At 43.1% G+C, this 256,941-nt stretch overlaps 1 protein-coding gene across 1 annotated transcript; it reads left to right on the forward strand.

The window, feature by feature from the left end:
- Positions 1 to 9,196: 9,196 nt before the first annotated feature.
- LOC126455789 (Down syndrome cell adhesion molecule-like protein Dscam2) lies at positions 9,197 to 232,031 on the forward strand. The gene is made up of 15 exons (XM_050091551.1): positions 9,197 to 9,293; positions 60,495 to 60,631; positions 70,661 to 70,859; positions 75,392 to 75,556; positions 77,988 to 78,123; positions 105,163 to 105,294; positions 144,994 to 145,169; positions 150,205 to 150,368; positions 155,849 to 155,954; positions 158,001 to 158,158; positions 186,193 to 186,448; positions 193,622 to 193,780; positions 209,572 to 209,856; positions 213,580 to 213,751; positions 231,902 to 232,031. Exons 1-15 carry the CDS (start codon positions 9,197 to 9,199, stop codon positions 232,029 to 232,031), a joined length of 2,472 nt encoding a protein of 823 aa, XP_049947508.1.
- The last annotated feature ends 24,910 nt before the right edge of the window (positions 232,032 to 256,941 follow it).

Here is a 256,941-nt window from a genome sequence, read left to right on the forward strand (position 1 = left end):
TCGGGCGTTCTCAGAGGCCTCCACAGCATTCAGCGCAGTGGTCATCAAGTGATCAAGGAACGAAAGAGCGGTGACATATCTCGTTGTCCTATTGAAACGTGGACTCTAATGCGCTAAATCAATGGAGATAGCATGCCACAATGCCCACATACCGTGCACCTGTCATTGATTCCTGCAGCCTGACACTGGGGCCTAATTGCGATGATGAGAAGAGCCCAAGCCATCTTCCCCCTGGACACAGCAATGTTGGCACGCTGAACTCATAGCTTCATGCGTTATAAACCACGCACTCATCTCGATTCCGGGACTCTTCAGGGCATGTCGCACACTGCCGATGTTTCATGGTCCAGCGACGACGTTCGTAGGTCCATGCTAGTCACTCAGATTTGAGTCGGGGTGTGGTTGTATCAGCAAAAGAACACAACACGGTAGTCGGTGACTGAAGCCTATGCTTTGTGTTTATCTCCGTACACTTCTGGTAGAAATTGGTTCCTGACGCCTCACAATCAAACGCAGACTTAGACTTGTAATAGACCGTTGATCATTCCGTATGGTTTTGCTGAGGTGATGTGACGTCTGATCGTCAAAAACTTGTGTTCATCTTGTGCACTAGTTTAAGCTTGTGCATATATTGTCTCTGCGATTTAAAAATCCATTACGGGGACTATTGACCACGAAATCTCAATTTCTGTTTAATCTCCAACATGCTGTGGCCCCTGTCATGTAAAAAAAGACTCCTGTAGGTTAAAAAACAAGAAAGTGCGTAATGACAGGGGGGGGGGGGGGGGGAGAGAGGGACACAAATGAAATAAAAAAAAGGGAGGGCGTAACTGAGGAGAGTTGTACCTTAAGAAGGTCCACTGACATATTTGAAACTGTCAGTGAAATTATTTAAGAAACATTTGTTTCTGAGTTCCACCTACTCATTGAGAACTTTTTCTGGATAAATAATCCTATCTGCAAAAATCTCTTTTTATACTAGAAAGTTGATAATCATGGGGTTGGGTTGGGTTGTTTCGGGGAAGAGACCAAACAGCGAGGTCATCGGTCTCATCGGATTAGGGAAGGACGGGGAAGGAAGTCGGCCGTGCCCTTTCGAAGGAACCATCCCGGCATTTGCCTGGAGCGATTTAGGGAAATCACGGAAAACCTAAATCAGGATGGCTGGACGCGGGATTGAACCGTCGTCCTCCCGAATGCGAGTCCAGTGTGCTAACCACTGCGCCACCTCGCTCGATTTGATAATCAATCAGCTCTATGCAACATTTCCATCTGATCAGCAGTTGTATCCAGTGTATGACTGTGTGATATTATATATGTACTTGGATAGGAACGTTCATTAAACCTGATTCTTAATTTCCTTATTTTTTGGCCTATATACATTTATTTCATATGACAAACGACAAATTTTGTACATGCCTCACTAATCATAAACTGATTCTCAATTAATATTGTGATTTAATTTTTGCCATGAATTATCTTCAGTTTGAAATGAAATTATAGTGTTAGTTATTTTAAATAAATGTTTGATTTTATCAAATACCTTTCCACAATATGGAACTGTAGTATATCTCAAATTTGGCCTGCCTTGTCCAAAGTGATTTCTTGTTTACCTAGCTTCTCTGTAGTTTTGATTATTTGAAATATAATTTCTGTACTAATTCAGGATCATCAACAATTTTGGTTTCACTGTATTTTAGCGTATTTAATTCTTTACTTATGTTTTGATAAGACAATGGCAATCTTATAACTCTGTCCAGGATAGAGTTGAAAAAGGCATATTTATATGTGATTGCACTGCATGACTGATTATTGATTATTACATCAGTTGTAGGCTTTCTGCACATGTTAAACTCATGTCTACCATTATACTTTTCCACTATTAAATCTAAAAATTTTATTCCTTGTTATTTTCGATTTCCACTGTGAACTAGTAAGGAAGAATGTATATCATTAAAAACACTGTGTAACATTTGAAAATCATTGTGATCCCATTCTATTAAGATGATGGTGCCATCAACACGCTTTGTGTTACAGACAATTTTATTTACCACCCCAGAATTGCTATTAAATAATTTATTTTCCGTATCATTAAGGATGATATTGGCAAGAGTGCCAGCTAAACAACAACCATTTGCAAGCCCATTTTGTTGCTTAGAATATTCATCACTGAAGAAAAAATAATTATGGGATGAAAAAAGAGTCAACAGCTTGATAAATTAAATTATCAGTGGAACATTTAACCTTATATAATGCAAAAAGTTTTGTCTGACTAACTCAGTAGGTTCTTCAACTGGTAGATTGGTATGTAAGTTAACCGCATCAAAAGAGCAAAATGAGAGATCTCATTGCTATTCAAAAAAAATATATTAATCCACTGGTATTCTTAATACTGCATGTTTGTTTGAATACATAGTTATTGCTGGTGATATAGTTAATTTGCTCACTAATTATATATCTTGGACTATTATTATAAATAAAAATATGTCTTAACATCTTTGAGGGTTCTTTGGAGAAAGTCTGTGGGATCACCATCTAATTTTGTAATGTTATTAGCTTCAAACAAATCATAGGTTTTGCTAATGTCATCATCCGAATATATGGCAGCAAGAGAATTTCCTTTATCAGCTTTCAGAACAATGGCATGGTTTTCTGTTTTTTACCTTATTATACTGAAAATTATTAATTTTAGACCTCTTATTTTCTTTTAAGTGATGTATGAATTTAGTCACCTTGCTACAATTTTTTTTTTTTTTGAGCAGAGGAACTCCCTTTTTGATCTATTAACACCTTTGTACTAACTATAAGTCTCTTCAGGTTCTTGTCATTGACAGGAGGACATAGATTGCACTTAAGACCCTTTTCTAGCATTTGAACCTCCTCATTTGAAAACACAATGTCAGTGAAATTTACCAACTTATCATAAAATTTAAAATCAGGTTCAATATCTAAAAAACCAGAGCACAGTTTTAAAATAAGACAATCAGTTTTCTTGTTATGTCTTCTACAACAGACTGTCTCTTTAAATTAACAAATTCATCCACAACTTCAAAGACAATGTCAAGCTGTGAAATATTTAAAACTCTCACTGGAAACAAATATTCTGTGTAAACATTTTTGTCAAAATTAGAGTTCCACTTATATTTGACCTTCAACTCGTCTTTCAACCACTTTTTCTCGCAACCCTCTTTTAAGTTTTTAGTAACGTCATTCCTAACCTAAATTTTAAATTTGCTGAAAGCAGGAGTATTGTGTGAAAAAATAATTTGTCTTGTGAAATTGATTGCAGCCTCACACTTCACAAGTCTCGCCTTTGCACATTGATAAGCCAGGGTCGCCTGTTTTGTTGTGCTTGGCAGTAAGCTTAACATCTTACATATATGCTGATCAAAAGCATGTACAAATTAAAAAAAATGTGAAACCCTTTGCTATCTGTAATAATGTTACTTATTCAAATTATTGAATTTATTGAGCTATTAACCCTTCTTTTATGCCATAATTATTTTTTCTTCAATGATTATTTCAAGCAACGAAATGGGCTTGCAGTGGGATGTTCTTTTTGTAAATAGAATCATTCATCCATAAAAAGTTTGTAATGTCTCTTGCAGCAGTCTCTCCACGATATTTTCAGAAATTTTATAAATTATATAACTCAGTACATATCTCGAAATATCTCTTCTTATCTTACCGATTATCAATGCAAAGTAGTTTCAAGCCCAATTATTCCTTGGAGCGTCCATTTACTCCATGGAATAGCTTCTCTGCTATCTATGTTTTCTCTTATGAAAAGAATAAAAACTTCTTGCCGATGAGTCGTAAAAGAACGATATATATGTATGTATTGTTGAGCGAGTCGCCATCTTGATGAGATTCTGTATGGGAAGGAGTTTAATACATGAACTAAACTAAAGTAAGTTTGTTCGCGTATTATTTAACGGATTATTATTGTTGACAGTGTCTGCTTACTATGCTGTGTTGCATGGGATCAGTGGGGAACGTCTGATTTACACTGGACGAACCTGCCGTTTTGAATGCTCAAGATATCCAGTTACTTCAAATAAATAGGCTAACACGGTCTTACCAGCAGATCTCCGGTCTTCCCCATGTGATCACCGAAAGTTAATAATTATTACAAATGTTTCCAGGAGATCGACTGACAATTTTCGTCGCACCGAGACTTCGAAATTGCTTCACTGCCTTATGGAATTTAAGTTAAGCTTAATTTAATCAGGACAGAACAGCATTGAACTGTGTGAATGTGATAAGTCTGCTTTGTCAATGAAAATTCCCTTAATATACGCATGTTTTTACTATCCTGATCAGTGAAGCTAAATCAGGCCGGTGTGAGAGAGGTTCTTTAAATTTAAGAAATATTAAAAGTTCTCAATGAGCAGGTGGAACTAAAAAACAAAAATTTCTTAAATAGTTTCATTGACAGTTTCAAATATTTCAGTGGACCCTCTTAAACTACAAATCTCCTCAATTGCACCCCCTTTTCTTTTATTTCATCTGTGTCCTCCCATACCTCCCTTGTCAGTACCCACTTTCTTAACCTACAGGAGTTATTTACATATATGTTTGACTTTTATCATACCATATCTCTTTATAAGTTTTTATCTGTATAATAAATACATTTTAGTTACATTTTGTAGTTGTGCAACATTGGATAACATATTCTTCTAATTAATATGCAACAGTATAGATGCTTTTTACATATACATTTTACTATGACTTTTTATCATACCATATCCTTTCATCAGTTTTTATCTGTAAGATAAATGGAATTTCAATTAAATTTTGTGACTGTGTAGACATTAGATGACAGTTTATATGCATACTACGTTTCTTCACAAAAATAAAAGAAATAAAAATATTTGGTTAGATTGTGGCATATGTATAATATTTTAGATGTCTTACCTCTACTTACTCTACATATCTTTTGTTTCTTCTCCACTCCTAAGAATTGTATTTCCGTAATATTAATTTACTTTAATGTTTATTTTTTGCCAGATATGGCGTGCCTGACTGTAATTTCATGGACTGCTGTGTAGCTTGAATTTTACACACTTATGTTTTTGACTGGATTGTAAGATATTGTATACTCTTACATTCATCAATCCTGTTATTCTTTTACTTTTATTTTATTAATGTTAATATGTAATATCAATCAAGTGTAGAACTGTTGATACTTAAGTGTTGTAATTCGATTACCACAGCAGTGCTTAATGGGAACTTCTTTGCTTTTGGTCAAGACTGTCATCTTCGACTTTGAAGTTCTTTGATTGTATTGCTATACATGACATGTTGTTCTTTTGTCAATGGGCCATCACATTTTAATCTTGATACAATTTCTTCTCATTTTTATTGGCAATTATGATTTTCAGTGGTAATGTATGTCGAACGTGTGTGACAGGTGATACATGTGCGAAAATTTTTGTGAGTATTTTGATTGATTTAACACTTTTTCCTATTTTGATCTTATTTCGTTTCGCATTGTCACATTGTCCACTTTTGTATACTGTACAGCTGCCGTTGATGATGGTTTAAGACCTAAACCAGTAGCAGAATAAATAACATTATCACAGACAGCACAGTTCTATGCATTTTGTAAAACTAAGTTGTTATCGTGTGACAGCTGCAGCGACACTTGCGCTCCAAGTGGTGAGTAAGAAGACATTCAAATGGTTCAAATGCCTCTGAGCACTATTGGACTTAACCTCTGAGGTCATCAGTCCCCTAGAACGTAGAACTACTTAAACATAACTAACCTAAGGACATCACACACATCCATGCCCGCGGCAGGATTCGAACCTGCGAACATAGCGGTCGCTCGGTTCCAGACTGTAGCGCCTAGAACCACTCGGCCACCCCGACCGGTGGAGACATTCACAAGAGTCGGAAAAATAATGTGTGTTTTTAATTATTTTCTACCTAACTAAAGAAATCTGTGTTATATTTTCGCTTTACATGCATTAGTAAATTATCAAGAGACATGAATCGTAGTGAAATACATGTAAAAAATAACGAATTCAAACGATTCAGTAACATAAGAGTCAGCTGATTCATGAGGAAATACTTTCGAATTTGTGTATTTTTGCATCTTATTCTCCTGAAAACAAGAGAATGTAGACTCGCATTTCATGCATGAGAAGTACACATTTCTGTTGTTGCCTGTTGCTATTATCATAGGCACTTTCCTTGATATTTAAAATTTTTTGATGGAATCTATTGATTCCCCCACTCTTACACTTCATTCGAGTTCCTAATACAAGAACATTTTTGCAAATTAAATTACTTTTGCTTCGAAAGCGCATGTGTTGGAGAGTCTTGCCACTGCAGGTCGCATTTAGCAAGAGTTGTGGAACTAGTTTCTTCTGTGTTGGAAAATAGTTTTATTGCTTTTGATAATTTATTATCACGTATGAAAACTGACTTACAGAAATTCAGTGAAGACACATTACGAGCAAGCTTAGAGAACAAGACAAATTTAAAGTCAGCCAGACGCAAACTTACAATCGGTAAAAAGCAGATTATCGCACTTCATTGAAATGACAGTCTAATCACTGAAGAGTAGTAGGTTTTGAAGTTCGTCAGAGACTTTTATAGCAATTTGTATAGTAAACCAAGGAAAAATTTGAGTTTATCTAAATTAAAAGATCTACCTAGTGTTTCAGATATGCTCCCATCGGAAATCAAGTATGCTCTTGATAGCATTAAGAGGGGAATAGTGCCAGGTGATGATGAGCTCAGTGTTGACATTCTGAAACTGGCAGGAGAGGTAACAATAAGTCACTCCAACTGCGTCTCTGCACTGCCTTTGTTGATTTTGTAAAGGCGTTAGGCATATAGCTGTCCTCCAAGCTTTGAGTGAGCAAGAGGTGGGAGCAACGTACATTGAAGTTCTGAGCAATATCTACAAGACTTCTTCAGCTTACGTTAATATCGGCGAACCAACTCAAGAATTCCGCATCATGAGCGGTATCAAGCAAGGCGAATCCATCTCCCCAAAACTGTTCTCGGATGTGTTGGAAATGGCTATGTCAAAGCTGATCTGGGAGGGTAAGGAAATTTGAATTAATGGAAGAAGCCTTACCAACCTGAGATTTGCTGATGATATTGTCTTGCTGGAAAACGTCTTCGCAGAGCTCCAAAACTTATAGTCCTTTCATCGGAATGTCAGTTGGTTGGCTTGAAAATGAATCTTTCCAAAACAAAAGTAATGTCCCACACATGGATCCCAGCTGGAGATGTGAAAGTCGAGGACAGTCCATTATAAGAGTTCAGTGAATATATCTACTTTGGCCAGCTTATAAATATGAAGGGAGATGTAAGGCCAGAAATCTATCGGCTCATCAAGCTTGGCTGGCAATCTTTTGGGAGGAATTCAACAGTATTCAGATCAAAAATGCCAGTCAATCTGAAGAAAACAGTATTTGATCAATGCACTCTGCCTGTGCTGACGTATGGTTGCCAGATATGGACACTGAACTCATTTACAAAAGGGAAACTTAGGACAGCGCAGAGAGTTATGGGAAGATCAGTGCTGGGCTATACAAGAAAGGATAGGGAAAGGGCAGATGTCATCCGCTGTGTAACGAAGCTTAAGGACATCTTAGAGACAGTAGGTTCCTTGAAATGGCAGTGGGCTGGCTACGTCGCGAGAAGAAAAGACAGAAGACGGACGAAGCTAGTATTGGAGTGGAGCACCAGAGGCTTAGAGGAAGATCACTGGACATATGGGACAAACATATCAAGAATAACACTGGTACCACCTGGCAGAGAACTGTCCAAGGCCATTCCAATTGGAGAGGACTGCTGAAAGCTTACCTGAATCCACAATTCATTGAAGAAGGAGCACAAGATGGTATATGACAATTATAGAGAAGGAAGATGACGATGTTATTTTCAAAAGAAACATCTCATTATTTGCATTATTTAGTAAAACTTTGGATAACTTCAAACTAGTTGACCATACAGGAATTTGAACCTTGATCCTTTTAGGTATGAATCCATGTCTTAGCAATTGCTTTATTGTATCACTGTCAAACTGTGAAGACTATCGGATACAAAATACGCCACAACTCTCGAGGAAAGTACGTAAGGGCATCCATCCTCCTGAATATACATCTCCCTTAGCATCGTTGTGAAGCCTTCGCCAAATTTGTAAGGCATGTAGAGGAGGCAGTGCAAAGCTGAAATATTCAGTACGAGTACATCTCAGGGCCGTGTTCAAATGTCTCAAATAGTAGAACTCGGATCGACAACACCGGCTCTCCGGTTCCGCCTGTCTATGTGGTATACATACCTAGTATAACAGTACATTCAGGACAGTGTATACACTGCAAAAAGAAAAAGAATTCCTTAACACAATCTTAACGTACCTGAACTTCTAAGACAAACATACATGTGATATGAGAAACCAAATCGTTTCATAGAAACATCATAGGCCCGTTCGTCGGCCGAAATAACTATCTGATGTATAACTGATTTTGGACATTTAAGAATGATTGCAGCAACGTTCATTAATTCTTAGAAGCCAGTGCAACAAGGAATGTTCAACCTATACTCAAGTCATGTGTGTATGTGTGTGTGTGTGTCTACATGAGATGATTCAATTTTCACGAGCCACAATCTGATTGTAAGTTAATTGAAAACAGTAAGAAAGCTCTCCAGTAGCAAGTGATAACTCGGAAGCTTCTCGTACTACACACATTTCACAAACGGTTTTATTTGCAAGACACGGCCATAACACGAACTGGTGCAGTAAGCTGCTAAATTTACTATAATTTGGAAGTAATAAACATCTTCCTGTATTCCTAAGGTAGCACAAACGTCTGATCAGTCCTGGCTCTTTCTAACTAGAAACCAATGGTTCACATTGTCTTCTGCATCCTCATGCCGAAGGGCATTGCTCTTTCGTCCTCCTTTTAAAGGAGTTTTCCATTCCGGTGGCAAGAAAACAACCTGAACCTTTGTCTACTCCTTCATCACCTTTGGCAAGGCCGCTGGCAGAACAAAGGTGACCCTATGCTAGAAGTCTTAGGCCGCCGTTGCCGATAATTTTTATTCACAATGTAAACATCGGCAGCAATCGAAATTCTGACCTAGGACGTTTCGATTACTAATCAAATGCTCTGCAGGTACAGCACAAATGCAAATCTAGATCTGTCAGATAGTATGTAAGACATAGTAGCTAATGTCAGCAACAGCAGTTATGTGCCTCAACCAGCTCATGATTTCTGGTACGATTTGTGCTGAAGCTGCTCCATTTCTGATAGGAATTGACTTCTTGGGTATGTTATTCAAGTAAATGAATAGTAATGAATGGATAGTAGGGTGCACTGACTACAATAGCTGCTACATTGACAACATGGTAGTTCCGAGAGAAAAAATTCCGGAAGTCCCCTGGTTTCTTGCAGAGGACATAGTTTTGAAGCTTAGAGTTCCCTGAGTAATACTCTCTGATCGTGGGAAAGTGTTCCAGTCAAGACGGGAGTCAAAAGCTGTAACATCGCTCAAAAATGGTTCAAATGGCTCTGGGCACTATGGAACTTAACTTCTGAGGTCATCAGTCCCCTAGAACTTAGAACTACTTAAACCTAACTAACCTAAGGACATCACATACATCCATTTCCGAGGCAGGATTCGAACCTGCGACCGTAGCGGTCGCACGTTTCCAGACTGTATTGCCTAGAACCGCTCGGCCACACTGGCCGGTAACATCGGTTAGAGGATGTAACGCACCAACAATTTTTTACCAGAAAAATTACCCTGTGGAACGACGAATACGACGTTAGCAGATATGCTGTTGTAGTACGTACACACATATTCACACACTACTGTTTCTCTCTCTCTCTCTCTCTCTCTCTCTCTCTCTCTCTCTCTCTGTCTCCCACATACACACACACACACACACACACAAACACATATTAAAAATGTGAGTGTAAAAGCGGTTATTATTGTGCCTGATATAAGCACTGCTTCTACAGTATGAGACGAAAACGCATTTATCATCAACTTCGTTCGACATTTCATTTGAAATCTGTTACATTGAGCGAAAGTACCCTATAGACATTTCCGAGCATTATAGATTTTGTGAGAGAACAGCAGATGCTCATAATGTCTCACTGGATCAGGTGAATTAAAAATAGAATAGTGTAGAGAGCAAGTCCATGTTTTAATCAAGTTACGAAAATATAAAACAACTTTTTAATCAGATTCAAATGCAAAGAAACAACTTCGAAACAAAATTTAAACGGTTATATAAAACTGTCAGCAGAGAGTCCAATTTTGGGATTCTCAGCAGCGAACGCCGTGAATCAGCAGCGGCTGCATTTTGCATTTCCTCTGCAGCAGGCAGAGGTCTGCAACCTTCGCTCCCCACCCTCCAAGTCCCAGAATATTAAATTCTCTACTCAGATACGAACGTGACCTGGAAATTCGCCAAGTTTCCCAAGCGCTTGAAAATCGCTTCAATTTCCAGCCGCGTTTCTAAAAAAGTCAGAATCGACCCCATCAAATTTATACCTTTCATTTATTGTTCGTAATTTCATGCTTGATCTGGAATTGATGTGATATGAAGAGTCACAGATATCGGAAACCACGTTAAATACATGATGGGTTTCACGATAACTGCAGACTGGTTTGTGTCTGCAGCAATATCTAGGTAATATCAGAAAGTGTGATTGCGATTCCATTGTGTACACACTGTGTAACTTCTCTCCGCGAGTGCCCACGAGTGTAACTGATATTAATTTGATGCAAACTTACTAGTTAGTACAAGCAAACACTCGGGGCACTGTTCAGTTTATACTTCTAGTGAACACACTACACGGAGGGATGCTATTGGAACAATGACAGGTAATCACAGTATGGAATGACTGGAATATTTTGTGTTCAGATCGTCTTGAAGAACAATGATTTCGTAAAAAACTGGTTAAAGATTACCTTCCGATCTCACTGTTAAATAATTGGTATCAGAATACTCAAAAGTAAAACTCCATACGACAACTTTCGAGTGTGTTGAAGCCCTCCTTTCTTCTGACATCTCTCAGTCTCTTCATTTTCTCACGTGTGCTGCATCTCAGTAGTATCTGATGGTACCCTCTCCCTATTCTTCTCCTCCACCTTGTAGTCCATCACCATCACAATGACATTGTGAAACACTGAACACCACTTCAACAGTAACAGAAAACAAAAGAAGTCTCATCATCCCACCAATGTGACCATGTATATTATTTGTCAAGTCAACATCACTTTTTCACAACACATACTAACCCTACGGGAATGAATGAGGTATCGTTAGAAAGGTTCTTTAATCGACTTCTGAGATTGCACATAGAATTTTGGTTAAAAATTACTGTTGGTGAAAAATTTAACTTAAGAGATACGTTTAACTGTAGTGGGCAAAAGTGCATCACGCATTCCTAGTTCCATACCTACATTTTACGAAGCTAACTTATTAATCAGGAATAAAAGATTGCTTTTTCATATTATCTTATGGAAAATACCCTTTTATTCATTTTAAAGTACTTATTAACTGAATAATTTGTGTACAGCATTGTCATGGATAATAACCGTGACCAGTATCAACACCACGTGATCCAAGCATGCCTTTTCAATTGACAAGAAGACAGTTACCCATCAAAATTGCATTTGCTATCCCTATAAACAAGTAACAGAGACAAACGCTTCAAAGAGCAGGGCTGTATTTACAAAATCCCGTCTTTAATCACGGACAATTGTATGTAGCCTTTTCAAGGGTAGCTAAACTAACATTTTTGTATTCCTTCAAGAAAATGAAAAACAAAAAGTACAAGAAGATTACATTCTTACGTCAAATATCGTTTTACACCGAGGCATTGCAATGCTCCGTAAACAATATTGTTTCAAAATTACGGGCATGGAAATTTACGAGATGTAATCAATAAGTAACGGGAGTTTGGGGTTTTCTTAAAGACTATTTATTCATCAACATCAATTTTGTCCCCTTCAAAGTAATCCACCTCAGATATACTTGTGCCAGTGTTTTTCCTAACCTTGGAACCACTTCTGGGATTGAAAGCTCCTTCAGTGATTCTGTTTTAATCTCATCAATGGTGGCAAAACGACGTCCTTTTTTCTCTTCAGCATCAGGGATAGATAGAAGTCGCAGGGGTCCATGTCCGGTAAGTATAGTGGCTGAGTGCCGGCCGCGGTGGTCTAGCGGTTCTAGGCGCTCAGTCCGAAACCGCGCTACTGCTGCGGTCGCAGGTTCGAATCCAGCCTCGGGCATGTATGTGTGTGATGTCCTTAGGTTAGTTAGGTTTAAGTAGTTCTAAGTTCTAGGGGACTGATGACCACAGATGTTAAGTCCCATGGTGCTCAGAGCCATTTGAACAATAGTGGCTGAGTAAACATAAATGTTTTGTTTTTTGTCAAAAAATCACGAACGAGCATTGACGTGTGAGTGAAAGCAATATCGTGATGCAGTTTCCACGAGTGGTTATGCCACAGTTCCAGTCATTTTTTTCGAACTGTTTCACGTAAATGGCACAAAACGTGGCAGGCAGTATTCCTTAATGACTGCCAGGAACTCATGATGCGCTGTCCCACTGTAACAGAAAAACAGTGAAAATAACCTTCATATGTGATCGAACTAGTCGATTTTTTTATTTTATTTATTTATTGTTTTTTGCGATCTTGGCTCTTCAAGGAGATGCCATTTAAACGTTGGGCTTTGGTATCGCCCTCATACCCGTAAACCAATGTTTCGTCACCTATTACAACCTTCTTTAGAAATTCTGGGTCGCTGTTGACTTCATTCAGCAATTTCGGAGCAATCTCTACACGATGTCGCTTTTAGTCGGAATTCAACGATTTCAGGACAATGCGACGATATCTATCAGTTACTGCTGAGTAGTTGGTCCTCCTAAACAGCATCCCATACGAAAAAACTAGTCCTTATTTTGCCTGATATTGCTGATACCTTAGATACTTGGTCTATGCATGGCTCTGTTCAAAAAGAATAGCTCGATGTAGTCTTAGTCTAGTCACACGCGTCTACTTTCATGCTCTACAGCTAATTCATTGCACATAACAACCTGTTGCTGTGATCTTGCATACAGATAGCGTATGCTTTGGCTAGAACTGCGAGTTAGTAAACTACACAGAAATAAGAAAGTTAAAAGGATAATTTCATAAAAATGGCTCTATTCTAACATATATAAATGCTGTAGATGACAAAGAATAATGTTGAATGATGTTTATTCAAGGAAGCTCATTTCAGATAAACGAGAAGTGGTACTACCGTATTCGTGTAAAATAAAGACAGAGAATACTCTCATCAAATGCAGTAAAGTTAAGTTGAAAGCGTTACGAGTATGGCAGCAAAATCTCCAGCATAAATAGTCACCGAAGATACGCGAGAACTAAGTCCATTTCGTGATCACAATCCACGAGAGATTCCCCAACTCAGAATAGAGTTCAGCACAATGATTCACAAAATAACACACGCAATGAAAGAATGCTATCTCATTCTGTGTATGATATAGTTCCGTAAATCATGTGGTAAAAGTTAGGCCTACTCTGGAGCACATTCAAACCTTTAGAAATAAAAGTGCCTTCAGAAGTTAGAGTATTGTAGCGGCCGTTTACCACCCACACTCAGTCACCTACATGACTGAATCACGCACGTTAAAATATGAAGACCTGCCTTCTTCCAGCACTCCACATAAAGTTTCTAGAATAGCTTCCTTGAGCTCTTCTCTCGGAAAATTCCAGTCTCCACTTGATTCCAGCATTGTTTAGCCGCTGTCCAACTTTCGTTTGCTAAAGGCCATCTCCACCAAAAATACATCGTTCTCAGGCGCTACACACATGATTTGGTTCACCTGACCACTTCCTGGACTATATAGTACAACAATATTTTAAATAAAAGAAACGTTATAAACGTTTACATTCAGATGGTTTACAATAAATATGAGTAATAGTTCGTTCATTAATAAATAAGCCAGCATTCTTATGCAAAAGTGCTTATGTTAAATGACAACAGATTATCGCTAAAAATTGCTTAAACAATTTTTTATGCCTGCTTGACAGAATCATCTTCTGGCACTCGTTTGCGGTGTCCGGTAACAAATGGGACTGACCAATTTTAAGTTGGCACAGCCTTTTAATATCCCTTGCAATCAACATTTAAATAAAGTTACTGGAAAAATAGTAAACTGTTCATTAAATAAGAACACGAGTATAACAATATGCGAGGTACCGATGCTATGTTCATTTTCTGTGTAAATGTGGAGAATACGATGTTCTGACAACCATTTGCATAATAAAAAACATAAACAAAATAGATACAAATATCTAACTTTTACGGAATGTAGCTATAATCCAATACTCTGAGATATGGTATGCTGATATCACATGAAGCGATTAAAAATTGTTAATTCAGAAGTTCATTGTGTAATTTTTTTTTTCTCGGTGAAAAATCAGCTTCTGTCTTAAAGATATTGGTATGTTGTTGTGTCACTGGAAGCGCCTCGTTTATATGAGAATGTGATGTATTCAGATTTGTATCAATATTTGATGTGAGTTATTGTCGAATCTCACAGAGCTGAAACTTAGCCAACTTCAAGAGTGTCCGACACTCCGCCATTTCCTGGGGCATATTCTGCACAAAGGCAGTGCGACCATCAGCCGTCCAAATTGCCAACTCTGGGGTTAACCCGTTTCCGGCGATGCGATCATTGTCTCTGCACGTGGCTGACCGGAAGCCCTCAAGTAGCTGGGCTGCCCGCGGCGCGCCCTGTGCCATGGGAACGCTAGCGTTGGGCCGTACAACAAATTCATCTTACCTCTTAGCAATTATAGGCGGCCTTTCAGCTAGTCTGAATACATGCAATGTTACAAAAAACTTAGCTGCCTCACTTTTCATCCCCAAAACATCCTAAAAAAACGCGTGGCGTCAGTCAAAGGATATACCAACACCATAAACTTCTGTGATGGTGATTCGGTGATTTTCCAGAGCCATTTTCGTTACTTCTTCCACATTGTCGTCAGTAATTGATGTGCTAGGTCGTCCAGGGTCCTCCTCGTCTTCTCGACCCTCTCTGAAGCTCGTAAACTCTTGCGATTTTCATAGTAGATTCACAAAAGCTACAGTCAGCATTTCGAATGCGGTGCTGCACTTTATTCCAGTTTTCAAGCAAAATTTAAAGCAAATTCTTTGACCTATTGAAACCTGGTAGTGAAGGAACGCAAGATTCGATTACGACTGTGGATGGCGCCTTAATCAGTTGCTATTGGTTCCCTTTTGCAACTACATACATTTATTTTATAACGGTAATTTCAGACTGAGCAGTAAATAAAGATATCTCACGTTATTAACGAAAGGCCGACCTTAGTGGCCGTGCGGTTCTAGGCGCTACAGTCTGCAACCGCGCGACCGCTTCGGTCGCAGGTTCGAATCCTGCCTCGGGCATGGATGTGTGTGATGTCCTTAGGTTAGGTTAGGTTTAAGTAGTTATAAGTCGTAGGGGACTGATGACCAAAGAAGGTAAGTCCCATAGTGCTCAGAGCCATTTGAACCAATGAAGGAATAAAAAACTGAGTAATTAACAATGCTTTCAGTGCGTTACAATTTACCAGATGAGCATAAAATACAGAGACGGCAAATAATGTTTTAAAAACAAGCCAATGTGATCCCAATTAGAATTTTATGGCAAGTAACCACAGTCATGGCTGACGGCATTTAACGCCAAGAACGGCAATTACAAAAAATTTAACAAACATACTGTAAAATAGCAATGCATTAATTTAAAAAGACAGGCAACTGATCACCAAACGGGTGAGACAAAATGATGATAAACTTGGTAGCACAACCATTTAAACCTGCTGTAACGCGAAGAATGGCAATTATATAAAAAATTTAGAAACATACAATAAAACAATAAATACAATAATAAAACACAAGGGCCAGTCACAGACAGTGCACCAGGAATCGACCTCTGAGTAGGTGACATAGGCAGCCAAGAGTTGCATTCACTTCACAAGACGGTAACTCAGACTAGTGGCAGTCTAACGAATGACTAACGATAACCTTGCTGAGGCTACCTGACGTCCAATAAACCAATGCAAAGATGTAAAAATACGCCCAAGCCGGAACCGGCGGTCTGGAATCCGGCCGCAGAATACAGTGCTTAGAGCGCCAGGAACGAGAAAGGAATCACTATCACCAGAGTAGAAGAATCGCCAACCAACCTACAATCAAGAAAGCTGTCAAGCTAAACACCTCACCGGACAGCAGCGGCACTGCGAGGAAACGTACACTGCTGTTACGTACACTAACCCCCAGGGCAGGTAACTGGGGCGTTAGTGGCCACGAGGCAGGAAAAATACCACTGGCTGAACTTGAATAGTAGCTAACCGAACGCAATAAATAGTAAATAGAAGTCCAGGAAAGCTGATCAGATCCGCCTTCCCCAAGCACTCCACTCACTGCTCTTCGGCTCGGCAACACTACGAGCAGCAGCACGAACCCAAGTCACTGAAGAATCGCAAGATTTCACAATGGTAGAGGTTTCTCTACTTGAATCCAAATGGACTCAAAGCTTACAGGATCCAGTTTACGATGAGGTCGTGCATCCTCGTGACCATAGGCCTTCTATCCAGCAGTCCATGCGCGCCACCAGCGGTCCCGGCGTGTCGCGCACTTTGCGGACCTGGCTCCTCCCGAGCCCCCCTTCCGAACAGCACACTGACACGACCCAGAAGAACAACAACGTCGCCCCAAAAACAGAGCAACAGTTTCTACATATCGACAACCGCCACTGCTGCCACTAGTGGACAGGCAACGCTTGCGAACCCAAGTGGCGCCAGTCAACACGAGAAGAAGGCAAACAACCGAAACCATGCAAACTAAACGATACCGTCTGGCCTCCAACAGAGGGTGGAAACCTACAAACAGCACCAACGCGATCCATAGCGCGGCTCATCTACCTTTGTGGAAAGTAATAATTTGCCGAACACTCGAAAATACATTTAACATTTTTGACTGTCAACGGTAAACTAAATTATGCTTATACTACGTCAGAATAAGACATGTACCATATCTCTAAATGTTAAAGCCCTCCATTGCTAACATAAATCAGTACTTTATACATATTAATTCTAGCTGGAACAAACATAAGCTGCCTTTACCAATATCCCAGATCACTCTAATGTTAGAATAAAAATAAGTCAACAGTTAAAGAATTTTTGTTCATAATTTTTAAAATATTAAATGTGCAGCCATTCAAACAGCTTTAATCCATTACAATCACTTTAACTCTTATACATATACTTTTGGCTAAAATAGAATCTGCTCTTGATAATACTCCAGATCACGTTAACGTAACAACAGAAATAAGCCAACAGTTCATCTGAAGATTTGTTATTAATTTAAATATACAGGTCCTAGTCATACAGACAGCTGCACCTCACTGCAGATACAATAACTCTGTATTGTTGATTCCTTGGGATTCATGTTAGTGCCAAACATGTTATCACCATTCTGACGAAAAAACTTGCCCTTATATCGACTTTAACACATGTAAAGAACAACAAATTTCATCTCTGTACAAAGTAGGCTTATGCCATATCTCTCTGTCAAGATCTTTGTTATAAGCAACAGTTGTAAAGCGCATGCTGGATGCTGGTAAAGTGTCACTGTTAAAGTGTGAACTAATATAGTTCGTGTGAAAGTGTTCTGGACATCAAAATGGAGGCAGACAGATAGGAAAAAAGCCGCCTATACTGTCGCAGTAATTAAAAACTAAATTTACATCCATATCGACAGATAATCTATAGTCATGACGATACATTAAAGTGTGACCCATCTTTCTGCCATAGAACCAGCACCCAGCATTATGCTACTACCAGTAATGATGTAACTTTCCGGATTCTCCCGACATCATCTGAAGATGAACCTGAAAGGGTTCGAAAACCGGTTAATGTAATAAAGCATTATTAATGAAAAAAGTGACTGGTTGCAGTTGTGTATAATTTATTTACGGTAAACTAAATACCCAAAAAAGTTGAAAATGCAAGCATATATCAGGAACATGTGTACTAACACGATAAAATAATTGTAAATCGGATATATAAAATCGCGAAATTAAAAAATTCCCATCACTCTTTAATCACACTTCTTATATACAAGAATGTATCACAAATTCATATTTATTATTTCACGTCGTTCAGTTCGTTTTTAAAGATTTTTCTCTTCACTCCGACAACTACCCTCATCCCAACGACTACACGCATTCTAACACTGTCACTATTGAAAATTAAAAATTGCGAACGTTCTGCACGAGTCCCCAAGTGGTAATACAAATGTGCAAACAGAGTGTACACGAACTCTACCAATAAAATTCCGGATGTTTTTCAGAAATACTTTCTGACTCTTTGGGTATAAAGGTACCCTTTACACAGTAACTGAATATCGTCTGATTCCTTACTCTTATTTGCCTTTGTATCTGTGCTGCACTGGAAATAATCGCGCAGCAGTGCAGTCGTTGGCGGTGTGAGCTATGTCTCTTGTTTACAAACAAACTTACTGTATTCACTTGTGATACTTCTAACTACAGTAACATCCACTTTACTCTTTGCTCTCAAGCTTGCACTGTTCTGCTCGGTTCTGTGCTTTTTTCCGATAGTCACAGTTGACGTTAACTGTGATACACAGCTGTGTGGACAGGTTTAGTGATGACATGTTGGCCGATATGCACTGGTTCACTGAATGTAATGGAAAAGAGTCGCAATAAAGCTATTCTGAGTTGCTCATGTAGCGGCAGCAACTACATCACAATACTTTTGCATTTGAGAGTATGAACTACTCCGCGTTTTCTGTTGTACGTTTTGTTGATTGCGTATTACAGGCTTTGTCACTGTTGAGAGTATATTTTCACATAAGCAAAGGTAGATGGATAAATAAACTGAATAAGTAATAATTAAATTTAGATTTGTTTTTGGAGGGGTTGCGCCTTGATCAAAACATAGTTTTATCTTTTCTTCTATTTCCCAGACATGTTTCGCTGATGTTTCTATCAAGCAGGAAAAATTCTCTTTACAATTTGTACACTTATAAATTGGAATTTTTAAGATAGTATTTACAAATTTGAAAAACATACGAAGTTTTGTATATATACCATACATGCTGTGGTTTTCCTGGCTTTTTGTGGTTTTTTATTGCATTAGTTTTCTTTCACAGTTTTTCGCAGCATGTGCTAACAACGTATATACACAGAACATGGTATTTTTTCAAGTTTATAAATATTGTCTTAAAACCCAAATTAATTTGTGTAAGTAGTAAAGAGTATTTTTATCATTTAATGGAGAAAAAATAAAAGCCCATCGATAATGTTGGAACTTAAGCGAAACATGCCTGGGAAATAGAAGAAAAGATAAAATTCTCTTTTGCTCAAAGTGAACTCCATCCAGAAACAAATCTATTTGTAAGCAAACATGGACGGACGAGCTTCAACCTCAAGATGATCATTATTACATTACTACTCCCTAATGACCCACCGGAGAGCACTGGATATTTATATTAAAATAGAAAATATCCCCCAAAAGCCTCCTCAGTTTTATGAACTTACGGCATGCTGATTTATTTAGTCTAGGGCCACCCTGCATATTGCAATAAATATTTATTTTTTATGACTCGTTGGATCATTATTAAATGTCTTCGTCTTACAGTTACCAAATGCACAAGTACACAACATTTAGAAGTATTCAGCACTTAAAAACGTGTTGTGAAACACAACATTATATTTTACATAAATTAACATTCGATTGCTCATAGTACCAGAATTTCAAATGGTTAATTTATCTAGATGTACTAATTCTCTCCAGGTCTCCAATATCTTTCAGAAGATAGAAGACAAATTTATTTGTTAACATAATTTGTCAGAACCTGGGTGTCGTTAGAGGTAATGGAGGTAGCAGTGTTAATGTGGCATCGACCAATGGCAGTGTGGTTGACTGACAGATCTGAAGTGTCTAGCACGACATGTTCAATTGACGTCTCCAGCATAACAGAAGAAGACCCTCAAACTGTAGAAACCTCCTCTCCTATCAGTAGTTTGTAGCGGTTGGGTACAACACCACTGATGGATCACTGAAAGTAGAACATCAACATCATAATTAGAGAGTTAAGAAAAGGTTCTTTGAAGGGAGAGTGCCCAAGAGGAATCCATGTACATGAGATTTTAGGTATGTTTTTTCCCTACTTTTAACGAAATAATAAGTGAAAGGAATATTTGCTTGGATAGGGAAATGTAAGCAATAAATGAAGCTCGCTAGTTTGCTTCTCTTCTACAGTATTAATTTATTGTGTTAAATGGTTTTCGTCTTACAAGGCCATCATTAGATATTTACTATTGCCGTCAAAGAAGCTACAATGTTTGTAAATGAAACTGGAAAAGTAGTTCCGCATCTAGATTGAGGCCGGAAATCAGTTAACTCAATATAGCAAACTAGCGCTATTCATTTATTATAATGTTTTTCTACCAAGAAACGACGGAAGATTCACTTAACATTAACGTAAGTAACTTTACTCCTACTGGCAAGGTATGAACAAAATTTAGTTATTTGTTTTCCATAGAGTTACAACACCGTGTTATAAATTAGAAATAGAACATTGCATTTTCCTATAATGTATCTAACGTACATAAATCAACTTTGTACGATTCCATTTAAATCGGTTTTACCTACGGAACTAGAGACCGTCAAGGTACTACACAAAACTGGCTCCGTTCAGATGGACATTCTGGTCTCGGAATGTTGATTTAAGAGAGATTCAAATGAGTGCCCATTTTCCTGACTGTACGACTCAATGTGCCTTCTTAACGACCTGCAAACGCGATATAAACTTGGTGTTGTCACGGAGCGATGGGCTTCCCCGATTCACTATTTGAAGTCATGTTTGGTTCGATTTTAGAATATATACTGACACTGCCGCATACAAGACCGGTCAAAATGAACAAACAAACGAGATGCAGTCATCCAAGGATTTTGACATGTAATGAATGTGGTATACAAATCCAATGAGTACGTTGGTATATCAATGCCGATACGCTTCCATTGAAGCATCCATGGCTTCCCATGAAAAAACTTCGATAAAGAAGTAATTTGAGAAACTATAGTGTTAAGGGACGAAACTTAACAAGGAGTGAGCATATGGGAGCGTTTGTTTTAGCTGCAATAAACCTCGATCATCATGTCAGCTTGAGAGAAGTTGCTGCAGTTACTGTTATCAGCCTTACATCGTCACAAGTTTCACTTGTATCACCTGCCTTTGGCACAGGAGATGCATAGGAAACATTTCATACGGAAATATAGTCTGTGAATGGGCCACGATTGTTTTTGCTCGGGATACCTTAAAAGTGTTATGTTCTCTGACGAACCCACGATCCACGTTCACTATTTATGGTGCAGTGAAACGTCATAATATGCATTACCGGGCCACAAAAATCCTACTCTGGTACGCCATGTCGACCGTCGAAGGAGGTGGTCCACTGAACTGTGGTGGGGAATCGTTGGAATCATCAGTCGATACTACGACGCTAGTATTCTAACAGACGTGATATATCGAACTTTTATCTTCAATGTTAGGTGCTTAACCCCGAAACTGATAGACTAGATATTAGAGACGGTATGCGGATGCAGTAAGACGGTCACCAATCCCATTCTGCGCGTGAAGTTGTGCAAGAATTTAACAACAGATTTTCTGCGAGATGGCTAGGATACCGTCATTGTCCGGAATATACCACCCGATTAAACACCAGTACATTCATTATTGTGGGGATATATAAAGAATTGTGTTCAAGTTATCATACCCACAACCCTACATGAGTTCAAAGAGCGTACTGAGGGAGTTTGTCGCTCTGTGGCGTCTCGTCCACATTCGTTTGTCATTCAGGAGAATGGCCACTAGTTTGAAAACCTCACTCAAATGAACATTCTGCCACCAGAATATCCATCTGAACACAGGCAGTTACTTACAGCATGTTGCATCCACGCCTACAGCCTTCTGGGTTTCTAACTCCCTAATAAATCAGACAGAAATTCGATGTAAATTGATTTCCACAAAGTTAGTTTAATTGCACCAGCTGCATGATATAAGTAAATAATGTTTAATTTAAAAAGTTTTAACTCGTTATTTTAACTTTCTGGAAAACTAAATAAACCTTTCTAAATAAAGTCCTTTCACTTATTATTAATTTTTTTATTTTTTTTTATTTTAAGATACCCCAGAGATAAACAGCTTATCTGAAATATCTTGTATAGTAAAACAAGCATATTTATTAATAATCTGCACTTAAAAAAGAAGTTATACCACCACAAAGAATAGCAGTATAGGAATTATTCCATGTGGACTCCACATGAGGTTCTTATTTTTTATAGTGTCAAGTCGGCCCTGGTTGTCTATAGTTGTACCACAAGTTTTAACAGAAACATCTGGCGGTCACCTTGATCCTATTATTTGACGCTTCTGCGCGCCCTGTCCAACCAGAAAACTGATTAAAATGATGCGAAACTGGCAAAAGTGATCCGTGACCAGCATTACTGCCCTATATCCCAAAGTATCTTGGGCGCCTGATTGTACAAGGTCAATTGTGTATCTGCAGGCACAGTCCTACCACACTAATTTATTTTTGCATTTATTTCATCTGTCAAGATTATGATCTCCAGGGCTTCTCTTAAAACTAACCATATCTTACTGGGTCAACACTGTAACCTGTACAGTACACCAGCAGTATGCAGGGTGACGCAAAAATCCGGTAACATTTGAAAGTGCACTAATTCACGCAATAATGTAGGTAGAGTGGTAAAACTTGACACACATGCCTGAGAGGTTACGGGATTTTATTATAACCGAAAACGAGTGCAAAAACCGGCCAACAGATAGCGCATGACAGCAACACGCCAGTGATGCCGCATGAGATTCGTGTATAAAACGAGCTGTAGAGAGAGAGAGAGAGAGAGAGAGAGAGAGAGACTCAGGTGCGAACAGCAGTCGCGGCATGTTGACTTTATCAGAAAAGGAATTTCAAAAAATGGTGGAAGATGACGATAGGTAGTCTAAAGCGTTGTGGACCGATGAAGCCCATTTCACACTTCCAGGATCTGTCGCCGGCCGAAGTGGCCGTGCGGTTAAAGGCGCTGCAGTCTGGAACCGCAAGACCGCTACGGTCGCAGGTTCGAATCCTGCCTCGGGCATGGATGTTTGTGATGTCCTTAGGTTAGTTAGGTTTAACTAGTTCTAAGTTCTAGGGGACTAATGACCTCAGCAGTTGAGTCCCATAGTGCTCAGAGCCATTTGAACCAGGATCTGTCAACATCCACAACTGCAGAATTGGGGCTACCGAAACTCTTAGAACTGTCGTGGATACCCCACTGCATGACAAGAAAGCCGCGGTGTGTTGTGAATCGACCATAATAATGGTGATCCGACCCTGTATCATTGAGGAAACTGCCAGCGTGATGGGTAAGAGGTACGATCATATCTTACAGATTCGCGTCATCCCTAGCTCGGCTGATAAACACGTGCTGGCAGGACTTGTATGCAGGTTGTCTCTCCACCCTACACTACTGCGTGCGTGAAAGATCTCTCGCGTTTATCGTTTGGGGAGGATCGTGTGCTTAGCAGCACTTCCGACATTCTTCGCCTCCGAAGTACCCAGACCTCAATCTGTGTGATCATTGGTTGCAGGGTTACCTGAAGTCACCAGTCTACCGCGATCGTCCGACTTTATTAGGTATGCTAAAAGACAACATCCGACGCCAGTTTCTCACCATACTGTGCAGGGCTCTTCACAACATTGTACCTCGACTACTAGTATTATTGATGAATGACGGCTGACATGTTGAGCATTAGCATTAAGAACGTCGTATTTTCTAAAAATCTATTCTCATGCTAATTTTTGCTTTTGTACCATCTGAAGCGCCATGTGTTCGTCACTTTGTCCAGTTTTTTGTTTCACTCAATACCCAGGTCATTACAAGCAACTGTGTCAATTTTTACCTCTTTATCTACATTATTCAGCGAAGTAGCGTATTTTCGCGTGTGAACGGGCTTTTTGGTCGTGGTATGTAACAACAACAATAATAATAATAGTATCAGCAACGACAATGTTTGTAATAAATAAAATGTAGAATTTAAGAAAATTCAGTCTTCTTAAAATTTAGCAATTGCCTCATTGCGTTCATGTCGATTGTGGATAACGACATCTACGAAAACATATGGCTACAGTACAGAAGCAATCGCTATGGAAAGGAACTTAACTTGTTTGGGAAAGAATGTAAAATAATAGAATAACATTGAGGAATGAGTCGAAAGGTATAAAAAAGAAATACACTACTCGCAATCAAAATTGCTACACCAAGAAGAAATGCAGATGATAAACGGGTATTCACTGGACAAATATGTTATACTAGAACTGACATGGGATTACATTTTCACGCAATTTGGGTGCATATATCCTGAGAAATTAGTACCCAGAACAACCACCTCTGGCCGTAATAACGGCCTTGATACGCCCGGGCATTGAGTCAAACAGAGCTTGGATGGCGTGTACAGGTACAGCTGCCCATGCACCTTCAACACGATACCACAGTTCATCAAGAGTAGTGTCTGTCGTATTGTGATGACCCAGTTGCTCGGCCACTAGTGACCAGACGTTTTCAATTGGTGAGAGATCTGGAGAATATGCTGGCCAGGGCAGCAGTCGAACATTTTCTGTATCCAGAAAGGCCCTTGCAGGACCTGCAACATGCGGTCGCGCATTATCCTGCTGAAATGTAGGGTTTCGCAGGGATCGAATGAAGGCTAGAGCCACGGGTCGTAACACATCTGAAATGTAACGTCCACTGTTCCAAGTGGCGTCAATGCGAACAAGAGGTAACCGAGACGTGTAACCAATGGCACCCCATACCATCAAGCCAGGTGATACGCCAGTATGGCTATGGCAAATACACACTTCCAACGTGTGTTCACCGCGATGTCACCCAACACGGATGCGACCATCATAATGCTGTAAACAGAACATGGATACATCCGAAAAAATTACGTTTTGCGGTTCGTACACCCAGGTTCGTCGTTGAGTACGCCATCGCAGGCGCTCCTGCCTGTGATGCAGCGGCAAGGGTAACCGCAGCAATAGTCTCCGAGCTGATAGTCCATGCTGCTGCAAACGTGGTCGAACTGTTCGTGCGGATGGTTGTTGTCTTGCAAACGTCCCCATCTTTTGACTCAGGGATCGAGATGTGGCTGCACGATCCTTTACTGCCGTGCGGATAAGATGCCTGTCATCTCGACTGCTAGTGATACGAGGCCGTTGGGATCCAGCACGGCGTTTCTTATTACCCTCCTGAACCCAACGATTCCACATTCTGCTAACAGTCATTGGATCTCGACCAACGCGAGTAGCAATGCCGCGATACGATAAACCGCAATCGCGATAGGCTACAATGCGACCTTTATCAAAGTCGGAAACGTGATGGTACGCATTTCTCCTCCTTACACGAGGCATCACAACAACGTTTCACCAGGCAACGCCGGTCACCTGCTTTTTGTGTATGAGAAATCGGTTGGAAACTTTCCTCATGTCAGCATGTTGTAGGTGTCACTACCGGCTCCAACCTTGTGTGAATGCTCTGAAAAGCTAATTATTTGCATATCACAGCATCGTCTTCCTGTCGGTTAAATTTCGCGTCTGTAGCACGTCAACTTCGTGGTGTAGCAATTTTAATGGCCAGTAGTGTAGAATGAGAAAACATAGATAGTTTACAATGTGTCAGAGATACTGGTTGGACGAGGGAAAAAAGGTGAGAAGTGCCGAGAGGGTAACTACATCGATGATAACAGGTGGAGCTTCAATCTCCTGCTCAATGCAGAGCGGTTTTGCACAAGATGCGGTTACAACGGCATTCGATCCATAGTCATTTGGCTGAAATGATGAAGGAAATGGAAAAAGGTTAAGTGTTGTGCAAAGATACATCCAGTGTGCAGCACGTATCCTATCTCATATTGCAGTTATAGTCTGATGACTGATATCTGATTCATGGGAAGTGGTTTTGAATAAACCTACGGTACACATTGATGAAATAAAGAGAATATGAAAATAGCATTGTCTATCCGGTCGCAGCCACCTTAAATGAGTGTGTAACACAAACAAAAATTAAAAAAGAAAAAGATTCTCGTGAGGTCCTGAAGGCCCAGGCGACATCGACCGGCCGGCGAGTCGTCCTCTGCCATTCGGAGCCATGCGGATGTGGTATGGAGGGGAATGTGGTGAGCACATCGCTCTCTCTAGCCGTCTTGGCGACGTTCCAAACCTTGGAGTCGCTACTTCTCGATGAAGCAGAAGTGACTGGTAGGACCTGTGGTCAAGGCGTAGATTTTTCGATTAATAATCAAAAAACGTCCTGGGTCTCGGGTTCGAATCTAGCCACTGCTAAAATTATAAATAAACGTCACCAATAATGGTGGCCGAAGACGTTTGGCGAAAGAAATCACCCTCGTTCTGCCATCGCCGTTGGTGAGGAGGACGGAGGAGCAGATAGAACTTGCTCTTGGATGGGAAACTATCTCTAAGAGGCGGAAGAATCAGCAATGATCAACTGCATGAGCGCGCAGAAGGTAATGGAATCCATTGCACTAAAGCCACATAAAATGTTTCCACAGGACATGTCCCTGTAGTTGAAAACGTGTTATGATGCTCTCCCACTTATCAATTTCAGATTAGCCCCTAGTTTGGATCTCCGGGAGGAAACTCCCTAGAAAGTGGCCACCATTAGAAAGAGACTGATTAACAAACGAAGCAATAACAGTCTAAGGTTCGGAGCGTGGTGGAATGTCAGAAGTTTTAGGGAAGCTAGAAAATCTGAAAAGATTTAGTGCTGGGTCAGGGAAGTGAAATGAAGAGAAGACGTGGACTTATGGTCAGACAAATTAAGGATAACATCAAAAGGAGCAGAAACTGGTGTAACGGGAATAGGATTCGGTACAAATACAGTAGGACAGTAGGGCAGAGAGTGAACTACTTTGAACAGTTCAGAGATAGGGTTGTTCTCATTGTATTCGATAGCAAGTGCTGACTCAAAACTCATTTTGACATCTCAAGCAGAAGGTGAAGAGACTGAGAAAGTATGTGAGGATATAGAAAGGGTAATTAAGTACGCAATTGGAGATGAAAATCTAATGGTCATTGGGTTTTTGAATACGGTTGCGAGGGAAGGAGTGGAGAAAGGGTTGCAGGAGAATATGGGACTGGTAGTGAAAATTAGCGACTAGAAAGACTAATTGAGTCCCGCAATAAATTTCAGTTAGTAATAGTAGATACACCAGCAGATGTAGATTCAGACTTCAATTTAGTAATGATTAACAGTAGACTGAAGTTTAAGAGAATCGAACGAAAGAAGTGTGATACTAAAGTACCGAGTAATGATGAGACGTGTTAGAAGTCCGCTGATGTGTGGGCACTATGATAAGGAATAACATAGTAGGCAGTTCAGTTGCAGAGGAGTGGATATCTCTAAAAATAGCAATATGATTGTTGAAAAAACAAACTAAGGTACTAGGGAGCTAACCTTGGCTGACAGATGAATTGCTTCAGTTGATCGACGAAATAAGGAAGTACAAACATGTTTAGAAAAAGGCAGAAATACAGCAATATAAAGCACCCAGAAATAAAATAATACGAATACAGGGAATACAAGGCGAAACGGCTGCAGGAAGAACATGAAGAACCGAAAAAGAAATGATTGTCTGAAGGACTGACTCAGTTTATAAAAAAAAAAAAAAAAAAATCCGAAACAGACTTCAGTGAATTTAAAAGTGTGGGCAACAACATTAAGAGTGCAATGGGAACTTCACTGTTAAATGCAGGTGAGAAGAGTGGATTAAAGGGCTCTATGAGAGGGAGTAATAGTCTGATGTGATAGAAGAAGACACTGGAGTCTATGTCAAAGTCATACGGAATACAGTATTAGAGGCAGAACTTAAGAGATCTCTGGAAGACTTGAGAGTAATCAAGGTAGGAAGGATAGACAACATTTCACTGTAATTTCTAAAATTATTGGGGGAAATAGCAAAAAAACTACTATTCAAGCTGGTGTAGAATCTACGATAATGGCAGTATACCATCAGACTTTCGAAAAAATATTATCCATTAAATTAGACAGATAGCAAGAGCAGAAAGCATGAGAAATATCACAAAATCAGCTTGAAAGCTCATACATCCAAGCTACTGACACGAAAACATACAGAAGAATGGAAAAGAAAATTGAGGATCGGTTAGATCTTGATAGTTGGGGTATGGGAATGGTACAGGGACGTTACTCTAGATAAAGAACGATAAGACTAAGGAAAATCAAGACACGTTATTAGGATTTATCGATCTGGAAAACGCGTTCTGCGATGGAAAATAGTCAAAGTTTTTTAAAATCTGAAAAAAATGGGAGTAAGCTATGGAGAAAGACTGGTAGCTGGCTTTACAATACGTACAGGGGCAAAAAAAAGTTATAAGATTGCAAGATCAAGAACGAAGTGCTTGGATTAAAAACAGTGTAATATAGGGATGCAGTCTTTCACAGTCGCTATTCAGTTGATACACTGAAGAAGCAACGACGGAAATAAAAGAAACGTCGATGAGTGAGATGAAAACTCTGGGCGAAAATATCAATGATAAGATTTGCTGATGACATTGCTATCCTCAGTGAAATGAAGAAGAATTACAGGATTTGTTGGATGGAACTAATAGCCTAATGTGTATAGGTTACAGTCAGTAAACCGAAAAGCGACGAAAGTAATGAGAAACAGTAGAAATGAGAATAGCGAGAACCTTAACGTCAAAATTTCTGATCACAGAGAAGAGGAATTTCAGGAACTCTGATACGTTGGAAACAAAATAACACATGACGGACGAAGCAAGGAGGACATAAAAACCAGAATAGGACAGCAAATTGGTCGTTCCTGGGCAAAAGCTTTCTACTGGTATCGAGGCCTTAATTTGGTGAAGAAATTACCCAGAATGTCTCTCTGTAGCACAGAATTGTACTGCATCGAATCTTGGAAAATCGGAACAGAAGAGAACTGAAGCGTTTATGGTGTAATGCTACAGAAGAAAGTTGAAAATTAGGTTCATTGATAAGGTAAGGAATGAGGATGGTTCACCGAAGAATAGGCGAACAATGGAAAATACGGAAAACGCCGACAAGAAGAAGGGACAGGATGTGTTAAGACATATGGCAATAACTTCCATGTTACTAGATAGAGTTGTAGCGCATAAAACCGTAAGACAGAGAATGTACACTGAAGAGCCAAAGAAACTGCCTAATATTGTGTAGGGCCCCCGTGAGCACGCAGAAGTGCCGTAACACCGACATGGCGTGGACTCGACTGATGTCTGAAGTAGTGCTGGAGGGAACTGGCACCATGAATTCCGCAGGGCTGTCCATAAATCCGTAAGATTTCTTTTTGTTACTAAACGTGCTGGATATTGGCCTACAATATTCTTAAATTTGTTTTCCTTCCCAAGTTACACACTGAAGTCACTGCAAAGTTAACGTTGTTTTCAGGTATGTTCGACATTTCAGATTCTAAAAGATCGCAAAATTAGTTTACTTTATGAAGATTTCTTCTGTTATCATCTTCCATAGGTGTACGACAATTTGTAAGGGTATAGTTTTTATTTTTGCACTTAACTGTTAACATGGAAATTCTTTCTCATTTCAATGTAAATTCTGTTCTACTACCTACGACCTTTTTTTACGTAAAATGTTGTCCCAAACATTGACATATTTTCCGTTATTCTCGCTGTTGGTTGCCCTCTGTAATTTCTATAATGTTGTGTATCAGCTGTATTCTCATCTAAGAGTCTCATTTCTCGCACTGTTTTGTATATGATTCTTCTGTAAAAGTAATTCTAATTTCTTCTGTTTTTCAATTTCTAGAAGAGAATTTCCATTTAATATTGCCAAGTAGTACATCTTCTTGAATTTGAACTTAGAAGACTTTTCGGTGTAATCCATCTGTTTATCACCGCGGATGTTCGGACTCCCCATAATCTTAGGTACCAACGAATTACAAGATGTAATGATAGATTCCTCGTCAGAATCACCACCTGAGGTGTTACACCCATTGTAAGAACTCTCAATTTTGCGGCTGAAAATTGTAAAGTGTAGAGAGCAGGAAATCCAGGATCAGACCTGTATTCCCAAAATAAGACCATGTTGTCCTGTTGTTGTCCCGGAATATTAATGATTCAGCCGCCACTAACATGTGGAACAGACGCTATCGGGGTACCCCAACTAACATGTGGCCTCTGTCCATCTTATCCTTGGACATGAAGCTGCCTTTTCGGCAGTTCCGCCGTACCGAAGTACATCTCCTCCGTCTTCGCTGCAATTCATCGCAACGCTGGCAAGTAGCCCTTAGAAGGTACTGTCAGCAAGGCCAGGTGGACAAATATTTTTTAAGATATGTTACTATCACTCCACTTTTATCCCGGCTTGTGACAGGCAGTGTTGAAAAATTTAGAACACAGGCTGGTGGAGCTGAAACCCGATTATTGTTTTTATTTATTTTATATTTTTTCTTATCAAGTTACGGGGATGCAAAGGCGTTATACTAATTGTAAAATATCAACTAACTTTCACCATAAATGTCCCACATTTATTATCTAACATACGTGCTATGGTAAGTTCAGGGGTTAAAATCTTCTTAGATTCACATATTCTTATATTTTATTTTTACGTTTAATCTTCAGGGAGATTTGGTGCATTCCCTTCGATGATACCGAACGTAGAAACATTCGAAACATAGAAATTCCGAACACCACAAGCATCGTGTGCAGGCAAGTCTGCCACAGCCTCATATCTTTGCATGAATTTCACTACCGGAAAAAAAAAGAAAAAAAAGAAAAAAGGAAACGATAACATTGATGATGATTTCACGCGTTAGCAATTATTTAGCGGCAAATCACGCATAAAGGATGACTTTTCCGAAAACTGCTTGCAGCTGATTATGTATCAAGATAAACTACAGGAATTTCGCGGAGAACAATTTAAAATCATTTTCCATTCATTTATTGTTTCCTTTTCTTCTTCTTCTCCTTCTTCTTTTTGTAATTCATTCACGATACATACACTCCTGGAAATTGAAATAAGAACACCGTGAATTCATTGTCCCAGGAAGGGGAAACTTTATTGACACATTCCTGGGGTCAGATACATCACATGATCACACTGACAGAACCACAGGCACATAGACACAGGCAACAGAGCATGCACAATGTCGGCACTAGTACAGTGTATATCCACCTTTCGCAGCAATGCAGGCTGCTATTCTCCCATGGAGACGATCGTAGTGATGCTGGATGTTGTCCTGTGGAACGGCTTCCATGCCATTTCCACCTGGCTCCTCAGTTGGACCAGCGTTCGTGCTGGACTTGCAGACCGCGTGAGACGATGCTTCATCCAGTCCCAAACATGCTCAATGGGGGACAGATCCGGAGATCTTGCTGGCCAGGGTAGTTGACTTACACCTTCTAGAGCACGTTGGGTGGCACGGGATACATGCGGACGTGCATTGTCCTGTTGGAACAGCAAGTTCCCTTGCCGGTCTAGGAATGGTAGAACGATGGGTTCGATGACGGTTTGGATGTACCGTGCACTATTCAGTGTCCCCTCGACGATCACCAGTGGTGTACGGCCAGTGTAGGAGATCGCTCCCCACACCATGATGCCGGGTGTTGGCCCTGTGTGCCTCGGTCGTATGCAGTCCTGATTGTGGCGCTCACCTGCACGGCGCCAAACACGCATACGACCATCATTGGCACCAAGGCAGAAGCGACTCTCATCGCTGAAGACGACACGTCTCCATTCGTCCCTCCATTCACACCTGTCGCGACACCACTGGAGGTGGGCTGCACGATGTTGGGGCGTGAGCGGAAGACGGCCTAACTGTGTGCGGGACCGTAGCCCAGCTTCATGGAGACGGTTGCGAATGGTCCTCGCCGATACCCCAGGAGCAACAGTGTCCCTAATTTGCTGGGAAGTGGCGGTGCGGTCCCCTACGGCACTGCGTAGGATCCTACGGTCTTGGCGTGCATCCGTGCGTCGCTGCGGTCCGGTCCCAGGTCGACGGGCACGTGCACCTTCCGCCGACCACTGGCGACAACATCGATGTACTGTGGAGACCTCACGCCCCACGTGTTGAGCAATTCGGCGGTACGTCCACCCGGCCTCCCGCATGCCCACTATACGCCCTCGCTCAAAGTCCGTCAACTGCACATACGGTTCACGTCCACGCTGTCGCGGCATGCTACCAGTGTTAAAGACTGCGATGGAGCTCCGTATGCCACGGCAAACTGGCTGACACTGACGGCGGCGGTGCACAAATGCTGCGCAGCTAGCGCCATTCGACGGCCAACACCGCGGTTCCTGGTGTGTCCGCTGTGCCGTGCGTGTGATCATTGCTTGTACAGCCCTCTCGCAGTGTCCGGAGCAAGTGTGGTGGGTCTGACACACCGGTGTCAATGTGTTCTTTTTTCCATTTCCAGGAGTGTATATTTAACATGCTTATAAGGGCAACGTTATTTCAATTTACATCGGAAAACATTCGTGTAGTAATCTTCTACGGGCTTGGATAGATAAATTAAAAATGGAAATATAAGTATTAATCAGGTTTCGAACACGGTGCGCAAAAGTGTAAAGCGGAGAGGCTATCCACTGCACCACAGCTTCGGTTAGATCGTTTACTCACTAAAAGGCACAAAAAGGACGTCTAATACTTTGACTGTCGTTTTCTCAAAATCGGAGGAGTATCTATGAATAAGCGGATACATGTGTTCGCTCATTTTGACTCCTCTTCTGCTGAGCAAAGTTTCTGGGAAATTGGGTTATGGCACTTGCCGCGTTCTCCTCGTCAGTTCGAAACAATGTTCGCAGCAAGTGCATGTTGACATCACCTTGGTAACACAAAACCAGTGTTCCAGATCTATGTCCGCAAAAGGGCAGATCAACGGAGCGTTGTTCCCGGCCTGCTACCAGTAAATGCCCCACCCTGCGCTAGTGCTCGTTTTTGCTCTCGCTGTAGTGTTGCCAGGGCAGGTTTAAGGCCCAAGTGACACGAGCCACCGCTTGGGTCGCCAACACGAAAGGAGCGCCAGAGGCGTCGCAGTTGTTTGATTTCTATGCAGTATGTATCACAGTAACGCCTGCCTGGGGCACCAAGCTCATAAGGGAGCCAGAGGCATCGAAGTGGAAGATTTGCATACAACGAATATCACAATCAGTAGCGAAAACTGATAATTGAAGTGTTCGAGGGAAAATGAGTGATGGGCGTCAAATGTAAGTCCCTTATCTGCAAAAATGTCCTTGAAACGGCCCTCAGTGTTGCGTATCGTTTTTACGTGTGTTTCTTTACAAAATGTAGTCGACAAGAAGCAGAATTTACGAACCTGTCACGCTCTATGAGTCAGAGGAATACCTCTGGAATGTTCGAAGTCATAGTTATAAAAATATTAAACGAAAAATGATTCCCTACAAAAAAAAAAGCTGCATTGCTGCGCACCAGCAGCAGTGTCGTAGATGAAGAGTTCAAATGGCTCTGAGCACTATGAGACTCAACAGGTCATCAGTCCCCTAGACTTAGAACTACTTAAACCTAAGGACATCAACGACGTCCATGCCCGAGGCAGGATTCGAAACTGCGACCGTAGCAGTATCGCGGTTCCGGACTGGAGCGCGTAGAACCGCTAGGTCACAGCAGCCGGCTATCTGGCATCCAAAAGGGCATCATCATTGACTTTCGCTCGGCCACCGCAGCCGCCGATGAAAAGTATTATGTCTCTCATTTTTCAATACCGCAAGAGCAACAGTAACAACAACAAGTGGATTCCTTATCTGACTGGAAAAACTGATCGTCAGCAAGACTGGTGAGCTGCCACCACACGAAAGGGTGCTGGCAATAACAACAACAACAAAAAATTATAACGCTTTGAATGAGACAGAAATGGTTCGCTGTAACAGGCAGCTGTCAGTAGAAAACGTGAATCATCAGCTGCAGAATCCTCCTTCACTCTCACTGGACATTTGTGTGACACTGAGGGTGAAAAATGTTTCTTTATTGAAAATCATAATTCACCTTAATTTTAAGAAGAAACAGAAAGTGAATATGTGATCAACTAAACATATTATCCCCTTCATGTACGATCGGAAAATGCCTGAAATAGATCATTTAAAGTCTAAAACAATACGTCTATTTTTTTAAATTTTTCACGGTTGTGGGGGAGGGGGGCGATAGGGGAGGGGGAAGGAGTCCCCTCAGTACTTGGCATTTGATTACTGACAGTCTCCTGTAAACGCCGGACGCTATGCATTTGTGTAGGGTTGAACACAAACTGTATGTGCCAATAATAATTGTCATTCAGTGACATACATCTCTGTAGAAAGCAACAGGAATAAGAAATTTGGTGCTAACGGCAACAACACAATTAAGCCTGGGTGTACACCATACTCATACGAGAGGCCGGTTGAAAACAAATGGTAAGGGACCGATGGCCCTTGTAGTCTGGTCCCTTCAATCCCTCAAACCAACCAACCAACAAACTGGTTACATTAATAAAATCTCATAAGTTATTAACTTGCAACTTTATGAAAAGGAAGTTCAGTGAAGAAAACTGTTATGCAAAGCCACAAAAATCAGGAATAGTTCTAGACCCTGATTGATAAAATCGGATTCCATCACAAAATATGAAATGGCCAGGGTTTTCCACGTTAACTCGTAGACACCAAAATAAAATACTTGGTTACGTTTTGACATTGAATGAGGGTAGCCAAGTGAGTCCACCTAGCCATACAAGCGCTTTGTTTCGTCGTCGATGATTTATCTTGTGTAACAGAGACCACTTTCTGTTTTATGATTGTGTGTGATTTTATCAACCATTGTTTAGAACCAATCCTGATATTTTTGATGGTGCGTAAAAGTTGTTTTCGCTGAACTTACTTTTCATACAATTGCAAGTTAATAGTTGATGTGCTTTTACTGACACAGTTTATTCAACCAGCGTCTCGAGCGAGTGTGGTGTACAGCCAGTGTCAGTTTTGTCTTTGCTATTAGCAATAAATTTCTCATTCATGTTGCTTTCTACAAAAATGCATACCGTTGCTTGATGATTATTAGTGGCACATACAGTATGTGTTCAACCCTAATTTAGTATAGGCATGATCTGAAGATGGTTTTAGTTGCAACCGAAACTAGCTACGCACCACATTTTAATTTTCTTATGCAAATGCGATGTAGAGATTGAAAGATTTTTGTAAGAAAATCTTTATCATTTAAATAATGAAAACTGCACAAGTTACTTATGTTTACTGATGCAGTTTTCATTATTTAAATCACGAATGATGCAGTTTCAGTCTTCCCTGAAATATCTAGCCTTTTCTTAGTTTTAACAAAAAAATTTTATCAATGAACTTTTTGACTATCCGTCGTGCCTTAAACTTGATGACTATCCGTCGTGTACTGATATCTTGACCACTGTCTTGAATGTTTTAATGATAGTCATTTAGCTCAAATATCGGAAATTAGATGTGTGAATTCACTCTAATACGTAAGTATAACGGCTTAAAAGCGTTGATGGAAAGTCAATATCTCTACGAAGAGTCCATCATTGCTGTTAAAAATAAAAGTAATGAACCGTCTTAGATGAGTTTCCGATACTGCTGAATTCTGAATGTGCATGTAAAGTCAAGAGGTGATTTTCGTAACGAAAGATATGAAGGATAATCACAGTGGGCTTCTAGAAGAATACAGGGAGGAACATTTGCATATTTTGCATTCAATGAATAAGAATGAAGGACGCGACAAGAAGGGAGGGGCCGCAAACGGAGGAATATATATCGCTGCACAAATGGTCGCATTTTTCGAGTCCGCAGCGGCCCGTGTCGTAAATCATGTGCTGAGAGCTACGACGTCCCCCACGCTAGCGATATTAGATCCAGACCTGAGCAGCATTCCTTATCCCCTGTCTGTACTTTGACAAAATCGGGGGACTTACGACCCGTTCATACCTGTCATCTATTTTGATTTAGTCTCTTCATTGCACATCTGTGAAATAACTTTGTTCACCTCAAATTTGTTTATTCTTTGGACAATAACGAAATGATTGGTGTAAAATCAAAAACGTTCTTTTTTTTAGTAGCTAAGCTTTCTATAAATAGCCACAGTTTTGCATATGTACGTTGGATTTATTTTACTTATGTGCGAAGTATACGTAACGTAGATTGGAATCTTGACTTCTGACTTTATTACGAAGAGTTCAGCCACTAAATTCTTGTACTGCTTTTATAAGATCTTCGTTAAGTCATTGTCAAGTATCTGCAGACATACAACAGAAACCTGTCACAAAAGCATAAGGGGGTACAACAACTATCTATTCTAGAATGTGCCACGCACATATACTTGCAATTAAATAATACGTGTCGCAGCATAGATATAACTTCCTAGTAACCTGGCTGAGTTACATCCCATTATATTTTTCCTGTGCAGTATCTGGAGACACTATAAGGGGTGGGGGGGTGGAGATGGGGAGGAATAGTTGGAGTAAAACCAAAAGTTTCAGATGTCTGACAGAGTTGCTATATTTTTTCTCTTCTAATAAGACACACTGGTCAAACTTCGTACGATTTAAAAAATATAGGTGATATTATACATTTTATTCAGGATGAAAAATTATGATGATGCTGTGATGTTATGATACAACGGTGATGTTGGGGATGCACGAAAATTATTCTGTTCATGAAACAGGTGGAACTATGATTACTACCCCATTGAACCTCAAGAACCAACTAATACTACGGGGGGGGGGGGGGGGATGTTGGAGGAGGAATGAAAGGGAAGGATGGGGTAAGGCAGATTGTTGTTGACTGGAGCAAGAAGGAAGGGAAGTTATTGGGATAGATGTCATTGAGTAGTAAGAGCTGGAGTTACGGTAAGAGATGATGCATGAGGCTTGGGGTGCATGAAAGTGGAATTACTAACGCTGAGATTTGGTCCGAAGGTGTTCCACAATGAGAAGAAGGCACGGAAAGTCGATGAGATGCTACAGGGTGCTACTTCTGGATAGGCAAGGAATTTCACAAGCTGCAAAGTTGTCGCGAATGGAACAGTGATCCGCAAATGTAGAATGAATTTGTTTCACGTCTATAATCACAAATATTGTAGGTCCTCAGACTACCGGTTTCAGTCAGCAATGACCATCTTCAGATCAGTTATGTATGGCTCCAGTATGCTAGGACACGTTTTTTATAAAACAGATCTGAAGATGGTCACCGCTGACCGAAACCGGTACTCCTGAGGACCAACAATGTCTGTGACCATAGAAGTGAAATACAGAAATTCAATCAAGCAATTTGTCGACATAGAAGTGTCGGAGATCCAGGCAATATTGGCATATGTCCGGCTAATGTGGGTGAGAGGTTTGTAGGTGATGAAACTGCAAAAGGAATTCAAAGTTGTCATAAGAAATCCTATGTATATTTTATGCGTGTGTGTTGACCATAAACGGCTCATTGACTTTCGATTTCTACATCTGGCAATGTTGAAAGTTGTACATGACTGAATTTGAACATTCAAGCACGTCTGACTTATATTGATAATTTAAGTGAAACTGATTAATACTGAACTTTCAAGTGCATCTAATACGTATTTTATATTACAAATGTTTTGGTTTTGCTATTTGGGGAGCAAAATAACTGATGATGGTCGAAATAGAGAGGATATAAAATGTAGACTGGCAATGGCAAGGAAAGCGTTTCTGAAGAAGAGAAATTTGCTAACATCGAGTATAGATTTAAGTGTCAGGAAGTCGTTTCTGAAAGTATTTGTATGGAGTGTAGCCATGTATGGAAGTGAAACATGGACGGTAAATAGTTTGGACAAGAAGAGAATAGAAGCTTTCGAAATGTGGTGCTACAGAAGAATGCTGAAGATTAGATGGGTAGACCACATAACTAACGAGGAAGTATTGAATAGGATTGGGAAGAAGAGAAGTTTGTGGCACAACTTGACCAGAAGAAGGGATCGGTTGGTAGAACATGTTCTGAGGCATCAAGGGATCACCAATTTAGTATTGGAACGCAGCGTGGAGGGTAAAAATCGTAGGGGGAGACCAAGAGATGAATACAATAAGCAGATTCAGAAGAATGTAGGTTGCAGTAGGTACTGGGAGATGAAGAATCTTGCACAGGACAGAATAGCATGGAGAGCTGCATCAAACCAGTGTCAGGACTGAAGACCACAACAACAACAACATTACAAATGTCAAAGACTAAATACTGTATTTGACTAAAGTTAACATGTTTAACTGTTTCAATGAAATTTCCACCGTTTGACTGTAATGTAATAATTTACTACACAATGTTGCGATTTAAAGTTTATAGCTACCATCAAGTACAAAGCTGATAGACCAGGAAATGTCCGACATGACTGAATGACAACATATTATAATACACAAATATTAACCAGTATTCGCATTGCAGGATATGCGTACAGAGTAAAGCGAGACTCGTTTATAAGGCCTGATGTATGTTGTAATAAGTTGAAGATTAGATATCATTCAGGCATGTGGTACATTTTATGATCTTTCATCCTTTATTTGATCCTGAATATAAATGTGAAACCGCGATAGCGTGAAATAAATTAATTTTAATGGCGGGGATGTTATTCGAAAATTTCTACACTACTGTCCATTAAAATTGCTACACCACGAAGATGACGTGCTACAGACGCGAAATTTAACCGACAGAAGGAAGATGCTGTGATATGCAAATGATTAGCTTTTCAGAGCATTCACACAAGGTTGGCGCCGGTGGCAACACCTACAAGGTGCTGACATGAGGAAAGTTTACAACCGATTTCTCATATACAAACAGCAGTTGACCGGCGTTGCCTGGTGAACCGTTGTTGTGATGCCTCGTGTAAGGAGAAGAAATGCGTACCATCACGTTTCCGACTTTGACATAGGTCGGATTGTAACCTATCGCCATTGCGGTTTATCGTATCGCGACATTGTTGCTCGCGTTGGTCGAGATCCAATGACTGTTAGCAGAATATGGAATCGATGGGTTCAGGAGGGTAATACGGAACACCGTGCTGGATCCCAACGGCCTCGTATCACTAGCAGTCGAGATGACAGGCATCTTATCCGCATGGCTGTAAAGGATCGTGCAGCCACGTCTCGATCCCTGAGTCAACAGATGGGGACGTTTGCAAGACAACAACCATCTGCACGAACACTTCGACGACGTTTGCAGCAGTATGGACTATCAGCTCGGAGACCATGGCTGCGGTTACCCTTGACGCTGCATCACAGACAGGAGCGTCTACGATGGTGTACTCAACGACGAACCTGGGTGCACGAATGGCAAAACGTCATTTTTTCGGATGAATCCAGGTTCTGTTTACAGCATCATGATGGTCGCATCCGTGTTTGGCGACATCGCGGTGGACGCACCTTGGAAGCGTGTATTCGTATCACCTGGCGTGGTGGTATGGGTTGCCATTGGTTACACGTCTCTGTCACCTATTGTTCGCATTGACGGCACTTTGAACAGTGGACGTTACATTTCAGATGTGTTACGACCCGTGGCTCTACCCTTCATTCGATCCCTGCGAAACCCTACATTTCAGCAGGATAATACGCTACCCCATGTTGCAGGTCCCGTACGGGCCTTTCTGGATACAGAAAATGATCGACTGCTGCCCTGGCCATCCATATCTCTCGCCAATTGAAAACGTCTGGTCAATGGTAGCCGAGCAACTGGCTCGTTACAATACGCCAGTCAATGCTCTTGATGAACTGTGGTGTCGTGTTGAAGGTGCATGGGCAGCTGTACCATCCAAGCTCTGTTTGACTCAATGCCCAGGCATATCAAGGCCATTATTACAGCCAGAGGTGGTTGTTCTGGGTACTGATTTCTCAGGATCTATGCACCCAAATTGCGTGAAAATGTAATCACATGTCAGTTCTAGTATAATATATTTGTCCAATGAATACCTGTTTATCATCTGCATTTCTTCTTGGTGTAGCAGTTTTAATGGCCAGTGGTGTATGTAACTGTGGAGCTCAATGAAATGAAAATCAAAACTGAAACATACTTATATTTCTACGGATTCAGAGGATGTTTCGCCATCTACCGCTAACCTCACAGCAACAACAACAACAACTGCTACTACTACTACTTCTGGTTTCCTAGTTCTCTCCCCACCCATCTTTCCATCTCTCTCTCTCTCTCTCTCTCTCTCTCTCTCTCTCTCTCTCTCTCTCAGTCTCTCTCTCACACACACACACACACACTCTCTCACACACACACACACACAAACACACTCAAAATGAGTGCCATAACAAACACAAGACTAACGATGAACAAGTGAGCAACAACAATAACATGACACCTCTCACTGAGTGTGTTGTCAGAAGTGTCTGCTGAGATTATATTTCGCCACATTTTATGTAAGTATATGTGAGGTGAAGTAGTGAGCGGATATCTGTGAAAAACTGAGTGAAAGCAATGCACTAAATAGCAGCTGATTGATACACCAGCCAGGGACACGAAAGAGGACAGATAATGTAAGTAAAGAAACGTACATAACCTCTACCCTCGAAATAGCTCTCCACAAATACGCAATAATTTTTTCATGGCTAGTTTGCAGATGGCATTCTGTCAAAAAAACGATGAAAACCACCACTAAAATCGACGTATAAGGATACAGTTCAGTTAACTACGTTAGTTTAAGGTGAGTGTTAAAACAAACGGAAGCAATTTGCAAATATTGTACCTCTTAGGCCTACAGCGGTTAAATTGTTACAAATGTGATATCGTGCTTTACAGAAATAAAAATTTTACCCACAGAAGATGACACATTGGTCTCGAAACATGTCTGGGTAAATATAAAAATAAAGTAATTGTGTTTGCATAAGGCAGATTTCCAACAGAACTCAATTTTTAAATCGCAAACACGGAAGAACAAGAAGAGGAGCTTCAAACCTTAGTAAAATGAGTATGAATAGGAGAATTTACACTGGAACGGAAAACTGAAGGGAATGTTTTCCTGTCGTATATCCTATAACAGTTGATCGGGCAATGAACTAAGACGGTACCGATCATGTGGTTTCTGAGATTATGTATCATTCTTTCTGAATGACCTCCTTATAACTCTTCTGCAAATAAATCTCAACAAAGACTCTAGTTATTGAATCTGTGTTTGATTTAACGAAATGTGACTCACATAGCTATTCTGAAAGGAGATTTTTGATATAAGAGACAGTCAAAAATTAATTGCCGTCTCTCGCACTTGCGTAGCATGCCATAGCGAATATCACCGGATTACTGCGAACAGAGGTAAGCTGGATGATCGCAGGAACGCCTTTTCCACGACTAATTGAATTGGGAGATTCTTTATTCGTTAACAGCGGAGACCAAGATAAACCTGTCAGGTACCTCTTCCGTTACAGTATGCGGATTGATTCTGCCCCGAATGTGAATATTGTGTTTGTTTACTTTAACACACATGTTGAATGTTACTTCATCACAAAATGGTTGGTTGTTTAGAAAAACAGCGACGAACGTCCACAGCAGACTGAATACTTTGTGGCATGTCCTCTAGTTCTAGTGCTTGCAACCGTTCCAGTCGCTGTGGATACATCTGTAAAGGATTCCGAACGACCCAACGCACAGTCGCCCTAGGGATCTGCAGCTCCTGCGATGCTCTCCGAACAGACTTCTGCGGTAAACGTTGAGAACCCAACCCTGTCCGTTCTGTTTCGGCTTACTTGTTCCAGCTCATCAACCCATGATGGGTGCTTCCTATTCCGTGTTTGGAAGTCCCCTTGAGCGTGCGTTTCAGATTGGGTCTGAATAAACATCTCCACATTGGTGGAATGTTCTTATGGGACCAAACTCCTGAGGTCATCGGTTCCTAGGCTTACACTCTACGTAATCTAACTCAAACTAACTTACCCTAACGACAACACACACACCCGTGTCCGAGGGAGGACCCGAAACCCTCGAGGGGGAGGGGGAGGGGGAGGGGGAGGGGGGAGCCGCGTGAACCCTGACGAGACGCCCTAGACATTCCACACACTGAGCCTTTTCTTGAATCGTTGTGATTATGATCCACATACGACAACCTTGAACACACATAGACCACAATTTGTAAGTTTTTCTGTCACATAAGCCAAACGTGGTTAGAATATCTTAATTCGTTTGGGTGTTATAGCACAATGAGGTTGTAGGTACTTTTGAGATATCTTGTACATCTCCTTATCAAGGAATATCATCACTGTATGGTGTGCTTCTTATTTCTCCTTGCATCAACCTTCATGCCTTATTTTGGTTCGTACGCAGCATAATTCTGACATTGTCTGCTATGTGATACACTATTTTGGCGTTACGTTAAATCGCTAGTCTCATTTCTGCGTTAATTTCATTTTTACTTCATTTATTCTCATTCCATGTTCTGTGTTCATTACATTGTTTTTTCCATTCAACAGGTCCTGTAATTGATACCTTTTCATCCTGAATTTCCATCGCACTCCCGAAGCTTCCTTTTATATCCATCATAGCTTCTTGGCTACGCAAGTACAACAATAGTGGTCTGTTTTAATGCCAGTGCTTATCTCTCATTGTTTCCTCTTGTCCTTGTACGAAAGGATATTACCCATTCTCCCCCACAGCTCGAATTTTTGTTCTTTCAAGTACAAATACTGTTATACAATTTTAAGTTGAATGTTGTTTCTAGGTCGACACGCTGCAATGCTTTTATTTTAGTGAAGTCTTGATTCCATTATCAAGTGCAATGTTAGAATTGGCCGTATTATTTTTCCTAAATACGGAGCATCTAACTGATACTCAATTTCTCATTCTCTTGAATATCATTCTAGGATGAATGAAATCTTTAATTATATCTTCGATAGTTTTTGCACCTGTCTCCCTTTGCTGTCCTCGTGTTTTTGGAGATATTGTTCTGAAAGTCCTATATTGTGTCTCCAGATTCTGCTCACTAACTTGTATAATTGTTTGGCTGCTATTTTCAACAGCGATTTTAGAAATTCCAGAGGCATGTTATCTATCCTGTCTTGTTCGATCGCCTACCTTTCAATATTCTATAACCGACATTGATAATAGGTCCTGTACACCTTCTGCCCGGGAGCGAAGATGAATTACACGATCTGCTAAGTGAAACTAACAGCCTAACGAGTACGGAATATGGATTGCGAGTACATCGTAGAGTGACGAAAGTAATGAGAAGTAGCAGAAATGAGAACAGCGAGAAACAACATCAGCAATGACGGTCACGAAGTAGTTGAAGTTGAGTAATTCTGCTACCTACGCAGCAAAATATCCAATGACGGACGGAGCAAGAAGGTCAGCAAAAGCAGACTAGCACTCTCAGAAAGGGCATTCCTGACCAAGAGAATCCTACTAGTATCAAACATAGGCCTTAATTTGGGGAAGAAATTTCTGAGAATGTACATTTGGAGCACAGCATTGAAGCATGGATGTGGGAAAACCGGAACAGCAGAGAAGCGAAGAATTTGAGATGTGATACCATAGACGAATGTTGAAAATTATGTGGACTGATAAGGTAAGGAATGAGGAGGTTCTGGGCAGAATCAGAGAGGACAGGAATATGTGGAAAACACTGACAAGGAGAAGGGACAGGATGATAAGACATCCGTAAAGACATGAAGGAATGACTTCCATGGTACTAGAGGGAGCTGTAGAAGGTAAAAACTGTAGAGGAAGACAGAGATTAGAATACATCAAGCAAATAATTGAGGATGTAGGAGGCAAGTGCTCCTCTGAGATGAAGAATAGCAATTCGTGGGGGGCCTTTTAAAAACCAGTCAGAAGACTGATGACTCAAAAAAAAAATTCTTCCAAACTGAAATATATTTCTTATTGTATCACGACAGCAGACCTTTACTCCTCCTATTACATGCTTTCCAGAGTACACGTTCTACGTATGTCGTTTCTCCTCTGCGACTAACAGTGGTATTCAATTTTCAGATCGAACGGCGACGTTCGTGCTTTTCGTTTTACAGTTAACGTGTTTTAACTTTTCTGTATGCTGAATCTGTCCTTGCGAGAAAAGTTTCCTTCCCGATTCACCCCACACGCCGACAAAATTTGTATGCGAGTGACTCCCTGTGTCCTCGAGGCGTCGCAGTCAGTCCGTGCACACAATGGAGTGGTTTTGGTTCGCTGGCACGCGCGCGCCTGCTCACACGATAATCTGGGCGCGTGCGCTGCTCCCAATGCGAGGACGTGTCAGTCAGCAGTCTGCAGCAGGTACAGGCGGCCAATTGGGAGCCTTTGTGTGGGGCTGAAGGGGCGCGCTAGCGGCGTCCATCTCCTTTTTCCACTATCCCGTTTGCCGTCGATTCGGCTGGAGAGACGGTTGCCTTATTGTGTCGCCTATTGTCTGCCTGTGTGAAAGACAATTAATGGAACTGGCCACAAAATAACATCTGCAACGTCTGAGATACACGTGAGGAATAAAGAACTACTGTGTTCTTGTCAGCAACTCCATAGAATCAAGGAAAATAAAACAAAACAAAAAATTGTACTTGTTCTACGACGTCGTAGGTGTGACTATAAACAAATTTTACTGTGTCTTTAACGTGCAAATGATCATCATTAGCTATTCCCCATTAAACACCTCCTCTCACTCATGCAGCTAAACCTACTCATGCTGTGCCTGCACGTTTTCTAATGTCATCTATCAACCTTTCATCAGATGGTCGACAGGGTTGTTTTTCAGTCTTTGGAATCAGTGAAACAATTGGCTTCTCCGTTGGTCTGTCTCTATACACTAGCAACATCTACATAATTGCCATTATAGTAATAATTGCTACTGCAATCCTTTCATGTCTCAAACCGTAATTCCTGACGCCTATCTCTTCATTACTCACCGAGAAATCATCGATTTCAGTGGTTTCGCATTGGAAGGCCAAGCCTCGTAACTGCGTAACTGTTAACCGCTCCATTTTCCGAGCATCTGCCCGGCTATCGTTAATACCCCGCAGCCAGAAGAAGGGTGCCAGCGAACTGCAACAGAATGCCGCCATTTTAGTACGGTGCGTGTAGCTTCTTCAGAGCTTATGCGCAGTGGTGCAAACATCTATCAACTCGAAGTGGAGTGGCATCAGCCGTCGGAAATACGTAGCATAGGGATTGCTCTTCTCTTCCTTTCATCATAAAGACCTTACTCTGTTTTAAATATGGTTTTACTGCAGTAACGATCTGCATGCTAAAATTTTATATTTTACGAATAACTGCTTGATCTTCTACTGTAAATGTGACATATTTTGTGGTTTTCATAAGTAAGGATTTGTAGTGTATAGGACACAGGCACACAACTCAACACTAGGTTATACCTATGTAATTCCGTGATATACGGAATGATGTTTACTTTTACAGGGCATGAACGTGTGTTCACTGAATGTCAGGTATGACTCACACGTATTGTAAATCACTGATCTCCTTAAACGGAATGTAGTTTTTCCAAAAAATACTCCAAGCCTTTGCACATGTTTGTGTGTGGAGGGGGGGCGGGAGGGGGGGGGGGTAGTGGATGGGTGGGTGCTTGGGAAGCTGGGCTCGAAGGACTGTTACTGCATTTGAAAATGTGCTGCGTATTATAATTGAGTCGGTATTCGACATAATTTCGTTTACTTTATGTTCTCCCACTAATTAACTTGATTCCTTCAATCATTCACCGTGCATTGTCTGATACTCAGTTGAGCTGATTGTTTCTTTTGTTTAAATCTTATAGAAAATGTATTCGCCTCTGCCATCCGGATATCTACTTACTGGTCTCTGGAGCCAGCGAAGGCACAAATACAGAATGGTTGCTGCTGGAATGCAACCAAACACGACAAACAGTTTACTCTGGAACAGAGAACTGTATACATAATATGGCCTTTTCTGATTGAAACATTCCTTATGGTTACGTTGCAGATTTTGCAGGTGGAAATATTTTTAACATTCAGCTACACTATAAAAACATCAAGCGTCCACGAATTGCAACTATTTCAACAACTGTTTAAAATATTTCAGTGTTCTTTTTAAAAAAGTACATTTCCCTAAAACACCAGAAACGGCTGCCTTCAATAACATAATTCAATCTCTGATGGACACCATCTTTAAACACGAAATAAAGAATTTGCAGACACTCAAAAATTTGCTGATCGGCACTCATCGCCATACACACATCCAACACAGGGCAGCACAAACGGGTACTCAACACTAGTAAATAGTAACCGAAACCATCAATAACAAGGACAGTTAGATCATACACAATAACTCTACCATCTCTCCGGTTATTAAAATTACTGGTAACTCAACACTACCACCACAACCATTTTCTACGTATGACACGACTAGTGCATATCTTATAGCGTGCGTAAGGTGATTCTTAACCTGGTACTAAGTATCGTTAAGTAGACGGCAACGCCCATTAATTCTAAATTTCTCCAGCGGGCACTAACGCGTTTATTTTGAGGCGGCGTTTCCCGCGATACTAAGTGGAACTTAGTTAACTGCGGGGGGTAGCCCCTCGCTTTACACACACGTATTTGTGTTAGTCAATTGATTCTTAAAGTGCAGCCTCTGCATGGAACTAGACAGTGGCGATTATACTAACGCTATTTGCCACTGGCAAACAATTTCGCTACAGCGTCTATTCCTTAAGGTCGAGCTAGAATCGAACACGGAGAATATAGCGCAGGAACTAATATAATTATTCCACGCGTAATAATGAACACTCGCAGGTAGTGAAAATCCCCGCGAAGAGCAAAATGACTGCAACAGACAAAGCAGAGAAAGCCAGACAAAAGACGACAGCAAATTTCGAATCACAAGTGTGCAGTCATTCTCTCAAGAATTCTCACCATAGACGAAATTAGAGCAAACAGGCTCGAGCCAACAAACTAACAAACATAAAGCGTTATCTAAGCAACTTCACTTCCCTCACACGTAGTACTCATAATGGTCTTTGCCCAGACAATAGACGGAGGCACACACGACCGAACAAATGTTTGCCAACGACAGTGTGACTACACTCAGCGTCGTCATTTTTGCAAATAACAAACAATCGAGCGAGGAAACAACCAAAGTTCCCCAGTATGACGTGCAGAGTACCCCCTTTCCACAGCCTGTCCGGAGCTCGCAGCCGCCGCAGCAGAGGAGCACTATCAAGTTCCAGCGCCATTCAACGGCGTCAATCAACCGCATAAAGCGCACCATAACCGTCAAATGCAACTAGTTAAATGTGACTAGCGACCGCGCTTCCAGAGATTTGTCATGCGTCAGTAAAAGTACATGTCCAAAACCCGTTCTCACGTAGTTGTCCAAATAACACCGGCAACCAAAACTCGGTTTCCCGAGGTCTGATGTCATTGTGCTCCAGAAAACGCGCTCATGCTCACATTGGCAACCTTCAGATAGAAGTTGGCTAGTCAAATCCCAGTGTAGAGATAAGGTCTCAAGATGGCCGAATTTGCCTGATGCGTTCGACCACGAAAGGACCACTAGAAGTACAAGCCACCTTGCTCTGCGTCGTACTAAGTCCGCCAGTGGACTCTTCTCGTTACAGTGACATCAGAGAACCACTCATACCGACATATACACTGGCTGATTAGAAAGTAACAGTACACACTTCGTGAGTGTAATGTGTGCACCAAAATGAGACTGTGCAGCTGATCCCGGCAACCTCGGGCATGGGTGTGTGTGTTTGTCCTTAGGATAATTTAGGTTAAGTCGTGTGTAAGCTTAGGGACTGATGACCTTAGCATTTAAGACCCATAAGATTTCACACACATCTGAACATCTGAACCGAAATAAGCGTAAAATGTTATGTAAAGTTTTGGCAAAAATTGTTTTATTTCAGAGTTATTTACTAGAGTGGGCCTCACAAGCACAATACAAAGTATACAAAATTTCTCGGAAAGCAACAACACGAAGGAACTCAAAACTCAACACAATTACGTATTTTACGTTTACCCCAGAACGTGTTCAAAATGATGTTCATGCAGACAAAGACAGCGATGTACTAGACGTCTAACCGTTCTCGGAATGTTGTAGGCTCATTTTGAACAGTTGCACAGCCATTTTGAATTCGCTGCTGTCGTTGTGCTCCAGTATCAATTGCAATGCCATACACAAGCTCCTTGAGACGACCCCAAAGGCAGGAGTCCAGAGCGTTAAGATCCTGAGATCTGGCGAGCAAAGCAACTGATCTTGCGTGACCTATCCACTTGTCGGGATAAGAAACACTGAAATACTCTCTTGTTCACTATTTTTTTTTAGTCTTATCTCACTGGTTGAAGCAGCCCGCCACGAATTCCTCCACTATGCCAACATCTTCATCCCGGAGAATCACTTGCAATCTCCGCCCAGAATTAATCTAGTCTCCTCTAGTCTTCCTCTACAGTCTTTAACCTCTACACCTCTATCTAGTTCTAGGGACGTTATTCCCTCGTGCCTTAATAGGTGTCCTACCATGCTACTCCTTCTTCTGTCCGTGTTTTCCATACTTTCCTTTCCTTGCAGATCCTGCAGAGTATCTCCTCATTCTTTACTTTATCAGTCCATCTAATTTTCGACATTCTTCTGTTGCACCACATCTCAATATTTCGATTCTCTTCTTTCCGGTTTTCTCATAGTCCATTTTTCATTACCATACAATGCCGTGCTCCAAATGTACATTCTTAGAAATTTTTTCCTTGAATTGAACTCTGTGTTTGATGCTAGTCGACTTCTCCTAGCCAGGGATGCCATTTTGCCAGTGCTTTGCTTTCTATGTCCTGATTGCTACGTCCATCATAGGTTATTTTACTACCTAGTTATTTTACTGCTCGGGTAGCAGAATTCCTTAACTTCGTGAGCCCTAATTCTGACGTTAAGTATCCCGCTGTTCCCATTATTGCTACTTTTGATTATTTTTGTCTTTCTTTAGTTTACTCTCCATCTTTATTCTGTACTCATTCGACTTGATTGGTTAAAATAGCTCTGAGCACTATGAGACTTCTGAGGTCATCAGTCCCCTAGATCTTAGAACTACTTAAACCGAACTAACCTAAGGACATCACAAACATCCGAGGCAGGATTCGAACCTGCGACCGCAGCGGTCGCGCGGTTCCAAACTGTAGCGCCTAGAACCGCTCGGCCACCCTGGCCGGCTACTCATTGGACTGTTCATTCCATTCAACATATACTGTAATTCTTCTTCACTTTCTCGGAGGACAGCTATTTCATTGGCGAATCTTATCACTGACATACTTTCACCTTAAATTTTAATCGCACTCTTGAACCTTTCTTTTATATATATCAAGTTGGTATCTGCTCTTTCGGACATGTCTCCGAAAGAACAGATACCATCGGTTACCATGCAGCTCGTTAAATGAAATTACAGTGAAATTAATACCCCTAGCTGCAAACTGGCGTTGATATAAGTCAAAGGGGACAGTTGAAAATGTGTGCCACGACCGGAACTCGAACACTGAATCTCCGGTTTACATGGCAGATTCTCTGTCCGTCTGGGCCACCGAGGACACACAGAGGATAGTGCGACTGCAGGGACTTACCTCTGGCACGCCTCCCGTGAGACCCACATTCGCAACTTATTGTCCCGCACTTTATTCAAAGTACCTCTGCCCATTATACTCATTACTCGCGGCTTTACTGCCGATTCCCATAAGAGTTCGGGCACTGTTTGTGCATCTACACAGAATAAGATGGTCAAATGGCCGGTGAGCCTTAACTATATATATATATATATATGAAGATGGTTACATGTATAAGTTAGTATTATGGCAAAATTTTTGAAGGGTTGGAAAGAACGTTTCATAGTATTCATCAGTAGATAGGTTTTGGATTGCATATTATTCCCATCTGGCGTTATACGTGGTCATTGTAGCCAACAAACAGCCACGTCTGTAGAATATCATTGCAAATGCGGAAGGAAATCGATAACCTTTGGAATTTGCATACAAAAGGGAAGAATGCGAGTGAATTCCCAAAAATGATTCGTGATGTTTTTGAGTACTACGCGCAATCCAAAGATGATGTACACGCCTGATTAAAGTGTTATGTCGGGAAATTTTAAGGGAAAAGCGCATCTGCACCTGCCGAACTTTCCGAATTTTCGCTAACTCTGATGTTATGTCAGTAACGAATTAAAGATGTGACAGTTTTACGGACTTCATATAAGGCTACATACTAATACCTCCAGGTATCGTAGGATAAGATGCAGACTCAGATCACGATTTAGTAACGATGAAGAATAGGCCGAAGTTTAAGTGACTAGTCAGGACAGTTCAATGCGCAAAAAAGTGGGATGGGGAATTACTAAAAACTGAACTGACAGGCTTCATATTCTCTGAGGCTACAGGTACTGTGATAGTAAATAGCTCAATAGGCAGTTTAGTTGAAGAGGAATGGACATGTGTATGAAGTGCAATCACAGAAATTGGAAAGGAAACTGTAGTTGCTAGGAAGGCAACCACGAAGAAACCAATAATAACAGGTTAAATACTTCAGCTGATCGACAAAAGAACGAAGTACAGAAAAATTTATGGAAATTCAGGAATACAGAAATAAATGAGAAGTGCACGGAAACTAAGGCGAAATGGCTGCATGAAAAATGCGAAGAAATCGAAAAAGAAATGATTGTCGCAAAGACTGACTCAGCATACAGAAAAGACAAAACAGCTTTCGGCGAAATTAAAAGTACGTGTGGCAACATATAGAGTGCATTGAAGGCGTCTATGATGACGTAGAAGAAGAAGAAGCACGAGGCGACTGGGAAGAGATAGTGGATTCAGTATCAGAATCAGAATTTGAAAAATAGCTTTGCTTGACTTAACATCAAATAACGTGGAAGGAACAGATAATATTCCAGCGGCCTTTCTAAAATCATTGGGGGGAGTGCAAACAAAACGACTGTTCACGTTGGTGTATCGAATGTACGCGGCTGGTGATATACCATCGACACAATTCCGAAGATAGAAAGAACCAATAGGTGCAAGATTGTTATCACACAATGAGGTTAGCAGCTCTTTCATCCAAATTATGGAGAAGAATAACACACAGCAGAATGGAAAAGAAGACTGAGGATTTGTTAGATGACTATCAGTTTGGCTTTAGGAACGGGAAAGAGACCAGAGAGATAGTTCTGACCTTGCGGATGATAATGGAAGCAAGACTAAAGAAAAATTGAGACACGTTCGTTGGATTTGTCGACGGGGAAAAAGCGTTCGACAATGTAAAACGGTACGAGATGTTCGGAATTATGATAAAAATAGGGGTAAGCTGTAAGGAAATACGTACAATAAAGAAGAGAGAATAATTAGAGTGGAAGACACAGAACGGAGTACTCAGATTAAGAAGGGTGTAAGACAGGGATGTATCTTTCGCCACTATTGTTCAGTGTACACATCGAAGAAGCAATGAGTGCAATACGAGTTCAAGAATGGGATTAAAATTCAAGGTGAAAGGATTTTAATAAGGTTCTCCGTGAAAGTGAAGAAGAAATACAGGTTGTGCTGAATTGAATGAATAGTCTAATGAGTACATAATACGCTGTGAAAGTACATCGAAGAAAGAGGGAAGTAATGAGAAGTAGCAGGAATGAGAACAGCGAGAAATTTAACATCAGAATTGGGGATCACGAAGTAGACTAAGTTAGCGAATTCTGCTGCCTAGGCAGCAAATTAAACTATGACGGCCAGAGCAAGGAGAACATAAAAAGCAGACCACCACTGGAAAAACGGCGTTTCTGGAGAAGTTTGCTATTTTCCAACATAGATCTTAATATTGGGAAGAAATTTCTTAGAGTGTTCGTTCGGAGCACATTATTACATGGTAGTGGGACATGGACTGTGGGAAAACGAAACAGAACAGACGCGAAGCCTCTGGTTCGTGGTGTTACAGAAGAATGTTGAAAATTAGGTGTATTGATAAGATAAGGAATGAAGAAGTTGTCCGCTCATCGATGAGGATAGGAACATATGGAAAACAATGACAAGAAGAAGGGACAGGATGGTAGGACATCTGTTAAGACATCAGGGAATATTCCATGGCACTAAAATGAGCTGTAAAGGGTAAAAAGATAGTCTAGATGAAGACAAATCCTGGAATACATCCAGCAAGTAATTGAGGACGTACGCTGCAGTTGCTAATCTGAGATGAAAAGGTTGGCACAGGAGACAAATTCATCAGTCAGAAGACTGATGAGTCAAAAAAGAAAAGTAATATCTCGATTCTGTATGATCTGACTTGCGACAAGTAGTGGAAGCAGAGCGAGTTTTTCACAAATTTTTGATGCTCGTCACTAAGAGTGCCAACATTTGGCGACGTACCACAATGAAGCATGAAAAATATTTGAAGACATGATGTCTCTGGGAACCGTGACCGCTGCAACTACAATGAAAGCACGCCATATGTGTCACTTGTTACATTTTATTCAGATTGCCAGTTTCGATTCGTAATATAAGTCTTCTTCAGATCTATATAATCGTTACTACGAAATGCAGCTTGTAACCAGGATCAAGGATGATCTATGATTCCTCAGCCAGGTGACACACTGCGCTTCACAGTAATAATCACGCGAGCTTTTGCCCCACCCCCCTTCTATCTCTGCTTCTCTGGATAACTGAAGTGTTCACTCAACACTGAAATTTTAGGCATTCGGATGAATGAAAAGGGTTCGTTACATTAGATGTCCAGACGGCTATTACATTGAAAGATGTGCCTCAACCCGCTTGCGCACTGCATCGTACATCTTCAGCGGGCCATTTTTATGAGTTTTCTGAAATTATAAAAATCCCTCATACACGGTGGTCCATCTGAAGTTTCGGATGAGATTGTCTCGAAAACAATACATCGGGTAAAAATAGTGGGTAAGGCAAGTTCGCAAGCTGAGAGGGAGACATCATATGATACTACATGTGACCTCCAGCCCGATTCGTATTCTCCATAAAAAAGTAATCAATTTTGGTCTGAAACATTTTTTAAACCATTGACAGATGGCGCTGAAATCGAGAAAAATTTATTTTGAATGATCCGAGGAGGACGCATCAAATCGATAAAAAATGTGCACCAATTCATTCATTACGCCAAATTAAACTATTCTTTTTTACAAAATATATCCTACCCGCCACAGTTTTTGATGGAGGGAGGCGCAATGATATTGAAATCTCATTAGGGAACACTTCACAATTGGATTACTCATCCGACTGTGGCGCTACCGCGGCCAAACTGCGAAATATGGCTCAGTATGAATGTATGTGCAATGCGATCAGACGTCATTTCACTTTCAGATTGTGAAACGTAAACATCAACTGACGAAAGTAAATTATTCTTTAGTGAAACATGGCTCACTACCCTCCTACAGAGATTGTTGATATGATGTTAATTTTAGGTGAATGCCATAACAATTACTCTGCGGCTGCACAATTGAATGCGGATCGTTACCCAAACAGACGACATCCAAGCGAAATTATTATTCAAAATTTCACTCAACGAGCCCGAACTCGATAGATGCACCGTCCACCTCGTCATCGCTAATACAATGAAAATGACGCTCGTACCCTTACCGTTCTCGCCTGTGTTCAACTGGATCCCAAAACGTGTAGTCGTGCGATTCAGTGACAAACTGGAAATCCCGAAATCAACTGTTTTGAGGATTTTGAAGGCACCGACACAGGCATTAACGCCGAAAGAAATGCAAATAAGCGTGCATTTCTGCCAATGGGCCTTGGAAATGATAAGAGGTGACAATGATTTTATTAGATACGTTACGTTGACCGATGAAGCCACATTCAAAAACAATGGCGAATTAATTTGTCATGATTGTCGTTATTGGTTCCCTGTCAATCAACAATGGCACAGACCCGTTGACAATGAACACAAATGGTCGTTAATAGTCTGGTGCGGAATTTTAAATGGTTACTTGATAGGACCGTATTTTTTTGGCCGAAATGTTACTGGGAAATCTTATTTACAACTTGTCCGCGATCATTTGTTGGAGCTAATGGAAGATGTTGATTTAGAAACTAGGCAACGAATGTGATTCCAACAGGATGGAGCAGCTCCCATTATGCTAAAAATGTGTGGAACCTTTTAAATTTACGGTACCCTGGTCGGTGGATAGGACGCGGCGGACCAATTGAGTGGCCTCCACGTTCACCAGACCTAACATCTCCTGATTTAAAAAAAAATATTGTTTATGAAAGACAGCCCACAATCCGAAACGATATGGAGCAACGCATTCGAAAAGCGTGTGCAGCCATACCACAAAGATGTGCTGCTCAAAACTGTGGACAACTTTCGCAGACGATTGACTTTATGCATTGAAGCAAATGGAGATAATTTTGAACAATTTCTTCGTGGCTAATTTCATTAGTTAAGCACCCCAACTTGTAAGAGGCAATGTGACTCACACTAACGAAGCACCCCATGGGAACATCATTCTACTACATCCTTGTCGTTGTTCCTGGGCAACGCTAAAAGTAGGATACAGTACATTTTGTACAAAAATAGTTTTATTTGCCGTAACGAAAGAATTGGTTCACATTTTTTATCAATGTGATGCTTCTTTCTCGGATAATTGTAAATAAATCGGAGTTCTTCCCCAATTGTACTTTATTCTCAATTTCAGCGGCATCTGTCAATGGCTTAAAAATGTTTCAGACAAAACTTGATTACTTTTTTATAGAGAATCCGAATCTGCAATAAATAATGGGTGTTACCATCTCAGATTTAAAAGTTGCCCCACCCCACCCAAGGGGGTGGGGACTGGAGGTTACGTGTTGTATCGTTTGATGTCCCCCTCTGAGTTTACGAACTTGTCTTACCCATTATTTTTATCCGATGTATAGTTTTCGAGAAAACCTCATCCGAAACTTCAGGTGGACCACCCTGTATAAACCACATTTTATTTGTTCGTTTATAGCATGGTTATTGTCCCTCAGTTCGTCTCAGTCCAACATCACTTATCCTACCCAAATAAGTCCGTTTCTATTTCACGGCCGAATATTTCAGTTATTTAGTTACTTCACCCTGAATTGTACAAGATTACTTCCGAAATTCTATTTTTATTTATATTCACCTAAGAAATTAGTTTTCAACGTGCTAGCGATGAATTTTATTCGGTCTCTACTGTTTTCCAGTTGCTCGAAACTACGATTCTATATAGATTTAGTATCTTTCCTTCCCATAAATATTCGATCATATACACGACTCAGATACTACTCTATCACTTTCAGACAATTTAAAGCTTTATCCACGCATGTGAACCACAACCTGCTCACTCCAATGGCTCGATAGCGTGCGCAGCCTACCTGGGATTCCCCGACTGCTGTCGAGTAACTACAGCTCCTAAAAGCTTCGATGACAACAGCGATATCGCAGTCATTAGAAATGACGTTCTAATACCGATCCTCGGTAAGGATATCGTCAATGGTAACTTACAATCTGATTACGACCAGTGAAGGCGTCTTTTTTCATCGATCATCGCCCTCCTTAGCCGAGATCGCTGATGCACGATTGTCCGGAGGCGCTGGACTCGGAGGTAAGCCGGCTCGAATCCTAGTTGTGGATGTTAATTTTCACCGCCAGTATTTGGCCGCCAAGGGAAGGAGAGATGGTGGCGTAAGGTTCCTGATCGTTATCATTTGTGTCACTGACATGGATTTAATTCCATACCCCTCCGCAGTGTCTCATGAAGTTAGAGCATACGAAACTGTTGTTGGTGACCCGTCCGTCGGATGGGGACGTTACGTTTATCGGCTTCCTTCGTGCCAATCGAGAGGAGTAGGCTATATGCCTCCTGTCATCATCATTATATAACACGAACATAGCACCACACGACACATCCATTCATTACACTAACCTACTCTCTAGAAATACACGTAAGACACACTTCTGACGCATCCACAAAGATGCACTGCGAAAGTAATCCCTTTCCATCTAGGCAGTCTAACCTACCCCTCGGGGTCTCCCGGCCAATTTGGTGATGTTTATGGATAGTGGTGTAACAATAAATAGGACAGGAAGCACAGGTACAACATAATGACTATTAGTATTTATTTATTTACTCTGTGTAGCTGTACGTTTCTATTATCATGCATGTTTGTGGGTCTTGGTTTAGAGATCTCTCAAACACAAATGTAGATGACAATATGTGCATTGGATAAACGATGCATTTGTGTAGTTGGGTGTTGAGCAACTTGAATCTTCCGTATTTCAAATAACATTATCAGGAGCTTCAAAAGCATAACATTCAGCTGGAAATGTAGCTTTCTTCTAGGCATGCTTGATCATGTTGTTGAATATCGGGGCACTGAACTGATTATGGACAAGTACATGAAGGTTGATAATAGCGTTACGACTGTAGAGTTCATTATCCATGCTCTCGAGTAAAACGCTCATAAAATCGTTTAGCGAACTTCTTCCAGTGGCGAAAAACGTATATGTAGAAAGGTTGAAGAAGGAACGTTGCGCCATGTGGAATGGTTGTTACCTGTATGTGTTTATCTCGCATTACGAACAGGTCTTGTTGGTGGAGTGAAAATCAATTCAAAACTAGACAAAATTGTAACAGATACAGCTATCCCATCATTGTTCAAGGCGTTACGTATACGTTCGGTGGTCGGCTCATTTTCTGTTGCACAACAGGACCAAATGTACCACTTTGTTTACGGAAGGCTGTGAATGTCGCGTTCACCCACGCTAGATAGTGTGTGGCCTCTGTGTATGTCATAATTGAAGCCAAGTTGGTTGGTACACAGCATTTCAGTTGCTGGATACTTAGGAAAGATAGTGTGTGTGTATTCAGTACCAATTGCAATCGCAGAATTCTCTATCTCTTCTTGCTCTTTAGCATGTTTATACGTTACAAACTGCGTAACTTTGCAACTCACACTCTTCTGAACTGCCTTAAAATTCCACACCCAGGTAAATCCAGCTTTGAAATCCGTCAGTCCAAGCGCTCTAGCTTTTGTAGATGTCTACCATCTTTTATCAACATCATACCCATCATGCTGCTTCCCATTTGAAAAGGAGGCAAAACTTACTCTGATATGATCTTGATTTTCCCACTTTTGATGCTTGTTGTTCATAATATCTCCGATAACAAGATAGTTCCTGGCCTTGATCCTTCTGAAGCGATGCACGATTATCTTGAATGACCATCCTTCCTTTATGCCTCAATTACCTTCTTGACATAATCGAAAGGAACATAGTCATCAGCTACGTCATCAGTAAGAGGTTCATAAATTGGTTCAACATCAGTAAAGTCCTCGAAAGGCCTTCGCACCAGTTCCTCATTCTCTAGGATTTCAGTGATAGCGGCGTCTTCAAGTTTCATAACCAACCCCAAGTTAGCGTTTACAATCTCTAATTCATTCTGGTATAAAACCACTAACTTCAATCTGGCGCAAAACCACTAACACCTTCTTCAATAAAATTGTTCAGGGTTTCAGACCGCATCGTCATAATTTAAAATGCGCCAACGTTTCGGCCAGAGTTGCAGCTAGCCTTCATGAGGGCCTTACGTTAACTGCTAAATGAACACACTTGGTTCCTTAAATAGCTGCACGAGAAAACCGTGTCGTTACTTGATTGGCTGTAAAAGGAGGAGGAGGAGGGGTGAAAGGTATGCTTTATTGGTGTTTCCTTTATTATCTGTCATTGGCTGAAATAGCTGTTTTCTATTGGTCTTTGTATTAATCCACCCCATTGGAGGAGACGGACGAATAGCGAACAGGTGATGGCTGTGACGTCACACTGTTTCCATGCTGTCCAGAAGCCGGCTGCGGCGTGCCATTGCTTTGTGTGCTCGCGACCACTACTGCGGCTCTCCGCGTGTCTGCATGGGCCGCCACGGCTCTGCCGCCGCTCCGTAGCCCTGCTATTGCAGGCAGCCAAGACCTCGGAAGCTTGTACCCGTCCTCTCTAGTCATGTTGGCGGGTCTTTTGGCTATTTCTATCGCCTCTCTAATCTTTCTTTTGAAAGTGAGAGGCTGTTTCGCCAGGACGCGGGCTTCTTGAAAAAGTATTGGTTTCCCGCACTCGTCTCGGTGTTCCGCCACTGCTGGCTTAGTGTGTTGTTTCAGGCGGATATATCTTTCATGTTCCGAGAGCCTTGTGCTAATCGGACGTCCCGTCTCACCTATGTAGACTAATCCACACGCACAACCAATTTCATACACGCCAGCTGTGTGTAGTTTGTCAACTGCATCCTTGGTAGAACCGAGCATGTCTGATATTTTGTTTCTGCTTCGGAAAATTGGTTTGATTCGTGAAATCTTCTCGGGTGATCAGCCGAGTAAAGGCGTCGTCTTCTCGCAACGTTTCGAAGGGTTTCGTACCCATCATCTTCAAGCGAAGTGATGGGTACGAAACCCTTCGAAACGTTGCGAGAAGACGACGCCTTTACTCGGCTGATCACCCGAGAAGATTTCACGAATGGAATACGCCGAGAAAGTCTCAAATCACATTTAATTGGTTTGATGTCGGCTTTTAGTAGAATTTTGCCAATACGTTCGGTGACCCCTTGTACATATGGTAACACAGCAATGCTCTGTGCCTCCTTCTCCTCTTCCCTATTAGTCTTCTCCCTTGTCGACATGGTGCTGTCTATCATCTGCTTCCCATAGCCATTAGTTCCGAAGATGGACCTGAGGCGTTCAAGTTCTGTCTTCAGATGTTCTTCGTCGCTTATCCTGTACGCTCTCTTCGTTAGCGTGTGCATTGCGGACTTCTTCTGCGTGGGGTGATGGTGGGAGAAGGCGTGAAGGTATCTGTCCGTATTGGTTGGTTTCCTGTACACTTTGTGGCCGAGTTTACCATCAGGTTTTCGATAAACTTCCACGTCGAGAAAAGGCAGCACCCCATTCTTCTCTGTTTCCATTGTAAACTGAATTTTCCTATGCTGTTGGTTAAGGTGCTTGTGGAAGTTCTGTAACTCCTCTTCTCCGTGGGGCCAGATGACGAAAGTATCATCGACATAGCGAAGCCAACAATTTGGACGTAATGGTGCGGACTGGAGGGCTGTTTCCTCAAATGCCTCCATGAAAATTTCTGCTGCGATAGGCGATAGGGGTGAGCCCATAGCTACACCGTCAATTTGTTCATAAAATTGACCTCTCCACTTGAAATAGATGGTCGTCAGACAGTGGGGCACAAGCTCACATATATCAGGTGCCACGCGTTCTTCTAGGATGTTCACAGTATCTGACACTGGGACATTCGTGAATAGGGATTTGACGTCGAAACTAACCATCAGATCTTGGTCCGTAACACGCAAATAAAAAATGTCCTCTTACAGAATGATATTTTCACTCTGTAGTGGAGTGTGCGCTGATATGAAACTTCCTGGTAGATTAAAACTGTGTGCCGGACCGAGACTCGAACTCGGGACCTTTGCCTTTCACGGGCAAGTACTCTACCATCTGAGATATTGGTACTGGTGGATGTAAAGCTGTGATGAGGGGGCGTGTCCCGTGCTTCTGTAGCTCAGATGGTAGAGCAATTACCTACGAAACGCAAAGTTCCAGAGTTCGAGTCTCGGTCCGGCACACAGTTTTAATCTGCCAGGAAGTTTCATATCAGCGCACACTCCGCTTCAGAGTGAAAATCTCATTCTGGAAACATCCCCCAGGCTGTGGCTAAGCTATGTCTCTGCAATATCCTTTCTTCCAGGAGTGCTAGTTCTGCAAGATTCGCAGGAGAGCTTCTGTGGAGTTTGGAAAGTAGGAGACGAGGTACAGGCAGAAGTAAAGCTGTGAGGACGGGGCGTGAGTCGTGCTTCCGTGGCTCAGATGGTAGAGCACTTGCCCGCGAAAGGCAAAGGTCCCGAGTTCGAGTCTCGGTCCGGCAAACAGATTTAATCTGCCGGGAAATTTCATGTCCTCTTACAGTTCACTATATCACTCATACTCAAATAGTATAGGGTCAGGATATACTTCTCTTGCTCTGCCAAGGCACTATGCTGCCGCGTGCAAAGATTACCTGCAAGTGACGTTCTTTTACGAACCAGCTAAAACGAACAGCTAAAATGTGCATTACTGTCATCTAGTGGGTTGGCTATGCCTACGCGTAAAACATGAGTTCAATGGTTGCGAGACACTTCGCGAATGTACCTTGTAAGTAAGGTGAACCTCTATGAATGGATGCGAAGCAAAGACTGTGATAAGAAAATTTCTGCTGTTGTGTATGAGCGACGATGGCGGTTTGAATAAATCTGTACAATTTCTGGTGTGTCTTGAGTATGGGAGGCGTTTAAATTGGTTTATGTTGGCAATCAACAGAGTTATGCATTGTGGACTGCTTGTCATGTCATCATCGAGTTTTCAAAATGTGTATGTTTCTGATTGTGAACCATTGCCTTCTTACAGGATGGTGTGTGGCACTGGGGTCCAGGGAGGAAGCCTCGCAGGGCCCGGTGTTCCTGCAGGAGCCACCGCACCGTGCAGACTTCTCCAATTCCTCCGGTGTCGCCATTCACTGTGCAGCACACGGCAAACCGCCTCCGGTGAGTGATTCCACTACCGGACTTATGTTTAGACCGCGAAATATTTGTACAAGGTGGGTATAACGGAACCTTCGCTACTTGAGCCAGTGTAGACCCAAAACTATTTACCGTATGGGTACCCTGCGTCATAGGAATGATGTTCAGACAGTGAGCTGCAGGATTTGCGTCATGACTTGCCGTTAGGCGTCGGCATTGCTACGGCGACCTATGGCTGAAACAACAGCATCAGTGTGCAATACAACTGCAGACAGTCAACTTGCGTCTGGACAAGGTGAGCAGGGATGTACAGTGTATTATCAAAACCACAGCAACAGAGATGCCGCTCTTCGCAAGTAACGACACGACGACCTGATGTTGCGCGTGAGCTCACTCGGTTATTCCGTTAACACATTTGGAGGAAACCGAATCCCTCCTACATAGATACTCCACAACCCACCGTACGGTGCGTGGCGGAGAGTATACTGTACCATCACTACTCATTTTCTTTGCTGTTCCACCGCGCGGAGTGGCCGCGCGGTTTGAGGCGCCATGTCACGAACTCGCGGTCCCTCCCACCGGAGGTTCGAGTCCTGCCTCGGGCATGGGTGTGTGTGTGTCATTCTTAGGATAAGTTAGTTTAAGTAGTGTGTAAGTCTAGGAACCGATGACCTAAGCAGTTTGGTCCCTTAGGAATTCACCCACATTTGAACATTTTGCTGTTTCACTCACAAATAGAGCGAGGGGAAAACGTCTATCTGTATGCCTCCTTATGAACCCCAGTTTCTCAAATCTTAGCTTCGTAGTCCTTACGCGCATTGTATGTTGGTGACAGTAGGATCGTACGGCAGGCAGCTTCAAATGTTTATCGTTACAAACTGCATGGCTATCAAGATCACCTGATTTGAATCCCTGTGAGTTTTTGGCTGGAGGTTTACCTGCAGGACAGGGTTTATCAAGCGGGACACAAACACCTGTTGGAGGTTGAAGATGAACGTAGCCAGAGACGTAGCCATCATTACCTGAGATATATCCCAAGCAGCAGTAGTGCGGTTAGAGGCTGTCGTGAATGCAGCTGGTCGTCACAGTGAGCAACATTTGTAACCTATAACATAAACATCGTACGAAATTAATAAATGGTACCCTCTGATGTTAAAATTAAAATGGCTTTCTCACAATGATTTATTCGTTATTTGTCTTTCGCATGCCCTTAAAAATGTTTTCACAAAGTTTCATTGTCCTACGATCACTCATTTTTTGTGGGAACATTCTCAAGTAGTGAAAGTCTAATTTCAACCACCCTGTATTCTCCCAAAACCTGAACACAGCGTGCACACTATTCCACGTTTATTTCATTTCGTCATGTCTTGCTGTCCATTAAAATTGCTAAACCAGGAAGGATAGCAAATAACTAAATGTTACTGGCGTGCATTTACGGTATAGAAAAAAGAAAACATGATTTATTTGTAAGCAATTCGGTGGATACAGAGTGCGAAATTTAATACCGCGATCTGTCACCACTGGTAGCAACACTGTTCTAACCCGGCTCGACGTCGAGAAAACATACACTATGTCATCAAAAGTATTCGGACACCACAAAAAATACGTTTCTCAGATGCATTGTGCTGCCACCTACTGCCAGGTATTCCATATCAGCGACCTCAGTAGTCATTAGACATCGTCAGAGAGCAGAAAGGGGCGTTACGCGGAATTCACGGACTTCGAAGGTCTTCAGGTGATTGGGTATCACTTGAGTCGTACGTCTGTACGTCAGATTTCTACACTCCTAAATATCCCTAGGTCCACTGTTTACGATGTGAGAATGGAAACGTGAAGGGACACGTACACCACAAAAGCGTACAGGCCGACCTCGTCTGTTGACTGAAAGAGACCGCCGACAGTTGATGAGGGTCGTAATGTGTAATAGGAAGACACATATCCAGACCATCACACAGGAATTCCAAACTGCATCAGAATCCACTGCAGGTACAATGACAGTTAGGCGGGAGATGAGAAAACTTGGATTTCATGGTCGAGCGGCTGCTCATAAGCCACACATCACGCCGGTAAATGCCAAACGACGCCTCGCTTGGTGTAAGGAGCGTAAAGATTGAACGATTGAACAGTGCAAAAACGTTGTATGGAGTCACGAATCACGGTACACAATGTGGCGACCCGATGGCAGAGTGTGGGTATGGCGAATGCCCGATGAACCTCACCTGCCAGCGTGTGAAGTGCCAACAGTAAAATTCGGAGGCGGTGGTCTTGTGGTGTGGTCGTGTTTTTCATGCAGAGGCCTTGCACCTCTTGTAATTTTGCGTGGTACTACCACAGCACAGGCCTACATTGATGTTTTAATCACCTTCTTGCTTCCCACTGTTGAAGAGCGATTCGGGGATGGCGATTGCTTCTTTCTTGGAGAATCGAGCACCTGTTCATAATGTACGGACTGTGGAGCAGTTGTCACACGACAATAACATCCCTGTGATGGACTAGCATGCACAGAGTCCTGACCTGAATCCTGCAGAACACTTTTGGAATGTTTTGGAACGCCGACTTCGTGCCAGGCCTCACCGACCGACATCGATACCTCTCCTCAGTGCAGCACTCCGTGAAGAATGGGCTGCCATTCCCCAAGAAACGTTCCAGCACCTGACTGAACGTATGCCTGTGAGAGAGGAAGCTGTCATCAAGGTTATGGGTGGGCCAACACCATACTGAATTACAGAATTACCGATGGAGGGCGCCACGAACTTGTAAGTCATTTTCAGCCAGGTGTCAGGATACTTTTGATCACATAGTGTAGCTCGGATGCCCCATATAGATACGTAACTATACGCTGCTTTAGCTCTATACCACAGTTCATCCATCCCAGTGGCTGTGATTGGTGATGTGCCTGTAACTCATGACCAGATTCAACAAAATTAGAAAGAAGGCCGTTAACGTTGCACTGAAGTTTTTTTTAAACTAATGACTAGTTTAGGACTTCTTCAGACCGTTGTAAAATCATTCTGTGGAGCAGAGTATAAGGTCTTACAGTTTGTGCTATGTTTAAAGCGATACCAAAGTACAGGAAAGTTTGACAAAAAGTTGTATACCACAAAGACACCCAAAAACATTTATTACGTGCGAATGCTGGCCACATAGCGAGTATGTGTGGCTCAATGCAACATTTTATTTAAAAAACGACCGTACCATGCTGCCTGCAACGAAATAATTAAATGTGAACCTTAATCATAGTCGCCGGCAGCGGTGGTCGTGCGGTTCTAGGCGCTCCAGTCCGGAGCCGCGCTGCTGCTACGGTCGCAGGTTCGAATCCTGCCTCGGGCATGGATGTGTGTGATGTCCTTAGGTTAGTTAGGTTTAATTAGTTCTAAGTTCTAGGGGACTGATGACCACAGAAGTTGAGTCCCATAGTGCTCAGAGCCACCACTTAATCATAGTCAGTGCCCTCTTTCCTAGTGTGCCTAACTAAGGTTAAGGCTCACGTAGCAGAAATTCGCAGCATACAGCACATTACGGTCATTTTGTAAATAAAATGCTGCACTCAGCCACACACGTTTGCTATGTGTCCAGCATTCATACGTAATGGATGTTATTGTATGACTTACGTGGTGTGTCGGACGGGGTGGCCGAGCGGTTCTAGGCGCTACAGTCTGGAACCGCGCGACCGCTACGGTCGCAGGTTCGAATCCTGCCTCGGACACGGTTGTGTGTGATGTCCTTAAGTCAGTTAGGTTTAAGTAGTTCTAAGTTCTAGGGAACTTATGACCGCAGCAGTTGAGTCCCATAGCGCTCAGAGCCATTTGAACCATATTTTTTTTTTTTTTTTTTTGACAGCTGTATAGCCCCATCCCATCGCCAATTAAAACTTCTCTGTATTTTGGCATGGCCTTACGTATTGTACAAACTGTAAGACCTTGTATTCTATTCCACATGGACTGAATAGGACCGAAACTAGTAATCAGTTAATAACGATCAACTTCTATGCAACATTGAAGGTTTCTTACAAATTTGTCGAATCATTTCAGGTTGTTGCCTTGACATCCAGCATGATGGAAATAAGTAGACCGTGCACAGATGTTTTCAGGATTTTTTACTTCTGATGAAGGTATATTTATACACACCTGGAAATTGAAATAAGAACACCGTGAATTCATTGTCCCAGGAAGGGGAAACTTTATTGACACATTCCTGGGGTCAGATACATCACATGATCACACTGACAGAACCACAGGCACATAGACACAGGCAACAGAGCATGCACAATGTCGGTACTAGTACAATGTATATCCACCTTTCGCAGCAACACAGGCTGCTACTCTCCCATGGAGACGATCGTAGAGATGCTGGATGTAGTCCTGTGGAACGGCTTGCCATGCCATTTCCACCTGGCGCCTCAGTTGGACCAGCGTTCGTGCTGGACGTGCAGACCGCGTGAGACGACGCTTCATCCAGTCCCAAACATGCTCAATGGGGGACAGATCCGGAGATCTTGCTGGCCAGGGTAGTTGACTTACACCTTCTAGAGTACGTTGGGTGGCACGGGATACATGCGGACGTGCATTGTCCTGCTGGAACAGCAAGTTCCCTTGCCGGTCTAGGAATGGTAGAACGATGGGTTCGATGACGGTTTGGATGTACCGTGCACTATTCAGTGTCCCCTCGACGATCACCAGTGGTGTACGGCCAGTGTAGGAGATCGCTCCCCACACCATGATGCCGGGTGTTGGCCCTGTGTGTCTCGGTCGTATGCAGTCCTGATTGTGGCGCTCACCTGCACGGCGCCAAACACGCATACGACCATCATTGGCACCAAGGCAGAAGCGACTCTCATCGCTGAAGACGACACGTCTCCATTCGTCCCTCCATTCACGCCTGTCGCGACACCACTGGAGGCGGGCTGCACGATGTTGGGGCGTGAGCGGAAGACGGCCTAACGGTGTGCGGGACCGTAGCCCAGCTTCATGGAGACGGTTGCGAATGGTCCTCGCCGATACCCCAGGAGCAACAGTGTCCCTAATTTGCTGGGAAGTGGCGGTGCGGTCCCCTACGGCACTGCGTAGGATCCTACGGTCTTGGCGTGCATCCGTGCGTCGCTGCAGTCCGGTCCCAGGTCGACGGGCACGTGCACCTTCCGCCGACCACTGGCGACAACATCGATGTACTGTGGAGACCTCACGCCCCACGTGTTGAGCAATTCGGCGGTACGTCCACCCGGCCTCCCGCATGCCCACTATACGCCCTCGCTCAAAGTCCGTCAACTGCACATACGGTTCACGTCCACGCTGTCGCGGCATGCTACCAGTGTTAAAGACTGCGATGGAGCTCCGTATGCCACGGCAAACTGGATGACACTGACGGCGGCGGTGCACAAATGCTGCGCAGCTAGCGCCATTCGACGGCCAACACCGCGGTTCCTGTTGTGTCCGCTGTGCCGTGCGTGTGATCATTGCTTGTACAGCCCTCTCGCAGTGTCCGGAGCAAGAATGGTGGGTCTGACACACCGGTGTCAACGTGTTCTTTTTTCCATTTCCAGGAGTGTACATACCGAAACCTTGGTCAAGAATTTTAATAAAAAAACTTATCCTGCAACTGTTTTGGCTGTCATCCTTTATCCTGAAGAATTTCAGCAGTTGCTGTTGCAGCCATGTTTAAAATCTTGAAAGTGGAAAAATGCCTAACACATTGGATTTGCAGGAACCAGAATCTGATCCTGATGCAGTGACTGGTACAAATAACTTCACTGGAAAAACATATTGACAGTTTTGATACACTGAGGAGCCAAAAAAATTATGATCGCTGCCCACCGTGAAGTTGGATGCCGTGGCGGTCACGTGACGCGGTAACGAAAGTATGTGAGCGGAGCAGACACGGACGAGGGATCACCCTAGCGAAGATATTATCTGAAAATGAGGAAATCTATTGAGATAAGCTACTTTGACGAAGTTCAGAGTATTCTCGAAAACGGAGAATCTAGTCGAATGTTCACGTACTGCTCTCGTGACCATCTGTGGAAAGTGGTAGGACGACAGTTAAACTATTACTAGCCGTTAAATGGTTGGACTCTTCACAGAATATGGGGTTCAGAGGCTTGTATACTGTGTAAAGTAGGGTAGATGGAGATCTATGGAATCAGTGCCGAAAGAGCACACCGCTGGTGCACGCACAAGTCATTCGGAGCATACATCGTACATTGTTGGACATGGAACCCCGCAGCAGACCATCCCTACGTGTTCACATGTTGACCCAACGACATCGTCAATTACGTTTACAGAGGGCTCAGGACCACCGGGATTCGACAGTCAATCAATGGAAACGTGTCGGCTCGTCGAGTGAATCACATTTATGCTACACTAGGTCGATGGTCGCCTCCAAAAACGCAGTCATCTAGGTGAGCGGCAGCTCGAAATGAGCGGCGTGCCACAGACGCTGACTAGTGGGAGCAGTATTGAATTATTGGAAACATTCTACTGCGCTTGCATGTGATCTGTGGTAGTAACGGAAGCCACGCTGACATCTGCTAAGCACCAGCATTCCTTCACTCTTGATGTCTTCCCCGACGGTGATGTCATCTTTGGGCAGTATAATTGTCTGTGTCTCGGAGCCAGAACTCCGCTACACTGGTTTGAAGAGCATTATAGAGAACTCAAGTTGACGTCTCGGCGACCAAATTCGCCTGATGTAAATCCTGTGGAACCCGTCTGGATCGCTACCGGGCGCCATCATCGCGTGCACTAATCAGCAGTCCGTCATTTACTCGAATTACATGACATTTGCGTAGACATCTAATGCCACATACCGCCACAAACCTACCAACAGACTGTCGGATACCTAACACGTGGAGTCAGTGATGTTTTCGTCCCCAAAGACGGACTGACAAGCCCGCTAAATCCGCTGAGCAGAACAGGTAATTAGAATTAGGATTGTGGAAAGGGGTCAGTTTCACCTTCTAATTGTAATTCATTGTAATTTAATATCTTTTACAACCAAAGCTGCACGTAGCCGGACCTTTACCGAATGCAACTCTTTCACGGCTGAAGGCCTCCAAACAAGAAATCTTAACAAATCAACAAGATAAAAATCGAATTAAGACAGCAATAAAATAATTAAAAAACATCACAGCCAAGTAGATAGAACTAACATATGCAAGGTGCAATACAAATGGCTGAAGGCCACGATTAAATATCAAAATTTTAGAATATATTACCACAGTCTTTTAAAGGCAGTAGGCAACTACGTTTATAAACAAGAAATCTTAAAAATCAACAAGATAAAAATGCAATTAAAGAGGCAAATAAAATAAATAAAAAAACATCACACGGCTAAGTGGAAAGCCTCAAGGCAAAGCAGATAGAACAAACATATGCTAGGTGCAATAACAACGGCTGAAGGCCACATTTAAGTTTCAACATCTTAAAGTATGTTACCATAATCTTTTAAAGCCAGAAGGCCGCAATGTTTAAACTTTAAAGATAATTTTAAGAATTAATTTTGGAAAATTTTTAAGAAAAGAAAAAAATAACCATAACCCTTAAATTTTAAGTAGCTGAAAACAGACAATTAAACACAGGTGGCACTCATAAGCCTCCAGGGAGGTCGGTCTGCCCTCGTTCACTTAGGCGAGACAGGTGGTGAGCCAACTACACTTGATCCGTCGGAACCCAACCAGGGAACAGCCACGGACCGACCGTCAACCAGTACATGAGAACTCAAACAGAAAAGGTTACAAACGTGCTAATCCACAATGGAGTACGTATTAGCTGTCAAAATTACACACCATGTTGGACAGAGATAACAGGTGAGGAAAGGACGCTGCCTGACAATGTTAGTGGCCAGGGCAGGTAACCAGAACACTAACGGCCATAAGGCAGAAAATTCTACTGGTGCACTCGAATTGTAGTCAACCAAAATAGTTAATTGCACCACATGGTGGCTAAATTTGAGCAGTAGAAACACTCGGTGTTGCTCACGCGAACATCTTCCCAACAGCAAGCTACCGAAACGAACAACCACAACATGAATGGACGTGGCTTGGGTAGTTGAAACCACTACTCAACTTTGACGTCCTGGGTCGCTGAACCACGAAACTCGTAGCGATCGAACACACGCTCCGACACTAAGCAGGGACCACCAGCGGACCCAGCCGACTGCACCGCGTGGAGATAACTTCCCTTGTCCGCAACTGCCGACCGACTCGCTGCAGAATGCCGACAACATCTAAAATAGTCGTCAGTGGAAACAACACCGACTACACACACAACCTGACAAATACATACACGAAGACCTGAACGATACCCAACAGCAACTAAGCACGCAGGAAGACAAATCGGGAGTCGATGCGCGCACACACACACACACACATACACACACACACACATACACACACAGCTGTCTCATGAACGATCGGCGAGCCAAAACGCGTCGTCCGGTGGGACGACCGACCGACGATCCACCAAGACCGTGGCCCGGCTCAAGTGGTGCGTGGCAGCAGTGATCGGGTGAGCCATGTTGACGCAGACCTCAATAATGCTCCAACCCGACTGCACTATCGCCCATTGCAACGCCCCGATTGGCAGGTCCGGAGTACGCTCCAGACGCGTTCCAACTGACTGGCTGGCCCAAACTCGCGATGCGAACTCCCTTACGATAGACAATGACCGGAAGTAATTAGCAGTCGAGCAAAGATACTACGAGAGGGGATATACCGATACGCGCTGCTAATTCCTCTCACGGTCAGGCAAGCAGCAACTCAGTGACGGTAGCAATTTAAATGAACGTAGAGTGGTGGAAGTACGTTAAAAACAGGGTGTAAAATACATAATAAATGAAAAGCACCAGTTTGATTTTATTCTACAGTATTACTTTTATTGTTGACCGGTTTTCGGCTTACAAGGCCATCTTCAGACATTTTTCCGTGGCTGCAGAGTTAATTCCACCCTGGACGTTGCTACTGGAAATTCTGGTAGTGGGTGGTTTACCCTAGCTATTGTTCGTTGCGAAAACGCCTCCGCCGGCCGGAGTGGCCGTGCGGTCCTAGGCGCTGCAGTCTGGAGCCGAACGACCGCTACGGTCGCAGTTTCGAATCCTGCCTCGGGAATGTATGTATGTGATGTCCTTAGGTTAGCTAGGTTTAATTATTTCTAAGTTCTGGGCGACTGATGACCTCAGAAGTTAAGTCGCATAGTGCTCAGAGCCATTTGAACCATTTTTGAAAACGCCTCCCTTCCTGGACTGGAATCCTTCACCGATCGAGATGCTATTGCCTACAATACGTTGCATTGTGGAATCGACCCTAAGACTCAAAGTAGACGTAGTTATGTTCATAGTAATATGTCTTTTACATTGTATACCCGCTCCTGTAGAGAAGTTAGTAATGATGGAAAAATACATGTATGGATGAAAGGACTTGGTGTACTTGCTGAAAATGTAACTGTAACTGGAGATATCACTTTGTACTATAATTATTAATAAAGTGTGATCCCTGACCTCTGTAACCGGGGAGCGTACATCGCGAACCGGGGGCTCAAAGATGGAACAATTTGAAAAAATTCCAAAGCATAGTGCCGCACTGCCCGTTGAGCGCCTAGCAAGTCGGTGACGCAACCCGCCCGACTCAGCTCGGTGCCAAGTGATAAGGCCGGCGCACCAACGGAGCGCGCTACTAGTAAGTTAACAATAAAAATAATATTGTAGAACAAAAGCAAACTGGTGCTTTTCATTTATTATTATGTGGTTCTACCAAGAACCGAAGGAAGACTCTGTTAATATGTAAAATACATCATGGTGGGAACACGAGCCACGCAACAACCTATTAAGCAGGTGGTTTTGACTCATCAGTGCAAATTCACGACAGGGTTTCCTTCTGATATTGTCAATCTAAATGAGTGATCCGTCTTCGCTAAACCCCAGTGCCTCTTCCTTTCTCTCCTTCACGGTTGCTGGATCGCAGCAGCAAGGAGTCTAAGGGCGCCCCTCTTCGTGGCACCCTCTGGCAGGACCCTTACTGCCCAGCCAGCCTCCCTCTTAACCTGGCAGCGCGATGTCTTGCAGAGGATCTCGTGGCTGCTGTCGGACGGCAGCGAGGCGTCCGCGGTGTCCGGGCTGCGGCAGGTGCTGGACAACGGCACGCTGCTGCTGGCGCCCTTCCCGGCGGAGCGCTACCGCCCAGAGGTGCACAGCGCCGCCTACCGCTGCGCCGCCCACAACTCCGCCGGCACCATCGTCAGCCGGCGCGTCCAGGTCCGGGCTGGTGAGTCATCCTTCCACTTCTGCTGACAATACTGACACTGTACAGTGTACATTCAGATAACAAAAGTAATGCAATAGGGATATATTCATATACAGAGGTACTAGCGCACAAACAAGGTATAAAATGGCAGTGCATTGGTGAAGCTGTCATTGTTACTCAGGTTATTCATGTGAAAATGTTTGTGACTTGTTTATGACCACACGATGTGTTATGCCGGAGCCAAGGTACCCCCTGATGGCCGGCAACCCATATTACATCACAGAGGACGAGGTTGTCTATGTCCAAGGCGTACCAAAATTACCACGGCAAACATTGGCTATTTACATAGAAGACAATAGAAACAGATATTCCGAGCACTACTTCCTGCAGGGGGAGTTCGAGCCACGGCGTGCAGGAAGTATCACTACGCCAAACCTGACTGGCTGGAGACAGCTATTTAGGGGCTAGAACGAGCCCTGAAGTTCAGTTCACTCTGCGTGCCGACCTCGTGTACTTCGACTACTGAAGATTACGTCTTCGTCTCTGAATTGGACTCTTACTGGTGTGTGTATGTGTGTGTGTGTGTGTGTGTGTGTGTGTGTGTGTGTGTGTGTCACCACGAACCTTTGAGGAAAAATTAGAAGTGACCTTTTGTTTGCCTCAATTAGGAGACTTATTGTTACCTTGTGAACTTGCATCAATAAAAGTTGTGTTTGTGAAAAATTGCGAATTGTCACCCACAACACGATGGGAATTAACGGACTCTGAATGAGGACGTGTAGTTGGAGCTAAACGCATGGGACAGACCATTTCGGAAATCTGTAGGGAATTCGGGATTACGAGATCCCAGTGTGCCGACAATACCAAATTTCAGGCATTAGCTCTCACCACAGACAACGCAGTGATCGACGGCCTTCACTTAATGACCGAGAGCACGGAGGTTTCGTAGAGTAGTCAGTGGTAACAGACAAGCAACATTGCGCGAAATAGCCGCAGAAATCAATGTGGCATGTACGACGAACGTATCCGTTAGGACTGTGTGGCGAAATTTGGCCTTAATGGGCTTTGGCAGCAGACGGGTGCCTTTGCTAAAAGCACGACATCGCCTACGACGCCTCTCCTGGGCTCTTGACCGTATCGGTCGGACCCTAGACGACTGGAAAACCATGGTGTGGTCACATGAGTCGCGATTTAATTGTTAACAGATGATGATACGATTGGAGTGTGGCGCTGCACAAAGCGATGGTCCCAGGTTGTCAATAAGGCACTGTGCAAGTTGGTAGTGGCTCCATAATTGTGTGGGCTGTGTTTACAAAGTATAGACTGGGTTCTCTGGTCTAACTGAACCGATCATTGACTCGAAATGGACTTTATGTTCCCAAACAACGACCCTCTTCCTTTCTTTTCTCTCTCTCCCTCTCTCTCTCGTTTTCCAAATCATAGATCGTCTGAGTGGTTCGACGCACCCGGATTTATTCCAATCTCGACTTTCGTGTAGAGTTTTTAACCTCTAGAAGTCCCTGATGTCTTAAGGTATATTCTATCATTTTGTCCCTTCTTCTTGTCAGTGTTTTCCATATATTCCTTTCCTCGCCGATTCTGCGGGTAGACCTCCTCATTCCTTACGCTATCAGTCCAGCAAATTTTCAGCATTCGTCTGTAGCACTACATCTAAAATGTCTCTTTAAAGTCACTACCGCAATTAGACTGTGTTTTATTTGCAGTGTTACATTTACACGATCATGATTTAGGCTTCAGAGTGCCATTATCAAGTGTTTTAAGTGCTATACAGTGCCTAAGGTCCGCAGCTCGTGGTCGTTCGGTAGCGTTCTCGCTTCCCGCGCCCATGTTCCCGAGTTCGATTCCCGGCGGGGTCAGGGATTTTCTCTGCCTCGTGATGACTGGGTGTTGTGTGCTGTCCTTAGGTTAGTTAGGTTTAAGTAGTTCTAAGTTCTAGGGGACTGATGACCATAGATGTTAAGTCCCATAGTGCTCAGAGCCATTTGAACCAGTGCCTAAGATGGCATACTGTCGTATTTAAAATACACTATTAGACACATTGTCTAAGGGTCGATATTTCTGGTAAAGCCTACTGCTTTGTTTTTTCACTGAGAATACCATCTTGACTCATCTTGAATACATGAGACGTTAAACTAACTGTGAGATAATCCTCGAAGTTGTCGGCTCTTCCAATCTTGGGAATTTGTGGATAGTGTTTTTCGGCAAGTCTAACGATATATCGCCGGTCTCATACATACTAGACACCAACGCGAATAACCGTTTTGTTGTTACTTCTTCTCATGTTTATAGAAATTCCGACATAATGTTATCGATCCCTTCTGTCTTATTTGAGTTCAAGTCTTCCAAAGATCTAAATTCTGGTTCTAATACTGGATCTACCATCTTCTCTATTGCGCCTGTTTCTTCTTCTGTCACGTCGTCAGATAAGGCCTCCCCCTCATGGAGGTGTTCAATGTACTCTTTCCACCTATCCGCTTTCTCCTCTGGATTTAGCAGTGCAATTCGCAATGCACTTTTAATGTCGCCGCCCTTGTTTTTAATTTCATCGAAGGTTGCTTTGACTTTTCTATATGATGAGTCAGATCTTCCAACTACCATTTCTTTTTCGATTTCTTCGCATTATTCATATAGTCATTTCACCTTAGCTTCCATTCGCTTTCTAGTTATTTCATACCTAAGTCACTTTTATGTCTGTGTTCCTGAATCTCCTGAACATTTTTGCACTTCCACCTTTTGTCGACAACTGAAGTATTTCGTCTGATACCCACGGTTTCTTCGCAGTTACCGTCTTTGTATCTATGTTTTTCTTTCCAACTTCTGTGATTGCTGTTTTTAGAGACGTCCATTCCACTTCAACAGTACAGCCGACTGAGCTATTCTTTCTGCAGTCTCTATAGCCTCAGAAAACTTCAAGCGTATTTCTTCATTCTTTAGTACTTACGTATCCCACTTCTTCACGCACTGATTTTTTTCTAACTATTCCCTCAAAATTCAACCTAATCTTCATCATTACTAAACTGTGAACTGAGTGTATATCTGGCCCTGGATATGCCTTACAATCCAATATCCGAGTTCGGAATGACTGCATGACAATGACGTAATGTATTTAAATCTTCCTGTATATCCCGGCTTTTTCCAAGTATACCTCTTCTCTACAGCTCCAGTTGGCGGGGAGCCTTAGCACTGAACTGTTGCGTTGTTACAGTGTAAAGTAGGGGACCCTGCGCAGACGGTCAGTCAATGAGATTTAAGCAACGTGCAGTCATTGAATTATTGATAGCTGAAGATACATCAGAGAATGAAAGCAGTTGATGGTGATTGTGTTGATGTGAGTACTGTGCGTCGTTGGGCGAGTAAGTTTAAAGATGTTGAGGCAGGACCATCTGACCTGCGTGACAAACAAAGAATTGGACGTCCTGTGACAGCAACCACCGAGTTTCACAAGCAAAATGTTGACAGATTGATTCAGGACGATCATCGTATCACTCAGAGAGAAATTGCAAGCACAATCGGCATTTCACAAGATTGCTTTGCTTGGCTATCGGAAGATCTGTGCTCGATGTGTACCCTAGATGCTGACTCCTGAAATGAAAGCGCACAGACTGGAAATTTGCCAGGAACTCCTCTCGGGTTAAGAGAATGAAGGTGACGCCTTTCTCCATTAAATTACGGCAGGAGACGAAAAGTGGGTGCACCATAACGACCCAGTGACGAAACGTCTGTCTATGGAATATAGACATAAAGACTCGCCACAGAAAAAGAAATTCAAGACGCAACCCTCACCTGGAAAAACCAAGGCTCAGTGTTCTGGGACACAGATGGTGTCACCCATGTTGATTTCCTTGATCCTGGAACAAAAAAAATTCAGAGCGTTACATCACAACGCTGCGAACGCTGAAACGACGGCTAACAAGGGTCCGAAAGGAAAAGGGAAACGTTTTCCTGCAGCATGGCAATGCCAAACCACACACTTCACGTGCCACCACAGCAGAACGTCAGAGGCTGAATCTCACCACTGTAGGGCATCCTCCATACAGTCCAGATTTAGCACCGACTGACTTCCATTTGTTCCCGATATGAAAGGCGATCTGCGGGGACATCATTATGCTTCGGATGAAGACGTTGAGAGAACTGTGAGACTGTGGTTGCAGAAACAGAGTGTCGACTTCTTCCGTGACGGCTTCAGAAAACGTGTTCATCATTGGCAGAAATGTATCCAATTGTCTGGTGATTGTGTGGAAAAGTGAACATTGGTAATTAAAGATCACATTCTAAGGATTATTTCTGCTTTTGATTTATTAAAACATTCCCATCCAAACCCAATTAACGAAGGTGGAGGCATTACTTTTCATTCAACCATCGTATATTCAGTGTGGCACGGAAAAAATATAGTAGGAATGGAATATAATGCTTACCTATGACTCACAAGATGGTTGAGTCCAATGCAACAGCTATCAATAAATAAAAATGTAATGCAATGTAACATATGTGTCTTCCTCGTCAATAATAGTGTCCATTATTGACTCTTCCAGCTGTGGAGAAGCAGCACTATGAGGTTCAGGTGTATGACGAGTTCGTGATGGTTGGCAACACTGCCGTACTACGCTGCCACGTGCCCTCCCTGGTGAGGGACCACGTGGTCGTCACGTCCTGGCTGCGGGGGAACGCCGAGCGCATCGTCACCGACATCCAGTCAGGTAACTGTGAAAATTTAATTGATCCTGAGGAGATACTAGTGTTCCAGCCGTGTGAGCGCAGTCCATTGGCCTATTATAGGCATTTGGGCGAAAAAGGGATAAGTGCACTTGAAGTACACTTTAATATTATCAGTGTAGTAAACACCCTTTTTCAAAACACACTTTTGGTGAAATAAAGATTAGAAGTTGTAAATGTTTCGTTACTGCTCGTTATAATTGTGTTTTCTGTATTCGCAGTATTCTTTTAGACACATTATGTTGGATTTGTCTGGTCCAACAGAAATACGACTATACGCACGTACACACAGTTTAGGGAACGCTGTTGTCCGGTGCCTCCAAAATCCATATACATGTTCCGCCACAAGAAACTCAACTACGTGCTCCTGTTCCACTACACGCATTCATTACTGTAATTAATTAACGTCTACATGGTTAGAGGACAAATTGAAGTTTGAAATCACTCACATGAAGCTCTTGTTAAGTCTGTTAGAGCAGAAACAACATATGTCAATGTGGGCCGCACTGATCATAGTTTATAGTCACTCTTATGTGAACAATAATTTCTGCGTATTCTACGGACAATTAACATCGACAATTCATCAGCGTCATGTCTGACAGATACAGTTTTGCGTTTCATAAGTAGCACTTTGTTCATCTTCATGAGGGCGCGTGCAACCTTCACGGCACAGATGAATGTAGTCTCAGAGAAATGAGATCGAAGCAAATATTCAGCCACTCCTGAAACATTATCATTTAGCTTACACGTTGTCATGCACTTACATCATATGATTCCATCATATCCACTACTGCTCGCGCCACCTGAAACCGTCCTGGTGAGAGTAATTGTTAAACTCCACGACATACGAATTCGCCGGTAGTAGAAATGAAAGTGTAGAATGGCTAATTGAAGATTTATCACGATGGCGAGATTAAGTAACAAAATGTACTGTTCAGGTTATTCGCGATAAAATTTATTCAAAAAACAGTAACATAAATATGCACTAGCTCCACATGAAGATTTGTTCATTGACTTTAAGAAAGCAAGATAGCACTTGGCATGATCCAATAATAATGTTAATAATAATAAAACACTGACTTTTCTTCACTATTCTGGACTGAAATGCTAAACGAGCTAAGTCCACTAGACAAGTTCTGTAACGTATCTACCGCTAGTAACCATTTTACTGTTCAGTCTTGGCACAATTCACTGAAAAACTGGGTTCCATCATACTTCCGAGGTCTCTTTTCTTCTCAGGATACAATCCTTTTGCACCAGTTATCTCACTTAATGTGAGAGGAAGAGGGGTAGGAGATTAGTGTTCAACGTCCCGTTAGTAGAGACGGAGCACAAGGGAAGGACGAGGAAGAAAATTAGCCGTGCCCTTTCAAAGGAACCATCCCGACAATTTGTCTGAAGCGATTTAGGGAAATCACGAAAAACCTCAATCAGGATGGCTGAACACTTCAGTATCCATTGTACCGACAACGAAGATACACGCAAGAAACAAGTACAAAACAGCAGGAACAAGAGGAAGTCTAGCCAACTATTGTAATGTATTCTGCACTTTCCCCGTTTAGCAGGAATAGGAGTTACCTCCCGTGCCATATACTGCCCGTAGCACCTACACCGACTATCATTTGAAACAACCCTTGTAGCATGTAAAAGTCCTGTTCACATATCAAATAAGTAGAAAACATAATTTATACAAAACTGACGTTTAGCTCCCTTAGCATGATAGCTCTTCAATCGAGTTCTGCAGTTAATTTCATCTAGTAACACCGAATAACACTGCTAAAAAAAATCATAAGGGGAGGTACGCCTGGAAAATGCCTGAGACACGGGAATATTCAAACTACGTTATATCACGGTGAGACAGAAATTCTGAAATCTCGCAGTGAGCTGTAAGACGTACCCAGCGGCACATATGAGATGTGCTGCTATAGAAATATGTTAAAAAGTAGGTGGTGAGAAAATATAATAAATGAGGAAGTTCTCTGCAGATTCGGTGAAGACATTAGCAAGTAAATGGGACTGGATATTAGGACCTACATTAAGTCATCGAGGAATAGTTTTCATGGTAGGTGAGGAAGATAAAGAGGGTAAAAACTATAGAGGAAGACGGTTGAGTGGGTCACGGTGAGATGCATAGATCAGAATAGGAGAGGAATTTTCGGCAGGCAACATCAAAACAATAAAAAAACTGCCCCCCTTCCAAAAATATTTGTTTTATTTGATGCTTCAGTAGAACGTTGCGGTACAGGTTGTGTGTAAATAATTTTATCATACCTGAAGATCATCAGATGATCGAAACAGATAGGTAAAGATTTATTTATCAGCAGATGATAGTGTTCTGAAGCATAAACTTTTTTTTTCCAAAATTGATGAGTTGGCCTCTGTCGATCGTGATTACACTTTGAGTGTGTGTTACAGGCGGCCGTTACTCTGTGTTCCCGTCTGGGGAGCTGCATATACGTCACGTGACGCAGGCGGATGGCGCGCTGCCCTACCGCTGCGAGACCAGGCACCTGCTGACGGGGAAGTCCCGGCTCAGCATCTCAGCCGCCAGGTGAGCCACCGTCTTTTCTAAAAGTCGGGGTTCTTCGACGATGTTCATCCAGTTTCACAATACAATACAGCGGGTAGTCTTGCAGTTTTAATTATTACCTCGGAACAATCAAGCTGCGACTAAAAAGCTTGGTGATGGTGTTAGTTCTTCTCTACTATTAAGTCGACGCAATTCTACCAATGATGGAAACTAGCCAGAGACGTTGGTTGTAGAAGTCTGCATTTTGGCTGTTCAAGAAAACTTTCTTCCCTAAAATCATCTAGTCATCATTATGGGACTTATTTTTCATCTGCAGAAATATGAAGACGTCCCTGAGTGTCGTGGCCAACATAATACGGTCAGTGAAGAAAAATGGAGAGTCGTAAGCAACATATGTGCCTGTGTCTTCTGCAGAATGGGCCGGGAGCTGGAGCGAAAACAGCCCTCTGTCCAGCTTCCCGCGACACCTTCGTAATATCGTCAGGAGATATTCGTAGTATTATCATGTGGCACTTTGCCCTTGCGTTCTTGAATTATTAGCACCACACCACGGCAGTCCCGAGAAACAGCATCACCCACTTTCAACAGGCGTAATGCGGACTTCAGTCTTCAGTTAGTGCATAGCTAGTATATCGTTAAACCATCGACTGCAGTTTCGTTGTTGCAGCTGGCCTGACCAAAATTGTTTTGATCTGTTACTATAATTCGCTACATCTTACTAGCAAGATGTAGGGGAAAGGAGGATAAAACCGGGTATGTGGCTCAAACCGGACTGCTTCAGATTTCCATGGCGTGCGCTGTCATCAGTCTGATACTATAGAACTGCAAACAAATGTCATTTTGCGAGTCGCAAATAACCATAATTAGAGGTCGCCTGTTGGTTTTGCTTCTAGACATTTTTAAAGTTTGCTGAAATTTTCTTCGACGTTGGCGCTTCATGGTGCAGTGTCTTGGTGAGAAAAATTAACTGATAATAATAGGTAAGTAAGTATTTAGATTAACCATGTTATCTGTGTATTTCAGTGTTTGTAATTAATGTGAATGCTAACTTGGACTATGGGGCGAAATGGTATATACTGCGGGGCGAAATAGAATATACCACATAGGGCAAAACCGGGTAGTAAAAAAGCTTCTAACGCCTCCCCCAAGGTTGACTTCGTAGTAAGTGCAAATAAAATCACCAGTAGGAGAAAGGGCGGAACAGTAATACTCTCTATATAAAACTGATATGGAAGCTGAAGAAAAAGCCAGAAAAGACAAAGAGGAAAACAAAAAGTCAAAACGAAAACTTCTTATGTGGAAGGAACTAAAGGGCCAAGCTGTAGCGAAGGTGAAGAAACAGAAAACAACAGTTGGAAAGATCAAAACAGCCTAAAATTTTTAAAACAAGATTTTTCTTCATCAGGCGAAGAAAACCCAAACGAAGCATGAGTATTTTTTAATGTGCTATGTTTAGGCTCATCATCAAGAAGGGATTGATCCAGTGTCTATCTTGTCGTGGGTGGGCTATGAACAATGTTCCAGCCTAGAAGAAGACAACTACTTCGCGTCTGATTTCTGTTGTTAATAACGAGTGTTTTCAGCTTTTTATCGGACCCTTTTATTGAGAATTTGGCCTATATTATTGAAATATTTTTATTTTGTTAAGTTCTTTATTAAAAACCAGTGTTGGTACCAGAAAAAGATTCATCACATTCCTGGGTAGTATGCTGAACGATGTCTGTAAGTTTTCATACACTTTTTGCAGTAGAATAAATATTTTTACTTGTTTTCAAGTTTTTTCTCTTGATTTAAATGGCTACCTTATTTTATCCTACGCACTGGACAAAACCGGTTTTTTGTAGCGAAACTGATTTATTATTGTTTATGGTGTAATGCTTTATTTTATGCTGAAACCCGATTAGTATCATGTTGCTGAACATATGAGTAATCGTTGAACAATCTCTTTTTATTTGAATTTTGCACTAAAACAGCGCAGAATCTGCCATGCTGCCAACTGACATCTTTGTTTACATTGGAAAATTATGTCTATGGTTACAGTTACATTTTACTTACAGGTTCTGAAAGTACTATTTCCAGTTTAAGCTTCTGCATCGTTACAAAAGTGGCCAGATGAGAATAGAACTCACACTCTGAGTCTTCCTTACAAATTTAGTAATGTATATAGGCAGTTCATCCATTCTGGATGACGATCATGTCGACGATTTTATCTGACATCGACGTTAATAATGGTACGATATCGATCCCGGGAGTTCCAGAACATCCCACATTCTTTAATTTTAAGTTTGAAGTCTGATAGCAGATGACAATAGAAATATGTTTATAGTGTGATATAGTTACTAATTAATTATTTTCTGGGTTTTTTCATTTACTTGTACAGGGAAACCTTGCTTCTAGTCAAATTTCATGTTTCTAGGTCAACGGGAAGTATCCTATAGATTTTGATGAGTGAGTTTGGGAATATCAAAATATGTGACATGAATGGCCTCATCATCTGATTGCATTGACTTAGAAGTTTCAATTTCTCCAGCCGGCAAGGAACCGTAGTTCTTAGTATGTGACATAAATTCAAACTTCATACATATACACGATCTTCAGGAAAAACGGATTTGATACACTACTGGCCATTAAAATCGCTACACCACGAAGATGATTTGCTACAGACGCAAAATTTAACCGACAGGAAGAAGATGCTGTGATATGGAAATGATTAGCTTTTCAGAGCATTCACACAAGGTTGGCGCCGGTGGCAACACCTACAACGCGCTGACATGAGGAAAGTTTCCAACCGATTTCTCATACACAAACAGCAGTTGACCGGAGTTGCCTGGTGAAAAGTTGTTGTGATGCCTCATGTAAGGAGGAGAAATGCGTATCATCACGTTTCCGACTTTGATAAACGTCGCATTGTAGCCTATCGCGATTGCGGTTTATCGTATCGCGACGCTGCTGCTCGCGTTGGTCGAGATCCAATGACTGTTAGCAGAATATGGAATCGATGGGTTCAAGAGGGTAATATGGAACACCGTGCCGGATCCCAACGGCCTCGTATCAGTAGCAGTCGAGATGACAGGCATCTTATCCGCATGGCTGTAACGGACCGTGCAGCCACGTCTCGATCCCTGAATCAACAGACGGGGACGTTTGCAAGACAAAAACCATCTGCACGAACAGTTCGACGACGTTTGCAGGAGCATGGACTATCAGCTCGGAGACCATGGCTGCGGTTACCCTTGACGCTGCATCACAGACAGGAGCGCCTGTGATGATGTACTCAACGACGAACCTGGGTGCACGAATGACAAAACGTCATTCTTTCGGATAAATCCAGGTTCTGTTTACAGCATCATGATGGTCGCATCCGTGTTTGGCGACATCGCGGTGAACGCACATTGGAAGCGTGTATTCGTCATCGCCATACTGGCGTATCACCCGGCGTGATGGTATGGGGTGCCATTGGTTACATTGACGGCACTTTGAACAGTGGGCGTTACATTTCAGATGTGTTACGACCCATGGCTCTACCCTTTATTCGATCCCTGCGAAACTCTAATGTAATTCACGACCGCATGTTACAGGTCCTGTATGGGCCTTTCTGGATACAGAAAATGTTCAGCTGCTGCCCTGGCCAGCACATTCTCCAGATCTCTCACCAATTGAAAACGTCTGATAAATGGTGGCCGAGCAACTGTCTCGTCACAATACGCCAGTCACTACTCTTGATGAACAGTGGTATCGTGTAGAAGCTGCATGGGCAGCTGTACCTGTACACGCCATCCAAACTCTGTTTGACTCAATGCCCAGGCGTATCCAGGCCGTTATTACGGCCAGAGGTGGTTGTTCTGGGTACTGATTTCTCAGGGTCTATGCACTCAAACTGCGTGAAAATGTAATCACGTGTCACTTCTAGTAAAATATATTTGTCCAATGAATACCCGTTTATCATCTGCATTTCTTCTTGGTGTAGCAATTTTAATGGCCAGTAGTGTATTCGGACTGACAGACGGGCGGACAATAAAGCGCGCCCATAGGGATTCCGTTTCTACTGAATAAAGTACGGAACCTTAGAAACCGAAATTGCTTCTCCTAAATGTACTGAGTGCCATGCATGGTTATTTAATAGGTGCTGTAGTCACTGGTTAATTAATACTATATTTAATACTACAATAATAGCCGCAGCATAGAATACGTCATAATATGACATTTTGTACCTAATTATTCCAGGTTAGTTGCAAACAGTTTGGTGCTTATCTGGATTAATTCTCAGCATGTTGCGCCAGATGTTGAAAGCTGACTCATGATAGATTTCCCCTTTTGCCTCTATTACAATTTACCACCATGTCTGTAGCAATTGCCAGTTCTTCATAGAGAGATGGCCTGCAATTGGTTTTCGCCATGCAGCCATGTTAGACACCCTGAAAGCGTCTGCGGCACCTGAGCACTGTCTCATATAACGCTGAGGTGTTACTGTATACTTGCATCAACTCACAACCCAGCACGGGCTGTTGCAGCGTTGAGTCTCTTCAAAAGTAGAAAACGGATTACCGCACCATCTCCATTTCGTCAAAGCGCCGATCCATCCTGTTTTGGATCCTCTATCTCCGTGCTACGGAAACGTTGCGCACAACTTTCAATGCCTACCAGACCTGTATCATTCACCTGTAAGCAAACATCAAATTTACTTCCACGCGTGTCTGATAAAACACACATCTTTGTCAGTCCACAGCTGTATGAACTACTTCGAAATTTGTTCGCCGACTTGGAAATCCTTGACACTGCGTCGGTCCGTGAAGCGCACACGGATAGCCGCTCGTGGTAAGAGGGGAAATTCGGGTTCGAGTCTTGATGCGACAGAAATTTTCATGTTTCACTGTTGGGTAGTAGATCTAGAAGATGTTTCAGCACAGCGGTACAAACCTCCTGGAGAAATAGACTACACATAAGCGACGGGAAGTTCTATAGCAATGCGTGGTCGGAAATGATTTCCTGGCACGGTAGTGACGACAGAAAACACAGGAAACGAAGGACACGAAAAGGGCGAGCAGACACGTATATTATGCTTAGTACTGCAGAAACCGAGAAATAAGAATTAAAAGAGACAACGACCGTTCTTTAAGAAGGTGTTCAAAATTATTTACACCAGACCACGGTACAGGCCTCATATCACCAGCCCGTGGAGGACATCAGACCTTCCATGCGACAAAACTGCGAGGCCTGCATCACAGTCCGGAGCAATAATTTCGAATACCTTCTTTCACGACAATTCTTGTCTGCATTTTGCTCTTATTTCACGATTTCTGCTGTACTAAGCGCAATAAATATGTTTTCTCACTCTGTTCGTGTCCGTCCTTTTTTGTGTTTTCTGTTGACACTATCACGCAGAACAGAATTACCGACAATGCTTTACATTGGCTAGGTGTAGTCTCACTCTCCTGAAAATCTCTACCTCCTGCTCTGAAGCACCCGGTATGTCTAATACAGCTCATGTCAAGGAATTTGCAGTATGCAACAAATTTCGAAACAAGTAATTAGTTATATAATTAGTTTTGGTATGATATTTAAAACTTTATGATTGCCTCTCGCAGCTTTTACGTGAATTGTGATATAAACTTCTGGTGAATTTTAACTTACACAACGAGACTAAAAGTTTATCATTGTAGCAGGTGAAAAGTTGCTGATTCATTAGATTATCGGTGAGGCAGACAGCTCTTTCGCCCGTTCGCCCGACGTTCATTAAACAGTGTACATTAAGTCGCGTTGACGACAACGCTTCAGAAGCAACTAATTTACGTTCTTCGTTCAAACAGGTGCAATTAAGCTGCAGCTGCCCAACGTGATCGTCGAAAGTACGGTACTGAACCTCCTACAGCTGGAAGTTTTAGATGATACCATGTGGGAAATGTTCTTTTTCTCACAATTGTGAGAATTCATTTTTCAACAGGACTGTGCATCACCGATTAGTGCCCGCATTGTAAAAGCTTTTTAGGGTTCTCAACAACAATCGGTAACAAATGGAACCCTTATATGATCACTTTGTTGTCCTTCTGTCTGTCCGTCTGTCAGTCTCTCCGACTGTTAACATCCCTTCTTCTCAGTACAGGTACGCGTATCAAGTTCAAATTTATGTGCCGGCCGCTGTGGCCGAGCGGTTCTAGGAGCTTCAGTCTGGAATCGCGTTGCTGCTACATTCGCAGGTTCGAATCCTGCCTCCGGGATGGATGTGTGTCATGTCCTTAGGTTTAAGTAGTTCTAAGTTCTAGGGGACTGATGACCTCAGATGTTAAGTCCCATAGTTCTCAGAGCCATTTGAACCATTTGAAATTTATTTCACATGCTAAGGCCTACGGTCCCTTGACGATATCAGAAATTTAAGCTTCTAAGTTGATGCACTCAAAAGATTCGGATGTTTACGCCACATATTTTCACACTTGCAAACTCACTTATAACAAACTACGGGGTACTTTTCGCTGACCTAAAGTCATTAAATTTCGTAAAGATGCAAGGTTTTACAGAAAAAGTAAAACAAAAAATCCGAAAACTGTTAATTTGTAATCATATCGCAAGAAAAACAATTTTCAACACCCATTTTTCTCATGAGCGAGTACTATCAAGAAAAAATTTATGTCGCATACTACGGTCTAAGGTCCCTTGGCGCTAAAAAAATTTTAGCTCCTGAGCCAATCCAATTAAAGGATAAGGCCATTTATGCCACATACGTTGATATTCGCAAACTCACCCATCAACATTTATAGGGTACTTCCCGTGAACCTACAGTCATGAAATTTGGCAAAGAAGAAAGGTACCATTAGGACTCATTAATCATACATCAAAAGCATAAGAGAAAAATATCACTGCATGCAAACTTAAAATATAAGTTGTAGTCGCGTTCTGATAAGCAAAATAATAAAGTTATTAACTCTTCTCTCTATACATATAAACTGAAATCGTCTACTCGCCTCTTTGTGTATGTTCACGCTACTGTCAGGAATTCTGATAGTCATGCAATTCCCAGGATCGGTATCTTGCAGTATCGATATAGGTGGCGAGCAAATATCGAGAAGATCCTCTACGTCTGGGGTTGATGAACTGTTTGTGTTGTGACTTGGCAAGACAGGCAAGCCACTAGGAGGTGAAGCCGAAAGGCACGCGTTTAAGCTCACGCAGGCTGACGTGAGGTCTGGAACAGTTAAAGGATTTGAGTCTAGCAAATAAAGTACGTAGCTGTTGGAATACTTAACTTTAATCCATGATTGGTGAACATCGGTCGGACGGTACATGCATCACAAGACAAATAGCAATTGATAATGGTGCCTTGCTAGGTCGTAGCAAATGACGTAGCTGAAGGCTATGCTAACTATCGTCTCGGCAATTGAGAGCGTAATTTGTCAGTGAACCATCGCTAGCAAAGTCGGCTGTACAACTGGGGCGAGTGCTAGGACATCTCTCTAGACCTGCCGTGTAGTGGCGCTCGGTCTGCAACCACTGATAGTGGCGACACGCGGGTCCGACGTATACTACCGGACCGCGGCCGATTTAAAGGCTACCACCTAGCAAGTGTGGTGTCTGGCGGTGACACCACAGTTTGCATGCATAATTAAGTTTGATCAGAACCCTCAGTGCGCAAGTCCTGCTAGCAATTGGCCAACTTTTTAACAATATGACTGCCTCAATGTGAAAGATTCTGTATATGTGGCATGATCACAAAGTTCGGAACGTATCTGAATATCGTCTAAATGTTTGTCCGACCTCCGGTGGAAAGTAAATGGAAACTTTCAGCCTAAACAGATCTCGAAAAAGGATCCCAAAATTCTATGTGCATGCATATGAAAGATATACTCTTGTAAAATCGAATAGTTCTTTTGAAACAAAAACTTTCTCGTCTTACGCGTAAGTTGGAATTCATCCCAAACTTCCGTCTTCATTCCTGTAGGAGATACAATCTTATGAAATAGAAAAAAGTTGACTGCAATATTATTGAAAACAAAGAAAAATTAGGTGAAGATAAAACAGAAACAGAGGATGCGAAGCTGCGAGAAGAATTTCAAAGAGATACATGGCACCTGGAGGAGAGGACATTCTCTCAGAATGGTTGATATTCTTGGAAGATCCAGTGACAATACTGTTCCACCTGTTGTGCTGGATCCACGAGACAGACGACTTATCCTCAGTTTTCAAGAAGAATCTAATAATTTCTCATCCAAAGAAGGCATGTGCTGACAGATGTGAATAGTAAAGAACTGTAGGTTTAATAAGTTATTAAATACCATTCAACAGCCAAAATCGCATAAAATATTTTCTTTTATTTAGGACAACCGATTTCAACGCACTATGTTGTTATCTTCAGGTCTTAAAATCTTTTTGTTGTAAAACTTGTTCATTTAATGTTGACATGGGCATGTTTTATAACAAAAAGATTTTAAGACCTTAATAAGACAGCACAGTCTGTTTGAACCGGTTGTCTCAAATAAAAAACTGTTTTATACGATCTTGGCTGTTGAATGGTTTTTAACAATTAAACAGATCACCCTTCAGCTACCTCAAAATGTCAAAATTCACTTGAGATACGGTAGTGTCCTATCCGCCATATGATTCGATACTGAGCAACCAGTCAAGGAAACTGAAGAGAAATATGGAAAACTAATAAAAATTGCTGCACATAACACCTTGGAACATAAGTTGACCGGAAGGTTATAAGATAAAAGCCAATAAAAAGTAAAACAATGGTGATGAATAACTGTTGAACTAGATCAAGCAGAAATGAAGGAATGAGATTAGAAAACGAAATGGCTGACGTAGTAGTAGAGTTTTGCTATTAAGGCAGCAAAATAATGTGCACTGGTAGAAGTAAAGAAAATATAAAAAGCTATCTTGGCAATAGCAAGAAAAGCTTTTCTGACTACTAGAGATTTGTCAAGGTCTAATACACATTTAAGTGTTTGAAAGTTCTTTCTGGAAGTATTTCTATTGTAGCTATGTATGGAATTGAAACGTAGACCATAAACCCTACATAAAAGGCGAAAATAGAAGGTTTTGAAATTTCGTGCTTCTGCAGAAGGCTTGACGTTAAATGAGTACATCGGATAATTAAAGGAAAGATATTGAATCGAATCGGGGAGCTAAGAAATTTTAGGTACAGCTTGAGTAAAAGATGGATCGGTTGATAGAATACATCGCCAGACAACAAGGAATAGTCCGTTTCATTATGGAAAGAACTGTCGAGGGTAAACATTCTAGAGGACGACCAAGACTTCACTACAATAAGCAGATTCAAGTAGGTGCAAGTTGCAGTAATTACACAGACAAGAAAAGGCTTACATACTATACTCTAGTGTGGAGAGTTGCCATAAAGCCAGTCTTCAGACCGCAACAGCAACGTGATTATATTACTTTCCAAACGGAAATTCTTAGGTACGCTACGGAAAAATTGGTAGCAAATGTTAGAAGCATATGGACAAAAAAAATTCTTAGTTCGAAGTTAAGAACACTAATAAAAATGTCAACTGAAAAAATATAGGAATTGCTCATGGTGTATAGATGAAGGCAGTACACATTTTCTCGTTGAAACCTGTAAGTCCTTAAGACTAAAAAAAAAACATGCCATTCTAAGTGTGGAGATATCTTACTTCCGTACCAAAAATATCGTCGCCTGAAATTTTGTTCTGTTGGACTTCGCATCAACTTTCAGCCGCAAAATTTGAAAAGGAAATGTAATTTTGGCTAGATATGGTAAGTTATTATTCCCTGTGCCATCTTGGTGATGAATACTCTGCCCGTCTGTTATGAGTGCGCGGTCTCGGTAATTTTTTCCTATGGCCCGTCTGAATAGGAAAGAGAAATCCCCTAACATCCGTAAATATTACGTTTTCACCCTTGGCAGGTTCCTCATTACTCTAGCCACGACGTTACATTGGGAAATTCGTATGATAAAGTATGCAGGCAGCTGCAGTATGCGAGAATAAAGTAGTTTACGTAATAAAATGTGCAAACAGCTGTAGTATTTGAGAACAAAAGAAGAACAGAATATGAAGCTGAAGAACGAACGTTCTTCCATTGTAAGAAGTATGACTTAACAACTCAGTGACAAACTTTCAAAAAACGGTGTTGAATCACGGAGATATCAGCGTGAAAGCACTATCTACTACCTTAAAACTGTACTCGATACACTCCATTTATAAACGTAAGTGTACTCAATTTGGATTAAAACCAATTCTATATCGTTTAAGATTTCATACCAGCGCGAATGTGTTTGTTCTCCGTTTCTGATTTAGGTTAGCTGTCGATGCATTCATTCAGTTGTGTTAATACTGGTTGCACTACTGCGTCCCTAATACACAACTCCACGAAGTCTCTCTCACATTCCCTTTACATCTCTTACACAATTAGCTGAATCTAATTCCATAAAACTGAAAGTGATCAGCTGAATTTGCATTCGTACTTCTGATCTGAAATCCTCTTCAAGCATAGACAATCTCCAACCTTACCGCTAGTGCAGTGAAAGCATATGAGTCTCGAGCTACAGACTTATGACAGTATAGTGGGTACCAGCATGCTGAGATAAATAACAGTCTTGCTGCGTACGGTTGTGGGTGATTCTACTTGCAGACAATATATAAATCACTTGCTAGTATGCACTTACAACGTGTAATCTAATATCAAATGAAATCGTAAGGTTGATTAAACTACGCAGCTTGAGAATGGACTGAGTTTAGAGAGACCAGACAGCATAGAAAGCAACTAGAACCTATCCCCTAACTAATAAAATGCACTTTCTCGTACACAAGGATGTGCACTGCATCCAGATCCCACTGTTCTCGGAGGTTTAGCTGCAACCTAATACATTGCTGGAAAAAACTTAGCACATCAGTTTATAGGTTTCCAATTCACTCAATATTTATTGTTGCACCTGTGCATATGTAATACACGAAATGATTACGTTTACATATCAATAGCACAAGCGATTCTGAGGTACAAGCTATCGACCAACGCTGGAACAGCGATTTTAGTACATGGTGTAGACTCCATGGGCGGTAATGCTGGTGGTGAGGCTGGCATCCAGTCGATCGTAAAGTTGGCGAATACTGTCCTACGATACTTTTTTTTTTTTTTTTGTCATCAGTCTACTGACTGGTTTGATGCGGCCCGCCACGAATTCCTTTCCTGTGACAACCTCTTCATCTCAGAGTAGCACTTGCAACCTACGTCCTCAATTATTTGCTTGACGTATTCCAATCTCTGGCTTCCTCTACAGTTTTTGCCCTCTACAGCTCCCTCTAGTACCATGGAAGTCATTCCCTCATGTCTTAGCAGATGTCCTATCATCCTGTCCCTTCTCCTTATCAGTGTTTTTCACATATTCCTTTCCTCTCCGATTCTGCATAGAACCTCCTCATTCCTTACCTTATCAGTCCACCTAATTTTCAACATTCGTCTATAGCACCACATCTCAAATGCTTCGATTCTCTTCTGTTCCGGTTTTCCCACAGTCCATGTTTCAAAAAAAAATGGTTCAAATGGCTCTGAGCACTATGGGACTCAACATCTTAGGTCATAAGTCCCCTAGAACTTAGAACTACTTATACCTAACTAACCTAAGGACATCACACACACCCATGCCCGAGGCAGGATTCGAACCTGCGACCGTGGCAGTCCCGCGGTTCCGGACTGCAGCGCCAGAACCGCTAGACCACCGCGGCCGGCACAGTCCATGTTTCACTACCATACAATGCTGTACTCCAGACGTACATTCTCAGAAATTTCTTCTTCAAATTAAGGCCGGTATTTGATATTAGTAGACTTCTCTTGGCCAGAAATGCCTTTTTTGCCATAGCGAGTCTGCTTTTGATGTCCTCCTTGCTCCGTCCGTCATTGGTTATTTTACTGCCTAGGTATCAGAATTCCTTAACTTCATTGACTTCGTGACCATCAATCCTGATGTTAAGTTTCTCGCTGTTCTCATTTCTACTACTTCTCATTACCTTCGTCTTTCTCCGATTTACTCTCAAGCCATACTGTGTACTCATTAGACTGTTCATTCCGTTCAGCAGATTATTTAATTCCTCTTCACTTTCACTCAGGATAGCAATGTCATCAGCGAATCGTATCATTGATATCCTTTCACCTTGTATTTTAATTCCACTCCTCAACCTTTCTTTTATTTCCATCATTGCTTCCTCGATGTACAGATTGAAGAGTAGGGGTGAAAGGCTACAGCCTTGTCTTACACCCTTCTCAATACGAGCACTTCGTTCTTGATCGTCCACTCTTATTATTCCCTCTTGGTTGTTGTACATATTGTGTATGACCCGTCTCTCCCTATAGCTTACCCCTACTTTTTTCAGAATCTCGAACAGCTTGCACCATTTTATATTGTCGAACGCTTTTTCCAGATCGACAAATCCTATGAAAGTGTCTTGATTTTTCTTTAGCCCAGCTACCATTATTAGCCGTAACGTCAGAATTGCCTCTCTCGTCCCTTTACTTTTCCTAAAGCCAAACTGATCGTCACCTAGCGCATAATTTTCTTTTCCATTCTTCTGTATATTATACTTGTAAGCAGCTTCGATGCATGAGCTGTTAAGCTGATTGTGCGATAATTCTCGCACTTGTCAGCTCTTGCCGTCTTCGGAATTGTGTGGATGATGCTTTTCCGGAAGTTAGATGGTATGTCGCCAGACTCATATATTCTACACACCAACGTGAATAGTCGTTTTGTTGCCACTTCCCCCAATGATTTTAGAAATTCTGATGGAATGTTATCTATCCCTTCTGCCTTATTTGACCGTAAGTCCTCCAAAGCTCTTTTAAATTCCGATTCTAATACTGGATCCCCTATCTCTTCTAAATCGACTCCTGTTTCTTCTTCTATCACATCAGACAAATCTTCACCCTCATAGAGGCTTTCAATGTATTCTTTCCACATATCTGCTCTCTCCTCTGCATTTAACAGTGGAATTCCCGTTGCACTCTTAATGTTACCACCGTTGCTTTTGATGTGACCAAAGGTTGTTTTGACTTTCCTGTATGCTGAGTCTGTCCTTCCGACAATCATATCTTTTTCGATGTCTTCACATTTTTCCTGCAGCCATTTCGTCTTAGCTTCCCTGCACTTCCTATTTATTTCATTCCTCAGCGACTTGTATTTCTGTATTCCTGATTTTCCCGGAACATGTTTGTACTTCCTCCTTTCATCAATCAACTGAAGTATTTCTTCTGTTACCCATGGTTTCTTCGCAGCTACCTTCTTTGTACCTATGTTTTACTTCCCAACTTCTGTGATGGCCCTTTTCCTCTTCAACTGTATTGCCTACTGCGCTATTCCTTATTGCTGTATCTATAGCGTTAGAGAACTTCAAACGTACCTCGTCATTCCTTAGTACTTGCGTATCCCACTTCTTTGCGTATTGATTCTTCCTGACTAATGTCTTGAACTTCAGCCTACTCTTCATCACTACTATATTGTGATCTGAGTCTATATCTGCTCCTGGGCACGCCTTACAGTCCAGTATCTGATTTCGGAATCTCTGTCTGACCACGATGTAATCTAATTGAAATCTTCCCGTATCTCTCGGTTTTTTCCAAGTATACCTCCTCCTCTTGTGATTCTTGAACAGGGTATTCGCTATTACTAGCTGAAACTTGTTACAGAACTCAATTAGTCTTTCTCCTCTTTCATTCCTTGTCCCAAGCCCATATTCTCCTGTAACCTTTTCTTCTACTCCTTCCTCTACAACTGCATTCCAATCGCCCATGACTATTAGATTTTCGTCCCCCTTTACATACTGCATTACCCTTTCAATATCCTCATACACTTTCTCTATCTGTTCATCTTCAGCTTGCGACGTCGGCATGTATACCTGAACTATCGTTGTCGGTGTTGGTCTGCTGTCGATTCTGATTAGAACAACCCGGTCACTGAACTGTTCACAGTAACACACCCTCTGCCCTACCTTCCTATTCATAACGAACCCTACACCTGTTATACCATTTTCTGCTGCTGTTGATATTACCCGATACTCATCTGACCAGAAATCCTTGTCTTCCTTCCACTTCACTTCACTGACACCTACTATATCTAGATTGAGCCTTTCCACGCCTACTCGACCTGTTCACGTATTTCTGTAAGAGTTGTTGGTTGGCGAGTCGCACGAGTCACTCCGCAGCCCACGATGTCCCACACGCGCTCGATTCGAGACAAGTCCGGAGATTGTGCTGGCCAGAGAAGTTGCCGCACCTATTGCAGAGCATGTTAAGTTTCATGTACAATATGTGGGCGATCATTATCCTGTTGGAAATACTCATTACCTTCCTACTGCAAGAAGGGCAAAAGAACGGGTCTAACAACATTCTGTGCCATACGGAGCGCTGGTTAGCGTCCCCTCCAGCATCAATAAGCGAGGGTTGTAGCTTATAATACCCCAGACTATAAGGCGTAGGATGGGGCTAATGTGTCTTGGACAAATACCCTCTACGAGACAGCAGTCACCAGGTCTACGTCGAACGTGCAAACGACCATCACTTGCGTGCAGGCAGAATCTGCTTTCATTGCTGAAGACCACGGCGCGCCATTTCGATCTTCCAAGTGATCCTCTGACGGCACCAGATGAATCGTACACGTTGGTGCTGTGGCGTGAGTGGAAGACGGGTGAGAAGTATGCGTGCCAAAAGGTCACTGCTAATAACGGGTTTGCAACAGTTCGTGTTTACACATCTGGGCTCACAAGCCATCTTATCTGTCCTGTGATAGGTGTAGGATCTGCCACTGCTGCCCTTACAGTACGACGATCCTGGTGGGCGTCTGTGCTGCCTGTGCGCCCAGGACCTCATCCAGGGGTGTGAGAATGTTCACGTGACCGCAGACTCCAGCATCATTGCACAACTGACGTAGCACGTCCGACTTGTGTGGCATTTCTCCAAAAACCAACCCGCCACTCTCGAGATCACAATTTAAACCGTTTCAAACTGACTCAGTCGGCTGTAAAAAGCATGAATGCGTCTCAGGACCATGGCTTGCCTGCTTGCTTCACGCGTTTGCACCGCACTGAGCCTTCTGCGTCCAAGCATTTCATATTAAAACATAGATGGCGCTCTGTTAGTTACGCCACTAGGCTATCTGTTGGCAGACGACACTGAAACCTCTATGAGCACATCTACTACCCCCATGTGGCATATACCGTTAACAGATCAAAATCGACCACATCTTTCCAGCTGTAATAATTTCTTCTTTCGACAGTGTATTGTGTACTAATAGTTTAGGTCGAGGCTTGTTATATTTCTATGCTGGAAGCGCTGTTTACTACTGATGACTGAGTGCTGCGCATGAGCTCACCTTGCACAGCTGCAAACAAATTAATTGTAAACTCAGCTGACAAAATATTTGCCAACCTCTTAAAAAGAGCAGGCTGGGCGCTCTGAAGCACTGTAAGTGGTGTAAAACAGGAACCAGGCGGTCATGCAAGGCCCCACAGCTGACCAAACTCACGTCAGTGAGCAGTGTGTGTAGGCCCAGCGGTTGTATACAACCTGATTCAGCTGTCCCTAACTGTCCATTTTATGCAATCCACAACACCATCAAAAACCATAGGCGAAATTTTCATATTCCCTCTTCTCGCAAACTATTAGTACTACAGAAAAAATAAACAATACACTTTTGTTGGAAACTTAATGCAGTTAAATTTTGTGCGAGGATACGTCTTCGTTGAAGGCCACAGTTCTCGTGTTCTTCAATAAAAATGTGTTCGAAGGTCACTTCTGAATGTTTTTCATGAGTAATTCCACAACAGAAGTCTCTAGTGAAAACGTATTCTAGAACTAAATTTACTTACATTAAATTTCCTATTGAAATATCCTGCTCATTTGTTCTGTGGGACTAATAGCTTGTGTACAGGGAGCGAGAGAATATAAAAACCTTGCATGTGGTATCTGAAGGTGTTATAGGTTGCTGGGGCAGCTGAATCTGTCTGTATAAACTGGGCACCAAGATGAGTCGACATGGAGACGTCACAGAGTGGCGGGAATAATCTAAAGTGTTTGAACATGTGCATGACTACTTTCTGGACGAAGGTGCCCAGTCTCTTACAAACTGTTGAGTTGATTCTTCAGGATGTAATCATCGATGGGTGGTTTTTGCTGCATGTGGCATAGCTGAAGGTCGAACTAAGGCCGTAGTCAAGGCTCGGGATGGTGACACATAGCATTCGCTTGAAGTCTCCAGGAGGTGAAAAAATTTGCTGTCCACTTTACATTATATACATATGCCTAAAACTGGACCATCGATTATGTTTGGAATACTAAGTGATGTGTGCATGAAAGGGAAATTGGCTGTGATGCAGGTTTCCCACAAACCACCGTAGCAAGGAGAGGGATACAAGAAGAGAATTATTTTAAAAAGCAACTTCAAAACAAGCAATACTGACTCGTGTAAAAAATTTCATGTAAATACGAAAACAATTCATACCTTTAAAACAGGAAAGGTCACGTGCTACCACAACAAATACGTTCTTGTTAGACACCAAGACGGCAGTATGGTATCGTCATGCAAACACAATTCTAGCACAGCTACCACTGTGAACCGTAATATACGGAGCGTTCTGAAATAAAATGAGATAATGCCGTCAAGATAACGATAATATTCTACGAAAAGACTGGACCGGCTGCATCTACCAATATCGTCAAGAGAGAGAGCCGGCGTGTAAATGCACAGAAACTTAAGTAGCCGCACTCGATGAAATGATCTCTTTAGTTCAGTGATTCCAAACATGGGCGCCCATACCCAGGGGCAAAGAGTGATCCGCCCCCCACCCCCCACCCCGCCACCCCTCAGGGAAAGGAAAAATTATAATGAAGTCAGGTGTTCGTCAGTCAAGGAATTTGCTTAAAATTCGGTATTAGGCATGTTTTTAACAGGGTCGGAACTGGAACGTTTTTTGGCTACCTTCAAGTCGCCACTTGTCTGTCAAAACATTAAAAGTACTCCATACGCCCAGACATTCCCCCACCCCTCCCCCTACAAACTACCTTACCGACGCCCTTTGTTCCTAACCTGGGCATAATTACGCCTGATGGGTAAAATGAAATTTGCTGAGGGGTACAAACCAAAAGCGTTCAATTGTGTTTCAGTCATGAAGGTAATTTAGTTTTAAAGGTCGCTACTGATATCACAGATTCGTAATAATCTAATATTTCTGCATAAGTAGACAATATTGTTTCTTTCTATATTACTAGCATTAATGTCCGCCCCGGTAGCTGATTGGTAAGTCTGGAACCGAAGTTCGGCGCTAGCGGCCGTGCGAAGCGGAGGTCCGATACTTCCGCCTGTGCGGCGTGTGCGAGTGTTTGTTTACTTGTGGACTTAGTCTGCACGCGGGCTAGTAACACCGATCATGGCGAACAAGTACAGGAAAACTACATTACGATTCAATTTCTGCAAAGACTACGAACGACCAAAGGCTTTAGCAGTGGAACGATTCATTCGAGAGGACGTGAAGATACCGCCAAACGATATTATCGGAATTCACCTATCCATCGTTAGTCCCACGGTGTATGTTAAGATGGTAAATGACGCGGCGTGTGAGAGAATTCTACAGGCGACAAAAGCAGGTCTCCGATTTTGCCATAGTGACGGGAATGTCGGCACGGTAACTGTAGAACATGCTGGTCTGGGTATACGGACAATACGTGTTTTTGAGCTGCCATTTGAGCTCCCGGCTGACGACGTTATCGAGGCTTTTAAGCCATACGGCACAGTACATGGTCACACAGCAGAACCCTGGACACAATTCGCCACATACCCCGTTCTTAACGGAGTGCGGCAGATCACTATTGATCTTCAGAAGCATGTACCGTCCTATCTGACAATTGGTGGTTGTCGGGCGGTGGTGATTTACGATGGTCAACCACGTACATGTTCTGGATGTGGCCAGGAGGGACACCTCAGGTCGAACTGTATGCAACGGCGGATTACGCAACTGCCTTCAGATGTGCGGGAGCCGTCGCCGGCGATGACAGTACTACCGATCACCTATGCCAAAGCCCTTACTGCGTCCGCTGATGACCGAAAGGACACAGCCTCGGTGGAAGATCAAGATAGCACTCTCCGAAACCTTGTCGCAGACGTCGGGATGACAGAGCATGCTGCTCCGTCGAGCATACAATCTACGGCGACAACATCAGATGAGACCGAACTCCCACCCAGCACACCGATAGTACAAGAAGCAGTTCCAGCCACTACGGCTGCTGTTCCGTCTGAAACGCGCTCTGAGACGACATCATTAGTTTCGAGCGAACTCCCGCCAAGTTCAACGATGGGACTCGAAACACTTCCAGTTCCTACGGATGCTTTTCTGTCGGGCAGCCGTGATTCCCTGCAATCTGAGGACACGGACGGAAGATCGCGCAAACAGCGTTCCCCGAAAAGGAGGAAACGGCGGCGTCGCACGACATCTCCTCCAGATGACTCCCCTTGCCACGACGACGATGTGCCTGTGGACCAAGACGACACAACAGCCTCTACGGAACAGGATGAGGCACTGGGAACTGTTCGATCCGACCCACAGCGGTCTGTCACATTGGCGGTACCGGGACGTGGTGATGCTGAAGAGAAATCACAGCCAGTTGGCTCTCCAGACGCAGATGCTGTGGCTATGGACACGAATATATCACAGCCTGAAAAGATGTGGTATGAGGATATTGAGGAGGCGCCGGACGTCATACAGAGGCAGCCGGCACTCACGAAGACGGACTAATAATTGCTGAAGGTGAAGGGAGAGGGGCGAGAGAACGTCTTCTAACTCAGCCCCCGGCGCCGGTGCAGGGAGAGTTTGTTGCGCCTCGACAGAGTGGGATTCAACGCCATGCGAACCGTATTGCGACATTAAATATCAATGACGTGCGTTCACCGGCCAAAATACACCTATTGAAGGAAACGGTCTGGGCATCTGATGTGGATATTGCTTTGCTGCAGGAAGTCCACATAGCTGCACTCCCATACATCGCAGGCTACCAATCCTATTCGTCACATGGAGATCACAATGGGAGTGGGGTGGCAGTTTACGTGCGAGATGGCTTCCCAGTGGAAAACGTGTGTTATCTTCCGTCGGCCAGGGGAATGGCTTTCACGACGTTTGGGACACGCATCATCAATCTTTATGCACCGTCGGGAAACAATCGGCGGCGGGAAAGGGCGCGATTTTATGCAGAAGACATTGCTCCACTATTCCATGGACGTTCTGAATGTGTAATAATTGGTGGAGATTTCAACTGTGTTCTCAGCCAGAAAGACCAATGGCCGCAAGCAAACATCAGCCAGGAGTTGCGAATCGTTGTCAACGACCTTGTACTTAGTGACACGTGGGAATTACGACATGGAGCTGCACCGGGATACACCTATGTGACAAGTCATTCGGCGAGCAGATTAGATCGCATTTATATCTCACGGGCTCATGCAAATGATGTCCAGGACGCGGAACGCTGGCCATTGGCATTTTCCGATCACAGCGCTTACATCTGTACGGTGCTTCTTCCCCGTAGAGAGGTGTGGAACAGTAAGGCCCCGTGGAAACTAAACATTCAACATCTACATGATCCTGAATGCCGTCAACGGATCCTTGAGACATGGACGATGTGCGAGCGAAGGGTTGGAAGGTATGCGACGAAGCTTGATTGGTGGCTGACTTGTGCTAAACCGGCGCTTCGCCGTACGTTCATCTCATATAGCAGGGAAATGGCAGAATGGCGCCGCCGTACCACCGACTTTTATTTTGCAGCACTGCGCGACCTGGATGATGGCCCGCCGGGACAGGACATCTGGATCGAACGCAAAAGGATAAAAGCTAAACTAGTGGCTTTAGCTCGGAAACATCTTCAGGGAACCATGGTGCGCGCCAGATGTCACGATACGATAAGGCACGAGATTCCTTCCATGCACCACGTCGTGAATGAACGAAAGCACCGACGACGCGTTTTGGTACGGGAGTTAATCACCCGCGAAGACCGAAGAGTGACGCGTCAAGCGGACATTGTCTCTGCATTCGTCGACCATTACCAACACATCTATCGGGAAGAAGCAGCCTCTTTCGATGACCTCGACCGTATAGCCACGTCCGTCTCCCGTACACTGACGGTGGAAGCAGCGGGAACCTTACTGGAAGCCATTAGCTGTGAGGAAGTACATGATGCGATCGCACAAGGTGCTTTGAATCGGTCCCCAGGCATTGATGGGCTTCCTGCTGAATTCTATCGCGAATTTCGCAACGAAATGGCACCGCGATGGACGGAAATGTGCAACGAGATGTTAAATTCCGATGCGCCTATTCCACCGGCTTTTATGGAAGGCCTCCTGGTGCCAGTACATAAACCGAAGCCAGGAATTACGGTCACACATTATCGCCCCATCACCCTGCTTAATGCCGACTATAAGATCTTTGCACGGTTGCTAGCGTCCCGATGTCGTATGTTAATTCGTAGCGTTCTCTCTCCGGAACAGACGACACCGGGTGGATCGGTGAATGTGCAAACAGCTACTGGCGAATGCCGTGATGTGATAGCGCTGGCGGAGGAGTGCCGGCTTAAAGCGGCGATGGTGGCGGTTGATTTTGACAGTGCTTTTGATAAGGTGCGCCACAACTATCTGTATGCTGTACTGGAACAAATGGGTTTTCCAGACCGTTTTACTGGTCTCATTAGAAGGATTTACGGGGGCGCACAATCCTTGGTACAGGTTAATGGGCGTATAGCAGGGCCCATTCAAATTCGACGATCCATTCGCCAGGGCTGCCCTCTTTCGATGCTGCTGTTCGCGATAGCGTTGGAACCGTTAATTGGGAGGCTCACCAATTCTCTTTCTGGGATGGAACTACGGGGCTACACCTTCAAATGTCGTGCCTATGCGGACGACCTCCTGCTGCTCGTTCGTTCTGAGGAAGAGGTGAAGACGGTCCTTGAACTGTTGTTGGACCACAGTGTGATCGCGGGTAGTGCAGTGAACATGAACAAATCGGCGGCAATGCCGGTGGGAAGGGGCCTTACGCCGGACGATATCAGTCCGTTTCCTTATGTGCAACGATTCCGCTATCTCGGCATAGACTTTACCTCATCTGTAAAACATACTGCAGCAGTTAACTACCGACGTATTTTACAGACAACACGTACCATGGTCCGACAACATCTCCTACGGCGCCTTGATCCTTTGCAGCGAGTCGAGTACCTGAACACTTATGTGGTTTCTCGAATGGTGCATATTTCGCAGATCCTGCCCCTACCACTTACGCTTGGACGTCGACTTCAATCAGCACTAGGCTATTTCGTGATGATTGGATCGCCCCTCAAGGTGCGATACGAAACGCTCACTCTCCCTACGGACAAGGGGGGACTCGGACTTACGAATGTTCACTGCCGTGCGACGGCGCTCCTTCTAGCCACAATGTATAAGCAATGGCGTAGCGGGCGTGATTCCCTTACATCCCGCCTACTGGATCTCCTGGTTCCAGCGTCCCTCACACCTCCGGTGGCGGTGGGCAACATTACGCCACATTTTGCGCATGTCTCAACATTTATCGTGGAACTTAGTTATATCAGAGACGAGCTTCCGCGCACGAGACCGCCATGCGCGAAGGATTTTTATGTTTGGCTGCTACGACGGATAAGTTGTAATGTAATTGAACTGAAACACCCCAGGTTGCATTGGCCGAAGATTTGGAGACATGTGCACCAAAAATTCTTTCCTACCTTCGTTCGGGCACTGTGGTTCTCTGTCGCCTGTGGCAAGTTCAACACCCACCAACGGCTCCATGCAATTGGGCTAGTGGACACTCCATTATGCCCGAAATGTCACCAAGTGGATGACGACCATCACCGCTTAACTTGTATCGCGGTGGAGGACGTCTGGCTCCTAGGAAGACAGATGGTGGCTTGCTACCTCCGTGTGACCCCGCAACATATTACACCTGCTTCCTTCTTACATCCGGAGAGTGACTACTTTCCGGCAACTAAATCACAGTCGATCATCTGGATCAAAGGTTGGACGATCGCGTACCTCTATGGGGATACTGCCACGTCGCGACTTGACTTTTGGTATTTCTTGCAGCAAGCCCACAGTGAGGTTCATAGATGGTCACACTATCGGAAAACCTTTGCCAGTTATCTTCAAGCAGTCTTCCTTGACCCCCCACCCAGTTGGAATGTGCCGGGTGCAGTCGGTGTGCACATTTGACAGCTGATGATGAACCTCACGCTTTTCTCACCACTCACTATGTAATGCACATACTATACGATGAAATGGTATATATGTTCCTTTTAACAGAGTGATCCTTATTGAAAATAAATAAATAAAAACAACATCCCTGTTCCTTTCAATTTGTGATTAAAAAAAAAAAAAAAAAAAAAAAATGGTCAGCGTGACGGATTGTCAATCCTCTGGGCCTGGGTTCGATTCCCGGCTGGGTCGGGGAATTTTCTCCGCCCAGGGACTGGGTGTTGTGTTGTCCTCATCATCATTCTATCATTTTCATCGACTGCAGTTCGCCGAAGTGGCGTCAAATTTAAAGACCGGCACCCGGCGAACGGCCTGCCCGACGGGGGCCCTAGCCATACGATTAAATAAATAACTAGCATTAATGCGTTACACGATACAATGAAAATTACAGCTTCTAATAGAAATGTATTAACGACATCTTCCTCACATATTCCACCGGTTACACACATACCTCCTCACTTACACCATGCATCAATGACAGTAAAAGTGAGACATACACGTAACAAATGCTAAATATTTCTTGAAAATGTCCTCTAATAGTTTCATATAGCTTCTGCAATGACCCATAAACTGGTTGATTTCTCATTTCAAAACAGAAAAACGAATCAAGTGACTGCTCAACAAAACAGTAAGCACATAAGAACACTATAGGCTCGTACACAATATTATTATTACTGTTGTTATTGCTATAATTATTAACAGCACAGGTCAGACACAAAGCATTGGCACGCTACAGACTTCCAATTTCAGCAATTAGCTGATTTGTAAACAGCAAGTATAGTGTACACATGTTAACTAGATTGGTTTTAAATGGTGATGCAGAGCGCAGGTGAAGCAAGAGTCGCTTGGACGGGGAGTGGCGCACGGAAAAGTGTTCTGTAACAACTGTGCACATTTACTGTGAACAGTTAGCTTTCTTTTCTGAGAAGGATTTGTAGTTAGCATTTGAGATGCACCACAAACTGATTCGTAATTCATTCTGGCACATGTGCACACTGCTTGGGCACAGGTCGTGGAAAAGAAGTGTGACATGAGAAAGTAGATTTTTCACTATGACGGCAATAAAAAAATAAAAAAAGATACTGAATAGATTTGGATCATGGTTTACCATGTACACTGATTGGGAAATAACCAAGTACAAGAAATGTTGTTTCTTTAACTAGTACCAATCATCTCACTGGCTCATTAATTCGTGGTTTAATAAAACACCTATAAAAACTAAATATCATTTCTCTTTCCTCGTTTTAAAAATAGGTATTAAAAGAGATTCTTTTTCATTCTGGTATTTAATTAGGCACAAATGTTGCTGATGGTGGGTAGAAGGGTGAGCGGAGGTGGCGGGAGGGGGACGAAGTTTCCGGTTACTATTTGATTGCATTCAGGGGTAACGGTCTAAGAAAGGTTAGGAACCACTGCCCTAGTTGCTTCAGTGTAAGTTCAATAACTATCCAAAAACATCTCAGAAAATACAGGAAAGGAATCCAAGAGAAGGTAAGCGTCACGCGATCATGACAAAGCACTACAAAAAAATAATTAATACAGGCTTGACAGGCAATATCGTTGTTGCCGAAGCACATTAAACATGAAAGCTGACAATCAGTTGAAGCTACGATCCCATCACATTATCTACAGAGTCCGCCAGAAAAATGTATAAACTCTTTGTCAGGCTCTATCGAGATATCGTTATTGTCGTTCGCTTTGAGTTACGAGTGTATATGGTCTTTGGCTCAACACTTTCATCTCAGTGTTGAGAGAACAAGATGGCTGGAGCACGCTTGACATTCGAGCAACCAAAATGTATTGTGAAGTGGTTTTTCAAATTTGATAACTTCAGTTGAGGCGGGAGTTTGAAACAGAACCGCCAACCCGCCTAACAATTGAATGACAAGTTTGAATTGGATGGAACGATTTGTGATACTGACAGAGAAAGATCAGGAAGACAGCTTACAGCTACAAGCCCTGCTTCGTCGACTCTTGTGTTGGAAACGTTTATTAAACTCTCCACAGAAGTCTGCTGCCAATGCGAACGTGAAGTGAGTGTCAGCAGTACAAGTGTACGAAGAATTCTGAAAACTGCAAAGTGGAAAGTTTACAATACACGATTACTGCAAGCGATTAATGATGACGATCCTGATCGCTGAATGGAATTTCGCGAATGGTATCAGCCGATGACGAACAATTTGTGACGAAGATAGTGTGCAGTGACGAGGCACAATTTAAATGGAACCATGAATCGGCATAACAGTGTGTACTTGGCACCGGAAAATCCGCATGTTTATGTAGATAAAGCGGCCAGTCTACCATGGGTTCATGTGTTGTGTGGACTGTCATCTGTGGGCTCAGTGCAACCCTTTTTCTTTGATGCTACTTTCACTAAAGAAGTCCACCTGGAAGTGTTATGCACAGCAATTTTGCCAGGTTGCCAGGTATACGTGCATTTTATGGAGTTGGTGAATATGTCCTATACCAACAGGACGGTGTGCCACCACACTACCACCTGGATGACAATTTCCCTGGGCACTGGATTGGACGAAGAGGGCCCATTGAGTACCCCCACGGTCGCCAGATCTAACATCTACGGACTTTTACTTGTGGGGAACTGTGATAGATAACGTCTATCGACGTAATCCACGCACGCTGGAGGAACTTCGCCAGGAGATTATAGCGAGATGTGCAGCGATCTCCCCTGCAATATTGACTGATGTAGTTGAGGCGACCTCTCGTCGCTTTTTTATGTGTATAGCCGCCAACGGACAACATTTTGAACATTTAAAGTAACCATGTGCTAAACTGAAGGTTGTACAAAATGTGTGATCAATTATAAAGTGTAAAATAAACACATAATACTTTTCGTTCCTTAAAGTGTGTATACATTTTTCTGGCGGACTGTATAATAGATACAGATAACCTGAAAAAATTACTCGATTATATACAGGGTATTACAAAAAGGTACGGCCAAACTTTCAGGAAACATTCCTCACACACAAAGAAAGAAAATATGTTATGTGGACATGTGTCCGGAAACGCTTACTTCCCATGTTAGAGCTCATTTTATTACTTCTCTTCAAATCACATTAATCATGGAATGGAAACACACAGCAACAGAACGTACCAGCGTGACTTCAAACACTTTGTTACAGGAAATGTTCAAAATGTCCTCTGTTAGCGAGGATACATGCATCCACCCTCCGTCGCATGGAATCTCTGATGCGCTAATGCAGCCCTGGAGAATGGCGTATTGTATCACAGCCAACCACAATACGAGCACGAAGAGTCTCTATATTTGGTACCGGGGTTGCGTAGACAAGAGCTTTCAAATGCCCCCATAAATGAAAGTCAAGAGGGTTGAGGTCAGGAGAGGATGGAGGCAACGGAATTGGTCCGTCTCTACCAATCCATCGGTCACCGAATCTGTTGTTGAGAAGCGTACGAACACTTCCACTGAAATGTGCAGGAGCTCCGTCGTGCATGAACCATACGTTGTGTCGTACTTGTAAAGGCACATGTTCTAGCAGCACAGGAAGAGTATCCCGTATGAAATCATGATAACGTGCTCCATTGAGCGTAGGTGGAAGAACATGGGGCCCAATCGAGACATCAGCAACAATGCCTGCGCAAACGTTCACAGAAAATCTGTGTTGATGATGTGATTGCACAACTGCGTGCGGATTCTCGTCAGCCCACACATGTTGACTGCGAAAATTTACAATTTGATCACGTTGGAATAAAGAGAGAACATTTGCACTGAAATGAGGATTGACACATTAATGGATGAAGCATTCGCAGAAGTGTACCCGTGGAGGCCAATCAGCTGCTGATAGTGCCTGCACCCGCTGTACATGGTACGGAAACAGCTGGTTCTCCCATAGCACTCTCCATACAGTGATGTGGTCAAAGTTACCTTTTCCAGCAGCAACTTCTCTGGCGCTGACATTAGGGTTATCGTCAACTGCACAAAGAATTGCCTCGTCCATTGCAGGTGTCCTCGTCGTTCTAGGTCTTCCCCAGTCGCGAGTCATAGGCTGGAATGTTCCGTGCTCCCTAAGACGCCGATCAATTACTTCGAACGTATTCCTGTCGGGGCACCTTCGTTCTGGAAATCTGTCTCGATACGAACGTACCGCGCCACGGCTATTGCCCCGTGCTAATCCATACATCAAATTGGCATCTGCCAACACCGCATTTGTAAACATTGCACTGACGGCAAAACCACGTTCGTGATGAACACTAACCTGTTCATGCTACGTACTGATGTGCTTGATGCTAGTACTGTAGAGCAATGAGTCGCATGTCAACACAAGCATCGAAGTCAACATTACCTTCCTTCAATTGGGCCAACTGGCGGTGAATCGAGGAAGTACAATACATACTGACGAAACTAAAATGAGCTCTAAGATGGAAATTAAGCGTTTTCGGACACATGTCCACATAACATCTTTTCTTTATTTGTTTGTGAGGAATGTCTCCTGAAAGTTTGGCCGTACCTTTTTGTAGCACCCTGTGTAAGTATTTGCCTCATACACTTTAATTTCACACAATCTGTATAAATGGGTCTAATATGCTCTCATGGATTCTGTAACACTCAACAGTTATCTTAATGATTAAGTTATTTAACATGCAAATTTTGAACAATGCTGATTTTAAGAGAGTTTCTCTCCTGAAAGAATTTCATAATTTTATGGATAAAACGTGTAGACCTACTCTAAATTTTCTATGCTCTCACGATTCGATCGTAATCATTTCTTACGTTGCAATTACATTTTGGAGGCAGTTCTTGAGCCAGCTGGCTACTACAAGTGGCGACGCTGTTGCAGACTGCTGGTGACGTCACCGCAGAGCTCTGTGCCTCCCCGCATCACGGACTCGCGCAGCCACGTGCAGGCGCGCCACAGGCAGCCCGTGGAGCTGCCCTGCGCAGCACAGGGCTTCCCGCTGCCCTCCTACACGTGAGTACCACGTGCACCTGCTGTTAAAACTGCTGCCGTTTACTCGTCTCCACTGCTAATAAAACGCGCAGTTCATTAAACACATATAATAATTAGATAAGGGAAAACGAGACATGCCATGTAATAGACATGTTTTACTGTTTGAGCAGTACGACATCTGTTGTTGTTGTTGTGGTCTTCAGTCCTGAGACTGGTTTGATGCACCTCTCCATGCCACCCTATCCTGTGCAAGTTTCTTCCTCTCCCAGTACCTACTGCAACCTACATCCTTCAGAATCTGCGTAGTGTATTCATCTCTTGGTCTTCCTCTACGATTTTTACCCTCCACGTTGCCCTCCAATGCTAAATTTGTGATCCCTTGATGCCTCAGAACATGTCCTACCAACCGGTCCCTTCTTCTCGTCAAGTTGTGCCACAAACTCCTCTTCTCTCCAATTCTATTTAATACGTCCTCATTAGTTACGTGATCTACTCATCTAATCTTCAGCATTCTTCTGTATCACCACATTTCGAAAGCTCCTATTCTCTTCCTGTCCAAACTATTTATCGTCCATGTTTCACATCCATACATGGCTACACTCCATACAATTACTTTCAGAAACGACTTCCTGACACTTAAATCTATACTCGATGTTAACAAATTTCTCTTCTTCAGGAACACTTTCCTTGCCATTGCCAGTCTACATTTTATATCTTCTCTACTTCGACCATCATCAGTTATTTTGCTCCCCAAATAGCAAAACTCCTTTACTACTTTAAGTGTCTCATTTCCTAATCTAATTCCCGCAGCATCACCCGACTTAATTCGACTACATTCCATTATCCTCGTTTTACTTTTGTTGATGTTCATCTTATATCCTCCTTTTAAGACACTGTCCATTCCGTTCAACTGCTCTTCCAAGTCCTTTGCTGTCTCTGACAGAATTGCAATGTCATCGGCGAACCTCGAAGTCTTTATTTCTTCTCCATGGGTTTTAATACCTACTCCGAATTTTTCTTTCGTTTCCTATACTGCTTGCTCAATATACAGATTGAATAACATTAGGGAGAGGCTACAACCCTGTCTCACTCCCTTCCCAACCACTGCTTCCCTTACATGCCCCTCGACTCTTATAACTGCCATCTGCTATCTGTACAAATTGTAAATAGCCTTTCGCTCCCTGTATTTTACCCCTGCCGCCTTCAGAATTTGAAAGAGAGTATTCCATTCAACATTGTCAAAAGCTTTCTCTAAGTCTACAAATGCTAGAAACGTAGGTTTGCCTTTCCTTAATCTTTCTTCTAAGATACGTCGTAGGGTCAGTATTGCCTCACGTGTTCCAACGTTTCTACGAAATCCAAACTGATCTTCCCCGAGGTCGGCTTCTATCAGTTTTTCCATTCGTCTGTAAAGAATTGGCGTTAGTATTTTGCAGCCGTGACTTATTAAGCTGATTGTTTGGTAATTTTCACATCTGTCAACACTTGCTTTCTTTGGGATCGGGATTATTGTATTCTTCTTGAAGTCTGAGGGTATTTCGCCTGTCTCATACATCTTGCTCACCAGATGGTAGAGTTTTGGCAGGACTGGCTCTCCCAAGGCTGCCAGTAGTTCTAATGAAATGTTGTCTACTCCGGGGGCCTTGTTTCGAGTTAGGTCTTTCAGTGCTCTGTCAAACTCTTCACACAATATCATATCTCCCATTTCATCTTCATGTACATCCTCTTCCATTTCCATAATATTGTCCTCAAATACATCGCCCTTGTATAGACCCTCTATATACTCCTTCCATCTTTCTGCTTTCCCTTCTTGGTTAGAACTGGGTTTCCATCAAAGTTCTTGATATTCATGCAAGTGGTTCTCCTTTCTCCAAAGGTCTCTTTAATTTTCCTGTAGGTGGTATCTATCTTACCCCTAGTGAGATAAGCCTCTACATCCTCACATTTATCCTCTAGCCATGCCTGCTTAGCCATTTTTCACTTCCTGTCGATATCCTTTTTGAGGCGTTTGTATTCCGTTTTGCCTGCTTCATTTACTGCATTTTTATATTTTCTCCTTTCCTCAATTAAATTCAGTATTTCTTCTGTTACCCAAGGGTTTCTACTAGCCCTCGTCTTTTTACCAATTTGATCCTCTGCTGCCTTAACTATTTCATCCCTCAAAGCTACCCACTCTTCTTCTGCTGTATTTCTTTCCCCCATTCCTGTCAATTGTTCTCTTATGCTCTCCCTGAAACTCTGTTCAACCTCTGGTTTAGTCAGTTTATCCAGGCCCCATCTCCTTAAATTCCCACCTTTTTGCAATTTCTTCAGTTTTAATCTACAGTTCATAACCAATAGATTGTGGTCAGAGTCCACATCTGCCCCTGGAAATGTCTTACAAGTTAAAACCTGGTTCCTAAATCTCTGTCTCAATATAGACGAAGGTAAAGACTTATACCAAATCAGTCTTCAAATTCATGAGGGCAACAGTAATATTAATTTCTACACTCTGAAATGATACTATTTACCTGTAACAGAATATTAGCCGTGAGTAAAATCCATTACACATTAATAGTGTGTGTCGAAACAGAACTTGAATCCTTACACCTGCTTTTGGTACGCAGTGCGTTACCAATGGGCCGTCCGGTACAGCACACCACATGAATCCACAGACAGCTCAAGTAAAACGTGTTGATCGAGTAATATCACGCTACGGCTATAATAGTTGTACCTCTGTACAAGTCATACCAAGAAAATTAGCCCTGCACAATTAGAATACTTGACTGAATAGTAATTAATTCTTACATACTGTTTGACATGGCTGCTCCGACAGAAAGTTGCATCCAGAAAACCAGGCAAGTGGCTGTCTTCGGACGTGCCGCTGTAGGCCTCGTAATAAAAGACTGCAGACTACTTGAGCGTAATACGTTTGTCAAACTACGCTCACCCAGTGTTCTTCAGCTGAACAGCAGTTGTACACCACCTGACCCGAAAAGTGAACCAACCAGAACGGGGGAGAAATCGAAATGAAATTTGTGTACTTGATGTTATTTCAGTGACTACAAGTGCTAGTCAAATTTACAAAGGACTTCTCAGTGTGAGCCCACGTATCACCATGGCGTTGCACCGCCTCTGACGTTAACAAACGCACTGGCTCGACGAGAAAGGTCTCATAAAGGTGTTGTATCTTCTCCTGAGATAAACCGGACCACACATGTTGTAATTGGTCCTTGATATCCTAGATAATGGCACCGGAAAGATGATGTCTGAGCTAATCTCACATGTGTTCTGCCGGGGACAGATCTGGCGATATCGCTGGCAACGTGAGTACCTCGACACCACGCAGACAGTTCATACAGGCACCTGCCATGTATGGACGAGCATTTTCCTGTTGAAAAATGGCACCATGAGGCTGTCACAATAGAGGTAACGGATCAGGACTTAGGATGTCAATAACCGCATTACGTTGTACAGTTGGTTCCAGGAATTTTTCATGAAATGCCATCTGCACTAAATTTATTTAACGCTTTGTCGAAATACATGTTGAACAAGAGAAATACTTTCCTGTTTCAGAGCACCATAACTTAAAAACAGATTGGACACCTAAATACAATACATCACCGTGTACCATGAGAACTTCCTAATTCATTACCAGCTGTGAGCTTTAGTCATACCCGATGGCAATCAATATCATGGTACGAGGAGTAACACTGTTGTGGCCTCCAAATCAATGGACGAATGGGACTTCCCCTCAGGTCACCGGCATATTCGCCTGCGATGGTCATCCGGGGTGGTACAGAACTGCGATTGATCGCTGAACACACTGCGACGCCGTTCATTGGCAGCACATTTTTCCCTGTCACGGCACGACTAAACGCAGCCGTTTGTGCTGTGGTGCTAGGCGACGGCCTACGCATGGGACGGTAATTCCCTAGTGCTACAATGGTGTGAGGAGACACAGAATGATGCAGGGAGTCCATATCTTGTTCCCGGATGGCAGTCGCACATCTCAAGAGGTAACGATGTGCTCGGTGTACAAAATACGGCGATGCTCTCTTGCGGTGGTCCGACGTGGTCGACGGGAAACATAATTATGCCATGCCTCACGCTCCCATGCAGTTCAACGTGGCGCCACTGTCCCACAGATCTGCACATTGCATGTTTCGAACTGCAGGTCGCAGTTGGCGCACATATAAAAGAGCCCCTTTCAAACTGCGTCAGGTGCTGATCACGCAGTCTCACACGAGTGCGCGGAATGCCCGTGTCAGTGATCACTCATCGTACGATGCTGCTCACGCTTTTTACATTCCCTACCAGGCAAACCTACGTTTCTAGCATTTGTAGACTTAGAGAAAGCTTTTGACAATGTTGACTGGAATGCTCTCTTTCAAATTCTAAAGGTGGCAGGGGTAAAATACAGGGAGCGAGAGGCTATTTACAATTCGTACAGAAACCAGATGGCAGTTATAAGAGTCGAGTGACATAAGGGAAGCAGCGGTTGGGAAGGGAGTGAGACAGGGTTGTAGCCTCTCCCCGATGTTATTCAATCTGTATATTGAGCAAACAGTAAAGGAAACAAAAGTAAAATTTGGAGTAGGTATTAAAATCCAGGGAGAAGAAATAAAAACTTTGAGGTTCACCGATGACATTGTAATTCTGTCAGAGACCCCAAAGGACTTGGAAGAGCAGTTGAACGGAATGGACAGTGTCTTGAAAGGAGGATATAAGATGAACATCAACAAAAGTAAAACGAGGATAATGGAATGTAGTCGAATTAAGTCGGGTGATACTGAGGGAATTAGATTAGGAAATGAGACACTTAAAGTAGTAAAGGAGTTTTGCTATTTGGGGAGCAAAATAACTGATGATGGTCGAAGTAGAGAAGATATAAAATGTAGACTGGCAATGGCAAGGAAACCGTTTCTGAAGAAGAGAAATTTGTTAACATCGAGTATAGATTTAAGTGTCAGGAAGTCGTTTCTGAAAGTATTTGTACGGAGTGTAGCCGTGTATGGAAGTGAAACATGGACAATAAATAGTTTGGACAAGAAGACAATAGAAGCTTTCGAAATGTGGTGCTACAGAAGAATGTTGAAGATTAGGTGGGTAGATCACGTAACTAATGAGGAGGTATTGAATAGGATTGGGGAGAAGAGAAGTTTGTGGCACAACTTGACTAGAAGAAGGGATCGGACATGTCCTGAGGCATCAAGGGATCACAAATTTAGCATTGGAGGGCAGCGTGGAGGGTAAAAATCGTAGAGGGAGACCAAGAGATGAATACACTGAGCAGATTCTGAAGGATGTAGGTTGCAGTAGGTACTGGGAGATGAAGGAGCTTGCGCGGGATAGATTAGCATGGAGAGCTGCATCAAACCAATCTCAGGACTGAAGACCACAACAACAACAACCAGGCCTCGTAACAACATTAAACGCGAATACCTTTCATTTGCTCTGGTGGCCTCCTTCCTCTTACATAGAACTGCTACACTAATGATTTATATACGCAACGATGATGTGTTGCTTCACTTGTTTTTCGGGCAATGTATGTAGACCACGTAGACTGGTTTACATGTGGTATAAATACAAAAATAGTAGCAATTTGGCAATATCGTTCATGAGTGCTAGAAGAGAAATTAACTTAAAGCCCAAAAGCTATTGTCTGAGCGCTTTTTCGAAGTAAACACAGTTTCAAATGAACAACCACACGATTCTTAATAATCTTGTTTACTGAAAGTCGAAGTTATATCCAGTTTTGCCACTGGAATAATGTAAAAATGAGAATCATTAAAAATGTATAATCCGTTTCTAGGGACGAAAGCTACAAATCGTGGAATTACTTGTGAAAGTTTGCTATGTAGTACCATCAAAATAAGTCGGTGTGTAAAAGGGCAAGGTGGGATTACTCCCGATGTTAATATTAATTTTCTTCTATTTTATGACATCTTTTCATTAGTAACCCATGTACTATGTGCGCACTAAATTACCAAATTATAATTCATGCAGTATTTCACTTAATTTTCTTATTTACTGTGTAATTTACACTTTGCTGATGGTAACAGTATAAATAGTTCATATGGAAATATTTTACTTAAAATCTTATTCATAATTTGCTACTACTGTAGGCGATGTGCTCGTCAAAAGCCGACCCACTACACATTTTTTGTTTCTAGAGTCACATAAAATATTAGAAATTATTTCCAAAGTTATTTATATTCAGAATTTTAGTATTCTAGACTATATAAGTTTTAAAATGTAATTCTTTCCAAAATCCATTGTTATAATTTTTATCCCCGATTTTTCTGTTTCCAAAATTGTATACTTTTACTGAATTTATCTTTTAGTTTGTTAATTATTTCAATTAGAAAGTCTCAGTTTCTCGATAATTCTAGCCGAACTTTAGGGGTTCCCTTGCACAATAAAATTTGCCTCTAATAAAATAACACGTATCTATTGCCCTTTTCTAATTATACAGCTTTTGGTTGAACAATATTGCTTCACTGACTGTTGTATATTTGTATTTTTTATATTATAACATCTATTATTTCAGTCTTCTTGTCCTATAACTTGCCATTTTGTAATATTTGTAATAAGCGCGTCTATAAATAGTCGTCTCGCACCAACCAGAGTTAGTCGTAACTGAACACTTCAGAAGTTTAGTTACGACGTGTCATTCAGCCAGCGACCGGTAATCAAAACGTATAAATCCATAATAAGTATCTATATAGTAATTAACAAGTGGATAGACAGTGTCCAGTTCATTAGCTTTTAACCGCTCTGAAGGTCTATAGTTATTTTGTTATCACTGCACTTGTAAACTTTTTGAACTTCATCTAACAGATGTAGCTTAGTGCCCCTGTGTTACGATATTAATGCACATGCATACTAAAAAAAACTAATCGTTTGGAACTGAAGTCAGTGACAATAAACACGAAGAGAAAGAAAAGTAAATTCTGCAGTGCTGTGCACGTTATTTAATAAATGTTAATCACATCCAGTAACTATAGAAGGAAGAGTGAAGAAGAAATTCAAGGAGGCAGAAGCATACGAAACAGGTCGGTAAGTTACAAGCGTCATGTTTCGGTAGCTATAAACTGTGGCGTCACCTGGAAGCCTGTCTAACATAAAACGCGATTTATTCAACAGATATGAACGTAATCCAGAACAAGAAAGCAATGTTTGTAATATTATGAGTCATTTACTCGAATCTAATAATGTTTTGTGACAAATATTGTAAATATTTTAAATTAATCGCAAAGGTAAAGAATACGACAGTTCAGTACGTTCCATAAAAGCATGGAACTTCAAGTGCAATACATATACACAAGAGCCATGTTGCTCCCCATATTTGTTCCCTGTTTTTCGCCTGTTTGTTCTTCCTCGCCTGTGGGTCCATGTATGTATAACGCGCTGGCTGTAAAATTTAAGGTTGCAATATATTGTTAATTGAAAGTATCTTAAATTTCCTTTTAAAAATAACTCTCTCTCCATGTGAAATTTATTTAAAGATAATAATAGTATTACTGTCGATTGCCCTTGTGACTTCGGCTGTTTCGATGGCACCGAGTCCGCCATTACATCTACACCTACATCTAGATGGTTACTCTGCAATTCACACTTAAGTGCCTGGCAGAGGGTTCATCGAACCATTTTCATACTACTTCGCTATCATTACACTCGCAAATGGCGCGTGGGAAAAAGGAACACCGAAATCTTTCCGTTAGAGCTCTGATTCCTCTTAGTTTAGATGATCATTTCTCCCTACGTAGGTGGGTGACAAAAAAATGTTTTCGCATTTGGAAGAGAAAGTTGGTGATTGAACTTTCGTAAATAGAGCTTGCCCCAAAGAAAGCCGGCTTTGTTTCAGTGACTGCCAACCCAACTCGCGTATCATATCAGTGGCACTCTCACATCTAATGCGCGATAACACGAAACGAGCTACCCTTCTTTGCACGTTCTCGATGTCCTCCATCAATCCCAGCTGGTAAGGATCCAATACCACGTAGCAGTATACCAGCAGAGGACGGACAAGTGTAATGTAGGCTGTCTCTTTAGTAGGTGTGTCACATCTTCTAAGTGTTCTGGCAACAAAACGCAGTCTTTGTTTCGCCTTCCCCACAATATTATCTATGTGGTCTTTCCAGTTCAAGTTGCTCGTAATTGTAATTCCTAGGTATTTAGTCGAATTGACAGCCCTTATATTTGTGCGATTTATCGTATACCCAAAATTTATCGGATTTTTTTTTAGTACCCATGTGGATGAACTCGCACTTTTCTTTGTTTACTGCTGATGCCACTTTTCGCACCATATACAAATTCTCTCTAGATCATTTTGAAATTGGAATTTATCGTCTGACGTTTTACTAGATGTTAAATTACAGCGTCATCTGCAAACAAACGTATCACTTAGATTATTTATATAAATCTGGAACAGCAGAGGGTCTGTGACACTACCTTGCGGAACGCCAGATATCACTTCTGTTCTACTCGATGATTTACCGTCTATTACTACGGACTGCGACCTCTCTGAGAGGAAATCACGAATCCAGTCATCAATTGAGATGATACGCAATTTGATTAATAGACGCTTGTGAGGTGTGGTATAAAAAGCCTTCTGGAAATATGGAATCGATCTGAGATCCCTAGTCGACAGCACTCATTACTTCATGGGAATGGTGTTGCACAAGAACGATGTTTTCTGATTCCGTGTTGGTTATGTATCAATAATTCTTCAAGATGATTCATAACGTTCGAGTACAGATTTGTTCCAAAATCCTACTACAAATTGAGGTCAGTGATATGGATCTGTAATTCAAAGAGTTACTCCTGTTTCCTTTCTCGAATATTTGTGTGACTTGCGCTACGCGTACTTAAGAATCTTTCAATGTTTGCGAACTTCAAACGCAAAGGAAAATAATTCTGAGTGCTTTTATGAATTTTTACCGTCAGTTTTCAATTTTAAAATTAGTTAATATTTTTTATTACGAAACTTTCTCAGAGATTTAACACCACGAGGCTTAGGTGAGGCTTAACCTCTGGTTTAAAATACAGGGTAAAAAGTATTTAAACCGACAAACTCTGGGAGGTTGTAGGGGGACATCAAAACAAATACTTTCCCTAATGTCATTTTTTCCTATGAGGATTATTTAAACCGGTGGAGGCCCTATTGCACTCTTCAGTCGTTAGAGGCTGTATTACGATCTTCAGTTGCTAGAGGGAATATTACGCTCTTCAGTTGTAGGCAACTTCTATCCACCAGTGTAGTAGTGCATTGTCTCTGTTTACTAATGGAGCGATACACCTGGTGTGAGTACACTGATACGGTTGGTGCGTACTACGTAGCGCACCACAATGGACGAGCTGCACAGCGGGTTTATCAACAACAATATCCTAATCGACGTATCCCGCATCATACTGTACGACCTTTGCTGCTGTGTACCAACGTCTGCGTGAGACCGGATCATTTAGCAGATTACCTGGACAGGCACGCCGTCGCACGGTAAGAACGCTGAAATTTGATGAAGCTGTCTTGCAGCATGTGGAGCGGAATCCTTCAGTCAGCACTCGTGCAATTGCACGTAACATGGGGATGAATCAGACGAATGTAAGAACAGTTCTTCGAGAGCAGTTGTTACGTCCATTTCACTTACAGCGTGTCCACAACCTGGAACCAGTTGATTATTCACCCAGAGCACAGTTTTCGCAGTGGTACCTGGAACAGTGTGAAATGCACCCTACATTTCCATCCTCTATGTTGTTTAAAGATGAAGCAACGTTCGGGCGTGATGGAGTCTTCAACATGCACAATTCGCATGTTTGGAGTGAGAATAACCCACATGCCACACTTACTAGCGCTCATCAAGTGCGGCTCTTCGTTAATGTGTGGGTCGGTGTTTTTGGGGACTATTTAATTGGGAAGTATCCGCCACCTAGGTCATTAAATGGCAGGCACTATTACAATTTTTCTCGCCAGAACATTTCCAGAATTGCTGGAAGGCGTCCAGCTCCCTACAAGGCAACGCATGTGGTTCCAACATGACGGGGCGCCGGCACATTTCAGTCGTCGTGCGCGTCGATTCCTGGACCGACGGTTCCCAGAAACGTAGATTGGCAGGGGTGGTCCTGTACCATGGCCTGCTCCATCCCCTGATTTGTCCCCTCTGGAATTTTTTGAATGGAGAGAGATGCGCAACCTTGTTTACGCAACTCCTGTTGCGTCAGAAGAGGATCTGGTTGCCCGGATAGTAGCAGCAGCACGAACAATTCAGGATACTGCTGGGGTTTTTGCTCGTGTCAGACAGTACATGTTTCGACGGTGTAATCTTTGTTTACGTGTCAATGGAGGCATTTTTGAAAATCTACTGTAATTGAAACTGGGTTGTGTTAATGTGTTGTCTCTTGGTCATAAAAAAAATGGAAAAGTGTTTGTTGGTTTAATTAATTTACCGCCAGTGGAATCTTCCTCTACCGGTTTAAATACTCCTCATAGGAAAAAATGACATTAGGGAAAAATATTTGTTTTGATGTCCCCTACAACCTCCCAGAGTTTGTCGGTTTAAATACTTTTCACCCTGCATATTCAGTTAATTCAACGGGTTAAAAGCTAACTCAGTTCTTAAAGAGATAAAGTTAAAGAAATTCTTTGCAATTATTTCAATAATAAGCAAGTGTTTGTGCCATTCTTTGTTTCTGTGTAACATTAGATTAATTTTCTGGGAAAGGAAGTAATTTGATGCTCTATATTATCGCTGGGTTAGTTGCAGGTTCCTGCGTTATGAAGTCACGCTGCCTCTATTTAAGGCGTATTTACTAGCGCTCAAAATATACGTGGCGTACCAAAAACAAAATTCAGAATTTAACTGCTACGTTCCATTATCATCGCTGTATTTCAAACCGCTCTTAGCAATCTGCACTGACTTATACGGAATAACAAAATTAATGCTACACTACAACAATTACGCAGAAAGGAAGTGATGGTACAAAACGTTAAAAATTACGCTCAAACGTCGGGAAATTCCGCCACATTTTCGTGTTTCGGTTCCGTCCAGTCTGCCGTAAGAGCTGTTCCAGTACCGGGCTTGGGTGGATCCGCCTGAGTGAACTAAGCAGCTGTAAGCTCCCCCTATTGCCCACACTACCCGCCTCACGTACGTCAGGCACGCCCCCCCTCCCTCCAATCCCCCTCGCAACTTTTCAAATGTTCCCTCGCTCCGCCCTGCAATTACCGTCTGGGGTAGGAAATGTAAATTGGATGCGACTTGACAGCTTACTGCAAGATGAAAGATTTCGGATCCCCGTAACAACCCTCTCTGGTACACGTACAAGCAGCTACTGCTCTCACGAAACCGTTGCTTCCCGTGTCGTTCCTTTGACAGTATACCCCCTCCCACCCATAATGACGCTGTCCTACCCACTCACTTCCTTTGTCACTAATTGGTCGCTAAATATCAAGTGAGTCTGAGCGGGTGTGCGGCTGCGAGGCTTACACTGACGAGAAAACGTTAGCAAAGACATGCTTTCATCCGCAGACAGGTCTGAAGAGCTTACGATTCTGAAGCACTCCTGAGGCTGACTGCCATCTACTCCTGAGCTCATGTTTGTGCACACAGATTGTCGTGCAATTCACTACTTCGAGAAGGAGGCGAAATGTAGTACGCAATCCTTCCTTGTCCTCGAAGTCGTTAACCCTTAACGTCCCACGTGCGATCTCAAGGGCCGCTTGCATTTATTGTTATTCTGTTGCTAATGCGCAGGGGTTACAACGATATGTTTACGTAATGTGTATACATAAACATACAGTTATAAATGTCCCCGTTCGTAGTCGCTAATTATAACAATATGTTTACTTTTGTGCTGTAACATATAGCTATAATCAGCGGTGAAAATATATTTGCGAACGCCGACCGTGTGCGGCTGTTTCTTGGTGGATCGTCCGATCAGTCGGAAGTTGCATTGCAGAGGAGAGTAAATGCCTATTCAAAATATAATTATTTTTGGATAGCTCAACATGAATTTCCTAAGGGACCGTAGTTGATCATGCATTTACCAGTAGAATATGGCGCGGAGAAAATATGTCGCCGCATGCAACTTCCGTCCGATCTCGACGAAAGAATTCGTGACTGTGAACTCTCTATTTGGCAGAAACATAAAGAAAATTAAATAAGTTCATAAAGGAGTGAGACACAGATTCTGTAATAAATAAATAGTTCATACACCAGTTCCATTCAACTCTGAATTTATGGCATTTAATAGATGAACTTACACTGCAATGAAGGATTTAACATAGATACCGTTTTGACTGGCACTTCTCTTCTCGTAATGAAAATAATTCCTTTGACGTTTTCACATACACGTCGCACAATAAATCTACTGCTATGCAGTATTGCACTTTTAGTATTGCACTTTTACTTTACATTAAAATAGTATTATTTTTAACGATAATAATACGGCGGCAAGACATACGCGTCCGACACAAGTTACAAGAGACAAGAGAAAAATGAGTAACTGTTCATCGAGAATATCTCGTACATAAAAAGAAAATTGTGTAAAAGTGTCCTTCTTCTGTCCGTTTTTCGCACCGCGGTTTTCAAAATCAATAACTCACTGCATCTCTGACGGCGCTTCGACAATAAACTAGTTACGTCACAGGTCGTTCACCTTTTACATTCTCGCAACATTATTTGCTAACTGTAGCTGTTGCCGAGCGACTGCTCGATTAGTGAATGATTTAAAATGATAAGCCAATCACATAATGTTATAGGGTGGGATAGGAGATTATAGTTTCATCTAGTTGTTCTTCCCCGAATCTCGCGTCTTTTCAATTGTCAGTAGCTTTAACGTGACTTGGACCTCTTCTGTCATTGCTTCTTTCGTCCCAGTGGTCTCTGAGACCGCACCTGAGACTCTGCGTTCTGTATTCAGTAGCCGATTCTTTACCTGCTGTACATGTTACGGATCCTGACTTTGAGGACACTGTTTTAAAATCGTCTAAGGACAGTTTAAGAAGTGACGTTGGATTAGATAATGACAACGAAATTGAAAGAAAACATAATTCAAATTAGGAACAGTCGAAAGTGAAGACGAATTTGTTTTGCCGCCTGTGAAATCCTTGAATGAAACAAGTTCAAAAATGGTTCAAATGTCTCTAAGCACTACGGGACTTAACATCTATGGTCATCAGTCCCCTAGACTTAGAACTACTTAAACCTAACTAACCCAAGGACGTCCTACACATCCATGCCCGAGGCAGGATTCGAACCTGCGACCTTAGCAGCAGCGCGGTTCCGGACTGAAGCGCCTAGGACCACTCCGTCTTAGCAGCCGGCAATGAAACAAGCGATCAAAGTGATGAAGACAGAATTGTAGAGACTGAATCTCTAGCTGAAGGTAGTGCTAAAAAATTACTTAGTTAAAAGAAATACTGCTGGTTGTTGAAGCCTTTGCAATGATGGCCGATGGCATTATTTTTCCGCACGTCGGACGGAATTGGGGTGTATGCGCTTGACCTTCACAATTCCTACAAAAACAATACTCCGGCGAGCTGCTTTAATTTTATGAAGAAGCTTGGGAACTCGTTGGTGACAACACAGAAAAAAAGCGAGTCAATAGCCTTCACATAGATCATAAACTTCGTATATCCATTCACTGTGTTTTGGGTGTAACAGAACCAAGGGTAGAAGTCGTTGCAAAAAAAAACAAAAAAAAAAATGGCTCTGAGCACTATGGGACTTAACTTCTGTGGTCATCAGTCCCCTAGAACTTAGAACTACTTAAACCAACTAACCTAAGGACATCACACACATCCATGCCCGAGGCAGGATTCGAACCTGCGACCTTAGCAGTCGCGCGGTTCCGGACTGAGCGCCTTAACCGCGAGACCACCGCGGCCAGCGTAAAAAAAAAAAAAAAAAGACCTTTATTAAATTTTCAGCGAATGCAAAGAAAACCTCTGAAAAGAAAACTAAAAACCTAAAAACTACATTCTTTAATACCTTTTTGTTTTTATTATTACATGTACAATATACGATAAAATATAGGAAAGAGTAAAATTTAGAGTTCAAGTTATTTGAGTTTTCATAGTATTAACATTATCATGTAATATTATGTCCATTTTGTGGTGTCACCGCCAGACACCACACTTGCTAGGTGGTAGCTTTTAAATCGGCCGCGGTCCATTAGTATACGTCGGACCCGCGTGTCGCCACTGTCAGTAATTGCAGACCGAGCGCCACTACACGGCAGGTCTAGAGAGACGTACTGGCACTCGCCCCAGTTGTACAGCCGACGTTGCTAGGAAAGGTTCACTGAGAATTACGCTCTCATTTGCCGAGACGATAGTTAGCATAGCCTTCAGCTAAGTCAATTGCTACGACCTAGCAAGGCGCCATTTATCCTTCGCTATGTATCTAATGAAGCATACCTCACGCCAGCCTGCGTGAGTTTAAACGCGTGCCTTTCGGTTACCCGTCACTGTGGATTGGCAGTCTTGCCAGTCCACAACACATTTTGTGCAGTTTTTTGTTTAAATGCTTTTATTTCGTAAAAATAAACTTTAAAATTTATTCGAATTCTTTTTTGTGATATTAATGTAATATTTTACATAAAAACTGAACTATTTCACTGAAACTGATGAGTGCAATTTTTATGGGTGCTTAACTATATTGGTCCACCGAGCGAGGTGGCGCAGTTGTTAGACACTTGACTCGCATTCGGGAGGACGACGGTTCAATCCCGCGTCCGGCCATCCTGATTTAGGTTTTCTGTGATTTCCCTAAACCACTCCAGGCACATGCAGGGATGGTTCCTCTGAAAGCGCACGGCCGACTTCCTTCCCCATCCCTTCCTAATCCGATGAGACCTCGCTGTCTGGTCTCCTTCCCCAAAAACAACAACAACAACAACTATATTGGTCTGTCGGACCGCACCTGGGACAGAATGTCACAAAAAAATGACCTGGGAAGCTGAGGGTTAAGTCATGTGCCTACGATTGCGCTTGACCTGGAGCTGGCGGGTTTGAATACTTGTAGTGGAAGGAAGTTTTGCCCCCAGTATTTGGTCGGGAAGGGCAGCAGAGGAGGTAGTGAAAATTTTAGCGAACATCAGTATTTGCGACAATGTTCCGATTTAAATTCCAAATTTCTGCGAAATGTCTGTCTAATGGAGCGAGGGCATGTGACACTGTTGATAGTCATCCATCTATTGAAGGACCACCTTAAACTCAGCGGCTCTTTGCGTATGAACCAGGTTACTAAACGGCTGTAGCGGACATCCGATTGCAGGTTACCTGTCTACCACCTCTAGGCGGCACGAAGAACTTGATTCTCAGTTGTACCTATAATTACTGACCGAACTTAAAAATTTAAAATCCTGTCATAATCTATTCATTACGACGTATAATCTTACATTAGAGGTTGAAAACAACAAGTAAAATATTGAAATTTGAAACTGTGTATGTGAATTGAGCAATCTATCTCACGGCGTGCAAATTACCCAGACTATATTTATCCACCATTTTAGAATGAGGGTACTGAGCGACTTCCGCCAACTTAACAGATAACTTCAAGCTCTTTCGTAACATTTTCTCCCTGAAAACCCTGCCCTCCCACAAATTAATGGAAGGAAAAAAGTTTACCGCTTACTATATATACACTATTCGTGTAGTAAACCTACACCATCAGGCACGACATTTCAATTTATTATTTCTTTACTTATACCAACTGTATTTGCAACATATTTTGTAGACAGTATCCACCTGTATCAGCGAATCTAACTGCAAAATTATATCAGTGTGCAAGACATAGTTCGGGAGAAGTAACATTTTGTAAACAGCTTCGATTCTTTAAACAATCGATGGTGGGAGGTTACTGGTTCCGGTAGAGTAGCTTATGTGCGAATGCTGTGTGGGAGAAACGACTGTCGACAGACCTCCATGTGGGCTCTGATTTCCCTGATTTCCTCGTCATCGTCATTTCGTGAGGCATACGTGGGCTGATATGATATGTTACGTAGATATTCTCGGAACATGCACTCTCGTATTTCTCGCCTCTCCATGATACACAACTCCTCTCTTATAGTGTCTGCCAGTGGTGTTGGTTGAGCATTTCAGCATCGTCTCGCTACTCTCCATTGAATCGTCTCTATTTTCTTCTACACAACTGGCTATTAAAATTGCTACACCAAGAAGAAATGCAGATGATAAACGGGTATTCATTGGACAAATATATTATACTAGAACTGAGATGTGATCACATTTTCACGCAATTTTGGTGCATAGATCCTGATAAATCAGTACCCAGAACAACCACCTCTGGCCGTAATAACGGCCTTTATACGCCTGGGCCTTGAGTCAAACAGAGCTTGGATGGAGTGTACAGGTACAGCTGCCCATGCAGCTTCAACACGACACCACAGTTCATCAAGAGTAGTGACTGGCGTATTGTGACGAGCCAGTTGCTCTGCCACCATTATTCAGATGTTTCCAATTAGTGAGAGATCTGGAGAATGTGCTGGCCAGTGCAGCAGTCGAACATTTTCTGTGTCCACAAAGCCCCGTACAGGACCTGCAACAAGCGGTCGTGCATTATCCTACTGAAATGTAGGATTTAGCAGGGATCGATTGAAGGGTAGAGCCACGGTCGTAACACATCTGAAATGTAACGTCCACTGTTCAAAGTACCGTCAATGCGAACAAGAGGTGACCGAGACGTGTAACCAATGGCACCCCATACCATCACACCGGGTGATACGCCAGTATGGCGATGAGGAATACACGCTTCCACCGTGCATTCACCGCGATGTCGCCCAACACGGATGCGACCATCATGATGCTGTAACCAGAGTCTGGATTCATCCGAAAAAATGACGTTTTGCCATTCGTGCACCCAGGTTCGTCGTTGAGTACACCATCGCAGGCGCTCCTGTCTGTGACGCAGCGTCAAGGGTATCCGCAGCTACGGTCTCCGAGCTGATAGTCCATGCTGCTGCAAACGTCGTCGAACTGTTCGTGCAGTTGGTTGTTGCCTTGCAAACGTCCCCATCTGTTGACTCATGGATCGAGACGTGGCTGCACGATCCGTTACAGCCATGCGGATAAGATGCCTGTCATCTCGACTGCTAGTGATATGGGGCCGTTGGGATCCAGCACGGCTTTCCGTATTACCCTCCTCAACCCACCGATTCCATATTCTGCTAACAGTAATTGGATCTCGACCAACGCGAGCAATAACGTCGCGATGAGATAAACCGCAATCCCGATAGGCTACAATCCGACCTTTATCAAAGTCGGAAACGTGATGGTACGCATTTCTCCTCCTTACACGAGGCATCACAACAACATTTCACCAGGCAACGTCGGTCAACTGCTGTTTTTGTATGACAAATAGGTTGGAAACTTTCCTCATGTCAGCACGTTGTAGGTGTCGCCACCGGCGCCAACCTACTTCGATTGGTCTGAAAAGCTACTAATTTGCATATCGCAACGTCTTCTTCCTGTTGGTTAAATTTCGCGTCGGTGGCACGTCATCTTTGTGGTGTAGCAATTTTAAGTGCCAGTAGTGTTTTAATCTACGCTGGTAAAATTTCCAGACTGATGAGCCTTATCCTAGAATATCCCTTACAAGTGTAAGACACATATTTCGTGGATGGATTATACCTTATTGAGATTCTCCCAGCGAACAGCAGCCTGGAATCAGTTTTTTCTACAGTTAGTTCAGTGTGGTCAATGTACTTTAGGTCACTCTGGACAGCTACCTTCAGTTATTGTACAGTTGTTACTGTTTACATACAACTCTTAAGTACGAGGGCCGTTCAGGAAGTAGTAAAAGGCGTCTTTTTCTTCTGAAAGCAGTCTGATTCCATTCAGGATTCCAATACATTTGGTCATTCCCCTTTCTTTTCGCTACAAAACCCTATTTTTCAACGTATTCTCCGTTCAGTGCGACTGTCTTACGACACCTTACTTTGAAGGCCTGTATGCCCGCATGGTAACACCCTACTGGTCAACTACGGCGAGCCAAGCTGTTCGTAAGTGGCACGATTAAGCAATGTAACGGAAGCCCCTGTGCCTAATTGAAGTCATAGACAGCGCCCGGCAATGTCTAAGTTTACAAACAGTTTGTTTGACTGTCGTTGCACAGCACATGGGTGGGGTGAAGGCCCATACCGGTATCCGGCTTAGAAAAAAACACATTGACCGAATGGGAAGGTGCTCCACACTTACGAGACCGTACGTTGGTAGAGTTCTCTTTCTTTTGCAAGCACGGAGACTGTACATGACCTGGCTTTCCACAAACAAAGCATGTCGCATTCTGCCAAGGGCAGTTTTGTCTTTCACGTGTGGAAAAGCAGCAGGGACACGATTTCACAGGAGAAACACGCTTCGACATTTGTTTACTCTAGCTGGAGTTTGGTGGCCTGTTTACACGTGGCGGTCGGTTTGGCACTTTTGTGTTACACTGCAAGTGGGAGTTACCTCAAAGTTTTCGACAGCGCTGTCACACGAGTCCTGATATTGCTGCCGACAGCTACAATGAAAACGGATGGAGTGAGGTGCCGCAGTGGTTATCACAATGGACTCGCATTCGGGAGGACGACAGTTGAAACCCGCGTCCGGCCATACTGATTTATGTTTTCCGTGATTTCCCTAAACCACTTCAGGCAAATGCCGGGATAGTTCCGTTGCCAGGGCATGACCGACTTCCTTCCTTAATCCGATGGGTGCCGATGACCTTGCCGTTTGGTCCCCTCCCCAAAATCAACCAAATAACCAACCATTGAAAACGACACTCACGTGTCAAACCCTAAAGTTCAGTGATACACTGACGGTATGCCTGTCCGGGATTTTTCCACAATCGAAAGAACTGGCTGCAGCAACCTGTACATGATCATCGTAATACTTAGTGTGGACTAGCAACTCCGACCTACTAGTCGGGAATAATTTTACCCATCAAGTGCAAAGTACTGTGAATCGTTTCATATGTCAACACATATGAAACAATTGACAGTACTTTGCACTTGATGGGTAACGCAATGAGCGTTGAATTGGGCGTAGTACTCGTTACATGTAGTGTGAGGAGGGCTATGCGAGAGGCGTTCAATGAATTCGAAAGTAAAGTTCTATGTTCTGACTTGGCAGAAAATCCTAAGAAATTTTGGTCTTATGTCAAAGCAAAAATGGTTCAAATGGCTCTGAGCACTATGGGACTTAACATCTATGGTCATCAGTCCCCTAGAACTTAGAACTACATAAACCTAACTAACCTAAGGACATCACACAACACCCAGTCATCACGAGGCAGAGAAAATCCCTGACCCCGCCGGAAATCGAACCCGGGAACCCGGGCGTGGGAAGCGAGAACGCTACCGCACGACCACGAGCTGCGGACTGTATCAAAGCGGTAGGTGGATCAAAACAAAATGTCCAGACACTCTGTGACTAAAATGCTACTGAAACAGAGGATGACAGACTAAAGGCCGAAATACTAAATGTCTTTTTCCAAAGCTGTTTCACAGAGGAAGACTGCACTGTAGTTCCTTCTCTAGACTGTCGCACAGATGACAAAATGGTAGATATCGAAATAGACGACAGAGGGATAGAGAAACAATTAAAATCGCTCAAAAGAGGAAAGGCCGCTAGACCTGAAGGGATACCAGTTCGGTTTTACACAGAGTACGCGAAGGAACTTGCCCCCCTTCTTGCAGCGGTGTACGTAGGTCTCTAGAAGAGCGTAGCGTTCCAAAGGATTGGAAAAGGGCACAGGTCATCCCCGTTTTCAAGAAGGGACGTCGAACAGATGTGCAGAACTATAGACCTATATGTCTAACGTCGATCAGTTGTAGAATCTTGGAACACGTATTATGTGTCGAGTATAATGACTTTTCTGGAGACTAGAAATCTACTCTGTAGGAATCAGCATGGGTTTCGAAAAAGACGGTCGTGTGAAACCCAACTCGCGCTATTCGTCCACGAGACTCAGAAGGCCATAGACACGGGTTCCCAGGTAGATGCCGTGTTTCTTGACATCCGCAAGGCGTTCGATACAGTTCCCCACAGTCGTTTAATAAACAAAGTAAGAGCATATGGACTGTCAGACCAATTGTGTGATTGGATTGAAGAGTTCCTAGATAACAGAACGCAGCATGTCATTCTCAATGGAGAGAAGTCTTCCGATGTAAGAGTGATTTCAGGTGTGCCGTAGGGGAGTGTCGTAGGACCGTTGCTATTCACTATATACATAAATGACCTTGTGGATGGCATCGGAAGTTCACTGAGGCTTTTTGCGGATGATGCTGTGGTATATCGAGAGGTTGTAACAATGGAAAATTGTACTGAAATGCATGAGGATCTGCAGCGAACTGACGCATGGTGCAGGGAATGGCAATTGAATATCAATGTAGACAAGTGTAATGTCCTTCGAATACATAGAAAGAAAGATCCCTTATCATTTACCTACAACATAGCAGGTCAGCAACTGGAAGCAGTTAATTCCATAAATTATCTGGGAGTACGCATTAGGAGTGATTTAAAATGTAATGATCATATAAAGTTGATCGTCGGTAAAGCAGATGCCAGACTGAGATTCATTGGAAGAATCCTAAGGAAATGTAATCCGAAAACAAAGGAAGTAGGTTACAGTATGCTTGTGCGCCCACTGCTTGAATACTGCTCAGCAGTGTGGGATCCGTACCAGATAGGGTTGATAGAAGAGATAGAGAAGATCCAACGGAGAGCAGCGCGCTTCATTACAGGATCATTTAGTAATCGCGAAAGCGTTACGGAGATGATAGATAAACTCCAGTGGAAGACTCTGCAGGAGAGACGCTCAGTAGCTCGGTACGGGCTTTCGTTGAAGTTCCGAGAACATACCTTTACCGAGGAGTCAAGCAGTATATTGCTCCCTCCTATGTATATCTCACGAAGATACCATGAGGATAAAATCAGAGAGATCAGAGCCCACACAGAGGCATACCGACAATCCTTCTTTCCACGAACAATACGAGACTGGAATAGAAGGGAGAACCGACGGAGGTACTCAAGGTACCCTCCGTCACACACCGTCAGGTGGCTTGCGGAGTATGGATGTAGACGTAGATGTAGATACATTACTCTTGTGATTCACTGAAAGCTCGGAACGATGGAATGCACAGAGGAGGCGCTGTGGAAGTGGTTGGCTGTTGTGCCGGAGTTGATGCGGCAGCGGCTTGGGCATTAATGGCCTGCTGGACTGGCGTCACCAACAGCGGCATTTGTCCATTCTGAAACTGAATGAACTGCATTAGATTGAAGCCTGCTGCAGCCGGAGGCGTCAGCGCAGGTGGTTTAGGACGCGCGTTAGAGGCCATTTTAATGAGAGGAGCGTCGCTACAAAGTAATTGTACACAATTAGCGAAAGCGTTGCGGCGAGTCTGCAATAAAGAACACAATCAGTAGCAGTGCGCCTCTGAAACAAAAGAGAGAAATGTTAGTGACGCGCTGTGGCGGAGAGGCGTAGGGCGAAGGGAGCGTTGGTCATGAAATCCTCGTCACCAGATGTTGTGTCGGCTACTGTGGAAGCCAGCACGGACACAAACAAGGAACGAGGGAAATTGCGATGGCCGGTGGCAGGGATCCACAATCATCTGTGCAAAGCACTTTCAGATTAATGTAAACCTTTTTTTCTGTTAAGGGAAGAAACATAACTCGATCCGCATGCTTCTTGGAGGAATAGCACTGCCCGCACTTTCCGTTGGCGCACAGATCAGCGACTTCTTGATGTTTCGCGGCGCTGCCCTGTTAGGTGTGCAGTCGAAGCTTTAGGACTGCACAGCAGACACGGTTGATTATGGGTGTATACCCTCACATGCTAATCGACCTAATTTTTGTCCGTTCAAATGGATCAAATGGCTCTGAGCACTATGGGATTTAACTTCTAAGGTCATCAGTCCCCTAGAACTTAGAACTACTTAAACCTGACTTACCTAAGGACATCACACACATCCATGCCCGAGGCAAGATTCGAGCCTGCGACCGTAGCGGTCACGCGGTTCCAGACTGTAGCGCCTAGAACCGCTCGGCCACCCCGGCCGCTTTTGTCCGTCGCAGCAAGAATTTATGCTGGATGAGTCAGTTGCAACTGTATTCAGATGTCCTGAGGTTCGTGGATTAAGGAGCTTATTGAAACCACTATTGAATACCTTGGGAAACAGTAGTTAACTAAGTTCGCTAAAGCTCATAGAGGAAAAACTTGTAACTGTGAAGAGTAAAGTGTTGCCGATATTCCTAGATTTGCGGAAAGAATTTGACACAATGTCCCACTGCAGACTGTTAACGAAAATCTGAGCGTACGGAATAGTTTCCCAGATAAGAAACAGAACCAAGTACGTTCTCCGAGACGGCAAGTGTTGTCAGAGGCAAGGGTATCGTCAGGAGTGGCAAAGAATGTGTGATAGGGCAGTTCTTCTTCTCTACATGCATAAATATACTGGTGGAGCTGTGTTGTACGGGAAGCTGTCGCTATTGAGTAGCTGTAGGAGGATACAAGATGACATAAAAAAATTTCTAGTTGGTGTGATGGAAGGTAGCTAGATCTAAATGTAGAAAAATGTAATTAGTGCTGGTCAGTACGGAAAACAAGCCCGTAATATTCGGAAACAGCATAATTAGTGACCTGCTTGGCCCAACCATGTCATTTAAATATCTGGACAGAACATTTTAAAGTGGTATGAAACGGATCGAGCACGTAAGGATTGGTGTACGGCAGGCGAACTTTCAACTTAGGTTTACTGGGACAATTTTAGGAAAGTGTGTTTCATCTGTAAAGGAGACAGTGTATATGACACTAGTGCGATCCATTCTTGAGCACTACTCGACTGTTTCGGATCCAGAGATAAAAGCGGCTCGAAGATTTCTTAAGAAACAGAAACCAATACTTTCTCCTAGACGGCAAGTGTTCATCAGGGGTAAGGGTATCCTCAGGAGTGCCCAGCGTTGGATTAAAGGAAGACATCGAAGAAATTCAGGGATCGTACAACACCCCCAGTGGCACTGTAGCGAGAAGGAATTACTTCTGTGGGCGGTATCACTAACCTGGTGTCTTGCTGCTTCGGTAAGTCCCTCGTCGCACAGTAGTAGCGCTCAGACGCAAGGTTGAATGTAGCTGGTGATCGTGCTGAATTGGAGTGTTTAGGGATGCCAGTTGTCAATCGTCAAAAACGTATGTACTATACTTGTTTTAATACAGAAATTGCTTTGTCACACACGTCACAGAAACAGCATTTGCAATATGGCGGCTCTGGACTACGCCGTTATATTCGACCCTATACACACATTAACACCGTTTTCTGACTTTACATGGTGATAGACCCTGCCCACGACACGTGGCGCTCTGATAACTGATAACTTCACTTTATATCTTGTTTAACAGCTGAAATATGTACTCGCAGCCGTTCTCTTAGAGCCGCCCCGGTTACTCGACCGTGCGTTTTGAGTGGCTCCTCGCGACTGACTCGCCCTGTCTTCCCGAAGGACAAGAGAGACCACCCCACCTTTCTCCCTCAGCCAATAAGGACACTTCTCTCGTTTCCTACACATATATATCCAAACTTTCAGCCAATGGGGGTTCAGGTCGCTGTTGCTAGGCGGATCTGACGTCACTTTTGCCAGCATTCTGACGGAAGTTTGTCTCGGAACACTATCTCAGATTGCAAGATCCTACTCCCGAATAGTCGGATCTTGTCCCTACTAAGGTTACACAATATTGCCTCCTACGATTTCATCTCTAATCTCCTTGCTTTCACGTAATTGTTAAATTTACTGTTTTGGTTGGCAGGAGAGCCAACACCGTGTTACTAGAAGGAGGCCGAAAGGCACGCGTTTTAGCTCACGCAGGCTGGCGTGAGGTCTGGAACAGGACAAGGAAATTAGAAATAGAAAAACGGACGTAGCTGGTGGAATACTTAACTTTAATCCGTTAATGAAGAACGTCGGTTTTGACGGTACATGCATCACAACATAAATAGCAAATGATAATGGCGCCCTGCTAGGTCGCAGCAAATGACGTAGCTGATGGTTATGCTAAACTATCGTCTCGGCAAATGAGAGCGTATTTTGTCAGTGAACCATCGCTAGCAAAGTCGGTTGTACATCTGGGACGAGTGCTAGGAAGTCTCTCTAGACCTGCCGTGTGGCGGCGCTCGGTCTGCAATCATTGATAGTGGCGACACGCGGGTCCGACGTATACTAACGGACAGCGGCTGATTTAAAGGCTACCACCTAGCAAGTATGGTGTCTGGCGGTGACACCACATTCCTCCCCCGCAAATCGGCGCACGGTGGTGGCATAAGGCTTCCGCCCGCCGTGGGGAGGACCCCATGTTGACGTATGCGACGAGGTGGGGAGCCTAACAACAGGCGAGGCTGTGCCACCCGCACTCGGCCATTCGGTCCGAGGGGAGCTAGGAAACGCCTGAAAACCTGCTCCAGGGTGCACGCCAACATACGGTGTATGCGCCCGCAGAGAGACAGGAGGGGCCGAAGGGTCGACCTCCATCGGGCCGGGGCACCCGACGGGCGAAGACGACATATGGTCCGGAGCTGGCAAGAGTTCCATGTCGGGGGACAACTGGTCACGGGAAGCGATCGGCAGCGCGTGACCCAGGGAGGCGCCCGGCGGTTGCAGCGACGCGTCCACTGCGGGCGTCGCCGGCGGGAGAACAGGCGGCGGCGGCGGTGGCGGCGGCGCGTCGCCATGGGGCAAAATGGAAGGCAGCGTCCGTAACATTTGGGGCTGAGGTGAGCCAGTAGATGGGTCCCCAGGGCGCTGACCGGACGGCACCGTCGCTGAAAGCAGACGGCGAGAGGCAGATCCCATCCTCGTCGCCAATGTCTTGGTTGGCAGGAGAGCCAACACCGTGTTACTAGAAGGAGGCCGAAAGGCACGCGTTTTAGCTCACGCAGGCTGTCGTGAGGTCTGGAACAGGACAAAGAAATTAGAATTTAGAAAAACGGACGTAGCTGGTGGAATACTTAACTTTAATCCGTTAATGAAGAACGTCGGTCTTGACGGTACATGAATCAAAATCAATAGTAACTGGTAATGGCGCCTTGCTAGGTCGTAGCAAATGACGTAGCTGAAGGCTATGCTAAACTATCGTCTCGGCAAATGAGAGCGTATTTTGTCAGTGAATCATCGCTAGCAAAGTCGGTTGTACAACTGGGGCGAGTGCTAGGAAGTCTCTCTAGACCTGCCGTGTGGCGGCGCTCGGTCTGCAATCACTGATAGTGGCGACACGCGGGTCCGACGTATACTAACGGTCCGCGGCCGATTTAAAGGCTACCACCTAGCAAGTGTGGTGTCTGGCGGTGACACCACATTTACATATTGCCTGGCTGATACTGAGCATTCCCGATCGCATAAATATGCATAATACTTCGCTTAAAGACCTGAAGGGAATGCACATACACATTACAACTGGCTGCCAGATTTGTTACCAGTAGGTTCGATCAACACGCAGTTATTGGGGAGGTATTTCGGCGACTCAAATAAGACCCTCTGGAGAGAAGTCTAAGTTCTTTCCAAAGAACATTATTGAGAAAATTCAAAGAACTAGCATTTGAAAGTGACTACAAAACGATTCCTCTTAAGCCAATGTATATTTCGCGTAAGGACCACGAAGGTAACAGGAGAGAAATTAGGGCCCGTACGGAGACAAACAGAAAGTCGTTTACCCCTCGCTCTATTTACGAGTGTAATAGGAGAGGAAATTTCTAACAATGGTACAGGCTACCCACCACCACGCGCCGTACGGTGGCTAGCGGAGTGTAGATGTACGATGTAGAATCGCTTCAGGAGGCGTATGGGCACGTTTTTATGCAAGCAGCCGTTTCCTAACCGTTTAATATAAGGAACCTAACTGCCTATTACCTCTCTGGCGCATTTGGGACTCCCCGCGGGTCGTCGTCGGCCACAGTCGCCGATGCAGAAGTCTCTTTCGCCTACCGAGGCGCGCCATAGGGCTTGAACCGCGTGCGGAGCAGTCCGTGATCGGAGCAAGAGTCGGCTGCGCGCCCCCGAAGGCTCAGCTAGTCCGAGCACTTGACGATGGCGATATATATGGTTACCTCAATATTGTTCCCGCTCGACACTGAGATCCGGCAGCACACTCTTGGAGTGTTCGATGACCTCCAAAGAGTCTGTTCACAATGAACATGTTTAAAGAGCAACTGCGCAGTCAGTTCCACAAGAATGTGTACACCATATTTTTAAATGGAACGTAAGCAGTGACATCTCTGGTAGTGGTCTCGAATCTGTAGTCAATGACCTTTGGCACAATGTGTAGATATACATTCTGAGAGCTGAATGTTTTGTTCTACTGGTTGCAGTTTCGGCTGTTTGAACTATTTACAGCCAATTTAAACGCTGGAAAATGTAGAATATTTATCAAACATGCCTTCTGAGGTCCGTTAAGAAGCTATTTGGTTCGAACGAGGCAAACTGGGTGCTTCAAGAGAATAATGATCAGAAACATCGCAGCCGTCTCTGTACAGCGCTGAAATGAGACAATGGGGTGTCCACAATGGAGTGTTCTGCAGTGTCTCCGGATGCAAATCCGATCGAAAATGTTTGGTTGTATGAAGTTTAAAGGAAATCCAATACATAGGTTGAACCAGCTGTCATATATAAAATCAAGACTACATGGAGACCGTCACCGAGAGAGTATGCAGAAAATCTCGTGAAAATAGGTGCCATGCTGTAATCGATAATGACGGAGATTGGATTAACTACTAGATAATTGTGAAAATAGTAATAACACGTATTTTCATTTATAACTGTGTGTGTTTTTTTTTTTTTGTACATATAACGGCGTACACTTCCTTGTAGAATTCACTGTACATCAGTACTTATGTAATTTGCAGACTAATAATTATAACTATTACAAGTCGTACATTATTATGTCGGTTAGTACCTCCAAGTACATGTGGAAAGAGCAAGTCATTATTGCTTATTTTTCCCTGGGCAAGAGGTCATATGTTAAAATGTGGATTGCTTATTTTTTCCTGGGCAAAAGGTCATATGTTAAAATGTGGACGCGTGGATGCCAAAGGTTAGTCTATACTAACAGGCGTAGTCCTCTTAGCACTGTAGCTACGACCATGCAGAAAACATCAGGTCGTAAAATTTGTGACGTCTTTATGGGAAGAAAAAACAATGATCACACTGATGTGTGTACGCTTTAAGTTACTACACGTAAAAATATCTGCACCAATACCCGTCACACCTTGTATAACGAGGACTTTGGTCCGTCCGATTATGTATGCACATATCGCCGTTTGCTATGGATTCTCCACAAATTCACCCATGACCATAAACAGCTTTGCGTCATTTTCTCTAAATAAATACTCAAAAATTTCGATCGGGGAAATGCAAAATCGGTGTACAACACCATAACAGAAGACGAACAATTGACATTTTCGTACGAGCCGCAACTAAGCGGGAATCAACTGTTTGGGTTTTCCAAAATGAGGCAAAACCAATAAAAGTGCTTTGTTCACAATGTATTTCCAAGGAAATACACATTCGCACATTCGTATCCTACACATTCGTACACTACACATCTCGCCACTATTCGCGTTAGATGAGATAAAACAATTAAAGGGAAGGAAGGGAAGGAATATTGAATTTAACGACTCGTCGACATGGAGATCATTAGAGAGGGACTACAAGCTCGGATTGAGGAAAGAAATCGGCCGTTCCCTTTCAAAGGAGCTATCCCGTCAATGCCTGGAGCGATTTATGGAAACCACAGATGGCCGGATGTGGATTTGAATCGTCGTCCTCCCGAACGAGAGTCCAATTTGCTAACCATTGCGCCCCCTAGCTCAGTCTAAGGACAGTTAATACTGTATGATTGCCGTAAGTCACTGATGAAATTAAAACAAACATCTGAAAACGTTGTACCATTCTTCATCGTGACCGTTCCGTAATAAAACACTTAAAAGAATGCATTAATTGCAAAATGTAAACTTTCATAGCCTAGAAATAATTAGACGCTGTTGAGCACTGTCCGAAGAAATTTCTTGGAGAAATTCAATATTTCCTCGCTACCTGTGAAGGACATCTTCAAGGCGTGTTGTTGCTTCTACGAAGACCCGAATTCCAATCTAGCTCGTCAGTTATGAGTCAGGATATATAGTAGAACTTCGTAGCTACAGTTCACGTTAAAGGTGTGCTCAGAAGACGGGGAAGAAACATATTTCTCCAAAAATTTCATTCGACGATGACATAATAGTCCGAAATGTTTTGATAACCTCGAACTGATTATTTGTTGGAAAGAATATGGGATTAAGGTTTCATTCTTAAACTCCAAATTCTCTTGGCGAATCGAATGTTCAGACATCTTACGGGAATGGGTGAACACTTCGTGAAGGTTTCAGGTTCCAGTATCGAAGCAGAAAAAAAAATGTAGTGTAAATTTGAAACAATGAAAAAGGAAGTAAATTTTAAATACGATTATTTAAACAAGCAATGAAACGAAGTGCACCATAGAAATTGTTTTTATTTCTTTGTTTTTAAAAACTTCTTATATGGTTGTTCAATCCAGAATCCTTTCTATAATCGTGTGCCCTTCTTTAAGGGTGCGCACAGAGAAAAGTAGCAACAGCAGCTGACAAACGCCAGCCGGAATAAACAAAATATTCTTTACCCGCTTCGGCGTGACTCATGTCCGATTCCTCCGTTGTGGGAATGGCAGCGTGCACGCGCCATCTGTTCTGCAATATTTTTCACACGATTTTAAAGAAACAAACTTAATAATGAAGTTCCGGTTGCGACGGTATCATGAAACATCGTGTTATCAACCAACTGAGGGCAAGATAGGTCAATAGCTTATGACAAACTTCATTATGGGTTGAAAGATAAACGCGTAATTCCTTCACATCCTTCCACTGGAAGACATATGGGCTCCAGCATTAGAATTTAACAGATCTGTGGGAGACTACACTACTGACTATGCTGTTGATCGAAAATTGCTGGAAACAGTAAACAAAAACATAGTAGGAAAAGCATATACCACACAGATTCATGGGAAAAATTTCAACGAAATAAATTCATCCACTAAATATGTAGATTACAGTGCGCTTGTTCGACAATTCTTGTGTATTGTTGACCAATAAGGGACACTTACCAGTTGGGACTGCTAGAAGAGATAGAGGTCCAACGACGAGCAGCGCGTTTCGTCCCGAGACCTTTTAGTCGACGCGAGAGCGTTGCAGAAATAACGAGAAACTTCCAGAACAGGCTTACTGACAATTATTCTTCTCAAGCGCCATTCACAAATGGAACACTGAACGGGGGATCAGTTAGTGATAATAGACGTTCCCTCCGCCACACATAGCCAGGTGGCTTGAGGAGTATTGATGTATATGTAGATGCAGATGTGGATTTGGTACCAAATAAGGCAGGAGGGGTAGATGACATTCCTTCGTAGTTTCTAAAATCGTTTGGACAACCAGACGAATATTCAAGCTGATGTGTAGAACGTATGTGACCTGACACATACCTTTAGACTATCGCCAAAATATCATCCACGTAATTATGAAGAAAGTGAGAGTATAAAACTGCAAGAACTATCATGTATTCACCTAGATAAGAAAGTTTTGCATATGAAGCATTTGGCAAAACACTCTCTTTTCTGCATACTATCATTTGTCAAAACCCTGTTTCGGTATCTCAAGATACTTAAAGATACGAGGCGTGTTATTGATATTTCACTCTCGATGTATTGTTTGTGCACATGGGAGGAAGTCATTGCGCTACATACAGTCTATTTTCTCGAGGCTGGAGACAGATACGGTCTCCTAAGTTTAGTATGTTAGCTACATTTTATACACTGCAAAATGACCAAACATGCACAAAATGAGCCGGCCAGTGTGGTCGCGCGGTTCTAGGCGCTACAGTCTGGAACCGCGTGACCGCTACGTTCGCAGGTTCTAATCCTGCCTCGGGCATGGATGTGTATGATGTCCTTAGGTTAGTTAGGTTTACGTAGTTCTAAGTTCTATGGGACTGATGACCACAGATGTTAAGTCCTATAGTGCTCAGAGCCATTTGAACCATTTTGCACAAAATGTAATCTCTTAACGACGCCTATTTTTCTTTGAAAAGTATTCAAATTTTGCGTGCCATAAACGAAACGACAGGTAGTTCACTACGAATTAGGCGCTAAGAAACGACAAAATCAATCATTTCTATCGAAAAGTTTCTTTAAAATCGTTTTACAGGTATTGCAGAGCAGCTGGTGTGCGCTTAACATTCTACTCCTACGTTTACTGCCTCGCCTGTCTGGCGGTCAACCAGCATTCTTTGTGTGCACATGTCTGGGCTTGGCGGCGCAGGGATGAGGCACTCGAAAGGATAACCCGCCACAGGTCGCTGACGCAGTTGAAAGTTCGGTGGATGAAAGAAGGAAGAAAATAATGGGACGTCTACTGTGTCTAAGGTGCCAATACTCAGTAGTGTCCGCGAAAATAATAGTCAAAATTTTGACACCACTCGATCAAACCGCGCGCCGCTTTAAGCTAAGTGAGCTGACAGGGAAGCGGCTAGGAGCGTAGTTTGGAATTTTTGTGCCCGATATTCAGATCAGTTCTCATGGGACGGTTTTTCTTTTGTTGAAAGAAATTTTATCATTATAAATCGTATGTAATCTTACATAGTTAACCGTAATTGAATTTTGGACACTTATAAATACAAGTATTTCAGTTTTTGCTTCGATTTTTACTTCTATATTTCCGGAGAACCGATGCAGTCCCCAGGGTGATACCTATCATTAGAACATTCAGAGAATAAGAATTTGGAACAGAGAGAAACGTGCGAAGGCACATACGCGCCAATCGCATTTTTTAAAGTGAATAGCGTTAGGAGTTGATAAACGAAGTAAGAGCCTACGGAATATCAGACCAGCTGTGTGGCTGGATTGAAGAGTTTTTAGCAAACAGAACACAGCATGTTGTTATCAATGGAGAGACGTCTACAGACGTTAAAGTAACCTCTGGCGTGCCACAGGGGAGTGTTATGGGACCACTGCTTTTCACAATATATGTGAATGACCTAGTAGATAGTGTCGGAAGTTCCATGCGGCTTTTCGCGGATGATGCTGTAGTATACAGAGAAGTTGCAGCATTAGAAAATTGTAGCGAAATGTAGGTACATCTGCAGCGGATAGGCACTTGGTGCAGGGAGTGGAAACTGTCCCTTAACATAGACAAATGTAATGTATTGCGAATACATAGAAAGAAGGATCCTTTATTGTATGATTATATGATAGCGGAACAAACACTGGTAGCAGTTACTTCTGTAAAATATCTGGGAGTATGCGTGCGGAACGATTTGAAGTGGAATGATCATATAAAATTAATTGTTGATAAGGCGGGTACCAGGTTGAGATTCATTGGGAGAGTCCTTAGAAAATGTAGTCCATCAACAAAGGAGGTGGCTTACAAAACACTCGTTCGACCTATACTTGAGTATTGCTCATCAGTGTGGGATCCGTACCAGGTCGGATTGACAGAGGAGATAGAGAAGATCCAAAGAAGAGCGGCGCGTTTCGTCACAGGGTTATTTGGTAAGCGTTATACCGTTATGGAGATGTTGAGCAAACTCAAGTGGCAGACTCTGCAAGAGAGGCGCTCTGCATCGCGGTGTAGCTTGCTCGCCAGGTTTCGAGAGGGTGCGTTTCTGGATGAGGTATCGAATATATTGCTTCCCCCTACTTATACCTCCCGAGGAGATCACGAATGTAAAATTAGAGAGATTAGAGCGCACACGGAGGCTTTCAGACAGTCGTTCTTCCCGCGAACCATACGCGACTGGAACAGGAAAGGGAGGTAATGACAGTGGCACGTAAAGTGCCCTCCGCCACACACCGTTGGGTGGCTAGCGGAGTATAAATGTAGACGTAGACGTAGGAGAGGAAACCTCGTTAACGTTGCCGTAAGTGACGATAATTTCGATATCAGTGGGCGTTCTAGCGAAATCCCCTCCTGGAAATGCAGAATCTGTAGTAGAAAAAAGTTGTTAGAGGAGCAGGAGCGTAAGTTCTGTGCCCTTCAGGTGCAGGTACAACGCGCAAAGAGGTAACTAGATTGGTTGAGGAGGGTGAAGGGTGGTGGGGAATGGGAACTGGCAGTTGACAAGAAGATAGCTAGGAGGAGGAGGTATTCAGACAGTTTACTTTGCGTATATGCAATAGATTTGACCAACTATCAGAGTTGAATAGAGAGGACCCTCTTGTAGCTGTAGATGTAGGGAACATGCAGCAGTCCTCAGCAGGTAGGAGGCCTTGGTCAGTTGCAAAGTCTAACAGAAAGAAGAAGGTTCTGCTGCTAGGTAGTGCACATGGTAGACGTGTGGGCTAGCAGTTGCAGGAAGTGTTGGGGAGTGAATACCAGGTCACCAGCATTGTGAAAACTAGTGAAGGGTTGGCTCAGGTGACTGACAGCATAGGAAAGTTATGTAGGAATTTTACGAAGGAGGATCAGTGATAGTGGGTCGAGCAGGGAACAGTCTTGTTATGGACGGTGAATATGATGTGGGGGAGAAGTGGTAAAGACAGGTACTCATATTGGTGGCACTAATGTGCATTTCGTGCAACTGTTTAAGCGTCCTGATCTGCCTCATCTTAATGCGGCTGTTAGGCGCGTTAACATGGGGCTGGGGAGGGCGCTGATGGCGGAGGGCATGGGTCCCATTTCGGTGATGCCAGTCGGGTCTATCAGTAGAACGGGTTTAACTAGGCATGGCCTGCACCTCAATAGGTATGGGAAGGGGACGCTGGCAAAGCTTATAGGTGTAGTTGTTGGTGGTGGGACTACTCATGGAAAAATTCCTGTAGTAGCTGGTGTTAGTGCGCACCTTTTTTTTAGATTGAAGTCAGCTGATAGTTATACCTTCTTAAAGGAAGTCCCTCTAACTAAGGGATCATCTTCAGAGAATATCATGTTTCCAAGCAGAGATGGAATTAGCATATTTCATCAAAATATAAGAGGTATTAGAGATAAAGTTAGTGAACTGCTTATAGATGTTGACTCTGAAATTATTGATATGTCGGAGCACCACTTAAATAATTTGACAATTCAGAGGCTTCCTTTACCAGGATACAGATTAGCTGGCTGTTTTTCAAGGAGTTCCGTGCGGGGTGGGGGAGTGGCTATATACGTAAAAACAGTATTCCATTTGAGTCCATACACGTATCACGGCACTGCACTGAACAGATATTTGAATGTTGTGCAGGGGCAGTTGATTTTAGTGGAACTAAACTTCTAATTGCCGTTGTTTGTAGGTCCCCTACTGTGACTTCAGAGCATTTCTGCTCTAACTAGAGAGGGTTCTTGATACACTTTGTAGGAAGTACCAGAAATTGGTTATATATGGTGACTTCAGTATAAATTTTGTATATGATGGTGCAAGAAAAAGGATGTTGGTAGCTCTCTTAAATTCATATGATCTGATGCAGACTGTGCTTTCTCCAACCAGGGTGCAGGGGAACAGTAGCACAGCCATAGACAATATTTTTACTCATTCCTCATTACTACAAGGGTATTCTGTTAGTAAAAGGGTGAATGGCCTTTCACACAACGATGCACAAATTCTAACACTAAAAGGCTTTTGTACACAAACAAATGTCATAATTACAAACTATGTAGGAAAGTTAACCCAACAGCAATAGCCGGCCGGAGTGGCCGTGCAGTTCTAGGCGCTACAATCTGGAACCGAGCGATCGCTACGGTCGCAGGTTCGAATCCTGCCTCTGGCGTGGATGTGTGTGATGTCCTTAGGTTAGTTAGGTTTAATTAGTTCTAGTTCTAGGCAACTGATGACCTCATAAGTTAAGTCGCATAGTGCTCAGAGCCATTTGAACCGACAGCAATAGAGAGTTTTTTAAACCTTGTCAAGGAAAAAGAGTGGCAGCATGTTTATAGTGCCGATAACATAGATGATAAATATAATGCTTTCCTTAACACATTTCTGATGCCCTTTGAGAGTTGCTTTCCATTAGAATGTCCTACACGGGAAACTAGCAGTAAAAGGCAGCCTGGGTGGATGACTAGTGGGATAAGGCTATCATGTGTAACAAAGCGGTAATTATATCAATATGTTAGAAGTAGTCACAATCCAGCTACAGTAGCCCATTACAAACAGTATTGTAGGGTGCTTAAAAATGTTATTGAGAAAGGCAAATAGTATGTGGTAATCAAACAGAATAGGTACTTGACAGGATAAAATTAAAACCATATAGTCAATTGTGAAGAAGTGTCTGGTCAGCAGCACAAAGTCGACGATATAAAGTCAGTTCGTAGTAAAAATATTTCTGTTGCTGATAAATCAGATATATGTACAGTATTTGATAATCATTTTCTGGGCATTGCTGGTGAATTAAATAAAAATTTAGTTTCCGCAGGGAATCATATAACTTTCTTGGCAAATGCCTTTCCAAGATTGATGTCTGAAATACTCCTCTCTGATAGACAAGGGGGAGATTGAGTCAATAATTAAATCTCTGAAGACTAAGGACTCTCATGGATATGGTGGAGTGCCTAACAGAATATTAAAGTACTGTGCTGCACATGTTAGCCCTGTATTTATCCATATTTGTATTTTTTTCCTTTAGGAATGGTCAGTTTCCTGAACGATTAAAGTACTCAGTAGTAAAGCCGCTTTATAAAAACGGAGAAAGGGATAATGCAGACGTATTTCTATGCCATCATTGTTTGCTAAATTTATTGAAAAGGCTATGTTTGTAAGGATAAGTGATCATTTTGTATCACACGATTTGCTTTCAAATGTACAGTTCGCCTTTAGGTTTCGAACGCTAGGCATATTTTATTATTTAACTAAGGCATTTGATTGTGTTGATCACAAAATATTGGTCCAGAAGTTGGATCAATATGAAACACGGGGAGTAGCTCACAATTGGTTCACCTCTTACAACAGACAACAAAAGGTCATTCGCAATGTTGAGGATGGCTCTGACGTGGGGTCTGAGTGTGGTACAGCCAAGTGTGTGTGTGTGGGGGGGGGGGGGGGGGGGGGAGGGAGGGAGGGTTGCCCCATGGATCAGTGTTGGGGCCACTCCTGTTCCTTATTTGTATAAATGATATGCCCTCTAGTATTACAGGTAACTCGAAAATGTTTCTGTTTGCTGATGTCATTTGATTGGTAGTAAAAGGTGTTGTGCACAACATTGGCTCTGTTCACATAGTGCAGTTCGTGACCTAAGTTCATGGCTTGTAGAAAATCAACTAACGCTAAATCACAGTAAGACTCAGATTTTACAGTTTCTAACATACAATTCAACAAAACCTGACATTTTAACTTCACAGAAAGGGCATATGATTAGTGAATCTGAACAGTTCAAATTTCTAGGTGTTCAGATAGGTAGTAAACTGTCATGTAAAGCCCATGTTCAGGATGTTGTTCAAAGACTTAATGCTGCCATTTTTACTATCCGAACAGCATCTGAAAATTAGTCTACTTTGCTTGTTTTCTTTCGCTTATGTCGTATGGTGTTATATTTTGGGGTAACTCTTCCCATTCTAAAAGGATATTTTTGGCTCAGAAACAGGCTTTTCGGGCAGTAAGTGGTGTAAGTTCACGAACCTCTTGTCGACCCCTGTTCACGAGTCTGGGTATTTTGACATTGGCCTCTCAATATGTATATTCCTTACTGCCACTAATTGTTAACAATAATAGCTTATTCCCAAGAAAAAGCAGCTTTCACTCAGTTAATACTCGGCAGAAATCAAACCTGCGTTTGGATCGGACTTATTTAACTCTTGTGCAGAAAAGTATGCAGTATACTACAGCATCCATTTGCAATAAGCTGCCACTCGAATTCAAAAATCTTAGCGGTAATCCACGCGCTTTCAAATCGAAACTGAAGAGTTTCCTCGTGAGTCACTCCTTCTATTCTGTCGAGGAGTTCCTTGAAACATTAAGCTGATTCTTGTTTTATTGTTGATTGAGTTTATCTAATCCATGGAGTGATTTTTTTCGGGTTCATAAACATTTTATCTGTTATTACTTTTATGTTGTAATTTCATGTACTGACACGTTCCATGACCTTGGAGATTTGCTTCTCAGTTTAGTCCTACGAAACATGACGTGTAAATAATAAAAAAATAAAACATATCGAAGCATTTCTTCGAAAACTGGAGTCTGCAATTGGTTATGAATCATGGCGTGCATTTCAATTGCATCGCTTCTACTTGTGATTTTCCCTTGCAGTGCGATGAGAATAGGGTGTACCTGTAAACAGTGAAAGTAATTCTTCATTTGTCTGCTACAGTATACGTCACAGGATTGACAGGACGTAAAAATGGACCCGTTTCTGTACTTCATTGATTCGTGGGGTCAGCAAAGCCATTTCTTCTTATACAATAGCTGTTTGTCGATGAAATCGGAATCGACGCGAAAGTCATTTCGCCAGAGTGTATGCCGTCCTTTCAACCCAGCGACGTATACTTTTGCGGACAGATGAAGCATTACATTAGGCGCTTACAGAAGTGCCCTATTAGGCGATTACAGAAGTGCTCTATTGTCATCGCACAGCAAAGGAAAATCACAAGTAGAAGAGACGCAGCTAAGCTACACGCCTTGATCCATAATGATTCGAAGGTTCCAGTTTTCGAGAAAATGTTTCGATGTATGTGGTTAATCGTGAAATTATCGCCAGTTCACGTGGTATTTGGCAACGTTAACGAGGTTGCTTTTCGTAATTATATTCACACTAAAAAATATGGCTATGGCATATGTGCCTTCCGACGTTGCTCATGGTGCTCTGAATTTTTAAATGTTCTTATGATAGATGTCACCCTGGAAAATGGATTCGTTTTCAGAAAGTACAAAATCACAAATCGAATCAAAAACTTGAAATACTGTAATTTGTACAGGGTGTTATAGTTGGTTATACAAATTAGTTATAATTAAATTAGTTATACAATAGTTACACAAAAATTAGCTATACAAAATTAGCCTTTAATTTTGATAAGGGTAAATAACTCACAGAAATGTTTAATACAGCACTGAATGCAGTAGACCTTCAAGTTCTCAAGTTCTGCTGCCGCCTAATACTGTTAGTTCCTGGCGTTCCTGCTAGGTGGCATCCATGAATGAGTTATTCCAGCCGCCATCACTGATTCATATAACAGTGCAGAGCCTACGCAGTTTTGTTTATGGTTTCATGAGTCCAAATTCGCAATTACAGTTCAGTGACAATTCAGATTGAATATCGCAATGCATCACATGAAAGACAAGCTATTATTAATTGGCACAATCGTTTCATTGAAACTGGCTGTGCATCACACAGAATGCTGGGTCTGAGACAGCCAGTAGTCTCTGAGACAGTCAATTGTAACTGGCGTATCGTACCTGAACATGCCTGAACATTCTCTGACGCCTAAATTACACTACTGGCCATTAAAATTGCTACACCAAGAAGAAATGCAGATGATAAACGGGTGTTCATTGGACAAATATATTATACTAGAACTGGCATGTGATTACATTTTCACGCAATTTGGTTGCATAGATCCTGAGAAATCAGTACCCAGAATAACCACCTCTGGCCGTAATAACGGCCTTGATAGGCCTGGGCATTGAGTCAAACAGAGCTTGGATGGCGTGTACAGGTAGAGCTGCCCATGCAACTTCAACACGATTCCACAGTTCATCAAGAGTAGTGACTGGCGTATTGTGACGAGCCAGTTGCTCGGCCACCATTTACCAGACGTTTTCAGTTGGTGAGAGATCTGGAGAATGTGCTGGCTAGGGCAGCAGTCGAACATTTTCTGTATCCAGAAAGGCCCGTACAGGACCTGCAACATGCGCTCGTGCATTATCCTGCTGAAATGTAGGCTTTCGCAGGGATCGAATGAAGGGTAGAGCCAAGGGTCGTAACACATCTGAAATGTCACGTCCATCGTTCGAAGTGCCGTCAATACGGACAAAAGGTGACCGAGACGTGTAACCGATGGCACCCCATACCATCACGCAGGGTGATACGCCAGTATGGCGATGACGAATACGCGCTTCCAATGTGCGTTCACCGCGATGTCGCCAAACACGAATACGACCGTCATGATGCTGTAAACAGAACCTGGATTCACCCGAAAAAATGACGTTTTGCCCTTCGTGCACCCAGGTTCGTCGTTGAGTACACCATTGCAGTCGCTCCTGTCTGTGATGCAGCGTCAAGGTTAACCGCATCCATGGTCTCCAAGCTGATAGTCCATGCTGCTGCAAACGTCGTCGAACTGTTCGTGCAGATGGTTGTTGTCTTGCAAACGTCCCCATCTGTTGACTTAGGGATTGAGACGTGGATGCACGATCCGTTACAGCCATACGGATAAGATGCCTGTCATCTCGGCTGCTAGTGAAACGAGGCCGTTGGGATGCAACACGGAGCTCCGTATTACCCTCCTGAACCCACCGATACCATACTCTGCTAGCAGTCATTGGATCTCGACGAACACGAGCAGCAATGTCGCGATACGATAAACCGCAACCGCGATAGGCTACAATCCGACGTTTATCAAAGTCGGAAACATGATGGTACGCATTTCTCCTCCTTACACGAGGCATCACAACAGCATTTCACCAGGCAAAGCCGGTCAACTGGTGTTTGTGTATGAGAAATCGGTTGGAAACTTTCCTCATGTCAGCACGTTGTAGGTATCGTCATCGGCTCCAACCTTGTGTGAATGCTCTGAAAAGCTAATCATTTGCATATCGCAGCATCTTCTTCCTGTCGGTTAAATTTCGCGTCCGTAGCACGTCATCATGGTGTAGCAGTTTTAATGGCCAGTAGTGTACAAAGCGTATGTGCACAGAATTTATTTTCAAGCAAGTTGGCGCGCCAAGCCACTATCATCGTGACGTGGTGGCGTATCTCTTAAGGGATCTGCCGACTTGGATTGAACATGGTGGGACATCCTGACCACCACGAGCACCTGATTTAACCCCAATGGACTTCTATGTACGGGGGTGCTTAAGAGAGAAAGTGTTTATTCCTCCGTTTCCAGGAAACGTCGACGAGCTGCGACAATCGATAACACAAGCAGCTGCAACCATTCATCTAGACTTGCTCAATAATTGCAGGTGGGACATTTCTCGTGCTAGAAAAGGTACCCGCACTGAGCATTTGTAAATGAAACTTGAATATATACTGCATTCAGTGTTGTATTAAACATTTCTGGAAATTATTTACGTTTGTCCCAGTTAAAGGTCCATTTCGTATAACTAATTTACGAACGCCCTGTACATTTACCATTTTCAATTAATGTTAGTTGTATAAGATGACATGAGATTTGAAACGATAAAATGTTTATTTCTTTTGTCAGTTTTGACGTCACACACTTACATGACAACAACAGAAAAAGAGAAGACTTGAGTCTGGATTGGAACACAGAGCGCAAAAATTTGAAACTATGTTCGAAGCCATTATTCTCCGAGCTCGCTCCGTCTAACGCCACGCTGATGTACTTAAGAAGTGACTCCAATGCTTTTACTGTCTTTTCTTCGCACACCACTGAATGTTCATAACTAAATCAAAATGGACGCCCCATCATTTTCACCCTTATTTCACCCTGTTAAGTTTCGACTACGTCGGCGAGCGACCTATGGCGGGTTACCCTCATCAGACTGGCGGCGGTCACAGCCTGCAGGTACAGGGGCCAGGTGAGCCATGCTAGATGTGTTGGCGTGTGCAGGTGGTTCCGCAGCCAGGGCGCCTCCAGCCAGCGCGTCGCCCTGGAGGACCGCGTGCGGCAGGTGGGCGGCAGCCTCTTCCTGGCGGCCGCGCTGCTCAGGGACTCGGGCCGCTACGTCTGCGTCGTCAACAACTCGGTGGGCGCCGAGCGCGCCTCCACCTCGCTGCTCGTAACCAGTGAGTACCCCACACGTCGGGCGTCGTCTCACAGTCTCACGCGACTCTCAGTGCTACTGGCAACGGCTCCCACATCAATACTTTATTCATGGACTCAACATTAGAATCTCTCAAAGGCTAAAGTTCACTTCTTTAAACCTTTTGTTTGAATCAGCTCCGCGGATGTTATATTGGCGTCATTATCATCGATCTGTTAAAACTGGGTACAAACTGGAAACTAAATTCAAAAAAATTCAAAAATGGAAAGATAGGAATCTTACTACTCCCTGTATAAAGAATTATACACTAATATTATTATTACAGTGTAATGTTTACATCTTATATTTGCATTGAAGCGTAGTAAATTGGTGAATACAAAGACAGTACATAAATTTTTAACAGAATATCGTTGTCGTTCCTTACAGTTTCCCCAGAAGTGTGCGGCGTGAGATTTTCTCTCACGGTTTCGGCACAAGTTCACCTTTTCTTTGATGGACAGAATATAAAACGCTGACTTTTAATAGCGTTTCCTGTTGTTGCTATAATAACTTCTGGTGCTTGAGTTCCGTGTAAACTTTGATTTTTTTTTAAATGTTATCTTTCCACTGTTGACAGAATACACGATTGAAATTTCGGTACTTAGGCCATCGTCAAGTGCTTAAAACAGTGCCTTATCGTAAGCCAAAAATATCCGAAACGTACATAACGACCTGGAGTATCTCGATATTCAGCTACCGCTACCTGTGGGTGTTATGCAACCTGCGACGTCTTCAGGCACCACATGCCAATTTCATTTTCTCTCGCACGTTACGCACAAACTAGTATTCCTATAGCACAAATGCACAGGGCCTTTTTGTAGGAAATTTAATGTAGTTAAATTTTTTACTGCGATACGTTTTCGGTAAAGGCCGTAGTTTTCGAATCATTCAAGAAAAACGTACGAAATAGGGCTTCAAACATGTTTATCTTGAATTACTCAAAAATCATAGCCTCCACGAAGACAGTACCCCAGTTCGAAATTTAACTACGTTAAATTTCCTACAAAAATGTCCTGCTCATTTTTTCTGTAAGAGTAAAAGTTTCCGAGTAGCAGGCAAGAGAGTACGAAAATCTCACACGTGGTTTTTAAAGGCGTTGGAGGTTTCACAAAACCCGAAGGTAGGGGTATCTGAAAGGAACAGGTTATATTCACATTGAGGGTGCATTCTGACCATTACTGCGTTTAGCTCAAGAGTAAACATATAATTTTAAATTAGCCTCGCTGACCTTATTTTAACTCTAATATATGCTACGCTATAGTAATTGAGAGCTCCCTTTAAGCAACACCCAAGAAACTGGTTAATCTAAAAAACGAGTCAAAATCTGCGATAAAATTTATATATCCCTTAAAGGTAATTTTCCGTCTCGAACTTTTGTTGAGATTACTATTACTAACAGATTCTCATCACGTGGTCTAAAACAGTGCAAGTGTATGATAACGATCGATAATATACACTTCTGTCGGAGAGATAGAGAGAAAGAGTGAGAGGGAGAGAGAGAGAGAGAGAAATTAAATGGAACAAGATATGACACCTACAATATGCACGTTACAGAATACTACACAGCAAGAATTTAATCCATAAGAGCCAAGTTAATGTCACTTTTCTTTTTAGCAGCTGCAGCCTCAGTTCGTAAAAAGTAAAAACGTTATCATGAGTTACATTCTGACCTCTTAGTTCACTGGTGGGTTCAATTGCAACACTCACATCTTGATATTTTTCTGGCAACTCAGGGAGCCATGAAATAAACACGTGGTTCCTGTGGCCGATGAGAGAATAGCGAAGGTCGTCCGTTCGCAAGCAGCCCGGGGAGTGATAGAAATTGAAAAACGTAAAACACAGGAAAGATTAAGCACCCTACTATCAACTACGCGCGTTCAAGCCTTCAGAAAACAACGAGAACTGCCATACAAGTGGTCCATATTTCTGGCAAATACTTTGCTCTTTTACTTCGAATGTACTATCTGAAGTGATGTCGCCCTTGAAACTCTACCAAATGTCCAGCGATAATGACGTATACTGTAGAAATATGTAATGTATGAGTAATTCCTACCAATTTTTTTCCAAATACAGCGAACTGCAGCAAATTTGTCACTACGTCACCTTTCTTCTTTAACTTATTTCTTATCAGACCTCATAACACCCGTATTTTACTAAAAAAAATCTAGTGATATTGTCACCCGAAATATATTCTGGCCAATAGGCCACAGCTTTTTCATACATTTTTGTACGATTGACATCCATCAGCAAGAAACAATAGCCCGAGATATCCTCGAAAGAGGACACTCTCAACATTTATTCATTGGTGCCCCTATACTCAGTAATTTTCAGAAAGTGAACAATTCTAATGCATAAAAAATTGTTTCAAATTAACTTTCTGTGTCATTTATTCTAGTGGTGTGTTCTTGTTTATGCTCGCTGCAGGAAGACGGTTGCTTTGCAAAAGCGGACTAGACCGTCATTCTATAGCATGATTTCTTGATTGAGTACTGTGTGTATTGTAGACTGAACGTTGACTTCAGTAATCATCAGAATCCTCGCTTGTGGATACGTTGGTCATTTGATTTTCACATTCAGTCACTGAGTATTCACGGTCAGATGCATTTACAGTCTCCCTTACCTTAATGACACTGTCTGTATACCACGGTCAGTATTTAGGAATTACACTGAAGTACCACAACATTATGACTACAGCGAACGCTTTATTTAACACCCTGGTGGCGTTGCAGGCGGGCCAGAAATGGGGAAAATCCAATGACATAAGCGACTTTAACAAAGGGCAGATTGTTATGGCCTGGAATGATCATCTCCGGAACGGCGAAGCTGGTGCTTATTCACAGAACGTGGAAGTCGGAGGGCTGCCCGATCTGGAAACAAGGACGTGCGCAGATCTATGAAAGATGTGACGGCAGAGGAGAGCGCTGGTACAGACACAAGTCTTTTCCGAGCTTACACTATTTAAAGCACATTGTTAAAGATGGTGCTCAGCAGCAGATGAACCCTACATTTTCTCACCTTAACCAAACGACTGTCCATCACTACTGCTGTGGGCACGGAATCATCGACACGTAGCAACGCAGCAAATTCTAGAACAGACTCTAATGTCAGATCAACAGGTAGTGATATTTATTTTGGGTCATACCGATCCAAACATTACATATGTAACAGTTACCGTTTTGGACAAAATTATTTTAACAATCGGAAACTTTATTGAGCTACAGGCAGCTCTTGCAGTTACAGACAAGGTCAGCAAGTTTCACTAACATATCCCATTTTAAATAGTGACATTGTCGGCTGAGCTGAGGAGCAATCAATGAATTCAACGAATTCATTGTAAATAAAGCTTCAAATATTAAGCAATATGTCTCCATGCTCGTCGTCAAATATGGCGTGTCTAGGAATCCTTCCTACTCGGTTCGCTAGACAATCACATCAAAAAAATCGTATTAATGAGTTTTATTACAAAAAAGTAAATGACAATACTTAACTTTAACAACTGCACAGATCTGTCGCAGGCAAAAGGCGACATACAAGATAAGCAGTCTCTCCAGTATAACTATTCACAAGTCTGTGTTACATAAATTGTACAAGTGAAGTGACGAGCGTTGACTCTTCTGTCCAAGTCGCTAGTCTTGAAGCGGCAATTCAACTAGGTCGACATCAGTCGGGCGGGGCTTATGTCGTCTCCGCACAGAGGCCGCTGCTGTCGCGTTGTCATCCTGGAGAGGGGTCGGTCAGCGTGCGATTGGCTGACGTCTTCTCCCAGCCATCTCTACTGTATCGTTCCCGACTGGCGTGGCGGTCCTTGCCTTGACGCCGTAACATGAAGTTTTTTATTTCCTTGCTCGTGTGTAGGTACACTGGATTACTAGTTTCGACAGGATTAAGGGTGCGCTCTTCAGATCTATAGTGTACGGCTTACGATCATGCTCTGCGATAAAGCATCCGTTTTTTTTTTCGTGTCATCGTAACGGACTCACAATAAACAGAGAGTAGAACTTTACAAAGATTAGCTGTCTCCTCACGGCAAGATAGAGTCAGACAAGTGTAGCTCATCAAGAAGTGCCGCGTGTGTCTGCCGGCAGCCAACCCAGACACATGCGGTGCTTCTTGACCACACTTTTAATCTGTGTCTTGCCATATATATATATATATATATATATATATATATATATATATATATATATATATATATATATATCTGTCGACCAACTTTGAGCTAGGTGGATTCAGGTTACCTCATCAATAAGGTTGAGGTTACGGATATGAAAGTAGCTAGGATGAATGCAGATACTAGTAGATCGGAACAATGGCAGGAGGATGTCCACAATGAGGAAATCAAAGAAAAACTGGGAATGAACTCTATAGATGTAGCAGTCAGGGCGAACAGGCTTAGATGGTGGGGTCATGTTACACGCATGGGAGAAGCCAGGTTACCCAAGAGACTCACGGGTTCAGCAGTAGAGGATAGGAGGAGTCGGGGTAGACCAAGGAGAAGGTACCTGGATTCGGTTAAGAATGATTTTGATGTAATAGGCTTAACACCAGAAGAGGCACCAATGTCAGCACTGAATAGGGCACCATGGAGGAATTTTATAAGGGGGACAATGCTTCAGACTGAACGCTGAAAGGCATAATCAGTCTTAAATTATGATGGTATATATATATATATATATATATATATATATATATATATATATATATTCTAACAAGTCATTTTCAAAATACCATTTCAGATCATAAAGATGAACTGTCGGACATTAAACGACTATGTCAAAACGTGTTTGGGGTGTAATATTTGTGTTTGGAGAAGGCCTACTTCCGCATATGCGAAATGAGTTATTTAGTTAGTTAGTTAGTTATGTGTTCGATAGATGATCTGAACGAGTCTTTTATAGAAACGATGTGGACTGCAGGATACGTATACGTGATTAGCGCTAACATTAATGGCATACAGTGGCTTAGTGAAACAATCGGAAGCCCTTCCGTAACCCCGGCGACCCCACGACGTGTTGCAGCGCCGCTGTCGGCCTACGTTTCGCCGCAGCAGCAGACGGTGGACGTGGGGCGGCCCGCGCAGCTCAACTGCTCCACCGAGGGCCACCCCCAGCTGGCCGTCTCCTGGCTCAAGGACGGCCGGCCGCTCCACACCTCCAGCAGGGTCAGGCTGCTAACCCCGCAGGTAAACGTCCCTCCCTACACCATACTGCGAGCTACCTCCTCCAGCACGTCTCCAAGTTACCGGTATCAATCTTTTTGTAACACTCGACCAAATACTGGCGATGGAAGAGCTATAAAACATCCGTGGACATTCCAGAAGACACCAGTGTTGTTCTCAACAGTCTGCAACAAAAAAGTTGAAGCTGCACTCTCATAGCATCAATTCAGGTATGGAAAACCTGAGCCCTCAGAGAAGGTTCAAATGGTTCAAATTGCTCCGAGCACTATGGGAATTAACTTCTAAGGTCATCAGTCCCCTAGAACTTAGAACTACGTAAACCTAACTAACCTAAGGACATCACACACATCCATACCCGAGGCAGGATTCGAACCTACGGCCGTAGCGGTCTCGCGGTTACAGACTGTAGCGCCTAGAACCGCTCGGCCACTCCGGCCGGCTCAGAGAAAGAGTATTGGCATTAAAATTAGTTGTACACAGACAGATGGAAATGACATTCGAAGTTCTTCATATACACTCCTGGAAATTGAAATAAGAACACCGTGAATTCATTGTCCCAGGAAGGGGAAACTTTATTGACACATTCCTGGGGTCAGATACATCACATGATCATACTGACAGAACCACAGGCACATAGACACAGGCAACAGAGCATGCACAATGTCGGCACTAGTACAGTGTATATCCACCTTTCGCAGCAATGCAGGCTGCTATTCTCCCATGGAGACGATCGTAGAGATGCTGGATGTAGTCCTGTGGAACGACTTGCCATGCCATTTCCACCTGGCGTGCAGACCGCGTGAGACGACGCTTCATCCAGTCCCAAACATGCTCAATGGGGGACAGATTCGGACTTCTTGCTGGCCAGGGTAGTTGACTTACACCTTCTAGAGCACGTTGGGTGGCACGGGATACATGCGGACGTGCACTGTCCTGTTGGAACAGCAAGTTCCCTTGCCGGTCTAGGAATGGTAGAACGATGGGTTCGATGACGGTTTGGATGTACCGTGCACTATTCAGTGTCCCCTCGACGATCACCAGTGGTGTACGGCCAGTGTAGGAGATCGCTCCCCAACCATGATGCCGGGTGTTGGCCCTGTGTGCCTCGGTCGTATGCAGTCCTGATTGTGGCGCTCACATGCACGGCGCCAAACACGCATACGACCATCATTGGCACCAAGGCAGAAGCGACTCTCATCGCTGAAGACGACACGTCTCCATTCGTCCCTCCATTCACGCCTGTCGCGACACCACTGGAGGCGGGCTGCACGATGTTGGGGCGTGAGCGGAAGACGGCCTAACGGTGTGCGGGACCGTAGCCCAGCTTCATGGAGACGGTTGCGAATGGTCCTCGCCGATACCCCAGCAGCAACAGTGTCCCTAATTTGCTGGGAAGTGGCGGTGCGGTCCCCTACGGCACTGCGTAGGATCCTACGGTCTTGGCGTGCATCCGTGCGTCGCTGCGGTCTGGTCCCAGGTCGACGGGCACGTGCACCTTCCGCCGACCACTGGCGACAACAACATCGATGTACTGTGGAGACCTCACGCCCCACGTGTTGAGCAATTCGGCGGTACGTCCACCCGGCCTCCCGCATGCCCACTATACGCCCTCGCTCAAAGTCCGTCAACTGCACATACGGTTCACGTACACGCTGTCGCGGCATGCTACCAGTGTTAAAGACTGCGATGGAGCTCCGTATGCCACGGCAAACTGGCTGACACTGACGGCGGCGGTGCACAAATGCTGCGCAGCTAGCGCCATTCGACGGCCAACACCGCGGTTCCTGGTGTGTCCGCTGTGCCGTGCGTGTGATCATTGCTTGTACAGCCCTCTCGCAGTGTCCGGAGCAAGTATGGTGGGTCTGACACACCGGTGTCAATGTGTTCTTTTTTCCATTTCCAGGAGTGTATATATATGAAGGAGAACTTCGAATGTCGTTAAGTGCGTTTCCATCTGTCTGAGTACATCACGACAAGCGTTTCAGACATTTTCTGACCACCCTGTATATATATCGGGTGGTCAGAAAACTGAAACGCTTGTCGTGATGTTGTAGGGCAGATTCTACTGAGACATAAATGTTAAGAAAGAAATTCCATACGTTGCGGCGTTTCCGAGTTATTTAGCATTGAAGTTAGCCAATCGGATAGTCGCGCGCGTAAATTCAAGTTTCAGCTAACGAGACAAAGCACTCGTTGGGCAACACCGCCCCTGGCAGGCCGCTTGAATGCGAGCGCGCGACGCCCCGATTGGCTAAATTCTATGCTAAATAGCTCGGAAACGGAGCAACGTATCGAATTTCTTTCTTAATATTTATGTCACAGTACAACCTGCCCTGTAACATCCCTACAAGCATTTCACACATTTTCTGACCACCCTATATATATACTTTCTTCATTTTTTTCACACAGGCGCACACCTTGCCCTTTCAGAGGAACCATCCCAGCATTTCCCTGAAGCGATTTAGGGAAATAACGGAAGACCTGAATCAGCGTGGCCGGACGTGGGTTTGAACCGTCGACCTCCCTAACGCGAGTCCAGTGCGCTAACCACTGCGCCACCTAGCTCGGTCAAAACTCGAAGATTACTGCGTAGTAATAATGGCATTATTATAACCATTGACTGATAGACATCCCTGACATATTCTGTACAAAAAATAATTTACGATTTTAATATTTTTCTTTCTCAATCACTAGTCACCATGCCACGAAGTCCTTTCCTATGCCAATATCTTCGTCTCACAGTAACATTTGGTCGCTTCGTCTTCAGTTATTTGTTCGATGTATTCTAACCTCTCTCAATTGTACCCTCCACAGTTTCATCTGGTACCTTAAAAAATTATTCCCTGATGTCTTAACGCTCGTTCCATCGTCCTGTCCTTATCAGTATTTTCCATATGTTCAAGTCTTTGCTGATTCTGAGGAGAATTCATTCCTAATCAGTCCATCTAATTTGCAACAGCTTTCAACAGCACAATATTTAATCGTTTAGAACGTTCTGCTACCTTCTTTTCCGATTTTCTCATAACCCATGACACACTACTTTCCAATGCTGTGATCCAAACGTACATTCTCAGAAATTTCCTCCTCAAATTAAGGCCTGCGGTTGATACTAGTAGAAGTCTTTTGGCCACGAATGCCTTCTTTATGCTCTGTGTTTGTCTGTCCAACTTGTGTGATTGTCCTTTTTGGAGTAGTCTATTCCTCTCCAATTGATCTACCTACTACGATACACATTATCGCACTAGCTTTAGCCTCAAAGAATTTGAAACGCACCTCATCTTTCCTCAGTACTCTAGCATCCCCCTTCCTTCCACACTGATTCTTCGGTGCGTTTCTCTTAAACTTCAGTCTACTCTTCGTTATTACAAAATTCTCTCTCTTTGCTAATAGCTAACCTATATCCTCCTATAACTCGTCTTCTACTCCCTCCCCCCCTACCGAATTTCAATCCCCCATGATTATTAGATATCTATCTCCATTTACACCCGTTCAATTTCCTCATATACTCTTTCTACTTCTTCATCTCGGCATGTATAACTGAACCACTACTGTTGACGTTGGTTTGCTGTCTATTCTGATGAGAATAGTTCTATCACTAAAATGTTCACAGTAACTCAGTACTTTCCTACTCACAACGAATTCCACATCCGTCATGTCCGGCGCTGCTGCTGTTGAAATAACCCTACATTCGCGTGACCACAAAATCTTACCTTTTTTACAATTCACTTTAGTAACCTCCACTATTTCTAGATTGATGATTTGCATTTGCCTTTGCAGATTTTCTAGCTTTCCTGTGACACAGAGACTTCTGACATTCCACGCTATCGAGCGAGGTGGCGCAGTGGTTAGGACACTGGACTCACACTGGGGAGGACGTCGGTTCACAACCCACGTCCGGCCATCCTGATTTAGGTTTTATCGTGATTCCCCTACATCGCTTCAGGCAAATTCCAGCATGGTTCCTTTGAAAAGGTACGGTCCACTTCCTTCCTCAACCTTATCTAATTCGAAGAAACCGATGATCTCGCTGTTTGGTCCCCTCCTCCAAATTAACCAACCAACCATACCACGCTCCAACTCCTTGTATGTCAACCCGTCTTTGGTTATTGCATCATTTTCTCATGATCACCGCCCCCTTGGCTGTCCCACCCGAAGAACTTCATGTGGGGGGTAGTCCAGAATCCTTTTCTAATGAAAACATCATCAAGATACTTACAGCCTATATATCGTGTAGGTATACGTTATGTGTCTTTAATGTAGTCGTTTCCATTGCCTTCTGTCATGTCGATAACTGCTAATTATTCCGCCTTTTAGGGGTAGTCTGCTACCGCAATGGAAAGTGGTTGCTATGCTATGTTCGAGTCCAGTGTTAGCTGTGTGCTGCACGGTCACTTCGATTAAATATGTAGGCGTGACGTTGCAAAGCGACGTAATACGAAACGAGCTTGTAGTGTCCGTTGTCGGGAAGGACAAACGTAGGAGCCTGCGGGGCAATACTGACCCTATGTCCTTTCTTAGAAGACAGCCCATGGAAAGGCGAACTTAGTTTACAGTTTTTGCAGACTTGAGTAAGATTTGACAGTGTTTATTCGACACTTTTTGACTCGAATATACTTTTTGACGTTCTGAAGATAGTAGGGGTAAAAAGGGAGCTAAATATAGTGACAGCTTGTACAGTCAACAGACAGCAGTTATAAGAATGTAGATGCATGAAAGGGAGGCATGGTTGAGATGAGAGTGATACAGCGCTGCGCCCTACCCCAATGGTATTCGATCTGTATATTGAGCAAGCAGTAAAGAAAACCAAAACAAAAAAAATTGGAGTAGGAATTAAAGTTCATAGAGAAACAACAGAAACTTATAGGTTTGCCAGCGACATTGTAATTCTGTCAGAGACAGCAAAGGACTTGGGAGAACAGTTCAACGAAATGGACATCAACAAACACAAAACAGAGGCAGTGGATTGTTGTCGAAGTAATGTGGTACAAATCGCTATAGGCCACAGCATTCATTCAGAGATGAAGAGGCTTGCACAAGACAGTAGCAGGTAGGGCTTAGTAGCATGGAGAGCTGCATCAAACCAGTCTTCGGACTGAGGAACACAGCGACAACAGGGAAGGTAAATTCCTTTGTTTATTGGGAGACTTCCAGGGAAATGTAGTCGATCTTATCGACTGTGGTGCGGTGCTCTCTGGAGTCGTGAATATCGTCACCCCATTTAGGTACTTGGAACAAATACCTACAAAAAATCTTCTTTGGCATTGTTCCACTATACATAATTTGTCTGTTTTCATAATCGATAAAAAAAAAATAGCAAACAGGCAGCTTAAATACGTAGTTCTTGCCAGACTTTCGACTTCTGTGACAGAAACATATACTGTGATGTGGTACACCGGTCAAACACGCTGCTTAACCTGAGTTTGCGATCTCACTCTAAAATGGCATTTTTCTTTAAATTCATTGTTCTCTGCTTCACTTTTCAGACACTGCGCATCGAACACGTGGAACAGCATGATGCAGGGATGTACCAGTGTGTGGTCTCCAACAATGACGAGACTGCTCAAGGAACAGCACAGATCTCATTGGGAGGTAAGTCTACTGCAAACAATTGGTATATGTGACATAGTGGTTTCCTTGTCAGTGTTAGTCTTACTAGTAACCGCGGTCTCGTGTTAGCATTTTTACCCATATTCAAAACGTCCTGGGTCCCGAATTTGATCCCAACCTCTGCAAAAATTTTAATTAAAAGAGGTTATCAGTGGTGGACATGGTCTTCCGCTATAAAGAATCAGCATCGTGCTACCAACGACCGACAGACTTGCAGGCCACACTCTTGCCCTTGAAGTTGGAAACTATCAAAGCGGAGGCACCCATAGAAAAAAGGTGGAATAACCAACGAAACTGTAACATTCTGCAAGTCAGAGCGTGGAATGTCAGAAGTTTTAATATGGTAGGCAAGCTAGAAAATATGAAACGGGAAATGTAAATGGTCATTCTATAGTTGGGGGTCAGTGAAATGAAACAGAAAGAAGACAGGGATTTCTGGTTAAATCAACATTAAGTAAAAAGACAGTAGTAGAAAATGGTATAAGAGGAATTGGATTCGTTGCGAATGGGAAAGTAGGGCAGAAATTAGTTACTGTGAAGAGATCAGTGATAGGATTGTTCTCAGAAACGATGGCAAACCAAATCCAACAACATTCATTCAGGTGCATATGCCAATGTCTCAAGAAGAAGATGTAGAGATAGTATGTAAGGATGATGAACGGGTAATTTAATATGTAAAGGGACATAAAAATCTACTGATACTGCTCATCGTGGATTGGCACGCGTTGTTAAGAGAAGGAATAGGTCCGCTGTTGTGTGGTAGGTCCGCTGTTGTTGTGTGGTAGGCCCGCTGTTGTTTGCTATCTACATAAATGATCTTTTGGATAGGGTGGATATCAATGTGCGTCTGTTTGCTGATGATGCTGTGGTGTACGGGAAGGTGTCATCGTTGAGTGACTGTAGGAGGATACAATATGACATGGACAGGATTTGTGATTGGTGTAAAGAACGGCAGCTAACTCTAAACATAGATAAATGTAAATTAATGCAGATGAATAGGAAAAAGAATCCTGTAATGTTTGAATACTCCATTAGTAGTGTAGCGCTTCACACAGTCACGTCGATTAAATATTTGCAGAGCGATATGAAAGTGGGACAAGCATGTAATGGCAGTTGTGGGGAAGGCGGATGGTCGTCTTCGGTTCATTGGTAGAATTTTGAAAAGATGTGGTTCATCTGTAAAGGAGACCACTTATAGAACGCTGGTGCGACCTATTCTTGAGTACTGCTCGAGCGTTTGGGATCCCTATCAGGTCGGATTAAGGGAGGACATAGAAGCAATTCAGAGGCGGGCTGCTAGATTTGTTACTGGTAGGTTTGATCATCACGCGAGTGTTACGGAAATGCTTCAGGAACTCGGGTGGGAGTCTCTAGAGGAAAGGAGGCGTTCTTTTCGTGAATCGCTACTGAGGAAATTTAGAGAACCAGCATTTGAGGCTGGCTGCAGTATAATTTTACTGCCGCCAACTTACATTTAGCGGAAAGACCGCAATGATAAGGTAAGAGAGATTAGGGCTCGTACAGAGGCATATAGGCATATTCCCCTCGTTCTGTTTGGGAGTGGAAGAGGGAGAGAAGATGATAGTTGTGTTACGAGGGACCCTCCGCCACCCACCGTATGGTGGATTGCGGAGTATGTATGTAGACGTAGATGTAGATATACTGCAAGCGAAACATCATGCCAGCCACGGCACTCAGTGATTTTGACACCTGTTGACGATGGCCGCGACAGCTGTCAAAAGTTCGAGTGTTTTATTCGAAGTGACGCGGCTTTGAAACGTAGAAGATTTTACTAGATTTGACCTATGACAAGGGGCTGGCACAGGAGAGGAAATCCTGGTAGGCTAAATCAAACCAGTCATCTGACACACAAAACATTGGGACGAAGAAAGAAATTATGAGAGGAACACTGAAACATTTTAGGGATTTAGTTATGGGCATAGACGCCACTATATTGTGCGGTAGTGGGTGCTTAGTTATTCTAGGCAGTCGTTCCAGCCTGTGACCCTGAGCATTCTACCTGTGCAGATGCGGCGCCAGTGCTGGTGAAGACGTTCGGCGCGGCGACGCTGACGCCAGGTTCCGCGTGGTCTGCAGAGTGCGAGGCCGCTGGCTCCCCGCTGCCCTCCGTGTCCTGGCGGCGCGACGGCCACGCGCTCACCACCTCACAGCAGCACACACTGCAGGTCAGTCCCACGCGGCTTGCAAAGTGTAACACCTAGACACGCGGGGAATTTGAAATCAATTCGCTGAACGCGAATATTTTGGCATCAGCTGTGTTAGGTCACCTATTAGTGAAATATGAAAATCTGTACCTCACGGGAACTAAAATCTGGATTTCCCCGTTATCGCGAGTGGTCGCTTTAACCACTTCGACTGTCACCCTTCTAGCCTCCAGGCTGACCCAAACTTTCATGTGTCACACTGTCAACATCTCTATACCATAGCCCCATACATTCATCACTTCATGCTCGCAGCTTTACTCTGTATTCCCACACCAGTGAAAAGGAGACTAGGAGTAATCGGGCCCTTGATATTATCATCTTGTCCCCGTCTCGGCATGTATCGCAGCGGCGATCACGAAGTTTCCATTAGAAGACCGTACAGTGCAGAATAGGCTTACCAATCAGACAAAATCGCAGTGAGCACTGCGGGCTTTCAAACAATAAAAAGATGAAAGGATGTGGGCCCTCATCTACATACCCTCCGACTCAGAGTTGCAATATTAAAAGGTTTGGTTGGTTTCGTTGTCCAGGGTCTGGGATACGTAGTTGCCGCATTAGAGGCCAAATACTGCTGTGTCTACAGTATACGATAAGAATACACACATGAATCGAATGGTCGAAGGTTTCTATCACTCGGCAATTGCGAATTATAAAAGTAACATATAAAATGATAAACGAAAGATTGCAACTAAATAAATTCTACAGGTACTATCTTAATGACTTTAAATGATGAGTACGATAGTAGAAGTACTTTTTAGAATGCGGTATATTTCTGTAAAACACTTATTCGTGTCGATGGTCCCGCGAATAAATAAAATATAAGTTGAATAACAGGGAAACAATAGATTCCTACTTCACGTAATTAGTTACGAACAAGTACATAGCTCACGAGATATTCATTTCTGATCGCATACTACGACTTCACTGCAGAAGCCACAAGAGCATAGGTCAGCTCCCCGAAATATTTGCATCCTCCGCGACTACGTGCAAACTGCTCCACTGTCCAAGTTCTTCCGCCGACTCCGCGTCCGTCGTGCCGTCGCGTCCCACGCTTCTCGTGTCCTGTCCCGTTCTGTCCAGAACTGCCCCGTGTCCTCTCCGAAAACGATGCTCCTCCCCACTTCCATACAGTCTCTCCACATGTCCTTTTTGCAATGCTCCCGCCCTGTCTTCAAACCAACGCACACTCACAAACATAATGAAACATATTCGAAATACTGCATCTACATTTAAATACTTGAAATTAAATAAATATTCCTACAGCTGGACCATAAACACGCTCTAAAACACATTATTAAATACATAAACAATTAAATAAACATATGTCAAAGAAAGGAAGCAATATGTACGCCAGGAGCCTAATGTCTCTGTGCTTTCTAACACACAGTAAATATTTAACCAATTTCTTCATGAATAGTATATATTGGATACAAACAAAGACATAGATGAATAAGTATATTTATAAGCATACTGCTACCGTTTTTCCGTGTAACTGTGGAGTACTTATGGCCTGACGCGATCGATAGTAATCGGCCACTTTGACCTCCAATAACTCATGCACTATTTAAGTTACATGCCTGTAATTCATACCAGTTTAGGTTTACACTGCTAGCTTTGTAAAGACACGGCGATAGGCAAAATCGGATGAAGCATTTATAATTTGGAAATTCGTTGCTAGGTGTTACTTGTATAATTTGTCGTCAGATACTAAACTTTAAACTAATAAATACACTCCTGGAAATGGAAAAAAGAACACATTGACACCGGTGTGTCAGACCCACCATACTTGCTCCGGACACTACGAGAGGGCTGTACAAGCAATGATCACACGCACGGCACAGCGGACACACCAGGAACCGCGGTGTTGGCCGTCGAATGGCGCTAGCTGCGCAGCATTTGTGCACCGCCGCCGTCAGTGTCAGCCAGTTTGCCGTGGCATACGGAGCTCCATCGCAGTCTTTAACACTGGTAGCATGCCGCGACAGCGTGGACGTGAACCGTATGTGCAGTTGACGGACTTTGAGCGAGGGCGTATAGTGGGCATGCGGGAGGCCGGGTGGACGTACCGCCGAATTGCTCAACACGTGGGGCGTGAGGTCTCCACAGTACATCGATGTTGTCGCCAGTGGTCGGCGGAAGGTGCACGTGCCCGTCGACCTGGGACCGGACCCCAGCGACGCACGGATGCACGCCAAGACCGTAGGATCCTACGCAGTGCCGTAGGGGACCGCACCGCCACTTCCCAGCAAATTAGGGACACTGTTGCTCCTGGGGTATCGGCGAGGACCATTCGCAACCGTCTCCATGAAGCTGGGCTACGGTCCCGCACACCGTTAGGCCGTCTTCCGCTCACGCCCCAACATCGTGCAGCCCGCCTCCAGTGGTGTCGCGACAGGCGTGAATGGAGGGACGAATGGAGACGTGTCGTCTTCAGCGATGAGAGTCGCTTCTGCCTTGGTGCCAATGATGGTCGTATGCGTGTTTGGCGCCGTGCAGGTGAGCGCCACAATCAAGACTGCATACGACTGAGGCATACAGGGCCAACACCCGGCATCATGGTGTGGGGAGCGATCTCCTACACTGGCCGTACACCACTGGTGATCGTCGAGGGGACACTGAATAGTGCACGGTACATCCAAACCGTCATCGAACCCATCGTTCTACCATTCCTAGACCGGCAAGGGAACTTGCTGTTCCAACAGGACAATGCACGTCCGCATGTATCCCGTGCCACCCAACGTGCTCTAGAAGGTGTAAGTCAACTACCCTGGCCAGCAAGATCTCCGGATCTGTCCCCCATTGAGCATGTTTGGGACTGGATGAAGCGTCGTCTCACGCGGTCTGCACGTCCGGCACGAACGCTGGTCCAACTGAGGCGCCAGGTGGAAATGGCATGGCAAGCCGTTCCACAGGACTACATCCAGCATCTCTACGATCGTCTCCATAGGAGAATAGCAGCCTGCATTGCTGCGAAAGGTGGATATACACTGTACTAGTGCCGACATTGTGCATGCTCTGTTGCCTGTGTCTATGTGCCTGTGGTTCTGTTAGTGTGATCATGTGATGTATCTGACCCCAGGAATGTGTCAATAAAGTTTCCCCTTCCTGGGACAATGAATTCATGGTGTTCTTATTTCAATTTCCAGGAGTGTATATTGAAAATCTGATTACATCATCAGAATCACCGTGCAAATAATAGTAATGTACTTGTTTCTTTTTGAGGTATCATTATTCATCTGGCTACTATTAATTTCTATACGAACTGTGAAACGTCTGTCATTAAGGTTTCACAAAGTCCGCCATCTTTGGCACTCCCATCATAGATATCTCCTTCATCGACACAAAGCACCGTCCTCGTCACAGCGGAATTCCCAGCCACGCGGCTGGAGCATGCGCTGGGGCTACCCCTCTCGTCCGGCTAACGTTCGCCACCACGTGTTTGGTGCCGGGCCCCGGCTAGCCGAGCGGCCCGTGCGGCCACGCCAACTTAGAATACTTTCAGCGCGCCACAATTTGCCCGTTACCTCACAGCACTGTGGCAATCACTCCAGCGACAGACCAGGTTGAAGATACCCATTTGGTGAAACATCGTGGCCTGCTGCGTGAAGAACTCCGCAACTGCCTGCTACACATGCTCGTCCGATAGGAATCGTCGACCCTTCAAATGCTTTTTTTTTTTTTTTTTTTTTTTTTTTTTTTTTTTTTTTTTTTTTTAAGGAACTGAAGGCCTGATAATCGCTTGGAGAGAGATGAGGAATTTAGGGCGGGTTCTCCAATGTCTCCCATTTGAGTTGGCGTAATGTCTGCATTACATCTGTCATATTGGGACGTGTATGATCATAAAGCAGCAGCACCTCTTGTCGCACAGTTTCACAAAGGTGGTTTCCGACAGACATGCTGCCCGTACACATTTTTCATTCTCCGATGAATGTGTACCGGTGTTTGTGCTTCTGGAACCAAGGAAACAGTACGTTGGTCCTGTTGGGGTGCTTTTCGTTATTACGTCGCCATAGTTTTCGTTTTCGTATTTATCTCGCGCAGGTCGGAAAGACACGAAAGCCGCACCATCCCTTGCTTACACGTCGGTGCTTATACACCCGCATAGCAGGCGCGCTGCGTTGCAGCAACGCCTTCAAACGCAATGTTTTTGATGGCCCCTTATATTTATTTGCATGTCTCGGTGAACAGACGCTAATGACGACTATCAGGTAGAATATCTATACCTAAAACAGCTTACGCCAAGATATTAGCGAATTTATTTCGAATTAATTTCGGACGGCTGTCAATAATCGTTAATGTCTGTTCATATAGACATGCAAGTAAATATGAATGTTTGTCATAAGCTTTTCATCACATTCAAGCTGTGACCATGAAACTCGTTATTTGTCCTCGTCTTAGTCATCCTTCAATGTGACTCAGTATTCGCAACGATGAAACTGAAGCCTTGCTTGTAGAATACAATATTTTGGCTCAATACACCGTGTTATGTTGAAAATTAACACAAACATTCGACCTAGTACATCAAAGCAATTGTCAAATGGAATAACTACAGATGGGCTGCTATATGCTGTAAAGTCACTGGTGCCCGCAGTATCAGCATATACAGGGTGTTTCAAAAATGACCGGTATATTTGAAACGGCAATAAAAACTAAACGAGCAGCGATAGAAATACACCGTTTCTTGCAATATGCTTGGGACAACGGTACATTTTCAGGCAGACAAACTTTCGAAATTACAGTAGTTACAATTTTCAACAACAGATGGCGCTGCGGTCTGGGAAACTCTATAGTACGATATTTTCCACATATCCACCATGCGTAGCAATAATATGACGTAGTCTCTGAATGAAATTACCCGAAACCTTTGACAACGTGTCTGGCGGAATGGCTTCACATGCAGATGAGATGTACTCCTTCAGCTGTTCAATTGTTTCTGGATTCTGGCGGTACACCTGATCTTTCAAGTGTCCCCACAGAAAGAAGTCACAGGGGTTCATGTCTGGCGAATAGGGAGGCCAATCCACGCCGCCTCCTGCATGTTTCGGATAGCCCAAAGCAATCACACGATCATCGAAATATTCATTCAGGAAATTAAAGACGTCGGCCGTGCGATGTGACCGGGCACCATCTTGCATAACCCACGAGGTGTTCGCAGTGTCGTCTAAGGCAGTTTGTACCGCCACAAATTCACGAAGAATGTCCAGATAGCGTGATGCAGTAATCGTTTCGGATCTGAAAAATGGGCCAATGATTCCTTTGGAAGAAATGGCGGCCCAGACCAGTACTTTTTGAGGATGCAGGGACGATGGGACTGCAACATGGGGCTTTTCGGTTCCCCATATGCGCCAGTTCTGTTTATTGACGAAGCCGTCCAGGTAAAAATAAGCTTCGTCAGTAAACCAAATGCTGCCCACATGCATATCGCCGTCATCAATCCTGTGCACTATATCGTTAGCGAATGTCTCTCGTGCAGCAATGGTAGCGGCGCTGAGGGGTTGCCGTGTTTGAATTTTGTATGGCTAGAGGTGTAAACTCTGGCGCATGAGACGATACGTGGACGTTGGCGTCATTTGGACCGCAGCTGCAACACGGCGAACGGAAACCCGAGACCGCTGTTGGATCACCTGCTGCACTAGCTGTGCGTTGCGATCTGTGGTTGCCGTACGCGGTCGCCCTACCTTTCCAGCGCGTTCATCCGTCACGTTCCCAGTCCGTTGAAATTTTTCAAACAGATCCTTTATTGTATCGCTTTTCGGTCCTTTGGTTACATTAAACCTCCGATGAAAACTTCGTCTTGTTGCAACAACACTGTGTTCTAGGCGGTGGAATTCCAACACCAGAAAAATCCTCTGTTCTAAGGAATAAACTATGTTGTCTACAGCACACTTGCACGTTGTGAACAGCACACGCTTACAGCAGAAAGACGACGTACAGAATGGCGCACCCACAGACTGCGTTGTCTTCTATATCTTTCACATCACTTGCAGCGCCATCTGTTGTTGAAAATTGTAACTACTGTAATTTCGAAAGTTTGTCCGCCTGAAAATGTACTGTTGTCCCAAGCATATTGCAACAAACGGTGTATTTCTATCGCTGCTCGCTTAGTTTTTATTGCCGTTTCAAATATACCGGTCATTTTTGAAACACCCTGTATGAGCATATTGTAAGAAAATGAAACACAGTCGTCACTACGATGTCATCTATTGTGTAGCTACACAATAAATGACATCTTAAGGACGACTGTGTTTCAGTTTCTTACAAAAGTGAACGACCGTAGTCCTGCAGGCCTCCAGCCACAGGGATGGACGTACGAAAATTATATATGAGCATACGTTGACTTCGCATTCGACGTCTCTCTTCAACCTCGTGATCGCAGGATCCCACATCTGTCTTACCTGCAGACCGCTGCCTCTGCTGAGAGTGTTGGCAGTGTTTTTTTTTATTTCAATGGCATCTGTAATTACATTGCCCAAGAAACTTTTGGGGTGAGTCACGACAGAGGTGTCACCAAATTTAAACCTGTACCAGTTGCTCAGAGCAGTGTTCCGCAATCTTTTATTAGTCGCTGTACAGCCTGTAAGGTGTTCACCACCCTGCTGCAGCAAATGTAATCTCAATGTATTGCTCACTTGCTCGAACGACAATTGACAGGAGCTACCTGAGACATAAAATATCATTGCCCCTGGTAAAAGAGAGCTGCGATAGAGTCGCAGGTCAGCGCAGTCTCTGCCGCAGTTGCAGTCGCTCACTGCTACAGTGTAGTTGTAGTCTGTCGCTAGTATAACGTAGTTTACACTTAGTAGATGTTAAAGCCACAGTGCAGAACGAATTGCAAAGTTGTGATCAGCCGCAGAGCTAAATGATGCCATGGAAAGAGATGATGATGAACAAATAAATAATTGTTAATATAATGAAAAATGAACAGTGTAATTAACACAACCATCTATTGTAAGGTAAATTTTATCATTTTTACTGGCATGCGCGTAGTTAAGCCACTTGTCTGACATGTTAGTATGAATTTGTTTCAATGTTTTCTTTTGTGATTCATCTGCACCAGTTGACCCAGATTTGTAATATATTCAATTTTCCCGCGTAACAAATTGTAGATATTTATCAATTACGTAAAAACTTTGTCAGCGTATAATTGATTTTAACTAGTCAACTATAAAAGTATAATTTCCCCTTAAGTCATTGCCAGTCCCGATCCACTCATTTATCTAAATTAAAATATTCCAGAATTTTTGTCAGGTCATAGTCATGTGTTCTTTAGTAATCAGACGAGCAGCTGTGCAGCTGTGTCACTAACAAGGGAACCTCCCCATCGCACCCCCTCAGATTTAGTTATAGGTTGGCACAGTGGATAGGCCTTGAAAAACTGAACACAGATCAATCGAGAAAACAGGAAGAAGTTGTGTGGAACTATGAAAAAAATAAGTAAAATATGCTGAGTAGTCCATGCGAAGATAAGCAACATCAAGGACAATGGGAGTTAAGGAGCGCAGTGGTCCCGTGGTTAGCGAGAGCAGCTACGGAAGGAGAGGTCCTAGGTTCAAGTCTTGATTGATCTGCGTTCAGTTTTTCAAGGCCTATCCACTGTGCCAATTTAAAACTAAATCTGAGGGGGGTGCGATGGGGAGGTTTCCTTGTAAGTAAAGTCAGTTTTGCTAGTAATCCATATCTCAGACAAATGTTATCCAATATTAGTAGACAGGCCGGCATTGCACTAAGCTGTGCCATTTACGAGCCCACCGATAAGGTGGGCGTAAAGGAGCGAAACAAATTGCGGTTGCTTCAAAAGCCTCCATGAATATATCTGCTGCTAGCGTACATAAGGGAGGCCCTATTCATACGCTGTCTGTTTACTCGTAGTCATTTCCTTACATTTTAAGTATGTTGAAGAAAAACTTAACTCACCGAGGTCGCATCGTCCCCCTTCTACCAGAAATTACTCTGTCCATGTAAATTGTTTGATAATAAAAGCTATCCTTTAAACTAAAGCGTTATCTGACGATAAACGTTGAAAGGGGAAGAAAACTTGATGCATTACCACCGAAATATTCGTAAAGTCCGTTGTACAGAATCACTGGATAAATAAAAAAATGACTGTCCTCAGTATTCACTGCAAACTATACACACTCGGACTGAAATCATTACTGGTATTCACCAAAAAAGAAGCCAAACAATGTTGCTCCTGGCAGTATGATGAGTTCTAAGATGTACGCTGGTCCTGTTACAGCTCTCGAGGTCTAAACATTTCACCGATCAAATCCAGGTCTGCGAAAGTAACTCGTTTAATTGCAGCTCCTATTCGACGCGCATATTTTGCCGACACCTTGAACAAAATACCACATAACTTGGCTTGAAATTTGCGTAAACGAACCAAGCACTAACAAACACACAAACGTTACAAATACACATTTATGCTTAGAAAAAGGTGAGTAAAAGCAAAAGCTTTGTATAACTGCAGATGAAAGCGTAACACATGTAAATAGCACACGAATGGAAACATGTAACTGCCAATTTGATTTTAGGTAGCTCTTCTGAAGTTACTAAAAGTGTCTATAAACGTCTGGATCAAAATTATATAAGTAACAATAACGAAAAGCCGTAGATGTAAATTTAGTAACATATCTACATATTTATTATACTTATTATGCACATCTTTTTCTCAAACACATTTACGAGAGCAAAATTTTCTAACAATCAGAGAACACTTATCTGTCGGAAACTGGGCCTTGTCATCCGTCGGTGGTGGCCACTAAACCGCATTCCAACAATGATAGCTGTGTTAAGACCTGCAACCGTAACTGTCCTCCTAAAATGATCACTTATGTCAAAACACCATAGATTAAGCATTTATTACTCATACACTCTCCCTATTAGTTAAAGTAACCGTACTCGGCAGTGTCGAACGAATGTAATTCGCATAGAAAAAGTAATTTTCTCCACCTTCGTTGCGCTTAATAAACGTTTCTCACAACTGATTCAACGTTGTAGCATTAATAATACTGCTGCGATATTTTATTTCGAGAAGCTCTTCAATACTTTTATGCTTTTAGTTCCCACTCCGCACTATACATCGAAAAGAACCTACATAGCGGCTGGTGCACACTCATCATTCCTTCGATTACTCGCCAAACACAGCTCCTCTGTGCTAGCGCACTCACAGTTTTATCTATTAACACTGCTAACCTCCTACACCCCCCCCCCCCCCCCCCTGAACCACGGACCTTGCCGTTGGTGGGGAGGCTTGCGTGCCTCAGCGATACACATTTCCGTACCGTAGGTGCAACCACAAGGGAAGGGTATCTGTTGAGAGGCCAGACAAACGTGTGGTTCCTGAAGAGGGGCAGCAGCCTTTTCAGTAGTTGCAGTGGCAACAGTCTGGATGATTGACTGATCTGGCCTTGTGAAACTAACCAAAGCGGCCTTGCTGTGCTGGTACTGCGAGAGGCTGAAAGCAAGGGGAAACTACAGCCGTAATTTTTCCCGAGGGCATGCAGCTTTACTGTACGGTTAAATGATGATGGCGTCCTCTTGGGTAAAATATTCCGGAAGTAAAATAGTCCCCCATTCGGATCTCCGGGCGAGGACTACTCAGGAGGACGTCGTTATCAGGAGAAAGAAAACTGTCGTTCTATGGATCGGAGGGTGGAATGTCAGATCCCTTAATCGGGCAGGTAGGTTAGAAAATTTAAAAAGGGGAATGGATAGATTAAAGTTAGATATAGTGGGAATTAGTGAAGTTGGGTGGCAGGAGGAGCAAAACTTTTGGTCAGGTGAATACAGGGTTATAAATACAAAATCAAATAGGGGTAATGCAGGAGTAGGTTTAATAATGAATAAAAAAATAGGGGTGCGGGTAAGCTACTACAAACAGCATAGTGAACGCATTATTGTGGCAAAGATAGATACGAAGCCCACGCCTACTACAGTAGTACAAGTTTGTATGCCAACTAGCTCTGCAGATGATGAAGAAATTGAAGAAATGTATGATGAAATAAAAGAAATTATTCAGATAGTGAAGGGAGACGAAAATTTAATAGTCATGGGTGCCTGGAATTCGGTAGTAGGAAAAGGGAGAGAAGGAAACATAGTAGGTGAATATGGATTGGGGCTAAGAAATGAAAGAGGAAGCCGCCTGGTAGAATTTTGTACATAGCACAACTTAATCATAGCTAACACTTGGTTCAAGAATCATAAAAGAAGGTTGTATACATGGAAGAAGCCTGGAGCTACTGACAGATTTCAGATAGATTATATAATGGTAAGACAGAGATTTAGGAATCAGGTTTTAAATTGTAAGACATTTCCAGGGGCAGATGTGGACTCTGACCACAATCTATTGGTTATGAACTGTAGATTAAAACTGAAGAAACTGCAAAAAGGTTGGAATTTAAGGATTGGGGCCTTGATAAAATGACTAAACCAGAGGCTGTACAGAGTTTCAGGGAGAGCATAAGGGAACAATTGACAGGAATGGGGGAAAGAAATACAGTAGAAGAAGAATGGATAGCTCTGAGGGATGAAGTACTGAAGGCAGCAGACGTTCAAGTAGGTAAATAGAGGAGGGTTAGTAGAAATCCTTAGGTAACAGATGAAATATTGAATTTAATTGATGAAAGGAGGAAATATAAAAATGCAGAAAATGAAGCAGGCAAAAAGGAATACAAACGTCTCAACAATGAGATCGACAGGAAGTGTAAAATTGCTAATCAGGGATCTCTAGAGGACAAATGTAAGGATGTAGAAGCTTATTTCACTAGGGGTGAGATAGATACTGCCTACAGGAAAATTAAAGAGGCCTCTGGAGAAAAGAGAACCACTTGTATGAATATCAAGAGCTCAGATGGAAACCCAGTTCTAAGCGAAGAAGGGAAAGCAGAGAGGGGGAAGGAGTATATAGAGGGTCTACACAAGGGCGATGTACTTGAGGACAATATTATGGAAATGGAAGAGGATGTAGATGAAGATGAAATGGGACATACGATACTGCGTGAAGAGTTTGACAGAGCGCTGAAAGACCTGAGTCGAAACAAGGCCCCGGGAGTAGACAACATTCCATTAGAACTACTGACGGCCTTGGGAGAGCGTCACGACAAAACTCTACCATCTGTTGAGCAATATGTATGAGACAGGCGAAATACCCTCAGACTTGAAGAAGAAAGTAATAATTCCAATCCCAAAGAAAGTAGGTGTTGACAGATGTGAAAATTACCGAACTATCAGTTTAATAAGTCACAGCTGCCAAATACTAACGCGAATTCTTTATAGACGAATGGAAAAACTGGTAGAAGTCGATCTCGGGGAAAATCAGTTTGGAATCCGTAGAAATGTTGGAACACGTGAGGCAATACTGACCTTATGCCTTATGTTAGAAGAAAGATCAAGGAAAGGAAAACCTACGTTTCTAGCATTTGTAGACTTCGAGGAAGCTTTAGACAATGTTGACCGGAATACCGTCTTTCAAATTCTAAAGATGGCAGGGGTAAAAAGCAGGCAGCGAAAGGCTATTTACAATTTGTACAGAAACCAGATGGCAGTTATAAGAGTCGAGGGGCATGAAAGGGAAGCAGTAGTTGGGAAGGGAGTGAGACAGAGTTGTAGCCTATCCCCAATGTTATACAATCTGTATATTGAGCAAGCAGTAAAGCAAACAAAAGAAAAATTCGGAGTAGGTATTAAAACCCATGGAGAAGAAATAAAGACTTCGAGGTTCGCCGATGACATTGCAATTCTGTCAGAGACAGCAAAGGACTTGGAAGAGCAGTTGAACGGAATGGACAATGTCTTGAAAGGAGGATATAAGATGAACATCAACAAAAGCAAAACGAGGATCATGGAATGCAGTCGAATTAAGTCGGGTGATGCTGAGAGAATTAGATTAGGAAATGAGACGCTTAAAGTAGTAAATGAGTTTTGCTATTTGGGGAGCAAATTAACTGATGATGGTCGAAGTAGAGAGGCTACAAAATGTAGACTGGCAATGGCAAGGAAAGCGTTTCTGATGAAGAGGAGTTTGTTAACATCGAGTATAGATTAAAGTGTCAGGAAGTCATTTCTGAAAGTATTTGTATGGAGTGTAGCCAAGTTTGGACAGGAAGAGAATAGAAGCTTTCGAAATGTGGTGATACAGAAGAATGCTGAAGATTAGATGGGTAGATCACGTAACTAATGAGGAGGTACTGAATAGAATTGGGGAGAAGAGGAGTTCGTGGCACAACTTGACAAGAAGAAGGGACCGGTAGGGACTGGTTGGTAGGGCATGTTCTGGGGCATCAAGGGATCACAAATTTAGCATTGGAGGGCAGCGTGGAGGGTAAAAATCGTATAGGGAGACCAAGACATGAATACGTTAAGCAGATTCAGAAGGATGTAGGTTGCAGTAAGTACTGGGAGATGAAGCAGCTTGCACAGGATAGAGTAGCATAGAGAGCTGTATCAAACCAGTCTCAGGACTGAAGACCACAACAACAACAACAACCTCCTACACAACACAATATTAGGGTCTAGCAAAACTAGAACTCTTTGATGTTTCTCAAACCGAGAAATGTAGCTTAGACGCATACGAACATTATTACTCAAGAACCAAACCTTTCATACACTAAGGTGACAAAAGCATGGAATATCTCCTAATATTGTGTCAAATCTCCTTTTTCCCCCAGCAGAGTGCAGAGATTGGGTGTAGCATGGACTCAAGATGTCGTTCGAAGTTCCCTGCAGAAATATTGAGCCATGCCACCTCTATAGCTGTCCCTAATTGTGAAAGTACTGCCCGCACAGGATTTTGCGCGCGAACTGGTGGCACGATTATGTCCCATAAATTTTCGATTGGATTTATGTCAAACGATCTGGATGGCCAACTGAAATCGGGGCTCATCCGACCAGGATACCGTTTTCCAGTCGTCTACGTGTAAGAAGTACCCTTATTCTGCCAGTGGCCTTACCAAGTAACCGAACATAACCATCTGCAATCAATGATCGCGTCAGTTAGACCACAGGATCCAATCTATTCCACGTGGAGGCATGGAGCCTTGTTGACAACTTAGGTCCCTGACTTATTGCTGCGCCGCGCGCCAATCATGCCATCAGCTCTTACCAACTGAAACAGGCACTCGTCTGACAAGGCCACGGTTTTCCAGACGTCTAGGTTCGGACCTATACGGTCACGAGCCCGGGAGACGCGCTGTCGGCGATGTCGTGCAGTTAACAAAGGCACTCGCGTCGGTCGTCTGTTGCCACAGCGCATTAACGCCAGATTTCGCCGGACTGTCCTAACGGATACGTTCGTCTTGCGTCCTACATGATTTCTGCGGTTATTTCAAGCAGTATTGCTTGTCTGTTAGCACAATCTCTGCGCAAACGCCGCTGTTCTCGGTCGTTAAGGCCGTCGGCGACTACGTTGTCTGTGATGAGATATAATACTCTCGGCACACTCCTGACAATGTGGATCACGGGATATTGATTCCCTGACGAATCCCGAAATGGGCTCCAGCTACCACTCCGTATTCAAAGTCTGCTAATTGCCGTCGTGCGTCCACAATCACGTCGGAAATCTTTTCACATGAATCATATGAGTACACGTGACAGCACTATCAATGCACTCCCAATATGTATCCTGTTTATGCCCTACTACCGCCGTCTATATATGTGCATATCACTTTCTCATAGTTTTTGTCGCCACAGCGTAAATCAGTACACACACAGACGTGCCTAAAACAGTGAAGAGGACATACACAAACGTTATGACCGTATGCTTAATAACCTGTTGGTCCATTTTTGCAATACTACAGCAGTTCTGCGTGACATGGATTGCGCAAGACTTTAGTTGATTTCCTGAGGTCCATGTCTACACACAGATCAAACGAATAGTGTAAATTAGGAGCTAACGTTTTGCTGATATCTTTCTGATCAGGTGAACCTGGTGGGAAACACATAAACGTGAATTCACTTTCATGTCCTTTAAAGCGATGTAGCACAATACTGGCCTCGTGACACGGGTAGTTGACCAGCTGGAAGAAGACATCGCTATGGGGGATGACGCCAAGCGTGGAGGAATACAGTTGGCCCGCAGTAATGTTCACCCAATCCACAGCCGTCATGGTGCCTTCAATTACACCCACTCATCCAATGAAAGCCCAGTTGAATGTCCCCAATAGAATAATAATGTTGCATCGATCCGCGTCCTCCGCACGGTGCACGTTTTTAGCAACCTTTCCTCTGGACGACGCCATATTGTGCACGATCATCGCACTGTTGTAATAAAAAAGGCGATTCATACGTCCAGGCGACACGTTTCCATTGATCCGCCCTCCAGTATCGTGGATTCCGTGCCCACTGCAAATGTAATTAACGATGTCGTAGGGTCAACATGTGAAAACGTATGTATGGATTGTCTCCAGAGCAGCCCCGTGTTAATAAACTGCTGCGTACGGTGTGCTTTTAAAAACTTGAGCCTACATCAGCACCGCACTCTGTCGTCAGATATGCCACAGAACGCCGCATATTCTCATTTACACGTCGGGTAAGTCTCCGACCTCCACGCTCTGCGAGGGACACCTCATCTCCTACTCGTGGTTTCAGCTTACTTCAACCACTTTCCACAGATGCTGACGCCAGTAGCACGCGAAAATGGAAACCGGTTTCACCGTTTTCGAGATTCTCGTTCCCAGCGTCGCTTATGACAGTGGATTTCCCCATTTCTGGTTCCTATCATCGCTACAATTGAATCTAAGTAAGGAAACTCCCCAACGCACCCCCTTCAGATTTAGTGGTAAAATGGAAAACAAGAAGAAGGGGTACTGAACTGTGAAAAGAAAAGCAAAATAAAATAGTGAACGATCCAAATTCAAGATGTGCAACATCGAGCGAATTGCAAGTTGCAAGAATCACGGCGTCGTCATTGTGTGGTCACAGTGTTGGACTGCAAAGCGGGAGATCTGTGTTTAACTGTCCCTCGTGACCTATTTTTTTCACAAAGTTATGAACTTTATGTCCGCTCATTGACGTGTCTGTGTTCCCTGCGTAGTCTTGACAACTGTCTAACCATACACTGGTTACAAGATATGAATTATGTGGTAAGAATATAGTACCGTCGCAAGTAAGTGTGATGAATAGTAAGAGCAGGCGAGATAAAGCGTAGACTTCTCACAGAAATGAAAAGAACAAGTAAACGGTTGTGAACTATGTTACAACAAACGATTTCGAGAGTCAAAACATCCAATACGGAACGCGAGAGTCATAACATTGGTACTTGTGTGGAACAACTAGGAGGTACGTATGCACGGAGGTCCCTTCCTTATACCTCGCTGTTACGAACGAAAGTTACGCCACGGCTTAGACACAAATTTGAAAACACGGAAGAGACAAGTCCGTGACCGGACGGACAATTCACAATTTTGCGGAGATAAAATGAGGCAGGAGACAAGAGTTGAACACGGATCTTCCCGTTCACAGTCCAACACCGTGAACATACAAGAAAGACGCCGTCACTGTTAACGTTTGCTCCACGTTGCTTGTCTTAAGCTTGGACCTTTCACTATTTCGATTTCGCTTCTTCCTGTTTTCATGCTTTATCAGTTTTCAGTTTTTGACAGGCTATCCACTGCTAAATCCGAGAGAAGTTTCCCTTGTAAGTAAAGTAGAGGGAAATAATTTTTGTGTATAATTATTCAGAAGGCAGTGAAAAACTCAACAATGGTTCCATTTGCTGCAGCAGTGGAAATAACAAACATATTATCGTTTGAAGGACGGAAGTGTGTACTAAAGCGTAACTGGAAGACAGGGTATGTGGGTGAGTTGAATTTGAAACATTACCACGTAGAAGGTTAGCAAATACAAGAATCAGAGGCAAGTCTGGAATAGATGGAAAAGCGTGTGAGGAAGCAACGTAGCAAAAGTAAGATATGTTCAACAAACAACGAAAGTGTTGATGTGATTCAGGTGTACGCTCAATCTCCTAAGCAGTCTGTGACCCAATGCTCTCGTGTAACTGGGATCAGCAAAACCAGTGTCACAGAATGTTGCGAAGATGGAATCCTTGTTCTGAACGAGGATGATCCCAATAGGAATATTGAGTTCTGTGAGTGGTTCATGAAAATGCGTGAGGAATATGAAAATTTCCAAAATCTGATTCTTTGATAGGCTGAAGCGACATTTATACTTAAAGGAAATTTTAACCTCCGAAATTGTGTGTACTGGGCTAGTCAAAAGTCGTACGTAACTGAAGAAAGGTACCAGTCTGGAATGTTAATGGGCGCTACTTCTTCGAAGACATTCACAGGTGCCTCTTATCTGGAAATGCTGGACGTGATAATTCCACGTCTTAACAACATTTTTTGACAGTGAAGAATACTGCATGCAGCAGGATGGGACGGAGAAGAAATGCTGTGGATTATACAGTGATCACCGGATTAACCTCTTTAAACTTCTATATTTGGGGTACTGCCAAAAATGCAGTGTACGCCATGAAAATACAAACACTGGACGTTCTAAAATTCCCCTTTACACCGAAGCGAGTGTAAACGAATGCGCATTCACAAGCAGTTCTTCAGTTTTCACTGCGATTCCTATGTGGACTATGTACAAGCGTTTCCACTAGAGGAAACGGGAGACAATACGAAATAACGAACATAGCCTATGAACGCTGCGCTATTTCTCTTTAACGTTAATAATTGGCACACAGGATACGACACTATATACTTGAGCCACGACGCAAAATTATTTTAATATTCAGAGGATTATCTTGCATGGCGAATACGCTGTCTTTGGCGAAGTAAGCAAAATGGTGGAGGGAGGAGTGAATTTAGATGTCACAGTTTGTACGTCAACATGAAATACTTGGAGGTAACGCTTTTAACACTGAATTTCAGAACCATCTTCTCTTAGCATTAACCCCAAACTTCATACGTCTGTCGGTTGACGAATACCGTTTGCTTCTTATTTCAACTGAGGAGGAAACGAAAAAGCGGAAGACTAATTACGGATCTCTAACATGATCTGTAGAAAGGCTAGAATTTAGAGTCTGGTTATTACTAACTGAAGACATTTACGTTAGTGATTGTTTCGCATTTCAGTAGCTGCTATACGTCGAATAGTTTCTGTCTGCAGTGAGATTTTATTAAAGCACTTATAAGAAAGATAATTTCAATATAATGTGATTAATGAAATGAGGAATATACATAGGACCTGTTAGAGTACTTGATAAAATCTGTTCATCAAAGGACAGGTAGTGCGATCCCGAGTAGATCATTTTTATAGATCGTCAAAAATCTGTAATATAATTGTGAGATATCAGGTATGTATTAACACATATCAACAACGAAACCAACTAGAATGATCAGGTATTTCATATATTTTTAATTTTAATCCGTGTACTAGGTAGATTAAAACTGGAGAAACTGCAAAAAGGTGGGAATTTCAGGAGATGGGACCTGAATAAACTGACAGAACCAGATGTTGTAGCGAGTTTCAGGGAGAACATTAGGGATCGGTTGACGGAAATGTGGGAAAGAAATACAGTAGAAGAAATACGGGGATCATGTAGGTAAAAAGATGAGAGCTAGTAGAAATCCTTGGGTGACAGAAGTATATTGAATTCAATTGATGAATGGGGAAAAATGAAAATGAAGTTAATGAAGCTGGCAAAAAGGAATACAAACGTCTCAAAAATGAGATCGACAGTAAGTGCAAAATGGCTAATCAGGTATGGCTAGAGGACAAATGTAAGGATGTAGAGGCTTATCTCACTAGGGGTAAGATAGATACTGCCTACAGGAAAATTAAAGAGACCTTTGGAGAAAAGAGAACCACTTGCATGAATATCAACAGCTAATGGAAACCCAGTTCTAAGCAATGAAGGGAAAGCAGAAAGGTGGAAGGACTATATAGAGGGTCTATACAAGGACGATATACTTGAGGACAATATTATGGAAATGGAAGAGGATTTAGATGAAGATGAAATGGGAGATATGATACTGCGTGAAGAGTTTGACAGAGCACTGAAAGACCTAAGTCGAAACAAGGCCCCGGGAGCAGACAACATTCCATTAGAACTACTGATAGCGTTCGGAGAGCCGCCCTGACAAAACTCTATCATCTGCTGAACAAGATGTATGAGGCAGACGAAATACCCTCAGAGTTCAAGAAGAATATAATAATTCCAATCCCAAAGAAAGAGGTGTTCACAGATGTGAAAATTACCGGACTATCAGAAGTCACGGCTGCAAAATACTAACGCGAATTCTTTACAGACGAATGGAAAAACTGCTTGAAGCCGACCTCGGGGAAGATCAGTTTGGATTCCGTAGAATGTTGGAAGACGTGAAGCAATACTGACCCTACGAGGTATCTTAGAAGACAGATTAAGGAAAGTCAAACTTACCTTTCTAGCATTTTTAGACTTAGAGAAAGCTTTTGACGATGTTGACTGGAATACTGTCTTTCAAATTCTGAAGGTGGAAGGGGTCAAATACAGGCAGCGAAAGGCTATTTACAATTTTTACATAAACCAGATAGCAGCTATAAGAGTCGATGGGCATGAAAGGGAAACAGTGGTACCGAACGGAGTGAGACAGGGTTGCAGCCTATTCCCGATGTTGTTCAATATGTATATTGAGCAAGAAGTAAAGGAAACAAAAGAAAAATTCAGAGTAGGAATTAAAATCCATGGAGAAGAAATAAAAACTCTGAGGTTCGCCGATGACATTGTAAGTCCCTCAGAGACAGCAAAGGACCTGGAAGAGCAGTTAAACTGAATGGACAGTGTCTTGAAAGGAGGATATAAGGTGAACACCAACAAAAGCAATACGAGGATAATGGAACGTTGTCAAATTAAGGCGGGTGATGGTCAAAAAATGTTCAAATGTGTGTGAAATCTTATGGGACTTAACTGCTACGGTCATCAGTCCCTAAGCTTGCACACTACTTAACCTAAATTATGTTTTTGACGATGTTGACTGGAATATTGTCTTTCAAACACGCACACACCCATGCCCGAGGGAGGACTCAAATCTCCGCCGGGACCAACCGCTGGTGATGCTGAGGGAATTAGATTAGGAAATGAGACACTTAAAGTAGTAAAGGAGTTTTGCTATTTGGGGAGCAAAGTAACTGATGATGGTCGAAGTAGAGAGGATATTAAATAGACTGGCAATGGCAAGGAAAGCGTTTTTGAATAAGAGAAATTTGTTAACATCGAGTGTAGATTTAAGTGTCAGGAAGTCATTTCTGAAAGTATTTGCATGGAGTGTAGCCATGTATGGACGTGTAACATGGACGATAAATAGTTTGGACAAGAAGAGAATAGAAGCTTTCGAAATGTGGTGCTGCAGAAGAATGCTGAAGATTAGATGGATAGATCATGTAATTAATGAGGAGGTACTAAATAGAGTTGGGGAGACGAGGAGTTTGTGGCACAACTTGACTAGAAGAAGGGATCGGTTGGTAGGACATGTTCTGAGGCATCAAGGGATCACAAATTTAGTATTGGAGGGCAGCGTAGAGGGTAAAAATCGCAGAGGGAGACCAAGAGATGAATACACTAAGCAGATTCAGAAGGATGTAGGTTGTAATAGGTATTGGGAGATGAAGAAGTTTGCACAGGGTAGAGTAGCATGGAGAGCTGCATCAAACCAGTCACTGGACTGAAGACCACAACAACAAACAACAATAGGTACATATTGGTAGTAGTTTACTTTCAAGGAAATTTGTCGTGGTTTTCCTTCCTAATAAAAAATAATATTGCAACGCTTATGTTTATTAACTCTGTTCCCGCCTGATGCAAGCAATTAATAAATTTGTCGTCTTTCTCACGTCCCCTGTAGGACCTTGAATGCTTCGTTATTGTCTGCCAATCATACTTCTTTTCCTTTGACATTTACACCGTGGATCTCAGAAGCACGTACGATACCTATTCTCTTCTATCAGTAATATTACATTCTCTTATGACAAAGGCATCGCAGACGCACGTCACGTCAACAACAGCAAATGCAGGCAAAATACCCCACGAGCGTTTTCTGTGGCGCTAGCGTCAAAGCGAACAGAACATGAAGTTCCTTTGATGGTTCGCTAAAATACCGATAACCAGTGGGCAACACGAGCGGATAAAAGCAGATGCGTACCGAACACGACCGAATGCTTTTTTCACCCACTCCTAGCGTTTACACCAGAGAGAATTCTCGCTCCGTGTTCAGTGTTTGTGTTCGCTTCGGCGTAAAGGGAGTTTAAAAGAGTAAATAGAGCGAGCTTGCGATGCTACTTCATTACAAACCATTCAGTTGGTATATAGGTCTGTTCTAAGCTCTTGTCGACGGTTCAATGCGGTGGTGGTAGGTCATTTAGAGCCTTTAAGTTGCACCATAATGTATAAGACACAAAAAACTTTTCATTTCTATTTTAATTAAGCAGCTATTCAGTTCCATATACAGGGTGTTTCAAAAATGACTGGTATATTTGAAACGGTAATAAAAACTAAACGAGCAGCGATAGAAATTCACCGTTTGTTGCAATATGCTTGGGACAACAGTACATTTTCAGGCAGACAAACTTTCGAAATTACAGTAGTTACAATTGTCAACAACAGATGGCGCTGCGGTCTGGGAACCTCTATAGTACGATATTTTCCACATATCCACCATGCGTAGCAATAATATGGCGTAGTCTCTGAATGAAATTACCCGAAACCTTTGACAACGTGTCTGGCGGAATGGCTTCACATGCAGATGAGATGTACTTCTTCAGCTGTTCAATTGTTTCTGGATTCTGGCGGTACACCTGGTCTTTCAAGTGTCCCCACAGAAAGAAGTCACAGGGGTTCTTGTCTGGCGAATAGGGAGGCCAATCCACGCCACCTCCTGTATGTTTCGGATAGCCCAAAGCAATCACACGATCATCGAAATATTCATTCAGGAAATTAAAGACGTCGGCCGTGCGATGTGGCCGGGCACCTTCTTGCATAACCCACGAGGTGTTCGCAGTGTCGTCTAAGGCAGTTTGTACCGCCACAAATTCACGAAGAATGTCCAGATAGCGTGATGCAGTAATCGTTTCGGATCTGAAAAATGGGCCAATGATTCCTTTGGAAGAAATGGTGGCCCAGACCAGTACTTTTTGAGGATGCAGGGACGATGGGACTGCAACATGGGGCTTTTCGGTTCCCCATATGCGCCAGTTCTGTTTATTGACGAAGCCGTCCAGGTAAAAATAAGCTTCGTCAGTAAACCAAATGCTGCCCACATGCATATCGCCGTCATCAATCCTGTGCACTATATCGTTAGCGAATGTCTCTCGTGCAGCAATGGTAGTGGCGCTGAGGGGTTGCCGCATTTGAATTTTGTATGGATAGAGGTGTAAACTCTGGCGCATGAGACGATACGTGGACGTTGGCGTCATTTGGACCGCAGCTGCAACACGGCGAACGGAAACCCGAGACCGCTGTTGGATCACCTGCTGCACTAGCTGCGCGTTGCCCTCTGTGGTTGCCGTACGCGGTCGCCCTACCTTTCCAGCACGTTCATCCGTCACGTTCCCAGTCCGTTGAAATTTTTCAAACAGATCCTTTATTGTATCGCTTTTCGGTCCTTTGGTTACATTAAACCTCCGTTGAAAACTTCGTCTTGTTGCAACAACACTGTGTTCTAGGCGGTGGAATTCCAACACCAGAAAAATCCTCTGTTCTAAGGAATAAACCATGTTGTCCACAGCACACTTACACGTTGTGAACAGCACACGCTTACAGCAGAAAGACGACGTATAGAATGGCGCACCCACAGACTGCGTTGTCTTCTATATCTTTCACATCACTTGCGGCGCCATCTGTTGTTGAAAATTGTAACTACTGTAATTTCGAAAGTTTGTCCGCCTGAAAATGTACTGTTGTCCCAAGCATATTGCAACAAACGGTGTATTTCTATCGCTGCTCGTTTAGTTTTTATTGCCGTTTCAAATATACCGGTCATTTTTGAAACACCCTGTATATATACATGGTGTCCTGAGATGTATACGGTATTTGAAACTGAATAGTCATATATACAGGGGGAAAAGTACTTAAACCGACAAACTCTGGGAGGTTCTAAGGGACATCAAAGCAAATATTTTTCCCTAATCTCATTTTTTCCTATGAGGATGATTTAAACCGATGGAGGCCGTATTACGCTCTCCAGTTGTTAGGGGCCGTATTACGATCTTCAGTTGCTACAAGGCGTATTACGCTCTTCACTTGCATAGGCAACTGCTGTCCACCAGTGTAGTAGTGCATTGTCTCTGTTTACTAATGGATCGATACACCTGGAGTGAGTATACTGATATGGTTGGTGCGTACTATGTAGTGCACCACAACGGACGAGCTGCACAGCAGGCTTATCAACAACAATATCCTAGTCGCCGTATCCCGCATCATATGGCCTTTGCTGCTGTGCACCAACTTCTGCGTGATACCGGGTCATTTTGCAGATTACCTGGACAGGGACGCCGTCGCACGGTAAGAACGTTGCAATTTGAGGAAGCTGTCTTGCAGCATGTGGAGCGGGATCCTTCAATCAGCACTCGTGCAATTGCACGTAACATGGTACGAATGTAAGAACAGTCCTTCGAGAGCAATTGTTACTTCCATTTCAGCGTGTCCACAACCTGGAACCAGTTGATTATTCACCCAGAGCACAGTTTTCGCAGTGGCACCTGGAACTGTGTGAAATGCATCCTACATTTTCATCCTCTGTGTTGTTTACCGACGAAGCAACGTTCGGGTGTGATGGAGTCTTCAACATGCACAATTCGCATGTTTGGAGTGAGGATAACCCACATGCCACGGTTACTAGCGCTCATCAAGTGCCGTTCTTCGTTAATGTGTGGGTCGGTGTTGTTGGCGACTGTTTAATTGGGCCGTTATCTGCTACCTAGGCCATTAAATGGCAGGAACTATTACAATTATCTCGCCAGAGCATTGCCAGAATTGCTGGAAGATGTCCCGCTTCCTACAAGACAACGCACGTGGACCCGACATGACGGGGCGCCGGCACATTTCAGTCGTCGTGTGCGTCGATTCCTGGACCGACGGTCCCAGAAATGTGGATTGGCAGAGGTGATCCTGTACCATGCCCTGCTCGATCCCCAAATATGTCCCCTCTGGACTTTTTTGTGTGGGGAGAGATGCGCACCTTGTTTACGCAACTCCTGTTACATCAGAAGACGATCTGATTGCCCGGATAGTAGCAGCAGCAGGAACAATTCAGGATACTCCTGGGGCTTTTGCTCGTGTCAGACAGAACATGATCCGACGGTGTAACCTTTGTTTTCGTGTCAATGTAAGAATTTTTGAAAATCTACTGTCATTGAAATTGGGTTATGTTAATGTGTTGTCTCTTGGTCATAAAAAAATGGAAAAGTGTTTGTTGGTTTAATTAATTTGCCGCCAGAGAAATCTTCCTCTACCGGTTTAAATACTCCTCATAGGAAGAAATGACATTATGGAAAAATATTTGTTTTGATGTCCCCTACAACCTCCCACAGTTCGTCGGTTTAAATACTTTTCACCTTGTATATGATGGGTTTGTGGGGCGCTCAACTGTGCGGTTTTCAGCGCGCGTACACATTTCCAATCTGTACGCAGTCCAGTCTCGCCACCTTCATGAATTATGATGGGACGACACAAACACCCAGACATCTCGAGGGAGGTGAAAATTCCTGACCCCGCCGGGGATCGAACCCGGGACCCCATGTTCGAGAAGCCAGAACGTGACCGCGAGACAACTAGCTGCAGACTGTCAGCAGAACAGCTACAATCACGTATCGTCAGTTCATAACACGACTACACTATTAAAGCTTCCGTGTGTTACATGTCAATTTTACTGTTAATTTACGCAACTGCAATGGAAATGTCAATGAAAGAGTCTGCAACATGCACATTTGTTCTTGAGCACTGCATTCCATACTTTTTATATTCAAACAGTGTCATGATCCGCGTTCTACATGTGCAGAAACGCCCTCCATAGAAGGTAAAAATAAGGTGCTGTATCTTAACTGCAATGTGACGTTAGTCCTACTTGAGTGCGCCCCTCCTTTCTTGTTGATTATTTGTGACAAAATAATGAAATTCGTTTTAAGTTGTAGATTATTAAATTGTATAAAAACGACTTTTGCAAGTTGCATATTAAGTTGCTTTTTATTTAATTTATGCATCTAGACATGTTTCGCCTTATTTGCAGGGCATCTTCACGGGTTTCCTGAAATATTACAGGATTTTTTCGTTTGCACATGTAAGTTATCGTTTGTACATAGAGGTTCCAAATTTGAAACAGTTTTTGCAATAAAACGGAAAAATACTTAGAGGTCAGCATCTAATTCATTATTTGTAAACCAAACAGCTTTTTCTCATCTGTCAAACTAGTTGAAAGTTGACAGTTTCCCTTGTGGTTACTCTTTTCATTGTTTCACAGAATTATATTTCGGAAACAGAGACTACAAGGAAAACTGCAAATTTTCAACTAGTTTGCCTCATATAAGAAAGCTCTTTGGATTACAAATAATGAATTAGACTCTAATCTGTAAGTGCCTTTCCGTTTTATTTTAAAAATTTCGAAGAATTTTAAATCTATAACCTGTATGTGCAAGCGATAAACCATATGTCCAAACAAAAAATTGTGTAATATTTCAGGACACTCACTGAAGTTGTCTTGTAACTGAGACGAAACGCATTTGGATCCATAAGTTAAACAAAAACAACTTTTTTGCACTACTGCAGTTTATACGCGGCTTCTGAGAAAATGACCACCACAAACACTTGTTAGTAGAAATTTTCCTTTTTTTGTCGGCCCCTTCTGTTATATACAAAACTACTAGCAACTGTTCAACACTGTTCAATCATGTTCATTACTTTGTTGAACAAAATATGCTCCATTGTTTTACTTGTAATACTGGCATCCTTTTTGCACCCGTGATATTCTATCTCATATTTCAATTTTATCGGTGTCTTTGAGGACACACATCATATGTCAGCGATCCATTCACTGCCCCTGTAGATCTCACACTGAGTCGGCGTCGCTATACCCTGGTCTATCAACCTCTGTCGCACGCTGTAATTAAATGAACAGCCAGCAGGTGCTGACGGCATCGGAGCAGTAAGACAAGCGACTTTGACGTGATCGTCACAAGAGAGCAGTACTCTTCTGGAATTCCTTTGCTTTTAGGTACTTTAGCAGTCAAACAGATGTATCAGAGAGACATTTTGTTAGAGACGAATTTAAATATTCGTTTACGAGGGGCATTGAATAAGCAAGCAACACTCCTTTTCCCACTCAATTTCAATTGAAAAATTGCGGAATTTGTTGTGGGAGATCGTGGAATGTCACTACAGTTTCATGAAGTACCCATAGATGGCGGCGCTAAATGTAGCTCTCAAACTGAAGACTGTAACGGAGCTGCGTTCTAAGAAGAGAGCTGTCATTGAGTTTCTTCAGGCAAAAAACCAGAGCATCGCAGATTTTTATAGGCTCTCGCAGAATGGCTACAGAGATCTGGCAGTAAACAAGAGCACGGTGAATAGTTGAACGAGGATTCTCTCACCATCGCGACAAGGACGCGCAAACCTATCACCCGCTAGGGCCGGCCGCACACAGCTGTGACTCCTGCAATGCTGGAACGTGTGGACAGTCTCATTAGAAATGATCGTCAATTACAACTGGACGTCTCTGTTGGTAGTGTTGACACCCTTGGCCACCAGTTGTGGTATTCAGAGGTGTGTGTGTGTGTGTGTGTGAGTGTGTGTGTCCTGGGTTCCTCGCCGCGTACCAGAAAACCATAAAAAAAGCAACGAAGGACCATCTGCGCAGAAATGCTTGCGCGTTACGACGCTAATAGATATACAATTTTTGTCCATTATCGTCACAGGCGATGAAACTTTGGTTCATCACTTCGAACCGGAAACAAAACGGCAAGATATGGAGTGGCACGACACCACCTCTCCTCCGAAGAAAAAGTTGAAAGCCGCACGTTCATCCGGTAAAGTCGTAACGGTGGTCTTCTGGGTCGCTGACGGAATTATTCTGTTTAAGTCCTCCCTCCTGGGAGGAAGCGTATTGTGCTACCCCCACGAGATTGAAGAAAGTACTTCAGCACGTTTACCACTGCAGGAATGCAGACGAACTTCTACTTCTCTATGACAACGCGAGGCTTCACACAAATATGCGCAACCAAAAGGAGCTCACGAAACTTTACTGTAATGTCCTTCCTTATCCGCCCAAGAGTCCGGACCTCGCACCTTCCGACGTCCATCTGTTTGACCAAGTGAAGGATGCACTGCGCGGGAAGCAGTACGTGGATGATAGGGAGGTTATTGATGGAGCAATACGTTGAACTTGACCAATAGAGTGGTACTATGCGAGCATACAGGCACTTTCAGTAATCGGACGTAAAGCCGTCGCATCGAACGGAGATTACGTTGAAAAATGCGGTTTCGTAGCCAAAAGAGTTGGAATAATACGGTGTTTTGGAATTCTGAATAAAACCAACCTGCCACCAGAGAAACAAGAATGTTTTGCATTATTTACTGAACGCCCCTGGTGCATATAAGGAATTTAAATTATATCTACGTTAAGGGGAGTAGGACGTCAAAATTTTAAAAAAAACTATTTTTCAAAGTACGCCTATTTTATAGTGCAAATCTTTCTGAATAGTTTGATGTATAAAACATATATTTGAGGGATTATAAGGCACGTTCTTTGGTCTTCATTGTACCAAGAAGCAGCGTCACTCCGCTTTTCACAGCATTCTTCTGTCATATGTAGGTAAAGAATACCATCACAGGAATTCTCTACCAACTGCTGTCATGGAAGCCAGCAAACCTATATTCAGGGACCTTGCAAATGAAAACTTATTGAAGAAATGTCTTCATGGGGATACCCAAAACCCAAATGAAAGTTTTAACCAATGTGTATGGGAAAGATTGCCAAAAACCATTTTTTTTGGGAAGAAATGCACTTGCAATTGGTGTTTATGATACAGTTTCATGTTTTAATGATGGTGTGCAAAGCAGGAAATATGTTTTAGAGAAAAATGGGAATTAAGCCCGGATTGAACTGCATCAAAGCTTTGTATGCGATAGGCAGAGAGCGTGTAGTGAAAGCAGACAAATCATTTGTGGAGGTGATGAAATCAAGAAGAGTGCATCATAGGAATGTGAAAAGGAAGAAAACTGATTAAGAAAATGAAAAAGAACTTGCTTATGGTGCAGGACAGTTCTAAAATAATGCCAATACAAGCAGAAACTGTAACGGCAATTTTCCGCAAAACACAAATTTCTCTTTTAGGTACATGTAACATCCAAAATAAATATCCTAATACTTTCAAACTTAGTCTGCTTATTAAACACAAAGCCCTTAATGCTAAACTCTAGAATTTTCCAAATCTATTAAAAATCATGGTAAAAATTGAGATAATTAACTACACAATTTGAGTTTTTTCTAAACATGAAGTGTAAAATTGTACAGCTCACTCATTTTTTTTATAAATTAAATAAATTCTAGAGTTTCATACACCTATAAGCATGGTTTGTATGCTGTGCGAAACTCATCAAAGAATCTCTCTAACTTGTGAAGAAAAGTGTACCTATACCAACAAATGGAGCCAACAGTAAGTGAAAAAACGATGAAATATCACATGTAAAATAAATTATTTTGTTATGTTTTTGAACTTCCACTACGATGAGTGTGAATCCTAAATCCTTCCTGGTCATGCTAACAAAGTTATAAGAATTTATTTGTGAAAGTATAGACAGTGGAAATTAAAATGTCCTGTGGTGCCTCTCCTGCCCCAAGTCGGCCAGTTTGACGTCCTACCCCCCTTAATGAAAATATGTGGTGACATCTGAGGTCTCTATGAAGATGGTGGCATCACGTGTTTCGATATCAGCCTGAGAGGTGTATCGCAGTTTCGGTACATCGATACTTGAAAACCTTCTGCCACACCTACGCACAGAGCACTTAGTTGCCGTGTGCGTGTTGCAGGTGAGCGTGCAGGCGGGCAGCGCGTCGGTGCGGGGGCGGCTGTCGCTGTCTGCTGTGCGGCCAGAGGACGGCGGCGTGTACGAGTGCGTGGCCAGCAGCGCGGCCGGCGCCGCTTCCCACGCCGCCCCCCTGCACGTCGTGGGCCCGCCCCACGTCCGGCCCATGCCAGACCAGAGGGTCGTCGCCCACACCGACGCCGCCTTCCACTGCCGCGTCACCGGCTACCCGATCAGCCAGATACGCTGGGAGAAGGAGGGTTCGTACGTCTCTCTGCACAAATCTCACACGTCACATCGTACAGGACGATTCTATTTTGCATCAGCGATATGACTGGTTTGGGGTGACCCTCTACAACTTCTTCTCCTGTTCTTATGTCTTCATATCAAAGAAGCACAACCAAAGTCCTCGATCATTTGCTATTTTCATTTCGCCTACTGTACACTGTCTGATCAAAAGTATATGGACAGCCACTTGCAAGGCGGAACTGACAACTAGATTTTACTAGAGGTGGACCCACCAGCGTAGAAGGGGGAAGAGAAGTTCTCGTTCTCATTAGAGAGGGGGGCAAAACTCCTACAGAAAATTCCGGAAACACGACCTGTGTTCTCTGCCAGGCCACTAGGAGCGCTGCAAGTTTATCAGACCCTCCATCTCGCTTTCTTATTCGCTGATTTTCTGTCTCTCGTGTTTGTTTTGGTTTCATCGCATTGTGATTCTGATTACGACTTTTCATGTGTATTGAACTCTTTGAATTGCATTGCAAATATGTTTCTCGTATTCTGACGGCTTTGTGCTCGTATTCGAAGATTTGGTGGGGTAAATAATTCCATATTTTATCCATTGTTTTCCAGTGTTTCGTCCGCGACTGTTTTACTTTCGTAAAATGAAGAATGAACAAACAGAGTATAACAGCCTCAATTTTTTCTACACCTTTAATAGTTTATTTTTTCCTGAGGAATCAAATCTATAATAGCACAAACAGCTGACAACCTACAACATATATTATTTTAATAATACCTGTGTACTAGTAATACTATACCATATTATCTTCTGTGTAACAAGAAAATCGATTATATTTAGAAGTAGACCATCTGTATGAACGAGAATCTTTGGCATGTTTACGTTCTGCTACTACAATGTACGAAAAAGTGTGAGACTATATATATATATATATATATATATATATATATATATATATATATATATATATATCCCAGTATGTACTGCAAAATTAAAGATGTGTATTGTGTATACAAACTGCACAACAGAAGCAGATATCATACAATGTTAAACTGTACGTTAGTTTCATATTATTAACGCTGTTAAACTTATATCTACAATATACCATGTTGTAACACAAAAATGTAATATCAACAGGTGAACAACTAAAAAACCTGATCTAAATCACTAAAAATCACCTGAAGACGAGCCTGCAGGGCTCGAAATGCATAGCGCAGTAAATAAACGCAACTTGTGACTGAAGGCGGTTTGTTCTTCATTTTACGAAATTCCATATTTGTTATTGTTCCGTATCAAACAGAATCTGCTTTCGTTGCATGGTGTTCTATGGACCTACGTGTATTTGTTATTGCTTAATAATCTATGTGTAGCCTCCATTTTCCGTACTTTCTCGCATTTAATGGAGAACTCCGCGTTAGCAATTTTTTACAGTGTTGGTACTCAACTTTATTATATCTTGTGACGGAATGTGTATGTATTCTGCTTTGAATGTTGTTGCATGTGGCCTTGAGTGCCATGCGTTCCTCAGTGACTTGCAGGGCATAGATGTATACTTAGGTGAGTAGGCCTGTGCTTTGAAGTCTTGATGACTAGAGGATTCTTCCTTGAAAATGCTAAAAATGTGACAGTAGTTACGCAAGTGTCTTCACACATTATTTACAGGTACCGGTACTATAAACATTACGTTTTAGTAGGAGTCAATGAAAATTTCGGTGCCTCCAGTAAATGCGAGAGTGCGAAGAACGGATGGGAACATAAATAGGACACAAGCAATATACGAGGAGCGTTTGAAAAGTCCATGTAAATATAAAAACTACTTACGTATTTAGGGTAAACCTTTTTTATTTTTCGACATAGTCTCCTTTTAGACTTATACACTTCGTCCAACTCTGTTCTAATTGGTTGATCCCTTCCGAATAATAGGTATTGTCCAAGTCTGCAAAATAGCTATGAGTTGCTGCAATCACCTCCTCGTTTGAATAAAATCTGTGCCCCGCCAGCCATTTCTTCCAATTATGGAACAAATAGTAGTCCGGGGGAGCCAAGTCTGGTGAGTAGGGGGGATACGAAACGAGTTGGAATCCTATTTCGATTAATTTTGCGATCACAACTGCTGAGGTGTGTGCTGGTGCATTGTCGTGATGGAAAAGGATTTTTTTTTTGCGGTCCAATCGCCGGCGCTGTTCTTGAAGCTCGGTTTTAAGACGGTCCAATAACTATGAATAATATGCAGCTGTAATAGTTTTACCCTTTTCCAGATAGTCGATGAGAATTATCCCTTGCAAACCCTAAAGACAGTCGCCTTAACCTTTCCGGCCGATGGAACGTTCTTCGCCTTTTTTAGTGCAGATTCTCCCTCGGTAACCCATTGTTTAGATCGTTGTTTGGTCTCTGGAGTATAGTGATGTATCCATGTTTCATCCACAGACGAAACGACGCTTAAAATTCTGCAGATTCTTCCTGAACAGCTGCAAACCATCCTTCACACGATTCCGTGTTTGGTCTTGCGTGAGCAATCGCGGAACCCACCTTCCGGATAGCTATCACTTATAAACTGTCCTAATCGAAGGTGCAGAGTCACCGTAATGTTTATCAAGCTTCTCTTTAGTCTCCTAAGGTGTTTTGCCTTTCATAAAGTAATGTTTAATCACCACACGAAACTCTTTTTCGTCCATTTCTTGACAATCACTCGACTACCTTGATTGACACGAATGCCAAACACAAAGAAATAGACCAATATGGCTGAAGCTTGGTGTTCGTTCTTTCCAAAGATGCTACTAACTAAACATGACATCGATACGCGCCGGTGGTGCCATCTCTCGGACTTCACACAGACGTTTGAAACGCCCCTCGTACTTGGAACGCATTTAAATGGAACGGCTCACGCACGGATTAGTAAGCAGTAACAAATAGACGTGAGTCCACAGAATAGCATGTGACAAAACTAGCATCTGTTTCATATGAAAGAAAAACAACTGTGTTATCATTTACCCCAATCAGTGTTACGGATAAGAGCAAAAATTAAATACAATACACATGAAATATTTACAATGCAATTCAAACAAGAAGGTTGTAATAAGAGACATAATTTCCAGTTGATAACAGCCGCACAGTCAAAATTACAATATTGGATTTTAAAAATAAATACACTTGACCACCAAACTACCATGAGGTGCAAATGGAAAATATTTCGCCAGGCAAGGACACAGATCTTTGTGCCGTATTTTCGGGAATTCGAAATTCATTGGCAGGCCTCTAGGAACGCTACCGCCGGTCTCCGCATCGTAACGCGGTCTTTACACTTCTGATACTTCGGTGTCCTGAGGAAAAACATTAACAACAGAGCTAGTACGTCAGGGAAGCTCAGGGTGTTCGAACGTAGACTAGTCATTAGATGTTACCCGAGTAAAAAATCCATCATGGATTTTCTAACACCTAGGCAGCTGGTGATTTCATTGTGAAATGGAAATGCGAAGAAAACGACCACAGCTGAACCAAGACCAAGTAGATCTCATGTATTGACGGTCACAGGCTGTCGACCATTACGGAGAATATTTGAGGAGACTTACGCCACCACTGAATAAGTCGGTAAAATAACTGGTCACTTGCCGTTTAAGATTCTTATTTAAAGATTCTTATTTACTGACGCGTTTCGGGCCCTGTCCGTCATCAGAAGATTTACATCTTCATGCCTACTCGGCAAATCACATTTATGTGCCTGGCCGAGAATTCACTGACCCACCTTCACAATAATTCTCTGCTTATCCACTCCCGAACAGCGGCCGGAAAAGATGAACACCTATATCTTTCCGTGTGAGCTCAGATCTCCCTCATTTTATTATGATGATCGTTTCTCCCTTTGTTGGTTGGCGTCAACAAAAGAAGGGTCTTCACATAAAGTATGGAGTCACATGTGTTGGTCATTAGTACTTATGCTAACAGCTGACGTATCTGGAAACGTATTTTGTACGAAGACTGCTCTTTCTGAAGTTCTGACACATCAAAAAGTAAGAATTAGTTGATGTTGAGGTTGTTGTGGAGGAGGAGACCAGACTGCGAGGCCATCGGTCTCATCGGATTAGGGAAGGACGGGGAAGGAAGTTGGCCGTGCCCTTTCAAAGGAACCATCCCGGCATTTGCCTGGATCGATTTAGGGAAATCACGGAAAACCTAAATCAGGATGACCGGACGCGGGATTAAACTGTTGTTCTCCCAATGCGAGTCCAGTGTGCAGTTATTAGTTATTCTAGCGACCTGTTCAGCAGTGGCATGTCTCCTCAGGTTTACAGTGTCACCGCCGGCCTCCAGTGCTACTCTACGTCGCAACTTCAGTTATGGAGGGTGGTTGTAAAAAGTGGCATGAAATGAGCAAGACGAAGTACTCGTGAGTTCAAAGTGCTGCCTGCAAACCAGACAGCACAGTGACTGTGCATAGGAAGTTAAAAAGAACGGGGTACAAACGGCCAGCATCTCCTCATAAGCCACACATTTCAATGATAAGCGACGTTTGAGGTGCCCTAAGAGGCGACAACAGTGGACAGTGGGTGACTAGAAAATGATTTGCACTGATGATTCACTCCATACCCTGTGGTAATCAGATGGGAAGTTTTGGGTTTCGCGAATGCCTGGAGAACTTCACCTACCATCACGTATAGTGTCAACAGCGGAGTACGGAGGAGGTGGTGCTACGGTGTGGAGTGTTAGTGTTTGGTCCACTTATTGCGCTTCGCTAAATGCGGAATCTTGTGAACAGACTTTACAGTCTTGTGAAATGGTCACACACAGTAGAGGAAACGTTCGGAGACTATGGCTTATTGTGTCAGCATGACAATGCATCCTGTCATAAATCGGCATCTCTGAGGCAAAAAAGAAGCTTTGTGGACAGCAAAATGCCTGAAATAGAATAGCCTGCCCAGTATCCCGACCTGCACATAATGGAGCACCGTTGGGATGAGTTAAACCCCATCGTCTAACACTATTACCTTCTCTGACGGAGATTGGGCTGTCATTTCTCCATATGCATTCAGACACATCATTGAAAGTGTACCCAGAAGAGTTCAAGCCGTTATAATGGCGAAGGACTGGTACAACCCGTATTAATATTCAGTAATAGCTGTCCGCACACTTTTGATTAAGTAGTGTACGAGTCCCAATGTTGATGTTAAATTTATCGCTAGTCTCATTCCAGTTACTTTCGTCTTCCTTTTTGTTTACTATCAGTCCACGTAACACTTCCACATCTTTACTGAGGATAACAGAGTCGACAGCAAACTTTGTCATTCATGTCACTACTCATTACTTTCGTCTCGTTTCGTTCTCTCTCAATCCATATTCGGTGTTCAGCAGGCTGTTCATTCCATTCAGCGGGTCCTGTAAATTTGCTCACCTTTAATGACGAGGCAAATTCCCCATGCACTCCCCTCAGATTTAATGGTAAGATGGCCTGGAGTATACCCCATCAAAAACTGAACACAAATCAAGTACGAAAACAGGAAGAAGGTGTGATGAACTGTGAAAAGACAAGCAAAATAGAAATAGTGAACGGCCCAAAATAACACGTGCAACATGGAGCATACTGAAAGAAGCGCGGCCACATTGTTGTGTGGTCATGGTGTTGAACTGCGAAGGGCGAAATCCGCGCTCGGATCTCCCACGTACCCCATTGTCTTCTTTACCCCCTCACAAAATTATGAACTGTTCATCTGGTCATTGACGTGCCTGTTGCCCTTCTGTGGTCTTGGCAGTTGTCATACTATAATTGGTAATAGAATATAAGTCATGTGATAAGAAAATATTATCGTCGCGATTAAATGTGATGAATACAGAGAGCACGCGATATGCTGCATCGATCTCTCATGGAAACAAAAACAACAAATTTTGAGTGTGGTCTATGTTACAACAAAGGAATTCAAGAGTCAAAACTTCGATTCCTCCCTCGGTCATGGGTGTGTGTGTTGTCCTTAGTGTAAGTTAGTTTAAGTTAGACTGACGAGTGTGTAAGCCTAGGGACCGATGACCTCAGCAATTTGGTACCATAGAATTTACCATCACCTTACACCACGCTGCTGCAAACAGACTTTACAACACGACACAGACACAAAATGAATACAGCGAACAGGCACGCCAATGACCGGACGGACAGTTTATAATTTTGAGAGAAAAAAAGGAGCACCAGGGAGATTCGAACATCGATCTCCCTCTTCGCAGTCCAGAACCGTGAAGACAACCACTATGCAGTGGCTCGGCAGCTTCACTAGACGTTGCATATCTTAAGCGTGAACCCTTCACTTTTTCTATTTTGGTTCTTTTTGCACGCTTCAGGACACGTTTTTCCTCTTTTCTTGCATGATCTGTGTTGAGTTTTTGACGGACTATCAACTGGACCGTTTTACCACTAAATCTGAGGAGGGTGCGATGGGAGTTACCCTTGTGAGAATAACAATGTCACCAGCAAATGCCGTCATTGATATCATTTCACCTTGTATTTTAATCAGAGTCCTGGACGTTTCTTTCATTTCTGTCATTGTTTCTTCGATGTACACGTTGAACATCAGTGGAGGCAGACTGTACACTTGTCGAACATCATATCTACTACGAGCACTTCTCTCTTAGTCTTTCATCTTTATTGTTCCCTCTCGGTTCGTCTACATGTTACACATTACACGTCCTTAGGTGCACTTATATTTCTGAAACTTTCTGATATATTTGTTTATTTTACGTTGTCGATTGATTTTTGGGGGTCGACAAATCCTATGAAATTGTGATTTTTTGTACGTCTTTTCTCAGTTATCAGTCATACCGTCAGAACTGAATCCTAGGTGCCTTTACATTTCCTAAAACGAAATTGATCGTCACTTAACAGAGCCTCATTTTCTTTTCCACTCTATTGTATTTTTACGGCATTTAAGTTTTCGTGCATTCTTCTAAGTAGCAAAATGTCAAGTACCAAAAATTCTATGCAAAATTCATTCAATAAGAAATTAGTGTCGATAGAAAACAAAGCAGTAGCTGTGGTAAGTGAAATCTTTGTTATTATGGACAGTACCAGTTTCCTCATAGTAAATTGCATCTGTTTCGAAAAGGGAGAAACATAAGTAAACTAATTGCAATTACTACATTTAGCTGACAACTATCTTTTGATTCTGAAAAATAGAATCCACAAGCTCATTACAACAATTATTCTTTTCAGGAACCACACTACCGGACAACGACAGACAGCAAGTGTTCCAGAATGGGACACTCATAATACAGAACATGCAGAAACATTCCGATGAGGGAGGTTACGTGTGCGTAGCGACAAATCCGGACGGACTCACTTCAAGGAGCAAGCTGAATATTCAGGTCCTGGGTAAGAGAGTTTGAAGAACGGGAACGGCATTCGTTCACCAACTAGTCTGCACTGTATAAACGCTGACGTAAATGTGTTGCACATGAAATACCAGTCCGACTTTTATCACTTTCTTGAGTGACTTACATCACATGACGTATATCAAATGATTATTTTTTTTAGACATGTGTCCATTATCAACATCAGTTCGAGTAATCCTCACGTATATAAACACACTCTTGTTTCCGTTGTAGGATGCTATGTCACTTCAGGAAGGGGTGTGGGCTGGAGACTGGTGTGAAAATGTACGTCTTCGTATCGCATCCCGGACATTTGATCCGTTTGTGGTATGAGATGCAGTGTGGGGTTTTGCACTATGTTGACGTAACATGCCGTTTAGTACCCCGCACATCACGTTTATGACGATAGATTCTGCCATGCTTGCCGCACACTAGTGAGCACTCAGCCTCGGGTTAAACATGGCCAAACCAGTCCTGTTGTCCTATCCAATAGCTCGCCACACAGTGATCCTAAGTGTTGCAGAGGTATGGGTTTCGAGAATCGCTGCTACCTGTGACCTTTCACCAGGTCATCTGAGAACACTTTGTCGTCGATCTGAGACCACAAACAGAAACGAGACTCTTATCTGAACACCACAAAATGTCAGTCCATGATCAAGTTGACTGATTCCACACCGTACAAGTTTGTATACTGTTTGTAGCAGGGTGTCAGTGGCAATTGACACCCAGATTCCTGGTCCAGTCAACAAGGACCAAGAAGGCTCGAATAGGCGAAAACGAGTTGTCGTGAGTTTTTTATAATGATAGGAGTGAGTTAGGAAGAATCAGTGCTCAAAGAAGAGGGATACGCTTGAAGTTCTCCGAGGCTACAGGTACTGCAATGAGGAATAGCACAGCGGGCGATTCAGTTGAAGAGGATGGTTATCTCTAAGAAGGCCAGTCACAGAAGTTAGAAAGAAAAACATAAGTACAAAAAAGGTAACTGCAAAGAAACCATGAGTAACAGGAGAAATACATCAGTTGATCGATGAAAGAAAAAAGTACAAAAATGTTCAGAGAAATTCATGAATACAGAAATACAAGTTACTTAGGAATGAAATATAGAGGAAATGCACGGAAGTTAAAACGATATGGCTGCAAGAAATATGTGAACAAATCGAAAAAGAAGTGATTTTCGGACGGACTGATATAGCATGTAGAAAAGTGAAAACAGCCTCTGGTGAAATTAAAACAAAGAGCTGTAATATTCAGAGTGCAATGGGAATTCCACTATTAAATGCAGAGAAGAGAGCAGACAGGTAGAATGAGTACATTGAAGGCCTCTATGTGTGTCAAGACTTTGTCTGATGAAGTTATAGAAGAAGAAACAGGAGTCGTTATAAAAGATGTAGAAGATCCGTATTAGAACCAGAATTTAAGAGAGCTTTTGGATACTTAAAATAGAATACGGCAGTAGGAATAGTTAACATTTCATCAGAATTTCTAAAATCGCTGGGAGAAGTGGCAACAAAACGACTGTTCACGTTAGTGTACAGAAAGTCCGACACCCGGAAAAACATCGTCCACACAGTCCCGAAGATTGCAAGAGCCGACAAGTGCTATGACTATCGCACAGTCAGCTTAACAGCTCGTGTATCCGAGTTGATGACAAGTACAATATATAGAAGAACGGAAAAGAAAATTGAGGATGTTTTAGATGATGATCAGTTTGGCGTTAGGAAAGCTGAAGACACTAGAGAGGCAATTCTGACGTTGTGGTTTACAATGAAAGCAAGACTTAAGAAAAATCAAGACACACTCATAGCATTTGTCGACTTGGAGCGTTCTACAATGTCAAATGTCGCAAGATGCTCGAAATTATGACAAAAATAGATAGAAGCTGTAGGAAAAGGTGGGTAACATACAATATGTACAAGAGGCAGGAGGGAACGGTAAGAGTGGAATATCAAGAATGGAGTGCTCGGATAAGAAAGGGTGTCTCTACAGTTCAATCTACACATTGAAGAAGCAATGACAGAAATAAAAGAAAGATTCAAGAGTGGAATTAAGATTCAATGTGTAAGGATATCAATGATGAGATTCGCTGATGACATTTCTATCTTCAGTGCAACTGAGGAAGAATTACAGATTCTGCTGAATGGAATGAACAGTGTAATGAGCGCAGAATATAGATTGAGAGTAAATCAAAGAACAATGAAAGTAATGAATAGTTGTAGAAATGAGAACAGCTAGAAACTTAACGTGAGGATTGGTGCTACCTAGGCAGCAAAACGACCAAAGAGTAAGGACGACATGAAAAGCAGACTCTCGCTGGCAGAAAGGGCATTCCTGGCCAAGAAAAGTCTACTGGTGTCGAACATATGCCTTGATTTGAGCCGGCCGGAGTGGCCGTGCGGTTCTAGGCGCTACAGTCTGGAACCGAGCGACCGCTACGGTTGCAGGTTCGAATCCTGCCTCGAGCATGGATGTGTGTGATGTCCTTAGTTTAGTTAGGTTTAATTAGTTCTAAGTTCTAGGCGACTGATGACCTCAGAAGTTAGGTCGCATAGTGCTCAGAGGATTTTGAACCTTGATTTGAGGAAGAAATTTCTGAGAACGTATGTTTTGAGCACAGTATCGTATCGCAGTGAAACATGTACTGTCGGAAAACCGGAAAAGAAGAGAACAGAAGCATTTGAGATGTGGTGCTGAAGAAGAATGTTGAAAATCTGGTGGACTGACAAGATAAGGAATGAGGAGGTTCCCCAGAGAATTGGCGAGGAAAGGAATATATGGAAAACACTAACCACGGAATAACTTCTGTGGTGCTAGAGGGAACTGTAGAGGGCAAAAACTGTAGATGAAGTCGGAGCTTGGAATAGATCCAGCAAATAATTGAGGACGTTGGTTGCAGGTGCTACTCTGAGTTGAAGAGATTGTTACAGGTGAGGAACTCGTGGCGGTTCGCATCGAGCCAGTCAGATGCCTACTAAAAAAAGAAAAAAAGAAACACATAGCGGGTTCCATGAACAACATACTAAAAATCCCGATCAGTCAGGTGTGAGCTTGGGGTTGAAAGGGCCATTAACGCCACTTTTTTCTTGAATAACTTGATAATCCGGGCATTTAGAGTAAAAATATTTCTCGGTACACAATTAATGCACATAAAATTTTCTGCAAGAAAGACTCTATTAATGTTTTCTCTAGGATTAATAGTTTCAGCATCGCAGGGGATGGAAAAATGGCAAGTTATAAAACATAGCGTTTTAGGGGTAGAAAAATTAATGTTTGTTTTTAAATTACGTGAATTAATAACAAATATGAAGTACGTACCATATCAAAGTGCAGTAGAACCCTATTAAGGAAGAACTAGCATTCTGGAGGTATAAGAGTGTGGAAGCAGGTTGGAGGAAGGCAGGTCGCTGAATTGTGGTCATGCACCCGGTGGCTGTCGGGGTTTGTGCGTTAACACACAACATGGAATAATGATGTGAGTTACCAATGATAATAAATTGTGCACACCTTTCTGCTCTTCTAGAGTGGAAACTGAGACTTAGCCATCCTGTATGGCAGCTGTAGAGTCCTTCTGAGAAAGCGACTTCACCCACGGCGAGTGCTACCCAGTTTTCAGTTTACAGATAGACTACACTTCACCAGCAGTTCCTCTCCATTTCTGTTATGTGAATACACAAAATAGCTTCACGGAGCTCGTCTTTAAGCAGTGTAGATATTTTTAGTTTATTAAGTGATGCTTATTTGCATTTATAAAATGAGCTTTTGTTTCAAATACGTTGCTGTAAGTAATGGCCAAGTATTGTTTAAACTGTGTTATGTTGTCAGCGACCTGCATAGTGTTGGTAGAAAAAGGACTGGATTGCTAAAAATGTCATCTTGACGCTGTATATTATTGACATCATTTTGTAAAGCTGTGTAACTGTGTTGGGTCACTTTGCAGTCAATTAATGAACCCTTTAGGGGTTGGGAGAGCTGAGGCAGCGATGGTGCATTTGATACACCTCACACTGCGAAAACTACTTCAGCCATTGACAACAGACGCAATGAAATCTACATTGTCGAATACATATAGACAACGTGTTACAGTTACAACAAGCTCTACTGTTTACAGTCCAGTCGTTCACCTTTTTCCACAACAGCTCACTTGTTGTTGTTGTTGTGGTCTTCAGTCCTGAGACTGGTTTGATGCACCTCTCCATGCTACCCTATCCTGTGCAAGCTTTTTCCATCTCCCAGTACCTACTGCGACCTACATCCTTCTGAATCTGCTTAGTGTATTCATCTCTTGGTTTCCCCCTACGATTTTTACCCTCCACGCTGCCCTCCAGTACTAAATTGGTGATAGCTTGATGCCTCAGAACATGTCATACCAGCCGATCCCTTCTTCTAGTCAAGTTGTGCCACAAACTTCTCTTCTCCCCAATTCTTTTCAATACCTCCTTATTAGTTATATGATCTACCCATCTAATCTTCAGCATTCTTCTGTAGCACCACATTTGAAAGCTTCTATTCTCTTCTTGTCTAAACTATTTATCGTCCATGTTTCACTTCCATACATGGCTACACTCAATACAAATACTTTCAGAAACGACTTCCTGACACTTAAATCAATACTCGATGTTAACAAATTTCTCTTCTTCAGAAACGTTTTCCTCGCCAATGCTGGTCTACATTTTATATCCTCCCTACTTCGACCATCATCAGTTATTTTGCTCCCCAAATAGCAAAACTCCTTTAGTACTTTAAGTGTCTCATTTCCTAATCTAATTCCCTCAGCATCACTGACAGCTCACTTAACAACTGCAAATAAGCACTTAATAAACTGAAAATAACACCAATTGCACATAAACAAGAAGTTATTTTGTCTGCTCACTGGACAGGAAATGCAGGGAAGGTGTAGCCTGAAAGGGTCAGCACTCGTAATGTAAGAAGTTACATTTCCCGGAAGAAAGCTAGAATTGTCGTACAGGATGATTAAGAATCAGTTTCCCCTCTAGCAGAGTAGAACAGTTTCCGTAGAGTGTTAACGCACTTTCTGGGAACTAAACATCTCTACACACTCCGTAGCTAATGGTTCAAAACGTGCTCTGCAAAACCACATGACGTTTTCCCCAAATTTTCTTTCACTGACTGGACTGACCCGTAATCAGTTCCTGACGCTTTGTGGTGCTGCTCTGCCGATATTTTCTGCCCGAATTTCAGGTGTTGTCATCCGTCTATTCAGCAGAGCCAGTGGAACCGTAATCTCGTAGTATAATGCGTCTGGAAGGTTCGGTGCATATTCTTCTTGCCACTCTGCTGTCCTGAGTCCATGTCGCCACCACTCGTTCTGTTCACATTACACTGCAGCCAGGTAAAGTATATGAGCTCTCTCTCTGTATGATGCTCCCTTGTCCGCCATGCCAAACATTCGACCTTTCGCAGAGTCCAGGTGACGGACATAAGCTGCATGCGCACGTCCTCTGGTCATGCTGCGCTGCGATCTCGACCTGGAAAGTTCCAGTAATGTTACGCACGCGAAATAACCATCATATTGAGATGTTTTATTTTCACACCGCCACATCTCGTCACATAAAACACTGATTTGAGTAACGAAAGAGGCCAAGAGCCACTTATTTGTCAATGTGTAATATTTAACTACGCATTGTAATGATGTATTTTCACAATTAACAACGAGAAATGAATCCAGCGCCACTGACGCGCTTAAGAAACTATAGACTAATTCAACGCGCATGTAAACACATCGATATTAAAGACAAACTCTGAAGACAAAAAAAGCAAGCGCGCAACCCATCGTCCACTGCCGGACGATATCACTCTCTTTTTATCTCCGGTATAATACGGACGCACCATTACATAGGCGTCATATAAGATTTGTAATTTGTTAAAACCTACAGAGATATGCATCTGGGACTAGTATATGTGAAAAACGCAGAGTGGTTAAAGAGGCCAAGAGCCATTTATTTGTCCATGTATAATCTTTAACTACGCTTTGTAATGATGTATTTTGATAATTTACAACGAGAAATGAATCCAGCGCCACTGACGCGCCTACGTGATTTCTAAACTTTTCAAACCACTCCGGCTCTGCCATTGTTATTGACGTAAGTGTTAACATGTTATCTGTATGTTAAATCCAAACTCATAATTTTGAGTGTGGTTTTGGTAGTTGGGCAACCTTAATCATTTACTTTTAATGTGCCAAGTTTTTTCACAGAGCGAACCGTGTCCGACGTGTGATTGTGTGGACACAACAGTCGAGGCCGGCATTAACATACTGCTTATACTCCCCCCTCGTAATATTCTTCAAACTCAGTTTTAAACTGGCCCTTAGGTACATTTTCAGTGCGAGTGACGCCCGGGAATTTCTTAGGAAGCTTTACTTCTCCAACCGCACGTCGCTCGCACGAAGCCTCACTGTTCCATATTTCGACGCGGCACTTTCTAAACGGGAAAGGGAGCCACGCAAGTGCATGCTGCTTCCCATTCTCAATCTGATGTTTAATAATAATAATAATAATAATAATAATAATAATAATATTTCCTTACTCGTGATCCACAATATACTCTATACGTACCTGGCCCACATGGTTGAAAAATACCAGTTGCATAACAGTCCTAAGGAAACTAAACTCAAAAATGTGTGAAAATTACAGGACAATAGCTTTGATGCCACAATCTAGCAAGATTCTTTTAAAAATAATCCTGAATTGACTCAACATATAAATGCACAGGTAGTTGCCGAGGGAACATTGTACAGAAAAGGTAAAAGCACCAAGGACCAAACAGGAAATGTCAGTTGGGTAATGGAAAAATTGGAAAAATATCAAGAAGACTTATTTACGCTCTTCTCAGACTACAGCAAAGCATTTGACTATGTAAGTCACTAAAAAATGTGGGAAATAATAGGTTTTATGGGAATACCAGAGCCCTTTACACTACAAATCATAAATCTATACAAAAATCAAGAAGATTATTAAAAATATTGCATGAATTTATGGAAACTTTGGAGACATGTCAAAAAGTTATCTGTACCATAGATGCTTCTTTTCAATATGTGTGATGCTATATAATGAGAAGTGGAGGTGTGTCAGATATGGAAATTGGAGTTAAAATTTGGAGGTGGGGGGGAGGGGGAAGGGAGGGAGGGGGCATCAATTAATATATTCCGACGATACACTTATAATCTGTAGTAGAGAAGACATTAAAAGTATGCTGGAAAAAATACGAAAAGAAAACGAAAAAGTTAGTCTCAGGCTAATTTTGAAGAAAACAAAAATTGTGAGGACAGGAATGAAGACTAATGTGATATTAAGGAGAAAACATTGATGAAGTCTATGGTTATATAATTTTGGGATTTGCGATGCCAATAAATAGCTCCTGCACTGAGGAATAAGAAAAAGTGTATAGCTTGGAATAGACGCTACAATTAAGCCACTTCCTCAAAGAAAGGAAACCGTAACTTGAAATGTATTCGCAGTTGCGAATATGGACAAGTATCAGCTGTATAAGTGAATGACGATAATGAAAATTTACGCCGGATTGGCGCTCGAACCCGGATTTTCCGCTTATAGAGATAGTGTGCGAGCGGGAGATCCGGCTTCGAGTCAAGTCCGACACAAATTTTCATCGTCGTCATTCTGTTTCCCAACTCATGGTCGTACATGGCAGGTGTGAATACATTTCATGTATTTCAGAACGGCTGTAATTGCCACTGAGCCAGTTCCTTCAAAGATGCATGCATGTTAAGAGGTGACACAGCACTCTGTCACTTTAACAATTCTGTCAGTCGGACTAATATTCATATTTTAGGTCATGACCTCGGAGTTCTCCAGTGCTACGTTTAGCATGTGTGGTTTATATCTTTTTACATGAGGAAATTGCTGGCAGAATATTCATATAACTGTATGTGTAGCCTGTAGAGAACTTCTTCCCATGGGGCCGTAGCGGAAGCGACGGAGAACAGGGAGGAAGATGGGTCGCGGGTCATAAAGACTGTATCCAGCGACCTGGCTGTGCGAATGATTCAAGGAAAGCAGCGCTCTGTGGACAGTACCTGCAGAGGGACTTTGGGCCATGGCACTCCCCTCTCCCCACATAGGATTAGAGCGGGAGGGCGCCGGTTCGCAAAACATTTTACCTGGGCCAAGCGATTGACCACCGAGAAGGTGTTCGGTTGGTGAAAACTTGATGGAGGGAGGCATATAAGAGAGATTGCTGCAATATTTTTCTTGCAAACAGTGGGACGGTCATAAAACTCTAAGCAGTCTCATGTTAGAAGCTGGTACGATAAAGACTGAGTGACTGGTGGAGTGGCCGAGCGGTTCTAGGCGCTACAGTCTGGAACCGCGCGACCACTACGGTCGTAGGTTCGAATCCTGCCTCGGGCATGGATGTGTGTGATACCCTTAGGCTAGTTAGGTTTAAGTAGTTCTAAGTTCTAGGGGACTGATGACCCCAGAAGTTAAGACCCATAGTGCTCAGAGACATTTGAACCATTTTGAGTGACTGGTGCACGTTAGTGGAGGCAAGACTGTAACTCCTCTGACGCCAGTAAGTCGTCAGGTACTTTAAATGAGGTGCAAAACCAAATATTTCATGGGCACAACTGTCTGGGAAGCTTAACAGTCTTCTTTCAGAAATTGTAAATTGTGAACTGGACAGATTAGATCTCTCATCAAATGAGGGAATGTAATCCTGTCTAGGTAGAGGTTTTTTGCCGAAACATGGCCATTCCTACGATGAGAATAAAACCTCCCTGATCTAAAATATTTTTTCACAGAAGAGAGATTTGGGGTTGGTGACTGGCTCCTCTCAGGATATTCAGGATATGCAAAGCAGAGGATTGCTCCAGCTTGGAAAAGTCAATGCTGTGTCTGGATTGGCTACCAGGCCAACAGAACAGTTAAGAGGGGAGATTGAGTGAGTAGAGGATAGTTGGATTGGTTTGTAGAAGATAGAGGCGTTTTTTCTTCGAATTCTGCTCTTGTACCGAGGCTTGGTGGAAAGGTATTGTGATTCTTTGTCTCGTTAGTCTTTTGGTGCTTCCCTGGTAGAGAACTTCAAATCTTTCCTTAGCGGGTGAGACTTGTGGCCTGCTGCTTATGGTGGACTAAGAGGCAGTGGTAGTTTCCAACTGTACCGACAGTGAGATTGCGTATCATCTCGGACATATCGTGGGTCACGAGGGTGAACTTATTCATTCTGAGTAGGCCGTCTGACGTTCGACAATTCTAGAGCACACTGTCGTGCCTGTGAGTGACATTGGTCTGGCCAGACCAGCAAACGGGTGCACCTCACATCGAAATCTGTCAGGATTTTAGGACTCTGATAGAGAAGTTTCCCGTGTTCTAATAATCAGAACGCTAGTCGGCGCAGGTTGCAAATACTCGTGGAAGCCAGAACATTACAGCTGCCGCAGAGCGCCGCTCCTCGCACACAGTGTGCCGTTTCCTGCTGCTGCTGCCTCAATCAAGGTGAAAGAGTAAAGCGTTGCTGCACCATCGTAAATGTCCAATGTAAATGTCGTGTGACTAGGGCCTCCCGTCGGGTAGACCGTTCGCCGGGCCTTTTTATTTGACGCCACTTCGGCGACGTGCCCGTCGAGCCGGCCGGTGTGGCCGAGTGGTTCTAGGCACTTCAGTCTGGAACCGCGCGACCGGTACGGTCGAAGGTTCGAATCCTACCTCGGGCATGGGTGTGTGTGATATCTTTAGGTTAATTAGGTTTACGTAGTTCTAAGTTCTAGAGGACTGATGACCTCAGATGTTAAGTCCCATAGTGCTCAGAGGCATTTGAACCTTGCCCGTCGATGGGGATGAAATGATGATGATTAGGACTTTTTTTCATTAAACCAGGTGGGTGACCAGCCACCTGTGGGTATATGGCTGGTCCTTTTTTTACCACAAAAATCCTTTTGTGATATACCCAACAAGGTTTTCTGGTCTCTTAGCCATAGTGAGTGGCCGCAAGTTTGTTAGCTTCCGCCCACCCTCGATGTTGCCCGTCCCTGCCACGTGGAGGCGGAACAGTTTATGCGTTGTTCACCTTTGTCTTTTATTGTTGAGTGATATCACATATCTATGTACAAGCTTTAACAGTTTAGATACAATTTGGAATTCAATCTCGATATGTTTTACGAAAAATGCTTTAAAACAAAGAAAGGAAACAAAATCATGCTGGGAATTCTTAATATAACTTATCTGCTATACTTAACCGAATGAGACTTTGAAATATGAGTTTGATTTGTGGATTTGTGAGGGTAGTGGAGAGGTTTGGGAGGTGTTCGGGAAAAGGGGTCCGACTCTCCCCGTCTAGCCGACAGGGGATGGAGGGCTCGGAATGTACTTCGAGCCATCCATTCCCTATCCGCATCGCACGTTTAAAGCGTTATTCGTAATTGACAGTGTTGGGTTGGTACTTAGCTAGGCACGATTCTTGGTGTTGAGAGTCGTCATTGAGTTTGAGTGAGTGACATATTGTTGCTGTTTTCCGAATCTGTGTTTTCCGCAACATCTCTATCATTCTCTTCATCATAGCTGGTAGTCTCCCATGTTTCCGTTTCCCGTGTCTTTTGTGTCTCTTGTCGCAATCTTTGGTACGGCCTTGATTACTTAAAGGATTTGTGCAGTACCTGGGATACTTCGTTTGTCACCTGGTTGATCTCCTCCCATGTGTTTTTATTCCTGATGGCTGTACTTATGTCATCCTGCGTTTATATTTGTAGTTGTGTAGGTGTTATGCCTGCGATCTGTAATGGGCAGCGAAAAACTAAGTGTTCTGGTGATCCATTTACGCCACATGTGCAGGTTTCACTTTGAGTGAGTCCCACAACACCCAGTCCCTGAGCAGACAAACTCTCCGACCCAGCCGGGAAACGAGCCCGGGCCCTTAGGATTGACATTCTGTCGCGCTGACCACTCAGCTATCGGGGGCGGACATCGTAGGGTTATTAAATGATATTCTCTAGTGAAGCATAGTTTGTGATGTGCTTGGTCGTAGATGATTTCATTTGAATAAAACGGTCTCACTGTGGATCCATGTAAACAAAGTCAGAGGCGTTGTAAAAGGGATTAATTTGCGGCAGAATTTGTATAGTTCTCACGCAGTGAATGCTTTGCCAATCAAGCAACATCTCTTTTCTGGCTTTTGTTTGTCATTTATTTTTGTAAGATTTATCAGCTCGTTGTAGTTATAAAAATTTGAATAAAAACTTGTCATTATCTTTGTAAACTTCAGTGTGCCACTGTTCTCATTCATACTCCCTGAGCTACTCAACGTTGTCTTTTTTTGTGGTAGTACATGGATACACCAGTAATTCAAGGTTGAATCTTATTAAATTAGTTAATCTGATTATTAATTTTAGTGCGGAAAATGACCACAAACATAGGCAACAAAAGTGCCATGAGTAAATTCACTAACTTCGTAAATAATAAACAAAGAATGTAACTCACGATTTGAAGATTATTGAGAAGACAATACTGTTCTTTATGTAAAGACAATAACATTTAGAATCACTCAGAGATAAGTTTATGATTAAAGCAAGCAACGGTTTGCAATGTCTCAAGGAGCACTGCATCGTACTTCCGAACAATACAGTCACTGTAATATCGTATCGAAACCGTAACTACCGACCGAAATATAAGGAGCAGCCAGACGAAAATCGAACACTCGCCACAACGAGACCATGGTATTATTCTGTTCAAAAGTAATCACCACACACGTTAACACATTTATCCCACTGGCAAGCGGGACAATCAGTTCCTGTTTCGTACAACGTCCTCAGACGCTGACGGATCTACAACCGCACCCACTCTTGCACTTCCTCGTCAGACTAAAACCGATGTCCACGTACATCTTTCTTCAGATTGCCAAACATTTGAAAATTACACGGCAAAAAATCCGGGCCCTAACGAGGATGCTGCAGGGTTTCCCAGCATAATGGCAGAAGCGTAGCCTTCGTTCGAATGCAATCTGGGGGAGGGGGGTGGGGGGGGGGGGAGCAGGAGTTATCCTGCAATGGGATGATTCCGTCCGACAGCATTCCAACATCACTAGAGCAAACGGCAAATCTATCAGTGGCAACATCCCACATATTCCCCGCCAAAGAAATCTAAAGATAATTCACACAAGTTCCGGTAAGGTCACGATGACTTTCTTCTTCGAGTGTACCGACTCTCTGCTCGTAGAGTTTTTCGGTCGTGGAACCACAATCAATGAGCAGCGCTACGGAGAGCCTTTGGAGAAACTGCGTCACAACATATGTGAAAACGCCCAGGGATGCTGTCAGACAAAATCCTCCCGCTGCACGATAGCGCCCGTCCACACACTGCCAAACACATGAAAGGTACGCTTGAACGATTTCTTTGGGAAACAATGCAACATCCTCCTTCCAGCCTGGATCTTTCACCGTGTGATTTGAACATCTTTGAGGACCTGAAGAAAGACATGCGTGAAGGTGGTCGGTCGAGGATGTGCAAGACAGGATGCGGTTACGGATCCGTCTGCGGTCAACCGCCTTCTGAGAAAAAGGAATTGATTGTGTTTCCAATGGGGTAAATGTCTCAACGTGTGTGGTGATTATTTTTGAATGGAACCATTCCATGGTCACGCGGTGATGAGTGTTTGGTTTTCATTCGACTGCCCTTCTGATCTTCCGCACAGTTCAGCACGGATATGATTTGTGGACAGTGAACTAAGTGCTTCACAATAAAATCTTTTCATTTTAAATATGGGTGTGGGGAAGTAAAGTGAGGATGTCATGGTTCCAGAAAGTAAAAAATAAAACAACCCTGGAAATTACACACATCAAAAAAAGTTTTGCATCACCCCGGTTCATAGAACTCCTGAAGATAGACGTTCACTGTGGATATTGTATCACAGACACAGTCCCGTTGACTGTTCAAAGATGTCAGTAAATCTGCCTAAAGATGTAAAGAACCATGCACGAGCAGCGCCTATGAGACGGAGGGCGTCCGACAGCTGATCAGCTCCTGTTATTCCACCAGGAAGGAGGTACACGGCTCGTGTTGTCTGTAGTTCAACGATGCTTAGACGGTCAATACCGCGGTTCGATCTTGTTCGCAGTGTTATTGTATGCCAGGAAGGGCTCTCGACAAGGGAAGTGTCCAGGCATCTCGGAGTGATGATGCTCTGACATGGAGGAGATACAAAGAGACAGGAACTGTCGATGACACGCCTCTCTCAGGCCGCCCAAGGGCTATTACTGCAGTGGATGACCGCTACCTACGGATTATGACTCGGAGGAACCCCGACAGCAACGCCACAATGTTGAAGAATGCTTTTCGTGCAACCTCAGCATGTCGTGTTACGACTCAAACTGTGTGCAAGAGGCTGCATGGTGCGCAACTTCACTCTTGACGCCCATGACGAGGTCCATCTTTGCAACCACGACACCATGCAGCGCAGTACAGAAGGGGCCAACAACATGTTAAATGGACCGCTCAGAATTGGCATCACGTACTCTTCACCGATGAGTGTCGTACATGCCTTCAACCAGGCAATAGTCGGAGAAGTGTTTGGAAGCAACCTGGTCAAGCTGAACGCCTTAGACACACTGTCAAGCGACTGCAGCAAGGTGGAGGTTCCCTGCTGTTTTCGGGTGGCATTATATGGGGCCAATGTACGCCGCTGGTGGTCATTGAAGGCCCCGTAACGGCTGTACGATACGTGAATGCCGTTCTCCCACCGACAGTGCAACGATATCGGGAGCATATTGGCGAGGCATTCGTCTTCATGGACGACAATGCGCGCCCACATCGTGCACGTCTTGGGAATGACTTCTTTCAGAATAATGACATCGCTCGACTAGAGTGGCCAGCATGTTCTCCAGACATGAGCCCCATCGAACATGCGTGGGATAAATGGAAAAGGGCTGTTTATGGACGACGTGACCCACCAACTACTCTGAGGTATCTACGCCGAATAGCCGCTGGGGAGTGGGATAATCTGGGCCACCTTGTCGGTAGCACGCGACGACAAATAGAGGCATGCATCAACGCAAGAGGATGTGCTACGGGGTATTAGAGGTACCGGTGTGTACATCTATCTGGACCACCACCTCTGAAGGTCTCGCTGTATGGTGGTACAACATGCAGTGTGTGGTTTTCATGAGCAATAAAAAGGGCGGAAATGATGTTTATGTTGCTCTCTATTCAGATTTTCTGTACAGGTTCCGGAACTCTCGAAACCGACGTGATGCACAACTTTTTTTAATGTGTGTATAAAATATATGCTGTTTTTGTAGGCCAATGCACTACACATGAAATAGGGTACTTTGGGCCTTTCATCAGAGAAAAAGACTCGTTAGACAATACTGTAATGTCCATACGAATGGAACGTCAAAGACATGGAGGAAAACCAAGGGGAAATTGGATAGAGGACAACAAAGCAAGCCCTTAAAGGACCCTGGAATAACAGAGGAACGTAAGAACGTCTAGGAGTGCATGGAGGGAATTCGTTCTTCACCAGAAATCGCAAATGAGTTGATAGATCATAACAACAACACACACTATTCTTGTTCTGAAGGAATGGCATTTTTCTGTACTATAAATACTGAAACTTATCATGTATAATGATGAAATTTTAATCAATACGACTCACAGATTGGAAATACTGGAGTATAAGTTTCGTCTCATCCGGTCAGAGTGTTGACGGTGTGACACTTCCCGTTTCAGTCTGTGTACGTATAGAGTGATTTTCCTAAATGGGCACAAACAATAATAAACTACCTCTGAGAGGAAAGGAACAGTATCGGTGGACATATGGCCGAAAATACTTTACAAGGGAGATGCGGCCACCTGAAAGTAATGTAGGGGTTTCAGTGATTGAAAGACACACGGGAACAATAATACATTACTTTGCAACTGATTAATATTTACTGCTGCAGATCACTCATGCTAGAGGTTCTGTATCTACATTCACTGTACGCTACAACACCGTCGTCTGAAAGTGTACCTCGGAACTTGCTCACTATAGAGCGAAGTTTTCAGTACACAGTTGGTTACACCAACGCGGTTGCAAGCGCAATTGTGAACCTTTCTCATTATGAAAATTACAATGTTGACATAGCCTTGTTACGAAGCACGACCATGAAAAGTATATAAAATACAATAATGAAATATATAACTTTTATATCTTTATCAGTGACGGGTTAAACTTAGTACCGAGAATATGTCGACGTTCTATTCTGGTGCACTGAAGCGTGGTACAGAACTGCATTTTGCAAACTCTTGGTATAGCCAACAGTGTATTGAATGCTTGGCTCATTAATGATCACCTACCGAAATACGCTTCCACTGTACCTAGACACAGAACCTCTAGCAAGAGTGATCTGAAGCTGGTCGTCTTAAAAAAACAAAATTAGTTAGCAGTTGTTATAAAAATTTTATAGTAGTTTTAGGAATACGTCAGGTCGCTTGTCTGCATCACCTGATGACGTCAAGTCTTACTAACTGGGGAGAAGTTATGCACGCACTGTTGTGCAGTATGTTCCACAAGGGCGTCTCGTTTACCCCATGGTGGCGGACCACCTCTCTGGCGTTGATACTGTGTACTCTGTCAAAGGTCTTTTCTCCACCTGCGTGTGTACCTTCCTTGCTAGGCATTTCCATCTCTATTGCTGCTTATTCTCCCAGGAATCGATTCCTGCAATTTGCCCCTTTTTAGTAAAATCACCTTGTGGACGTAACATGTTATGAGCAAATGAAAAAAATGAGTCTCTTTACGGATCATCATTTCAAAGACATCCGTAACATAGCCTTTTTTTTTCTTTTTCAGAACCCCCTCAGATAGACCCAATATCGACAAAGCCGGACCTACAGAGAGGAATGCGGACGCACCTGTCTTGTATCGTCAGTAAAGGCGACCTCCCGATCGAGATCAGCTGGCTGAAAGACGGCGCGCCGGTCCCCGAGGACGAGGAGGTCTCCGAGAAGACCATCGACGACTACTCGAGCACGCTCAGCTTCCGCAGACTCGCCCCCAGGCACGCCGGAAACTACTCCTGCCACGCGGCCAATGCAGCAGCCTCCGCCCACTACACTGTGCAGGTTACTGTGAACGGTAAACACAGGCTCCACTATTTATATGCCGTTACAACGTTATGCAGATATTTACCTAAAAATGTCACAATCATAAAATCATCAGCAAACCTTACACGGCTTCTTCTTTTTTTTTTTTTTTTTTTGTCTCTGAAGCTTAATTTCCTTTTCAAATTTGTCATTCCTTTCCCTTACTGCCTTACTCAGTGTACCATCGACGAAATGCTACATCCTATCTCACTCCCTCTCAACTACTGTTTCCTATTCATACCCTTGGACTCTTGTAGGTAGTCTGCTATTTTTCTGCCTCATCAATCGTATATCCTGTTTGATGCATTCCTCCACAAATTCCTCTCTTGTGCCCTAGTCTTTATCTCAGAGTAGCACCTCCAACCATCGTCCTCAATTATTTATTTTATACAGTAGTGGAAAACAGTATAAAAGCGTAGAGATGTGTAGGAAAATTAACACTCTTGGTTAGAATAGTTGTGCACAGTGTACACACAGTGCTACGAGATGCAGTGTACAGAGAAATGCAGTCGAATACACTACTGGCCATTAAAATTTCTACACCACGAAGATGACGTGCTACAGACGCGAAATTTAACCGACAGGAAGAAGATGCTTTGATATGCAAATGATTAGCTTTTCAGAGCATCCACACAAGGTTGGCGCCGGTGGCGACACTTACAACGTGCTGACATGAGGAAAGTTTCCAACCGATTTCTCATACACAAACAGAAGTTGACCGGCGATGCCTGGTGAAACGTTGTTGTAATGCCTCGTGTAAAGAGGAGAAATGCGTACCATCACGTTTCCAACTTTGATAAAAGTCGGATTCTAGCCTATCGCGATTACCGTTTATCGTATCGCGACATTGTTGTTCGCGTTGGTCGAGATCCAATGACTGTTAGCAGAATATGGAATCGGTGGATTCAGGAGGGTAATACGCAACACCGTGCTGGATCCCAACGGCCTCGTATCACTAGCAGTCGAGATGACAGGCATCTTATCCGCATGGCTGTAACGGATCGTGCAGCCACGTCTCGATCCCTGAGTCAACAGATGTGGACGTTTGCAAGACAACAACCATCTGCACGAACAGTTGGACGACGTTTGCAGCAGCATGGAGTATCAGCTCGGAGACCATGGCTGCGGTTACCCTTGACGCTACGTCACAGACAGGAGCGCCTGCGATGCTGTACTCGCCGGCCGGTGTGGCCGTGCGGTTAAAGGCGCTTCAGTCTGGAACCGCGTGACCGCTACGGTCGCAGGTTCGAATCCTGCCTCGGGCATGGATGTGTGTGATGTCGTTAGGTTAGTTAGGTTTAATTAGTTCTAAGTTCTAGGCGACTGATGACCTCAGAAGTTAAGTCGCATAGTGCTCAGAGCCCATTTGAACCATTTTGTTTTTTTTTTATTTTTATGCTGTACTCAACGACGAACTTGGGTGCACGAATGGCAAAACATCATTTTTTCGGATGAATCCAGGTTCTGTTTACAACATCACGATGGTCGCATCAGTGTTTTGCGACATCGCGGTGAACACACATTGGAAGCGTGTATTCGTCATCACCCTACTGGCGTATCACCCGGCGTGATGGTATGGGGTGCCATTGGTTACACGTCTCGGTCACTTCTTGTTCGTATTGACGGCACTTTGAACAGTGGACGTTACATTTCAGATGTGTTACGACCCGTGGCTCTAGCCTTCATTCGATCCGTGCGAAACCCTACATTTCAGCAGGATAATGTACGACCGCTTGTTGCAGGTCCTGTACGGGCCTTTCTGGATACAGAAAATGTTCGACTGCTGCCCTGGCCATCACATTCTCCAGATCTCTCACCAATTGAAAATGTCTGCTCAATGGTGGTTGAGCAACTGGCTCATCACAATACGCCAGTCACTACTCTTGATGAAGTGTGGTATCGTGTTGAAGCTGCATAGGCAGCTGTACACGCCATCCAAGCTCTGTTTGACTCAATGCCGAAGCGTATCAAGGACGATATTATGGCCAGAGATGGTTGTTCTGGGTACTGTTTTCTCAGGATCTATGCACCCATATAATGTGAAAATGTAATCACACGTCAGTTCCAGTGTAATATATTTGTCCAATGAATACCCGTTTATCATCTGCATTTCTTCTTGGTGTAGAAATTTTAATGGCCAGTAGTGTAGTATCGCGTTTGTAGTACAGTATATAACCAGAGATCAACGACTTAGGTGATAGAGGGTGGAACTCAGTATAAAGGCAGTTGGCTCTGTGTGATGTTACTGTGTGCGTTGTGCCTTTACTGCATATAGGAACCAGGTACGGTTAGCGACAGTATGGGTTGTGTACATAAGTCACGATTGTGTGAATTTTGATTCCACTCGTGAACCTTTCTTTTCTTCCCGTCGTTGCTCGTTCGATGTACAGATTGAACAGTAGCGGTGAAAGACTGCATTTCTGACTTAAACCCTTTTTAATCCGAGGACTTCGTTCTTGGTCTTCCATTCTTATTTTTCCCTGTCAGTCCTTGTACATGTTGTATATTAACTTTCACTGTAGGTTACAACCATTTTATTGAGAATTTCTGACTTCTTACACCATTTTACATTGTCGAATGCTTTTTCTAAATCGACACATCACATTAATGTCTCTTGAGTTTTCTACGTTTGGCTCTATTATCAAGCGCAACGTCAAAACTAGTTTTCTGGCACCTTTCGTAAAGCCATACTGATCGTCATGTAACAGATCCTCGATTTTATTTGTTATTATTTAAAAATGTTTCTCTAAATTGATCATCATCACTACGTAATCCGCTAATATCATAGAATTTATTTTTTCTCTTTGAAGTTTAATCTCTTTTCCTAATTTCTCCTTTGTTCCTATTACTGCCATGCTGAATGTCAAAACTGAATTAGATTAGGGTAGGTTACAACTGTGCCTCACTCCATTGTCAACTACTGTTCCCTTTTCATGCCTTTCATCCTTACAAGGGCAGTCTGATTTCGGTATAAGTTGCAAATAACCTTTCCCTTCCTGTACTTTATCCCCATAACTTATCCCTGTAACGCAGGATCACAATCCATATTTTGCTATGAACTTCCTTTTCTTGACAGGTATCACATCCTGAAATGTATTTGTATACCCCTGACCTCCCCATTCTTATCAGGAATCACATTCTGAACTATGCCCCTTACTTTACATTCACCATGTATAATTGTTTATTTCAGTATTATTCGTATGTGCCCTATGGTTTGAGATGATGACTCTGTGAATACTGCAAGACATACAGAATCTGTGGAGAAAGCAGCTCTCCTCTCGACTCAGATTACATAGTGTTCAACTGGTGTACCGTTTGTGATGTGGTAAACGTCAATATACGCATGCAGTTCATCAAAGTTGCTGCTCCTATGCCCAGAAAGGTGCAACGACAGAAGCCTGCTTTGGAAATCTGTTAACTGGGTTGCCTATCTGCTGGCACGAAAAAATGCTGTCCAACTATACGAAGAGGATGATTTGTTTACATGTCCTGACGCGCCTGCCACCTAGTGATAAGCTGTACAACTACGCCGCAGCGTGTATCATGAATCGAAATTTGGGGTGATTCTCTGTCCACTGATACTTGTCATTTTACTGTATCTCTTGTAGTTTCACACTAACCTCAGAAATCCTTGGAAGTACTTATGAATAACACTGTACTTGCTAGAGCAGTATGTGACTAGAGTTAATAAGCATGGCTCTTCTCCTGCCACTAGAGCCACCATCTTGGAAGCGTCAGCCCAAGGACACGCAAGTGGAGGCCGGCAGATCCGTGACGCTGCCCTGCTCTGCGGACGGTTCTCCTGTGCCGAGAATCCTCTGGAAGAAGGATTCCGGGTCCTCGCCACCCAACTTCCAGGATGTCAGCATGCTCATGTCCAACTACAAGTAAGTCCAACACACCTACTGGGATAGTAGGGGTTGCTTTGCGTATTGCACAAGCGCTGTGTCTGGCATTGAGCAGGAAATGATAACAGGAAGGCAGGCTCCAAATATCGCATGGGCTGTAGCCCGTGACTTGCACTTTGCTACATGTCGAATTCATTTCAGCATAACAGAACGAGGGGTGATAGCATTCAATTAAAGTCCGAGAAAACCGATGCGCCATTTAGCCCTTCAGAGTAGTGTGTCAGTAACATCGGTAGCATGGTTGTATCTGTAGAACAAAGTAACACCAATGTACCGACTGTCCGGTACAAATAATGTTGCTCAATGTCACAACTGAAAACGTGTCTGGAGATTGTATCCTCACCTCACATGTGACATCATTTGTAAATATCAACTTTCTATGCATTTGTTTACTTATTCTTTCATATTATGGGTAATAAATGCGTCCTCAAAATCAGGGGAAAAGAAGGTAAACCACTTTGGCAGGCGACTATAGATACATTGTTGCAGCGTTCAAGCTGTGAGCAGTTTTGAGTCGGTGGCAGTCGTCGGTGGGCGTTCGTATACCATGGACATACGATGTAAAATATTCCTGATTAGTGCCAATTAGCGGTTTTTGAGCCTCATGTTGCCAAAAATGAGTACAATCTTAATGATACAGATAGAATGGAAAAATCCCTTTGTTTACTGTGCTTAAATATGAAGTTTCAGTGTTAAAAATTCGGATAATAATAGTGCCACATAGTAGACTGTAGAGTGTGATAGGTTTAGGGCAATCTACCTTCGAAGAATACATAATAGAAGTTTTCACGTAAATTGTGATTCAAGTTTAGCAAACAGATGCTTTTACAAAGTACATCCCTATTAAGCGATTCCGACGAAAAGAAAGAAATTTGAGTGGTGAAAGGCAACATAGGTTGATAACTATAATAGCTACTAAACACATTAAAAAAAAATATTTTGCATCGCCTCGGTTACCAGAGTTTCAGAACTTGTGCAGAAAATTTGAATAGAGATCAACATAAACATCATTTCCGCCCTTTTTATTGGTCATGAAAACCACACATTGCATGTTGTACCACCATACAGCGAGACCTCCATGGGTGTTGGTCGAGATTGCTGTACACTTCGGTACCTCTAATACCTATTAGCACGTCCTAATTCATTGATGCATCCCTGTATTCATCGTGGCATATTATCCACAAGTTGATCAAGGCACTGTTGGTCCAGATTGTCCCACTCCTGAACGCCGATTCGGTGTGGATACCTCAGAGTGGTTGTGGGTCACGTCGTTCATAAGCAGCCCTGTTCAATCTATCCCAGGCATGTTCGATAGGATTTATGTCTGGAGAAAATGCTGGCCACTCTAGTCAAGCGATGTCATTATCCTGAAGGAAATCATTCACAAGCTGGGCACGATGGGGGCGCGAATTGCCATCCATGAAGACGAATACCTATATGCTGCCGATATGGTTGCACTATCGGTCCGATGATGGTATTCACGTATCTTACAGCCGTTACGTCGCCTTCCATGACCACTAGCGGCGTACGTCGGCTCCACATAATGCCACCCCAAAAATGGCAGGGAGCCTCCACCTTGCTGCACTCGCTGGGCTGTGTGTCTCAGGCGTTCAGCCTGACTGGGTTGCCTCCAAACACGTCTGCGACGATTGTCTGGTTGAAGGCATGTGCGACACTCATCGGTGAAGAGAATGTGATGCCAATCCTGAGCAGTCCATTTGGCATGTTGTTGGGCCCATCTGTACCACGCTAAATGGTGTCATGGTTGCAAAGATGGACCTTGCCATGGACGTCGGGAGTGAAGTTGCGCATCATGCAGCCTATTGCACACAGTTTGAGTTGCAACACGACGTCCTGTGGCTGCACGAAAAGCATTATTCGACATGGTGCCATTGCTGTCAGGGTCCCTCAGAGCCATAATCCGTAGGTAGGGCGGCCTGACTCTCTGTATCTCCTCCATGTCCAAACAACATCGCTTTGGTTCACTCTGAGACGCCTGGACACTTCCCCTGAGGAGAGCTCTTCCTGGCACAATGTAACTATGCGGACGCAATCGAACCGCGGTGATGACTGTCTAGGCATGGTTGAACTACAGACAACACGAGCCCTGTACCTCCTTCCTGATTGAATGACTGGAATTGATCGGCTCTCGGACCCCCGCCTTCTAATAGTGGCTGCTCATGCATGATTGTTTACATCTTTGGACAGGTTTAACTGTCAAAGGGTCTGTGTCTGCGATACAATATCCACAGTGAACGTCTTGTTGTGTTAGCAGAAGAACCAACACAGTGTTACTAGTGGAGGCCGAAATGCATGCGTTTTAGCTCACGCAGGCTGGCGTGAAGAGGGAAGAACTATACTGACGTGAAGTCTGGAACATGACAAGGAATGAGAATTCAGAAAGCGGACGCAATTAGTTTGATACTTAACTTTAATCCATTAATGATGAACGACGCTCTTGACGGTACACGATTCACAATATTATCTGTTCAGAATTCATTGTAATTACGGAATATGGCACCGTGCTAGGTCGTAGCAAATGACGTAGCTGAAGGCTGTGCTAAACTGTCGTCTCTGCAAATGAGAGCGTATGTAGGCAGTGAACCATCGCTAGCAAAGTCGGCTGTACAACTGGGGCGAGTGCTAGGGAGTCTCTCTAGACTAGACCTGCCGTGTGGCGGCGCTCGGTCTGCAATCACTGATAGTGGCGACACGCTGGTCCGACGTATACTAACGGACCGCGGCCGATGTAAAGGCTACCACCTAGCAAGTGTGGTGTCTGGGGGTGGCACCACACGTCTATCTTTAGGAGTTCTAGGAACTGGGATGATGCAAAACTTTTTTTGATGTGTGTAGCAATAAGTCGAAGTAATAAACAAAGGCAGTGGTAAACTTGGATGTTAGTCAAACCATATCATATGATGTGATGAGGAATAATCACAAGATTGGATAGTGCAGAGAAGTGCAAAACTTAAGAACGAAAGTAACTTTCGGTTGATGTGTCACTGACAAGTAACATAACTCGATGGAACTTGGATCATTTAAAAAAAACCGTCACAGTACAGTACAGAAGTGAACTGAAAGAAGTACGCAATGTGACGAATAGAAACGACACTTGTATTCAAAGACAATATTTACACTGAAGTTACCGCGATTCATGGTGCTCACCTGGACACGCGGACGGCAAATCGTGCGCTGCAACGTACTCGCGTAATTGGTAAGGAGTTCTTGTGGTGGTGCATCTCACTCCTCTACACTGCGGTTGGAACTACCGGATGGTCATTCGTGCATCTAGACGTGCTGCAATATGTCTCTCCAACGTATCTCGCACGTCCTCGATGGGATTTAACACAGGGAATGGGCACTACAGTCCATTCACTAAATATCCTCTCGTTCCAAGAGGTCCTACACTTCTGCTATTCGATGCAGTCTTGTATTGCCATCCACAAAAATGAAATTAGAGCTGAATTCACCCCTGGAAAGACGCACTTGTGCAAATAGTACAATATCGCAATAAACATTGACTGGTGAGTGTTACGTGTTCAAAGATTTGGTGGTCAGTACCACCATCCAACAGTATGCCTCTCCACACCGTAACATCTGAACCACCACAACGAACATGATCGACAATGCTGGACATACCCATGAGGAGACAATAGTTGATGGTAGGACGGTTCCAGTTATCAAAAACACCTTCTCGTAAAGGCATAGACCCAATGGCTTGCAGTGTCATTCACACTATAGGCATAGGTATTTTCGGTAGCTGTTAATTTTCTACATTAAAATTTCATCATTATAATTTTCACATACTTACAAGAGGTTATGATTCGTTGAAAAAGATGTTTCCAATAATTCATGTTGCACTAATTGGACACTGGATTCCTGACAAACACAGCTATGCTTCATTACGAAAAAGACTATTTCGGGATCAGCGTCTCTATAGCTGCATAATATACAGATCGCAATAGATAGCTGAAACACTATCGTCGAGCAAAAGTGTTTGAGCTGGTCAGTTGACGCACTACGCACTACCGTTACTTTGTAAGGTCTGAATTTGTGCACAGCTCTGTAGTAGATGCTGCTGTTTCAATAGTCTGAAGGGCTAAATGCTGCAACGACTCTCTCGGGCTACTCTCCAAGGCCCTTCCTAAGTCGTCTACACTACATGACAGAGAGAGTGAATAACCCAGAAGATATGGTCAAATAAATAAATGTCGTGTGACTAGGGCCTCCCGTCGGGTGGACCGTTCGTCTGGCGCAAGTCTTTCGATTTGGAGCCACTTCGACGACTTCCATGTCGATGGGGATGAAACGATAATGATTAGGACAACACAACACCCAGTCCCTGAACGGAGAAAAATCTCCAACCCAGCCGGGAATCGAACCCGGGCCTTTAGGATTAGCATCCTGTCGCGCTGACCACTCAGCTACCGGGGGCGGACCATGGTAAAATGTCAATGTAACTTCACACACATTTGCAACATCAGTGGGAATGTAAACGCATTCTCTGTGACTAGTGGAACGGCCACCAGAATGCATTAGCGTTGTTACCGAGGGATATAAGAGGCGTCAACAGCATCATATGTTGGGTGATCACTGTGAACGACAGGGAGATGCCACGTACATGTATGAGAGCTTTATCAGCGACCTACAGAGCCCGAGAGGGGCCTCATCGGAGGTTCCTATACAATGATTGGTCGAGTAGTGCAATACCCGGACTTTTGGAGCATTCAGATTAGACAGTGGCCCGAGGCTGGAGTGCATGGGAACATGAGAGCAGGCGTAATCGTCATCAAGGTGCTGGTCAACCACGTTTGACTACAACAAGGGAGGGTCGCCATATGATGCACCAAGCAGACTGTAGCCCCTTCGCATCTGCGCTCGGCACCCAAGAATCAGTGACGGACTCCTTATAACATTCTTTGTCATCTCACAGTACTGTCAGTCTACCAGCAGCACAAACGACTTTGTTGGAGTGGCAGCATGTCTCAGAACCATGGACTGATAATGTATGGTGTCGCATTGTTTTCGGCGATGAATCAGAGTTCTGGACTTCTGCGGATGACAATCGTCAGTGGGCATAGTGCTAACCCAGAGAGAGATCCAATTCCGTCAATATTTTTGAGAGACACAGTGATGTTACTTCTGGCGGCATGGTGTGGGGAGCCATCGGTTATGTCTTCCTATCAAGGCTGGTAGTGATTCAGGGAAGTTTGATGACACAACGGTTCATCACGGACATCCTACAACCTCATGTTTATTTCTCATGAGATGGTATCGTGGAGCCTTTTTTCAACAGGACAATATTCGTCCACATATGGCACATGACTCTGTTTACTGTCTGCTTGATGTTGAGGTACTCCCCAGACCCGTCCCCGACACAACATGTGTGTTACCAGCTCGGATGTCAGTTCTGTCCCAGTGCCGGTTTCCTGGATAGCAAAAACCATTTACATCTACATCTACATCTACATTTATACTCCGCAAGCCACCCAACGGAGTGTGGCGGAGGGCACTTTACGTGCCACTGTCATTACCTCCCTTTCCTGTTCCAGTCGCATATGGCTCGCGGGAAGAACGTCTGCCGGAAAGACTCCGTGCGCGCTCGAATCTCTCTAATTTTACATCCGTGATCTCCTTGGGAGATATAAGTAGGAGGAAGCAATATATTCGATACCTCATCCAGAAACGCACCCTCTCGAAACCTGGGCAGCAAGCTACACCGCGATACAGAGCGCCACTCTTGCAGAGTCTGCCACTTGAGTTTGCTAAACATCTCCGTAACGCTATAACGCTTGCCAAATAACCCTGTGACGAAACGCACCGCTCTTCTTTGGATCTTTTCTACCTCCTCTGTCAACCCAACCTGGTACGGATCCCACACTGATGAGCAATACGCAAGTATAGGTCGAACGAGTGTTTTGTAAGCCACCTCCGTTGTTGATGGACTACATTTTCTACGGACTCTCCCCATGAATCTCAACCTGGCACCCACCTTACCAACAATTAATTTTATATGACCGTTCCACTTCAAATCGTTCCGTACGCATACTCCCAGATATGTTACAGAAGTAACTGCTACCAGTATTTGTTCCGCTATCATATAATCGTACAATAAAGGATCCTTCTTTCTATGTATTCGCAATACATTACATTTGCCTATGTTAAGGGTCAGTTGCCACTTCCTGCAACAAGTGCCTATCCGCTGCCGATCTTCCTGCATTTCGCTGCAATTTTCTAATGCTGCAACTTCTCTGTATACTACAGCAACATCCGCGAAAAGCCGCATGGAACTTCCGACACTATCTACTAGGTCATTTATTTATATTGTGAAAAGCAATGGTCCCATAACACTCCCCTGTGCACGCCAGAGGTTACTTTAACGTCTGTAGACTTCTCTCCATTGAGAACAACATGCTGTGTTCTGTTTGCTAAAAACTCTTCAATCCAGCCGCACAGCTGGTCTGATATTCCGTAGGCTTTTACTTTGTTTATCAGGCGACAGTGCGGAACTGTATCGAACGCCTTCCGGAAGTCAAGGAAAATGGCATCTACCTGGGAGCCTGTATCCAATATTTTCTGGGTCTCATGAACAAATAAAGCGAGTTGGGTCTCACACGATCGATGTGTCCGGAATCCATGTTGATTCCTACAGAGCAGATTCTGGGTTTCCAGAAATAACATCATACGAGAGCATGTTCTAAAATTCTACAACAGATCGATGTCAGAGATATAGGCCTATAGTTTTGTGCATCTGCTCGAAGACCCTTCTTGAAAACTGGAACTACCTGTGCCCTTTTCCAATCATTTGGAATCTTCCGTTCCTCTAGAGACTTGCGGTACACGGTAACCAGAGAGAGGACATTGGTAGAGCACTGTAGCAATTGAAACTAAATCATAATTTACGACTGATTTAAACTCTGCTACAAACGTGCGAGAGCTGCTCACTCGTCAACTGGTTTAGGCATTTCCATATTACGTATCATTTAGCATTCATTATTTGGCCATTAGACGAAATGGAAACACCATGAACTTAGAGTACACCTGGTTATATTCGTTAGTAAGGACTACTTAACAATGAAAGAAGTTGCAGGAAAAAGGATTCACAAATGGAAGTCAATTTGACAAGTGCATAACTTTCATTCGGTTAAAAAAATGAAATCTCACTGCAATGTTACTCTCAAAAACAAAAATACAGGAAGCTAGCGTGAAAAACTGAATGTGATCCTTTGGGATTCTGACTGAAACCGTTAATAAGACTGAAAAACAAAACAAAAAAACGAAAAAAATAAGGGCTCATTTTCTGGACAGCTCACATTTTCAAATGAACTAGAGAAATAACAAAAAGAAGTTCTCATTATAAACGCACAAATGAAATAATTAAATGTAAGCTGCTTTGAATACAGGCTCTGAAATATAACTTAATACCACACGCTATCTGCAATTCTGCAAACTCCACAGTCAGTACGTGACGAAAGACAGGAAGTCAATGCATACAAAATTCTCTGTATATCCCGTTCTGAGTAGAAGAGAAAGCCCAACACTCTGGAGACACGACAGCACGCTTGTTACCAATGTGATAACGTGAATGTGCCTTGAAGCTTAGAATTAAGAGGGATGCAAGTAAGATTGGCATAAAATTTTATTGTTATCAGATTGGTATTATCAAACTGGTATCTTGTCTGAACTGTCGTTTACTACTGATGGAGATAGCACACACAGTTCCCAGCAGGAAGGCAATACACTGAATGTGACGGACAGAAATGTTGTGGAGATGGCATGAGCATTCTCATACTGCAACGGAAACGAAAAGTCGGTGTATTTGTTGACATCCATGCTGAACTGTTACTTGTCGTGGCTCACATGGGCATTTTATAGCTTCGGCACTCCTATGATCACACATAAGGATGTTCCAGAAAACCACTACTTACGGATTCAGAAGCTGTGTTACCCCGCCTTGTCCCTGGCAGCCTCCCAAGTTTTCCACTCGTGTCTCGAGGAGAGTTTTATTGCCGCAGCTGAGCAGTAAATACGGATTGTACCGAAATTCGCGTCCTTACGTGAGACCCTGTGATAGGACCGTAGCTTTTATCTGTATATATAAACGATCTCGCAGACAGATAGGGAAGGAATCTGCGATTGTTCGCTGATTATGCTGTAGTGTATAGGAAGTTGTCGACGATAAGTGACTGTAGACTAATACAAGATGAGTTACACAAAATTTGTAGTTGATGTGATAAATAGCAGCCCGCTCTTAATGTAGAATAATGTAATTTAATGCGGATGGGTAGAAAAAACAAATCCTTAATGTTCGGATACAGCATTAGCAGTGTCCTGCTTGTCACAGTCACGTCGTTTAAATATCTGGGTGTAACGTTGTGAAGCGATATGAAATGGAATGAGCATGTGAGGATTGTGGTAGTGGAGAAAATGGTTCAAATGGCTCTGAGCGCTATGGGACTTAACTGCTGAGGTCATCAGTACCGTAGAACTTAGAACTACTTAAACCTAACTAACCTAAGGACAGCACGAACATCCATGCCCGAGGCAGGATTCGAACCTACGACCGTAGGAGTCGCGCGGTTCCAGACTGAAGCGCCTAGAACCGCTCGGCCACAACGGCTGCCGTGTGGTAGGGGAGTTGAATGGTCGACGTCGCGTTATTGGGAGAACTTTAGGAAATATTGGTTCATCTGTAAAGGAAACCACATATAAGACGCTAGTACGCCTTATTCTTGAATACTGCTCGAGTGTTTGGAATCCGCGCCAGGTCGGATGAAACAGACACCGCAGCAATTCAAAAGTGAGTTGCTAGACTTGTTATGGGTAGGTTCGATCAGCATACAAGTGCGACTAATAGGCTTCGGGAGATCAATTGGCATCCCTGGAAGGAAGAGGACGTTCATTTCAAAAAACACTACTGAGGAAGTTCAGAGAATCGGTATTTGAAGCTGACTGCAGAAAGATCCTACTGCCGCCAACGTACATTTCGCGTAAGGACCACGAAGATAAGATACGAGAAATACAGATAGTAGTTTTTCCCTTGCTCTGTCTGCGAGTGGAACAGGAAAGGAAGCGACTAGCTGTGGTAAAGGGTACTTTCCGTCAGACACCGCAGGTGGCTTGCAGGGTGTATATATAGATGTAGATGAACATTTTACCATATCCCAACGTTCGTACGGCCCGCTTTTACTTAAGAAATAAATGTAACTGAAATGACACAGAATCATAAAGCGACATGTAACATAATGTTACACAACCATAGGACTCCTTTGATGTGATCTAAAAATCCTGCTGAAATGCTGTATCAGAAGTCACATGACCACATAGAAACATCGAGTAAATTGTGTGCGCCTAAAGATTTTCAATTAAACATTAAGACTAATGAATAGAAAAGGAATTGAAAGCTATTAAAACAAATTATACTGGCACACTGGAAAGATTCACATCACCCATTTAGCTTCAATGGAAAATGTAGTATATTCACTAAAGCAGTTCCCAGGAAAAACAATTCAAAACTAGTGTAATAACTTATAATCCTCTCTATTTTAAATTTGTTTTCCCGTTATTCGTGGGGATACAGAAATCAGCTACAACTGCTGCTAAACAAAGCAGTTCATTTTCAACAGCAGAACTTCTCGACACAGTGACGTTCCATAATACTGATTGCAATTGCTTGGCAAACCGCTCGTGTGTGGAATGTCGTGGCGAGCGGCCGATTGCAGGCGATATCGCATGTGACGCATCGCTGCCATCCGTCGCTCTTTGTGGGTCCCTTTAAATAACTTCCCAGTTGCCCGCCCAATTGCGAGCGCTGACCTATTTCCACACCGTTCTTGCGAATGTACGTCAGTCGGTGTTTTGCATTCGCAGTGGATGGTACTACTGAGTATTTGGGCAGCTATCAGCTGTGAGGGCAAAACCGTAAAATATCGTTTCCATGTAGGATATTCATGACACTGGAGGTGAGCGGAGAGTATTACTGTTGGTCGAATAATTGTGTCAAAAAATTGACTTAAAGAGCTATTTATGTGGCTGGAAACCAAGAAAAATAATATTTTATGATCTTTTCAAGGTATGCACTCTACAGAATTGCCGCTTTTATCATGGAGTCGAGAGATATCAGTAAGAATTTGCTGTTGCTGTATCACCTCTGAATCACATTATTTTTTGTCGCTTATTCTGTAATGTGCTGAGGTTGCCAAAGTAATTAAACACGACACATACAGTAATTTGGAGAATATTTCGCTGTTCCAAATTTGTCACTGAAGGAGTTCTTTCGTCGTAAGATCACTCCCACATTCTAAATTCCTAGTCTGCATCTTGTACTCCAAGCGACCTACCAGTCAGAAAGGCTAGAAACTTTAAACAGTTTATGTTCCTGATCTTAACCATTCAAAAGCACTATGTAATCGATAAACTACGTAAAATACGTTACATTAACAGTTAACAATTGCACGGACAAGTCTGACAAAGAGAGCTTGGCACACTCGATACCATTATCAACTGATAGTATTGATGTCATGTTGACAATCAATACACAGTACCTACGCAGCTGGACATCACAATTACAATAGCATGAAGGTGGAAGACAAGAGAAATCAAAGCGGCATACTTTGATATTCCAAAGATAAGCAGCGCAAACGCGCAAAGTAGTTGGTAGTAACACCATCAACAGTCTGTATGTAAGGAAAGATTATGCAGCAAATTTCTCGTTTACAACTCACATTTGAATACTGGTTATTTGTCGGGAGATGGTATTGTGAATCACGTAAGAAGAAAAAACATGTGCTAGCATATCCCGAATTTTTTTTTATGTATCCATCCTTTTTCCAGGAGATCTCTGGGACGACGGCCGCTTACTATCGTGCCAAAAAATTAAAACAACTACAGCCGTCCTTATGATTTTATTTTAGTTTGTCGCTACCAGTTTCAGCGCTTCCTTGTGTCATCTTCAGGCTGTTTTGATGCGGTACAGCTTGATATGATCCCCATGCATAACCCACCAGTTGCCAGCATTACTGGATACGCAGGTAATTTGTCAGCGCTCCAACCATCCAACAACCTGAAGATGACGCAATGAAGCGTTGAAACTGGTTGCTACAAAATAAAATAATAAGGACGGCTGTAGGTGTTTTTATTTTTTGGCGCGATATCCCGAAATTCGACAGCAACAGGATTATGGTTTGTCGTGAATGTGGTTCATCGTTCAACGCTATATTATTTTTATTTTTTATTTATTTCTTTAACTGATATGTTAGATCCGTCAGCCCCTCTCTTACATAGGATCAGCGTTTCAGACAAACAGCACATTTTTACATCATAGTTACGTACTAAATAACAATTGTAATATGACAGAAAGTATTGAAATGACATGAGTGTCTGAAGTGGCAGTGTGAGAAAATAATACTGACTATATATTAATAAAGTTAATAGTGGGAGTACTTGTATTATTGCAGCTGCGGATACTATGAATAATAACAGTAAACATAATGATGATGACAATGACTATAAGAACAATAATAATAGTGGCAGATGTAAGAAGTATTCTTAGGTGTACAAGATAGATGTTTTCTGATATAGTGAGTTTTGGGGATCATAAATGTAAGGAGATTGTATGTGTTTGGAATACGGGGAAAAGAGAATGATCTGGTTGGAAATAAGGATGTACAAGAGATACGAGTGCGTGCGGGGACAATGGTTATCATTATTGTTGTTTTAGTTCATGTGTCATTAAGTATCTTCTGAAGCTGCAGATGTTCTTCACTTCTATAACATAATGCGGGAGGTTATTCCAGGGTCGGGTTCCGTCTACTGAGAAGGACTTCGAGAAAGTGGCTGATTGATGGAATGGGACAGAAAAGATTTTGCTGTGATGAGATAAGAATGTTAAGCTCAAGGAGAAATATGAGGGACAACGTTCGTTGATAAGACAGTAGGGAAGACAAAGGGTATGGAATTCTCCGCGCTTGCCTGCACGCAGCCAGAATATCTGTGCGTATCATGGTGAAATATGACCAAAAAAATAAGGAACACAGGCACTCATGACCAGTTCCAGGTAAAGCGGGCTTTCCTAAGAATGTCTTTGCTGGGTAACATCGCTGTAATCAATAACTGAACGTGTAGCTGTTTGTTCAAGTTTCTTTTTCATGTCAAGAGGGAATAGCATTTCGTATTTTTTATGGCATGGGAAGATCCTGGTGCGTCCCTGCACGTTGCACTTACGTGCTGAGTCCTATTTAGATTTTCATCTCTTATTACTTCTAGACTGTTTGCTGATGGAGAGAAGTTTTAGGTTAAAGATGGTAGGGATTCCCGACATTTCGGCCTAAATTGCGTGTAACGACGAGCCGGTACCGCTTGGGTTTTGTACGAGTCGAACTTGAACCCTATATCCTGCGCCCTTTCCGACAGTTCAAATTGGGTGGTATTGAGATTCTCGACAACTGTCTTCCGGTTTATAGGTTTTGCACTTAGATAACATATAGGTCATCAGCGTAGATGTGGTATTTGCGGATGGGGCAGAACTGATGAGACATTTACGTACAACGAAAAAAGTATAGGACCTAACACCGGACCCTGTGGGAAGCCTGATACTACATTCCTCCACTGTGAATTTGTGGTGCCGAACATGATGCAGCGCTGGCGATGTGTGAGGTGTAAGCGAAACCATTGCACTGCACTTCGCGAGATTTTTAGGCTGCTAAGTCTGGCAAGTAAAATGTCGAGGTCGACAGTGTTAAAGGTTTTGTTAAAGTCTAAGAAGGGCATGACAGTTGCCTCTTGTGTATTCATGGGAAGCTTTACGTCATGTACTACCTTTATGAAGGCAGATGCTATGCTGCGATATTTACAGAAACCTGAGCGGTATTCATCTAGTAGGTTGATTTTAGTTAGGTAGTGTGCTGACTTCTGGCGGATTATATATTCCAAGGCCTTGGGCAGCGCACGAAGAATTAAAATAGTTCAGTAATTAGAGGGTACTGTGCCAACATCCTTTTAAGATAGTGGCTCGACTAGTCCCTTCTTTCAGGTTGCAGATATCTGTTATAGTCGGCATTAGTGAGTCAATATAAGCTTCATCATTTGGACTGTGATGCCATCGCATCCAGTAGATGCTGATCTGAAAGACATAATGCCTGTTTTGGTCGTATTGCAAGTAATATGCTTCCGATAGAATTTTTCGTCGGTATAGTTTGCACCTGCGAAGTAATCAATGAGTCTCGCTTGTGGTTCAATTGTAGTTGTAGGTAATGTTAAGTACCAATTCAGACCTTCAGCTCGGACTGTGGGATCAGCTGCATCTTTTACTTTGCAAATATCATGACAATGCAGTTTCCATGGGACAGCTGGTTAATTTCTGTTGTCAGTTAATGCATGGACATGCGTGAGTTTTACATTTATCACAGCTTGACTGATCCTGTTCCGCTTCTGCTTGTAAAGAATATAATTTTGGAGCTTTGGGCATAGTTTGCACGCCGATCTGCAGCGTATCTGAGGTTCATGAGCTGTTTTATTTCTTCAACGTGAAGCTTTCGTTCTTACTTATATGGTCTTTAGAAGAGCATATTTTTTATATAGTTGAGTTAGTTTATTACTAAAGCCATGTAGTTTTTTATGTCAGAGAAGCGAATAGAAGACGTTCCGAAATTACTTCTTGCACCTCAGTTACAAGTTCAAGTAAGTTAATTAGTTTGAAGTGTAGGTATGTAGTTAGTTGCGGCTTCTTTCTGAAACTTTTTAGAGCGTACGTCATGAAAATAGACATGGGTGGACATACTAAGTGAAGATATTTGAGAGGCATGAATTAGTCTAGTAATTTGATTGGAAATATATCGATGAGAGTGTGACTACTGTTCATATGATGGTTAGAGGCTAGCTGAAGTAGCGACACGTTTGAAGAAGAATGCATCCGCTCAAATCTCACACTGGAAGGAGTATTTTATAGCAAATTTGTGTTAGTGTCACTACCTATAACTACGTGCTCATATGTCGATTCGAGACTTGAAAGATAAATTTATAGTCAGGCGAAGTTTTCCACTTTATGATCTTTGCAGAGGAGACGTATCAGGTGTTTTTTGATCTCTATGAACATATATTCCACTTGTTTATGTTCATTATCTTTATATATTTCACTTGCTTATCTTCATTATCTCTTTTTGTGTGTAGTAGAGTACGTGGAAAATCAGAGCGTACGTATAGTCCTACTCCACCCCCTCGTTGGTTACATCTGCTGTGCCTTAGAACAAATGTGGAAATTCTTGGTTTGAGCCAAGTCTCCGGCAGAAATATTACATAGACCTCTGAGTCTTGAAATACGTGACGGATCTCGTCGAGATGAGCTGGCAGAGACTGGACATTTGTGTGTGCAATAAGAAGCTTAGTGCACTCACGTGCAGAGATCACAAGGATGTAGCTGCAGGACATTAGCGACTCTGGGCCAGCGACGATGAGAGAACAAAGCATATCGGTGCGCTCTGCGGCAGGAGAGTGGAGGTTCCTGGAAGTAGAGGTAGCAGGTATCTTCAGGGACTGGCTTTGACAGTGCTCGGTAACAGCAAACTGATGCTATGAACAGAATTTCGCCCAGCAGAGATAGAATAATAGATGCACAACACTACTGAAAACAATTGTTCACATTGATCGGTATTCCATAACTGTCATGCAAATACGGAATCCACTGGTAGAGGAAAGCCATACGCAACGCCAAGCAGGATCTCAAAGACCGAGACGACAGACATATTGTCCGTTAGACCGCACAGATTCATAAAGCCAAATCACTTATGCAGCGTCAGGAAATGGGCTTGTTTGTAGCAAAACAGGGATTCTCGTGGACGGCGCGATGACGCCAGGAGCCAAGGACGTAGCCAAAGGGGCGGCTGTGAGGGGGAGGGGAGGGGGGGATAGAGGGGGATGTCCAGGGGCGTCAGATCCCCGCTCCCCTAAGAAACACCTAAAGGAAATTGCACACGACCTACTTGACCTGTAGTGAATTTTGGAGATATTTTGATTCTCAGTCATACTCGCACTATCGGCGATCGGTCAAGCCTATTTCAGCCAAGACCAGCTGTTAGCCTTGCTTGAGCTCAGTTGTCGTTTCGTTAATCAGTTCAGTCCTTACTGCAGCTGAATTTAATGTGAGTGCTACAATTCATTGATTTAGTGCTGTATGCTGCTGTGATAGTTTCTAATTACGAATAGCTTTGTAACAAGAAGGAAGAGGGAATATTTTGAGAAGTCCGCTAGCATTATGGTAAGCTAAAACCATGTACACACGGCCATAATAGCCTAATTACCTACATATCAGTTTGATGTTAGCACTGGAGTCGTTATCTAGAAGTTACTAGAACTCTGCGGTTGCAATATTTCAGTAATTCACAAGGCAGCAGAGCGGTAAATATCGTTATAAATTAAGTTAAAATCAGCACGTAAAAATACCCTTAGATTTGTTTGTGTCACCCAAAAATCGCGTCGATCAACAAAAATATTCCAAAATGGTGATGGCTGCATTTCTTTACAAAAATTTGCTCAGCATTCTGTCATCAGTAGGCCAAATGGCAAAACATCACCCAATCTGGTGACCCTGGCGGTAGTCAGTTATGAAAACCATTCCCGATACGGAACGATGGGGAGGGGTTTGTGGAGAGCGGAGGAAGTATGTGATGACAACACATTCTATAGCTCGTTCGTTTCTAAAATATTTTTTCTGCGGGCCGACTGCGCCCTACATTCCCCCATTCCCCTTTCGTCCAAAATATATTTACGCTCTTGTAATACTACAATAACGAAAGCCATCAATTCCACGCACGATTAAATCTAAAAAAGGCGGGCATTCGTGCACTATCAAATGACTAAACATGCGGAGTTAAAGGACAAATATGAAATGTCAATTTAACCTTTTGTTGTGATGCAGTTTGTTTTATTTTAAAACAGTGTACAACAATCAGGTTTTCCAAATACCTCATCGACTTGGTACAGTTCTGTGTGGTGAGCTCCCTGTATTCGGGAGACGAGGCAGTTTGAATCTCTCTTCTGACAACTCCGAAAATGGTTTTGTGTGGTTTCACATTTTTAATTGAGGCTAATATCAGGGTTGGTCCCTTATCTTAGGGCACGGTCATCTCCTTCCTAATACCTTTCTTTCCTGACAAATTCCAGTTCCCTCAGAGATGCAGCCGCACTGCTTTAATGAAAAGAGCTGCGTCGAAGTCGAGCCGAACACCTCTTAGGTGGCTCCCGACACCAAAATCCGTATGATAAATAAATACTAACCAAAATTTTCCTCATTTAGGGTCATGCATTCCTCTGCTGGGGCATTCGTTGATGCAGGAAATGATCTTTCTTATGGTGCAAGAAGTGGCAGAGACATACTTAAGTGAGAAAATTTGGGAAGGTGTAAAATTCAGTAATTCTAGATCCTCTGCATTTTCGCCACCAACTATTCTATCTACTCTGTCGAACAGAGATCTCTTTATTCCAAAAGCCATGTCGGTAATAATCACAGTGCCCCAAAAAATTTGCGCTCCTGCATTGATACTCACTTCCTCAGTTCAAACCCAAACTGAAAGAAGAGTGTAAAATGATCTTGGAGACTGGAGCATGATTTCTTCCTAATGGTTTGCCAAAGGACAGCACTCATAACTAATGACATTGGATCTCTGCTTGGCAAAATCTCCAATATCCTTTTCGAATAAAATGACGCAAATTTTCAGGAAACACGAGTCTTTTTAAGGTCCTCTTTAAAAAATAGGACCCCCTCCTCTTTCGTCAAAATCCTAGCTACGTCGTTGTTGGAGCATCATGGATTGCGTGCACAGCAGCCGTTGCTGTGGCTTCCCTTCGCAACGATACTGAATGCTGATTGGCGCTACGTCACCATTACAGACGAGTCCATGTTCTTCATGCTGTATTACGACGGACCTATCACATCCATACGTGGAGGCTCCGTTGCTAAATTGCATTCAGTATATGGGCCCATAACGTAAGGTGACGGTATGTGCGCCATTCAGTACATAACACGATCACCGTGATTACACATCTGACGTGATGAAGTCGGTGGCTGTGCCCTACCTTCGAAGTTTCCCTGATGTTATTCTAACAAGATAATTCAATGCCACATGTTCCCATCACTGTCCTGACCTACGTCGATAAAGACGGTGTCTGAATGCTGCTCTGACCAGTACGTTCTGCAAATCCCTCACCCACTGAAAACATCTGGTCATGGGTTGCTGAGGGCTGATGTTCCACCATTCATCAGCCACCACGGTTGATGAACTCTGACAGAGTTGAAGCAGCATGGCATGACGTACCCCAGTCATCCAAGCTCAGTTCGATATGAAGCTTAGCTGCCGTGTTAAAACAGCTGTTGCTGCGAGAGATCACAGCTCCCTGTACATAAAGTCGCATACTGTATGCCCCCAAGTCATCTGCAAATCTCATAATGTATTCTCCCTACTGCGGTTTACAGGCACAGAAAGTGAAATGTCGTTATTTGCTACCCTTCCTGATGTGCCATTTTTAAGTGCCAGTTATGTAATGGGTGTCTGTAAAAAAAACATGATTCCAAAACCCCTTATTTATTGGTGAAAAAATCTTAAAGGATGTAGCTCCACCACACTGGCACAACAACGTATGTCAGTTTCTCAATGGCACTCTGCCTCAACGCTGGATATAGAGCACGGGAGTCCAAGACACTATCCTGCACACTTGGCCTCCATGATCGATAGACATGACCCCATGTCATTTTTTCTCGAGATATGTGAAGGAAAGTGTGTTCATCTGCCCTTTACCTTGAAATAAAGATGAAACGAAGAACAGAATAACAATCGCCATAACGTCTGCAAAAGCAGATACACTGTGTAAAATTTATGATGAATGTAGCTATTATCTAAATGTTGTTCGTGCCGCTGCTGGTGGACCCATAAACCATTTGCAGTAGCATAGTTAAAGCTTCAAGATTTTGTAAGTGTTTTGCAATTCATCCAAGTCTGTAGTACTTTTTATCAATAAATATGGAGTTTTGAAATCATGTAATTCTTTTTGAAACACCCTGTATATTCTTATACTGCGTAGCAAATGTTGCATGATTTTGAGGATTGTAAAAATTCTTAAATATGTTGTGTTTTTCAGGATTCTGGATAACGGCAGTCTGTGGATTCATAGCGCCCGCCCAATGGACAAAGGACATTACCTGTGCCAGGCTGCCAATGGATTTGGAATTGGTCTTAGTAAAATCGTTTACGTCGATGTGAGAGGTTAGTACTGTGCATGTCGGTGTTACAGAAGCGAAATGCTGCTTCCAATCACAATAACGTAAGCAATGAAACTACGATATTGCAGACTCTTAACTGACAGTATGAAGAGGTATTTTCTTTCCTAACGATAATTGTTCCCCTGAAACTACGTTCATTTTGCCAGCAACAATTTCATGGCTAACACGAAACTGACTGATTTTTGTTCTATATTTTTGTGAGTTTTCACATTTATAAGATACGGCGAAACACAGTTCCCGGTGCTCTTTTTTGACGATAGGTTAACAAGAGCTTTTTACACTCGTTGATGACGCCAGACGAGTAGCGACAACAGGAAGAAAAATGAAGATATGCGGCAAGTGCTACACAATGACAGGTGAACAAAATTTAGAAACATGCTTGGGAACACATGACAAGGACGGATTTAGCCAGAAGAGATACTGTTAAAATATAACTCCAAACAAAATAGAAGCGAGGCTTCACACCAAAAAGAATGTTGTAGAATGAGGATGTGAATAGTTTAATCCTCGATGATAATAACGGAAATTTTGTTGATGAGTCAGTTTTTTCTAAATCTGACTTTGCCATTTGCGAAATATCTGCTTCGAATTCTAAAATGTCGTAATTTACACGTTTCATGATGTCTGTTTCGTTTTGTAGCCTCTTTTTCCGCAGTCGCGGTTGTACAAGTTACGTAAGTTAAATACCGTCTTTGGCTTCTGTAATAAAGTCCAATAAAGACCAAACACGTTTCGCTTTATTCTGAAGCATCTTCAGTGGTTACTGTAACAGTAGAGTTCATCTACATCTACATGGGTACTCTGCAAATCACATTTAAGTGCCTGACAGAGTTTTTCTTACAATTTTGGTTAGCTAGGAAACAGTTCTCATACTTTAACTTACTAAGTAAACAATATTAATTATTGTCTATACTTGTGGGGTTTTGTTTCTTTCAGTTCTCATATGTATGTGGTGTGGTACATTTCATCAGATAGCAGTTTCAGTAATTCACGCTTTTGCGTTATGCAGAACCACTCCCATCCTGCTATTTTGCGCCCTTTTTTTGATGTGCGGAATGCGTTCATCTTTCGTTTAGTTTTGGTGATAAATAAATAAATAAATAAATAAAAATACACACACACACTCACACACACACAGAAACAGCAGATGCTCTCGTTACCACCAAAACCAAATGCATGCCGCACATCGAAACAAAGTGGCCAATATGGTGAGATGGCAGTGTCTCTTCACAACTGAAAAACGTGATAATATGCTGTACGCTGAAATCTGCCACATATGTGTAGTAGAGCGGATCGGATGGTGTAAAAAACAAAAAATCTCGTTTAACGATAATAATTAATCCTGTTTGCAATGGTAACTGAAAGCATGATAACTGCTCATGATGCTAGCAAAACCAAACTTGCAACACAAACTATAATGTTGTAGTTACCACTGAAGATGCTTTAGAATACAGCGAAACGCGTTTGGTCTTAATTATACTTTATTACTGTTGCAAAAGACGGTTTCTAACCCACATAACTTGTATTTCCACGTTATTGCTACTTTCTAATATTTTATATTCTATCAATGACATTGCGTGTAATGACAAGAAGCCTCATTAACGTAAATTACGGTAGGCGCTGTTCGCATCGTGTGCATCATATTATTGAGTGCTACGGCAAGAAACAAAGTACCTAGCCTCTGTAATTTCAAGAGCCTGATACTAATGGTCCATGCGTTTTTATTTCTTGATGAGTTGTCCCTTTCTTACGCTCTGGGCACAGAACTTACTGGTGAAGTGCAACCTGTGTGTGAGGTGCAATCTGGCCGTTAATGTCTTTGTACGATACGACACTCCAGAAAAGGATGGGCAAGGAAAGAGATCTGGTATACAACATTTCTCCAGCCTTCTGCAGAATAGCACTTAGATCCAACAGTTTCGTTTATTTGTCGGATATATAGAGGGTGAATCACTTAAAACTTGAATTGCAAATATTGCGTAAATGGAACGTGCTATTGATATGTGGTTTTCACAAAACGTATTGGTATTCACGGGCCCATATTGTCAGGCAATCAACTAATAATACTTTGAAAGTTTATTTTTTACGCAAACAATTCCTACTGACAACAACAAATTAAAAGTGTGGTAAATTAACATGTTAGTGTTGTTTGTTGCAGGATTGTAGAGCGAGTGGTTTATGAGATATCGTATTTTGAAAATTTCCCACATCTACACTTCTACAATAGCAGTGGAAGCACAGAGAAAAGAACAACGTAAGTGCATAAACTAGTTATGTGGTTTCTGACCAGTGACGAGACAGCTGACCGTCACACGCTGTGTTCAAAATGACCTCCGGTAGCGGCAATATACACTTTTTCTGGTATGCAACGACTGCTGCACACATGCTAGCATTGCAGCTGAGATGTTCGATCAGGCTGCAGTAATACGTTGTTGCATATCGTCGGATGTACGAGGGCAGTTCAATAAGTAATGCAATACATTTTTTTTCTCGGCCAGTTTTGGTTGAAAAAACCGGAAATTTCTTGTGGAATATTTTCAAACATTCCCGCTTCGTCTCGTATAGTTTCATTGACTTCCGACAGGTGGCAGCGCTGTACGGAGCTGTTAAAATGGCGTCTGTAACGGATGTGCGTTACAAACAACAGGCAGTGATCGAGTTTCTTTTGGCGGAAAACCAGGGCATCTCAGATATTCATAGGCGCTTGCAGAATGTCTACGGTGATCTGGCAGTGGACAAAAGCACGGTGAGTCGTTAGGCAAAGCGTGTGTCATCATCGCCGCAAGGTCAAGCAAGACTGTCTGATCTCCCGCGTGCGGGCCGGCCGTGCACAGCTGTGACTCCTGCAATGGCGGAGCGTGCGAACACACTCGTTCGAGATGAACGACGGATCACCATCAAACAACTCAGTGCTCAACTTGACATCTCTGTTGGTAGTGCTGTCACAATTGTTCACCAGTTGGGATATTCAAAGGTTTGTTCCCGCTGGGTCCCTCGTTGTCTAACCGAACACCATAAAGAGCAAAGGAGAACCATCTGTGCGGAATTGCTTGCTCGTCATGTGGCTGAGGGTGACAATTTCTTGTCAAAGATTGTTACAGGCGATGAAACATGGGTTCATCACTTCGAACCTGAAACAAAACGGCAATCAATGGAGTGGCGCCACACCCACTCCCCTACCAAAAAAAAGTTTAAAGCCATACCCTCAGCCGGTAAAGTCATGGTTACAGTCTTCTGGGACGCTGAAGGGGTTATTCTGTTCGATGTCCTTCCCCATGGTCAAATGATCAACTCTGAAGTGTATTGTGCTACTCTTCAGAAATTGAAGAAACGACTTCAGCGTGTTCATAGGCACAAAAATCTGAACGACCATCTCCTTCTTCATGACAACGCAAGACCTCACACAAGTCTTCGCACCCGAGAGGAGCTCACAAAACTTCAGTGGACTGTTCTTCCTCATGCACCCTACAGCCCCGATCTCGCACCGTCGGATTTCCATATGTTTGGCCCAATGAAGGACGCAATCCGTGGGAGGCACTACGCGGATGATGAAGAAGTTATTGATGCGGTACGACGTTGGCTCCGACATCGACCAGTGGAATGGTACCGTGCAGGCATACAGGCCCTCATTTCAAGGTGGCGTAAGGCCGTAGCATTGAATGGAGATTACGTTGAAAAATAGTGTTGTGTAGCTAAAAGATTGGGCAATAACCTGGTGTATTTCAATGCTGAATAAAAAAAACCCTGTTTCAGAAAAAAATGTGTTGCATTACTTATTGAACTGCCCTCGTAGTTGGTATGTCTTTATAGATGGCGTCTTTTAGCTTTCCTCACATAAATCAGTCCACAGACATCAAATCTGGGAAGCGGGCCGGCCAAAAGTATAATTTCTCTGCGTCCAATTCAATGGTTTGGAAGCAATTTGTTACGACACGGTGTAGTATTTCGTGCATTATGGCCTGGGCAGATATCATGTTGATACCACAGGTTCCTCCTAGTCTGCAGAGGAACGGTCTCTAGCATCCGTGGAAGATGGTCGGTTTGGAGGCTACGTTATTTGTCCGCGTTCAGTGTTCCACCCATGAGAAACGGGACTGTGAGCTCATGGTTCACTATCCCACAAGATACGTTTACACTCCATGGACGCTGACGTTCCATGTGACGAACTCAACGGGGGTTGTCGACATACCAGTAGTGCACATTTCCGTGGTTTACCTGGCCGTGATCGGTAAATGTGTCTTCACCACCAAACAAGATACATAATACGTCTGACGTATCCTGTCTTAATGCCCTTGTATAGAAGTTAACACGGTTCTCGTAATCGTTTCCATGCATCTCGTGATGGAGAGAGATGTGATAGGGATGGAACGTATGTCGACGGTGAGTGCATAGGACACTTACCTGACTCATGGCACTTCCTCGTGAGACTGCGCGGGAAATAACAGGCGGATCAACTGCAACAGCGGCAGGAACATTTATTTCCCCCCTTCTGTCGCCACTTGTATCCTTTTGTTATGGTCTAGGTGTTACACTATCACTTTCACGTACCTGTTTGGTGATAAATAACTGCCGATATGGTTCAAATGGCTCTGAGCACTATGGGACTTAACATCTCGGGTCATCAGTCCCCTAGAACTTAGAACTACTTAAACCTAACTAACCTAAGGACACCACACACATCCTTGCCCGAGGCATGATTCGAACCCTCGACCGTAGTAGTCGCGCGGTTCCGGACTGAAGCGCCTAGAACCGCTCGGCCACAGCGTCCGGCTACTGCCGAGACGGTAGTCGTGTGTTGGGACATCTTGCCGCACACACCGTACAAGAACGAACTGCATTCTTCCTACACGCTCCATACACAATGAGCATGTCGACTTTTGCTGCATTGTTAAATCCTACTGAACAATCACGACCTACGGTGGTCGGACTGTCGCACACTAGCTGACTACATCTACATCTACCTACATCTACATGGATACACTGCAAATCAAATTTAAGTGCCACCTTCACAATTCCCTATTATTCCAATCTCGTACAGCGCGCGGAAAGAATGAACGCCTATATCTTACCGTACGAGCTCTGATTTCCCTTATTGTATCGTTGTGATCGTTCCGCCCTATGTAGGTCGCTGTCAACAAAATATTTTCGCATTCGGAGGAGAAAGCTGGTGATTGGAATTTCGTGAGAAGATTCCGTCGCAACGAAAAACGCCTTTCTTTTAATGATTTCCAGCCCAAATCCTGTATCATTTCTATGACACTCTCTCCCATATTTCGAGATAATACAAAACGTGCTGCCATTCTTTGAAGGCTGTGCTCCGTCAGTCCTACCTGGTAAGGATCCCACTCCGCGCAGAAGTGTTCTAAAAGAGGACGGGCAAGCGTAGTGTACGCAGTCTCCTTAGTAGGTCTGTCACATTTTCTAAGTGTCCTGCACATAAAACGCAGCCTTTGATTAACCTTCCCCACTACATTTTCTGTGTGTTCTTTCCAATTTAAGTTGGTCGTAATTGTAATACCTAGGTATTTAGTTGAATTTACGGCTTTTAGATTAGATTGATTTATCGTGTAACAGAAGTTTAACGAGTTCATTTTGGCACCCATGTGGATGACCTCACACTTTTCGTTATTTATGGTCAACTGCCACTTTTCGCACCATTCAGGTATTTTTTCTAAATCGTTTTGCAGTTTATTTTGATCTTCTGACTTTATTAGTCGATAAACGACAGCGTCATCTGCAGCCGAAGACGGCTGCTCGGATTGTCTCCCAAATCGTTTATATAGATAAGGAACAGCGAAGGGCCTATAACACTACCTTGGGGAACGCCTGAAACCACTTCTGTTTTACTTGGTAACTTTCCGTGAATTACTACGAACTGTGACCTCTCTGACAGGAAATTGCAAATCCAGTCACATAATTGAGACGATGTTCCATAAGCACTCAATTTTACTACGAGCCGCTTGTGTGGTACAGTGTCAAAAGCATTCCGGAAATCCAGAAATGCGGAACTGATCTGAAATCCCTTGTCAATAGCACTCAGCACTTCATGTGAACAAAGAGCTAGTTGTGTTTCACAGGAACGATGTTTTCTAAACCCATGTTGACTGTGTGTCAGTAGACCGTTTCCTTCGAGGTAATTTATAATGTTCAAACACAATGTATCTTCTAAAATCCGGCTGCATATCGACATTAACCATATGGGCCTGTAATTTAGTGGATTACTCCTATTACCTTTCTTCAATATTGGTGTGACCTGTGCAACTTTCCAGTCTTTGGGTACCGATCTTTCGTCGAGCGGACGGTTGTATATGATTGTTAAGTATAGAACTAATGCATCAGCATACTCCGACAGGAACCTAATTGGTATACAGTCTGAACCAGAAGACTTGCTTTTATTAAGTGATTTGAGTTGCTTCATTACTCCAAGGATATTTACTTCTACGTTACTCATGTTGGCAGCTGTTCTCGAATAGAATTCTGGAATATTTACTTCGTCTTCTTTTGTGAAGGCATTTCGGAAGGCTTCGTTTAGTAACTCTGCTTTGGCAGCACTGTCTTCGATAGTATCTCCATTGTTATCGCGCAGAGAAGGCATTGATTGTTTCCTGCCGCTCACATACTTCACATACGACCAGAATCTCTTTGGATTTTCTGCCGGGTTTCGAGACAAAGTTTCGTTGTGGAAACTGTTATAGGCGTCTCCCACTGAACTCCGCGCTAAGTTTCGAGCTTCTGTAAAGGATCGCCAATCTTGGCATGTTTGTTTCGTTGTTTCTTCAACAGTATTCTAACCCGTTTTATGTACCAAGGAGGATCAGCTCCGTCGTTTGTTAGCCTATTTGGTATAAACCTCTCAATTGCTGCCGGTACTATTTCTTTGAATTTAAGCCACATCTGGTCTACCCTTATATTATTAATTTGGAATGAGTGGAGATTGTTTCTGAGGAAGGCGTCAAGTGAATTTTTATCTGCTTTTTTGAACTAGTAAGTTGTAGTGCACTCAAGGAACACACGAGCACACTGTAAGCAAACATAACGACGCCATACCTATAGAACGCGCAGGTTGAATGGCACAAGTTAGTGTCGGTGTGGAAAGTTTTCAGAGTACGATATCTCGTAAAGGACGTGCACTAGAATCCTGCAACAAACGCCACTGACATTTTGATTTGCTCTACTTTTAGTTTCTTAATATCAATAGGCAATGTTCCACTTAAAGAAGTGTATGTTTGCACAGAAAATACGCTTTGTAAGTATTATTACAATCTATTTATTGGCTAATTATACGAGTCCCTGACTATCAATTCTGTCTTTAAAAACCGCGCAAAAATGGTTCAAATGGCTCTAAGCACATCTGAGGTCATTAGTGCCCTAGACTTAGAATTACTTAAACCTAACTAACCTAAGGACATTAGACACATCGATGACCGAGGCAGGATTCGAATCTGCGACTATAGCAGTCGCGCGATTCCGGACAGAAGCGCCTAGAACCGCTCGACCACAGCGGCCGGCAAAACCGCACATCAACAGCACTTGTCATTCTGCAATATCTGCGGTGAAAGTTTTAGGTGATTCTCCTTGTATATACGAATCTCTGTCTTATCCTATAGTTTTTGCCCTTTACAGCTCCTGCTAGGATCATTCGTAAGTGCCTCTGGAGTTTTAGTAAACAGATGCTCGAGAAATTCCATACATATAGAAAATAGATGTATACCAGTAGATAGAGGATCTCTTCAAGTTTCGATTCGTAATAATGACGCAGCTTAGATGCACTAGAGGGCAGCGGTGTTAGAACATGTAGATAAAAATCATCCGCTCCAATGAAGAGATTACCAAAGAGGGCTCAATTGTGCCTTCCTGCAGCAGTGACTTCAATTAATTGCACCCACATATTGATGTTTGCCGTGTCAGAAACGGCGCCTATACAATACTAAACACCTGCAGTGTGAGACAAAAAGTTCGGGAGATGCTGTGCCCATTCACGTGAGTCTGTTTTCTGTATGTCTCAGTTTTTCATGCGGTCGTCTTCTGATTCCCCTGGAGGTACTTACTAGTAACTCTGTATTCCCTGATGTCAACGTGTGTTCTGTCACCTTGTCACTCTGTTTCACCTCTCAGTCCATATGCGTTGCTTAATAGATTCATCATCCCCTTCAACAGGTCACCTAAGTTCCTCACTTTGACACAGGACAGCAGCCTCATCAGCTAATCTTACCATCGACGCCATTTCGCTCAGAATTTTAATGTCACTTCCGAAACTTCCTTTTATTTGTATCATTCCTCCTCCGATACACAGATTTAATAGTGGAGGTGGAAGGCTACACTCCTGCCTTACGCCCTTTTTTTAACCGTAGCATTTCTTTCCTGGTCTTTCATTCGTTTTGTTCCTTCTCCTTTTCCTTTAGCTCATGCCTATTTTACTGAAAATTTCTAATTTATCTTCTATTGTGCGTTGTCGAGTGCTCTTTCTTGGTCACCAAGTCCCATGAAGATCAATTTTCTTATGCCTTTCATCAGTCGCAACGTCAGAACTCTCTCTATGGTACCTTACCTATCCCACAGCCAAACTGAATGTCATGCAAAAGTTCTTCAATTTTCTTCTCCGTCTTCTGTATGTCATTTGTGTCAGGAGCTTGGGTTTATGGGTTGTAAAGTTGATTGTGCAATAGTTCTCACGCTCATCTTTAATATCTTTGGGACGGTGTGGATGATTATCTCCTATGGTATCTTCAGTCTGAGATATTCCACACACAATGGTTTCCACTTCTTTCAATACTTTTAAAAATCACCAGCGAATGTTACCTGTGTCTGCTACTTCATTTGTTCACAGTCTTTCAAAGTTATTTCAAGCTCTAACACTGGATCACCTACGTCTTCCAAATCGATACCCAAGGACTTTCGCTTTTAGTTATCCTCCCTGAACCCTGTCCAGTCACATTAATGTTACCATCTGCTAAAAGACCGAATAACCACATTTTGCAGTGCGGACCACTGCGAGACGTATAGCAAGAGAGTCAATGAGGTTCCAGAAGCTACTGACAGTAATATGGAGCCAAGCCGACTTCAGTATCGTGGTCAGCTGCACTAGGCGCCTCGATTGGGGATCCATAGCGCGAACATCCATCAAGGTGGTCTCACAGATTCTCGATTCGGTATAAGTTCTAGGAGTCTGGTGTCAAGGTTCAAATGGTTCAAATGGCTCTAAGCACTATGGGACTTAACGTCAGAGGTCATCAGTCCTCTAGACTTAGAACTACTTAAACCTAACTAACCTAAGGACATCACACACATCCATGCCCGAGGCAGGACTCGAACCTGCGACCGTAGCAGCAGCGCGGTTCCGGACTGAAGCGCCTAGAACCGCTCGGCCACAACGGCCGGCTGGTGGTAAGGGGAGATGGTTGAACTCACCCTGGTGCTCTTCGAACCACACACTGCGAGGTGTGTGTCAGGTTTCAGTCTGCTGATGGTAATGGCATCGTGCAGAAGAAACATAAACTGCGTGTAAGGGTGGATATGGTCCCAAAGAAAAGATGCATACAGCTAATGATCCATTGTGCCTTTCAGAATGACGAGATCTCCCAGGGAATGCCCCGTAAAAATTCCCTAGACCATTAGGCTCCCTCCCCCGGCTTCGAACCTTCCGTCGATTGTTGCAGCTCTGTACACGCCAAAGGCTATCTGTCTGATGGAGTATGAAGCGTGATTCATCGGAAAAGACGACCTGTCACCACTCTGTAGACATCCAGTTACGGTACTGGGATGCAAATTCCAGCTTTTGTCGCCAATGAAGAGAAGGCAGCGTCGGTGCATGAACCAGACACTTTGCTGCAGAGGCTCATATGCAGAAACGTATGCTGAACGGTTATTTAGGAGACACTGTTGGTAGCCCCATGGTTCATCTGGGAGATCACTTTCTCAACAGTTGCACGTCTATTGACCTATACACGTCCTCACAGCCGTCGTTCGCCCCAGTGACCTAAGGGACTTGGTGTACCACATTGCCGACGGTTTTGGATAACACCGTTTTGCCATTCACAGTATTCTTTAACCACGGTGGCATGCGAACAGTTTACTAACTGATCCCGTACGAGAATGCTTCCATTCTTGACATGAAGGACAACGTTCATGCATTTTGGACGTCTGATAAATAGCTCCTTTTATGCATTACGGTAATGATTGCACTGTTTCTAGCGTTCCCCTCCCCCCTCCTCCCCTCCCCCCCCCCCCCCCACCCACCCATCCCCACTGCTAGTGCTGCAACCGGGCGTGTGTGAGTCGGTATTGGGTGTTGGCCTTGAACATAGTCGATGGTCACATTAATGTGACTGGACCTTGTATTTATTTGGCCATCTTCTCCGATTTCTCAGTTCAGGTAAATTTTCTATATTGTTTCCTGTGGCAGTATCAGCAGCCTCAGAGAACTTGAGATGTATCCCACTATCTAACACCTGATTCCAAAACCAATCCATGATGTAATCCAGCTGCCATTACCCGTTTTCCGCTTTCAAAGACCTACTAGAGTAATATTTGCTGCAGCATCGAGTAATAGTTTAGTCTTTGCATGAACGAATAGAGAGAAAATATTTTAGATGCAGACAAAAAGTGCAAAACAGATTTTGCAGGACTGATTATATAGTATATACACTTATGAGCCATATTTTAGATGCAGACAAAAAGTGCAAAACAGATTTTGCAGGACTGATTATATAGTATATACACTTATGAGCCAACAGATCATGATCACCTTCTTAATCCCTGTCGCAACGCAATAAAGCGCAGGTTCTGCACAGTCCTTAGGTACGTGACCTCTGACGCATATGCATAGGTCACGCAATCCTCATAAATTTGGGGCCGGTGGTTTATGGGCGCGAAGCTGGCGCCCGTTATCGTATCAGATGCGTTCCATCGGTTCAGATAAGGCGAATTTGGAGGCCAATACATCAACGTGAATTCTGTATCACGCTGCTCAGACCACTGCAGCAGGATTCTGGCCTCATAACAAAAACAGTTATTCTGATGGGTGATGTCATCGCCAACGAGGAAGGACAGCAAACTTGAAGGGATGCAGGTAGTCCTCAGTAATGTTCGCGTAATCCACCACTATCATGGTGTCTTCAGTTACTAGCCTACCATAGCTCCCACGTGAAACCAGGTGAGTGTTCCACATAGCAAAATACTGCCCTCATCGGCCTGCGTCTTGGCATAGCACATGTCTATCTGGATGACGGCATATCCGGACAAGAACAGTGACCTGGTGTCTGATTCATCAGACCAAGTAACACCTTTTCGTCGATTCGTGGCCCAAACTCGATGACTCTGTGCTCAGTGTAATCGCTACTATCGTTGTCGCTGGGTCTGAATTGGTGCACATTAGCCTCTTATGTGGTGGGACCTTTTGTTCAACAACGTGCGGTGAACTGTGTACTCTGAAACACTTGTACCTGCACCAGCATTACACTCTATCAACATACCGCATTCTCTTCTGCTTTAGTGTGGAAGCACAAAGAAAGCGATCGCTGCTTAATGTGCAGCCCTGCCACTACGAACTGAACGTCGCGCGTACTCAGGCTGCTCTGCAAACTTTTTCACACAATTTTAAACAAACTGCTCGGTAAAAGAATTGATTTTTTCGTATCTTACAGCGTTGTTTGTCAGTTTCACGATGATCTGCGCATCATTTTGTTAACTGGCAAAGTTACTACGATACTTCGCAATGAAGTAACAAGCTGTATGAAATTCAAATAGATTGCAATGCAAAACAGCAGGCGTTATGAGTTTAATTTTGTTGCATGTTAGGTCGTACATTGCTGCTTATGAAATATAGCTGACATATTGAATTTTTCTTCATACTTGGGAAGAGATCTATATCCATCTCCAATCTCAAGGAAGTGGATTGTATGTAGCGCATTAACTTCTACTCGTGCTTGTTAACAATACAGCGAGAATAAAATATTCATAACATCTATTCCATCTCCTAAACTGTTGGAGATAGCGAAATGAGTTTATAGCAAATAATTGCACGCAGAGAGAAGAGTATTTTATCATATGATTAATATGTGCAGCTTTGTTATCTACTGCTGCGTATGAGTTACTACTACAGGCATAATATAATTTTTAAGGTTCATTAATAGCGGGGAAATGAGAAATAGCATGGCTTTGCAGCAACATGATATATAAATTACACATTTATTTTCAGAACAGTAATTTCAGAACGGCAATTTCAGAACGGTAATGTGTTTTTTCATGAGCTATTGACCTGAGTTGTTCTCAGTTGTTCTTTTAATACACCAGTGTTTCAGGATTCAGTCGTAATTGCAACCACATTAGCGTATTGATGAGGTGTCGTTGTGTAAACTCAGCTGTGTTTTTACAAAAGAACAGAATATTTGAATGCTAACAAGAGACATGAGGGCGCTCTACTTTAATTTCGTGACTGGTGACGTTTCCCTGAAAGTATAAAAAGGTTAACAAGTGAAACGAAAATAAATTGCTCCTTCCGATGCGTTTCAGAGGAATCCTACAACCCAGGGTGTTTTTTAGTAATGAACAGCTGGTACTGAGACTTACCGACGTTTAATCTTTTTACTCTTCAGTGATCTGAGAAGTACAAAAAGATTCACACAAAATAGCACACCATCTTTTTGACCCTGTGGACGATGGCCTTCGCTTGTTCACCAGAGGATTGTTTATTTCATCACAGATATTGATTACGGCCACGTCACATTAATGTGACCACCGCTTACATACGACGTTCTTTGTTTTAAATACAGGTAGAGCCCCTCCACCCCTGCAACGGTATGATGGCCAGCTCAAAAGGTCTTCTGCCATCTCTCCATAAGGGCTAGTTTTCACTTAAGTGACGTGTCGCAGGATGTGGGTACTGCGATGTTTGCGTACTTCTGGTTAAAGTTAACCATTAATATGCGCTCATCTGGGGATAGATTAGGTCGAAAGTCGAACGAAGGGTGGCGGTCTGAAGGGCAGAGGGAAAAAAGTGCCAAGGCAAGAGCCAGGGGGAAAAATCCTCTGCGATAGTTAGGTCGGGTAGTAAGAGCAGTAGCGGATGTCTTGCTGCCTGCGACAGGTCATGCAAGGGTAGGCTTTATTAGTAGTGGGTATCATGCAGGTCGATACCTTGTTGTGTGGTGCTGTTGTTCGGCGGTTGCCGCTGGGAGCCGGTGTTGATCTCTCGGTCAGAATCAGCACACCTGTAACGGGTTGATCATCGTTTTGTGTCCGATAGGTCATATATTAGATTCACAGTGTAGGATGATGTTAGCGATTTGTTTGTGCGTCAGTGTGCGAACTCGTCGGTTTCCCTGCTGTAGCCTGTTGGTCAGCTTTAATAGCAGCTGGCATATCCAGTCAACTTTGCTGATATGCAGGGACTTGCCGTCGTTTGTCGCTTGTTGTTGTGTGTTAGCTCACCATTGGCGGTTATGCCCTAGCTAGTAGTGTCTTTGCCGCATATGCTTCCACCTATGGTTGCGATCATAGTTTCCCAGAGTAAGGATGTTGTTCGAGTGCCTCGAGTTCCTGTATAGTCGTGTGGCGCGTTTTTTGAATACTTCCTCGAGGGTTTCAAGGCCGTACTCACTGTGAAGATCCCCGGTGCGTGTGTAGCGTGGAGCGTTCGTAATTATGCGTAACACTTTGTTCTGTATGATCTGCAGGAGTCGCAGGCGTGTAGGAGCTGCATATCCCCAGACAGGAGCTGCGTACGTCATCAGAGGTCTAATCAGTGTCATGTATATGGATCTCGACACCCTCCTATTCAGTATACATTCCCTGTTGAGCATTGAGTGAAATTTTTGGAGCCTCGCGTGCGCTCTGTTGGCAATGTATCCGATGTTGGCTCCCAATCTAAGTTTCCGGTCCAGCCAGACACCGAGATATCTGACTTTCTCTCGGAAACGTATTGGGCGGGTATCTAGTGTTACATGTCTACAGAGTTGATGTTTGCGCAGTAGTTTCGGTCTGCGTGTGAACAGAAGTGCTTCGCACTTGTCGACGTTTACTTTAATACGCCATCGTTCCAACCAAGGCTCGGCAGTTCTGAGTGCCGTCTGTATTCGTGAATTAATGTTCGACGGTTTCCAATCTTGCTCAAGGAGGCTGTGCCATACGCGTAGATGGCTAACGTCGTGTTTTGTGTTGCTGGGAAGTCGTTAATGTACAGGTTGAACAAGATGGGCCCTAGGATGCTTCCCTGAGGTACTCCAACTTTGATACCGTGTTGTGTTGATCGTTTACCCTGCACGTCAGTGTTAAAACATCAGTTAGTGAGATATGAGTGCATGAGACGTACGAGTCCGTCCGGGAACACAGCTTCGCTTAGTCTGTGTAAGGGCGTTGTGACAAAGACGTTCTAAAGCTTTTTCGATGTCCAGGAACACGGCGCCTGTGGATTTGTTCATGTTGCAACCGTGTGTTATATGTTCGATTACGCGGAGGAGTTACTGTGTTGTTAAGTGGTGGTTCCTAAAGCCGAATTGCTCCGATCTTAGGATGTCGTTGGCGGCGCAGTGCATAGTAACGCGTTTTAGTATTACCTTCTTAACAACCTTGCTGAGCGAGCACAGCAGACTGATGGGCCGGTAATTTGGTGAGAGAGAGCGGTCTTTCCCTAGCTTCCTGAACATCAGAACCTTGGTCGCCTTCCAGAACGTTGTTTTCGTCGTCGCCGGTGAATGCTGGTTTACAAATCACTTAGCAATGTGGACGGCACTCTTGGTGCTTCGACATCTTCTGCGAAGGGTAAAAAGGAAGAGGAGTAGGTAAAACTTCTCAATTTGCTCTTCCTAATGGACCTACTTTATTTTGTGGTGCGAAGTTAAATTTTTCTTTAATGAAAGTATCTTCTTCTTCCAGTTTGGGTAACGGATGGATAACTGTATCTTTCGTTGCTTGTAACAATGCTGGAAGAGCAGGTTTGGAATCCTTTGAAACTAGGGAAATTCTTGCTTACCGTACTATACCTGTTTCTGAGGTTATTATTTCTAGCGAGGGTTCCTACCTTTTACCGCACGGGAGTTTGTCTTTGTCTTGTCGTAGACGTTTTAAGATAAATTCCGATTCTAGTATTCACTTATGGATGAAGGCTAGTGGTCCTGCTTCTTTGGAAGATTGTCGTATTGTGGGTGATTGTACTTTATATAATCATTGAAAGCAGTGTTGGTGTTCTGGGATGGCATTCGTTATGTGTGCAAGTTATTCTACGGCTCTATCCGTGAACTCCTGGAGGACACGGTTTTGAATGCCATCAGGCCCAGGGGCTTTCCTAGCGTTGGTATGCTTGATAGACCATGTGCTAGTGCGTCTAATTTCGTTGCGCGAGGGCTGGGCTACAAGTCGTGTAACCTCGTGGTCCGTTTCAAGTGTGAATACTGGATCTGAAGGAGCCAGATTCGGCATAAGCTGGGCCGTCTGGGCCGTCTTCAACGTCAACGTGCAATAACCACTCAGACGGCCGGTGGCACCACTAGCAGTGGAGGGTAATAAACCATGTCGGGGGATGCGGTAAACAATGCAGCCATTGTCGTAATGCGAAAACGGATCGATTTATCTGGCGTCCTTTTTCCTCGGCACTGTGACATCTACCAGTTTGAAAATGCAAAGTGTCAGCCAGTTTACAGAGTACATATGTGATTCGAAGAGCACCGGGATGAGTTAGTCGTACTCAGCTGGCCACCAACCCTCGCGGATTTAAACCCAATCGAGAATCTGCGAGACCACCTCAATCGGTCTGTTCGTACTGAACCGTGAAACTTAGCGCAGCTAGCCACGGCAGTTGAGTTGGCATGGCTCCGTATGCTTGTTGGTAGCTTCCAGGACGTCAAGTTCTCTCTCCCTGCAAGCATCGCAGCGGCCGGTGCTGTAGAAGATGGTTGTTCAAGTTTTTGACAGGAGGTCATATTATGGAGACCGGACAGTGCATTTTCCTCTTGACGAATAGTCGACAGGATTTTGCACGTCGTCAGAGTGAGCTTTCCTTAAGTTCTTCGCATTCGGGAGGACGACGGTTCAATCCCGTCTCCGGCCATCCTGATTTAGGTTTTCCGTGATTTCCCTAAATCGTTTCAGGCAAATGCTGGGATGGTTCCTTTGAAAGGGCACGGCCGACTTCCTTCCCAATCCTTCCTGAACCCGAGCTTGCGCTCCGTCTCTAATGACCTCGTTGTCGACGGGACGTTAAACACTAACCACCACCACCTTAAGTGCTACGAAATATATTGTCTGAACAAGAATTAGTATTCCGAAGCAAAAAAGGAACACCGTTTTATTTCTTTTATGAGCCGCTTGCAATCACTCATCAAGATAAAAATAGAGTAAATGTGTTACACCCTTCCAAAAAATCTGTCTCCCAGTAAGCTTCTCTACGATATAACTTGATCAAAACGTTCATTGATCTAGTAATCCGATACTATGAGGTTCTTTTCTTAGTTATATGCATCATCTTGCATTTCTCCACAGTCTAAAACACCGTGTATCCTGTTTTATGATGGTAATTAAAGTGAGCATCCGTATCGGGAGGCCTACAAAACTCAAACTTTCAGTGTCAAGTACAATTCTGAATCACTTGAAATACTTCCAATATTATGTTATCTTTCTAAAGTATGACATGACAATGAATGCAAAGATCTTTTCAACAATTGTCAGTTTTGTCCATTTGAACCTTTACTTACTTAATCATTAACTGTTGCTGTATAAACATAATTACGAATATTAGAGAACAAGACGTACTATTGCTCCCAATGCCGTCTACGTAGTGCAACAGGTAGCAAAATACTCGGAACCGTTGAGAGAACATGAAGTATTATAACGCCAGCGTACGTGTGTACGAGCGGTATTCATCTCAAAAAATGAAACGGTAGTTAAAGTTTTGTCCGTTCGCAGGTACATCTCTCAGTCCTGGTTCACACTGAAATCCAGATTTTAATTTACGATGTCGGTGTTTCGCAATGTCGGTATGTTATTGTACAAAGGCCTTCAGACATGTATGCAAATAGCCTCTACAGGTTAAAAACGACTCTAAGAACACTGATTGTCCCTGTTGGGAGAATCAGTAACCGTCGTCGAGCACTAGAGGGTATAAACAGTGTGACATATGGAGGTTTGTATTGGTCCGGGGATAGCCGAAGTGGTAGTTTGCTTTTCGCAGTCCAACGGTGCGGACGTGTTGTTTGTGTCCTCACCGAGGAATGAGAGCTCGTGTTGTTTATTCAGCTATCGGCCGTTCCGTGAGCGTAACCTGAAGCATAGAGATCAGCATTGCGAACCAATAGAGAAATCAACGCACAAATTTACTTTCCGAAACGAGTTTGCACCACCAAAAGCACAAGTATTAGAACGATTTTCACGAGAAGAGGTCATAACCCCAACGCCAACATCATCGATATACATTTATCCACCGTGGGTAATACACTCTATGTAAAGACCATCAGTGACGCAATATGTGAACGGATTTTTCGGTAGATGACACAGAGTAGCCTCTTCCGCTACACTGATGGTAGTGTCGGTACTTTGGACGTTGATCATGCTAGTCTGGGACACCGCGCAAACAGGATACTCTAACTTACACCTGGACTCCCAGCAGAAGATGTCGAGACGGCACTTCGCCTCTGCGGCACGATGCATAGTCAGAACGAGGAAAGACGGACGCAATTTCTAACACATTCTGTTCTGAATGGAACCCGACAGGACCGAATTGAACTCAAGACATGTTTCCTCAAATCTCTAAGTCGCTGCCATGCCATTGTCATTTACGACAGACAACAAAAACCCAATTCCGAATGTGGGAAGGAGGGGCAGCTCCGATACGAATCCATTGAACACCGAACCACGCAACTACCGCGAGCGGACATGGAGCCGCCATCACAGCCGACACTGCATTTCCCATGACTTAGGTTGCTACCTTCACGACTCTTGTCGCTTCAAATGGTGTCGGACACTTTATGATGACCCAATGTAGGAGCCTCCAGTGCGGCGTGAAGACGAAACCTGTCGCAGGCTTTTACTTCTACAGCACCGCCTCTGTCGACATATGACGAGGTTCATAACGATAGAATGGGGATAGACTCCCTGATCGTGCTACCCGCCGCGTTTGTCCCAGAGCGTCGTGAGTCGCTGCCTTCGTCTGATACAGAAGGTCACATCTGAAAACAATGGTACCCAAAGCACCATAAGTGAAGGCGCTGGGCAACTACTGAACAGGCTGAGGAACAGCCGCCAGAGGACAATGACTTCACCCGCCATCGAATGCTCTTCAGTGTAGGAACACAGAATGAGACTGAGACACTTTTCATACGTGCCCACGGCTAAGCGATCAGACATCGATGCACGAGAAGGGTGCTGTCCCCCCCGCACGTGCCGGAGTGCGTGCACCAACCAATCTCGTGCCCTGACGAGACGATGGAAGACGATCTTGCTGTGTGTTCAAAGAAGTGGGGCGAGATCGATGACGCCATGCAAGCTACACTGACACATTTCGAGTTGGTGGCGCCTACACTTTAGGAACAGTTCCAGCTAAGGTGTTGTGGGTAGCCGAAGGTCACGGCGCAATTTGACAAACAATAGACATTTCCTACCTATTGAATAACTCGGCACCCGCATTTCGATGACAGGTTTATCACGTCGCCACTATTAACCTGAATAACAATGGAACAATGGTGAGGATCCACCTGTTGCTAGAGATTCTTCATGTTTCGGATATTGACTCTGCTTTATTGCGGGAAGTGCGCTTAGTGTCCCTCCCCAGCTGCAATGGTTGATGATAGTGGGTGATCAGAATGGCAGCGGTATGATGCGATACTAGTGCGTGACGGTATTGAAATCGAAGGTGTGACTTACCTCCCCTCGTCCAGGGGGTGGCAATCACAATGTTGGTTACACGTATTATTAATTTTTTCGCTCCGTCAGAAACCTACAAATGCTGTGAGAGATTGCTTTTCTACTCAGAGGAAATCGTCCCTTGTTTCGTGGGCATTCCGGCCAATATCTCCTTGGTGACGAATTTAACTGTGTGTTCCACCCCAAAGACCACGTCCAACATTTCTCGAACTGTTAAGTTCACATATTGGTGCAAGATCTGTTTCTCATCGATACTTGGAGAAAGAGCAAGGTGACCACCCTGGACACACATATCTTACCAATCACTCGGCCAGTCGTCTTGATCACATCTATATCTCACACGATCTTGCAACGAAAGTGTTGGACGCTGAAGATGGCCGCTTGCCTTCTCACACCATAACGCCTTCATATGGATGTCGCGTATGGCGCAAATGTGGGATCTAGTAGATAAATGTTGTGCATCTCCAGGACCTCCGAATGCCGTCAGATTATCGTTGCCGCGTGGGCGGACTACGAACGATGTCTTCCACGATACCTTTCGACGCTGACATAGCGGATGGAATATGCAGAAAAAGCATTTTAGTAGGTGCTAATACAATACAGATGGAATCTCTGCATGATAGCATCATACTTGGGATTTTTTTTACATGATGCTTCGCGAAACCGCATCCCAACCGCCTTCACCAGAGCAGCAAATCACAAGCCGCCCAATTGAAGCCAAAGTATTGCCTCTTACGCGGGGAAAATTGTAAAGGGTTGTAGAGCGGTCGCGGCGTCTAGACCGAGTGAGCGATGAAATCCCATCTAAGCGACACGTCGTGCTCGTTAGCCGTCGATGCCGACGAAAGTTAGTCACTAACCCCACTTTGCGGGATGGTCGATCCTTAACGATTCCGGTGGCCATTGTGCAAGCCTTTGCTGACCATTATCGACGATTTTTACCAGGAGGAGAAAATAGAGGAATGGGACGATAACGACGTTCTACAGCACGACACTGCAGCATTGTTGCTTTTAATGGAGATTGGGTAGGACAATGTTGAGTGCGCGCTAGACAGGTATGCGCTAAACAAGTCGCCTGAGCCAGAAGGACTGCCGCTCAAATTCTATTGGACGTTTCGCTCCCTGATGAATGGCTCTGAGCACTATGCGACTTAACTTCTGAGGTCATCAGTCGCCTAGAACTTAGAACTAATTAAACCTAACTAACCTAAGGACAACACACACATCCATGCCCGAGGCAGGATTCGAACCTGCGACCGTAGTCGCTCCCTGATGATTCAATATTGGATAACCTTGTACCAAAAGCTGACGTCTCCTAGTTTTTGTGTGCCACCTGCCTTCATCGATGGACCATTCATTTTGTTACAAGCCTTCAACAGGTCAGCCGATCATGGAATACCACTGACGCAATGTTAATTTCAGGCTATAAGGTATTCGCTTGGCTCCTGCCAGCAGACATAAAGAAGGTCCTGCCACGAACCCCTTCAATGGAGCAATCGACACAGGGTGGAGAGGCTATAAGCGATTGTAGTGTTTGATAGCTCTCGCCCATCCTGTCGCCTCGAACTTCTGTGATACCAATTGATTTCGACCACGCTTTCGACAGAATACACTACAAGTTTCTTACATCGGTTCTAGCCGGTGTGGACTTCCCACCTGACTTCCTCGACGTAGTTTTGCGCCTCTTACGCCGAGCATCTTCCCTTGCACTGGTAAATGGACGTGAGGCGGGTCCCTTGGCAGTCCGACGTTCGGTTCGACAAGGATCCGCAGTCTCCAAAATTTTTCACGCGATCGCACTGGAACCACATATAGGAGCGCTGAAACGCAGACTCTTGGGGGTTACATTGAGGGGCCACACCTCCCTCTGCAAAGTGTATAATGACCTAACGTTGGCCTGATCAGGCGATGAAGTGTGCTCTGTGTTTGAAAGGACCAAAGGATATGGACTGGCAGCGAGAAGCCACATGAATGTAGCCAATGTGTATTACAATCATATACCAAACTGAGCTGAAGGGAGCAAAATTCACAGGGACGGTTCAGTGACAGGGAAGGTGGAGGCATCGTTGCCCGGCCTCGGCTTTTGATCCATGCGAACCCTGTCTACACCAGCGTGAATCTGACTGCTCTTCTTCATTAAAGCAATAACAAGAAAAAGTTATTAAGGTGACGGCTCGCGATAAGTGGGAAATTCGGATTCGAGTCCCAGTCGGACACTAATTTTCATGTGTCGCGAATAAATTGTAAAGCTGACGTCACATTGATTTCAGTTTTTTTGAGTCGGTTTCCTAATCCACAGTGTAATCCCCACCCTAAAGTAACGTAGCATGTTGCTACAGGAGAGAAAACAAAATGGCGCTGACAATGTGCAGTTTATCAGTGTTTGCGAGGACTGCGGACATGTTGTTGTTGTTGTCGTCTTCAGTCCTGAGACTGGTTTGATGCAGCTCCTCATGCTACTCTATCCTGTGCGAGCTTCTTCATCTCCCAGTACTTACTGCAACCTACATCCTTCTGAATCTGCTTAGTGTATTCATCTCTTGGTCTCCCTCTACGATTTTAACCCTCCACGCTGCCCTCCAATGCTAAATTTGTGATCCCTTGATGCCTTAGAACATGTCCTACCAAACGGTCCCTTCTTCTTGTCAATTTGTGCCACAAACTTCTTTTCTCCCCAATCCTATTCAATACTTCCTCATTAGTTATGTGATCTACCCATCTAATCTTCAGCATTCTTCTGTAGCACCACATTTCGAAAGCTTCTATTCTCTTCTTGTCCAAACCATTTATCGTCCATGTTTCACTTCCATACATGGCTACACTCCATACAAATACTTTCAGAAACGACTTCCTGACACTTAAATCTATACTCAATGTTAACAAATTTCTCTTCTTCAGAAACGCTTTCCTTGCCATTTCCAGTCTACATTTTATATCCTCTCTACTTCGACCATCATCAGTTATTTTGTTCCCCAAATAGCAAAACTTCTTTACTGCTTTAAGTGTTTCATTTCCTGATCTAATTCCCTCAGCATCACCCGACTTAATTCGACTAGATTCCATTATCCTCGTTTTGCTTTTGTTGATGTTCATCTTATATCCTCCTTTCAAGACACTGTCCATTCCGTTCAACTGCCCTTCCAAGTCCCTTGCTGTCTCTGACAGAATTACAATGTCATCGGCGAACCTCAAAGTTTTAACTTCTTCTCCATGGATTTTAATCCCTACTCCGAATTTTTCTTTTGTTTCCTTTAGTGTTTGCTCAATATACAGATTGAATAACATCGGGGAGAGGCTACAACCCTGTACCATCAGGAAAAAAATTTAATTACGTTTCTATATTTTTTTCGAGTTGATTATTAAAATTTTGTGAATGTCCTTTTCACAGTAACCAATTTTCTCTTTTGTTACAAGGATTCAGTGTGTTATTTTCGTGAACAGTACAGTTTCATACGGCTTGCTACATTTAAAAATATAGCTTGAAGTCTAAAAATGATGTTCATAGCCGGCCAGTGTGGTCATGCGGTTCTAGGCGTTTCAGTCAGGAAACGCGCGACCGCTACGGTCGCAGGTTCGAGTCCTGCCTCGGGAATGGGTGTGTGTGATGTCCTTAGGTTAGTTAGGTTTAAGTAGTTCTAAGTTCTAGGGGAATGATGACCTCAGATGTTAAGTCCCATAGTGCTCAGAGCCATTTGAATCTTTTTGATGTTCATACCCGACAGACACAATAAATAACACCTATCGTTGATCTAAGCTGGCTTGTCGTCCTCACTACATCGTGATTCAAAAAGGAAGAACAGATTTCAGTTGTTTATTACATACAAGCAACAAAAGATAGAACCACACTGCTGAAGTAACCGTACAGAAGAAGTTTTGACAAATCTGCGCTGTTGTCTGTGTGTAGCAAAGATGTCGACTACACCACAAGAGAAATCATTATATGTGTTGGAATCTGGGCGAAGTCAACCCCTTGTTCAAGTGCAACGTGGAATCCGTGATCAATTTAGCAAGAAGCTGCCTCTGTGCAACTAGATTTATGACTGGTACAACAAATTCTTGGAAACTGGTTGCATATGCAAAGGGGAAGGGTGCTAGTCGGACACGAACGACTGACGAAAATCTCGAGCGTATCCGAGATGCGTTCACACGGCAGCCTCGGAAGTCCACAAGACGGGCACACCAGGAACTTCAACTTTCTCAAACAACAGCGTGGCGTGTCCTGCAACGACGCCTGCAGGTGAAGCCATACAAGTTGCAGTTACTGGAGCAACTGCGTCCCCGCGACCACGATAGAAGGTACAAATTTTGCATTTCAGTTCTCCAGGATATGGCAGAGGACACTTTATCCCAACGCCTCATCTTTTCAGGCGAATCGGCGTTTCATCTATCGGGGAAAGTAAACCCCACAGTGCAAGAGTAAGGGAAGTATCCTGGCATCCTCGTCAAACATAAAAGAGACTCTCCGACACTGAATATGTTTTGTGCCATTTCTGTTCACAAAATTTATGGACTTTTCTTTTTTGCGGAGGAAACTGTAGCAGGAATGTCATACTTGGATATGCCGCAAAACTAGTTGTTTCCTGAACTTCACAAGGGTTCCAATGCTTTCATTTTTATGCATGATGGCGCCCCGCCTTAATTTCACCTTGAGGTACGGCGTTATCTGAACAACACCTTCCCACAATATTGGATTCGAACAGGTAGGCAACAAGATTTTGTTCATTGCTTTAGGCCTCCCGTGTTACCATGCTTCAGACCTTACTTTTTTTTCTGTGGTGGTGCATAAAAGATGAGTCTTTGTCCCAACTATGGCAGCTACTTTTCAAGATCTGAGAAATCGTACTGTAGAAGCTGTCGGTTCAATAAATAGGGACCTGTTGATTCATGTAAGGAATGAAATGGACTAACTTTCCGATGCTTCTCGACCAACTCTTTGTGCTTACGAACTCTCAGCATGCTAGAGTAACTTGGGTCAGCAACTTCTGTTAATCAATAGAACTAAAACCAGTCCAAGTTGCAAATATTTTATTTTTTATACGATGACTAGTTTCGGGCCGAGACCCATTTTCAAATTAACCCACAGTGCTGAAAACCAAATGTACACTCATGCATAATGCAGTTATCACCAAATTCTTAAGCATATGCCAAAGATACAGCACATATCGTTTTAAACTTCCATAAAGTCGACACTGGCATTTCTAAAGATGTCAACAAAAAGTGTAATATACATTCACAGTGCATACAGATAACTGGCAGTTTATTCCTTCCTCTGTCGTAAGGAAACTTCCGGAAGGGGGCGCCCTATCAGGATATAGGAAACCTTTTTTTATCTATTTATTATCAAGAGTATAACAGTTCGTACAGTAACCATAAAAGTCCACAATAAAAGTAGTACTCATTGAAAATCTCTACCAAAAGGACCCAAACACTAAAAATCACTAGGCAGTGACGCACAGCAGCGCTGTGTATTACTGGTTACTGACTCTTTATGGTATAGATTTAGAAGGATCTGTTCTTTTTTAATACTTTTGACGCTGTACACATTTAATTATTTTTATGTGCCTCCGTGGCATGCAACTTTGCAATATGCGCCGTATGTGGTGCTCTTGTGTTTTACTGTGCAGTGGTTTTAAATAGTTTTTTGGTAGAGGATTTAAAAAGGTCGTAATTTTATTGTTGGCTTGCACGGTTTTACATTTAATGGCTTTTATCTGTCAGTATGGCATACAATTTTGTAATATGCACCGTATGTGGCGCTGATGTGTACTACTGGTCAGTGATTTTAAGAACTGGACTCTTTTTAGTAAAGATTTTAAAAGAGTATTACTTTTATTGTGGAATTCTGTGGTTATTGTATGAGCTAGTGTATTCTTGATGGCTGGAGAACATTTTAATAAATAAATACATGTATCCTATATCCTGACAGGGCGCCCCCTTCCCGAGGTTTTCTTACGACAGAGGAAGAAATAAACTGCCAGTTATGTGTATCCATTGTGACTGTACATAACACGTTTTGTTGACATCTTCAGATATGGCAGTTTCGATTTTA

Source organism: Schistocerca serialis, chromosome 2, assembly GCF_023864345.2.
Source record: "Schistocerca serialis cubense isolate TAMUIC-IGC-003099 chromosome 2, iqSchSeri2.2, whole genome shotgun sequence".
Classification (NCBI taxonomy): domain Eukaryota; kingdom Metazoa; phylum Arthropoda; class Insecta; order Orthoptera; family Acrididae; genus Schistocerca; species Schistocerca serialis.

Coding starts and splice junctions, on each gene's coding strand:
- LOC126455789 (XM_050091551.1), top strand. CDS start 9,197: ATGTCAGCAACAGCAGTTATGTGCCTCAACCAGCTCATGATTTCTGGT. Junction 158,159..186,192: donor CACAGCAGCACACACTGCAG/GTCAGTCCCACG, acceptor TGCGTGTTGCAG/GTGAGCGTGCAGGCGGGCAG. Junction 186,449..193,621: donor GATACGCTGGGAGAAGGAGG/GTTCGTACGTCT, acceptor TATTCTTTTCAG/GAACCACACTACCGGACAAC.